This window comes from Toxorhynchites rutilus, chromosome 1 (genome assembly GCF_029784135.1).
Source record: "Toxorhynchites rutilus septentrionalis strain SRP chromosome 1, ASM2978413v1, whole genome shotgun sequence".
NCBI classification, from domain to species: Eukaryota; Metazoa; Arthropoda; class Insecta; order Diptera; family Culicidae; genus Toxorhynchites; species Toxorhynchites rutilus.
This window is the reverse complement of record NC_073744.1, coordinates 75743100-75956158: the sequence shown is the minus strand read 5'-3', so window position 1 is coordinate 75956158 and position 213059 is coordinate 75743100. Positions and strand designations below refer to the sequence as shown.

Genomic DNA, 213059 nt, shown 5'->3' with positions numbered 1-213059 from the left:
TACCTTGGTATGATTATCGACGACCGACTAAATTTCAAGAGCCATGTTAAATACGCATGCACGAAAGCGGCCAGTCACCGCGGCGCTAACTAGAGTTATGCTGAATAACGCGGGGCCTAGCAGTTGTAAGAGACGCCTCCTGGCCAGTGGAGCAACATCAATACTCCGATATAGCGGTCCAGTTTGGGCAGCAGCGCTTGAATGCCAACAAAATCGCAAGCTGCTGACTAGAACATACCGAATAATGGCGATGAGAGTTGCGAGCGCTTATAGAACTATATCTGCGGATGCGGTTTGTGTCATAGCCGGAATGATCCCGATCGATATCACTCTGGCCGAAGACGACGTGTGTTACAGAGGACAGAAAGCGTGCAGAATAACAGAAAAGTGCGGGTAAGAGCAAGGGCTGGCTCCATGAGAAAGTGGCAGCAGGAGTGGAACAACACGCCTAACGGTAGATGGACCCAGATGTATCACTACTTGGGTAGAAAGAAAACACGGAGAAGTGAGCTTCCACCTGACGCAATTCCTATCCGGTCATGGTTGTTTCAGACGGTACTTGCACAGATTCGGCCATTCAAGTTCACCGCTTTGCCCAGAGTGTAACACAATAGAGGAGACAACAGAGCACGTGGTTTTCGACTGCCCCCGTTTTTCTATTGAAAGAGAAGAAATGTTCCTCGCTAACAGATCAGTCTTAAACACGGCTTACAGAGACAAGGCTAGTTCTTTAGCGAGTAACCTTTTTTTTTTTGATGACGTCATCCGAATTGTCAGTGTAAACAGTCGCCAGTTGTATTTTGTTTTCCGACTTACGCGTAAATGTTCCTGAAATGAAAAATCGAAAATGGTTCAATGCACTGTGAGCGGGTGTATAAATTATGAAAATGACATTATCGGGCCAAAAAAGAGATTCTTTCACTTTCCGAAAAACCGAGAATTATGTTCTTCGTGGATAAATGTTTTATCAAATTATTCATGGTGTTAAATATAATCAACTATATTATCAACGCACAAACTTACAAAGCACGAAAAATAAAAAATAAGAACACATTGTTTACTTCAACGACTCAGAGTCACTAAAAAATGACTGATCCGGAGTAGCTAGCCTTGTCTCTGTGAACCGTGAGTCTTAAATGCTCAGAACATCGTCCAAAAGATGTGCGAAAGTTAAAGTACGTGGAATGCAGTGAATCGTGCAATAACAAAAATGTTGACGACGCTCCAACGAAGATGGAGGGACGAGCAAAGATTTAGCATAGCAAATCTAGAGATATGAGTGCATGAGCACAGCACCCTCCCGAAGTAATACCAAATGGTGGTCCCGGGGGGCCAGGCATGAAGTACAAGGAGGTGGTTTTAGTGACTAAAAATCTCACACTACCCAGTCAACATGGCGACGGGGAGTCTATGAAGATCTCCACCTCCTTGCCAAAAAAAAAAACCATACATACATACATACATACATACAAATCGAATGCCAAATTTCGTGGTATGGGTGCGTTCGTAATTCTTCGGATCGATCGACGTTTACTCGCAACCGAGTAACTCACAACGTCTAAATCCGGATTAAGGCGGCCACTCTCCAGATTATTGAAACAATCAACAATTGGACACCTTTGAAACATTTTAGAGTATTGCATTATCCTCAATTATACATACCCAATTTAGTGTGTTTATAGGTGAAATGCCATGATAAATAAAAAAAAAAACTTTTTCGATGGAGGCTACCTCGACTGGTTCGATAAAGTTTATTTCAATAAATCAATTATGACTCGCGCGTTTGGTATGTTGCACCGTTTTTTTGAAACCATAGCTCCTCCACATTCAGTTGTACAAAAAGTCGGTCGTTGTACGACCGGACCATAATATATCTTAGATCGATATTTGAAAGATCGATCTTTTCCTCTCCTATTTCCGATCTTTTGGATCCATTCTTTGTACTTCAAGAAATCGTGAAAATCGTGCTTTCTGATCTTTTTGATGGTAGATTTTTTTTTGTAAATTTCTTTTTCAGTGAACATTGATTTTAATTTCATCCAAAACCAAATGACAATTTTTTGTAAACATTGGATCCTTTTTAAGGTTGTCAAAGTTGTTAGTGTTCGTGAATTAAGGAGAAGCAGTAATGTTGGTCATCACAAAACAAATGGTCACAGGTTATATTTACACCATCATATTCACTAGGCTGACAGTAAAAATTGTGAAATTGGATGGTGACATCAGGTCCAGCCGAAACGTTCTTTTCTAGAACTGGGACTAGATTTCGACTAAATGCAAGCAGTGTTATCACACGTACAGATTCATCTGGAAAGGTACAGATTTTTTCGTTATTTGTGATACAAATTCTTCGTCGAAAAGTACAGATTGGTGCAGATTTTTCCGCGTTTGAAATTTCTTACATTTGAAAAAACAACATTAAGGTACATGACGACTTTTACACCGCAGTATCGCTTGGTACCACTGAATATAAAAGCATTTACATCAATAATTGATCAGTATCATAACGACTGGCATTGTGTGCTAGTTATGCATGTGACAAAACCCCTGACTATATTGAGCATTTATTGAGGGACATATATACCTATATATCCAATAGCCCAAAAAAGAATAATGAATTCGTAGTAGTACAGGAGATTTTGAAACTCAAACCGCTTAAAGTCCTACAACCTTCGGCCACCCGTTGGCTTTCGTTAGCGACGGCGGTGACTGCTTGCAGAATATTGACTGCCCTCAAAGATTACAAACAAAACCTCTGTTGCTTTTTTGGTGTATGTTTTGCTCAGATCAAGAGATTAAATCGTTTGTTCCAGGCTGAAAACCCTTAGTTCACGATGCCAAATGAAGAGCAGAAAGATTACTACCTAACCATTCTAATATCTGGTACATCTTGACACTAAAAACCATCCGAGTAGCCGAATATTATCGTCCCGAAGTGTGGAATGCAGTGTTACTATCGACGGAGCGAAAAAATATAAGGACGTTTTTTTTTTGCGTGAGCGTTTAATCTGAAAGACCCTGTATAAGCATAATCAAACACAGGAATGACTTGCGAATGTAAATGTAGTATTTGTAGTAAATAAATGAGTATTTTTTTTCATGCTAATAAAGCAGATTTTTCTCTACAACGAATATTTTCGATGGTACAGATTTTTGGAAGAAAAAGTACAGATGAGAAAGATTTTTAACCCCTCTGGTACAGATGAAAATGTGGCAACACTGAATGCCAGATATATGGCACGATTGGATTTTATGGGATTATTGTTAGCAGAGTTCTAGACGAGTATCAGTTGTTGAATTTCTAATAAAAATCTTCAATTAATTTATTTAATTAAATGATACCATGACGGTACAAGTTGAATGTCCTGGAAAATACAATTATTCAGGGTTTTCAAGTTTTTCTTTTGTAACCGTCATGTGAGAATCAATATAAAATGCTTTTGATTTTGTGAAATGTTTATTCAATGTTAAAAGAAAAGACGACACTTATACAGAATAAGTAAATAAATTGGAAAGGCATTCGATTCTTCAAAGATTGATCGACTCTGGTACAGTGAATCAGTGTATCTCTAAGCCGAAAATCGATTCGACAAGATCGATCTTTTTCTAAAGATCGCCAATCCTAGTGCAGAATCGCAAAAAAAAACAACAAATCTGTATACCACACAAGCGCGTTTGCATATGTAGAATTCCTTTCAGATTTGTTTCAACCTCCAAACCGACAACATTAGAAAAATTACTACTTGAGAAGTTGAATTCCGTTGAGTTAATACAAAGGCTGTCCCTTGTTTTCGACCGGGTTTAACTTGTAGATCCATGATAGGACCCCACCAGTGATAATATTTTGTGAACACCTACTAGTATAAGAATTTTAAGTCTCATAAACGTCCAAATACTGAACGCAGCGAATTCCCAATGACTTCATTTGCAAGCGACTTCGTTCCGAAACTAGTTTTTGGATACCCTACAGGTAGCTAAGAGGTCGGAATATATTTATTACAAATCACAATCGTACACATCATGCCCAATTCGGCGCTTTGAATTTTGGCAACTTGATTGTCGAAGATAGCCATATTGAACGTACCAACGGAACTAGGAAAATAATTAAGTTGGAATGATAGAGCCTGTTACGTTTTTGTGGCTGACCCCTCGCATTCTTGTTGAAGTCATTTAGCCGGAAAAAATATAACCAGGGCACTTATTTTATCAAGAATTTAAAAAAAATACACACTAGCGCAAGCGAAACATCCGATGGCAGGGCACCTTACTGATGGTATTTCGGAGAGTAAATTCTTTTTCCTCAGTTAACAGACTACTGAGAAGCGGAAACAGTATGACGTTCTGTACTCATATGTGCCCTGCTGCTCACTTTTCGTTCATAACAACACGCACCGGAGTAACGGACAGTGAGAGGTGGGCTCCTTACAACCGGCTGTGATGTATAGTTAGCTACATGCCGTTGTCAACACGCAGAACCATAACACCGTACGTCGTTTCCCAGCAAAGATAATGTACTCAAAATAAAACGGCCGAGTGAGCGGACAGCGTGCTGCTTGAACCTTTTGTGGCTCTCAACATCAGCCAGCGGTTCTTACGGATATTTACTGAAGCGGAAAGGCTCGTGCGGGCTGATTTATTCGCTGAGTTGTGGATGGCGTTAAGAAAGTAGAGAAATTTTGAATGATGAGGGGATAAAATGAATTAGTAGAACTCGCCATGAACTTATGATCAGGTACAGATGAACTTTAAAAAAACGGCTCCGCACGTCTATCAGTGTGGTTAATTTCAGTTTTAATCAAATTATTATTTTCGCTTATCCAAAACGTAAAGGGACCCCGATCTGAAAAGCCAACGAACATGGGTTTTTGATGATTTATTACGTCATTCGAGTTTAAATCTAGTGTTCAAGTTGTGACGTGTTTACAGGACGTGGAATTACAAATATTGTTTATTGGTTAGGTTAAAGTGACCAGATGGTCAGAGGCCTAACGCGGGACACAAAAACAAAACGTTATGTATATACGTTTTGTGAACATAAACCATAGTTTAGCGAGTCTAAACTGATCTGTATTATTTCTTTCTAAGTATCGGCACCCAGTTGTGATTTTTCGGTGGTTTAGATTTTGTTTACGATTGAAAACAACACGCTCAATTAGAGCATTTACGCCTGGCATGCATGATTCAAATTCTACAATTTTCTTCAAATTACCGAATGGAATGCTCGAAAATTCCAATTAATTTTTCATCGATTTTAGTGTTAACGTAGGCATTCAAAAAAAAATGGACTAATTTTGGATGGTGATGAAATATAATTTTTTGGAACAAATTTTTCTTGAATCTTACGTTTATTAAGCTTACAACAAAAATGATTCAAGGCTGTTGACTCGCAGCAGCAGCACTGTCAAGCAACTTGATGATTTTTTCATACTGCATGCTCCACCCTACAGCGAAAAAGTTGGACATCCTGAGGCACTTTGTGTCTACCACATATAGCCGATCTGGTATTTACAACATCATCTCCCTGCTGCTCCTTAAGCCGGGAGATCGAAGCAACCGGCCAAAGGGTGAATGAGAATCTGGCCAAAAAGGACATTTAAATGCGGAGGCGCCAAACGAGACCGGCCGTATCTGAGCAGCATGCAATCACCCAGAAAGAATAGCATGAGGGGCTGGTGAAAAACTTCTTTCCTTGCTCATAATGAAAGATGAGACGTACTTGATGCTAGAATTCAACGAATGGCAGGGGACCGGATACTTTACGTTCTCCATGTAACCGATGACGTCGAATATATCATCCACATCAAGTTCTCGAAGAAGGTTCTTCTCTGACAGACGTGGAGGGAATATCCAAGCCGCTCTTCTTTCGAGTCATACGATGAACGAGGAGATATATAGTAAGAAGTGCTTGCCGGAAGTGGCGAAGGTGATGTGGTCTTTATGCCGAACCTGGGATCAGCCCATTATGCCAAAAGAACACTGGAGGATGGATCGGCTGGAGATGAACATTGTCGCGAAAACCACCAAAATCACGAAAAGGTAAAAGAACACGTCGACTTACAATTTTTTATCGGCCATGGTTGGGGTTCCGGTCAACTTCCGTAAGACCACCCAGCGCTTCATTTACGATACTTCATCAAGCAACCCTGCCTCTTCCTGTCGAGTATACACTAGTTCTTTCGGCTTATTTAACACTCTGCCAAATAAAAGTTTTTTTTGAGGACATTCATTTAAGAAAATCAACAAGATCAAATTGTGATATTGAAATATATTGATATCGCGGGACACTTTCGTTTCTTTTACCAAATGCGGGACGTTTCGTGGGACACAATCTTACGCGGGACATTTTGTTGAAATGCGGAACGTCTGGTCAGTTTAGGTTAGGTAATAAATGGTTCCGTGCCATGTGGGGCGTGCACGACCCCCGCTGCACTTTCCGTTCAGACCATCATTGAAAATCAAAGAATTCTTTAAAAAAAATTATGAAGACAAAAGTAGACTCTAGAATGCATATTAAAATTTATATCTTTGTATTGCAGGTCAGACTCGATTATATACTGACTCGATTATATATGATTCGATTATATACAATTTTGGACTCGATTGTATACAGTTTGAATTTTTTTTCAACATTTCAAATATGGCCTATTTTAAGGAAAAGTGTGATATTTCAACGTTAAGGTGAAATTTATTTGACCATTCCATGCCAAACCGATATAGTAGTTCTCAGATTTTCGTGAAAAGTGATAGTTTTGTCCTTTATCGCAATTTATTTATTTCTTTTCTATTATTTTTTTTTTATTAGAGCAATTTTATTAGATCTTTTTTTGCTCACGTTTTCCAAAAATACATAACTTTTGAGCTACTGTACCGATTCAGATGATCGTCATTTTTGGAAAAAAAAAACGAAAAAAAAAAGATTTTTCAGACCACCCTAAAATGGAAATAGTTACTTCAATTCCTTAATTCTTAAGATAAGTTCAGATAGCTTTTCATCAACATGAATGGTTGCAGCAAACAATCTTTGTGATTGTGGCGATGGCTACCACGACATCGAGCATGTTGTCTGGTCGTGTATCCGGTTCCATGCTGCTCGCTCTCAGCTCTCTAGAGCACTGAGAGCACAAGGCAGACAATCGGATATCCCCGTCCAGGATATCTTAGGTAGCCGGGATCCTGATCTTCTGCTTCATCTATACCTGTTCCTCAGAAACGCCGATGTCAACGTTTAATGATGTTTCCTTCGTTGTGTCCCCGTTTCATATCCCTCCTATCCGATCGATAAACTTTTACTTAGTCGCGGCAATACATACACACACTCTTTACAGATGCACGGGCCGAAGGTTGTGCAGTCCACTGATGATTCAACAAGAGCCAAAGGATGTACCGCTCATGACAACTCTACACGAGCTGATGATTGCGCCGGCTAGTGACCATTCTATCCTGGATTCCTCGAGTCGAGAAAGACGCACCACGCTAGATATGGGGTACAGACTAGGGGGGCGTTGCTGATTAATGGTCAGCTGCATCCCAATAGGAAGTATCCCGTGTCGGGCACACGTACAGAGCATCGAAGACTGCGACATACCCATTATGAGAACACTTGTAATACTAACCTCGAGTCAACCGCGAGAAATCGGTTACATATTACTAACATAGTCTAAGCAAACATTGTCAAAATATTGAACTCCCGGCCCCGTTAGGCTGACGCCATATGAGCCTTAATAAAATATATATTTTGGATAAAAAAAAAAAACATGAATGCACAGTCAGATCTAAAAGAGCAACGAAGTACTTCAGAATCATTTACTGTTGTATTGCATGAAAAACATCGTGATTATTGGATAATTTGGCATCAATTCATAAACTCAATGGTTTAATGAATGGGGGCTTCAGATTCTGGACTGGCTAGCTTGTTTATCAGATCAAAACCCTATGAAGAACTCATGTGGAGTGATAGTACGAATAGTAGATGCAGCTTTCAAGCAGTATGAATGATTTGAAGAGCTTAAACGAGCTGTATCCTCCGCGTACAACGAGATACACACTACAACTTGGCGCAGATTGGTCGAAACCACTCCGAATGAGTTATTTGAACTGATTGAGAACTAAAGATGATCTACGAATTAGAAACTTATTGTAATTCATGTGAAGTTGCGTTAATTTTATGAAGTTTTTCCATCTGGTTCTATAGTTATGAAACACTGGAATTTTAGTTTTTTGAATGTTTCGCGTCTGAACACAACAATAAAGTTCAAATGGCCAATCTTATAAATGAAGATAGTTATTGTATTCTACACTATATACTTCGATTCGCCCGACTTCTTAAGGCAGTATTTCATGCTACAAGTCAATGCTTCTTGCTTCTTGGAGTTTACTATATGTGAATTTATTGTAACACAGTAAACCACGCTGTAGTACGTTTCTGAATAGACTGACTCATCTTTTATTTCGATCTTATCTCTGATTGTATCTCTAGGTTCGAATCGAACCGAACATTGACAGTTCACAAGTCGAATATGCATAGAAAATTAGTACACTACAATTCTTCCTCTTTTTAGAAGATGTTATTGTTACATCGATATTGACCTTTGTCAACTAATAAATTAACATGCTATATTATTGCTAATCTAATAAAACCTAGAAGGCCTAAAATTCATAATAAAAATCCTCTTCTTTCTTTTGCTTTCTTGCTCTTTTCAATCGTCTTGGCTCTTGTGTAAAACACTTATGCTGCTTTTGTTTTATTCGCACCCTTTGGCGCCTCCTTTCTTTCTTCGCATGCTTCCGGTAATTCTTCATTTTCGTTTCCTTCTCTGATTGTGCTATCGGACTCTTGCACGTGATTTTCTGTTGCTCCACTTGTTGTGATCAGTACATTAGGATGCCTCCAGACCACTTCTTTATATGGTCTAATTTGAGTCCTGTGAGCCACGGTTTCCGCGTTTCCAATTCGTACCTGGAATGTATTTTGAAAGTATCTTTTAACAAATATTGCTTTTAACCATTTCGCATGATGGTGGGGATTGTTATTTTTGCACCACACCTCATCTCCAGCCATCAGATTATCAATAGCCTCATTTTTAAGTCCTGGGATTGTCCCGCTTACGTTTCTAATATACGTACCATCATTTGACTGTATCACGTGTGGTACTGTTAGTAATTTTTTATAATGTGTCTTGGGATTAGTCAAGTCTAACAGAGTCTTTGGCTTATAAGAGAATATATTTTCTGCCGGGAATTGCCCTTCCGCTGTCATATTATTACTTCTATAATTATATAGAAACAGATTTATCCGATCCTCCAACTCTTCCATTTCTGGATCTAGTAAATATCTTTTTAAGACCTCTTTAACTGTTTTTACCAATCTTTCTGCTTATCCATTACTTGAAGGATGATATGATGGACTTTTCAGTACCTTTATTCCCTGCCTTTCCAAAAAGTTTGTGAATCCATAAGAGTTGAAAGGAGGACCATTGTCCGACACTAAAACATCAGGCAACCTAAATCGAGCAAAAATATCCACTAATTTTCTCAATACCTTGTAACAATCTGTACCTTTGCTCATTAGTACTACCTCAATCCACTTAGAAAAACTATCTACCACCAGCAGATAGAGGTCGGTATCCACTTTGCCGTTTCCTTTTCCACTCCCTTTACCGCATGAGCTATTAATCCGCCGAGACCATAACTCGAAGCGTCCGACACCACCACCATTGGTTTTTAAGGTTCATAAAATTCAAGGAAATTAGCATTAATCAATAACTTTTTGCTCCCTGAAAAAACCCTTTGCGCACATTTCATCCCAAGCGTACTTCACATTTGTTTTTAATAAATTGTACAAATGATGTAGCTTCCCTGATAATTGTGGGACAAATTTGTGATAATAATTTATCAACCCTAGGATTGATTTTAGTTCCAACTCTTTTTTGGGTGCCTCCGCTTTTTCCATTCCATTCAATACCATGTCCATAACCTGTTGGAAAATGGAAGCACTCGATGATGCTCCTTGTGGAAGTCTGTTGTACGTATACAACCCCTTCATAGTGTTGATAACGAGAAATTTCTTAGATCTTTCTATCAATTCTAATTGAGTATATGCGTATTGGGAACTATCGCTTTATTAATTGAAACTTTGCAGTCGACGACTAATCGAATATTGTCATTCTTCTTCATCACTATAATTATCGGGGACGCCCACTCACTAGTGTTAATTGGTGTAATCACTTTTTCATTTTCCAATGTGTCCAAATATTATATGCTTTTCTTAAAAATGGGAGTCTCATCTCTCAAAACCAATTCTGCTTTAAAGTCTCTTATAGGTTGACTAATATCCTTCTCAAATACCTCTTTAAACCGTTCCGTTAAATTTTGAACTGTTTCTTCACTTGCCCTTAAATTCAAATTATTAATTTTGAGAGAATCTGTAAAGATTTTCAATCAGAGCAAAGCTCATCCAGCCATGTTCGACCCAATAACGGAAAAAAGTCGTTATCGCAGTGCAGTACTAACAATTGCATTCGGCGTTCTTTACCATTGAACTTCACAAAGACCTTTGCCTCTCCTTCAATTTTAAGCTTTAATCCATTAACCACTACAAGTCTCTTATCATATTTTTTTAATGGGATGGAAAATTTAGAAAAATATTGCATTTTCCTCATAACAGAAACCGATGAACCACAATCAACCTCCATGTTCAACTAAATATTTTCAATGTGTACTTGAATTAAACACGGATTACTTATTTTGTTAATAGACGAAATCATGCATTGCAAATCACCTGAATCGCTTTCCTCGTCATCTGATTCCTTGGTCCTCATCCTTTCCATCAACTCAACTATATGCCTATCTTCTGAAGGACCACGCTGGAATGAATCAACCCAGTTTACTACATGCCTGTGTAGATTCATGAGCTTGTACCATTTTCCTTTATATGCCCCTTCATACCACAAAAATTACAAACCATTTGTGAATAATCTGGTCGTTGCCATTGCCTGTATCCTCTGCCATTGCCTCTCTGTTCTTCCTCTATTCTGAGGGGTCCTGTCTTCGTTTCGTTGAAAGCACGTCCCCCTCAGTTAATGGAACCTATTATAAGGTTTGAATGTTAAAAGTGTTAAAAGTGTGTATTGAGATTAAAAATAAATTTTTCAATATCGCTACGTTTTGTAAGAAGGGGATATTCTAGTGTTGAGAAACGAATTTCGGACGTTTTTTCGAGCTACGTAAAAATAAAACAAAGAATATCAGATTCTGAATCAGTGAAGATGCTGCTATCGCATGAACCTCGGACAAGTCAAAAACATCTTTTTTTGACAAAACGGTGGCCGTTTGAAAAACAAAACGCGGTTGAAAACGTTTTTTTAACGTTTCCCGATTTTTTAAAAATATTGTGAATTTACTTGACTGTTGGTCATTTTAGCTTCCTATTTCAATCGTCGCTTTCTACGAGGGGTGATTAAATTCATACAAACAACTTGTTGATTACCCCTTAAACTTTGTTTCAAATGTTAAAACTCAAAATAAAGACAAATCACACATAAACCAAGTTATTATCACAATGTCGTGGATGTGAAATTGAAATTAAAACATTCCGTTGCGAAGACATCACATACATGGGAAATTGGGAGCATGAAATTACTGCATTCCGAACAAAAAGACAAAACAGGAGTGCCAGCCACTCGGAAGTTTTCGAGCGTCGAACAGTTTGTGGAAAAGTGGGCGAAAAAATTTTTGAAATTAATAGTTTTTTTAAAAAATCCTACACTAGATTAAATTTAGAAGAAGAATAATTCACAAACATACGCTACCTTTGTATTGTATAAATTTGTTTTGAACGATAACTATATAAACCTTAGAACTACACACTCTACCCTACTGCTATGTACACATGCACACCATGAAAACGAAATTGTACCAGACACCATATTACTTTGTATTCACCTAAAAGTTAGTCCAATAAAGAACGTTGAAGAGAACAGTCGAGTTTCTTTTCCTATCCGAAATAGAGATGGGCAAAACAGTTCACTTTGATGAACGGTTCACTCACTAACCGTTCATCTAAGTGAATCAGTTCTTTTGAACCGTTCTTTCGTTCAGCGATATTAAGAACAACATAGAATGTTGGCTGGAACCCAACATCAATAGACAGCTATTAATTGATATCGTTGGATTGGATAGTGTACGTATGGGACACTACACTTCTACGCAAACACTTCTTTCTCAAACAGTTCGTTCCAAAACAGTTCACTCTCAATCAGTTCTTTCCCATACAGTTCACTCGCAAACAGTTCGTTCACAAACAGATCATTCTCCAACAGTTCACTCTCAAACAGTTCACTCGCAAACCGTTCTTACGGAATCAGTTCGTTCACAAACCGTTCGCTCGCAATCAGTTCGTGGGGAGAACTATCGTTCTTTTTCAAAGAACGATAGCTCGTTCACTCTTTTAGGCGAACTAGTTCTTTCGTACCGTTCGTGAACGGTTTCCCCATCTCTAATCCGAAACAGGAAAGTTTTGAGCGATCCCAATTCTGCCATTTTATTCAAGTTGGTTACACGGTGCTTAGTGTTCGCGAAATTCTGACTGAGGCATAGCGGTCGAGAAATCCCTTCGCGTGCGGAAATAAAATCGCGCAGTGAACCGCGTATACAGATACAAAAGCTCAAAGCTCAAGCGAGAAATTCTCGTTCATTGTTGGATGCAATGAATTCTTCATTGCTGCCAGAAGAAAACTGATTCAGCAAAAATCGAAAGTTACAAATGCTAACGAATCACTAATTTTAGTGCAGATTTTTTTGTACGGATGAATTAAATAAAGAAAACATTTATCATTTTTGTACTTTTTTAATAAATAACCGATGGATTGAATTTACCGCATTATTAAAACATTTTGCATTTTGAAAACAATGTGCCAGCTTGTCCTAAAAAGCGGAGGGACGAAATTATTGGTTTTTGGCAAAATTCTCCTCTAAACATCAACTTCTGTTCTATGATTCCGTATCCTCGGTAGCCCATGATTTCCAAAGGCAACTTCCTCAAGAAACAAGAACTGATAAAGATCCCAATGAAAATAGCCTAATTTATTAATATATATTTCAATGTCTACTTGCGTATCTGCATAACTCTCTTCGCCAAGGTTTTCCAAGTCATTCCATATGAATGTACTATTTTACTAATTGACGATGCGCTGAATGATAAATCGTTAAAAATTATCATCATGCGATAGAAAGATGCATGCAGATAGAATTCATATAATTTCGACATGAATCGGTTCTGTAAAAATAGATATATCGTGTACGCCAGTTTGAAAAAATTAGTTTCGAGAAAAATGCGTTTGAAGTTCATTGTTATTGTCGTACCAGGTTAGATATCGCATCACTAGAATGGCTGTGACTCGGTAAATGATAGGATTTTCGATAAGTCCTTTCTAGGGTATATTCTTGAATGCCTAAACTGAAGAAATATTAAGGAAAAAATGATTTTTTTCAAATTCCTAGACTAGAATACTGCCTTAACCCACATGTCTTCAAATGTTTTTCAACGTAACTCCTAAACATATATTTTTACCATAATGATATTTTTGGAAAAGTTGTTGGAAATTATTTTTTCAAACCATTGGTTAACTTTGAGAAATCATAACTCAAAAACGAAATAAGCATCTCTCATATCGAGATATGTTATGTAAAAAATCCTCAGCTTTCTAGAAAAAATATTTAAAAAATATAGCGCCCTCTAGTCCAAAGCCATGAGAACCATAAAAACCAAATACAATCAATAATTATGAAAACAAAATCCATTTTTTTCCAGTTCCAGTATGAAGAAATTATATTCAAAGTGATTTTTTTTTTATCAGAAAAGTTTTCTTGAAATAGTGAAACCCATGGCATTAGCTTCCACATTAGTTTTTGGGCTCGCAGCTTTGGAGATGGGATTTTTTTGGTTTGGGGAGAATTTTCTCAAAAAGGCCTGGTTTAGATAGCTTATCATCAACACGAATGAACAGTCAGAAGTACGACATACTTTAGAACACTTACTGCTATTTTTTCATCAAAACAATGTGATAATTGGGTAATTTGACATCAATACGTAAAATCCGGAAGCTCATGGCATGGTTAAATGAATAGTGGCTTCATATTGTGGATTGGTCAGCTTGTTTACCAAATTAAAACCCTATCAAGAACTTATGAGGAGTGATAGTACGAATAAGAGATGCAGCTTGCAAGCAGTATGAGTGATTTGAAGAGCTTAAACGAACAGTTTCCTCTGCATAGAACGAGATACACACTACAACATTGCGCTGCTCGATCGAAACCACCCCGAATGGGTTATATTAACTGATTGAGAACTAAGAATGACCTACGAATAACAAACTTATTGTTATTCATGTGAAATTGACGTTAATTTTGTAAAGGAGTGAGAGTTTTTCCATCTGGTTCTATAGTTATGAAACACTGGAATTTTAGTTTTTTGAATGTCTCGCGCATGGACACAACAATGAAGTTAAAATCTTTTGAATGTCTTATGAATGAAGATAGTTATTATATCCTTCACTATATACTTCAATTCAACCGACTTCTTGCATATCTGTGGAAACTCAGAAGAATGAAGTGGTTCGATAGTTAACCTTTTCGTTACGAGCGTCGTCTATAGGCGACATGAAATTTATACTGCTCTTCGATCACACCAGCGCGGTGTGCATACTTTGCGGCGCAGTGCTCCGTACAGGGGTAGCACATCGGCGGAGCAAACTGCCGTAATGAAAGGGTTAATAAACGCAGTGTATAATGTGATTTTATCTAAGAATATCTCAAAGGGAGGAAATGGTTTGGTCATATTCTTTTTCTTGGTTTTTAAGAGGCTTTAAACTTCACATTTCATTCGTCTCCAGATCATATTCGTAACTGTGACATGTGTCCTGATTTTAAACTTCGACCAGATGGTATCCCTAGATATGAAATCTGTTTCCAGAAAGTAAGTTTCTATTAGTATTCTTAAATATTAGTATATTTAAGTTTTTATTTTCTATACATCAGTAACGCCACGACAGGATACGATACGTCATCCAACGATCCCCAACCACGTTTTCCGCTAGTTCATCTTTTTCATTGATTTTCTCATTGAGCGCAATTTTTCCGTAGCCAACTGAAAGAGCTCACTAACACTGTTCTGCGTATATCAGCCGTATCATTACAGAAGAGCCGGCAAAATAACGAAACATGTGTTTTCTGTTTTGATTACCCGTTCGTAGCATTTGCATGAATACAAAGAAGACGTAACATGGTAGTATGGGTGCTTGGATTGCGTGTCATGTCAGAATTTTTATTATGTCGCATTCTGACAGGAGTTTTCACTAGAAAAGATACAGTGCATTGTAAGAATATAGTAAAACATGTTATTTTAATCCAATGACCCAACGAAACATATATTCGAATCTCGAGACGCGAGTGGGAAGGTTGAATTAATCATAAACCAACGATTAAATTTCTATGTTCCGTTTTCGTCTACTGAAAGTTGACAGAAATTTTGTCTGCAGTGCCGCATAATCCGCTCAATATTTGCATTGGAACTGCACAGGATAGACTATGTTTCGGGTAAGCGCAAAAATCCGATGGATTACATAAATTTACTCTACTCTTTTCTGCAGCCCAACAGGAATCAAAAAGGAGTAAAGGGAAAAATTCTTGACCCTGATATAGGTAGAGTTGATTATTACATTTAGCAATACAGTGAATAATGTTTTTTTTTGTTCGAAGATTTTTCCAAGGCAAAAAGTGTTCACAGCATATCGTCCTGGTGGGGTATTGGTGGAATTTTCATCATTCTCTTCATTGGCAATCTGACTAGTTACACTAATTCACATTTACCAGATGCCCTCCGCAACGCTCACCTGGTAAAATATCCAAATGCCTTTATCGCTGAGCGAGCCTACAAAGATTTAAAGATCTTGAATGATTTCGGGCCAAAGCCTACCGGAAGTTACGCCAACGAGATTCTCGCGGTAGACTTCCTGCTACGAGAAATATCCTACATCGATCAGTTAAGGAACAAGAATCAGCATATCGCAGTTGATAAACAGGTCGTATCCGGTGGTTATGTTGGCGTCTATATGAACAAATCCGCTGCCAGCGTATACCGCAATGTTCAGAATGTGGTTGTCAAGCTGGTTGGGAAAAAGCAGGACGACGCGCTACTACTGAATTGTCACTTCGATTCTGTTGCAAACAGCCCAGGGGCCAGCGATGATTTGTCCGGCTGCGCAGTGATGCTAGAAATTCTACGAGTTTTGTCCCGGCAAGCCGAACGCAATCGGTTTTCGATAATATTTCTTTTTAATGGCGCAGAGGAAACTCCACTACAGGTATTTTTTGCGTTTGTTTTTTCTATAGTATTAGAATTAGGAATATGTGTGATTGTTGCTGTTTGGTAAAAATAATTTGTACATTTAAATATTCTCTTATATAACGGTTGCATTCAATTTCTTGCACTCAACAAATATTCAATTCATGAAACTTCACTAATGGCGGGTTTTAATTAGGGAGATCTATAGCTATAGATGGATTTATTATTATATACTTATTCGAGGTATATATAACTTGAATAAATTCAGCATACGCTTGTGAATTTATCACTGGTGAGAAATCACTAAAGTTGGATGCAGTTCTACTTCAGGTGAATAAATTCACCGAAAATATGAAAATATTTATTATGAAGTTCACGCTAGTGTAAACGGTTGATGCGATTTCTATAAATCTCATCATATTTCTTCACATGAATATATCACTAGTCTAAACACACCCTAAGAAGTACAAAATCCAGATTTTCAGCGTCAGGTGTTTTGTGTACCACGCCTTATGTACAATATTTGATTTCAAGTGCAACTAGACTTGCAAACTATTGACATCGACAGTCAAATTTCCTGTTTTTTTCATCCTCAGAATTTATGAAAATATGGAATATAGCTGTTTTTTCTAATTGAAACTGGGTGTAATATTTTTTGTAAAAACTTTCTGTAATTTTATATTGCGAAATTGTGGCTATTTCCACAGTCGAGCCAGCCCAGAAGATTAAATCGGTTGGATCGTAATCCGTGACTTTATACACGTGATAATTAGATTTACGTCCAACCACAACTTGATAAATATGCTAAAGATCTCCACATAACAAATTTCATGGACATCTGCCGTTGTGGACACCTAGAGAGGATGCTACCAGTTTGAAATAAATCACGAAGTGTGGTAATGTATAGATTATGAAGCCAATAGCAAACACTATCTGAATACGCTAGGCTCAAGAAGGACAAAATAATGGTTTATCAAAGATGAGTCAGGAACTCGCGAAATCTGCTGTATGCAGTCGATTTTTGTTTTTCTTGAGAGGTCTAGTATGAGATTTTTTCCGCTCATTAGCTTGTCTTGTGTTCTCGTCTCACTGTCACCCACTTTCTACAGCCTATTGAACACCAGACGCTAACCCTGGTCCTCAAAGTACAACGCTACAGTACTGTCTGATGATGACATCTAATGTAAGTGAACGCTAACAGCAATCCTGGAGAACAAGAGCTGAAAAGGCGGAGAATGCGTTGAAAGAAACTATGCAGAGTGAGCCGAAAGGAGCGATTCCGAAACCAACGAGCGACTCGACCCCATTAACCATCAAAAGGAAAAGGCAAACTCCTGGAGAGAGAAGGATTGCCAAAAAACAAAAAGATGGTAGCTAAGTAACCAACTATGAAAAGAAACAAAACAATGCAGAGATAAATGAGTGGCAAAAAGTTGAACGGAAGAAAAAAGAAGAGAAGGAGAAGGACAAACCAAAGCCTAAACAGAAGAGGTCAAAGCTAGATGCTCTGATTGTGGGTACAGTGGGCACTGCGACCTATGCCGAGATTCTTCGGAAGGCAAAAGGAGTGGCCGTGGCCAGAGGCGAATCCAAAAAGGAGAAATGTTTTTCGAACTGAAAAATGACCAAACGATTGAAAGCTCGGAATTGAAAGATCTCATTGAGAAATGCAAAGAGAAACAGCGAAAGTCCCAAGAAATAGTGCTCGAATGCAAAAACCTGGATGAGATCACTACAGAAGCCGAGTTGAGAGAAGCCCTAAATGAACAGTTCGAGCTGGGAGAAATCTCCCTAGCAATTCGGCTGAGGGAAGCATTTGGAGACACTCAAACAGCAACCATAAGGCCTTGTTCTCACTGTAGCGGGGCGTCAGCGTGGCTTGAGCGGGGCGTGTGATGCTTACGATTAATCGTGTGTGTTCTTACCGATGTGTTCACACCAGGCTGACGTGTCGTGAGCGTGGTTTTGACGTGTGGCTGGCGTGCAAACGAAATCACTTCACGCCGGCGATATTTGTACTTCTCCGCTTCTCTTTAACATATGTTTGTTTGTAGTAGTGACATAATTTAAAAATTTTTGTTTTGTTTTATTTTTTACGTTTTTCACCCTCCGAGTGTTTAGCCGGATACATCCAACGATGTTGGAATATTGAAAAATAAACAAATTTTCATCCTTTCATTCAAAAACACACATTGACAATTTTCATAGAACACGCCGCTGGTACGGTGCAATGTGAGTGAATTAAAATATCGTGGCGAGAAGTGAACACGCCCCGCTCACGCCACGTTGACGCCCCGCTGCAGTGAGAACATGGCCTAAGACTATATAGGATCGCAGCAAGCAAGCTGTTGGATATTGGTAAAATGGAAGTCGGGTGGACAGTGTGCTCCCTGAGAGCTACTCAGCAAGTATTGAGGTGCTTCAAATGCATGGACCAAGCCATGTGCTGCAAAGAACCTGATATATCAGGCCTTTGTATAATGACAGGTTTACATTAGGGTGGGTTTAGACCAGTGATATATTCATGTGAAGAAATATGATGAGATTTATAGAAATCGCATCAACCGTTTACACTAGCGTGAACTTCTATAATGAATATATTCATATTCTCGGTGAATTTATTCACCTAAAGTAGAACTGCATCCAACTTTAGTGATTTCTCACCAGTGATAAATTCACAAGCGTTTACATATGCTGAATTTATTCAAGTTATATATAGCTCGAATAAGTGTATCATATTTATTCTCACCCGTTTACACCTATCTTCACGTGAATAAATCCATCTATAGCTATAGATCTCCCTAATGTAAACCCGTCATTAGGGACATCTATAGCTATAGATGGATTTATTCACGCGAAAATAGATGTGAACGGGAGAGAATATATATGATACACTTTTTTGTGGTATATATAAACACTATGAATAAAATAAATTCAGGCGTATGTAAACGCTAGTAAATTTCCACTGGTGAGAAATCACTAAAGTTGGATGCAGTTCTACTTCAGGTGAATAAATTCAACGAAAATATGAATATATTCCTCATATAAGTTCGCGGTAGTGCAAACGGTTGATGTGATTTCTATAAATATCATCATATTTCTTCACATGAATATATCACTAGCCTGAACCCACCGTAAGATGCGGTGACAAGGGACACTTGGCAAAAGCTTGTACTAACCCTCCAAGATGCATGCTCAGCACGACAGAAGAAGAACCCGCTACAATAACTAAATGGAGGTAACGCAGATAAACCTCAACCACTACAACACTGCACAACAGTTGCTATGGAAAGCCGCATCAGAAACCAAATGGGATGTGGCGATCGTAGCAGATCCGTATTAAGTACCTCCAGATAAACGAAACTGGTTGACCGATAAAGCTAGAATAGCTGCACGGACGACGATGGGAAGATATCCCATCCAGGAAGTGGTATCCGATGCATACGAAAGGTTCGTGATATGCAAAATAAACGGAATCTCCGTATGTAGCTGCTTTAGCCCGCGAGATGGACAATAGGACAGTTCGATCTAATGCTATATGACCTAACAGAAGAGCTCATTGGACGGAGTCCCATAGTCATCGGCGGAGACGTCAACGAATGGGCAGTGGAGTGGGGGAATAGATTTACAAATGCGATGGGTTTTAGTCTACTGGAACCCCTGGCGAAACTGAATGTGAGACTGGTCAACGAAAGCTCCACCAGCACTTTTCATAGAAACGGTCGAGAATGAATCTTCGATGTTACCTTCTGCAGTCCGACGTTGGAATTAAATTGGAGTGTGAGTTGATGATTATACTCTCAGCGATCATCAAGCAATCCGCTACACTGTCCGCTGTCAGAATTCATCTAAAATAAGAAAGAAAGTATAAGAATAAAAAGTCGGAGGTGGAAGTCGAAGGGATTCGACAAGAATCTATTCATTGGAGCACTCCGAGAGGAACGAACAGTCACCAGTCTCAGTGTCGGCGAACTGTGAAATTTGATAGTGAGAGCATGTGACGTTACCATGCCACGAAAACTAATACCGAAAAGCGAACGTCGCCCAGTTTATCGGTGGAACGAGACGATTGACTCCCTTCGATCGAACTGTTGTCGAGCCAGGAGTAGAATGCAAAGGGCCAGAAATGCTACCGACAGAGTGGAGCGCAGGGAAGTACTCAAAACAGCAATAGTCGCTCTTAAGAATGAAATAAGACTTAGCAAGATCAACTGCTTCAGAGAGCTATGCCGCGATGCCGATGCGAATCATTGGGGCAATGCATATAGGGTGGTGATGTATCCGATGAGCTAGTCACCAACACCATATAGTGATAATGAAGAACACGTCGAGAGAGTGTCCACAGAAGAGCTGTTGGTGGCAGCAAAAAAAAACTGAAAGTAAATAAAGCATCTAGCCCCGACGGGATCCCACATGTGGCCGCTCAAATCCCGACCCTTTTAAAGCAACGATGCAAAAGTGTCTGGATGAAGGATGCTTCCCAGATATTTGTAGGAGACAGAAACTGGTGCTGTTACCAAAACCAGGAAAGCTGCCAGGGGAACCCTCTTCTAGACCCATTTGTCTACTGGATACACTTGGAAAACTGCTGGAAAAGATCATTTTAAGCAGGTTGACGAAGTGCACAGAAAGTGCTAACGGGCTCTCGAAGACGTAGTTCGGGTTCCGGAAATACAACCCCACGATGGATGCTATCCTGTTAGTTGCCGAAGCGACCAAAAAAGCTTTAAAGCAGAAAATACGCGGAAATAATATTGTGCTATAATAACGATTGACGTAAAAAATGCTTTCAACAGCGCCAGTTGAGAAGCTATTGCCGAAGAATTGCACCGAATGAAGGTACCGAACTATCGCGTTTTTCAATTAGAGCGCTACAAAAGTTTTTTTTTAAATAAAACAAAAACGGTTTTGGATATCAGTGAAATTCTTTATTCATGTCAAAGTACATTTTATGCCATTATGTGAGAAACTCGATTTCTTTTGCATGGCCACCACGAGCACGCTCAAAAGCATAAATCGACCGATACTATTGCAATTTCACGTTCGATATTCGTACGAAGCTCATCAATCGTCGCAAGCTTGTTGGCATAGACCATAGACTTGACGTAGCCCCCAGGAAATAGTCTTGCGGCGTCAAATCGCACGACCGAGGTGGCCAATTGACTGGGCCATTTCATGAGATAACACGCTCACTAAACTTGGTTTTCAATAAATTAATTGTAAAATTCGCAGTGTTGCTTGTGGCGCCGTCCCGTTGAAACCACATATTGTTCAAGCCCATTTCATCCAATTCGGGCCAAAAATATTCGTTTATCATTGAGCGGTAGCGTTTCCCATTCACAGTAACGTGCCGGTCTTGATCATCACGGAAGAAGTACGGCCCAATGACGCCGCCGGACCAAACCGTATTTTTTCGGAATGCAATGGTGACTCATGGAGTTCGTGTGGATTGCTGCCTGACCAATAATGCATATTTTGCTTATTGACAAAGCTATTCAGTCAGAAATGAGCCTCAATGCTGAAGATGATTTTTCGATGAAAATCCGGATCATTTTCAAGTTGTTGCTCAGCCCAATTCACGAACATACGACGCTTCTGGTGATCAAGCTGCTTCAGTTCATGCATCAATTTGATCTTTTAAGGATGTAGGTCAAGATCTTTCCGCAAAATTCGCCACAACCACGTCACAGAGATGCCCAACGCTTGAGAACGACGTGCGAGAGACCGATTTGGGTCTTCCTCAATTGATGCGCTAGGGGCAGCAATATTCTTGACACTACGGGCACTTCTTTGTCTCACTGGTACGGGAACATTTTGTACTGTGCCTGTGGATTCAAATTTTTCCACTAGACGCTCAATTATTGATCTGGCAGGACGATTATGATGACCATAAATTGGACGTAGCGCTCTTAAAGTTGAGGCCATTGACTCCGAATTTCGGTAGTAAATTTTTATAATTTCGACTCGTTGGATCGAGTATCTTTTCATTATGAAAAGGCACACCTTACTGAAGAGAAATGTCAAGAGAGCGGGAAAAAATATGGCGTCGTTTGCTGTCCCTATCGGTCTACCTTTGTAGCGTCCCTATTGAAATACCCGTTACTAGCCGCAGCGTTGCACATCGATGTGCGGAGTCAACCATTAAGCACGGTGAACTACCCGACTACTATGTTCCGTCCCAACGGTATAAAAGCGAGGTGCGCTGCCTATAAAAGCAAGGTGCGCTGCCGAAAATCGCCACAATTTCACCAACCATCGCGACAACATCGGAGAACCAACAGGAAGAAGCAGCAGCAACCGAACAGCTCCGAAAAAAAGAAGATGGAATTGTAGAAGAGAAAAGAAATTAGGTTTAAAGTTGTTATTTTCCGCCATCTTTTTCTTCTACATTCTAGCCATTCCGAAAGAGTAAAAGCCTTTCTCAAGGTTTCCGATCCAGCGAATCAACCCGCATCCGACTACGATCCCCGACGAGAGCTCCACCCGTTCAGCCAATTGGTCCCGAGCTCAGAAGTTCCCGAAAATACAGTCCACCACAACCTAGTCTTTGTTCCCAGACTGAACATACTTCGAGATGCTTAAGTTCCTGAAGGAGGAAACTTTCATACTGGAAAAGGTCGAGGCCTGCAGTATACAAGCCTGTAGTGCAGAAAGCCCATACTGCTGTTTCATTAAGCGAATCGGAAATGAATTGTGATTTTTGCGGAAAGGTACATGCTAATTATCAGTGTTCAGAGTTTAAGGCTTTTCCTTCTCAGAGGTTGGTTAAGGTAAAAGAGAGGAATGTTTGCTTTAATTGTCTCAGGAAAGGTCACCGTGGTATCAATTGTTCATCGGAGAAATCTAGTCAAAAGTGTAAACGTCGCCACCATAATCTTCTTCATGCCGAGTATAAACATAATCATGTTCAGGATCCACCAATCAAGTCGTTCCCGAAGACAGTAGCGGAATGGGCAGATTCATCTACATCGACTCTGGCGACGGCCACATGTTCAAGCCTGGCTACTCGCATGCAACAAGTGCTGCTGCATACAGCGGTGGTTTTTATCCAATAAAACTACCAGCTGCATTCGTGTAGAGTATTGTTAGACAGTGGTTCTCAAGTAAATTTAATTACACGCTCTTTAGCAAATAAGTTTGGTTTGAAATTTGATTCATCGAACTTCATAGCATTCGGGGTGAACAGTATGAAGATTCAATCATCAAATTGCGGGGTTATACATCTTTCATCGAGGTACAAAAAATTTCAAGCGAAGGCAAACTGTCTGAAAAGGTGACTACAGATCTCCCATCATCGATGATCGATATCAGCGCATTATAAATTCCTACTGAATTTCAGCTAGCAGTTTCAAACTTTTTCCATTCAAGTAAAGTGAATATACTCTTGGTTAGCGAATGGTTTCTCAAGTTGTTACTACCCGGAGAATTCTTGTTGGCTCACAATCTTCCCATACTTCGTGAGACCCAATTTGTATGGGTTGTCGGTGAAGTGTATGATCAAAGTGTGGCATCTGATGGAATAGTTTACTTGCACACCGTAACGATGGATGAATTAAGTCAGTCCATACAACGATTCTGGGAAATAGAGAATGTCGCTGTCGGTAGTACCGAAGAAGAGGAATGTGAAGAACAAGGCGACTCATCGTAGAGATGCTTCCGGGCGATACATCGTCCAACTGCCCTTGAATGAGTCCGTAAGCGAGTTGGGAGATTCCAGGCCACTTGCATTGAGAAGGTTCTATGCGCTAGAACAAAAACTTTCGCAGCACCCAGATGCAAGGAAGCAATATCAAGACCTTATGGATGAGTACGAGAAGATCATTGCAAAGAAGTGGATGTTAGCAAGGATCTGACAGGTATCATTGAATGGTTCTTGCCTCATCATGCGATTCTGCGACCTTCTAATACAACTACCAAGTGTCGCGTTGTGTTCGATGCGTTTGCTAAGGTATCTGGTCGGTCGCTGAACGATGTTATGAAGATTGGTGCTTACAACAAAAGAGATCTGCAGTCTATATGGTCGGTGTTAAGTCAGAGAGGACCAAGTCGCAAAATTGAAAATTTCCAGTTATTGATTGAATTAGGTTAAGCATTTCATAAGCTACATTCCACATTAATCAGATTTGGAAAATCAAGCGTGTAGCGTACGGAACCGGGTTAGTGAGATAAACTCTACCGGTACACACTTTAAGTGAAAATATGTGAATACGCTGGAAAATCCAGCCGATGTAGTGTCGCGTGGCCAATCGACTGACGTTCTTGAGAATAACGACCTTTGGTGGAACGGTCCATTGTTCCACCGCAGCGAGCAATATCAGATGATCATTCCAGAGCTTTTACCCGATGAAGATCATCCTGAGATGCGGCGAGCCACTGTAGCTTCCACGATTGTGACATTGGAATATTTACCGGTGTTCCACAAATTCGCATCTTTCAAAAAGCTTCAACGAGTTTTGGCATATGTCTTGCGTTTTTGCCGGAATGCGATGGAGAAGATGGCCAAGAGGAGAATCACAGGACGGTTTCCCAGTGTGTTTGCACCAATCTTTGAAGGTTATCATCAAAGTAGTTAAGTTGAAACATTTTGGTAGAGAGATAATCATGATGAAGTCCAGTGAATACTGTGAAAGGTTTTCTAAGTTGAATCCTTTTTTGGACGATGGTATGATTCGTGTCGGCGGACCACTGTGACATTCAAGCCTGTCCCATGGAGTTGAGCATCCGTGGATCTTACCAAATAAAGAAGAAATCGTTCAACGCATGATTGAGACAGTACACCGAGAACCTTCACATAGGGCCATCTGCTTTGCTGGCCCAGATTTCAGGAGTCCGTTCAGCTGTTCTCAAGGTAACAAAGAATTGCGTGTGGTTTTTTAGACTTAACCCTCCGTGTGCTGGTCAGTTCATGGGGGATCTTCCTATTGCAAGGTGCGATAAAGCTCCGGCTTTCATAGAGGTTGGCGTGGATTTCGCGGGTCCTATACTTATCAAGTAAACTGGAAGAAGGCTAGCACCTGTGAAGGGATACGTGTGCATCTTCGTTTGCATGGTCACCAGAGGCATTCATCTGGAGGCCCTACAGCAATCTGTTTCTCGTTGTGGTGTCCCGGAGAAAATATTTTCCGATAATCGGACAAATTTCGTAGGTGCGGAATGAACTAAACGAATTGTCTCTTCAAGCAGCTAGACACCGACTTCAAGATATTCATGTTCTGTCAACCTTGGCAGATTGAATGGAAGATGATTCCCGTACATGGGCGGGAGCTGGGAGGCAGGTATGAAGAGCTTCAAGACCATCTTTAAGAAGAAGTGACAATCAAGCCTCCTAACGATGTCCCAGTTTTCGACCTTGCTCTGTCAAATCGAAGCTCAGCTTAAATCTCAGCCTCTATATGGTCCTTCTGACGATCCGTCGGAATTCGAGCCGTTAACCTCAGGTCATTTTATGATCGATCGCCCTCTGACTGCCATTTCGGAGCGTAGTTATGATGGAACCCCGGTGAATAAACTTTCCAGATGGCAATATGTCCAGCATCTGCGTCGAGAATTCTGGAAGCACTGGTCTGAAGAATACCTGTTGGAGTTACCGGTCCTGCAAAAATGGAGTAAAAGGAAGGACAACATTCTACCTGGAACAGTGGTGGTTATCAAAGATGATAATTTACCTCTTCAGGAATGGAGGTTGGGGAAGGTCGAATCAGCCTGTTTAGGAGCAGATAGATTGATCCGTGTGGTGGATGTTCGAACTAAGGTGGGTTTGCTGAGAAGACCAATTCATAAGCTGCCGCTCCTATATTGAATAACCTAGAGATCAGAAAATGCTAGTTTCCCGCGGAGGAGAATGTTCGAGCCGTTCGCCATGAATACATTCCTTCCAGTGCATCAACAAATGCAACCTGCTGAATCTAACAACACGCAGTACCAGCGAGAAACTGCAGCTGCACGAGGCGGGGATTAAAGGTAGCCATTTTTTTATTCTTCACTGTGCTTCCGATGCGTATAGTCGTGAATTTTATCCAATCAAATAAATCAAATGTAGTATTACTAAATATATAGTTATAGCCAGAAAAGAAAGTTGTTTTTCATCCAATGTGCGATTCCGTGGAAAAAAATTTAAGGACAAATATTAAGCGTGAAAAATTACAGTCCATTCGTTAAGTAAGCAACACTTTGTAACCGAAAGAAAACAGTGAATTGTACAATTTAAGTTCCATTGCCTCAATAAAAAAGCTTCTTGGAGCTTTTGCAATTGATCTTTACAAATAAAAGAACTGGAAAGCTGAAATTTGATCAACAACTTTCGAATTTTGTTTTTTGGCGTAGGACTACGTCTTTCATTTCTATACCGGGGTGTAAAATCAAAGTTTCGAAAACGAAAGCGTTACGCCGGAGACCGAGATTTTGAGCGTTAATAGCTCCTAAACAACTGAACGAAATGGTATGATAAACACTTCATTCGAAAGATAAAATGTCTACGCGTTCTATACTTGTTACTTTCTGATCCAAAAACTTGTTTCAATAGTCTTAAAACTGCTTTCAAAACAGGCTATTGAAATCACCAATCGGTATATAAGCGAGCGCCGCTCGGAAATCCACTCAGTTCAAATTGAACAGCGATTGGAGCATGTTGTCGCTGTTGTGGTGAAGCTCTTCGTTTATCATGAAAGCGCGGATGAACGGTGTCACCAAGAGCCTGTTTGTGCACCTTAGGCCAGAAGGGAATCCATCAGGAGGAGAGTGATGCCACAAACAGTTCCCCGGGAAGATCTCGAAGCAGCCGCTACACACACACATACACGCGCGGAATTCTTTCCGTTTGGATGCCATTCAGCATCGAGAAAGATCCGGAAAATAATCTGCCAGTTCCTCTGGGAATTTAAAAATACATTCATGTGAAAGAGTTTATTTGAATGTTTTCTATCCATGTAACACTGTGACCAAATATGTTTCAATCAAGTGGGCTTCCAGTATCGAGGAAAATGTGGAAATATCTAATCGTTACTGAAAATAATCTGCCAGTTCCTCTGGGAATTTAAAATTACATTCATGTGAAACAGTTTATTTGAATGTTTTCTATCCATGTAACACTGTGACCAAATACATTTGGTTTTGTGATTTTTCAATCAAGCACAATTAACAGGATAGCTTCTGAAGATTATTCTTCCCCATCAGTAGGATATTTCCGTATCCAATATTGGATGCATAAAACCTTGTGCCTCCAACGTAACGCTCTCGTTTTCGAAGTCCCCCAAATATTCATTCATTCAGAATGAATTCAGATTCAACTTCAAACAAATGATCTCTAAATCAACGATAGTCCTACGTCACCCTTGCGGTTATACCATAGATATAGCCCACTTCCTTTTTTTTTCTCTTAGGCATCCCATGGTTTCATCACGTCACACCAATGGGCCAAAGAAGTACGAGCGTTCATCAATCTAGAATCTGCGGGCTCTGGCGGCAAAGAAATGCTGTTCCAAAGTGGACCGAGGAACCCTTGGTTGATAGAAATGTACGCTAAGGCTATTATGTATCCCTATGCTCAGGCAGCAGCCGAAGAGGTGTTCCAATCGGGCGTAGTTCCTTCAGATACAGATTTTCGCGTATTCCGTGATGCGGGTGGTATACCTGGAATGGATTTCGCGTATACTGCTAACGGTTATCGGTATCACACGACGTACGATTCTATCGATTATATTCCAATGGCAGTACTGCAACGTACCGGGGACAATATATTGTCCCTTACCAAAGCGATTGCCAATTCTGAAAACCTTGCCAACCCTCACCAAAAGTCGGAACATACGGTATACTTCGACTTTCTGGGACTGTTTTTCATTTCGTACTCGGCAGAAGTGGGGCTTATGATCAATTTATCAGTAGTACTACTATCAATTATTATCCCGTTTTTGTCACTAGCTCGATCAACAAGTGGCACTCATGGGAAACAAATTCGCTCCGAAACAGTAGTAGGGTTTGTGGCAACATTGGTCGGAGTGGTTGTTAGTGGATTGGTCTGCTTTTTTATTGGATACCAGCTTGACTTGATAGGGCGTTCCATGTCTTGGTATTCGTCCACGAACCTAGTTCTGGGGGTGTACTGCTGCCCAGCATTGCTCTTCCAGTGTCTAACACATATGTTGTGTAGCAAAATATTGGGAAGCAAAACGGTAAGTAAGTGTTATTTAATTTCAAAACTCTTATCTCAATAATTTCATGCTTCCAGACACCACTTAGCCTCGCACTAAAAGTTCAAGCTCGCTTGAATGGTGTGAACTTATTCTGGGGAATGCTAACCCTAGGCATTACTTTCACAGGCTACCGAATAGCGTACATATTTATGGTCCTTATCTTCTTCTCACTCCTATCGAACACCCTGATCTCGATGTTCGGTGTGCAAAACTCTGTTCACAAGTGGCTTTATATACATTTGCTCTTCCAAATATTCGCCATCCTATGGAGCACTCAGTTCTACCATATGGTACTGAACCTATTCATTCCAATAACCGGTCGCATAGGAGCATCGATCAATCCGGATTTGATAATAGGAGCCATGGCGACCTGTCTCACGTTGCTCTCAACCAGTTATATGACTCCGTTGATATTTCTACTGAAAAAGACCGACAAACTCATCGGAGAGCTGGTAGCAATAACATGTATCGCTTTATTGCTCGCTTCATCCACCCATATTGGATTCCCCTACAGAGACGATAGCTTGAAGGCTCCTACCGTTCAGAGGCATTATATAACGGTTAGTATCAAGATTGATGTTTTTTCGATTTCATCAAGATTATCTATAACATTTCATCCAACAGCATACGCTTCGAACGTTCCACGACTACAACGGTGGAGTTCGATACACCGATTCTGGGTATTTACTTCAAGAACTTGACCGCAATGCTAAGAAGACGATCGAGGGAATAGCAATGCCCGATGGGATCACTCCAATGCGTGAAATAGTAACTTGCGAGAAGGAATTATTCTGTGCTATTCCTTTCTACTCCATATGGCACCAGGTGTTGTTCGAGTAAGTGTTTGTTAGTGAAAATTAGATGAAGTTGTTCGATGTCCTTACTCGACAGAAACTATTGGATTCCATCGCCGCCACCGATCATACATACATCGGTGAAGTGTTTGCTGAGTGGTAAAGATAAGATTTCCGAGAACGAGTATCGATTGCAACTGACGCTGCACGGAGACCACCAGTGTGCATTGGTTATTGGTCCAAAAGCTGGAGCTTCGCTCGTCAACTGGGATTTAGTGGACGAGCTGCCCAATCCCATCGAATTCAATAGCCAACGCGGGTATTTCGTACTTATAAGCAGTGGGCTTAATCCCGTTCCACTAAATTTCACGTTACATATGAGAGTAAGTACACAACCTTTTGTTTTCACTATAATTACTCTGAGTTTACAAATTTCGATCGTTTTTAGCATGAAATTTCAAATTATGATGGTCCATTGGTGGATCTAACCGTGACAACAACGTTTTGGGAGCACCAAAAGCAGCACACGCCTGTTTTTAACAAACTGTTGGCTCGTGTTCCGACATGGGCCCATGTTGTTCCTTCTGTAGCCGCTGTCAATAGTTATATATTCTAACTTTAGGTTATAATTTAATCTAAACAGAATATTGTTTCCATGTTCAAAGATTATGACAACCTCAAATGGTTTGAATTAGAATGTATTTATGAGTAGACGCTTTAGATGCTCTTCCTCAGTATGTTGAGTCAATAGATACATTCATCCCATTTTTGATACTTTGCAGATAGTATATACTCGAGTCGATAGCAGAAGAGGTAACACAACTTCACGTCTAATCTAAGGACACTTATAGTTGAGCCATTTGCTTTCGAGACTTGAGCCATTTTTTCCGTACGTTAGTTCTAGAAAGTAGAAACACGCACTATCGTTTTGTTGTGTGTGTTTTTTTTTATTATTTGATTTTAAGAGGCGTAGCACTTAAGGCTTTTGCCTCGCTGTAACATCTAGAGCTGATTAAATAACCCAGTGGTCTTCAAAAATTGTATAAGCTTTGTTTCGTTATCGGTTTCTTGGGATAGGTTGTCGTGCTGAGAATGACTCAGACGAAATTGTTGTCGATGTTCTTCCTAGGCTCTACATTCGGCGAGCATGTGTTGAACAGTGAGCTGCACTCCGCAGGTGATACAAACTGGCTGTTCAGTTTTACCGCAAAAGTGCTGGGGTGACATTACGCATTTCGAAACGAGTGATTTTTGTTCCTTCCGACCATTTTGACATGCCTTTAACCAGCTTTGTTTACGAACCCAAATATTTTACATTTCTCTATGAGACAAATTTTGCTCTAAATCTTGTACACCGAAAATATGAACTTGAAAAATATTCATAATTCTGAAACCATTTCGATTTGAGTTCGAATTTTCTCGAAACGAGTTACTCGTTTCGAAATGCGCAATGCCGACCCTGATCTCTTTATATTTCCAAATGTTAGCCAGTCGGTCTGCCAGTTCGTTTCCATGAATACCGACATGACTGGGAACCCAAACAAGTGTGATCACCTTATTCACGGCGTGAGTTTCGGCTGCTTGAATGAACGAGTGTTTGCTTCTCCCACATTCTATTATGAGAAGTGCACTGGCTGAATTCGAAAAAAATGCCTTGGTCCCATCTGCTCTGCTAATTCCGTATGATAAGATGTAGATGTGAACACACTTGTTGATGACAACACTTCTCATACGAATATCGCGGGCTCATTGGCTACTTTGATGTACGAGCATGTTTCACTCATACGGATCTCTTTTCACAGTATCCCTTCCATTCGATTGAATAACCCCACCTTCATGCAAGCCGCTTGTCATGCTGTTATTTGAGATTTACGTGTGATCCTATCAATTGAACTAGTGACCGACACTCAATTGACACCTGATAATGCCTTGGTTTGTCTTCATACAAAAACAGAGGAACAACTGGTGAGAGTGAATTTCTTATTTCTTTTATTCTTACGCTCCTCGCATTACTGTGAGAGTAAGGTAAGGTTACTCATGTAAAACATGAGTAAGGGGCATTAGGAAATGCTCTCCCATCACCTGCTCTGTGTATGCCTTGCTTATATGACAGTGAATGAACCGAAATAATGCTTCAATGCGGAAAGCTCAGGTTTTGAGAATGAATTATTTGTTTTCGTTCGGCCAAAAACATTCATCACATTCAAATGAGAAGGGAGAGCGTTCGTTTGACAATGAACCCTTTCGGATATCAGTTGACAAGGTTAGCCAAATTCAAGCGATCGAGTAATGCTTTGTGACAAATGGTATTCTTTGTCATTTTCGTCGGTTTCTTTCGATTGAGCCTGAATTTTCACCGCACTGGCTGTGATTCTTCTCAGATCACCAGGAGGATGCTGCATGGCTTTTTTAAGCAGTTTTCTACGTCGTTTCATTGCCGCTGCACATGCTGGATTCCACCAATATGCATATCTTTTAGGACGATCAAGCATGGACCTTAGAATGGTGATCGACGCTGATTCAACAATAAAGCGGGAGATGGCGGAAATATCCATGGAACAATTGTGACAATTGAACATTTTGTTTCCGAAGAGTACCCAGTTGGTCAAACGCATATTAAATCTGCTTCGGCCAGTTACTCTGGCAACTGTGGAATCCAGTTCAATGAGGGTTGGAGGGTGGTCGCAGTTCGCAGGGTCTAAGGGGATTTTTCAGGTGAGTCTACTGACCAACGAGTGCGACGCGAAATTGACATCTATAGCAGTGTTGGCATTACCGACAGTATCGATACGGGTGTGTGTTCCATTGTTTAGTGGTGTCAACTCGTTTTCGCAGGCCGATTCAAAAACTCTGTTACCAGTGTTGTTGGATCCCAGGTTGTCCCAGGACAAATGTCTGCCGTTGAAATCACCGACGAACACAGCTCTTCCAAAAATCTGTTCGGAAATGCCCATCAGTGCGCAGAGCACTGTGTGTGTTGTTGTATACGCAGACGGTTTTCCCAATTCCAGCAGACGCCGAACGAACGTTATCGCGTCGAACGCGGCTAGTAAACGGAGGAGTGGAGGAGAAGTTACATCAATCGTGGCCAGAGGGAAAGATTTTTCTGATTGTGTTGGAAACTTGCCTGTGGTGCTTCCAGTTGCCTGATATCAGCAAGCACCGAACGCACGTCGGGGTGCCCCGGATCATGTCCGGACGCGGCTGGCAAGGGGCTACGAGGGAGAAAAGATGCTAAAATGTTTGCATCCAAAGAAGCATTCGGGAGTTTTCGTTAATTGTACCATTTCCGTGCCCGTTATCATTGCCGTGTCGGATATCTTCGTCGGAATTGGTGAATCTACTCGAAATTATCACCGGAATTTTTTCCGGCTTCGGTTTCGTCTTCAGTGCCGCTTAAATACATAGATACTGATGCTTGGGTGTTGGTTGGTGAAAAATCGTGCATGATTCGATAAGCTTCCTTATGCTTCCGCATTGTTTCTCGCAATATAGGGGAAATACGGCCAAGCTTTGTACCTTGTGATTCAGTGTCCGTTGACAGGGTTGTGAATATGTTGATCGATGACAGTGCTTTGTAGCGATGTAGAATCTTCAATGAGGGAACTGATGCCGATCGAGAGTGACATGCTGTTTAGACTTATCTGCAGTTGTCGTTCCTTTTTCGCTTGTTTTTTTGAGAGTGGCTGAGATTTTTGTGCTTGCTGTTGTTTCTGCGTTTGATGAGGTTTTTGCTGTTCTTGAGACTGCTGTATTTCCTGGTTTTAAGAGGCTATTCGCCGTTCCGCTTTTAGAATGTACTCCCGCAAACTTTCTCTTTCGTTTTCAGCTTTTTCCTTTGCCTTAAATGTGCTATCGAATTTTTGTTGCAGATTCCTCAACGAGCTTTTCAATTCATCGATCTCATATTCCTGAATTTGCATTCTTCGGAGAACGTTGTTGTCGTTAATTTTGGGAGGACTTTCTCTAGACAGCATAACGTGCTTGATTCCAGTTGAGATTGTTGTCAACCTTATATTTGATGATAACTTCCTCTTCACGGTATTTTGAACAATGTCAACTGTTGCAGCTGTGCGCATTTGACGATTCTTTCGTAACTTCTCCGTCACAATTGGCTCAGGGTAGTGTGCACATTTAAACTCCCGTGTGCATGGCGTGCATGGTGCCTGCTGGTTATTTTCATGAGAACCTGCGCATTTGTGCATTTTATTAAGCGGGTAAGAGAAAACGTTTCTCGGCATATTTTTTGGCCATGTCCGTAGCTGCTACAGCGTCTGCATATTAGAGGGGACGGACAGTAAGCCAGGCATTCAACTCTTAGCCACCCAATATCTACGTAGTCGGGGCGGATTGCAGAAGAAAACGTGAGGACAACATTACCGCGAAATTCACTGGTTTTTGTCTTTTGATTAAATGTTGAGATAGAAAAAAACATCGAAAACACCTTGCGAAGCTTGTTCGGATAACAATTTTCCTTAGACACTAATTTCACTTCAGGACAATAGATTTTTCCTTGTGTTCGATTTATCGCAGGATGTATAATAACCTCGATACTTGTATTAAGCTGTTTGAGAGAAAATAATCCTTCCGCAATGACAGGAGACATGGTTTGTAGAAGGTAGCGTTTCCCTTCATCTTCAGCGCTGACCGAAATACGATTGCGGATACTGTCCAATTTCAACCTGGGCTGCCAGAACAAAAGGATCGGGAAGAGATTGATCCCTAGAAGAAGGAGAACGACGCAGAAGAAGCCATCAACAAATACCGTAATTTTCTTTTGTTCTCACATGACTTGGCAAGCGACTAGGCACTCCGTTGACAGAACCCGGCGGTTTGAATTCACCAGAATCGGTCACGGCACCCGCCATGGTGCCGGATAGAAAAAAAACCTTCGCCACCCAGCTCTAAACAAAAACGAAACAATAAGAAGCGACTGCCGAAGCAATAAGCCCGAAACAATGAACAAAAACTCAACACGATCAGCAACACGCCTGCTCCTGAGAACTGATACACTTCGAGTTGTTGTTGTGTGTGTTTTTTCACTTATTTCATTTAGAAATGCTCACGAAAGTACTATATACTCGAGATGATGAGAGTTACGAGCGAATATAAATTGGCTGTCCATTGCAATTCGGCATATTATTCAAAACAGACGTAAAGAAACGGATGTAGCCAGTTGCTTTCGAAATTTCGTAGCACAATAGGTTCATCATTTTCCAGAAAATCTCGCATTGCAAAAGAGCGATCGGGTTCCGGTAGGCGGTGTTCAACCTTAATCAAATCATTTTACATCGGCCAGTTAAAGCCTCCAATTTCATGCAAAAGTCTTCTTTGAATACATCTTTTAATTTGAACTATGGATTAACCATGATTTACAAGTTTTATCATATCATATTATTCATATTATTCATTTCATTTAAGATTATGGTTATATATTCCATAAACTAGGGTTTGATGTATCGTGGAAATTCCATTTATACATAGTTGAAAAGGAACAATAGTGAACCCTTTACATTCGTATCGCAGACGGTGAAAGTTTTCATTAATTCAGTAATTCACACCTTTTCAAATCAAATAAGAAGCGCTCAAAAACGCAACTCGTCGCATTTTTTTTCGGCCAAATATGTCAGATTAAGTAACAATCGTAAAAACAACATTATTAATTTCGTAATGCACTATAATTCGGTGCCAGCCGATGCGAAGATGCTTCGAAATCAGTGCTGAAGTGAAATTTTAAACGAAGCGCTTAACGCTATTTAACCAAAGCTATAAATGCAAGTTCACAAAAATTAAACGTAAAAATACACCAATTTTCTTAGAAAAAAAACAAATAATATAAGAGGTTTGATATTAATTCTAACTGCGATAAAAAAGTATTGTTTGATTGGAAGAAACAGAAATGTACTGGTTTAGTAGGCAATGGTTTGAGGATAAAACAGCTTACAAAGTAGATAATATGTAAGAAATTGTGACCGGAAAAATCGGCAAGAAACCATCTGCAGCAGAAACAATTGCACAGAAAAACGTGTGATGTCACTAGTAGGCTAGAAGATTGTGACGCGGGAAAAACATCATGGGTATAAATGCCCCACAGAAAAGCATAATTTCTATAATAAATTGATTTTGTAGTTTTTGTTTTCGAAATTCATTCTGAGGTGAATATAATGGGAGCTAAGTCCTTCACGAGAATAAGGAATCGAGGCGGGCCAAGTCTCACAGACCGTCCTATACCCATGATGTTTTTCCGTGTCACTTGTGGATTTTTTTGTGCGGTTGTTTCTGCTGCAGTTGTTTTCTTGTCGATTTTTTTCCGGAAATCGTAAAAAATAATATTCCTCAGAAACTCCGGATACTTCTTCTTTCTCAATATCAACCAACAAATTTCTTACTAGTTTAGAAAATAAAAAATGTTACTGCTTTGAACATAGATAATTCGTACTGAGGTCATAATTCCTAACTCTATTATAATAGTAATAAAAGTATCACTTGATTACATTAAAGATTCTTTATATTCCGAAAGCATTGAAACATATGAAGTGCACGAAACCAAATAGCGAAAGATTATCGGAATGAAACTCAGTATAGCTTTTATTGCGTGAATAAATGTGACGCGGAATACAAAACGGGGGGAAAATGGACGCGTCCCAACAAGAATGAAATTAGTTCACAGATCTGTCACTGAAGGCGTTGCTGAAATAAAGTGTGGCCAGTTTGGCTGCGATGTGAAGCACACCGCACTACTCCCCCTTCCTAATAACACTTTCATTGTATCCGGAAACGTACGTGATGTCCACTTTTAGTTATGCGGTCAGATGATGAATCAGCATCCTTGCTGATGTGGGCCGGTTTTACCCTGTCGATCGAAACTGTCACTTGTTTGTCTTTAATTTTAATGGTGAACATTTTACTGTTCCTTGAGACGACTTCATGTGGCCCTGTGAAAGGAGGTTCTAGTGCGGCTCTGACTTTGTCGGTTTTTAGAAAAATGTGTGTGCACTCCACAAGTTCCTTTGGAATATATACATGTCGACTTGTGTCATTATTAGAAGCTGATTTTGGTATTAGCGAGTTCATTTTTTCTCGTAGGTTGGCTACAAAAGTTTCTTTAGAACCCCAAAGGGGCTGCTTTTCAATCATCGCACCGGGAATTCGAATGGTCGTACCGTATAGCATTTCAGATGCTGATGTCTCTCCGCGTACCGCAGTTCTTAGTCCGAGTAGGACTAATGGTAAAGCATCGGTCCAACTTGATTTGTATGATTCTAGTGCCGTTTTGAGTGGTCTGTGCCAGCATTCAATCATCCCGTTGGCTTGTGGATGGTAAGGTGTAGTATGAATTCGTTCTAAACCTAATAATACGCACAACTCTTTCATTAGTTGCGATTCGAACTGTCGACCCTGATCTGATGTTAGCTTCGTTGGAGTTCCAAATCTTGATATCCATACCTCGATGAAAATTTTGGCGACGGTTTCTGCGGTCATATCGGGGATTGCTACTGCCTCCGGCCATCTACTGAAACGGTCAATCATGGTCAAGATGTAACGCATTCCATTGGATATTGGCAAGGGGCCCACGATGTCGATGTGGACATGTTCAAACCTGTCATCCGGAATTTCGATTTTGTTTGGTTTTGACCTGGTGTATCTGGAAACTTTGTTCTTTTGACACTCGATACAGGCACGTACCCAGTTCGATATGTCCTTCTTAACTCCGGGCCACACATATTGCTGTAGAACTTGTGCTTGCGTGGCTTTCAATCCCGGATGTGCTATTCGATGTACCTGTTCGTAAATGATTCTCTGATAATAGCGAGGAACGCAAACGCGAATCTTGTTTCCTTGTTGTTGGCAAAGGAGCTCCATACCAAGTCGAGAGATTTTTAGTTTCTTGATATCGGGGTTGTTTCGTTGCCAATTCTGCAATTGTTCATCGTTTTCTTCGTAGCAAAATCGCTGTAGTCGATTGTAGACGGTAAACAAATTCCTTCTATTCTCGAGAGGACGTCTGCAGGAACATTTTCAGTACCAGCGACATGAACCAATGTCGTAGTATATTCACTTATAAAGTTCAGCAAACGTTGCTGTCTTGGCGTAGGTTTGTTAGCGTTTTGTTTGAATGCGAACGTTAGCGGTTTATGATCCGTGAATATGACCGTGTCGCGGCCTTCAATTACATCTTTGAAATGTTTAACGCCCAGATATACTGCGAGCAACTCTCTGTCATACGTTGAGTATCGTCGTTCTCGGTCGCTGAATTTAACCGAAAAATAACCTAACGGCCTCCAATTGTCTCTACATTGCTGTTGCAACACGGCTCCAGCGGCCAGGTCGGACGCGTCAACCATCAGTGATAGCTGAGCGTTTGAGTCGTAGTAATCCAGAACTGTTGCCTCTGTTAATGATCGTTTACATTCATCGAAAGCATATTCAGCTTCGGGGGTCCATATGATCGGCGTTTTATCATTTTTCTTGTTTGATGGTATTAGTTTTCGCAAAGGTAATTGTACTTCAGCGGCATGCGGAAGAAATCGTCGATAATAATTCACTAAGGCTAGGAAACGCCTCAACTTTTGTACAGTGTCCGGCTTAGGGTATTCGGCTATCGCTGTGACCTTTTCAGGAACTGTTGTGCAGCCATCGGTGGTGATCAGTTGTCCCACGAATCGTACTTGTTTTTTCCCTAGTTGACATTTGTCCGCATTGATCTGGAGTCCGTTTTCTCTCAGTTTTTCGAAAACTAAACGTAAGTGTTTTTGGTGTTCCTCCTCGGATACTGACGTGATAAGTAAATCGTCTATGTACGGCATTACAAACGGCATGTCGAAGAAAATGTTATTAATGAATCTTTGGAATGTTTGACCTGAATTTTTTAGTCCTGGTGGCATTACGAGAAATTCATACAGCCCCAGTGGCGTAATGATTGCTGTTTTTTCAACATCGTTCTCGTGCATAGGAATTTGATAGTACGCGCGTTCAAGATCAATCACAGAGAACACAGTCTTATTTCGTAGCGTCTGACAAATATCGTAAACATGTGGCAGTGGGTACCGATCTGCAATAGTAGAGTCGTTAAGGTTCTTGTAATCGCCTACGAGCCTGTATTTTATATCACCGTTTTGAAGCGTCTTAGTGGCCAGGTGCACTGGACTTGAATAAGGGCTTTTCGAAGGTTTGATGTATCCGAGTTCTAAGAATAACTTTAACTCCTTGCGAAGCGCTTCTAGTTTATGTGGTGGAAGTCTGCGAAATTTGGAGTGACATGGAGGGCCTTCGACCGTGATAGTATGCTTGACGTTGTGTTTGACATTTTGATCTGGGAGTCGTGGTCTAGTCACGTCGGAATATTCGCTCAATAGACCGCCATAGTCATTACTATCGGAAAAGGCTTTGAGTCCGTATAGCCCTTCTGTGATGGAATTGATTTGCCCGCGTGCTTTTATATTTGTCATTTTATCGACTAGACACTCACCTCGCAAATCCACCATCAGGCCGTAGTGTTTTAGGAAATCTGCCCCTAGTATTGGAGACGTTACATCAGCTAGTACGAACCGCCATGGGAAATTTCTGCGAAGACCAAAAGTTGGTTTGCAAACTTCAGTACCATAAGTTGCGATGCGGGTGCCGTTGGCGGCATACAAATTCATTCCTGGGGTTGGTTTTGGTTTCTGGAGTGATGAACATGGCAGAACTGACAGATCCGCGCCGGTATCAATCAGAAATTTGTAGTTAGTTGTCGGATCGTGGATTATTAGACGGGATTGACTGACTACGCCGCATTCGCCCGTCGCCGATTGCAGCTGATCTAGTTTTTTGATTTGAACTGACAAGGCTCTCGGCAGTTCTTTGCATTTGCTCCGAACTTTCTGTGGTAGTAACAATACGGGTGATATTCTCGAGAGCCGCTCCGAAAGCTTTGCTCTCTGTTGAAACTTCTGTTGCGAGATCTGCTGCGTTCTTGACGGAATGCGGCCAGCTCTTTTGAAATTTCGGAGATTCGTGTTCGTAATTCCGCCAAGCCTATCTCGTTAGTGCTGTCTGGCGAAGCTGTTACGGACGATGCAACACGGTTCCTGGTGATGTCTGCAAGCTTGTCGGCTTGTTCGGCTAGCTGTGATAGTTGGAGTGTAGTTTCTGATACTTTAAGAACGGCTTGGGTGGTTTCGGGTAACTGCTGCATCCACAGAGATTTGATAATTTTTTCGTCAGTGATAACGTCTCTGGCAAGATCCCTCATCTCACGTAGAAGCTGAGAAGGCTTGCGATCTCCTAGTTCACATCCTCGTAATAGCTGCTGCATACGGTTCTGTTCACTCGTACTGTACTCTTGGATAATTCTTTCCTTAATTTTAGTGTATTTATCGTCGGCAGGTGGGTCTCGAATAATGTCTGAGCAGCACGCGAGGATTTCCGAATCGATACCTGCTAGGACGTGGTAATATCGAGTATCCTCTCTAATAATTCCGGCTAGTGTAAATTGCGCTTCAATTTGGGCGAACCAGAGGATGGGGTCGCGCTTCCAGAAAGGCCCCACTTTGATGCCGATTTTATTCACAGCCATTGGACCGTCGGGTACGTTGTTCGTAGCAGCTGCGTTATTCGTAGTGATTGCTTGTGTTCCCAACAATTCTTGCAAACGGGCAATCTCTTCTTCCAGACGTTGCTCATTCGACATCTTTGGGTGCTACCGATGGGCGCCTCGGCGAAGTTTTTTATGTGTGGCAGTCCGGATGATGACGTAATGGAACGATAAGAAAAAATATTGACACACAGCCGGTTGCGCCCAAGTGTGATTATTTGTGTGTTTCCTTACTTTTGGAAAATAGTCGAAATCGTCAATCACGTCGGGGTCACCAATGAAGTGCACGAAACCAAATAGCGAAAGATTATCGGAATGAAACTCAGTATAGCTTTTATTGCGTGAATAAATGTGACGCGGAATACAAAACGGGGGGAAAATGGACGCGTCCCAACAAGAATGAAATTAGTTCACAGATCTGTCACTGAAGGCGTTGCTGAAATAAAGTGTGGCCAGTTTGGCTGCGATGTGAAGCACACCGCACATATATAGTACAAGTAAGTGCGAATGTGGACGCATATGTTATGGTTAATGTCCTGAAAAAAAGGTAAAGAAGATGGTAAAGATTCGAGCGACATAGCCACCCCTATTCTGTATTTCGATCGATTCGAAATATTTCAACTTGATTAAATTCCATTCTGTATTCCGTTTCAGTTGTTTTTGCATTTCGTTCGATCTGGTTCTCTTCGAACATTAAATCGGCAAAAAGTTCGAAATAGGGAAAGCGAAATTAGTACTCGAACTAAAACAAGTGCATTGACTCGTTTTGAGCGAAGTGAAGTTACGCGAGTTGGCTGATACCGTATGCATTTCAAAAGAACGAGCGGGGTACATTTTGGACATGAAAAAGCTATACGCGCAGAGACGAATGAACTCTCAGAGTTTAAAGTCTCTCTAATTCAATACCTTCCTTCCTTCCTTCCTATACGCGCGATGAGTGCCGCGTTTGCTGATCGTCGACCAAAAACAGCGGCGCGTTGATGATTCCATAGCCGGTTTGGCATTGTTGAAGCGTAATCGAGTGGACTTCTCTTGACATTTTGTGACGATCGATGAAAAGTGGATCTATTACCACACTCCTGAGTGCAATAGGCAGTCTGCAGAATGGCACTGAGTCATATTTCGAGGACATAGACGTTTCGAGCTACAGAAAGGGAATCGAAATTGGAAACTCGGTATACCAAGTGTATTGCCCTCGAAGGAAACTATGTTGAGGAATAAACACAGATTTATTCAAAAAACGATTGTTTTCATTAAAAATCCCGGGACTTTTCAGCCCATGTAGTATGTCATGCTGATATCCTCAACGTCGGTGGATCGCAAGAAAGTCGTAAAGCTATCATGATGATACATTATACATTTTTTGCCCTCGATTTGCCGGGTCTTGTTTATATAATTTCAAAATTTACTGTTATCGTCTGTCCGTAACACCGTTCGTCTCATAGCAAGGTCCAGCGCAATCTTGAATAGCAGGCAAGAAAGACCTTGCCGAAGCGCCCTGAAATGGATCAAATAATCCACCTGATATTCGCACACAGCACTGTATTATATCGAGGGTCTTTGTAGCCTAGTTGGTTGCGTGTCCGCTACAAAGCAAACGATCATAAGCTCAAAACTCAGAGCCCTCAATTGACCAATTATGTGTGATATTTTAGCTACTACATGCACGCAACAGTCATTATGTGACGACGATTTCAGCCTCTCTGCTCACACACGCTCTGCTGCTTGCAGCCAGGAACATCAAACTGATGCTATTAATAACAACAATGGAATCCTCGTATCAACTGTCCTGCTGGGTACGGTCCAACTTTGAACATTCGAACAATAGGAATACTCTTAATTGTCATAAAAAATGTGCTAAAAAGCAATTTATTTTTTCCAACGGCCGTCATTGGTCATACAATTTTTTTGACTGGTCCGAGATGGATTCGATAGCGGCATCTTTACTGAATCAGAATCTGTTCGACTTTTTTGTTTAGGATAACCAGAAGGACTGGAATCGTGTATGCCATGACACAACTTTTTTAACACCCTCACTCCAACAGCTTGAATCAATTCTAATTTTGAATATTGTGTAATTTACAACATGTTATCATTAAGATAAAAATGTATACAAACAAATTCGGTTCTGTTACAGCTGAAGTGCTAAATGAGTCTAGAAAAATAAACAGATGGGATTAAAATAAAGTATTATATCCATCGGTGCCCTAATCAGACTGGTCAGCTTCCCGGGTAATCCGTTTTCGTCCATGTTTCTTCATAGCTCTTTTCGTATAGTTGAATCATATGCGGCTTAGAAGTCGATTCAAAGGGGCTGCATGAGGGTGCGAATGAAAATGGTCATCTCGAATTTCAAAAAGTTACCTCATAAAAATGTTAACCATCTTGACGAACACCATATGAAGAATTTTAGCTCAATCGGACTTAAGGGAGCATGGCGCAAAGTGGTCAAAGTTTGAGTTTTTTGAAAACGTCTTAAAATTACATGAAACGTCGAGATTTACTGTCATATCGAATTTTTCGACACTCTGGGACTTACGAGGCAAAACCAGAGATGCCAATCTAATTTTCGAAAAAGCTGGGGAAATTTGAAAAAAAAAAATTTTTTTTGTTTTTTTTTTCAAATTTGTTTATATTAGCAATAAAATATTAGGCTATATATTAGGCTGTCAAAAAAGTCCTGCGGTATTTCCGCGAGGTGTCGTTGTAAGCGCGTAGTTCTAGTTGTATTCATTGTATCGAGTCATACTATAGCTTGTTGGAAAGGTATATAATATAGTCCTTGACAGTGTTTTGTTTGGTTAAGTCGTTCGTGAGTTATAGTGTCGCAAATATGGAGCAAAATAAAGAGAAAATCCGACATATTTTACAGTACTACTATGACAAAGCCAAAAATGCATCTCAAGCTGCCAATAAAATTTGTGCAGTTTATGGAGCCGATACAGTTTCCATTTCCACCGCACAACGATGGTTTCAACGTTTTCGTTCTGGTGTAGAGGTCGTCGAAGATGCGCCACGCTACGGAAGGCCTGTCGTCGAAAATTGCGACAAAATCGCTGAATTAGCCGAGAAAGGCCGGCATAGTAGCAGCCGTAGCACCGGCCAAGAGCTGGGGATAAGTCATCAAACCGTTATTAACCATTTGAAGAAGTTTGGATTCACAAAGAAGCTCGATGTATGGGTGCCACACACGTTGACGCAAAAAAACATCTTTGACCGTATCGACGCATGTGAATCGCTGCTGAATCGCAACAAAATCGACCCGTTTCTGAAGCGGATGGTGACTGGCGATGAAAAGTGAGTCACTTACGACAACGTGAAGCGCAAACGGTCGTGGTCGAAGCCCGCTAAAGCGGCTCAGACGGTGGCCAAGCCCTCATTAACGGCCAGGAAGGTTCTGCTATGTGTTTGGTGGGATTGTCAAGGAATAATCTATTATGAGCTGCTTCCCTATGGCCAAACGCTCAATTCGGACCTGTACTGCCAACAACTGGACCGCTTGAAGGTAGCACTCATGAAGAAGAGGCCATCTTTGATAAACAGAGGCCGCATTGTCTTCCATCAGGACAACGCCAGGCCACACACTTCTTTGGCGACGCGCCAGAAGCTCCGGGAGCTCGGATGGGAGGTTCTTTTGCATCCGCCGTATAGTCCGGACCTTGCACCAAGTGACTACCACCTGTTTTTGTCCATGGCGAACGAGCTAGGTAGTCAGAAGTTAGCCACAAAAGAGGCCTGTGAAAATTGGCTATCTGAGTTTTTTGCCAATAAGGAAGCGAGCTTCTATAACAGGGGTATTATGAAGTTGGCATCTCGTTGGGAACAAGTCATCGAACAAAACGGCGCATATTATGAACAAATGAAAATTTATAAAAAATACCGCAGGACTTTTTTGACAGCCTAATAGTAACATTGTCAGTATGAAGCTTTGGTATTCACGTATTAACGCCACTGGAGCGTAATTAATTTGAAATGAAATTTATTCTGAGCCCAATCTGAGGTAATGGGGGCGAAATCCTCATCTAAAGTGGATATTTGACCGAGGCGACTTGAAGCCGTCGACGTGACGCAATTCGAGTCGGTCGTCGGACGCGGGGGCTTCTTGCAAGCAAACCTTTTTCTATGTATTATAGTGACTTTCAACACTTTTTGGCTGGTTCGGCACTTTTTCTTCCATTTTTGGAAGAATGTCGAGAGTGAGAATTGAACTTGTGACCTTCAGCGTGAGAGGTATGGATGTTATCACTACGCCAGATCGCCTCCACAAGCAAATTTGCCAATGATTGCCGGTAGGTTTTCATTAATTTTTGCTCCGAAATATATCATTTATATTTTTTTAAAGTACAAATTAACCAGGCAAACATAATGTACCAGACAAACGTATGTCGTCCGACGATCGCTAACGCTCGGTTGAGCCTAACTGAAGTTTTGTCTCCTATGTTTCAAACTTATCACTTAATCGGTAGAAACAGGTTTGATTGCCAAAGACCGCCGCTTGGGGTCGCCTCGGTTCCTTATATTCGTTAGATGGGGACTTTGCCCACATTTCACTGGCCTCAGAATAAATTTAATTGCGAAAAAAATAATGTATATATATATATATATATATATATATATATATATATATATATATATATATATATATATATATATATATATATATATATATATATATATATATATATATATATATATATATATATATATATATATATATATATATATATATATATATATATATATATATATATATATATATATATATATATATATATGCATTTCTGTCTGTCTGATTTTTATGGACTCGGAAACTACTGAACCAATCAACAACAAAATTGGTATGTGGGAGTTTTCGGTGCCGGGAAAGGTTTTCGTAATAGTTTGAGATCCCTCCCCCTCTCTAAGGGAGGGCTGTCATACAAATTAAACACAAATTTCTACATTACTCGAGAATTAATCAAGCAAATGAAACCGAATTAAGCACATTGAGGTTTTAGGGTGCAATGAATGTTTTTATGGTAGTTAGACTCTCCACCCCCTCTCTAAGGGGGGCTGCCATACAAATGAAACACAAATTTCTGCATTATCCGAAAACTGGTCAAGCAAATGGAACCAAATTTGTCATGCGAATGTTTTAGGGGTCACGAAACGTTTCCATGGTGAATAGACACTCCTCCCCCTTCTCTGGGGGGGAGGCGGTGCTGCCATTCAAATGAAACATACATTTCTGCATAATTCAAGAACTTATCAAGCAAACTGAACCAAATTTGGCATGTGGAGGTTTTAGGGGGCAAGAAACATTTCAACACTCCTCCCACCTTTCTGACGGATGTTTCTATGATGGTATGACACCCCTCCCTCCTCTGGAATGGAGATGGGGTCCCATGAAAATATTACACATATTTCAACCAAAAATATTCCAACCAAACATGACAATTGAAAATCGGATGTTCTACAATTACATAGTGACAAGTGCTGTTAGTTCATTTGATGTTTGCGCTAGCGAAATTGATCTTTGTTCGAAACTGGAAATGGATTTTAATGTGATGAAACGCACTCCTATATCTTCTTCTATATACCATTCAAAAAGTATCGCCGAATGTGTGTGATAAGAGCAGAACTCGAGGAAGGAATTGTCCGATTTAGGGCTGTCTTTATTCTACCATACTTTCTGTATAAAACATTTATTCCATGTAACGGAGAAACATGTTATTTGCAAGTGGTTGAAAAATCTTGAACGAGAATAGTGTCTGAAAATAATATGATATTATAATAATCAATTTTGTTGCAATTTTATAGTAAAAGGTACATCCAACGGGATCGATTAGGAGATCAATCAATGAACAGTTCTGCGATTGGACCCATGAACTTGCATAGTATGAAAACGTGAATGCTTGAAGATTTTTTTTTTTTATCCAAAATATATATTTTATTAAGGCTCATATGGCGTCAGCCTAACGGGGCCGGGAGTTCAATATTTTGACAATGTTTGCTTACAACTATGTTAGTAATATGTAACCGATTACTCGCGGTTGACTCGAGGTTAGTATTACAAGTGTTCTCATAATTGGTATGTCGCAGTCTTCGATGCTCTGTACGTGTGCCCGGGATACTTCCTATTGGGATGCAGCTGACCATTAATCAGCAACGCCCCCCTAGTCTGTACCCCGTATCTAGCGTGGTGCGTCTTTCTCGACTCGAGGAATCCAGGATAGAATGGTCACTAGCCGGCGCAATCATCAGCTCGTGTAGAGTTGTCATGAGCGGTACAACCTTTGGCTCTTGTTGAATGATCAGTGGACTGCACAACCTTTGGCCCGTGCATCTGTAAAGAGTGTGTGTATGTATTGCCGCGACTAAGTAAAAGTTTATCGATCGGATAGGAGGGATATGAAACGGGGACACAACGAAGGAAACATCATTAAACGTTGACATCGGCGTTTCTGAGGAACAGGTATAGATGAAGCAGAAGATCAGGATCCCGGCTACCTAAGATATCCCGGACGGGGATATCCGATTGTCTGCCTTGTGCTCTCAGTGCTCTAGAGAGCTGAGAGCGAGCAGCATGGAACCGGATACACGACCAGACAACATGCTCGATGTCGTGGTAGCCATCGCCACAATCACAAAGATTGTTTGCTGCGAGCCCAATGCGATAGAGATGCGCGTTTAGGTTGTAGTGATTGGACATAAGCCGAGATATCACGCGAATGTTTGAAGATATTGATAACAAAAAACAAATGTTGGGCGGCACCCTCGACAGCTAGTCGAACACCAGATGCTATCCCTGGTCATTATGCACAATGCTACAGTGCGTGCGGCAACCCTCGGTTGAGACAATGATACCTCATATCCATATCCCTAACCTGACCCGTCCCACAAAAATTGTTGCCCCTCTAACCTCGAGTAAACCGCGAGAAATCGGTCGAAACCTACTAAACATAGATTTAAGATGAAATTTTTGTAGAAACAAAACTTGAGTTAGCGGCTCCGCAAAGCTTATGCGATTGAGCCTTACAAATAAACGAATTGGAAAAAAAAAATGTTGGGCGGGACGAAGTTTGCCGAGTCAGCTAGTTTCATAATGAAAATTACGCTCCGGTGGCGTTAATACGTAAGCACCGTAGCAGTTTTAGCATTTTCCTCGTCCTGTTTGTGATCGTAAACATTATACTTTTGTTTTATTTTGATTTTTATTTTTGTCATTTTAACTAACCCTGACTGTACTTTATGCATGTCTACAAAATTCTTGAAAGCTACAATTCCTCGCATAGTTTTTGTTCCTGTTCTATTTCTTAGTTTTGTTATATTCAAATTGTATTCTGAAAACAATCGTTCAAAGGTTGTTGGTGAGAAAAGCGGCAGAATAAGAAATGTTGGAATAATTTTTCACAATTTGGGAAAAGCAAAATTCTTGTCATTCCCTTTTAATGACAAAATTTTACTCCAAAGGAAAGAAGCATCATTGCGTTCGTTTACAGTGAAATCCACGAAATCGCAAACATTCAGAAAACTTTATAGAATGGGAACAATTGACATATGCTTCCTTTCTATGACATTAGTTGGATGTATTATCGTCATGTTGATGATCATTGAAATTAAATCGTTTTAGAACTTGTTTGCAGAGTGCAATGTGAAAACTTATCGAATTGGTCTTCATTTGAAGTACGGCGTTGTCTGCAATTTAACATGTGAACAAATGTTCATTGACCAACATTTCAGTCGCGGCACCTACATAAACATTATTCAAACTGACACAATTTTCCTGTTAGAACTGTACGTTGTTCTGATTGGTTATAATTTCCATAAAGTTTGCCTTAAAAAAGTTATCCAAAAGTGCCTTGAATAATCTTGGAATACTCGAATGCAAAGTAAATATTTTCGAACTTTCGCTTTGAAATAAACTGTAAAAGTTGTTTTCCACGCTTGGAGTATAAGAAAAGAAAATTAAATAAATAGTCGTTGCGGTTACCCGTCATAGATCTGACGTAATTCTTATCTACTTGAACAACCAAAATAAATTCGGAGTGGTTCATAACGTTCCAATATACGTTAAACAACACTTTCTAATGAAAATCACCGCGTGCCTGATGATTGTTGCATTTTCAAGGGTTACAAGTCAAAGAAAGTGTGAATTTCAGCAAACTTATTGATTTGTAACGTATTATAGCAGAGATAGAAGCAAATAACCTTAGGTATTCACTATGTCCTCGGCCTTACACTGCTCGATACTCTAAGGCAGGTGTTTATATGGATCGATTATACACAGCGCTATACTATGGCAAACACATTCTAGTGTAACAGCCTTTGAATTCCAAACCGATATAGTGATTTTCGGATTTTCGTCAAAAGTGGTAATTTTGTTCTTTATCGCATTAAATTAGACCCGCATTTTTTTTATTTTTTTTATTAGGGTGCCCTTTTCCATTTCAAAGTGCTCCGAAAATTCAAACTTTTCCCCTTTTTTTACAAAAAAAACTAACTTTTTTTACAATTCATAACTTTTGAACCACTGAACCGATTGAGATGATCGACATATCAAGTTATTGAACTTGCTGAAAAAATGTATTCCATTTCGTAATTTTTTATTGTAGTCGTTTTTTATTGTTTTCATGGCTTTGGACTAGAGGGGGCTATATTTTTTTTTGAAAGCTGAGGATTTTTTTCACCACATATCACGATATCAGGGATGCTATTTTTTTCGTTTTTGAGATATAATTTTTCAAAGTTAACCAATGGTTCGAAAAAACAAATCCGCTACAAAAATTTTGAACTTACCTTTTTTGAATAACTTTTGAACTACTAGGCCGGTTCAGAAGATCGACATATCAATTTGAAGCTGATGAGTTTTCTTTAAAAAAATATTGCTTTTAAAATTGGGATTTTCCTTTCTGTAACTGTTGACTGAGTTAGTTTTTCATAGTTTTCTCGGTTAAAGATAGAGGGCGCTATATTTTTTAATTTTTTTTCTGAAAAGCTGAGGTTTTTTTACATAACATATTCGTAAATCAGAGAGGTGTTATTTTTCGTTTTTGAGTTATTATTTTGCAAATTTAACATGTTTTAGGTCTTCAGTCAATATTCCTATGTGACTAGATTAGACCTATACGACTAGAATCCCAGTGGTTCGAATGTTATGAATCATGCAAAAACTCATTTTAGAATAAAAAAGAAAAAATGATTTTTCGAACCACTTTGGAAAATCATATATCAAAAACGAAAAAAACAGCATCTCTGATATCGAGATATGTTATGAAGAAAAAATCCTCAGCTTTCAGAAAAAATTATATAAAAAAAATATAGCCCCCTCTAGTCCAAAGCCATGAAAACAATAAAAAACGACTACAATCAAAAATTACGAAAATAAAATTCCATTTTTTCAGCAAGTTCAATATTTAAAAAAAAGGCTTATTGGCTTCATTTTGATATTATAAATTTTTGAAAAAAAGCCTTTTTTGGGAAAAAAGTTGATTTTTCGGATCACCTTCAAATGGAAATGGTCACCCTAATGGAAAAATAAAAAAAAGGAAATGGGTCTGGGTCTAGGGCCTAGGAAAGTCACTATAATAGAGAAAAAAAAATGAGTGCTCCCCTGGGAAGTTCGCGTAGCTACTGTAGTGAATTGATCTTATCGAGTGCTAACATCAGCTCATTTATAGGGAAGGCAATGGAGAACGGACAAGTGAATTCAGGGGAGTGAAGTGAGCAAAATTATAACATAATTACTTCTAAAGAAAACATATATGGGTGACAGAATATTAAGATCGCGACTATTTAAGCTATGATGATCTGACGTGTGGGTGTATAACCTTTCGAAAATTAGAGGAAAAATTAGCAACCACTTTAACTGCATTTTTTACATTACCAAACAACATGCCTGTTATTATGATATCCTAGAACAAAACTACATAAATTGTTAGTAGTAAGACCTACACGATAGAAACGTGAATTGAGCACGAATTGATTAAACAACAACCTGAACATCAATCTAATAAAAGTTCTATCGATGTTTAACCTTTTGATCCAAGCTCCCTTGAAATCTTTGGTGAGAAAAGAGTAAAATCATCCAAGATTATCTCTAAGATCATGCCAAGATCATCCCTTCATTAATTCTGCCAATTAATAAATGCTTATTATCGGCAAATCATAATTCATGATACGCTTCGACCAACATTGAGTGTTAACGCCCGTATGTAGGCAACAACATTGCTGGTTGCGTTGTGGGGAATAACACAACGAAATTTTGAAAAGCTGGAGATTTTTTTAGCCTTCGGCTGTTTTACTGACATGCTTTCAAAAACTGGCAATATCCAAGAAAAACTGGAAGGTTGGCAACTCTAGGCAAAACGTATGGTTCAAGTGCGCTACACATATAGCGTCACCGTCACCGTCCCATCAACTATTCTCTTGGACTTATTTTGCCGACGTCAAAGTTGCCGTTGATGGTGTATGTGAATGCTACCATACGATTTCCATGGGAGAATATTTGACATTTCATTCCTTTGCGTTGACTTCACGGTCACGGGATGATGTATGTGTAGCGCACTTTAGGGTACCAATGAAAATGATCATCTTGATTTTTTATATGGACTTACCTAAAATACACAATGCAAAATGTTAGCGAAAAACTGAAAATCATCGGAAATCTGTTTTTTTAATTTGCTTTTGATGCCAACACGATTTTATTTTAGTCTTATAAATGCCCTAGACTAATGAAGGAGAGGTGTGATAACTGCTAACTGCTACTTGTCTAATTATTTTCTAGCTTTTAGTACATTATTATGTTTAATCACAATTAGACCGTTTAACTTAAAAAGTTTTTTTTACTTATTTTATTTTCTAGTTTTTAGTACATTATCTGTTTCATTAGAATATTTCTCTACAATAAAACCATTGTACTGTATTCTATCAGTCAAAACATTTAATTTGATACCGATATTGAGTGGATTGCAGAAAATACATAGTGTGTTCTCCAAGTCAAGTTCGTTCGATTTATACACATATCTCAATCAACCTTTTTTTAAGATGATATGGAATCAGCTATTTTGTAGCGGCGGCCAAATTGGATTTTTCAAGAAAAGCAGTTTTAAAATGACAGTAGAGATAATGGTATTTTATAAATTCGGTCAGTTCGTATTGGTCAAATTTCTATTAATGTGGGACAATCCTACAGACATACAAACATACATACGAACAGTTCAAGCTAAATAAAACCGCTTGATAAAGTAATTGGCTATTTTGTGATTGCGGTCATCTCGAATTTGGATTTTTCATGATCTACTGTGATCTACTATTCAAGCCCTTTCATTTGATACTCATATTCATCGGGTTTGAGAAAATATGCAGCCCGCCATTTGATAGTGGCAGCCATCATAGATTTGCATTTTTCATAAATAACTGTGTTCTACTAGTCAAGCCCTTTCATTTGATACCCATAATAATAGGGGTTTGGAGAAAATATGTAGTCCGCCATTTTGTAGTGGCAGCCATCTTGGTTTTGCATTTTTCATAAATAACCGTGTTCTAATAGTCAAGCCTTTTTATTTGATACCCATATTAATGAGGTTTTCAGAAAATATGTAGTCCGCCATTTTGTAGTGGCAGCCATCTTGGATTCGCATTTATCATGAATAAGCGTATTTTACTAGTCAAGCCCTTTCATTTGATACCCATATTAATGAAATTTCGAGAAAATATATAGTCCGCCATTTTTTAGTGGGAGCCATCTTGGATTTGCATTTTTCATAAATAATTGTGTTCTACTAGTCAAGCCCTTTCATTTGATACCCGTATTAATAAGGTTTTGAGAAAATATGTAGTCCGCCATTTTGTAGTGGAAGCCATCTTGGATTTGCATTTTTCTTAAATAACCGTATTCTACTAGTCAAGCCCTTTCATTTGATACCCATTTTGGAGGGGTTTTGGAAAACCCATATTGATGAGGTTTTGAGAAAATATGTGATCCGCCATTTTGTAGCGGCCGCCATCTTGGATTGTCAAGATCATGAAATACGCGGTTTTATAATGACTACAGAGATAAAGGTGTGTTCCGAACTTCAGATCAATCGTTCAACAGGAAGGGGGTCAAATTTCTATTAATGTGGGTCAGCGCTACAGACAAACACGTTACACGTTACAAACATACAAACAGGGCAAGCTAAATAAAACCGTTTAAAAATCGCCAATCTTTTCACTTCTCCGGAAATACCATAACTTCGGCACCCATTTCACTCGGAGAAATTGAACATTGCTTAGATACGCTATCGATTAAACAGTTGAAGATTTCGAACGTTCTCAGCGAAATATGTCGTATCTTTGCCTAGGCCCGATAAGTGCGGGAAAAACCCTCCTCCTTACGTGTCTCCAGAATCCAGATTCGGTGAATTTCACTTCCCACTCGGTTTCAAGTGTAGGTACGAATTTGTTTACCATCAAAATTCCACCTGTAGTAATCGATGAGAAAGAGATAAATGTGAAACCATCGCCAGTTGCTCGAAAGCGGGAAATCGTCCAAGTACGGGAAGTTGGTGGCTGCTTAGCTCCGATATGGCGCGACTATCTGAACAAACCAGTGGAAAGGATCATTTATGTGGTGGATACATCCAATCTGTGTCAAATATCGGCAGCCGGTAATAGAATCAAATTTTCAATTTCATTACTATGTAGTAAAATGTACAACTTGTTTCAGGTGTTTTGCTCTATTCTATGCTTGCCGAACCAAGATTGCAAAAGGCGAAATTTCTATTGGTTTTGTCGAAAATGGACTTGGCGTACCGTCAAATGAGAAACGAGGCGCTTCTTATGTTACAGATGGAGAAATTCAAAAAACAAATTCCGCAGGACATAACCATTGTTCAATTCAGCGCCATCAACAAGGAAGGAATTGATGAAATCTACGATTGGTTGGGCTCCCAATAGTGATTTCTCATATGTTCACCATGAAAATAAAATATTTCTTCGACAAATCACTTGTATTAAACTACATAAATATTCATAGCAGCAACAGATGGTATCACGTGTGCCCACGAGGGAAACTTATTTATTAGACCATTGAACTCTTCCGTGTGTAATTTGTGGTATTCCCAGAAAGTGGTAACTACAATTATATCAGCAAGAAGCCCACCATGAACGTCATCGTAATGTTGAAAATCCATCGTTATATTCCAAGGCTCTCCGGGAAGACCGTGTGTGATCAGAACGAAATGAGCCCTCTGATCATTGAATATGGTAGGCGGAGTGACACTTTCCAACAAGCTCCATCCAGTCAAGTTGATACCTTTTTTTGGACCAATGATGATTGAAGACTGAATGCTTCCATCAATAGTAAATGTAACTCGTTTAGTATTTTCACTTTTTTGTTCAATGCTTTGTTTAGCCAGGGTAACCGATGTATTCATTACGGGTGCTAGTCCCGGAAGCCAGTAATTGCTAAAATATTATAGTGTAGAGAAAAGTGCTTTGTGAGAGCATTATGTAATATACACTTACTCGAATCGTAACTGATGTATTATAGAGTACAGAGGAACAGCACAGAAAAGTTCTGTTTCGCAGGTGTCCATCATACGCATAGGAATCGCCTTTTCAGGGCTCGTAACGCCACGAATCATTCGATGAGAATTCCTATCCATTTCGCGGAACAAGAAGCCAGAATCTATGTTTCTAAGCTGACCTAACTCGTCATAGTAGTTCCGCAAGACATGCTGCGAAGAATTAACAGTTAATTCAGTGTTTTATACTTCACGGCAATTTTCTATCTATATATACCGTCACGTAGTGCCTCTGAACGGTAGGTTCCTTGGTGCTATCATCACGATATGGAAATCCAACCTGGGTGAAGCACGCCAACAATACCGCAATCAGCATGAACACTGTTAAACGGGTAGTCAGTTCGGATACCTTCTTCAGCAGCCCAACCAATGGCATTATGAAACTTCCAATCAACAGAACACAAAGCGCAGCAATCGCTCCAATCATGTATTCGGGGTTTTTGCTGCCCCCGATTCGACCGGTTATTGGTATGAAGAGTTTCATGAACATATGGTAAAATTGTGTTGCCCAGAGCATTGTAATTATCTGGAAAAATAAATGCACCGCCAGCCATCTGCGGGCGGTCTTCTGATAGTTCAACACTACTGTCACAAGCGACGACATGAGTGAGAGAAGAAGTTCAACCATGAAGATGTAACTACTGCGAATACCTAGGAACGTTAGCAATATCACCACTATCGCCCAAAACGCATTGACTCCGATAAGACGAGATTGGATGACCTCGGATAAATTGAGTACAATCTGTGAACATTTGTTTTGAAATATCAGCCATTTTGAGTGGTATGAAAATAAAAATGTGAAACATACCTTTTTATCACTGAGAACTCGGTTGCTAATTAACTGGGAAAAACAATGGCATAATAAGGCCGGGCAGCAATACAACCCAAGAATTAGATATGGCGTTGAGTACCATGACATTGCGCGCTCTATGGCGTCCAGTTGTCTTCCTATCAGCAGACATACAGCCACGCTGCTTATTAAACCTCCAACAGTGGCGACGAAGCCGCAGAAAGCTTCTTTAATAATAGCTGCTTCCCTACGATTCTGTGTAGAACGACTAAGTCCGAAATACGGTACCAGAATAGCCAAAATTGAAACCAAGCTATTGATAGTTACAGCAGCATCATTTGAATAGCACACAAACAATAAACCGAGGAAATCATAGAAAACCTTATAACCTTTCGAGTTGTCTTCAACTGAAGTATTGGCTAACTCCTCGCTATTAGCGAATGCCCTTGTTAGAGAAAGAATATTATCGCCGGTACGCTGCAGAACAGGTAATGTCAAATAGTCGATATTGTCATACTTAGTGTGATAACGGTAACCATCCATCATATGTGCAAAATCCATCCCTGGTACATGCCCGAAATCACGAAATATTCTGAAGTCAGTATCCGAGGGAATTAAACCCGATTGGAATATCTCCTCTCCAGCTGCATGAGCAAAAGGATAGCGTATCGCACGAGCGTACACATCTATCAGCCACGGATGCTGCGGTCCACTTTGGAAGAGCACTTCCTTTCCTCCTGATCCTGCGGATTCCAAATTCAGGAATGCTTTCACTTGTTGCGCCCATGGATGTTGAGTGATAAATCCATGCGCAGCCTGGAGTGGAGTCTCTTCTGCTCCATTGAAGAGAAAAATTATAGAATGTTTCTGTCGCAGAGGCTCTCTGGAAAGCACTCTCATAATTTCCAACATTACGCAACAACTTGCACCATCATCACTTGCCCCAGGACTGCTGGCGACGGTATCGAAATGGCAATTAAGCATAAGTGCAGGGCTAGTTGAATTACCACCTTCGCCAACCAATTTTACTACCAAGTTTTGAATATTCTTGTACAGGCTGGTTAAAGGATTTCCCATGAATATGATCGGATAACCACCACTCACAACTTGATGTTCGATTAACAATTGTTGGCTCATGTGCTTACTAGCACGAATCAGCTCAATTTCGCGCTTGATATACTCAGCAGCATGTTTTTCGTTAGCCTCGCTTCCAGTGGGTTTCGGACCGATGCCATTGAGCACTTTCAAATTTTCCCATGCTCGTTCTGCAATGAATGTTCCTGGATATCTCTCCAAATCATTACGTGTTAGGGCATTGGGGAGTGAAGTAAGCATATAACTGGAGATTGTTCCACAGAAAAGCATCATGACCACTCCAAGCATTCCAAACTGCGAATCGATCTGGTGCAGGTTGACATCTTCCCTCTGTTTTGAACTTTTCTTCTCTTTGCCACTTTGCGTCGACATTACTACTCAAAATCAGTGATGAGGTGAGAAATCTGAAAATGTTACACAATTTTAGCCTCGGAAGTTGGTCTGAATATATCATTATCAGTATCACGATAGATAACAGTAATTGTGATTAGAAATTGATTGAATGATGTTAACACAATACATAGCTCGTTTGTGGCATTTACAAATTCGATTACCGGTCTTTAGAAGATATTTAAAAGACCGCTACACCGGTAGTTTACGTAAAATTTGACATTGGTAATTGTTATGATGCCCGACATGACAATTACAGTAATTTACCTCTAATTGGGCATACCCAAGATGGTGGAATTGACAGGTGGCTCGTAACATACACTATTTAGAAAAAACGTATGAATAATGGCAAGACGATAGGTTTAGATTTGTTTATGTTATTACTTACGTTGGTATGGTTGCATTTGATTTTACTGAAAAAGGTATTTGAAGCAGTATAATAAATAAAACATTGTTGAAAATAGTTACCTAGTAACCTTTATGCATCTGCTTCCGCCAACTGGCTCGGATAATGGTATATGATTTATTCAGGGAATGCTTTGATCGTGGCACCGCCACTGGCGCATAATTTGCAGCTTTGTTTCTGTAACGTGACACAAATAATTGGACGTTTGTATAATTTTCTACAATACCTAGGTGGTACAAATTTGTTTTTTTTATTCTTTATTTGAGAGGTTTTTAGCCTCCTGGGCTGGTTCGCCTCTTTATCGACGGCATTGCCGCAAGGTTTCGTTGGAAACAGATTGCACATAAAATTATCACATAAAAATTGGACGTAAATATTAAACACATATAAATCCTTTTGCGAGACATGACTTAACAAAGAACTTGCTGTTTGCTTGTTTGATATCAATGGCTGTGTTGCTCGTACCTCTACGGAAAGTGTCAGTGCCGTCATTTAAGACCGAGAGCTCCATCACCTCCAAGAGGTCGGCGATGATATTCCCTCTGACATCTGGTGTTTGCATTTGCTGCTATTATTGGCAGGTCAGTGGATATTTGTTTTCGCAAATGGGGAATGTTTCTCCGGACACCCAAAGCAACGGAGTGTTGCAAAACAGAGCCCCGCTTAGTGTACCAGTGGAATCTACCCCCGACAATATTCTGTATGTAAGTTGTGGAAATTCGATTTATCTCTTGGAGTGCGATGACGGACGGACATAGCTCTCGGTCAAGGATCTCCAGTTCTCCCAAGTTGTTGTACAGTCCATTGATGTTCCATTGCAGAGCGAGGTTGGTGGATGTGTTGGTGGACATACTTTCCTGGTGATGGGTGGTGTGGTGGGGAATCAGAGGTGTAGTGGTACTGAATGTGACGATTCCCGGTGGAACTCCACCGACGATAACATGTTGGGCAGCCATTCCACTCGGAAGCAGCCGAGGAAAGGTAGTGAGGTTCGTTGGGGAGCTGGAACTCCCGGCCATAGCTTGCGTGAGATCTCCTCGGCTACGTCTCCATGCATCATAGGTATTGGCATCGGACCTCGCTTCGGCTGGCATAGGCGAAACAGACCTGTCATGACCTTCCAGTGGAGTGGTTGTGGCGGCCGGCTTAGCCCTGGCGGCGAGACGAGCGGATCTTCGGCGGATTGGGACATCAACTGTGGATGGTGTTGTGTCGGCAGCTGGAAGGATCGCAGTGGCAACGATACGCGGTGTTGTCGAACAAGACAGCGGTGCGCGGCGACTGGGAGTAGAACTCTCAACCAGCGTTCGTTCACTTGACCCGACGGCGGGAAAAAACGGTTCGGCGTCACTGCAATCCTCTGCGCTACTTTGTGATTTGGCGGTGGATACTTCGGTGATAATGACACAGGGTAGCGGAAGTTGCACAATGTCGGCAGAAGAAACTCCAGTGAGATCGATCGGGGAACGAGTGATTCCACCCTTGTGCGTCCCGAGATCTGATGCAGCTCCCACGCAGTCCTTCGGGGAATAGACGTTACCGCCCTTGTGCGTCCCGATTTCTGGTGCTGGTCCCACGTGATCCTTCGGGGAACAGGTGTTGCCACCCTTGTGCGTCCCGAGTGCAGGTACAATTCCCACGTAGTTCGTCGGGGAATAGGTGTTGCCACCCTTGTGCATCCCGAAAGCTGGATCGTAAAACACTGCATCTCCCTGGCGCCGGGGGTAGACCATCAGTACCGGTGGGGGTATAACGTCCGCACTGACGGGGCCTCGACTACCAGGGAATATCGCTGGGTTTCGTTCTTCATCGACGTTGGTTTGTTTCTTCGTCCACAGGCTGCAGAGGTTGTCCAGCCGTTCCGGTGGGGGTGTAACGTCCGCACTGCTGGGGCCCTCATACCTGGGGCTCTGCTGTTTCGGTCAGCGACAGTTCGCGGCGAGGGATGCCGGAGGTTGTCCGTCGATTCCGGTGGGGCTGTAGCGTCCGCATCTACGGGGCCCCGGCTATCCCTACCGGAGAGCTGATTGGTGGAGTAGTGGTTGGCGACAGGTGAGGTAAGAGTTGGACGAAACACTATTTGGGCTGACGGTCCTTACCGCTAGTCAGCGGTGGGTATGGAGAGTTTGATCGCTGATTAGATCGAGGGTTATCTGGAGGCAAGGCGCAAATTTGTTTTTAAAGTACATTTAGCTTGAAATAAATTGTTTGCACCTTTTTCCCCATGCTGCCTTTTTTCCGCATGCTGTCAGATGTTTCTCCTATAAAAGGAGCGAACGTTTTCGTGACTCAGGCTTTGTGTATGTACCTTTTTGACCGAACCATAATTAAAATTTATTTATTTATTCAGAATGATGCCACATCCCCAGATTCCAGATTCCCAGCAAACATTAAATCGCATAACAAGCGTATATATAACATCATATGCCCTAAAATTTGGTTGGCATATAATGCGCCTAACTGGCATATGCATGCAAAAGTGGAGGCCATACACGTACATGGCAAATGCTTACCGAATTTGTTTGGATGAATATGCAACTTCGACCGGCTATAATAGCGATTATGTTGAAATTGAGATGCGGTCTAATATAAATATATTCATGAATTGTCAAAGCACCAAATACGACTTTTGCCATACTCATATACGATTTATTACAGACATAGAAAAAAACAAATGGCGCAAAATATTTTCGTGAAATGTTTATTATAGCCTCACGAATCGCCGTTTTAATATATGAGAATTTATGTTTTTTTTTTTTATCTGTATTATAGTGACTTTCAACTCATTTGGCTGGTTCGTCACTTTTACTTCCATTTTTGGAAGAATGTCGGGAGTGAGAATTGAACTCGTGACCTTTAGCGTGAGAGGCATGGATGTTACCACTACGCCAGATCGCCTCCACAGAATTTATGTTTGTAGAAATAATAATTGTTTGATTGACTTGTGTTGGGAGTGGAATATGAATGTTTAAAATGGCACAGATTGATGTTTGGTGAAAACTGCTGCGATGTGGGTTCGAACTCCGGTCGTATGGATTATCATCCACCAGCTATCTCGCGCGGCTATCTGAAATTTAATTCAACAGCGGTTAAAACTTTCGAGTGCATCAGCATTTCATTGACATTTCAATATGATGTAATATGTTCTTTATTAGGATCTATTTTGATTTACTGTTTCGTGATCTTCAGCACGAAACACAATTTACTACAGTACTGAATCGATTTAAATTGTACGCTTATACGACACACAAACTGCATCAGCGTAATATACGCATATGATGCGGATTAAATATATTTTACGACAATGTACATCATAAAATTAATGTTTATTATACCGATTTGCGACTTAATTTGATAATGGTATATAAAATCGAGTTTTTACATTTTATGCGATTTCAAATATACACGATACATATTTTGATTGATATTATATGCGATTATGATTTATTCGGATTTTTTGTAAGACTTGGCACGTGCAAAATTATACGATTTAATGTTTGCTGGGTTAGATCTGATTCCCAACATTGTTCCGCCAATGCACTCAGTTCATAGCTGCAGTTCTCCAACTCCTGGCTGCACCGATTCTTGCCAAGTCCTGCTCCATCTGGTCTAACCACCACGCTCCCTGGGCTCTTCTCCTTCGTGTTCCTACCGGATTCGATGCGAACACCATTTTTGCATTTAGCGCCTTCTGGATGCTAGGTTCGCTGTAGAGTTACGCCAGTTTGTGGTTCATTCTCCTTCTCCATACTCCATTTTACTGTATATTGTTCTGAGCACTCGGCGTTCAAAAACACCAAGTGTTTGTGAGCATTGTCCATTCTTCGTACCTATGAAAAGCAACAGGTCGAATTAGGGATTTCTACATGGTACACTTCGTACGGGGTCGGGGTTTGTTGGACCTTAAGGATTTGTGGAGCCCATAGTAGGCGCGACTTCCATTGTAGTCATTTTTCGAATTTCACGGCTGTTATTGTTGGTTGTTGTCAACTGTAATCAACGACCCAAGGTAAACAAATTCCTCACCACCTCGTGCTCGTCGCCGTCGATCACAACATTACTACCAAGAAGAATTTTGTTGCGATTAGTGTTGCAGCCCTTGCTTCGTATTTCTGTCGGGTATACAAGTCCGCCACCGTCGCTTGTCGTCAGCGATAACTAACTAGACTTGTTGAAAATCGTGCCTCGCATATTAAAGCCCGGTCTCCGCAGAATACCTTTTTTTCTTTTTTTTTATCTTTTTTACCCTCCTCTCACCCCCATCTTTAAGGATCCATATTCGAGCTTCCTAGAGTTGGTCTCCTTTTTTTTCACAGGACGCTACAATATTTAGAGGTAAGAGGACAATACATAACAATTGATACTATTGGATCCCAGTGAAATGATATTCTTTTAAGGGATCCACTTTCCAGCGCCACGTTGAAGAGCAGGCAAGTAAGTCTTGGCGAATTCTTTTAAAGGATCCACCTTCCAGCGCCACGTTGAAGAGCAGGCAAGTAAGTCTTGGCGAAGTCCTCTGTGAATCTCAAACGATTCCGACACACGACACACGCACACTGCACTGGCGTAGTGGTAACATTCATACCTCTCACGCTAAGGCTTTGTTCTCACTGCAGCGGGGCGTCAGCGTGGCTTGGGCGGGGCGTGTGACGCTTCCGATTTATCGTGTGTGTTCTTACCGATGTGTTCACACCAGGCTGACGTGTCGTGAGCGTGGGTTTGGCGTGTGTCTGGCGTGCAAACGAAAACACTTCACGCCGGCGATATTTGTACTTCACCGCCTCTCTCTATTGCATACGTTTGTTGTTTAATAGTGACATAATTCGAAATTGTTTGGTTTAATTTTTTACGTTTTTAACCCTCCGAGTTTTTAGCCGAATACGTCCAACGATGTTGGAATATTTAAAAATAAACCAATTTTCATTCATTCAAAAACACACATTGACAATTTTCATAAAACACGTCGAAGACACGCCGCTGGCACGGTGCAATGTGAGTGAAATAAAATAGCGTGGCAAGAAGTGAACACGCCCCGCTCGAGCCACGTTGAAGTCCCGCTGCAGTGAGAGCATGGCCTGAAGGTCACGAGTTCAATACTCACTTCCGACATTTTTCCAAAAAAAGTTGAAAGTCACTATAAAGGTGGCATTCCATCTGTTCAACATTCTACATGCTACAAGTTAATGGTAAACATTAATGGATGTGATACTTGCGCATTTTTTTATATTTTGTTTCCACCTCAGCCACTACACAGCAGTATGCGAACGCTCACTGCACCAACATATCTGTTGTGGTGTTATTGTTTTTATGATAAAATATTCTGTTTTTCCGTTATTGTGGTGAGTTATGATAATGTAGCATGTTGCATCCATTCAACATGCTACATGCTACAAGTCAATGTTTGATTGAATTCCACCTTAATACAGAAAAAAAGTTGCCTGAATCAGTTTTGCCAGCTTTCGGGGAAAGTGTTCGTCCACGATTCTTCACAGCTATCGTAGGTCGATTTTATCATATGCGACCTTGAAATTGACGAACATATGATGCGTCGTGCTGATACTCGCGGCACTTTTAGAGGATCTACCGCAGTGTAAAAACTTGGTCCGTCGTCGAACAACCGGGCCTTGAAATTGACGAACGTGTGATGCGACGTGCTGATACTCGCGGCATTTTCAGAGGACCTACCGCAGTGTAAAAACTTGGTCGGTCGTCGAACAACCGGACATGAAACCGGTCTGATAATTTCCCACAATGTATACAGATGAGCAATTTAGTCGGCGCTATCGGATGAGTCACAGATTGTACCTGAGAATAAAATCTGCAATGGAAAACAATGAATATTTTGTCCAACGGCCCGACGCAACTGGTAAAATAGGACTAAGGGCATCCGCACCAATGCGTTACTATTCAGGGTTTCTAGTCGCGAGTTTTAGCCGTTGTCAATTTATGAACTCTTCGATTTGCGCACCCGTCGTTGCTATCGCGGTTGCTATAGTATCAGTTCTTTTTCGCACCGCAGGTTGCTAAATACGATTGCTATTACTAGAAGAAATGACAAGTGTCAGTTGATTCTCTTTTCGTCGCGTTCATTTTTTGAAAGATGAATGTAATATGTAAACTTCCGAAATAATACTTCAGAGCAGAATCACAAAAAAACAACAAAAGACGAATAGAACCCACAACAGATGTTTGACATTTGTTGAAAATAGCAACACTTGGCTCGGTTGCTATCGCGTTGCCAAATTTGTTAACTCACTATTCGCCGAGAGGCAAATTACTATTTCCCACACCTGAAGCGCAACCACCAGTGGGGTTGCTGCGTTATGGTGACGGTTGTCAAAATGTCTGTATCAACGCATTGGTGCGGATGCCCTAATATGCCTCCAGAAATGCACTGCTGTAGAGGTGTGCAAATCAGCTCATCATGATGAACAGCTCTGATCATATCAGCTCATCTAAATGAGCTGTTCTTTATGAACAGCTCTTCAGCTCAGTTGTCAGAGCCGACTTTCAATTTGGGTCCCAAACTCGATAGCCACGAAGCCAGTTTGAAAATGTTAAAATTCAAATGAAATTTTTCACACCATATTATTAATTACTTGAAACACGTATTCCAGACTATTATTTACAACAGACTCGGCGAGTACAACATTTCCGACATTTTTACTGAGGCTTTACATTACAATAGAAAGTTTTCTTCAAAAAAAAAAATCTTATGAGATTTTTGCACCGCCTGCAAACAAAGTGTTTTTCATTGAAATTGAATACTCATTTGATACACAGAAGTTAATTTTCATTAATAATTTGAATTTTAAAAACGTGTTCATTCTGCCTGAGAGCCAATTATTATTTTTGGCGCCCCCTAAACTGGTAAACAAAGCTCAATGCCGTCAACGCGAATATAACAGTTGAAAAGACGAGGGACAAATGAAACTAAACTGATGTCTTAACACGAAGAGCGAGAGACGGTCAGTTCATTTGAATCTTACAGCTCACACACTCTCTTCAATTCTACAGCTCTTTTCTCTCCTTCATCATCATCAAAGTGAGCTGAAGAGCTGTTTGATTTTTTTTGCGAGCTGTTCCGCGTCAACTCACTTCAAAGAGTCGATTCTTCGGAACAGCTCATGAGCGGATGGCACATCTCTACACTGCTGCAAGTATTCAGCCACGCAAGGCACAATGCTTCATATTACGATGTGGTCCAATTTAAATCTCCTTTCGTCGCGTTAATTTTTTGGTAAATAAATGTAATATATACACTTCCGAAATAATACCTGAGAGCAAAATAAAAAAAACGAACACAAGGCGAATGAAACCCACAACGGATGTTTGACGTTTGTTGAAAATAGCAATAATTGGCTCGGTTGCTATCGCGTTTGGTAACTCACTTATTCATCGAGGGGCAGATTACTATTTCCCACACCTAAACCGCAACCACCCACATTCCGTTTTGCCTGCCAAGATCGGGTCGATGAAATGTCAACAATCGACCTCAAATGCTGCCACCTTGCAATCGAGCTATCGACCTTTCATATGCATTCATCGAACAACTTGACGCCACTTTTTCGCCAACATGTGCAAGGCGTCGACCTGCTTGCAGCGCTGCTTGCTGCTTGTTTGTATTGGTTTGTTATTGAAAATGAAAAGGAAATACATTGATCGATTTTAATCATTTTATTGAAAAAAAATAATAAAAATCCATGTATAATAAAAATAAGGTATATAATGGAATCGGTGCATCCGGGTTGTCTGGATTGACGATTCAAATCCGACTGAGTACATTGATGAATACCTCCTTGCCCTTGATGACACAGATATGTGGCTGAGAAGGATTCTTCAATGTGCGTGAAGCACGGGATCTCCGATGGGGAAAATTGCTCGAAATACTATCGATGGCCAGGTCCTGCTGCGGTTGCTGTTGATGCTGTTCCCCGGAATAGCACCCTGGACTTAAAGGATACTGCTGCGGGAAAGCTGACGCTGTTGGCTGGTGTGACAGAAGTGGAAATAAGCAATGTGGTGATAAGGGAAATCATCTTTCTCATTCGCCGATTGATTGAGTCGGATGTATTCATAGCTGAAACAAAATAAAATGATTAGTAAGTGAAAAGCAGAAATGAATTCCCTACTCACCAGTTGTATGATCCGGATAAAAATGCGAACATTAAAATATCATGCGAATACGTTCGCTTACCTCGCCTATTTTCATTCTACTATACAACGGAATCAGTGCATTCGGGTTCCTCCGGGGTGGTAATTCAGCTGAGCAAGTTGATAAATACCTCCTTGTCGTTGAGTTTTCGTGTCTGAAGAGGATTTTTGAATGTGCGCGAAGCACGGAACCTCTAATGGGGAAAGTTCTTCGCAATACCATACCATGGTCAAATTCTGCTGCTGCTGCTGTTGATGCTGTCCCCCGGCATTGCCAACAGGGGTTGGAGGTTACTGATGCAGGAAAACGGATGTTGTTGGCTGCTGTGATAGAAGTGGAAATCCGCACTGTGGTGATGGGAGAAATCATCTTTCTCACTTACCGATTGATGGAAGCAAACGAGTCGAATGTATTCATAGCTGATAAGACAAGATAAAATAATTAATAATTAAAAAGCCGAAATATATTTCATACTCACCAGTTGTATGATCCATTTGTTTTTGTTTGAGATGACAATTTAGCGGAGTGGAAAAAGAACCACCAGTGATGCCATTTGGTTTGTTTAATTATTCAGTATTTTCGACTAACGAACTATCCGCGTTGACGATATTGGGGAATAGGCATGACAGTATGGATTTGCAGAAGGAATGAATACACTTTTAAAATGAAAATTATGAATGAACATGATTTTTCCTTAATCAAATTAGTACTCTATGTAAGTGAAAATCACTATTGCCTGCAAGTGGTGAAAAAACGTCATAAAAAATATGTTTTGAGATAATTTTATATTATAATGATAAGTTTTTTTTGAGAATATCTGAACGTCTATAGAAAATAATTCAAATTAGGGTCATGACAACGTTCTTTAAGTAGAAAAATTATGCCAAGAAAAAAATTTCATACAAATTTTAGCAAATATAAACTGATTCGGGCCGACTAATATGATAGAGAATAGTTTGCCTCATACAAACTAATGCCGTATCCAGATGTCGATACCTAATCGTCGTCATCGTGAATAGGTAACAGCGTTACGGTCGTTGTTAGGTCGATGTTTTTTTCGTCGATTGGATTGTGGGCACCAATGGGGTTGCTGCGTTATGGTGAGGGTTGTCAAAAAATCTGTAACAACCAAGGTACGTTTATGAGAAGGTATCCTGGACTCGAAGTGTGTCCGACACGATTCACTTATACACTCTCAACTATGACATCTTAGCTTTGGTGGAAAGCAGCGATCGCAAAGCAATTAATAACAAGTGTTTTTTTTTGTTGCGAATAATACGTGTTTTGCTACTTTTCATTTGAAAATACGTCAATAATACGTGAGATAGATGAGTTAGTGAACCATTAAAGTTAAAATAATGGATCTAGTACCCAGGATGTGTTGTTTCTGTGTTGCTTTTTAAAGTGGTATTTTTACCGCGGCTGCGGAGGAATATATATATATATATATATATATATATATATATATATATATATATATATATATATATATATATTACGGATATATATATATATATATATATATATATATATATATATATATAATATTTCTATATTTAGATAACTCTATGTCTCGATATGTGGCACCCGGATGCGTGAGCGTTCGGTCATTGATACCCGGGCTCGAGTCCAACTCGAATTATGAAAACATATCCCACAAATTATCATTCCATCGATCCCTAAGGGATGTGACTATTCGGAAGAAATAGCTTCGATTCTCTGGACAGGACCTAAACAGCAATACTAAAAACATGTACATTTGCTCGCTTCACTTCAGTTCAGATTGTTTCATTCATATCGATTGGATTGGCTTGGAAGTACAATATCGTCGAAAACTAATACAAACAGGTAAATTTGAACAAATCCATATTATAGTTACAATTATTACACACAACTGTTTATTTTTAGCTGTTCCTACTGTCAGAAAGGCCAACGATTCTCATGCATCGGGAAATCTAAACCGTAAGGCTCGTCGAAAGGTCTTGATTGACAACAAGCAAAAGTTGAGTCGACTAAAAACATCCGTAACATCCGCAGAATCGGCCCGGTTTTCTAATGGGAGGAAACATTACTATCCAAAGAGGATGGCACTAACGTTCCAGTGGAACTTTTTCCTTCTCAACGTAGCATTACTTGCGTCAGTTTTATTAGTAGTTGGTTGAGATTTCTCTGCCGAATAACACGCCTTGAATGTACTCTGGAGTGGCAAGCTCTAGAATACGCGTGACCACAGTGCAAGCCGGAAGAATTTTCTTTGACTTTCTTTGAATTTTCTATCCACCTTCAATTGACCTTTCAACCAACTTACCAAAAACCGAACCAGCCAAAATATTAAAAATAAAACTAATAAAATTTAAGATAAATGAATAAATAAATAAATCAAAACTAATCCAGAAACTTTCTTTAAATCGTCTCTTTTTTTTCAAATTAACCCTTTCCCGTACATCATCGAGTCTCACTCGTGGGTACTTGAATAACATAGGGCGCTAGAAAGCTCAGCAGGCTAGTGGAATCACTTGATATGTGACATATTAATTAATACGGGAAGGGGGTAATCGTTAGGATGACGTTAAACTTATAACCCTAATCTATCCTACTCGTATAATCGTTTTCCCTACTATGGGGGGGGGGGGATTTGTGTGCACACAGTTTGTTTTTAGGGTACTCACGAATCGATGACGTTGCAGCTACGGTGATGAAACGATGGAGCAGCCTGATGTTTGCTGAAGCGCTCACACACCGTTCCTTTCACCGACGTGAGTTCTTTGGGAATCTCGCTGGCGTTGGCAGACTTTTGCCTTGACTGAGGCAGCCACGGTGGAGTATTGCCGGTTGTAGCGTCCGGCAGCCATGGGACCGAGCTTCCTTTCCGATGACCAACGCACGCCAGAATGGTCTATAGTAGTACGCAACTACGAGGCGATAGGCCACTCCGGGGATTCGACCGATGCACCGACTTCAAATTGCGGATTGGGATGTGATCCGGACGCGGAGTTACAAGGCTATATATATATATATATATATATATATATATATATATATATATATATATATATATATATAAATATATATATATATATATATATATATATATATATATATATATATATATATATATATGCTGCAACCGTATTCGTTGTAGAATTTTTCTACAATAATCCTATTCACAAAGAAAATTAAAGTTGCACAAAAACCCTATTGTCTATTTCAATACACTTCTATTGTTTGTTGGTTTCACACAAACTCACGATTTTTTTAATATTTAAAAAAAAACTTCGAGAATTTCTGAAATAGAAATTTCTAATTAAATTACAAAACTTTACTTGGCTAAATGATGTCTCACCAAAACAACTATTGAAATTTAACACTCAAATAATCAACTGATTCGCTCGGCGGCTCAGAAGGAAAAGATCGAGTCGGTTTTGCTTCGTGAATTCGAAAATTATCTAATATTCTAGAATGTTATTTCCTGTACTTTTTCCTTACTGCTTCTGGTTTCACGAATATGGTTCGTGACCTAATTTCCGCCGAGTCATATTTAAAATATGAAGTATTCATCGATTAGTTATATAAGTCTGATTCCATATAGGTTGTCCAATACTAGGCGTCAAGTCTATTTAAATCTATTTGAAACGACTATGCTCGTTTCACAGTTCATGTTTCTCTTTAACGCTGATGTCAGCATTAATTTTCCGTCTGTGTTTTTTCAAAATTCTATGAACTTGTCGAAAGTTCTTCCGATGTCACTACTTGCGTATAAGGAACATCCGTAAGAACATTTGATTCCGACCTGAACAGATATCTAATTTTTTATGTTGAACGAACAACTTTGACTTTTGTGAAGATTAGCGTTACGTAACATAAGGGGGGGAGAGGGTTCAAAAACCGCATTTTTAGCTTTACGTAATTTGTGCACGACGTCTTATTTTCAGTTCTAGTAGTGTTATGATTCGATGAATTCTAATAATATTCGGTATTCCTAGTCCTATCTCCCACACTATCGTGGCGCTAACATCAATTCAGACCACTACCTATTTGACCATCAATATGGTAGGATGATCAATATGGATATTGATAGGTTCTGACGTCGATGATATCCGAGACGTGCCGACCATCGAAATGTGGTCAATTTGTTTCTATTTGCTGAGGTGATCTCCAGGTGTAACGGTATTGTAGGCTGTGCTAGCTAGATGGGGGCTGTGGACATTCATAATGCTGATGTTGAAAAAGCGCCCTCATCCTCAGTCTGCACATTCTTTCGTTGATCGTCCACGTACAGCTCCCCCATCACGATGAAAGCTGTACCCAGCTCGTGTGTGTTGCCGCAGCTCTGGTAGATGGTAAACCCAACTTGAAACGATCGCACCATCGAAACTTTCCAGCATACCTCCTGCAGCGTTTCGATGTTGAAATTGCGGGCTTTCAATGTTTTCGAAGGAATTCGGGTTCGGGAAAGTTGAGAGACTTGCAGTTCCATGTTCTGAGTTTCCAATCTCTAGTCCATGTTCTTTGCGTGAGTCCAATCCGATTGTCCTGTCTCGAATATTCACTATGGCTACTCGTACCCCAGTCGGCACCGTGGGGAGGTAGGGATAGGAGTAACTGGACAGGAAGCTAAGGGCCATGAATGGGGTCTATTTTATGCCTGCAAGTAGGCGAAGTATCGATGGTACGCCCAGTCCAGTCGTTTACCAACCTAGAGGTAACTTACTGTATTGAAGAAAAAAAAACATCGGGTAATAATTTTCATTCAAACTATTTGTAATTTGAATTGAATAAACACGTTTGATGATAAATTACAACAAAATTGAATTTTGAGGACCTGAAGTGTAGATTTCCGTCAATAATTTACAATAATGGAAAATATTGATCATTATTGACATCCGAGCACACCATTTCCACAACTATTCAATATCACCGGATTACCCTCCTTTTTGTAGCTACCGCGTATGGTTGGATGAAGTTGAGATTGAATTACATATTTTCAAATGATCGTGTGAAACGATTTTGGCAGCGAACGACCGCGCCGCAAGCGTTTCTTTTCACTCGTTGCAAATAGTTTCTTGCGGTTTGTGTTCTGAGGTGCAATAAAACGTAAAAATTAACCGATAGGTCTAGCTTCCATTCGGCTGGACAGAAACGTGACCCAGCAATGGCTCATAACTATATTGTGACCGCCCAGAAGCCGACGGCGGTCACAGCTTGCGTGACCGGTAAGTTTCAATCGGTATAGCACCGGATTTGCTTTTTTCCATCATGACGGTACCTAGGAAAAAATGGAGCCCTCTTTTCCACTGTGAAAACTTGCTAGGTGTTTTTCTTTGCGTAATAATTTTCTAGGTTAGAGTGAAATCTAATGTTGTATATGTTTTGCTTTGGTCCAAAATTAGTAGGGTTCGTTATTAAATTCCAAAACCAGTGGACTGTCGAAGAAAATACAATACAATGTTTATTTTATTTACTTGTGTGTTCTGTTCTTCCTTACAGGAAATTTTACGTCGACTTCCGACTTAAACTTGATAGTGGCGAAGAGCACCCGTTTGGAAATATATCTTGTAACACCTGAAGGATTGCGACCCATCAAAGAGGTTGGCATAAATGGTAAAATAGCGGTGATGAAGCTCTTTCGCCCAGCGGTATGTATTCTAATTGGTGTGAGGAGATAGTGTTCACTCATCAATGGCAATAGTCAATTGATTTCGCCATGATTTAATAACAAACACTCAATATTTGATTTTCTTACCTTAAATCAAGTTATTCTTTATTCCTTATTCTCTTTTATTCAGGAGGCTCAAAAAGATCTTATTTTTATCCTGACTCATCGGTACAATGCGATGATATTGGAGTGTGCCGTTCAGGGTGATGACATCGAAATCATTACGAAAGCTCACGGCAATGTAGCTGATAGAGTTGGTAAACCAGCCGAAACAGGAATACTGGCCGTGATCGATCCGAAGGCACGTGTCATCGGTATGCGACTGTACGAAGGATTGTTTAAGATCATACCGTTGGACAGAGATACTCACGAACTGAAGGCAACTAGTTTGCGGATGGAGGAAATGCATGTACAGGATGTTGAATTCTTGTATGGCACACAGCACCCGACACTTATTGTTATTCACCAAGATCTGAACGGACGGCACATCAAAACACACGAAATAAATTTGAAGGATAAGGACTTTCTTAAGATCGCCTGGAAACAAGATAACGTCGAGACAGAAGCAACGATGTTGATCCCGGTGCCAACTCCACTCGGGGGAGCAATTGTTATTGGGCAAGAATCGGTAGTTTACCACGATGGCGATAGCTATGTGGCGGTTGCGCCGGCTGTAATAAAACAAAGCACAATCAATTGCTACGCCAGGGTTGACAGCAAGGGATTCCGATATCTACTCGGTAAGTTGAAATGCGTAAAAGGAACAAGCAAAACTTACAATATTCAAACAATTGTTACCATTATTCACTTCTAGGTAATATGATTGGTCATCTGTTCATGATGTTTTTGGAGACGGAAGAAAACTCTAAGGGACTGCTAAGTGTCAAAGATATCAAGGTAGAACTGTTAGGCGAGATAACGATTCCCGAATGTATAACATACCTGGATAACGGTGTGCTTTTCATCGGATCTCGCCATGGAGACTCACAGCTGATAAAACTGAATACAACTGCTGGCGACAACGGGGCGTACGTAACGGTGATGGAAACATTTACTAACTTGGCTCCGATTATCGACATGTGCATCGTCGACCTTGAACGGCAAGGCCAGGGCCAGATGATCACTTGTTCGGGAAGCTATAAAGAGGGTTCGCTTCGTATCATACGCAATGGTATTGGCATTCAAGAGCACGCCTGTATTGATCTGCCCGGTATTAAGGGAATGTGGGCACTACGAGTGGGCATCGACGACAGTCCTTTCGATAATACATTGGTCCTTTCATTCGTGGGCCATACTCGCATTTTGACATTGTCGGGGGAAGAAGTAGAAGAAACCGAAATTCCCGGTTTCCTGAGTGATCAGCAGACATTTTACTGTGCGAATGTTGATTATGGACAAATTATTCAGGTTACTCCAATGACAGCACGATTGATCCAATGTGACAACAAATCGATGATATGTGAATGGAAACCGCCGGATGATAAGCGCATTGGTGTGGTCGCGTGCAATTCATGCCAGCTTGTGTGTGCAACTGCATGCGACATTTATTACATCGAAATTGAAGCAGGCAAGTTGGTGCACAAGAGGTATGAAACGGCCAATTGCACATGTTCACAACAATAACTTTCTTTTCCCTCAGCACTGTCACACTGGATTATGAGGTAGCATGTCTGGACATCTCACCCTTGGACGAAAGCTCCAGCCGTTCGGAACTGGTTGCAGTAGGCTTGTGGACCGATATCTCTGCTTGCATCCTTCGTATACCTAACCTTGAATTTGTCCACACTGAGAAACTCGGAGGAGGTATGATTGTGGGGAACATTAGGCGCCGTGCACAAATTACGTAACGCTAAAAATGCAATTTTTGATGGTACTAAAATCTATTGTTTTGTTCTCGCCCAGTTCAGTAGCTTCTATTACTATATTTTCAACACCTAGATAGATATTTTCAGATATTTTCTAAATCTCCAAAGTCTGGTTCTAGAACATCAGATTTGATGTATCATTCTACTCAAGAAAGCACGAGGGCAGTCCGATAAGTACTTAGCCTGCAAAAAAAAAAACAAAAATCTGCAAAGTAGGCCTCCTCATTCGGCTCAAATTTTTGCCCGGCGAGTGACTTTTTCAAGTTTGGAAACAAAAAAATGTCGCACGGTGTCAAATCTGGAGAATACGGTGGGTGGGGCAGCAGTTCGTAGTGCAATTCGACCAATTTGGCCGTGGCGACGGCGGAATTTCCATTTTTCTAAAATCACGCCCGCTTCCACACACGGTCAAAACAAAACTAGGATTCCGATTCGGCTGAAATTTTGACAGTAATCGTTTACGAGAATGTACTACACGATAAGTAATTTCTCTTGCGATACTGACACTATCGGGCGATGAGGCTAAGTACTTATCGGTCCGCTCTCGTAAGACAAAGTGTTCTGGTGTCCGAATTAATCTGATTGAATTCAGGTATTTCAGTTTGTTTTGTTCAATTCAACAATCAATAGCAAAACGTAGCTCAAAAAACAGTAAAATTAGATTTCGGTCGTAGTTGAATCTCTCTAGGTTATGTTCAAAGACGGATTCCAATAAGAGCCGGTAATTCAGCATTTTCAATGGTTCGAACTTCAATATTTCCTGAACTGATTTGATCCCTACTTCTCGCTTTGAACTGTGCCTTTTCAATTCATTTGAAAAATAAACTTTGAAAGGAATTGAATTTTCACGACAGTATGAGTGCACTTTTGGAATTTACATTCTCTGTGCTTTAATAAGAAAAAGATAAATGATGTAATTTATTTATTATAACGCTATGTGAATAAAATAGTGGAGATGGGAAAAATATGATTAACCTCTAGCCACTATTGCAACGTTGTTTTAAATAATCTGTAAATTCTGCATGAAACAAAAAAATATAATCTGTATCTACAGATTATTGGTTTAAAAAGTCGGTATCTGTGAAACCCATTACAACACGTACTTTATCATTTTGGCTCAGGAAACACACCTCTTTCGGTCCCAAATTGCTAGCTGCTCAAGCATATAAAGGCGCGTGAATTTATCTAGGAATAAAAATGGAATTTTGTTACGTAACGATCACTTTTACTCCCCTCCCCCCTATGTCACATTAAGTAACGAAGTGTTGACCCCCTTCCTCCCCACGCGTTATGTTATTTGTGCACGACGCCTTACGGGAAAAATGGATTTATTGCATTTTTTTTTTCATTTTAGAGATCATTCCTCGTTCTATTCTGATGGCTTGCTTTGAAGGTATCTCTTATTTATTGTGTGCGCTAGGAGACGGTTCAATGTTTTACTTCGTCATGGAGAAAAATACGAACAGATTGACGGACCAAAAAAAAGTTACACTTGGAACCCAGCCGACTATTCTGAAAACGTTCCGGTCACTTTCGACGACAAACGTGTTCGCCTGTTCGGATCGCCCAACCGTTATTTACAGCTCCAACCACAAGCTGGTTTTCTCGAATGTCAACCTGAAGGAAGTGAATCATATGTGCTCACTTAATGCCGAAGCGTACCAGGACAGTTTGGCTCTTGCTACCAAAAATTCGGTTATTCTTGGTACAATTGATGAGATTCAAAAGCTGCACATTCGAACGGTACCGCTGGGTGAGTCACCACGTCGCATTGCATACCAGGAAGCTTCGCAAACGTTTGGTGTAATAACGGTGCGAATGGACCTTCAGGACTCGAGTGGTCTGACTCCTTCGAGACAGAGCGCGTCAACTCAGACGACAAATGTAACTTCCTCGAGCAACATGGGCCTCCTTAAGCCAGGAGCCAGCAATGCCGAGTTTGGCCAAGAAGTAGAAATTCACAATCTACTTATCATCGATCAGAATACGTTCGAGGTGCTGCATGCACATCAATTCATGCAAACGGAGTATGCTATGTCACTGATTTCAGCGAAGTTGGGTAACGATCCGAATACTTATTACATCGTCGGCACAGCACTGGTTAACCCAGAGGAACCGGAACCCAAAGTAGGACGGATAATCATCTATCACTACGCGGATGGAGCCCTCACTCAAGTTAGCGAGAAGGAAATCAAGGGCGCGTGCTATTCCCTCGTTGAGTTCAACGGCCGAGTATTGGCTAGCATCAATTCAACCGTGCGATTGTATGAGTGGACTGATGATAAGGATTTGCGACTTGAATGTAGCCATTTCAATAACGTGTTGGCATTATACTGCAAAACCAAGGGTAAACTAAATTAATTCAATCGATTGTCTTATTCAGAGTAACGTTCTTTTTGAACAGGCGACTTCATTTTGGTGGGTGATTTGATGCGATCTATCACGCTGCTGCAGTACAAGCAAATGGAAGGTAGTTTTGAAGAGATCGCTCGCGACTATCAACCAAATTGGATGACGGCAGTAGAAATATTAGATGACGATGCCTTCCTCGGGGCGGATAACAGCAACAATCTATTTGTTTGCCTAAAAGATGGGTAAGTAGGGTTTCCGTAGCCCTGTTCAGCATACGAACATTTTTTGTATTTATTTGAAGGGCCGCAACAACGGACGACGAACGACAGCAAATGCCAGAGGTTGCTCAGTTCCATCTCGGTGATATGGTGAATGTATTTCGCCACGGTTCGCTCGTGATGCAAAACATTGGTGAGCGAACGACGCCGACAACGGGTTGTGTGCTATTTGGCACGGTTAGCGGTGCAATTGGTCTGGTCACACAAATACCACCCGATTATTATGAATTTCTTCGGAAGTTACAGGAAAGTTTGACTGACACAATCAAATCTGTCGGCAAGATTGATTATTCGTACTGGCGTAGTTTCCATACCGAAATGAAAACGGAACGTTGCGAGGGATTTATTGATGGAGATCTCGTGGAAAGTTTTCTGGATTTAAGTCGGGAAAAAATGCACGAAGCTGCATTGGGATTACAGATCGACGTGGATGGAACTAAGAAGGAAGCCGCCGTAGATGATATAATCAAGATTGTAGAAGACCTAACACGGATACATTAGGATGTCCAGTTTTGATTATTATTATTGAATCGATGCTATCAGTTGTTTTCTGACACAAATGCTGGCAGAACGAGAAGTTACACACTTTTCCAAAAAAAGTTGATTAATAAATCAGCTCATTAAGAGAGATGTTTGGCTGGACGAACAATAGAACCAGATCGAGCTAAGCTCACTACTCGCGAAACATAAGTTCATGTTTGTTGGATAATAAAGAAACTCCAGTGAACGTATTGTTTACTACAAAGTTTGTAAAACATCTCATTATTTCTATTCGAATAGCATACACGGCGGATTTCTCCAAACTATTGAAAAGTTTTATCAAAACTTTTTTTTATATATTATTACTTTTTGAATAAGAAATGTGGAATATTCAGGTGTAATGGGGCAAGCGTGAGGAGGATGTGGATCGAGGCTGCGTTATTTGTTATTTTTTTAAATTCCTTCATTCGTTACGGGTGGGGGGCTTCATGGTTCTTAGTTTATAATTCATATTTTTAGAATCTTTCATAACCAAAAATCAGTTAGTAAGTAATGTACCGTAACAGTTGCATTATTTGAATCAGTACTTATTTTTTGTACATCAAATACTGAATTTGACACTAGAAGGCTGTCCACATGCCACATGTACAGAAAAAGCACGATGTTAGACACCCTCTCCTCCTCTCTGGACAAGCGTGGGTATTTTCTATACGCCTCTCCCTGTTGCCCACGTGGACATTTCTCGCGTAACTTTTGAAAACGACCTGTCGATCAATATAGATTCTCTTCATTGACCTTCTCTTTCGATAATCACGGCCTTTCAGACAGATTTGGAGCCAATTTTGCCATATAGTTTGATAAACGAGGTATTCTTTTACACTCCTGATCCTCGAACGCACCAGGAAATGCTTTCATCGATGAGTCATTAACGAAAGAGAATATCGATGAAGAGAATCGTTCAATGTAGATAGGTCGGTTTCAAAAGTTACGCGAGATTTGTCCGCTTCTTGGAAACATTCGGGGAAAAAATTGTATTGCACCTAAATTCCATTTTAAGTTCGTTTCTATTATCTATTCTATGAAGTTTTTTGTATCGCTGTTTAGTTAGAAACATCACTTGTGAATATAATCTTGAACATTTTCTTTCATAAATCAACGTAAGCGGGCTGAGCTGGTTTAGTTCGCAAGTTGAAATGTTGTTTAAGTTTGCGATTGAAATGGAGTGAGTATATAGTGTAGGATATGATAACATTTATAAGGCTGGTCATTTGAAATTTATTGTTTTGTTCAGGCGCGTAACACTCAAAAAAACAAAAATGCCAGTTTCTAATCCGTAGGTCGTTGTAGTTCGAAGCCTATCCAAATAACCTATTCAGAGTGATTTCGATCAAACTGCGACAAGTTGTAGGAAGTACCTCGTTCCAAACAGAGGATACTTCTCGTTCAAGCTTTTAAAATCTCTCACATTGCTTGTCAACTACTACATGGGCTGAAAAGTACCGGAATTTTGAATGAAAACAATCGTTTTTTAGGCAAAGCTGTATTTATTCCTCAACATAGATTCCTGTAGCCGTGATCCTGATCTACTGCCTCATCTATACCTGTTCTTCAGAAACGCCGATGTCAACGTTTAATGATGTTTCCTTCGTTGTGTCCCTGTTTCATATCCCTCCTATCCGATCTATAAACTTTTACTTAGTCGCGGCAATACATACACACACTCTTTACAGATACACGGGCCAAAGGTTGTGCAGTCCACTGATCATTCAACAAGAGCCAAAGGTTGTACCGCTCATGACAACTCTACACGAGCTGATGATTGCGCCGGTTAGTGACCATTCTATCCTGGATTCCTCGAGTCAAGAAGACGCATCACGCTAGATATGGGGTACATCCCAATAGGAAGTATCCCGTGTCGGGCACAGGTACAGAGCATTGGAGACAGCAACATCACAATTACGAAAACACTTGTAATACTAACCTCGAGCCAACCGCGAGTTATCGGTTACATATTACTAACATAGTTATAAGGCAAACATTGTCGAAATATTGAACTCCCGGCCCCGTCAGGTTGACGCCATATGAGCCTTAATAAAAATATGTACGGGAACACCTAGCAATTGCTGGGCCAAGTTTGGAGAATATGGTGGGTGAGCAACCAATTGGAATCGTAATTGGTCCAACTTAGCTATCCCTTTTGAAGACGTATGCGACGGTGCGATGTCGTGACAGTATGGAACTTTTTTCTTCGCCATATAGAAATTCACCGTCATATTTCAGATTATATAGGGTTGGGGAAAAAGAAATGTCATATTTCTGATCGAAATTTGACGCTTTATTTAACATACTTAAAATTATCCAATTTAAGTCAAATATGTGCCGTTTTGTTCGCAAACCTGTTGCCATTTAGAAGGCAACTTCATTATCCCCCCCTCCTTATTTGCAAAAAACTCAGACAGCCAGTTTCGCAAGCCTCTTTTGAGGCCAACTTAGTATCACCAAGAGCGTTTTGCATGGACCGGAAGAGATGATAATCACTTGGAGCCAGGTCCGGACTATACGGTGGGTGCAATAGAACATCCCATCCGAGCTCCCGTAGCTTCTGGCGGGTCATCAAAGATGTGTGAGGCCGAGCGTTGTCCTGGTGGAAAACAACACCATTCCTATTGATCATTTCTGGCGGCTTCTGGTCAATCGTCTGCTTCAAACGGTCAAGCTGCTCACAGTAGACAACCGAGTTGAGGCTCATAGTGGATGATTACCACATTACCCACCAAACACACAGCAAAACCTTCCTGGCTGTCAATCCGGGCTTGGCGATGGTTTGGGCCGGCTCACCGCGCTTCCACCACGACTTTTTTCGCTTTAGGTTGTCGTACGTGATCCACTTTTCATCACCAGTCACCATCTTCTTCAAAAATAGGTCGAGTTCGTTCCGTTTCAGCAGTGCATCGCGGACGTTGATTCGTTGATACATCTAGCTTTTTTTGGAATCCAATCTTCTGCAAATGGTTCCAAACGGTTTTATGGTCTATACCCAGTTCCTGGCCAATCGAGCGAGTGCTCACATGCCGGTTTACTTGGACGATTTCAACGATTTTATCGGTTTCCACAACGATTGGCCTACCAGTACGGGGTGTATCTTCGACAGCCACTACACCAGAACGAAATCGATCAAACCAATGCTGTGCTGTGCGAATCGTTACAGTATCGGGTCCATAAACTACGCGAATTTTTTCGGCCGCCTTCGTTGCAGTTTTACCTCGCAGGTAGTACAAACGTAAAATATGGCGAATTTCTTGCTTGGTGGACTCCATCTTTGACGCGCTATAACTTGAGACTGAAAAGGACAATCACAACACTGTTAACACGACACATGTAGCACAGATTTAAATAGCCGTATAGTATGACCTGATGCAATAAGTACAACACAAGATATGTTTAAGTCTTGCCATATATTGACAATATACGACATTTTTTCCCCCAACTTAATATTTAATTTCAATGAAGAAGAAAATCAATGATAGGAATACCTCTCCAGATGTACGACATTGTAGACATGAAAGAATTTGTTTTGCGTGTTCCATTTTCACAAAACTATGGGAGTTCACAAAATAAAGAAACGAAGCGATTTTTACATCAAGAACGGAAGCTGATTCGAAACCTAAGAAAACTATGTCGGGTATTTTTAATATTAAAACATTCTAACATGCGTTGGTGGCAACTCCATCCTGCTGGAATGTATGATCCCATAAAAACAATGATAATGAATCGATCGCTCCCAGTTCATGTGCCCTTCTCTCAAAATATACATTTCAGCAAAGAAGTTCAACTATACGAAAACATATAGATGTTCAGCACAATCAGACAGCTCAATCCTTTTTGTCGATTAATACGAATGAATTTGTTGAAAATGCAGAATAGTTTTCATATATTGTTGAACACAGGTGTGAATAGTTTTTTTTTTTAATATTCACTCTACGTGTCCATGTGGATATTGTCTATGCCCACTCCCCCCTAACCAGCGTGGACATTTACGTCAGTTACCACTAAGCCAACCAGTACCAGCTTCCCATCAACGATATCATCAATCCATCCAGCACCTGCTCTTCACCAGAACCAAAACAACAACAGGGGATCACCACATTTCACCGAGGACAACATTGGCACATTCCATTCCCACGGCCACGGTTGTTCGTATAAATCAGAACCCAAACACCATATGGTCATATGGTAATCAATGTCATAACCCAAACACCATATGGTGATCAATAAATAATTTCTTGCTATAAAAGCTATAGCATAGATAAGGTAATTAAGTTAGTTCTAGTTCAGATCTTATAAGTGACAGTAATGTAAAGTGTAGGATTAGAAGCATAATAAATATTTTTTTATGTGAAAATAGTAATAAAATCGTTAATTGGCGCCCGAATAGGGACATCGCGAGTGTAAAAAGTAGGAAGATTCACCACGTCAGAGTGTTGTGACAATCCGAAAAATCCAGGATTCTAACCGCTACAAAGCAGCCGTGTGGATAGGCTCCATTAGTAGCATTGCAAACAGGAGAAAGCCGCCACACCGGAAGGAATTTGGGCACTGCGGTGGTTCCCGACCCGAGGAGTCCAACTGTCAGAAGTTTAGGACCAAGCATCAAGACGATCAAGACGAGGACCATAACCTCGCGCTTTCACTGGTAGAAGCTGAAAGTAATGTTTATTTTTATGTGAGTATTATTTTATTATTATTATTGTGAATCATTGTGAAGTGATAATAAATAAAAATAATTTCAAGAAGTGTCTATAGTGCTTTTTTTATTGTTCACTTGACTTTATATTTTTTTGAAAAAAATAAATAAATACCAAAAGTGTTATATATAAAGATATTCATTTTTCTATAGTGGTTGAAAATTATTAAAAAATAAAAATAAATACTCTAATCCAAAGTTTTAATAAATTAGCTATTAAAAATAAAAATAAAATATAATAATACATTATATTACATAATACTAAATATTTTATTTCAGGTAAGATTTAACATTTATCCATTATCAATATTTTTTTAAATGGATGATAAAGAATTGAATGAGTTTTTAGAATTTTTAGACGTGGTTGAAAGTGGTAAAGCTCCGGAACCTTTTGCTTCATTAAAAGTAAAATATACACCAGGCCCAAAAACATGGGAAGAACTTATTGAAAGGATCAAAAATTTGCCTGGGGACGATCCAATTACATGGTTACCCTTAGAAGGAAAATAATTAAAATAAAATCTAATTTCTTTTGTACATGTTAATTTAGCAACATGTGTAAAATTGCTATTATGACATGATAAACGACATAAAGGCAGCACTAAACCTTTCGATCACCACCACCACAATTTGCATATACCAATCAAAGATAAATATTCCAGCGGAAAATTAATTAAACCTTTAAAAATTTTAGTTGATACAGGTTCAAATAAAAATTTTATTCATCCCAAATTTTCAAAAGTTTCTCATCCTGTTGAAAAACCTTTTTTTGTTTCATCCGTTGGAGGAGACATAAAAATTGAAAAATATTCTAGAGGCAAAATTTTCTCTCCTTATTCTGATGTGAATGTGAAATTTTTCCATATGGAAGCTTTAAAAACATTTGATGCAATAATTGGCCACGATACTCTCAAAGAAGTTCAAGCTGTTGGGTGTGTCACAACGAACAATTAATTATCAATTCAAAATATGTTATTCCACTTTTGCAACACAAGATACAAGCAATAAACAAGATACAAATTCGTGATGAACACTTAGATCATCATGAAAAAGAAAAAATGTATGAACTATTAGAACAATATCAAGATTTGTTTCAACCACCGAATGAAAAATTAACATATACAACTAAGATAAAAGCTGATATCAGAACTACTGAAAATACTCCTATCTACTCGAAATCCTATCCTTATCCACAATCATTAAAGAATGAAGTTTGTAAACAAATTGATAAAATGTTGCATGATGGTATTATTCGACTATCACGTTCACCTTATAATTCTCCTGTTTGGGATATAATCATATTTGGTGAAACTTTAGAAGAACAGATAAAAAATTTAAAAATTATACTTGAAACACTAAAATGCGCAAATTTTAAGATTCAACCAGATAAATCTGAAGTAGAATTTCTTGGATTTATTGTATCTCAAAATGGATTAAAACCCATTAAAAAAAAGGTTGAAAGTATTCAAAAATATCCAGAACCTTGTAATCTTAAAGAATTACGAGCATTTCTTGGATTATCCTGATACTATAGAAGATTCATCAAAAATTATGCAAAAATTGCTAAACCATTAACAAAATTCTTAAAAAAAGAAAAAGGACACAAACAAATTTCAAGGAACGAATCCAAAAATTTCCAAATCGTATTAGATGATGAAGGAAAAAAAGCATTTAATTTATTGAAGAAAATTTTATCGTCTGAAGATGTTTTAGCATTTCCAGATTTTGAAAAACCATTTTTCTTAACAACCGATGCTTCTAATAAAGCAATTGGTGCTGTGTTATCCCAAAAATTTCACGATGGCGAAAGACCCATTACCTTTATTTCAAAAACTCTTTCCAACACAGAAGAAAATTATGCAACTAATGAGAAAGAGATGCTTGCTATAGTGTGGGCATTGCAAACTCTTTGAAATTTTATTTATGGTCATAAAATAATAATATATACTGACCACCAACCTTTAACTTTTACAATTTCCCCCAAAAACAACAATGCAAAACTCAAAAGATGGAAAGCTTTCATTGAAGAACACGATCATGAAATTTGTTACAAACCAGGCAAATCAAACATTGTGGCAGATGCTTTGTCACGTATCCAAATAAATTCAATGACTGCAACCCAACATTCAGCTAATGATGATGACAATTCCTACATTCCCTCAGTTGAAGCACCAGTAAATGTTTTTAAAAATCAGTTAATATTCAAAATTGATAATAGATCCAGTTATGGTTTAGTTTTTCCTTTTGAAAATTCAGTAGAAAGACATATTTTTATTGAACCAAGATTCACAATAGAATATCTTACAGATAAACTTAAAACTTTTTTTAATCCGAAAATAATAAATGGAATTTATACAAGTGAACCAATAATGGCCACTATACAAGAGATTTATCGAGAGACCTTTAACCCGAGATTAATCAAAGCACGATTTTCTCAATTAAAAGTCCAAGATTTAAACGACAGAGAAAAACAGTTAGAGGAAATTAAAAAAGTTCACGATTTCGCTCACAGACAAGCCAGAGAAAATACCGAACAATTACTAAAAAAACGTTTCTTTCCAAAAATGAGAAAAACCACGGAAGAATTTGTAAGCAATTGTGAAATTTGTAAAACCGAAAAATACCAAAGAAACCCACAAAAATTTGTACCATTCAAGACTCCAATTCCTAGACAAACCGGAGAAATTATACATGCGGATATATTTATACATGATCAAAACAATATGTTCCTCACAACCATTGATAAATTTTCTAAATATTTGAAGTATAGGTCTATCGAATCAAAATCACTATTACACATAGAAGAAGCCCTACTTGATCTTGTTCATGAATGGAATATTCTCAAAATAATTGTTTTGGACAATGAAAATTCATTTAACTCTAATGTAATAGAACAAAGACTAAGAAGTTTAAATATTGAAATTTTCAAAACTCCAATTATTAGATCTGAAACCAACGGACAAATTGAAAGAAGTCATTTCACTTTAAGAGAAATTTCAAGATGCATAAAGAAACAAAATCCAGATGTAAACATTCCCCAGTTAATAACATCAACTGTTTATAGATATAATAACTCCATACACACCTTTGCCAAAAACACCCCACACAATATTTATATTGGAGAAACAAACAAAAATGTAAGTATGGATCAAATAACAGAAAGAAAAAGAAAAAGCCATGAAAAAATTATAACATTATACAACAAAAAGAATGATAGTATTGAAGATAAGCAATATCCAACTTTCGAACCAGGATCTTTTGTCTTTGAAAAAACAAATGAAATCTCTAAACGAAAAAGTAAATATAAAAAAAATACAAGTTAAAGAGGATTTCGATACCTATATTATAGATATGAATATGCTTTGTGTATCATCCCAACAATTAAAGAAAAAAATCAAATCCACGATTTAAATAAAAACCCTATAGCAATCATACCTTTGGGTAAAGCAAAAATAAAAATGGGATATGTAAGAATTATACAACCAGTGGACATACTCCATATACATAATATAATTGTCAACTTTGATAATATAGTAAAGAACAACAGTTATAACAATCAACTTTATAGATTATTAGCTAACAAAAATAATTTGTTATATCAAACATATTCAAAACTTATACCACACGAACACTGTACCAATCGATGGGATAATATAGGACGAGTTATCAAATGGATTGCCGGTACACCTGACGCCGACGATTTGCAGATCATCAACAGAACTATGAACGAATTAATAACAAACAACAACCAACAAATTCTATTCAACGAAGCCCTCAACACCAGAGTTACTCATCTGAACCACATCATAAATGAATTACAACAGCTAGACTTCAAATCCAAACAGCAGCATGTGATTGAAATAAATCTCCTTACCATTATTCTAAACATCGACGCCATACAACATCAACTCGAAATTCTCGAAGATGCCATCTTACTCGCCAAAAAAGGTATTCCCAGCAGCCAATTTTTCTCCATGAAAGATTTTTCAAAAATCAAAATATTCCTGAAGCATCATCAAATTCCAGTTACAACTTTTGAAGATTTATTGACAAAATCAATTGCCCAGATTGCCGTAAACGAAACACATGTGATATACATGTTAAAAATACCGCAAATTTCAAAAGAAATTTATGACTACGAATATATAAATCCGTTAATTAAAAACCAAAGGAGGATTTATATTGAATCGAATTATTTCATCGCTAATGAATCTCACATTTTTGAGATTACAAATCAATGCACAGAGGACCTTAATTATTATTTGTGCGACTCAGATTCCATCAAATCAACGAATTCATGCATCAATAAATTGATCCAACTGCAACACGCAAACTGCACTTACGAAAAAGTACATACTTCTGGAATAATAAAAAAAATAAATGACGCCACTATACTTCTGGATCATGTGAATCTCACATTGAAAACCAACTGCAACAATAATAGGCAGATTTTGGAAGTTTCATATTTAATACAGTTTGAACAATGTGAACTGGATTTGGGCAACCACCATTTCTCAAATTATATTATGAAACTAAACAACAAATCATATCGTCCAACAACTGGAGTACTAGCACTCGAAAAGGATATCATCGTAAAACCTACCCAAGAATATCTCAGTAATTTAACATTAAAACACAGGCAATTGATTTAACATGTTTACCTAGAGAATAATTCTCTAAAATGGAGAATAACAATATTTGGAACCATCAGCATCATCACAATAATTATTATAGCAATCATAATTTTGATCTATATCATTTTAGTAAGGAGAAACAACGGAACAACGATTGAAATCAATCTTCCAACAAACGCATCAGCACCTCAGGAATATCAAATAACAGAAAAAATACCTAAATCATCATACCCAGATATTTCAGATGAAAGATTTCAAGAACTTGTCAACTATCTCAATACACCAACTTCTGCTTGACCAATTTGACTTTGAGGACAAAGTCATTTAAGACGGGAGGAGTTACCACTAAGCCAACCAGTAACAGCTTCCCATCAACGATATCATCAATCCATCCAGCACCTGCTCTTCACCAGAACCAAAACAACAACAGGGGATCACCACATTTCACCGAGGACAACATTGGCACATTCCATTCCCACGGCCACGGTTGTTCGTATAAATCAGAACCCAAACACCATATGGTCATATGGTAATCAATGTCATAACCCAAACACCATATGGTGATCAATAAATAATTTCTTGCTATAAAAGCTAGAGGGATAAGCTAATTAAGTTAGTTCTAGTTCAGATCGAATAAGTGACAGTAATGTAAAGTATAGGATTAGAAGCATAATAAATATTTTTTATGTGAAAATAGTGATAAAATCGTTAATTCGTCACCTCGGTGACTTGGACCGCATCGGTTCCTTATCCTCGTTAGTTTAGGATCTCGACTCCGTTACATTGACCTCAAAATAAATTCATAGTAAAAATTGCACTGCGGTGGCGTTAATACGTAAGTACCAAAAATGTGACTACAATTGAGGAGACATTTTCCTCTATCATAATAACTAATGGTAACTTTATTCAAAATTCTTCCGTCAGTTTGAATCGCTGATGCTGTTCGGCAGGAACTACGTTGAAGAACTTTTTATAAATAATCTGATTTTCGCGTCCCGCGTAAATTCTTTTAACCCAGGTATGATCCCAGTTCAGGTCCAGCTTTTCACACGTTACGTACACCTTGCCATGCTCGAGAGCAAAAATAGTTCCATTCTTTCCAAATCCGACCTAACAAAACGCACAGAATTAGAGACTGCAAAGGTCATATCGCAAACAACTTACATTTAACCCAGGATGGAATCGAGGTGTCCGTTGGGTTGCCAGAATGGTTCCTGCGGAAACGTAGTGTCCATCTTGTACTTTCCAACCGCGATGCTTGGGCCGTCCGTGGCTAACCGGATTTCTAGTACTTCCTCCGGTTTTCTTCGAAGCATGTCGAATAGAAGCTGTAAAAAACAATGTATAACTCATATATATATACACCTAAATTGCTTCATCCACAACCTATAAAGGGTGAACTTCTAACAAAATTTTCAGCATTGATAAAGCAATTTGCGAACATTTGATTGTGTTTTCAAAAAGTTACAGAGAAACTACTTGCGGGCTTACGTAAAGGTAAACAATCGAATGCTTCTGTGGTGACATTTCTACCGCATACTTCAAGGCAAGATAGTGAAGTTAACAGGTGGCTCGTAATTTACACTATTTAGAAAATACGTATGAGGAATGGTAAGACGAAAAGTTTGGATTTGTTTATATTATTACTTACGTTGGTATGGTTACATTTGATTTCGTCGAAGGCAAGATGCTGAACTATAGGTGTTTCGTTCTTGACACATTCAGGACATGACGTGAGACGAGTAGCGAGACGTAACTTTCAGAATTATTTACTTTTTGTTTGGGTGTGTGGTTATGATTTCAATGTCAACTCGCTAAGGAAAATAATTGAAGGAGAAAATAAGCAAATATATATTCGTGAAATATAGTGCACAACCTCCTTTTGCTCTAGCCAATTACCGTTACAAGCTCTTTCCGGATCTCCTTCCAGGTATATGCACAGCATTCTCCTCTTCCCTGAGCGAAATCAGTGGAGCCACAATCAGCGTTTTTGTTTGTCACCATCGCCGTAAGCTGTTAGTACTCTTTTCCTCGCCGATGGGAGCCAAACAGAAGTACATTTTACAATAAACAATAAAGCGCGAGCAGCTATTTTGCCAACGAATGCATTTGTCACCAAAAGATACGACTTGTTTTGTAAACAAATTTGTTTTTTTCACGAGCAATGGCCGAACAGCAATTTTGACATTGCGGTCCACCTATAATACAACGCCTTGGTCGAAGGTATTCGAAGCAGTATAATAAATAAACAGTTGTCGTTGAAAATAGTAACCTAGTAACCAAGGCGTTATACTATAGGTGGACCGCAATGTCAAAATTGCTGTTCGGCCATTGCTCGTGAAAAAACAAATTTGTTTACAAAGCAAATCATATCTTTTGGTTCAAATGCATTCGTTGGCAAAATAGCTGCTCGCGCTTCACTGTAGGCAGGTAATTTTCTGGATTTTTTTGTATAACAATTTCTCATAATTGCTTCTACTTTTTCAGATATCTACAATCAGCGGTCGAATTAAAAACAGTGCAGAAGGATGTTTTGAGTATATTTTACCTTCTAGCCGCGCAATCAATGCTTTTCTTTCCAAGCAAGCAGCGTTTTTCGTATGTGGTTTTATTGAGCATTTAAAAGAGAGTGTTATTTTTTTTGTTTTATCACCAGGGCAAAAGCATGAAATAGAATCGTACGTGGTACGAATTTATCGGCACAATCTGATCAAGAACGGAAACTACGCGAAAAACTTTTCGAAGAGATAAAACTGCGCCGCAACACTCGTGTGAAAATGGACGAGTTGGGCTGGGTGCTGATGAACCACAATTTGATAACACGTAATGAGCCAATCCAACAGCATGCCAATGGCAATCGACCAAATCATTTTAAATTGAACATGGAGCGGTTGTGAAACCTACTGGAGCAGCAAGAACAGAACAATCACGCTGGTAGGTCGGTTTGATGTATTTATTACGCTAAAGAATGATTATATTTGTTGATTTTTCAGAGTTGACTTCCAAAAAGCAAAACAAATTCTTGCGTATGCTGGATGCAATTTTACAAAACGACATAGTTTTGAAGGAAATTAAAGAGATGCGAATCGACTTCTATCGGAAATTCGTTATGTGACTACGGTGGAACGTATGCTGAAACACAATTTGGACCCCTCTTTGCGCTGCTGCTTTGTATGCCGAGAGTATTTCCGCACTGCCGATGAGTATACCAGTCATTTCGAAAAATTGCACGGTGAGGCGGTGGATCGATTTCAGACTAGTCAAAAGTTCAACGTTCTACATCACTACAATGCCCTTAATCCGGTGACAATATTCACGATTTGCAACGTATACCACACAGCCCTAATAAAAAAAAAACAAGAAAAGACGGGTCTAATATTTTACAATAAAGTCTACAATCTACCACTTTCCACGAAAATCGGAGAACCACTATATCGGTTAGACATGGAATGGCTGATACATATAAGGCAGAAAAAATGTTTAACTTTGGAATTCAACATCCTATATTTCCTCGTACCATTAAGTTCATGGCGCATTTGATGTCGGTCATCGTAACTGCTTCTATGGAAATGACGTGAGCATATGATTTGATTTTTGATTTTTATCTCCATCTCGGAGAAAAGTGTGGTAAACAATGTCCGGGTTATTTTTCGTTATGAGAACCTTGTTTCCACATCCTTTTACTGCACAATAACACGGCATCTGAAGTAAATAAAATATTCACAATATAATTTTGGCATGATAGAGAACCGCGAGATGAACGATTATCTGTGGAGGAGTTGGACAACAGATTTCTTAGACTTATAGCACTTTTATCACACTCACAAGCTAATCAAATCCTCACTGTCCCCCAAAAATATTGAATAATACATAATTTTTTTACCAAAATATATATTTTATTAAGGCACGTAGCTTGACGGGGCCGGGAATCCAATATTTTAACAATTTTTGTCTTACAACTATGTTAGTAATATGTAACCGATTACTCGCGGTTGGCTCGAGGTTGGTATTACAAAGATCTCATAATTGGGATGTTGCAGTCTCCAGTACTATGTATGTGTGGCCGACACGGGATACTTCCTATTGGAGTATAACTGACCATTGATCAGCGACGCCCCCCTAGTCTGTACCTCATATCAATCGTGGTGCGTCTCTCTTGACTCGAGGAATCCAGGGTAGAATGGTCACTGGACGGTACAATCTTCAGCTCGTGTAGAGTTGCCATGAGCGGTACAACCTTTGGCTCTTGTTGAATGATCAGTGGCCTCCGACCTGTGTATCTGTAAAGAGTATGTGTATGTTTAATTACATTACATGGAGCGTTTATAATATATAATATAAATACCTTATTGCAGCTATAGTACACTATTTTTCACGAATATATATTTGTTTATTTCTTCCTTCAGTTGTTTTCCTCAGCGAGTTGATATGAAACCATAACCACACAACCAAACAAAAAGTAAATAATTCAGAAAGCTACGTCTCGCTACTCGTCTCAGGTATTGTCATGAAAGTGTCAAGAACGAAACACCTATAGTTTAGCATCTTGCTAGTAACCTTTATGCATATGCTTCCGCCAGCTGGCTCGGCTAATGTGATTCAGGGAATGCTTTGATCGTGATACCGCCTCTGGCGCATAATTTGCAGCTTTGTTTTTTGTGCTGGTTCATAACGGCAATCAACCGTGCCGGCGAAACTGTAGTCAATGTTTAGTGTTGTTTGGATACCATCTATGTAAATAAGTTCAAACTTACGGGATACGTCCGAACGGCAATTCTGACATTACGTTTTACCTTCCACTTCACTTTCCTTGCTTCTAAGAGGGCGAAGTACGAATTCATTCAAACAAGATATCGATGGCTAAGGTACACTTTGTGTCGAATCAAGACGGGTCTATGGTACTAGGTGAGGCCGTTTCGTCACTAAGTTGGTTAGAGGAGCGGTATATGAAAACAGCACGGAAGAAAGTAGAAGGGGAATTATTTGCTTGTAGCGTGAAAGAGACAGACTGATCACGAGCGAGCTTCGGCAATAGCGTATTGTGTTTTGTTTACAAACAAAACACAGCAGACTTCCAAAATGGCTGAAGAGTGGTTTTAGCAAGTTGGCCCACCTTAGTATATACTTCTAGGCGCCTTGTGTCGAATATACAAGGATTCGCCTCTAATTGGACAGACCTGTAATGCGACACGAATAATTGAACATTTTCGCCTCTAATTGGACAATTTTGAAAACACCCTTTGTGGAGGTTTCTACGATACATTTTCAGGAGTGTTTCGACGTAGAACTACATCTAATCGGAAGATGTAGGGGGTAAAATGAAAATATAGGCACTGAACAAAAAAATGAATGACTTGGGACGCTTATAACTCGAGCATTTCTTAATAGATCGCAAAAATGTTTACAACAATTGATAGGGAATATTTCATCGCAAATATCACAATGAATTGCGTTTTTTTAGATAAAATAAAATTAAATGAAATGTCAAGTATTGTCCAAACGCAGTGAGTGCTTCGATTTGATTGGTCCAATTTGTGCTCCTGCAATGGGTCCGATCAAAAGGAGCAACCAGAGTAACAGCGGAATATAATTAGGATACAGGCAAAGAATTATATTGTGAACCACTCCCCTTGTGACTCAACCGTCAGTCGAATGAAATAAAATTGGACGTTGCTTTCCGAAAACATAATTCATTATCTAACCGCGAAGCATAGCTGATATGCTGAGGCTATCGTCATGTGGTGGCACAACTGGTAGGAGTAGTGGCAGGAGTGGCAGGAACGTCGGGATTAGTATCAGGAGCGTAGCGGTGGCATCAATGACAGTGGGCAACGAGTTTTTATTTTGTCGCGCTCGTCCTCTAAGAAGATCCTAAGAGCCTTCGCAGACTGCAGACATTTCACCGGCCGATAGTTTTGTACGATTTGAACTAGTGCAAACACCGACCCAACTGAATCGATGCATTGTGCGTGTGCGTATGGATATCACTCCGTACTGATCAAGAAGCGGATTAAACTATTGGACGATGAAAAATCTGCAGTCTGTGGAGACTTCAAGGTTCCACGAATACTAATATATATCAGCAACGACCACCGAGTTTTGATCATGTGGACAACTGCAACTCATCGCTTTTGTTTAATCGATTCAACAAACCAGTGCTTGTGGCTGCATTCAGTTTGTCGAGAAAAGTGCATCGGCAAAATGAGGACAAAAATATCGGAATCACGAGAACGAGAATCTTTTACAAAAGAGTTATTGAAAGCTTATGCTTATGTTATTGAAAGTGATATCCGAATAATGAAGTAAAATGTATAATCTGATTTTTGTTTGCTTGGCTTCCTTATGCTTGGCCTGTTTACGAGGGCAGTCCAATAAGTACAAGTAGTGTATTTCTCAACATAGTCTGCTTTTAGCTCGATACACTGACCCAGTAATGCTCCAACTTCTTTAATCCATCTGAAAAATACGTTTTCTTGAGGTCTGCAAAGTAGGCCTCCGTGGCGGCGATGACCTCCTCATTGGACCCAAAACTTTTTCCCGGCGAGTGACTTTTTCAAATTTGGAAACAAAAAATGTCGCATGGGGCCAAATCTTGAGAATACGGTGGATGGGGCAACAGTTCGTAGTGCAATTCAACCAATTTGGCCATGGCGACGGTGGAATTTCCATTTTTCTTGAATCCGCGGACACGCCCGCTTCCACACAAACTACTACGAGTCCGATTCGGCTGATATTTTGACAGTAGCTGTTAACGAGAATGTACTACACGATAAGTAATCTCTCTTGCGATACTGACACCATTGGGGGATAAGCTAAGTACTTATCGGATTTTAGACGTAATTTAGACGTATTTTTGAGCTTATTGGTGGTTGGGGTTTTTCAGATCGATCATTCAGTTTTTTCGGTTTCGTGCATGGTTTCCAAATTAAAAGTAGCGTCAAAGTGAAACACATTGCAAGCCGGATGCCTCCTACTCCTTGAAAGTCGCCACCAGACACTGAAAGTCCACTGTCATCGCGAATGTCCAACTGATGTATGGTTGGACATAAGCCTACTCATTACACGTATGAAGTCACGGCTTACGTCCAAACCTTTGAGCCACTCTCTCGGAGAAAAATTTAGTATAATTGAATGTAATGTTATAAAGTTGCCTCTTATCCGACATACCGAGGCACCACTCAGTGTCGCATTAGAGCTGATTGTGACCTGTAATTGGACACACTACTCGCTAGATGTGCATCTCTACAGAATAAATATTGTTCAAAGCAATATCTATCGGTGTGGAAACGGTTAGGCTAGGTGCAAATTGAGAAGTGTATAGCGCTCGTAAGCGAACGCGAGACTACCAACACGACTCATACGTGCCACAAACGTAGCGTGGTGGAGCGCATATTAAGTCGCAGTTTGGTGTAAATAACATGCCACTTGCATACAATGACTGATTAACACAGAGTTGCGCGATATATTTATTTACTAACACAATCACCCGACCAGTACAGCCATACAGTGTCAAACCCACGGCGCTATATGATTGTTCACCAACACAATTACCACAACCGGCATGACCAGCACGAGAAACTGTGGTTCAGCCACAGCGTCGCGCGAGTCGTGTCTCACGAGCGCTCCACCATCTCGCGTCATCTGGCCAATTTGCGCCCTTCTATCTGTTTTCATTAGCCACAAAAACAGGCGCTATATCGCGCCAAGTTACTCGCGCTATATGCGTCTCAATTTGCGCCTTGCCTTACTGTGACATCGATCACGAGTTTGGCAATGTGCGGATAATTACGCAGCCAGAGAGCACCTTTTAAATACCCTTGAGGCTCAAGGAAGACAACTCTATGTTCTTATTAGAGACGTGTTGTGAACTCGCGACATCTGCTATATGCAGTCCATTTATGTATTTGGTCTAGTATAAGAATTTAATGCCATTGTGTTCTTTTTTTTCGTTATTAGTTTGTTTGTCTTGTCCCCTCATCTCACCGTCGCCCACCTCAAGTAAACCGCGAGTAATCGTTCAAATCCTGCTAACCATGTGTTTAGAATTGAAAAATGTAACTGAAACTGAATTAGCGGCTCCGCAAAGCATTTTCGATTGGGCTTTACAAATAAATAATTTGAAAAAAAAATGGTATGGCTGTTACAAGATATCCCAAACAATCAAACCGATTGACAATTGATTATTCCAAAAATGAGTGTACCTATTTATTGTGATACCTTGTCCCTCGAAAGTGCCCTGCATGGTTTGATCGTTTTACCGTCAGAACTCACATTTTTCGCAACCGCCATTATCGATCAGCGGAGTGCTCAGATTCACTTTTCACTGTCGGGATTTTTCACGTACTTCAGGATGAAGGTAAAATATTTTATCCAATTTTTGTGCAAAATTTTCGAAGTGAAACTTAGTGCCGTGGTACATGAAAATAGTGTCAAAAGTTTTCAATAGTATCGATGTATCTGGAAAAGATGAAGTTTACTACGGAAAAGTGTTTGTGGTCGAGAAAATGATCAGATGAATTCTGTACATATACCAATCGATCCAATGCGTTTTTCCTTTTCATTCTTTGCGCGACGATGTGACCAAGTCGCGAAAAAAAAAATCTGGCCTGCTCTTCCCATTCCTCCCATGCAGGCAAATTTGTTCTTGCTCTGCGATTACGGGAGATTTGAATCAGTGCTGCAAGTTACACGGGGGAGCCAAAATACGTCAGAGCAATTACGAACATTGCGTGAGACGCAAAGTGATTGAATATAGTGTGATATAAAATCGTGGTGTTTTCCATAAATTAATCGAATAGTAAAATGAACTTATATAGTGTAGAGTTACATTGAGTACTTGGATGATTGACCAATAATCCTGAACAATATCAAGGGGCGAAATGTCGAGAAAGCAGGAAACCACTTATTGTTGCTGGTTCTGGTTCAATTTTCATCCGGAAATACAGAACGAGCCTGCGTAAATATCATTTTTAAATTCAACACCTGCACAAATCAAGGATGGTGCGTTTGTGCTCATGTTGTGTAATAGATTTTAATTTAAATTTACTAAGTTTATGTTCGAATGGAAATTGGCTGATTTTTATTGGCATCTGTAATTTGAAACCGAAATGGTCAAATGAATAGTACAATTTTATTAACATGACGTAAAATATTAGTTAAGATCATTACCTTTGAGCGAAATAATCTGTCCATTGAAGATACCGCGTTTTACCTTAGATTAAAGTTCATACCACGCTATTCACTTTGATGGAGCAGAAACAAAAAAAAAGTGTGAAAACGCTCTATTGATAGTTCAAGCCTTCAAACTACTTGCTATTTTATCGAAAATTCTAGCTGGATGTTTGGCGATGATATCGCGATCTTTGCGCATTGGTGTTCCTTTAGTGTTGAATGTGTAAATGTACAGAATATGGGAAAGCATAGCATGGATTTACTGACGTAAATCTCCTAGCTTCATCACAATCATTTTGCTCAGTGCCCTGTTTGTATTGTGCCAAATTCAAACCAAAATGATAAACTTCTTTTGGCTGATGGAAAATGGGGACTATTTCTTAAAGGAAAATAAAGTGATTCTGTTGATCGATACAAGAGACAGTTTCTCAATTCAAGCAATTATATTTTGTGTTGGGTTTCTTCCAGTATCATTGCAGTGGTTCAGATAAATGGGTTAGGATTTCGCCTCACGCTTTGCGCTTTTCATTTTCAAGGACACATTTCTGTATTACACAACAATTTTCTTTTTCGTTGCATTTTCATTGCGGTCTTTTCTGCTTGTTGCAGAATGGGGAGATACAACAGATGTCACGAATAAAAGTTCACTGCAAACGTTTGAAGTCGTGTCATTTTTTTCCCTACAGATTGTGTAGGGCGTGTTGAGCTTCGCTAAGCATATTTTTCTTGTTTCGAATTTTCGATTTCCGTGGAAAGTTATCGGATGGATAGTCATGTTCATTCATTCCTCGTATTTGATGTTATGTCGTGCCAATGCTTCAACGCATGAAAAAATGTTTTCCTATGATAAAACGTTACGTAAGATGGTGAGGGGATTTTTGCATTGAAAATGGGTGGATGTACATTGTGTGGACAGATTGAATAATAATCGCAGTGCAATTTTCTAAAAATAAAAAGCTAGTGCAAATCTATTGGTACTCAAGAAAATTTATATTCGAAATATTTTTTTATTTGGATGTTCGTGATTATAATCAATCAATTCAATCTAAACTAATCAGGTTGAACCGGTTTGAAGTTATTGAAGCAACATGAATATGAATATACAGAAAATGCCTGCCGTTTATTGCATTCACCTTAATCAAGCATTACCAATTCTGTATGAGCATTGGAAATTCTAATTTATTTGGACAGTTCATGCAAAGAATTTGGGTTTCAATAGAAAAAAATCTTAATAGTTTATTCAATTTTTCCGAAATCTTCAACTGATCTAGATAAATATTCAGCGCATGCTTTTAGTCTGTTGCATATATCGTTTCCATAGCAATGAATATAAATCAAAGTAAGCCTTGAAGGGACATATCCGGTGCAAAAATAATTTTCTTCATTCCTTCACAAGTTCAGTATTCGATTACAACGTTCGCTAATCTTACATACATTTCTTCATTTTTATTTCTCACTTAAGCTCAGATACTAGGCAGGATTGTTTAAAGTAAAAACAAAACATTGTGGCCTAATAGCAACATACTTTTACTCCAACAACCATTGTGTCACGTGCTCTAGCGGATACAATATAACAGATTGAAAGGAGGGAGCAGAATCAAGGAGCGGAAAAATACCACTTTCACCAAAGAAAAAATAACAGTGAAACAACGGGGGACAGTAAAGAGGAATATTGCTGCGTTAGAGTAAAACCTGGTGATAATCATTATTTTTGCGTGAAGTGTTTTACCAACAGAAAGGAATTGTAAAGCTGGTCTCTGGAAATCTACGCCATTTGATACCTTGTACTGTTCAACGATTTGCATCTATCATCCCATTTAACGAAAACGTTCGACTAGTCAGATCCGTCAAATCGAGAAGAGAAGTCTATGGCATCGGTTGGAGTATTTACCTTTCCGGGTACTATCAGCACAGGCAATGCTGTTGGTGGCACCAGTACCAATAATCTTGTTCCTACGGCAGCCATCCTAATGCCAATTTCGGCACCTGTTCCTAGTGCCGTTACGACCCAAACGCCCGCTGTAACGGGAAGTGACACTCCTCCACCATCTACCAACAACGCGGTGTCATCAGCTAATAGTCCATCGTCGGCAATCGCAAACGGCTCGACTGCTATCGCTGCTCCGATAATTTCGATGTCGCCTACTTCTGAAAACGTACCAATGGTAAAGTCTGTGCCAGTCAGAACGGTAACGCCGACTACCATGGGGGGAATATTTTCCGAAACTTTTAAGCTTGTTGAAAATGGACCGTTCGATGAGATTGAACCTGATGCTAATGGTGGACGTAGTTCAGGAAATGTGAGCGTTCAGGATTCTATCCACGGCTATCCGTTAGAAAACGGTTCGCTTACCGATTTCATGGAACAGGATTGTACCGTTTGCCAGTAAGTTATTCTTATATTCATAAACGAGGTGTTTTACGTCACATTTGATTTTTTTTTGTTTTCAGAAACAAATATGTCTCGCCGCGGGTTTTGTCTTGTCTGCACGTGTTCTGTGAAACTTGTTTGGAGAAGCTACTAAACGAGGAAGATGGGAAAAAGTTCGATTGTTTGATCGAATGTCCCACATGTAAGCAACCAACAAAACTGGGACCTGCAGGAGTGCGCGCGTTGCATCAGGATTATATCCTTACCAATGTACTTGATTTGTCGACTATCGAACCCTCGATGCTGGCCTGTACATCTTGCAAAAGCAAGGAAACGGCCATTTCACGTTGTAACGATTGTGCCAACTTTTTGTGCGCTAGTTGCGACAACGCCCACCGCTATATGCGATGTTTCGAGGACCATAAAGTTGTACAACTGGAAGATTTGCGGCAATCGTCCGAGAAGGTTGCCATTCATAAGCCACTTTATTGCACTGTTCATTCTCAGGAAAATTTGAAGTATTTCTGCTTTAATTGTCAGATTCCGGTGTGCAATGAATGTTTGATTGGTGAGCATAAGGGCAAGGAACACAACTATCAAATCATCAGCGAAGCTGAGAAGCCAATGCGTATAGAATTGGAAAAACTGATTAAAGATGCTAAAAATAAAATTGAATGCTGCAACCAAACCACAAGTAGCCTTGAAGCGTCCCTACAGGATTTACAAAATCAATTCGAGACGGCTCGTGATTTAATCAACGAATCTTTCCAAAGCTTCAAGGCTGTACTCGAAAAATGCCGGGACAATGCACTGAAGAATCTTGAGAAGTTGCACTCGGAACGCGAGCTGAAGATCATGGAATTATTCCATAACGTGGAGAAGTCTACTGAAAAGATAGATAATACTGCCAAGTTTACTAAAAAGGTACTAGAGCAAGCAAATGCGCCAGAGTTATTAAGCCTGAAGAAAATGATTTCCACGCAATTTGGTATTTTGATGGGATCAGCGCCAAAAGTTGATGTGAATTTTTCCCTAGAATTTCAAACCAGCTTCGAAAAGTTCGACCAAGTCGCCCCCGAATTATTTGGATCATTCCGCACAGAAACCGTTTCACAGAACCCAAAAGAAACAACGCCTCCGCCAACCTTGCCAGGGATGTCGATAATGATCAATAAGCCCCCGGTAAACAACACCGGTGGCTGTGGCTTGTCACAAGGTCCACTAACTGGATCAGTCACTGCCAGTAGTCCTATTTCGTTACCAACATCGATGCAGTCATCGTTTGACGGTGATATTTCCAACATAGGCACGAGTTACATGTTACCACACGTTCTCACTCCAGAACCACCAACATCTACTCCAATTGCCAACAATCATATGACTGCAGCTCCAGCAACTGTCGGAGGATCGGCTACTCTTCCAGGTTTGACCAGCATTGCTGAGTACAACCTTCATCGCTTGGCCAATCTGGCTGAAACCTCGAGTGATATAACAGATGCAATTGTACCTGTAAACAACAATCCGACCACCAACTTTACGCTTGCAGACTTGATCTCAGGTGATCAGAATGCGTTTCAAGCTCTTGCCAAGTATGGTCTCAACAGCCCGGATCTGCAATCAGGTCCAATCATAACAACTCATCCTAATATCGATAATCTTTCGTTGCTGAACGATTTCTCTGGTTTGCCGGGCCCGACATCGACAATGATTCCAGCTACACCGATGTCTATCGATTCATCGCTTGGCAGCGATATGGGCGCTATGAGTCGTTTCCAAGTTAATGGACGCACGAAGGCAACACCGATGCAAATTCGCTGTAAGTTCGGTTCTCTGGGTCAAACAAAGGGGCAGTTCAATTCACCACATGGATTTTGTCTCGGAGTTGAGGAGGAAATCGTGGTTGCTGATACGAACAATCATCGTATTGAGATATTCGAGAAGAATGGCGCGTTCAAGTTTTCGTTCGGCGTTCCTGGCAAGGAGGAAGGTCAGCTGTTCTATCCACGCAAGGTAGCCGTGATGCGCTCGAGTGCAAAGTTCGTTGTTTGTGATCGTGGAAATGAGCGTTCGAGGATGCAAATATTCTCAAAAAATGGACATTTTATTAAAAAGATTGCCATTCGGTAAGCGAAGCATTTCTTTCATCTTCCAAAAATCGACAGACCAATTAATTTCAAACAAATTATTGTAGCTACATTGATATTGTCGCTGGTTTGGCTGTGACCAATAAAGGACTGATCGTAGCTGTCGACAGTGTGTCTCCTACAGTTTTCATTATTTCAGAGGATGGAAATCTAATCCACTGGTTCGATTGCAGCGATTTTATGCGAGAACCTTCTGATATCGCCATAAATGGTACTTGCATGTTCTTAGTATTAATGTCAGGCTTATATTTCTAAAGTCCTCTCTCTACTCCTACAGGTTCCGATTTCTATGTGTGCGATTTTAAAGGACACTGTGTAGCAGTTTTCTCCGAAGAAGGTACGTTCAAATATCGTATCGGTAGTGAGAAAGTTACCTGTTTCCCAAATGGTATCGATATATCCGATGCTGGTGATGTCCTGATTGGCGATTCGCATGGTAACCGTTTCCATGTGGCTTGCTACTCGAAAGATGGACAGCTACAATCGGAATATGAGTGTCCATATGTGAAGGTAAGTATCGTTGGTTAAATGAATATTTGTGTTGTCATCTCGGAAGCAAACAAAAACAACAGAAAACGGTCCTGACTGTCTCTAATATCATTAATCTAGTACCTACACTGTTTATGATCAAGAGTTGTATTTTACACTATTATAATGAGCTCACGGTTGGTTTTAAAAGCACATTTACCTGAATATAAGAAATACCCGAATGAAGAAGAAAAATTTCGAAAAGTCAGGTTATGACTTCTGTCGAATTTCCTGTTGATAAATAAGATTAAATCAAAACAACATGATATATAACATACGAAGTAAAAATAAAAATAGTACAGGCAAACCTTTTTTGTGCGGGGGATAGGGACCGCATAAAAAAATCGTGCAAAACTTTATCAATAGCTTTAAAAAACCGTGTTCGGTACATATTTTGAAAAAAAGCATTTTTTGTGCGCTGCACCCGTGGCCGAGTGGCTAGCGTCTCACATTATCATGCCGGGTGTTCGGATTCGATTCCCGTTCTGGCCAAAGGATTTTTCGTCAAAGAAATTTCCTTCGACTTGCACTGTGGTCACGCGTATTCAAGAGCTTGCCCCTCGGAATACATTCAAGGCGTGTTATTTGGCTTAAGAAATCTCAACAAAGTATTAATAAATGACGCTAGTTAATGCATACGTTGAGACGGCAAAAGTTCCACAGGGAACGTTAACGCCATTCAAGAAGATTTTTTGTGCGGTAAATATGGACCGCATAAAAATAGTTTCTCCCAAGAAAATAACTTAAATCCACGCCGTTCTCCGTTCAATTTCCTTTTGTTTCCCTGCTTTGCGATTGGACAGTTTGCCTCTTCGGTTGCGCGTGACTGTTTTGTGCTTTTACTTGTATGCCGAAACGTGATGCTGTTACATATCATGTCATGCAAAAACTTAGAAAAACTTATTGATGGGAGGATGGGAATGATTTCAGAAGTGGATAATTGAGACGCAAATATGCTTTTTTCGCACTGAAATGCATATAAACCATCGAAAAAAACTAAATGGACGATAACTTCGTCAAATATGCTTCTTTTCATATACCACACAAGAACAGAAAACCGCACAAAAAAAAATTCGCACAAAAAAAACCGGACAAGAAAAACCGCACAAAAACAGGTTTAACTGTATTGAGAAAATTTGAAAATGATGCTGGAGATTTCGCTGTATCATTTCTAGAAATAAGGGTAGGCACAATTGACATGCCATATTCTTTCCTTTCCGTATGGCATGAAAATTATAAAACATAAGTGCCTGGAATATGTGAAAAGAATTGACAAGGAAAAAAAAATGGTACATAGGGTAGATAGGGGCAATATGACCAGGCGGGGCACAATGGTCCACCCTTCGTTTGGACTTGTTATTAAACAAATAACACTTATTTTCCAACAATTGTATATGAAATACTCTTATTAAGTATCTTCGTGAAACCAAATTCAATTGTTTTATAAAGATATTGAAAGAAATCCTACATTGGCTGATTATCACGAGAAACATATAAAAAAGCAGTCAACAAAATAAGCTCTGTACGTTTGATACAAATTTATGACTCTGCTCTTTCTATCAATTCGTGCTGGTGTAATTTCTGAACATTTTCACTGATTTATTGCGCTGCTTTGCCGTTTCATGTAAAAGATCAGTTCATTTTTATTGAGCGTAAATGTACGGGGCGGAATGGTCATACCTGCTAGGGGCAGTATGAACAGGTATTTTTTTTAATATAACCTGTAAATACGGCTGGCGTATAATTTGGTCGAAAGAAATGGTATTCTCACTCTTTCAATAGCCAACAGCAATTAGCCGGAATAGAATGGCTGGCTGGTTTGCGAAAGCGTCACCCAAAACTAGAAATTATGATCATCATTCAACAGGTGCAGACCAAATTGTCCAAAAGGCAGATGAGCATAACTTCAGCTGAGCGCTGGGTGCTGAGTACGGAATTACGATTATAGAATCTTCCACAGGACATTCTATGTTGCTACGGTGGGGCACAAATCAGTTCCTCTACGGGTGGCGATGGATGGAACCAATGCTATCGATGCCACTCGTGGGTACATAACGGCAAAGATATGCACTGTTCCTGCTTTGAGTAACGTAAAATTGCAGTTCAATCACTTTGATCACATTATTATTTTTTTGTATATGCAAACTGAAAGAAATACAATGAAGTACACGTGATAGTTGCAAAATAGAATAAATTTTCGTTTCATGAACTTGTTACGTTATTTCTTAACGAAAACATGCTCAAACGATTGAATCTACTAACATGGTCATATTGCCCCGCATGATGGCCCATTTTGCCCCGTAGTGCTTTCGATCGACGGAAATGGAACACATTTTTAAAAGTGTAATTTTTCCACATAATTCTTTTTTAAAGCATATTTATAGAATGTACATCGATCAATGAGGTTTCAAATCGTGAAGTTTTAACATGCAGCATAAATTATAAATGTTCCTACATGATTTCTTAGGATTTCTACATCGTTTCGTTCTTAGGAGGACCATATTACCCCTATCTATCCTACGTATTATGCCACTGCAGCGCAATTATTATTATGGATTTTTTTTTTTTTCATTAATGGTCCCTTACACGATAAATAATAATGACATTACTTCATCAGAATGACAATAACAATGATCGTGTAAGGTTGACAAAATTGATATGAAGCGCAATAATGATACAAATCCGGATTGTCTGATCTCGCTCCATCATTACTGTAATAAAGCAGGGACACTATCATTCGAGGTGTCTAAGATACTGTGCGACATCTTGTGTCAAAATCTATGTTTGTGAGCCAATTTACTCTCTATCAGATTAGCAGGCCCAAAGCAATTTAAAATTTGAATGAAAGTTATTATTATTAAAACAATCGGGTTCACTGTTCCTGATAGCAATACAATTGTATTCCAAATATTTTTAGTTCAGTAGTAGTATAGCGTATAGCTTCAAGAATAACAGTGCGTATCAACCAATCTCGATCTTTAAATTCCGGCTTCGAATGAGTTTCTTTGAATCACAAACGACGTGTACGTCGTTCAACGTCCGATTTTCAAATATGTTATTTTTCACTATAACAGTCGCTACGGTTACATTTTCACGTGCAGGTTTGCTGCGATCGTGGCAACATTCCCCTCCTCGTGAGGCTGAATGGAACCCTCAGGCTCACTACAACTAGCTACGTCCAGCACAGCCAGTTCGAAAACCGGCAGTCGAAACAATCCACCGTATGTTTGAATTAGTGCTTGCCTAAACCTTTCATCTTTTCCTGTTGTCACCTCCAAGACGCGTTCACGTAAGTATCCATTCCTTCTGGTTTCGTCATAGAGCAACTTGGTACGCCTCTTTGGAAACTGCAGATACTTCGAAACCCACTGCCTCTGATGTTGGACGAAAGCCCAAGCTAACCAAATTATTTCAGTTTTCATCTTCACCATTACATGTTTGATCAAAGTTGAACTTCCCATGATGCAGTAATACGGAGTCAGTGCCTCATGCTTCAGGGAATCCAACGACAGATCAGTTGATCGAGAATCGACAGTCGCTTCGCCTTCAACCACTAACATTTGCAATTTTATTTTTTCTGTCTGACCATCGACTTGCTGAGTACTTTGCTCATCGATCGTTGGTGTTACTCTACACAGTGAGTTTGGCTTCTCGAATTTTAAGCGATCGTTACTCTACACAGTGAGTTTGGCTTCTCGAATTTTAAGCGATCGTCCGCTGGTATCGTTCGGTTTTTTTATTGTTGTCTTTTCATTGCGATCTGCCTTCGAAAGGGTGAGTTTTCCTCTTTTCGCGCTAAGTGTGCACCACTGCTGCCTCCAGATTTCTTGCACATCAAACTGTATGCAAAACGGATCGCATGTGCGGTCGTTCTAAGAAAACGGGTCCATTTTGAGAAGCGTTCGAGCCTTATCGGACATTGCGACGTTCAAAACTCTTGGTATTTGTGACTCGCTCGATGCTTCTCTTCGGTATTTTTCTGTTTTGACAACTCTCCATCTACGATTTCTAGCACTTCCGGATGTTCCATCACGCATTCATCGGCGTTGAGGTTAGTCTTCATATTATCGTTCAATGTTTCTTCTGCTTCGCTCTGGTATACGTGGTAGTTGTACTCGTCGGATTTACGAGTATGATCCAAGGCTCCGTATATGCACCACCCTAAGCGAGTCTTAGCAGCTACGATTCCGCTGTGCCCTTCCTTGATTTTTTGAGGCACGGCTAGCTGTAGGTTTCGGAGGCCTACCAGAAGCTTCGGAGTGACATTTTCGTAGCTTTTCACTGGTAAACCTTTGAGATGAGGATGATTCCGTTGAAGGTCTGCAAAACGTAGGGTTTGTGATGGTAGTTTCAAAGCTCCTACCGTGCGCACGTTCACCAACGGAAGCTGTTTCTTCCGATTCATTTCGGATACCGTTACTACGGTTACATTTTCACGTGCAGGTTTGCTGCGATCGTGGCAACAGTTATTATTTGCTGTTGCTTGAATGCATAAAACACGTAGCACTGATCCTTACTTGATCAATTTTCTATATTTTTTCTGAAATCCCTACTAAAACTCATTAGTATAAAATAAAATTAGCGTGACAGGGTAGCGCATAAGTCACGCAACGCTCTCTGAAGGAAAAAAAATGACGATCGCGCTGCAACTATCGAGCGTGTTGGTTCAGTTGTCGACTTGGTATCGTTTATTCGCGAATAAAGATTTTGTATCGTGAGTCATTTTTTTATACGAATTGTTTTTTGTGCAAATCGGTTACGTGACTTATGCGTGACAATGTGTCGACAACCTTGAAAATCATGGAATATATATATATATATATATATATATATATATATATATATATATATATATATATATATATATATATATATATATATATATATATATATATATATATATATATATATATATATATATATATATATATATATATATATATATATATATATATATATATATATATATATATATATATATATATATATATATATATATATATATATAATAAAACGCCAAAATTTTACGACAGACAAATCTTGAAATTTCGTCTAGGATGCGGAGCACTGGTTTTAAAGCTTATGAAGCATTGATATATCCTATATTGTCGTCATTGATTCCGATAAAAATAGCTGGAAAACGATTTGGGAAACTTTTGATTGTTTGACCCTATTGAACTTTTTGATATTTGATAAGTTTTGGACGTATCAGTGGAGCTCCAGCAGACTTAGCACTGACAAATTGTTGATAGCAAAAATGACCTTCTGTCTCTTTTGTGGAAACCCTAAGGTTGGGAGGGCTTTTTCATTAATTCCAAATGTTTTTAGAAAACATTTGTTACGAAACGACTGTGCTATGCGACAAGTTTATGATGATATGCTTCACTTTGGAAGGATAGCATCAATAAAAATGTTGAGCTAGTTAATTCAACGAGTTCGAAATTTTCATTCTCTTTATCTAGAAGACTTTTTTTGTTAAATAAGTTAATTAATGAGACACGTGAGACACTGAATGTTCTAGAAACTACAGATAAAGTACTAGTGAAGAATTTGATTACTAGTCTACATCTGGAAATTATCTGATAAGTTACTGGAGAATCAGGCAATGTTTGGGTTTATTTTCGGGTTTTGAGTCGACACCCAGCTTTTTCAAAACTTTCAAGAATATAGTACGCAACGTCACTCTATTTCTATTTTATTTTATTCCTCCTCCGTCTTCGATTATTCGTACAGACTGATTTTGGTTTCTTACAAACTAGGTAGGGTAGATAGGGGCAATATGGTCCCCCTAAGAACGGAACGTCCTAAATCACGTAGGAACATTTTTAAATTATGCTACATGTTAAAACCTCACGATTTGGAACTTTATAGATCGATGTAAATTGTGTGAATATGCTTTTAAGAATGTTTATGTGGAAAATTTACACTTTTAAAAATGTGTTCCGTTTCCGTCGATGGGTCGATGGGTCGAATGGGTCACCATGCGGGGCAATATGACCATGTTAGTTGATTCAATCATCTAAGCATATTTTCGCTAGGAATTAACGTAACAAACTCATTAAAGAAAAGTTTATTCTATTTTGCAACTATCACGTATATTTCATTGAATTTCATTCAGTTTGCATGTACAAAAAATAACAATGTGATTAAAGTGATTGCCCTGCAATTTTGCGTTACTCAAACAGGAACAGAGAATATCTGTGCCGTTATGTACCCACGAGTGGCATCGATATCATTGGTTCCATCAATCGCCATACGTAGAGGAGATTCGTGTACCACAGTATCAACATATGGTTGTCCTGTGGAAGATTCTATAATCGTTATTTCGTGCTCAGCACCCAGTACTCTGCTGAAGTTATAGCGCTCATCTACCTTTTTCCCCACATTGCTAGTATTTTGGAATTTTTGGTCTGCAGCTGTTGAAGGAAGATAATAATCATTAGTTCATTTGCTTCTCCTATTGATAAAAGATATTTACTGGAATCACTGATGTCTCATTGACATTGAATTGTCTTTCTGGTGGAATGTTGTATTTCCTCTGTACGTCCTCCAGTAAATCGTAGAATTTCCCGACTGCAACGCAATTGAATCCTTGTGCCCTGGCGACGGAGGTTGCTTCTCGTGTCCGAAGTGAGATTAGTGGGTGGCGCTTTTGATAGGTCGAGAAATACCATTTCTTCTGGCCGGATTTCATTCGTCGTTACACCGTAGAACCGTTTTTCCATAGAAAGAATATAATCTACAAGCTCTTCCTCTTGCTCCGTTGTAAAAAAAATACTAAATGATCCGAGAAGCTGGAGCTGCACAGGATCTGCACAACGTAAATAACGTTTAAGTTTTTCTCGCTGAACACAATGCACTAAGGCTGCATGTCGCACTGACGTACCACTCTTCACTGCCTCGATTGCCGCTTTCAAGCTGGTCTGTGACTACTTTTTACCATCGGATGTTCTGGTATAATTCCGCAATTCACCAAATAGCTACTTTCAGCTATGTTTACAAATTTTGACAGCTGTATTTACAGGTTATGTTGGAAAAATGCCTGGTCATACTGCCCCAAGCAGGTATGACCATTCCGCCCCGTACATTTACGCTCAATAAAAATGAACTGATCTTTTACATGAAACGGCAGTGCAGCGCAATAAATCAGTGGAAATGTTCAGAAATAATACCAGTACGTATTGATATAAAGAGCAGAGTCATAAGTTTCAGTATGAAGTGTACAGAGCTTATTTTGTTAACTGCTTTTCTAATATGGTTTTCGTGATAATTAGTCAGTGTGAGATTTCTTTCAGTATCTTCACAAAACAATTGAATTTGAATACGGTTTTCACGGAGATACTTAATGAGAGTATTTCTAACACAATTGTTGGAAAATAAGTGTTATTGGTTAAGTAACAATCCCAAACGAAGAGTGGCCCATTTCGCTCCGCCTAGTCATATTGCGCCTATCTACCCTATAATTAGTATTCTTAGATTTAAACACATTTTTAGTCAAATTGAAGTCAAATACGTCACAAACAGCATTAAAGATACGAAGACATGTAACAAACGGGTTGTTGTAGCCATAATTCGTTCTGTGGAAAGGAATGGGTAGTAAACATGAGTTCCGAAAGCGTCGAAGAGGAACGTTCAACGGAATCTGTGCAAGAAGTTCAGGGCAATCAAAACGTCTTTGAATTGTCGATTGTGGCTCCAATCCAATTAGCTTGCACCGGTCGGAATAAGGCGGAAGATTGGTAGGATCGTTTCATGGAAGTCGTCTCAGAGCGAAACGTAGAAACTTTTTCTGCACCCGTTCGTAGTGGTCAAATTGATAAACGGAGAAGCAGATGCTCCTGATTTACTGTCAATGCTGAACTTTCGTGTGCCAAATAGATCGCTTTGGAACACAACGTTGCTGCAACCAAGCTTCCATAGAACCGTTTCTGGATACAATGAACCACTATCAAGTTGTATTCGTGCGTTTCGGATGTTAAAGAGTTTTTTGATTTTAATGAATCAACTAGACATTTCGTTAGCAGAATTAGACATGTTTTAAAATTAATTCTTACTTAACACATTTTATTCATCAAGACTATGAATTACCACAAATAAATAAAATAAATAAATAAAACAAAAAATTAAATGCACTGGTAAATTCACAAAGAATTTCGGGACAGGACAATCGGACTAGACCCAAGCAATGAATACGGACTAGAAGTTACAAATTCGGGACACGGAACTGCAAGTCTCTTAACATACTTGCAAGTACCCGAATTCAGGAATATTGACAGCACGCAATTTCAACATCGTAGCGCTGCAGGAGATGCGCTGGAAAGATTCGATGGTGCCATCGTTTCAAGGTCTCTTAGCTTTCATCGTGATGAGTAATTCTAGGCTCTGGCTGCGCCAGAACTCTGAAGTTTTTAAACGGATTTTTTGGGTCATTATGTTAACGGAGAATTTGAATTTGTTGTCAGTTTCAAAATTCGGTTGGTTGTAGTATGTGTAAATTCAACACAAAGTAAGTACTATTTTGGATGTTTAATTTTGCTTCGAATGGACTTGCACCGCATTTCCCCGCAAAATGAATCCTGCGTATCCGAAAACATGCATTTTGATACCAAACACGATAAAAACTGAAAATTTTGAACTTTGCCCCCTTGCCCCTCCCCCTTTTTGTTTTTTGGTGAAACCGAGTTGAAAAATGAACTCTACGTATCCGAAAACATACATTTTGATGTCAAACACGATAAAAACTAAAAACTTTGCCCCCATGCCCATCCATCCCTTGTGGTTTTTTAGTGAAAATGAGTTGAAAAATGAACTCAGCGTATTCGAAAACACCAGTCTTCCAAAAATTGGGTTTTTAGCTCAAAAATCTTTTGGTTTTGGCCGCCTAAATTTTCTCAGGGACCACTGTGAGGCGTGTCGACAGATAAATCCAAGAGTATGCTTTGGCGGTCGTGATTTTTACGTGTTCGTTGAACCTGAGTTTGGCGTCAATGGTCACTCCCAGATCTCAGATGGATTTAACCCGATCAACCGAGTGCGCTGCCATAAAATATTCATGTTAAGCAAGGTTACAACAGCGAGTGAAGGAGATAATCTTGCACTTCTCACTGTTGACATGCATGCTCCGTTATCGCCACACCATGTCAGCACTGTGTTTGTACGAGGTATTGCTATTGAATAATGAGACTGGTTACGAGGATCCACTTATTAAATCGGTACCAAAAAATCGATCTTTGTCGAATCGATTTTTGAAAAATTGAAAGCTATTTTGATTTATCTGCTTATTCTATATGAATACTGTCGTTTCTTTGAACAGGGAATACAAATTTCATATTTCTATTCAAATATCAAAATCATTTTGTTCTGTTTCTCAGCATGTGGCCCACAGAGCATTCATTTTGTGCCATCAGGTAATCGTTTTGTTTGAAAAATTGATTGAAAAAGTTATTAGAATTTCATCAACCGCCCAGAACTCAGCTGACAATGATCCTATAAAAGCCAGTAGTTTTATAGTATACTAACTGACCCGGCAAACTTCGTCCCGCCCAAAATTTATTTTTCGTTATCACATCCATGTTTTCTTACTAAGCGCACGTTTATGGGTCCAATCGCAGAACAGAACTGAAATCGGACAATTCCTTTCTCGGGGCAATCAATTTTTATTTATATAGATAGAACATTTATTGTCCCCTAAAACCTCCACATGCCAAATTTGGTTCTGTTTTCTTGATTAGACCATACAGTAACAACCCCCCCCCCTCTCCAGAGAGAGGAGGAGTGTCTATTCACCATAGAAACGTTTCGTGTCTCCTAAAACCTTCCCATGCCAAATTTGGCTCCATTTGCTTAAGTTTTATTTGTTTAGTTTTCAAGTTATGCAGAAATTTGTCTTTCATTTGTATGCGGCTCCGCCTTAGAGAGGGGGTGGAATGTCTAACCACCATAAACATATTTATTGCACCCTAAAACCTCCATATGCCTAATTTGTTTCATTTGCAATGCAGAAATTTGTGTTTTATTTGTATGGCAGCCCCTCTAAGAGAGGGGTGAGAAGTATCTAACCACTACAGAATTATTTATTGCACCCTAAAACCTCCACATGCCAAATTTCGTTTTCTTGATTAATTCTCGAGTAATGCAGAAATTTGTGTTTCATTTGTATGGCAGCTCCCCCTCAGAGAGGGAGGTGGAGTGTTTAACCACCGTAAAAACATTTATTGCACCCTAATCCACATGCCAAATTTGGTTTCATTTGCTTGATTAATTCCAGAGTAATGCAGAAATTTGTGTTTCATCTGTAAGAATGTAGCGAAAAGTTCCGCTGCTTCTGGATTCGAACTTGCATCAGATTCTCCGTATTTTACATTGGATGGAATACGGATAGATGATCTCCGTTTTTTTTTTACAAAGTCCCCGAAGAGTTCAGGATTTCGTTTCATATTCGATTGTACCATAGAAAACATGTTTTCGTAGGAGAACAGAAGGAGTTCTCTATAACTTGCTTCCATTTCGCAAAGGTTGTTGTGCTCTTTCTCAGATTTTGTTCGGAAGAATCTTTTGCGTGCTTTTCTGGACGTGTTGCGTAAATGTCGCAGCTCAGGAGTCCACCATGGTTTGCCAGTGTTCAGTTAAAACTTGATTCAACTTATTATAGAAGGTCGAAAGTAATTCATCTGCAGTTCCGTCGCTCATCATACCGTCCTAGTCAATGTTGGTGAGTGTGTCGTTCAATCGGTCGAAATCTCAAATCGAAATCAGAATTACTGGTTAGACTACTACGGTCGCATAGGAAAAGTATGTATGCAGATGTTATTCCTGCGTCATCAATATCGGTTCGTAACCACGTTTCGGTAAGAACAAGTACGTCGTAATCGCTTTTGGTACGTAAACCTCTTACGTTCTTACGGTCGATTCGGAGATACTTTTCGGTGTCCAAACTGATGATGAGGAAGGATTAATAGTCGGTGTCGGTCTGCTGGAATCGTTTGAGGTATCCGGTAGAAAAACCAACGGCACGCGAACATCGGACGTGTACTTGCCTGTGGCGTTAGTGTGGAAGTCCCTGTCTCCATACACAAACACAGGACCGGGACGACTGCTGGTCAGTTGTATCATAGGCTCTACTATGATGGGAGGATAAGAGCCTTCCAACTTGCTATCGCCTTATGCACAAAAAATTTAAAAAATCGAAGAGGGTCGAGTCAAAATATGGTTCCCGAATAAACATGTCATGATTAATGCAAAGAACGTCAGGTCTGAAAGTTTGTGATTGTATAGTTCATCAAGTATTTTTTAAAACTTATTCGTCGCTTTTTCTAGGTTTCACGATGCTGCGGGCTCAAAATTACCTCCGAGGGGTACGTCGTGACACTTGCCAAAAATAACCATCACGTACTCGTACTCAACACTCTCTACATTCAGTGATTGACCGCCGGAGCTAGAATTCTCAAGCCGAATCGTTAGGTACCAAGGTAAGTGCGCTGGGCAGATTCGGCTACTGGAGAAAAGTGCGTGTGACAGCGCGAATGTGTTAATCAGAATTAAAAAACACGATGTATCGATTCATTACCTAGCTGAAAGCTAAGGTCATCCATTTATACGCTTCAGAGAGCAACCGTCAAGTCAAGTATGTCATTTATGGCACCCCACGTATCTATCTAATACACCCCGTCACATGCAATCCGTTGCAATCGAAAGGAGGAGATGTATACATTAATCTATGCTGTTTGGTAGGTGTGGCATCCTGTGGAAACAACCTTACAAAACATCTTTGGAAAAGAGATATTACGATATTATGTTCTTTTACCAATACTATTATTATTTTAATTTTTCATTTTATCAACATTTTATTATTTTATTCTAATATGATACTATTTTAAACAATATTTGTTATTGAAAACTGAAGAACTGAATGATCTCCAATTTTTATTTTACAACAACAAGAGCGAGATAATGTTTAATTTTAGTAAATTCAAAACGAAAAAAACTAATAAAGAAGAAACCATAATTGTAGAAACAGCGAGCTGTAAGATTTGCGAAATTTGTTAAACAAATAATGATACACCTGTATTATCAAATAAGTTGTTTCCTATAGAGAGAAAGAGTGAGTGTATTGAAACGCAGTGTGGTATCGTACCCTTCATTTTTTGTCATAAAGGCGCGATTATTTATAGAAGAAAAATGAAAATGAAGAAACACGGAAAACAAACAAATCCTGTTTTTTACAAAACAACAAATCTTTCGAACGTGTAAATATTTTTAAAATGATTATTATACACAACAAAGTTAATATTATGAACTGTAGGAATAATTTCTTTGAAAGCAGATCAAACGAAGTAGAATAATACAAGAGAAGACATATTTTACATAGAAGTATACATTCATAGAGCCGCCATATTTTCTGCTATTCGTATAACTTTTTCCATCGTGAATTTTTGGCTCTTATTATCCTTTCATATTCATTGATCCGAGAAGCTAGTTCTAAACTAATACTGTGTTTTTCTTTTTTAAAGCAGGACTCAATTCCATTAGGGTGGAGCTTTTTTATATAGATTTTTAGTAAGAGAAAAAAAAAATCATTTGTCTGTTGTTTAGTAATGTTATTTTTTTATTTCTTGAATCATATAGCTTTTAATTAAAACTCATACAAACATGTTGAATGTATATCGCAGTATTCATCTCTTCGTATCATATCTTTTGCAACAATGTATAGTAATGAGCACACGTTGATAGAAATCTTGTATTCAATTTAATTTTCCAGGACTTTTGTTATACTGATGTCTAGTACAATGCCTATGTTTCGTATTATTTAGTTTTGTTCAATATTTAAAACGCTGTCCTTTCATCTGAATCCCATAGTAAATCTATGGGACTTCCCGGAATGTCCGTGAGTGGTACGCTCATGCTCTTTTGTTTTTATAATGGCGTTTACGTTGACACATGAACAGTTCAATGATTTCTGTATTGATAAAATATTGTTTTCATGCTGACATATTTTTTCGTATTTGCACCTCATTTGTAGTCCTTCTTCGCGTTATCCACGATTTTCGTTATTCGCGAAGACCTTGCCAGACTATTCTGGGGATAATCGGAGGGGTTCTACTGTACTTTGATTGATATTTTTTTCTATCATGCATGAGACAATAAGATTATATAGCACCATGCAATTTTTGATTATGTACTTCACTAGGTTGTCAGCATTTTGCCCGTCTTTCAATCTAATGTAAAAGTTATCGAAAGTTTTTCATTCTATATTTATATGTTCATTTTAATCTCATCCTGAGTTTTGGATTTACAGTTCGTGTAATCTGAGTTCGGATTCTATAACAAAGAACTTACCGTCGTAGGATAAAAATTCTTCACATTGAGACGAGTGATAGTTTTTTAGCTCAAATGATTTCGGAGTGTTCATTTATTAATTTTTTTATTTTTGAATTTTCGTGAACCGCGCGTTTGGCCCATTTTAAATAATTAGTTTAAAAATCAATATTCGTTTTGTAAATTGTTTGTCGACGTCTAATATGCTACAACGTGAAATCACTGGAATGAGAAAAAATATCACTGCTTCCGATTTCCAAATATGTTTTGTGAATCAAAATAAACACACAACGTTAATTGTTTTTGATAAAAAAAATGCAAACAAATAGAGCTGAGTATACCGAATGTATATTGCGAATACTGGGAAGAAGCTAACGCTTGAAAATCAAAATTTTAGGCGTATAGATTATCGTGTGATTCATTTTCTTTTTTGTTTTATTATTGAAGAAATATTTTGTTTACAGTTCTTTCATCATGAACACAAAAATGTACTCTAGAAGAGAAAAAAATTCCGTTTTCTAATCATTAGTTTAGTATATATACATATATATATATATATATATATATATATATATATATATATATATATATATATATTTTTTTATCTTAATGCAACCAAACCAGAAGCAAATCCCGTTGAAAAAGTAACTACATCAGGATAGTTTTTTTTTTATATATTCGTTTATATCTACGCTACATTCGAATCTCTGCTAGTGTGACGAGCATGCTGAAAAAGTTCACGTTAATTGACTTTATGCGTAACAGTTATAAAGCAAGTTAGTTACTGATGCAATATCATGATGCCATACATTACGACATAAACTACAAAGAGGACCCATTTTCCTATTCCTACAAAAAGGTTGCAAAACTTTTCAATCATTTCGTTCTCATTCCTTTTTTTCCAAATTTCATGTTTTGTTATGCAACAGACGTTAAAATCTTACTATATATTAAGATAATGTGAAAGAGAACCCATGTTCACAACTCGTTGACGCAATATTATATTTGCCAGAAAATGATTAGATGGCAACTGTGCACTGTCCTTTTCTCTATTTCAATTGTAGATATTACGCATAAGATAAATATCGGCGAAAATTTTATATCCGGTCGAATAGAAATATTTGAAAGATGGTATTCTTTTCGCCATCTTCACTCGTCACGTATGTATTTTTTCATTTTTTTTCTCTAGGATTACATCGTTCGAAGAACGCGCTCAATTTTATTTGACTAAATATACATAATTAATGCGTTTTGGCGGCGATCGATGGAGAACTTGGTTGTTCGCAAGAAAGACATATTTTTTGGGAGATTTACTTATGATTTCTCCGCTACCTGAGAAGACAACTAAAAAGCATAGATTCATGGATATGTTAATGAGCAACGAATTTCTCCGAAGGAAGTTGTGGTTTTTGCCGCTCCTACGATCACGAACAACTAAAGAGCAACTAGAAACGCTATAACCTGTTAGTTTAAATTGCACGCTTATAATTTTTATCGCATTTAAAAATCTAGATACATTTATATTTAACAAACAAATCTAATTCATAACACAACATCAGAAAAAAGACAAACACTCAAGAGTGACAAAGTAAATCGAGAATGAATATTTGAAAACAACCCAAAGTAAATATCGCGTATTTAAAATGATATTTTTTGCCTTATATTTTACATTTTTACATCATTAGTGGTAACATCCAATACACTGTAGAAAGTGCAAAGAAGAGTAGAGCAGTTTTTGATTCTTTTTTCTTGATTATAAATTACTAACGAAAGCCTAGTATAGATCGAGTGATTTTACCAAAAAAAAAAAAAGAAAATGATTACATATTTTCGTATAACAAAAATATTTTTTCAAACAAACAATATACCCAAAATGCAAGGAACAGGACCCGAAAAGTATGAATTTAAAGACCAATACTGAAACGAAACTGTGGATTCACGGCATTATGCATTTGATCTAAGTATCAAACTAGCATTATTATACAGATTCAACGACCAACAAACAACACGTCTTATTATTGAAGATCGACTTTCGGTAGTTTTTTTTCGGTTCCTTACATTTTAGTGTTAAGAAGTGAGTTTTTTCTTATACGACCGAGAATAAAATCATACTGAAATATAAAGATACCTTAGCTCTCAATAATAGTCTTTGAGCACTTGTGACAGAAAAGCGATTAATTGGCAATTATTCTAGGCTGTCAGGAACAATCTTCTAGTTAAATTTTGTTTTTGGGTCATGCATGCTCTAAAAAAAGTTCACTTTTGTATCTATACGGGTGCTTGAGACGTGGGGTACATATTGATTACCCTTAGAGAAAGTGATATACTACATCATTGAATAATGTTCGACACCCCATTTGCTAGTTCTCTAACATCTATTCCCATGGGTTCGATACTAGAGGAAGCTAAATACAGCTAGCTATTTTTCATTCTAGACGTGGAGAGGAATCATTCTCAAACACAAGTGTATCTTTGATGCTAAATAGGAATTCGCATATTATCATTTTTTTTCGGATAATCATGTTGCGTAATCAGTGGAATACAGGTTAAAAATCCATGTCTTTAGTGTAAAAGGTGAAAAATACTTCATTAGAAACATATCTAAATCCAATTTGTCAATTGTAATTAACCGTCTAGGTGTTAATCAGGTTTATCGAGATATTCATCGCACTTTCTGTGACATCATGTCTTTCGCTTATGGTTTGGTCTAAATTCGCGAAATTCATTGAGTCTCATCACACTCAGACTTTCAAACCGCAAGCGGATAAAAGTTTGAATAGATTGTGTGAGAACCTCAAGGGTCAGAGATAACACAAACATGGAAAGTATATTTTCTAAATACATAATCTTAAGAATGCGTAAAAGCCACAAAGAACTATAATTATACAACTTAATGAAACGGAATAACAGTGCCATGTTTTAAAAGCAGATTGTAACGTATACTTTTTTTCAGTTTTTTAATCAATATTTTAATGAACAATTTTACAGTAAATCTTGAAGCAAAACACAGATAATAATTAAAGGCAAGTGAAACTTCGACGAAGACAGAGTCAGGACGATATTCGCAATTGTATATTGTGGTGTTTTTTTGAGTTTCGATCCGATAGAAATACAAATTATCTCTCGATAAGCAATGATGTTTGGCTGTAGTGTTCCTTAATTGATATAGTCTCATTGTTTTTTTTTGTTCTAGAAATCGTAGAATAGTAAGTTCGAAACTAGTATTTACATTTACAAATGTGGGCCGAAAGATGTGTGGAGTGGTAGTAGTATGTATGTAGTACATAGATGGAAGATAAAGACATAGATAGGTTTTATTGTCTTTTTTCCCCATTTCTGGTCGCAGAAAGAAAATGAAACGATGTGTAAAGTATTTATTCTATATCGAAATGCGGAAATCGGTAGTATACAATAATTTCTACGTCAGAAAGGTTTGAAAGTGTCTTCAAGGAATGTTTGACAGAGTATTCAATGTAATCTGATGAGTAATAGCCGAACTCTCGTACATCTCAAATACAATCAAAAAGTTTACCGATGTAGTGTTAGTAGTGGGTATTTGATATGCTGTGACAGATTGAAATCCACCTTTTATTTATTTATTTGATCATTCAATTTATGTGGATAAGATGAGGTTTTTGACGCGTTAATAATTTTATAGGATAATTTTACAGCAATTGTGACCAAGGCGCAAAAATTCTACATAAAACAAAAAAAAACTTTTCGTACAGATTAAATTGTTGTTTCGTTTACACTTTAGTCCATGTAGAAGAAATACGAAAAATAAATGCTCACCTATATACATATTTATACAAACAACTGAAAGTTGAAATTGCTAACAACAAAAATATACAAAACTTACAGCACTGTTCTCAACACTGTACTACTTATTGAAATCCTACCTTCGATTGAGACATTAATTTAAACAACCTTAACAGAAATTGAACCTAACGCAAGTGAAAAGCATCACATATTTGTTCATTGATGTTTAATGTTTTAGATTAATTTGAAGAAAAAAATAATGCATTTATGAACATCATATTTCTCATACCAATCCTTTCCAAGGAATTTGATTAAAACACAGTCTTCGCCAATGTGATAAAACCGTTTCCTTGTTTTTTTACTGGTTAACAAAAACATACGTTTGATATTTATTTCTCATTTTGAACAACCCATATAGAACAGACATGTACAAAATTATATTTATATAACGAAGGTAGACAAAATATTTAAACAGAAAATAAACAATTATATCCCAGTCGTCATCTATATTTTACCGCAACATGATGAAATCTATAGGAAGGAAGGAGGGAAAAAATCAATTGAATCACATAACTTACAATAACAATACCTTTTCTCATACGACGAATAAACTATTGATAAACAAGACAACTATTTACATAATATTATTGAATTGCTCTTATAATAACAATGCAGATAATTATGCATCATATATAGAACATACGTGAAAGGTATTTTTCGCGACAGTAAGACCAATTGGTAAATGAAAATAAACAAGATCAAGGAAAAAGCAACACACATACCTATATTTACAAAAGGACTATACAGAACAATAGTTATGCTACTCATTAAAAAAACAATTACATGCCATGAGATCTGACGAAATATCAATAGACACTGTCCGTGAATAGTTTGTGCACGTTTTGTTTGTCCAGATTACATCCGCGATTTGAGCAGATTTCATCGAATGTTGTCTTTTCCGTATCAATCAGAAAAAAAACCATGTTGCTCGGGTGAGTTAAGACAAAACAAAAAGATTGGAAACTCGTCGAACGGAAACAAAAAAGAAGAAAAGAAAACCGTAGCAGCACTTTATCTAGCAGTGTTCGGAAAATCGCATACAAACAGGGGCTTGTACTCTGATAGTAATGATATTTATTATTAATACTTGTTATTTCTCATTCCATCCAGGAAAAATAAGGAAAACTATTACAGAAAAAAAAACGCACGACAAAGAGTAAACCATAAAACGAGTTGAAATAAATTTCAATTGAATGGGCGATAATGAGGGCAAGGAAATTATTTAAGCTTGACCGTAATATTAGAATATATCTGTAAAAATGTTCCCGCCTTATTTTATTTTATAAACAAGTGATGATATATTTACTACTTTACACTCTTGTCAACGAGTAACATTATAGTGGTTTAATGCGTTTTTATTAAAGGTATAACTTTATTCATAGTACTGGAGTGCCTATTGCACAATTTTTAAAACTTGTTTTTTTTTGCTTTTTACTTTTTAATTATACACACGTATATACATAGTGAACGCGCTAGTATACAATCATTTCGAGAAAATAAAGTTTACAATTTATTTACTTTAACTTGTTATTGTTTTATTTATTTTTTCGACTAGTCGATGAGCGGGTGGGGTACACTATTCTGACTTTGGAGTTTTATTTGAGTTTTATAGTATTTTGCTAGAGTTTGTCGTACCCAAACGTTTATGAATTTTTTTAAATTTCTATTTGTGTTGCGGTGACGATCTTTCGCGATATAATATAGTGATGGATGGCTATAATACAGTGGTGATCGAATGATTCGTCTTCCTTTTATTAAATGACTTCAACGTTTCGCGATGAACTTATTTTTTAAATTTATAACTAGCTATTGATATTTTCATTTAAATAAGCCAGGACACTCAAGTTCCCACAGAAATGTTCACATCTGTTGCTCCGTTCTCGAGTTAAATCGTGAGGAATGGACATCAAATCATTTTTATTTATATAGATATACAAAATTCGCTGAAAAATGACCTTCCAATTTTCCATCTTTTCGAATTATTTCATAACTTTGTTGACATATAAACCTGATGCTGACTGCCCGTTGACAAATCCGTTGCCCCGTTCTCAAGTTAAATCGCGAGGAACGGACACCACATCCTTTTTATTTATATAGATGATACTACATCCCTTTGAGAGATTAGATCTTCTTCACAATATTCCACCAATAAACCTGATTCATGGCTGCAGTTCTTAAACTGCCGCCCGCATCGATTCTTGTCAAGTCCTGCTCCACCTGGTCCATCCACCTCGCTCGCTGGGCTCCTTTCCTTTTGTTCCTACCGGATTCGATGCGAACACCATCTTTGCAGTGCTACTGTTCGGCAATCTTGCCAAATGCTCTGCCCATCGCATCGATATGAACTTAGATTTCCCTATGTATATGCGCCTCTTCTTATTAGTTGCCATAAATTGAAATTTAACATAGCCCTAAAACAATATCCAGCGATGTTAAGCCACATGAATTCAATGGAACAGTTATGCCCATCCCATTTCGCGATAAATGTAGTAGTAGTATGATGCATCTTGCGGAGAGAGAATAACATCACCATTGATGTTATTGGCTTGGCTTCACACGATAGCGGTAATTCTGTTTGTTGACGTTGCCGTTCTTGCGTCTTGACTTCAACACCTTAATAAGGCTAATCTGGAGCCCAAGGAAGTTTGGTCTGTGTCGCCGATCAGGACTATAAATTTCATCAAACAGATTATTCCTGATTGGCACCTACCTCACTATAGCTTTTAATCTACTTCTTCATCAATAAGCAGTAGATAAACTGGAAGCGTAGTATAAAAAATGGGGCATACCACAATAGTTCAAAATAATGGACGCATTGGACAACAAGAGGAAAAAAAAGGTTGAACGCGTACGAATTCGGACCCGAAAATCTTGTTGGGGTTGAAACATCCATTTTATTTTAGTTCATTGTAACAGGTATACATTAGAAGATATTGGACCTGATCACGAACGTCACTTCACGGCGAAAACGAAATGAAGTCCATACAAATTGCATACAATTCATTTCGTTTTCACCGTGAAGTGACGTTCGTGATCAGGCCCTATATAACCTTGCATAAAATTCTTTTCGTTTTCACTGTGAAGTGATCTGTTCGTGATCAGGCCCATCATGATTATTTTATCAGTGCTCCCGGGGTCGAGTGGTTAGCGTTACACATTATCATGCCGGGGGATCGGTTCGATTCGCGTCCTAGCCATTTTTTTTCATTTCGTCCTAGTTCAATTGCAGTTCCACCTTTTTTCTTCAGTATGTGCTTCACGATTGATCAGTAATCTTAAATTGACCTTAGCTCCGAATTCGTCTTCTTGGGAAAGTATGGTGGCGTCTGTTCAAATCCGGCTAGAATAGGCGATCCACTTCACGTTTCTCCAGGAAAGGCAGTAGTCTCCTCCGGCACTCCTGGTAAATTTGCTGGTTCATGGTCCCGGAAGTAATAAATGTTTCGCTTTTCAGTCCATAACTGCAGATTGCTTACCAGACAAGAACTTTTTGAGGACATTCGATTTCTCGACTTTACTTGTTTGCTAGCCATTGTTCTGGTCAACCGAGATATGAAATTCCTGCCCAGGAATTTGATCGTAAATTGTCTGGCAATACGTTCCGTCGTTCATGGCCATGCAACCATATTTTGTAAACAATTTTTTTTCATCTTCAATTTCTGCTTTCCGGTCCTGCGCAATCTGGGCCTTCAAACTTCTTAAAGGGGTAGTACACCATGTAATTTTGAAAAAAAAAAAATAAAAAAATCTGGGATGTCTACTTTACTGTAGTTTTTGTCCGATGCTCCGTTCCAAAGTTACAAGCCAACTAGTGGACCTAAGTCTTTGCGTAGGGAAGGCGGATCCAAAATTTTAAACGCGTTTTTCTCGAAACTAAGTTTTGCAAACTGGTGGGAGTTTTTCCTCCGGAACGGTCCATCCGGTATTGATGAAATAACTTTTCCCAGATTCTCCACAAAATTTCCTGTCATCGTACGTAAGATTTTTTTTACATTTTGAAAAATAAAATATTGGTTGTAATGTTTAATAATGTTTTTGTCTCGATTTTTGAGGCAAAAACGCAATTTTTTGCAAAAAATGTCGCCATTTCGTCAAAAATCAATATTTAAAAAAAACCCTACGTACGATGACAGGAAATATATCCAAGATTACGTAAAAAATCATTGGTTGAAATCGGTCCACTAGAAAAACTTGTGGAACTTCCATTCCGTTCGTGGAGTGTTTTGCCTAGAGCTCGACAAGGTCATATTCAACAGAGGATAGTCTGCGAACTATGAAGAAATTCGCCTTCGTATTCAATTGAAAATGAGTTTTGGCTTCTTCCAGCAGTTTAACCGTCATTATGACTCAATAGTCACTCGGGCGTTTAGTTGCTATCTCACTCTGCGACTCGACTATTTAATTTCATTCTTTCCCGTCAAATGGACTTCAATGCATATTGAAGTGAAGTATACATGTATCGATCTTTGAGTTCAACGTGGTTTGACATATACTACAGGCAGCAGCGTAGAGGGGATAGACAGCGCCCCTGGCAAACTAACAAAAAAGGCGCCCCAAGAATACCACTTTTTTCAAATCAAATCAAAAGGGTATTGGTGTAATATGATGTTGGGTGTTTCAATTTTTTACTCAATTGAAATATGAAATATAATTCGGGGATAAAAATTGTTATTGAAAATTCTTGGATTTTGGCGCCCCAAAGGCTCAGCGCCCCCGGCAAATGCCGGGTTTGCCAGCCGCACACTACGCCGCTGACTACAGGTGAGCTAGATTCGTTTGTATCGTACACGAAAATTACTCACACATATAAAATAGCGTACAGTGTTGTGTTCAGAAACACTGACAAATTTGTGAATTTTGTTGATATAAACCCGTTTTTCTGCATGTTTTTTTTCACAATATTGAACTCGGAGACAAAGTGAACTAAATTTTTTTTTAGAATTCTTCTCAAACTGCACGCTATTTACTAATACTAACGCGAGGACCTTTATAGCATAGCTGGTAACTGTTTAAGTTCGTTGTTTTGAGTTCACGGAGGTAAACCATAAACTGTGCATTGATGGAGTAACTATTTTTTTTGCATCTGAAATCAAGTTTTCGTTTCACTTTATATGGACGTAAAAATCAGATTGCGTATGCGAGTAACGAGATTCGTGTCAGAGGCAATAGAAGTGTGGATTGATGTTAGGTTGAATGAAGAGGCAAATCTGTGCTCATTAGTCACGTCAATTAGAAGAACCATTTGCTAGATAGTTCATCATTCATCCTCGCTCTCAACGTTAGTCAATTCTTTTTCTAGACAATTCAAATCATGTTGACGGCAAATGCCGAAGTAGTCCTAATCGAAGCGAAACTACTGAGAGGAGAGTGGATTTGCATTTTTCATCTTCGAAGATTTCGACCCCTGGGGTGACATTGTGCATTTCGAAACGAGTGATTTTTGTTCGTTCCGACCACTTTAACTTAGCTTTGTTTACAAACCCAAAAATTTTACATTTCTCTACGAGACAAACTTTGCTCTAAATCTAGTATACTGAAAACATTCATTTGAAAAAGCTATATACAGTTGAATTTCACTCGTTGGGCTATCTTTAGTTGGGCTTCGATTTAGTTGGGCTCCCGTTCGTTGGGCTATAGCCCAACTAAATCGAAGACAAACGTCAATTCTGACAACGTAAAATTTTTTTCGAGGGGCTCGTGGATGGTATTTTTAGGTTTAAAATAAATTTTAAATGAATCATTGAAATAAATAAAATCGAATATTATTCAACAAAAACAATATTTATTTTAAACGTTTCAAACAAAATTAAACAAACCACGTAAATTCATTTTCAACAAAATGGTAGAGTTCTTCAACATGCTCGTTTTAGCCATTCAACTTCAGTGATTTTCGAACGTAGCGCGTTCAAACGGCATACTTCTGCAACATCATGCTTCATATAGCGAACTAGGCAATCAATTGACTTGATTGCATCGCCAAAATCAGGATCTCCGGTACTAGTAATGGAAGTATCAAACGAATTACTTCCATCTTCTGTGTCTACCAACCATTCTTCTTGCATTTCAGGTTGATCTTTCTTGAGAACTGATGACAAAATCTCGTCATCAGAGAACACTTCACTGGTTACCCAATCTGGATTATGATCACCATCATACACCTGATCTTTGATCCACAGATCAATATCTTGCTCAGATGTTTTTGTTCCTGCCAAACTGTCAATCCTGGACACAAGCGCTTTGAAGTCATCATCGGCCGCTTTCGAGTCTACATTAACAGCATCCTCCGGCAAACCATCGATCAATTTCTTCCACGAATTACGTATAGTTTTGTCAGATATCTCCTCCCAAGAGGTTGCCAACCACGAAATACACTGTTGAAGATTAATCTTCTTCAATCGTTCTTCGAAACTAAAGAGGAAAGTACATAAATAAAACCTCAATTAGAATTTGAATTTAAATTTTGAAAAAGCACAGACGAAAAACTATCGTGCGCATAGTTTTGTGTTTATATTTGGAATTAATTACAAAAATTTAATGTTTAATATTTGGAAATTTACCTTAAGTGTTCGTTTTCCAGAATTAATGCGAGCATCAGTTTTCTTTTATACTTTCGCTTGATTGCATTGATGACCGATTGGTCCATCGGGTGGCATTCAGCATTTACATTTGGTGGGAGGTAGATCACTTGAATCAGTCCATCGTCACTCTGTAGAGATTCGTCAACGTCATAATGACTGGTGCAATTATCAAGAACCAGCAATGCCTTTGACTCCAATCCTCTCTCGGCCGAAAATTTTCGAACAGCGGGGACAAACTCTTCGTGGAACCATTGACGGAACAACAGTCTGGTCATCCAAGCCTTTTTGGAATGATTATATGAAACGGGAAGTTCTTCGATGTTGATTCCTCGTGGTTTTGCAGCAGTGCAAATGAAATACAACGGAAGCTTTAGGGAACCATCTATGTTGGAGCAAGGCATAAACGTATACCTTGTCTTGTTTTGCTTCCGTCCGCTTGCCACGGTCTCATCACAGGTAACGACAGAGCGTGTGGCTAGGAGCTTGATGAACAAGGCAGATTCATCTGCATTAAAGACTTGGGATAGTGATAGCTGCATTTCCTGAATCTTCTTCTGTAGAACCTTCTTGAAATTTAGGTACGCTTCAACGTTTACCGATGCCTTTTCTCCTGTTACGGCTTTCACGCGCAATCCAAACCGCTGCTTAAAACGATGCATCCAGCCATCCGAAGCAGAAAAACCGTGCACCGCATAGAGCCCCCGGTCCTGGAACATCTTAAACAGCAGCTCCGCCTTTGCTTTAAGAATATCCACTGTCAACAAAATGTTGGACTGCCGCTGCTGTAAAATCCAGATGTAAAGAGCTTCTTCCAGCAAAGGGAACGTCTGCTCTTTCAATGTTTTTCGATTATTTACACCATATTCCTTGAACTTGTCCACCGCCTCACGAATTGCTTCTTTCTTTTGGATTATTCTCGTGACCGTAGAAGATCCTACGCCGTTCTTCTTCCCAAGAAAGTCATGCGTACCACATCCTGCTTCAAAATCTTCAATTATGCGAACCTTCTCCACCAGCGTCAGGAAATTGCTCCTCCGTTTCCGGTTAACGTTCGTACTGGATCCTTGCAAACCATCCATTTTGAGCCTGGCGATCGAAATGAACGTATATTAAATCTACGCTAATTTTAATATCAAACTTCATTAAGAACTTACCAATTAATCCAACCTAGAACGAAACTCAACCACGAATGAAATAAACGTCAGTGGTGTGAAAACTTTTCTGCGTTTCCCATAACAACAAACAATCGGTGTGACCCTCGATCGATTTTCGACTTTGACAGTTCAGCCCAACGAGTGAAAGTCGTTCACAAATTGGGCTAAGAGCTTAGTGCAACGAGTGAAATTCGACTGTAATACTAAAACCAATACGATTTGAGTTCGAATTTTCTCGATACGAGTTGCTTGTTTCGAAATGCTCAATGCCACCCCTGGTTTTGCCGCGAGTGAACGAAAGTGATGGTTGCCAGATGCTTTTCACAATCGAGCTTATCGATCGAAAATCAAAATTGAGCTATTAAATGATAATATTCGTTCTGATCGGTAATCCATATAACTCTATTCTAATTTATTTTATTCATACCATGAACACAACTCTTGATGTTTTTATATTTATTGCAATGAGTTCTAAAAAATATCATATTTAATATCGTTGACCGTGAGCTATCATAAAGCTTTCAGGAAAACACATGCGCATGGAAATGAAAATAGTCGTTGATTGTGTGAATAAAATATATCAGACGCTGGAGAAAAACTATCCAAATGTCACTGAGAAAAATGCAAATCCATTCATTAATGGGTGACTCCATCGTTTACCCGTCGTAACAACTTTTTTGCATCAGAAACCAAGTATTCGTTTCACTTTATATGGACGTTAGAATAAGATTGTGTACGCGGGCAACAAGATACATGTCGGCGTGGAGTGAATCCAGGTTGAATGGAGTGGCAGATTTGTATTTATTCGCCTGCCAATTAGAACAACCATTTGCTTCAACTTGAAATGAATTGACGAGCGTTGAGAGCAAGGATAACTGATAAATGAGTCATGTTTGGGGACGAATGCGTTCGTTGTGACTCAGTAGCAAGATAAGAAGGACGTTATGGAAGTAGTCCTGCTCTAAGCGAAGAGACTGAGAGGAGAGTTGATTTTCATGTTTCGTTTTCGAATATGCTGGACCCAGACCCTGTTCTATTTGAGCTATAATATTAATTTGATTTTTGATGATGGACCCACCTCATATATTAAGGAGTTTCAACATTTTTATAGGAACCTTTTTTTTACGTGTCTTCCATTACGCAGCACGAATTCCAATTAAACTAATGTTAACAACGATTATGCAAAACAGCTAGACGAAGTTTTACCAATGATGGGAACTTCTCTGGATTGTTTGAGACATGATACGGTCACATTCAAACTTACCAGAGCTGTCATTTAATCCCAATATGGGCGCAGAATTGATCCTCTTCTTTTTTTCCATCGAGGAGCAATTCAAGAAAACATCAAATATATTTAAATGTTTTACACAAGATTTCAGGAGAAATACTTTGTGGATAAACTGATGTCAAAGATTTCCGAACCGACTACTGGGAACGCTGTACTGGACGAAAAAAGTATACCGTTTCTGTATTGTCAGAGCTTTATAAAGATGTCACCATTTTCGATAGATCACACCTTGACGAAATTGATAATCATCATAATTTTGAGCGTAACTTTCAACTCATCAGTATTCGGTTTAGCGGAATGGTTTTAATTTCCTATACATATTTAATTTCAATATCGTAACAAGGGCGTATTTCATGATGAATTTTTTGATAAGATTGTGATTGCTCCGAATTATTTCTTAAGCATTGAACATATTCATCACATAAAAGGGGTAGTGAAGCAGTATTTTTTATTCAGTTATTATAATATTATATTATATTATCATAATACCATTTCCTATGTTACTTTTTATTTTGAATTGTTTTTTTTGTCGAATCATCTAGCTACGAACTTCAACTATGAAAACTTAGTAATTGAAGTTAGTCCTCTTTTCCATCACGTATAATCAGCGAAAAGGCACAGTGCACTTACAATTACACGTGAACACACACTCTGCGAGGTCTTCCTATTCTCTTCATAAGTACACATATAAATTCATCTATGCACAGGGAGGACACAAGCTAGTTGATTGTCGCTTTGGCGGTATAAAATTAGCTTATTTTTAGACCAAACTTATTTTTTTCAGTGAACCACAGTTTTTATGGGACTTGATAATGATAAGGGTATGCAATATTGTATGGTTAGTATATGATTAGTGAGTAAAGTTTAAAATTTTTACTTTTTTAGTTACCGTTTCTTTCGAGGTGCCCCTACTGAATCTGTATATTTGTATTACTATTTTGTAGATAACATTTTTGAAGAACTGATTTTTCTAAATAATATTGAAACCAAACGTTCGAACAGAAAGGTAATTTTAGATAAGACAATATATTATTATAAAGCAAGAAAACAAAAGTTTGAGAAATTTCACTCGTTTTTGCAGAATTATACAAAATAAGATTAAACGAAAATTTATGAGAAAATACAGTATATAAAAAGGTCACTTTGTTTCCGCATGTTGCAAGACTAAAATTATCCTATGGATCATACAAATTTGTTTGCCATCACGAGTGTGACCCAAAAGCTATAGTGAATGCCATCTTTTATTTTATATATATATACTAGCTACCGTTTTGACTAAAATGTAAACTATCCAGTATTGTGAAACCTAAGAAAACAATAATACCCGTCTTGCATCTTTCTATTTGTTATTTTTAACAGTAGAAGGAACAGCAGGAAGCGTTTCAAGTGAGCAAGAACAAATAAACAATACACACAGCGTCTAATAGATAATATAGGAAAGCCCAAGCGGTTATAAGGCGCTTCTTTTCCCTTTCGAACAAAAATAAAAGAAAAAACAAAACAAAACAAAAACAATCCAAAACAACGCTGTAATTGTAGCTGGTTCAAAACACACGAAATTGAGAGAGAAAATGTAGCGAAGTCATCTGGAAACTTTTATAGAGGTCACTTTATATATATATATATACTATAGTCGTATACACACCAATTACACGCGTACATTTTACAATTACAATTAAGATGACAGAGCAGCCTGCTTTACGACGTAATTGTATTTTGTTTTATTAACCCATTTTATAGAAAAATCTTTTCTTTTGTGTTTGGAATATTATTATGCCTTGTCTTTTATATACACGTATTTATTATACACAGATAAAAAAACAACAAAATAGTACATAAAAAATAATAAAAGTATTTTGAAGGAAAACAAAAAACAAAAAAAAACATAATTTTGTAGTATGTTTTTAGGTGATAGAGTTCCCCAAACCAATTATTGAGGGCAGTATGTATTAGGCGCGTATTAGTAGAATCCCTTCCTCCCAACAACAACAAAAACAACAAAAATGAATATGTATACAAACAATTTTTACCCGTGAACAAACCCGTTTTAAAACATAAACAAACAAAAATATACACTCATAATGAGACATTACAATATAACAATTGAACGAGAGATCAACATATTTTAACGTAACAAAAAATGATGTTTGCTATTGAATAACGTAAGCCAAGAAAAAGCAGTACACAAGAAAATTAAATCAGCTATCTTTCTCCACAATTTGAGCGAATGAATGTGTTTCGAAATTATTTCAATTCGATTGTAGAAAAAGTTTGCAGTAGGATCTAGTGTGCGGAAGATTTCTCTGTTAGTGCCGATTTTAGTGAAGCCGAATCGTTTTTGGTTGGGAAATGCGGGAATGCACATGTTAATGAATCATAAAAGTTACTGTGTGGTGCCATTCAATGCTATTTTTCCAACAATAAGAGCTCTCAAGGTAAACCAGTAAATCATTTTAGCCACATTTCTTTGCAAATGATGAAGTTCAAGCTCAGCTAAACCGTGTGCTAGTATTCAAAAAAAGAGACAGACACGTTTATTGCGATAAAAAGAAATAATCTTTATTCAAAGTACAATCGACAAAAAAATTAAAAGTACAGAATATGAAGTCGAGTTTTTTAGGTGATTTGAACAAATTTCCATCTTGTTGTGTGTAGGTAGTGGACAAAAATATCGGTAATAAATAAAATGTCGGTTTCTCTCCGTTTTTTCAGAGGTTTTGTGAACTAACACAAGTTTTTGGAGTTTGGGATAAATTTGAGGAGCACTTCATCGTAAATTGTACCAGAAGTACAGTACAAAATGTTATGCGTACCCTCGGGATGAACGATTCGTAGCTTTCCTTTTTATGCTGGTTGATAAAGTTAATTGGATTTGTTATTGACTTAGTTGGCAAACAATTGTGTTAGAACACAAAATCATTGAAAAAAACAGAAAAAAATCGTTTTTTTTTATTTTCATCCCAATATTTTTGTTCACTACATATAGACAGAAATATAAATTTGTTCGTATAATATCTTAAAGAAAATGCTCTTAGATGATGTTACAGCATTTCATTATCTGTTCCTTCAATTGTCTGTCGAGTGTATCTTCCATCGAATGCTATACATTTTTCCCATCTCTCTGGCAATTTTATGAAACACCAAAAAAATGTTCTCTTTTAGAAGAAAACCATTCATCAACCTATTTTACCACAGTTTCTTAAGAACTGAAGCGTTGTTTAGCAAGTGTGTCTCAACGATGCAGATAGATGGTCGGAAGGAGCCATGTAAGCTGCATGTGAATGAACTTCTGAATAAAACCGCATCAACCGTTTCCGTGACCGGATTTTTATTATGTGGTGGAGCACTACCTTGCAACAAAGTCACTTTGTGCTGCCTGTTCTGGCACTCGTTTTTTATCCAAAGCTCAATTTAAGGGGGTCTTCGAAGCCACACTGGTTGCGTGTTCGCCTACTAAGTAATCGATCGTGAGTTCCAAACTCAGGACTCCAATTGACCATATTTGTGTTGTTATAGAATAGCTACTTCCACGCAACAATCATTAACGATCGAGATCGATCCACGGTTTCACGGTTTCAGAAGTATAAGTTGTGGGAGAATGAAGAACAGTGGGAAAACACGTTTATCGTTATAGAAACACACGCGGTATAAAGAATAAAAGTATATTTATTTGGACGAACTTGACTCGAGCACATGTAGTTTTGGAATGAAAAAATATAGATGATATGTAAAGAAACTGGCTCCTCTGACGAGCAAAAAGTGTTGCCCGATATGTGGAATGTTTTGTATTCACCGTATTTCGACACAGGGTGGTCCGTAAGTGTTGATGATTGTTACACTCCGACACTCCTCCTCAATCTTCAACTCTTCACTCTGTAAGTCCCAGCATTTCCGAGAACATCTGATGCTTCTTGGTGCCCAGTGGTTCTGTACAGATGTCCGCAATCATAGAGTCCGTAGGACAATACTCCAATCGAATCTCACGACGATCGCACAGATCTCTAACAAAATGCTGGCGAGTTTCTATGTGTTTAGATCGCTTACTCAAACGGTCCGAGCTAACAAAGCTCAAGCAGCTCTGATTATCCTCGAATACCGTTGTTGGATGATTTTGTTCTTCGTTGAAATCTTTTAGCAATCTGCGTATCCAGAGAAGCTCCTGGCATGTTTCACTTAATGCACAATATTCGGCTTCCTTTGAAGACAAGGTCACCGAGTTCTGCTTCCTGCTTGTCCAACTAATCGCGCCACCATTGAAGAATATAATACTGCCAGTCGTTGACTTCCTATCCGAGCTGTCTCCGGCCCAATCAGCGTCCGAATACGCCACGAGGTTCTCTTTTGCTTTCTGAGACGAACCCAGCACAAGTTTCCACGTTCGCGTTGCCTTCAGATATCTTAACATTCTCTTAGCTGCTGTCCAGTCTGATTCAGTAGGACAACTCACTTTTCTTCCTAGAATCCCAACAGTGTTGGCTATGTCGGGACGAGATGTAACTGCGATATACAGAAGAACACCTACCAAGCTCCTATATCTTTCACCATCCTGTAGCGAATAGCTGGTTTCCGTTGACTGAGGATAACCAATATCCATGGGCGTTCGGCTTGTTTTAGAGTTATGTTTGTTCTTTGAACAAACGAGTTTTTAAAAAACACTTTATTATTCACTTTTCTTAAAGTCAAATACTTAAACCTCACTGCACCGATCTACACGCGAAAAAGAGATTGAGCCACATGGCGCTAACTCTTTTATAGCCTAAAAATGCTGATTATTAGTTTTAGCTATCAACTCGTTCATTGGCGCGAAACGTGGCGTGATGCGCCTGTTGCTTTTCCTGACGGCTTCCCCCTGGGATGAAAGTCGTCCTCGGCTTTCTGTTTTCTGGATTTATGCTTGCGGTACCATAGTGATCTTCGGGCGAGTTTGTCTGTTAGGTTCCGATGGTTCTTCCGGGTTCTGATGACTTTGAAGTTCCTCTAGATGCGACATTGATGATCTCGATGGGAGTCTATTCCAGATCCAAAATGATAGAGCTACGATGGAAATAATTGTTATTGTTGAACCGAATCCAAACGATGTCCACCCAAAGAGTTCGAGTTTCCATTGGATGTTATCTGTCCTTAGATTGATGTGTTTGATATGACCACGTTGTTCCAGATGTAACTTCTGTAAGTATTCTATAGGGAATTTGTTTGTAATCGTAGTAAGATTTACCGTCAATCCCGTTGTTGGAACGAATGATGCCAGTTGAACTTCTTTATTAATGTTGGAGTACATTTCGTCGTTGATAAAAAGTGTGCAGTTTGAAAACTGTACGAGGAAAGATCCCTTAAGTTTTCTATGATTCGATGAGCAGTTCGATGTTATTGATATTTCCGCGTCATTGATAATCACGTTTGAGTCATCGACTCGTTTGATAATACCATTGGTGTAGGTTCTTTCCATTGGGCATGTAGCTGATTCACCTCTCATCAATTGTTGAATGCATTTGGTTATTGGTTCAAGCTGCGTACTTGAGCATACATAGACGTTTCTACTCATTTCGCAGAGGGATTTTAGCGCAAAAGATGACGGACCTTGTAGATAATAGTTGGTTGAGATGGATATACGGGAGTTATTGAAGATAACTGGTTCGATGAAGTTGAGATCATATTCAGCATCCTTGATTCGTGGTACCTTCAGTATGTAGGCAATGGATTCCTTGGATGAAACCACGTATGCACTAGCGAAGTCCAAGGCTCCTGCTATAAAATTGTTTCCTTCCAGAAGATGATGAATTCTCGTGATTTCCTCTGCATTGATAATTCTGCTGCTTGGGATGTTGTGTTGAGCCAAAACTATTGCCTCCTCTAAATCTTCTAATTGTTGTGTGAGTTCATCTAAGCAAAAGAGCAAACCTACTGATCTGAAATCCTTATCGTTTTTCAATGCTGTATTATTCAGTATTATTGTTACGTTATTCACTTTTTCTGTTAATTTATTAATTCTGTCTTCGAATATGTGATTAATTTTGATTTGCTTTTCATTCGCATTTATCAGACTATTTGAAGTTGAGTTTATAATCCTTAAATCTTCTGCATCGGGGCTACCTGAAATGTACTTCCAAAGTGAACCTAGTTTTTCCCATCTTCTAACTCTAGTAGAGGGTTTTAATTTCAAAAATGTCTGTTCTAGTTTCGTTACTTTAGTTTGAATTAATACGCTTAGGAAATCAGCTGAATCTATATTTGTTTTTGCATGATATAAAAGTGTTTCAACAGAGTTTTGTAATTTAATGAGATCTACTCGGTGCAGTATCCTAAAATAATTGTTGCTTACATAAGCTTTTCCTAAATGTATGATTGCTACCGGGCTCTTGTCTAAATCGTGTACTAAAATTTTGCCATTCGTCGTTGTCCAAAGCCAGAGCCATAGTCTGTAATAGAAAAGTCTGTGTCTTAGTTATCTGTAAAGTTTTTCTTAATGTGTTTTTTATGTGTTTTAATTCCGGCCTGGTCGGTTACTGTTTTTTCTGTCTCATTTGTAATGTCTATTAGTCTGTATCTATGTCCTCTAGGTGTGGGCTTAGCTTTGCCTTTCACCAATAATCTTTGTTTGTTTAGTTGTTTGAATTCTTCTTTAGTTACTAAAGGTATTTTCGAATTTTGTTTGTGTGCCTGATTCGTTAATGAGTCCTTTGCGTTTTGTAATGTTTTTTGTTTTGATAGGTTGATTTCTATTGGATTGAGAGAACTACAAGTGCCGAAAATAACTTCTCTCGGTTTTAAATTTATTGACGAATGTTTGGTTTCGTTATAAATCGCTGTGATCATGGCAAGACCTTCGTATAAATTTAGATTCTCTACTTTTTTCTGATTGGCCATGTACATTTCTAGCAAAGTACTGTGGAATCGTTCCACGATACCATTACTGTCACTGCAGCTGGCAAAATGCAAGGAGATGCCATAATTTTCCAAAAATTCTTTGAATTTTGAATTTCGAAAGCTTGTGGCTTGATCACAAGTAATTAATTTGGGAATGCCAAACGTTTTGAAGTATTTTATTAGTGTTTCTTGAATTTCATCTGTTGTCTCATGCATGATCTTGTAAATCTGTGCAAATTTTGAGAATGAATCTACAACAGTAAGAAATTTTTCAGTCTCCTTTATAAAGACATCTATGAAAACATTTTCGAATGGTCCATTGTAGATTCGTCTAGAATGAGGTATAACGAATGGTCTTCGTTCATACTTAGCAAATTTACAAGATTCGCAGTTTTTGACGAACTCTTTCACTTTAGCCAACATGCGGGGAAAGAAGACTGACTTCTGTACTTCCTCGTATGTTAGTTTGTATCCACGATGATTGAAGCTGTGACATTTTCTTATAAATTCGTTCTGATCGGTACCTGAAATTAAATCTGGAAGTTTGATATTAGTTAAATGAACTTTAATATTTTTAAAATTTGTATCGATAATGTGTTGGCACATTCGGGCAATATTCAGGTCGGCAAAAATACCATTTAGTTTCGTCGGATCTAAGTGTCTTGTCAGAATGTCTTTTATGTCGTCTTCCGTATAGTCAGGTTTGTGAAATACATGACGAAAATGGTTTGGAAAAACCATACACGCAAGGTATGGACTCTTTGCAGCATCATCTGCTCTGTAAATAAGTAGTTGGTTCGCATATTTATTAATGATCTCTGGTCCATAGATCGGGTCATTATCGAAAAATTGATTAGATAGTTCTTCGTTTAGGTTCAATTCTGTGCGTGGAATCCTTGAAAGGCCATCAGCAACAACGTTTTGCTTGCCCTTCTTATAAATTATTTTAAAATCAAATTGTTCCAAGTAGAGCCTTTGTCTTGTAACTCTTCCCGTGGAATCTGTTAACTTTAATTCCTTTGTAAGAGGTTCGTGATCCGTATAAATCGTGAACTCTCTACCATAAAGGTACGGTCTAAAGGTTTTGGCAGCAAAATAAATGGCCAAAAGCTCTTTCGCCGTGGCTGAATACTTTTCTTCAGCTCTGCTCAATGTCCTGGATAGGTATGCAATAGGCCGTTCCTTTCCGTCATGTAATTGAGCTAGAACTGCCCCAATGGCAACATTTGATGCGTCCGTTGTAAGAATAAACGGATTATCGAAGTTAGGGTAAGCCAAAAGTGTTTCTGTTGTCATGATTGTTTTTAGCTCTTCAAATGCTCTCTCGTAATCATGATCAATATCGATGATTTTATTTTTACCTCTGAGTTTTGAAGTCATGGGTTTTGCAATATGGGCGAATTTAGGAATGAATCGTCTATAATAACTTATAGTTCCGAGGAACGATTTTAATTCTTTGGAGGTTTTTGGTAGAGGCCAAGACTTTATAGCCTCTATCTTATTAGGATTGGGTTTTACCCCGTCTATTGTGACGACATGTCCTAGGAAAGCTACTTCCTTTCGAAGGAAGTCGGATTTGTCACATTGAATTTTCAAGTTCGCATCCCTAAGGGTTTGGAGAACTTTTTTGATGTCCTCTAAATGACTTTGAAGATTAGTACTGTAAATGATGATGTCGTCCATATAGACGAAACATCGGATCCCTAAATGTTTTCTCAACACTGTATCCATAAGACGCTGAAAAGTCGCAGGCGCGTTTTTCAGTCCAAATGGCATACGAAGAAACTCGTACTTGCCATTATCAATATTGAAAGCGGTTTTCGGGATGTCTTTAGGGTCGACTTCAATCTGGTGGAAACCACTAGCTAAGTCGAGCACTGTAAAATACTGAGCTTTTCCTAGTCGGTCTAAGATTTCGCTCACCTCAGGAATCGGATATCGATCCGCCGGGGTTTTTTCATTCAATTTTCTATAATCGACAACAATGCGATATTTTCGTTTCCCAGAGTTGTCGAGTTTTTTCGGTACGACCCAGATGGGGGAGGTCCATTGTGAAGAGGATTCTCTAATTATACCGTTTTCCAACATTTTTGTAATTTGGGTTGAAACTTCCTTACGGAGGTGGTAAGGATATTTATATGTTTTTTGATGGATGGGTTTTTCGTCCGTTGTATTAATAGAATGCTTTACCTCGTGTGTAAAGGTTAGCTTTTCATCATCCGCAAAGAATACGTCTTTGAATGATCTGAGTGTTTTGATCAAAGCATTTTTCTCTTCGTTATTCAGGTGTTCTGATGGGAAATTCAAACGAGGATTTACCTTCTGATGATTGATTTCTAGTTCGAAAGCGTCACTAGGGAATGGCTGAAGTGCCGTGTGGCCTTGTTCACCTTTCTTGGTTAGATGCACGAAAGCTTTATAATTATTTGCTTCATAAACGCCTGGTTTTAAAATTACGTTAGGATTCAAACTGATTTCCTTATCAATTAAAAATGAGCCGTTCGTTGTGGTGCAGATTTCGAATAGGTTTTCATCGGTGCCGTGGAAATTGATAGAAGTGGGGAAATATTTTGACACCGTGTATCTACGATTACTAAATGTAACAAATGCTCTGGAGGTGTCGATTACCGCACCCATGGCAGCTAAATTTTCATAGCCTATAAGGCCGTCAAAGAAATCATGAAATCTGAAGACATAGTACGGAAGTTTTTCATCGGATACTTCCGGGAGCAAATTTGTGTTTACCACGCGATCTATAAGAAACTTTCCGTTCTTGTTATTTATAACGGCTGGTCGTTTAATTTTTGTCGATATATTAACGTGCTCAGGGTTGATGTATGATTTATTAGCGCCCGTATCCACTAGGAAATTTAAATATCCCTTCGTGGTGGACAGGCGCAGGTATGGAATAAAGTTCATGTTGGCATGTTTGCTACACGAACGGTTTGAAAATTTATTTCGTCTCCTGTTTCGCTTGCAGTGTCATCGTCATCGTCATTGTCTTTGTCGTTGTCGATGTCGTCGTTCACTTCGTTATTGTGAACTTCGGCTTTGTTCTTATGAAATGGTTTTGCCGCGGGTTTGAAGCGAGGGGGATTGGATTTCGCTTCGCCGTTGCTGTTCGGTTTGTCTTTGTAGTTGTCTTTTTGTCGTGGGAATTTACTGTATGATGGGCGATTTCGCACCTCAGCGTTTTGGTTGATGCATACCGATTGGTATGCATCTTCTAATGTGGTAGGTTTGGATTGTCTTATTATGGATGCGAGTGGCTCGCCTATGTTGTCTAAATATTTGGTAACTATTAGTATTTCAATCAGATCATTTGTTTGCAGTGGATTAAGCGATAGGTTCATCTTGATTTTTGTGGATAATTCTTTTACATCCGTATAAAATTTATGGTTATTTCTATCACCTCGTTTCATGTGAAATAGGTGAGACAAGTTTGTGGCTAGATCTTTCTGATCGCCATAAATTTCCGACAGAACCCGTTTTATGCCAGGTATGGTATTAGGATTTCCGTTTGCGCATAGAACGGTGCGCGCATCACCTTTTATTTTATTTTTAATAGCCCTCATATAGTGGCTGGGTATCGTGTCGGGAGCGTTGTTGTCTCCCTTCACTAAGTACATTTGGTATATTTCTTCTAGCTCTTCAAGCCAGGCAGGTAATTCCTTTTTGATGCCTGTGAATTCAGACATGTTTCGAATCGGGTCAGGCAGTCTATAATTGTCAAACTGTCTTCCACTGCTAAGCAGCATTTCTTGGAGCTCAGCCACAGTAGCTTGGAGCTGCTCAATTTCACTTGATCGGTTGCTAGGCATTTTCTTGCTTTTGCAATTTTTCCACAGTAAAAGGATAAAAATGACTTACGTTATTATTTTCCACATGTGTTCACAAGATCGAAGCGGGCCTTAGCTGTCGTTCCTCGATGAAGCGTCGTTCCTGGTGATTAATCCCCTGTTGGATGACGTGGCTTTTCTCGGTTCCTGTCGCTGGGTCTCTTTTAGTTCACTTCGATACTTATCCGCACCGCGCTGCGCCAGTTATGTTTGTTCTTTGAACAAACGAGTTTTTAAAAAACACTTTATTATTCACTTTTCTTAAAGTCAAATACTTAAACCTCACTGCACCGATCTACACGCGAAAAAGAGATTGAGCCACATGGCGCTAACTCTTTTATAGCCTAAAAATGCTGATTATTAGTTTTAGCTATCAACTCGTTCATTGGCGCGAAACGTGGCGTGATGCGCCTGTTGCTTTTCCTGACGTAGCATCTGTCATTCCAAATTTAGCGATCGTTTTCTCGATATAACTACTAAGACTAATCGAATATATTCCATCCTTTTGATCTATCTCCATACCTAGGAAATAGTGTGCTTTCCCGAGATCACACACTTCAAAATACTTCTGCAATCCACTGTAAACCGTGTCGATCATAGATTGATCTGACGCCGCAACAAGTAAATCATCCACGTATACGAGAACAAAAATCGTCTTTTCTTCTGCTGTTGTCTTGTAGAATAAACACTGATCAGTTGAGCTGCGCTTGAATTGTAACTCCGTCAGTACCTCCGAGAGTCTTTCACTCCAGCAGCGAGCGGATTGTTTCAATCCGTAGATGCTTCGTTTAAGCTTGCACACGAGATTATCTCCTCCTGATACTTCAAAACCTGGCGGCTGTCTCATGTAGACTTCTTCCTCAATATTCCCATATAGGTAGGCAGTTTTGATGTCGAAGTGTCTCAAAATCAAATTATTTTTACCAGCCACAGCTAACAGCGTTCGCATGGTTGTATGACTTACCACCGGAGCGTAAACCTGATCATAGTCGATGCCATATTTCTGAGCATACCCTGGGCTACAACTCTTGCTTTAAATTTCACAATCTCGCCTTTTTCGTTCTGTTTTACCTTAAATACCCATCGGCTTCCGATAATCTTCTGATTCGGTGGCGCCTTTACTAGTTCCCACGTGCCGTTTTTGTCATGTGACATCATCTCATCTTCCATGGCACGTATCCAAAATTGCTTCTCATGTGATTCCATTGCTTCACGATATGAAACAGGCTCCTCCACAGCGCACAAGGCAACGCCAACTACGTAATCGGATAGTTTAGTAGGCATTGTGCCTCGAGTCTTTCTATACGGTAACTGCTCCTCCTGAATCGTCTCCGTTCCATCAAAACATTCGGTTTCACCATTCTCACGTGCGTCGGACCACTCGTCTGCAGAAATCGATTCCCTTGATACAGACACTTCCTTACTCGGATTAGTTTTCTTCCGATTCTCGATAAGTTCCACTTGCGATGAACCATTATTCCCTTCGATGAAAGTAGCATCTCTACTCAATGTTACTGTATCCGTTGCACGATCTAGGAAACGATATCCTTTCCGATCTTGAGTATAACCAACAAATGTGAGTTTTCTTCCGCGAGAATCCAACTTATTCCGCTTCACATCTGGTACATGAACGTAAGCAACGCTTCCGAAAACCCGCAAATGATCCAATACCGGCTTTCTAGCGTACCACCTTTCATACGGTGTACCGTCGATGACTCTAGAAGGAAACCTGTTTTGTAAATAAGCTGCCGTGCGTATTGCTTCACCCCAATACCGTTTCTCCATTCCGGCATCCAAGAGCATGCAAGAAGCCATCTCCTGGAGGGATCGATTCTTTCGTTCTGCCACTCCATTAGATTGTGGCGAATATGCGGTCGTATACTGGGCAATAATGCCTTCATCTGAGTAAAATAGCTGCAATTCTTTATTAATGTACTCACCACCTCCGTCTGATCTAATTATCTTTGGCTTCTTGCCGAAATAGTTCTGACAAAAACGTACATAATCCTTTACTTTATTCTTGGCTTCTGATTTATCGTTCAGCAAGTACACTACAGTAAATCGGCTATAGTCGTCAATTAGAGTCATGAAATACCGATTACCACTCGGCGTGACATTATTAAACGGTCCGCATAAATCCGTATGGACTAAATCCAAAATCTGCTTCGATTTTCTGTCCACAACACTTGGGAAAGGCTTACGAGTAAGTTTTCCTTCGAGACACGTTACACAAACTTCTTTTTTCCTACATTCTGACACGTTCATGCCGCATCCGAGATTTTCTCTCAAAACTCTATTCACAGCTTCTATGTCCCGGTGGCCAAAGCGCCGATGCCACAAATGCCGACATTTATCACTATGATAATCACCAACCGATTGCATCGCATGTTCAAGTTCTTTCAGTTTGTATAAGTTTCCGAAACGAACGCCAACCGCAACAATATTTCCCGAAATGTTCACAACACTACAAACATCATTCGTAAAACGCACTTCGAATCCTTTGTTTGTCAGCTTTCCTACAGACAACAAATTTCCGTCTAGTCCCGGAACGTAAAGTACATCCGTTATACGAATTTCAACTGGTTTTCCGCAACCATCAATACCGCGAATCAATCCGTCACCTGAACCAGCCGTTTTGATTCTGTTGCCATCAGCCAGCACAACATCTGCTCCAACACGTTCCACCAGTGAGGTGAAGAAACTTTTATCACTGGTCATGTGACATGACGCACCACTGTCCATGATCCATGCATTTTTCACCGTATGCCCTGCACTGAAACACAACGGATCGCTTGGATTTTGTACTTGCTTTGCCTTCTGAGGTGTTGATTTAACTTCCGACGAAGCACCACCACCGTTCTTCTGCCATTCCATAAATTTTCGGCAATTCTTCTTAAATGTCCCGGTTTCTTACAGAAAAAACACTTTTTCTCATCGTTACATTTCGTATTCGATTTCATGGCTTTTTCACCGACCGTTTTACCATGTGACCTATCCGAATGACGCTGATGCGCATCTAACAGTTTCGATTTCACGAGATCCACTGTAATGTCCGCGTCAGGCCTACTTTCTAAAGCCATCACAAGACTATCGAACGAGTCTGGCAAACTACGTAGAATCATCGCCACTTTTAACAATTCATCGAGCTTCTGCCCGACATTCTCGAGCCGTTCAAACTAATCATCCAGCGCGATTAGGTGCATTTCCATGTCACTTCCGTCGGTCAAATTCACCGAACATAACCTTTTTAGCAGCGACACTCGCGACGACATATTTGGTTTTTCGTGATATGCTTTAAGCGATTCCCACACTTCTTTAGCACTTTTCTTCTTCTTGACAAGACTGTATTGCGACTCTTCCAAACACAGACAAATTGTCGCCATAGCACGCTGATCTTCACGATCCCATTCTTCGCCCGCTCTCTCCGGCTTCGGTGTTGTGATCACATTCCAAAGTTCCTCACGAATGAGCAGCATCTGCATTCGAAAACTCCACGACTGCCAGTTTCCGTTGTTCAGTCGTGCGAAAGCGAGTTTCGATACATCCGCCATTTTGTTATCACCAGCACGTAGCTGCCGACCGGAACGAGAAAAAACATACCAAACTGTATTGCGAAAAACACACCGAATAAAACGCACAACTTCCGAAAACGCGAACAACTTTTCGAAATTTCAATCATCCACTGGGCCCATAACCTGTGGGAGAATGAAGAACAGTGGGAAAACACGTTTATCGTTATAGAAACACACGCGGTATAAAGAATAAAAGTATATTTATTTGGACGAACTTGACTCGAGCACATGTAGTTTTGGAATGAAAAAATATAGATGATATGTAAAGAAACTGGCTCCTCTGACGAGCGAAAAAGTGTTGCCCGATATGTGGAATGTTTTGTATTCACCGTATTTCGACACAGGGTGGTCCGTAAGGGTTGATGATTGTTACACTCCGACATAAGTTTCACCCACTGAAACTGTTCTGCTCTGCAAGAAACATCGGGCTGTTGTGCTAATAATATCACAACAATGATTATATTAACTGAAAGAATTCTCTTATGCCTAAATGGCTACTGTGTAATGTATCATATTCAATGGTACGGAAGGAATATTCTTACGTTTAAAAATGGCTGCTGTGTAATGTACAATTTATAGATACGAATATAGATGAAATATGTAACATGCACAAGATTAAAATTGGCCTCTGTTATAGCTAAAATGCTAATGGGCCTGTATAAATAAACAAATGGGATAAAAAATACATAGCTCCATTCAAATAGCTTTTTCCGATCTTGTTGTTCCGTTGTTGCGCTTGAGTCTCATCTTCGGCTCGCAGTTCACGGTCCTCGAACTATTTCAAATGTTTTCCACGCTCTTCGTTTCTCACGAAAAAATAACCATTTTGAAATGTAAGCTTCGACAAGCATTCGATGTAATTCTGCAGCAGTTTTTTAAGTGTTAGTAGACTTCCAATGCTGAACACAAATCGTACAAAATCCGACTTGTTCAAAACTTCAAAACAAACGTATGATGCAGAGTAAAACTTGTTTTGTTTTGAGTTTAAATATTTTCTTAGTTGCCTAATCGAGACAATTTAGCGTAACAGTCTCATAAAAATAGTTTTTCGACACACATTGAAGACAAATTTACTCGAATTTTTGCAAAGTTTTTTTGCCAGCCAAGTGGTCGAAAAAAGATAGAACTGAGGAATTTTTAAGTGTTGCCTCTGCCCACATCAGAAAGTTGATTCAAGACAACCAAGATGGGTGCGACGTGATATAAAAAAAAAGTCACAGGAGGGTTGTGTCCAAGACACGACCGCATAGTTGACGTAGGATTCCGATAGGCTTTCTGTTGATTTTGGATATGTTACATTAAAGAGAACACATTTCGGTAGGAATAAAAGTTCTCCCTTCTCCTTTTTTGAATTGCCGATTTCCCCTAGGCAGCTTGGTTTTGATGTCTCTGTTAGGGAACACATTTTGGTGGGAATAAAAGTCCTCCCTACTTTCATGTATTTGCAATGCCGATTTCCCCCAGGAAACTTGGTTTTAATGCCTCTGTTAGGGAACACACTTCGGTAGGAACAAAAGTTCCCCCTACTTACATGTATTTGCAATGTCGATTTCTCCCAGGCAGCTTGGTTTTGATGTCTCTGTTAGGGAACACATTTCGATAGGAACGAACGAAAGCTCCCCTCTACTTTCATCTATTTGCTATGCCGATTTCCCCGGGGAGCTTGGTTTTGATGTCTCTCATAGTGACCCGCGGCATGTGTCGTCAATTTCGACCAATCATAAGTGGGTATTTCTGTTAAAATAGGGGTTGAGATTTTTCAATTGCTCGATAGTTAGTTTCATGACATATATTATTTTCTTCAATATAAAAAAAATGTTATGGAGTGCCGAAATCGATTGACGCAAAAATTTCATCAATCCATCATGGAATTACTGAGCAATAAGCGTTTGAAATTAGACAATTTTCACGATGTACTCGAATTTCGATTTTCAATTTGTTCCCCAATATATTCCCGAAAGACGTAATACTACGTCAAAAAACAAATACATTTAAATTTTATCAATTCAAAACTGCCTTCGGGCCTGCTAGTTCGATGGAAGATTAATCTGCCTCCCTAAATGAATATTGCTCATGGCGTCGCTTGGTGCCGCCGAAAGCAGACTCGTTTGCTGAGGAGTGCTGAGCGACAATCGAAATGTCTTTCTAAAGGTAGGTCGAGAAAGAGTATGAACTAGTTTTCTTCGCAATGGCTTTCTCAGGGCTAGAGACGAATGAACGTAAAGTTTAAAGTCTCTATAATTCAAAAAAAAAAAGAAAAATATTGCTACCAGATGTCACGAACTTCGACATTTTTTGCTACTATGATGCTACTCGCCCGTGTAGCTTGCGCAAAGGCACCGCAAAAATATTATTTTATAGAATTCCTTCATGCATTTGTCTGATATGGGCTGTGTATCGTTCGTTCTTGTTTTTGAAGGGACTTTAACCCAAAGGTCATTCGTCCCTAACGGGCTGTGCGCTCCGTTATATACATGCATGCATATGTCCTTCGCTTCTTTTGCCAAATCCAGTAACAGGTGGTTGATGAAACGTATGTTTTTGACGTGATACGTTCCATGTTAGTTGTTAGTAGAAAATGTAAAAATAAACAGTATTTTTGATCGGTTTTATATAGTTTTTGTGGTAAGTGGAAAACAGTAAAATAAACTCTATTGTTTCAAAACAAATTGATAGTCCTGAGAAGGTCTGGTATGGTTTAATGGGTTGTACGGAATCTGCTGCGTTTCAGTCGGATATAGCAGTTTAGTTTTGGGAGCGGTAGCTTTTACGGAGGTGCACCCGTGGCCGAGTGGTTAGCGTCTCACATTATCATGCCGGGTGTTCGGGTTCGATTCCCGTTCTGGCCGGGGGATTTTTTCGTCAAAGAAATTTCCTTCGACTTGCACTGTGATCACGCGTATTCTAGAGCTTGCCCCTCGGAATACATTCAAGGCGTGTTATTTGGTTTAGAAAATCTCAACTAAGTATTAATAAATGACGCTAGTTAATGCATACGTTGAGACGGCAAAAGTTCCACAGGGAACGTTAACGCCATTCAAGAAGAAGAAGAAGCTTTTACGGATTCGCTGATGCTTTCCTTGACTTTGGCGCCATCGGCTTCTGTTCGTCGATTTGCGAGGGTTTGATTGGCACCACTACGATGAGCTAAACGACGGATAGCGGGTGTGATACGATGTGATGCAATGCACTTCGCTCCTCTGCCTCCTTTGCCGCATCCAATTGTTGATGTGAAGAGGAGCGCACCAGCAATGCACACTAGATTTAATTCGATGCTCTCCGCTGCTTCCTCTTCTTTGCTCCCTTTGCCGCACCGTATCCATCGTTGGTTGCCGATGGCTTCCTCTCCTTTGCCGCACTGTATGGTGTTGGTTGATTTGTAGAGCACTGCACACTAGAAGCCCAGATGTTTGCCGATGTGAGCGTTGAACGAGAATGAGAAATCCAAAAATGTTACCGTCCTTTTATATCAGTTGGTATGTGAGAAATAGGCGCCCCCCACTCGCTCGCCATGCAAATATTTGACTTATCGGGGAACGAAAGAAGCGAAAAAGAAATGACGTCAATTTCGACCAATCAGTACCGTTTGGATAGGGGTTGAGATTTTACAATTGTTCGATAGTTAATTACATGATATATATTATTTTATTCAAGGTGAAAAATTGTTATAGAGTGCCGCAATGTTTTGATGTAAAAATCTCATCAATCCGCCATGAAATGACTGAGCAATACGCGTTTGAAATTGGACATTTTTCACGATGCGATCGATATTCGTTTTTCAATTTGTACCCCAATATGTTCCCAAAAGACGTAATCCTACGTCAAAATTGTAAACAATATTCAAGCTTGTTGCAGGATAATAAATAATTTAATCTAAAGGTTAATGAAAAACTCCATGTTTTGTGGTACTGTGTGAATGTAAAAAGCACTGTTCTGTATGCTCAAATAAAAATATAGAAGGCGGAAGACATCGAACTAATTATTTCTACGATACATGCAAAACCAGGACTACATGTTGGGAACTGTTTCGAAAGATATCACATGAAAGAGAATTGTAACATATAATTTTTATATGAAAAACAGCTCATTAAAACACATTTTCAGTAAATGTCTAAAATTTACAAAAAAAAATCATTCCGCCAATTTACGGCTGGTATGGCGACCGTTCTCCTTCAAATGAGGGGCTTAGAATGAAAGGGGTGTAAGTGATTTGATCGATTTCTCTACATCGACTCTCTCTTTTGGTCATAGCTTAGCTGCAAACTCATTCCCAGCTGTATTTTACAATGTGGAATATAGGCCAGAACCTCATCTATCGGATTCTATAGCAAACTCAAATTGGAATGTTTTTGCATTTGAGTAATTAACTAAAGAAAAAGTTGATGAAGAGAAATCGATCAAGTCACTTACACCCCTTGCATTCAAAGCCCCTCAAATGTGATTTGAGACATTCTTCATCGAATCCAGAAGGGGCGTGTCATCGACGTCAAAGTCGACACTTTTGAAATACGCAAACCATTTTCGTGCTGTAGGAGAGAAGGTATACACGTCGCAAATGTCCCGGGCTTCTCCGGCAGCTTTTTGATCTGGAAGAAAAGCAGGTGTCGAAAATGTTGATTTTTTCCTCCTGTGTATTGCATTTCCGAGACTCAAAACTAATCTCTTCTTGATCTGCAATCATTACTGTAACCATTCCACCGATTTTGATCAATTTCTGTCGATGCAAATATTACACTGTAAACTATTTTCTATCAAAATGCAGACATGTTCATTCAGACGCTAAAATGTTACAAACAAATAATTTTTTCAACATCATAGATGTGTTATTCGCGCATATATGCTGCATCTCCACGTGTTTCCCTTCCTTCGAGGAATTTTCCGTGCAACATGCCGAATTGAATTCTATCACTCGAACAAAATTTGCTAGTAATCGCGATTCGAAAAAAAATACAATTGTAATCAATTTTTTACCAAATAGTATATACAGTTTAGTAGCAATTTTAAAAGCAGTTGAACTGTTCAGTGCTCCGTCGAGCGAATAGTTGCAGTGCAGTTAATCAGAAGTATAAGCATAAATCAAGGGTACATACTGTCTGGAAAATGATTTTAACTGTAGGCATACAAAAAAATAAACACATACATACAACTTACCGAATGTGAAAAAAAAACTTATAGAGATATTTAAACATGTTGATGTAGCATAACAAAGTCGTAAGTATTGAACCACTCTTAAGAAATATGAAATTTATAGTATCTACAAATTGAACTTTGCAAGAAATATGATTAGACTACCTAAATTGGAATATGAAAAAACCACGAAAGCAATATTTTATTGATAAATTTTCTTACTAAAATCATTTTCTCGGGATATAAAAATGACTAACGTTTACCTATTTATCCGCTGGATGTAGCACTAGTTGATTTTCAACTCAAAGGAACAGTGAATTATGAGTAGAACGCTAATATTGCAGCACCAATACGAAAAAGATTATTGTTTTACAATCTGTATATTGACACACAGCACAAACTTCTTCAAATAATTGCATTGCATGATTGAATACAGTTTCCACGAGCGGTTTCCTGAATAAACAATTCGTAAACGACAAATACACACAAAAAATAAAATTTAAATAACCTATATATATACACATACATATATTCAACGTAATTCTTCTGAATGTTTACCGATTACAGTTTTATAGAGAAGAGGAAAAGCTCCGAATAAATTAACAGACGTTACGTATTTTGCGACAACTGTTGTATTAGAACGAACTGATTTTTCCCGCTGTAAGTAAATGTTCTAAACTCAACAAATACAACGTTTGTGGCTTGAGCGATGATATGATTAAAATTTCCAAAAAACAACAAAAATGAATTGAAGGAAAAAAGCAACACATCAAGACCAGACACGGTTGTGAAATATTTTTATACCATATGTGTTTTTCGTTTTCTGATGATTTCTACAGTCAAGCCCTAAGAAGCGAATAACGGCTCTGAATGCTAGGTTTGGTCAAACATTTTTAACGAAGTGCTAATAATTTACATTGCGTAACGGTCGGAACGTTTTGCCACTTTTTAAATGATAAAGATTTCTATAGAGAAACAAAGAGAGCTTACCAAGAAAAAATCTAAATTAGGAGGAAAAAACCTTGTTATATTAATATTTCGCGCATTTTCGCTACTGGCCTAAGTTGAAGCGTTTTAAACGTCCTATCGCCTGTCTCCCTCCCCCCGACAAAAAAAAGTTCTAAGGCAAAAGTTAATATAAAGTCAGTAGCCAGCGTTCGGTGCAATCAAACTCCGAATATTATTTTTTTACAGATAAACATTTTCCAGCACAGACATTACTAGTAGTTTAGTACAAAGTACCATATTCTCGCTCTCATGTTCAAGAGACATATTGTGAGAGACCAGCGAGAGTGTGACAACACAAACAAAAAAAAGTCGGAGAAAAAAAATGTCAGACAATATTTATACTATATTTTAAATTTTCGGCCAAAACAGATTTTATTTCATATCCATATAATTTTAGAACATTTTTAAAAAACTATAAAAACAATAACAAAAAAAATGATATAAAAACAAAATTCAAGCCTTATGAGAATCGTTTTTCGAGTAAATATTATCTACTTCTTATCTGTAATGATACATGTTCTTGAATGTATTTTCTAGCACATATTCAAATGTATGTGGATCGAATTTACTGTTTAATGATCTCAACAACCGAATACACACTCACACACATACACTGACACTCATTTGCCATAATACACGTACACAATCAGACAGGAGTAAACAACAATTTCTCAGTCGTCTCTGTTTGATAGATAGTGAAGTTGAAGATGTACACATTACCAAATTGTATTTGTCAACTAGGAGAATACAGTGGACGATGGCTATCTAGTTCTATCGTTGAAATTATAATTGAAAAATATTGAAGTAAAACCACATATCATAGAAAGAGCAAATCTAAGGTAAACATCCGAAAGAATTCCTATACATAGTACTTTTATCTAACTCTAACACATTGAAGTAAAAGGGAGGAGAAAGAAAAACAGAATCACTGGAGAATGATAAACAAACATGATAATAATTTTTGGCGTTGTACACATATATAGTAACGTGGAGACAAACATGACAAAAAGGATCATTAATATTTATTCACCACTAAGAATCCTATCCATTTGAAATCATCTCATTATTGAGAATTAATACAAACTACTACTAGTGTTAATTTTTTTGCACAATATTTACAACAAAAATAAATAAAAAAGCATTACAATTTTTAGAAGGAATTACGAGGAATATTAAAACAAGAACTATTTTTTGAAACAATTATAAACAAAAAAAGATAACAAGCAAGAGTTTTAAATTTATAATATGATATATAGATCAATTATTATTATTCTTACAACTATTACATTGCGTTGAGTAGTTGCAGTTTCCAAAACTGACAATGAAACACCTTAGAAACAGACAAGACAGAGAGAACAGGATGAAGCGTCACTTCTAGAGGATCACAACAACTATTAATATAGATTGCAAGCAGTTCATTCCACGCATTTCAAAGCAACCAAAAACAAAATAAATGAGTAGAAAAAATCAATACCAAAACGTAAAGTATCGAAAATAAGCGACAACAAAAATTCAACATACAACAAATCAAAAATGTGTGCAGTGTACTTAGATGACGTAGAGAGTGAAATGTGTAAAATAGAATTACCGAATTTAGAGTCACGCGTTTTCTTGTTGAGTGTTGTTCAAAATTTTCTGTCCAGTTCAGGTTAGTCGGGTGCAGGGTAATCGTGAATAGTCTGAAGGAATTATCTAAGATATGTTGCTTGCAGGAAACTACTTTGTTTTTCATTGCAAGCTCATTTATTCTGTAGGACCTTCTGATTCAGTTATTTCAACATTGTGTCTACCGATTTTGACATTATTAGGATGGTAGAACCGTATCAATCGGTAGGCAAAGTATCATTTCATAGTATTTGAATGGGTCACTGTGATACTTTATACGATCAAATTAGACAACCTGTTTGATATTGGAGTACTAATTATCGTTGATGTCTATAAACGTTTTCCTGATGTTGAAATCGTCCAAAACGATCTAGAGCATCTTCACACCGGAGAGGTCTCACTCGACGATGGAGCTCGTCATTTGAGACCGAATTATATACCTCAGGCATCGGTTTACGAAGACCTGAAGCTTCCGCGGGTTTCTTGCTGATACGTGCTGATAGGTGTTCCATCCACGGTTCAGTTCAAGGTCGATAGTGCGCACCATGATCTCGTTGATGACGATGAGGAATGGTAGTGGTGAAAGTAAACATCCTTGCCTAACACCAGCCGCGACCCGGAATGGGTCAGATAAGACCCCATTGTGCAAGACTCTGCACGCAATGGCCTCGTACTGCGCTTATATTAGATTGACTAGGATTGGGCGATCTGGGATCGATATTCAGAAGATCGATCTTTTTCTCTCCGATTTTCGATTCAGATATTCAGAAGATCGATCTTTTCCTCTCCGATTTTCGATTCATTGGGTCGATTCTTTGTATCCCAGAACATCACCAAAATCGATTTTTTCTTTTCGGTCTTTCCGATCTTTTTGTTTGAAATTTTTTTTTCCAGTGAACATTGATTTTAACAAATTTTATAACCATTGGATTCATTCCAAGGTTTCCCAATTAGTGGTCGTAAACTTACGAGGACCTTTATGTTGATAATCATAATAAAATGTCTTTGAGGTTTTAATAGAAATGTGAAATGTTTATTCCATGTTTAAAGAAAAGATACCACTTTTATAGAATAAGTAAAAAAATGGAAAAAAGCCAATCGATTCAGCAAAGATCGATTATTTGGTACCGATTTTATTAGTGAATCGATTCCTACGCCATTCAGAAAATTGATTCGTCAAAATTGATGTTTTTCTAAAGATAGCCCACTCCTAAGATTTGGGGGTTCATTCGGAACTCCCTTGCGGCTCAGGGCGCTCCAGAGGTTATCGTGGTTAAGGCAGTCGAAAGCTTTCTTATATTCGATGAAAACCAGGTGAAGAGACTCCTGGAATTCATTGCTCGATAATGGTGCGCAGTGTAGCAATGTCATTACAGGCCCTACCAGCTCTAAATCCCGCCTGCTGCCGTCGGAGCGTCGCGGCGGCCCGCTGGTCCTCGACGCTGCCATCAACAGGGACATCCTTAGCTCGGATCCCAAGTTCATCCACAAAGGACCTTTTCACGTACTAGTCGGCCTGTGTTAAAACGATGACCGAGCTTTGCTACTCGCCCTCGGCACTCCTTCCTTCGGTACTGCGTTTATTCCGCACGTCAAGCAGGGTCCGCCTGAACATTCGACTGATGCAGATGCGGTCAAGTTGGTTCTCAATTAAAACCATCACTTGAGACTCACGTAACTTTGTCGCCATGTCGTTGCCACAAAACTCCGCAAGCAGTTCGCCGTTTTCGTTCATCTTGTCTAGACCTTGGCGTCCCATGACGCGCCTATAGTCCATGTTGTCGAAACCTATCTCCGCGTTGAAGTCATGAAGTCGGAATCTTGTACACGACGGCATTTAGCTGGCTGTAGTGCTCCTGTTGCTCGACAGCGTTGGTTGTCGCGTAACTGTAATTATTGTAAGGTTTCGCACCCGTGTTCTGAATCTGGCTACGATCACCACGTTGTGGTATGCCAGACTAAAGTAGTACCTGTCCCGAGGGTAGCCGGTGTTCTCCAAAGGTCAGCCACTTAAACCCAGCATCTCGAGCTTCATGCGCCTCGCCTCGCTAGCCAATTCGGCAGGCTTACAGGCTTCTACAGGGTCAAAACTTTCCATGTTCCAATCCGTGTCCGTTATTTCATGTTAAAATTCGTTGCCGTTAAATCAGTACGTATTCTTCTAACTTGGGTTTCCGTAATAGATTGTTGATTTCGGATGCAGTGTGTTATTATCCCAATGATCCTATACTCCGCAACGAGTTTGCTATCTTAGCTATAGCTTCGGAGGAAAAGCATTCCGTATTCAGCCGCTGGATGCCAGACAGACGCTGCTTGAGCCGCACCTCCATGGTGAACAGACGCTTCCACAATCAGGCATTGCCAGCACGCTGAACGGCCCTTCACTGTTCATGGCAATATAGATGCAGTTCCCAGCATTAAGATCAGTTATGCCTTGTAACATTGCACTGGATCGGGCACGGAAAAAATGACGTGCTCTGCTGTTGAGGCGATCTTGCGTATCCGAACCGATGTAAGGACTGCCTGAGGAAACTGTGGCCATATTGGAACTGTGCTATTGAGCTGCCATTAAGTCACCGACTCTGATTTCATGAACTTCCGGATTTCATTGCTTTCCTACCTTCCATAGCACACGCTGTCCTCCGTCAAGGTCATGTCAAAGGAGCAGACCACTTCGGATAATATGAGCCGGTACGTTCTATCAGGGCTTCTCTTATTCTCAGGATCATTTTCCCAGAATAAACCCTGCGGAACTCCTGTCGTAATTGTAAATCGCCTCTGACCCGTGGTTGTCCCGTAGATCAGCAACCGGTTCTCAAAGTACCATGTTAAGAATCTGTATAGATAGTCTGGAACCTTCTTTTTGTGGAGCGCTATAGCGATAGTCTCCCAGCTGGCACTGTTGAACGCGTTCCTAACCTCAATCGTTATCACTGCACAGCATCGGTTTCCAATAGGCTTCCGTTTCAATGCCATCTCAGCTCTTTCGCTCGCTGTGCGAATGGCATCTACCGTAGATCTTTTTTTCAGAAATCCAAGTAGCACTCGTCTACACTCTTCTTCACTTGCTGTCCTGAACATATAAGGGAATGTCAGGCCTACTACTTTTTGAGCCACTTTAGAGATTTCATCTAGGCCAGGTGGTACAATGGTACAACGAATGGTTTGGTGGTCACTATGAATGTACTTCACTCAACTGTCGTTACCCGAGGAACACGATACAGCTTCACGATCATTGCGACATCACAGTTTGTTTTTGTCGTTGACTTCCCCAACAGTTTATCTGCAATGTCGCAGTGGCTGAGGTGAATTTGGGTGTCCTCCATCCAGTGGCGTAGCGTGACCGGGTGACACCCGGGACGGATGTCTTGAGTATCACCCCTCCAATCAAATTTTGTTAGCCAGTCTTTGTTTCCGTTATCTAATGAAAAAACAAATTTACCAATCCAAGGAACCTAAATGGGCCTACATGGGCTGAAAAGACCTTGGATTTTTAGTTAAAACAATCATTTTTTGGGCAAAGCTGTATTTTATCCTCAATTTAATTTCCTTCGAGGGCAATACACTTGGTATAGCGAGTATCCAACATTCCCTCTCTGTGGAACGAAACGTCTAAGTCTAAGTTCGAAATATGCCTCAGTGCCACTCTGCAGACTGCCTATTAGACTCAGGAGTGTGGTAATGGATCCACGTTTCGTCCATTGTCACAAAACTTTGAAAGAAGTCCACTCGATTACGCTTCAACAACGTCAAACCGGCTATTGAATCATGAACGTGCCGCTGGTTTTGGTCGACGGTCAGCAGACGCGGCACCCGTCACTCGGATAGCTTTTTCCTGTCTAAAATGTCGTGCAAAATGCATTCCACTCGTTATTTTGAAATGCCCACGGCCTCAGCTAACTCGCGTAACTTCACTTTACGATCGTTCAAAACTAGTCGATGCACTTGTTTTGCGATTTCTCGATTCGTAGCCGAGGCCAATTTTAAATTCACTAAACCACCGATAAACTGTTGTTCTCGAGCGAGCAGAAGTGGAACAACATTTCGTCAACCATTGACTTGATTGTTCAGGAGTTTACCATCATTAATGTTCATTAATCTATTTTTATTGGCTCCATTCAGTATAATTTAGTGGAGGCGAATGAACTGCAAAGTTTAAAGCCTCTTAAAAACTAAGAACTGAACTGAGTATAATTTATTTATTTTTCGGATTTGAACAAGTATAACAGTTTAATTATGTGCAGTACTGAAATTATTAACAATTCTGTCCACTTGACTTACTCCGATCAGCGCTCACTTACTAACCTGAAAAGTGTTCGTACGTTCGTTGATGTAGACATCACCCACACCCTCTTTCCCAAAAACCTTGTTCGGTAGAAAATATTCAAAACGCACCTTGATAGTGCGCGAGCCAATTGTATTAAGCATGAATAATTACAACAACAATGAGACACGACGAGAACAACGCACGCCACTGTGTAACGTGAAGCCAGCAGTTAGTCTCGGTAGTTCTTTACTTATATCATCAGGGTATTTCTTAGTTGACACTATTTAGAAGCGAGTAAAATTTCTGCAGGATTTTGTATTAGAGACATACTCAAATATATTGAAATGCATCAAGCAAAAAAAAGGTATGTTGATATATACAAGACATATTATATATATACAACGTACATATATACATTTTTGCAGCTTAATAGTCATATTTTCCTGGTCAAATGACAAAAGTTAGAAGAAAGAGAGAAAAACACAAAAAAAACAAAAAATTAAAAAAAAAACGAAAAATACTCGACGCGCACCCCACAAAAAGGAGTAATATTGGAGAATATGAGATTCACAAAAAAGCAAAACAAGGAAAGAATGACAAAATAACACATTATTCGTGATATACATGAATACACATATTTAACTGTTTTATTTATTTATTTGTAAACGATTTGTGATTCTTTTTTCCATGAATATAAATAAAGTATTCGACTTTAGAAAAAGTCTGTCTTGTCATTGTATCCGGAATGCGACCACACAGTTCGTACTGTTCACATTCACACTTCATCTAGGTTGATCAACTTTTCGCATGTCCCCCTGTACTGAATCTCGTGAGAGCAGATGATGATAACCGTTTGTTCGATGAACTTTGCTCTGATTGCCGTACCCACAATCTCGCAAATATCCGGGTGGATATGTTCCACCATTAGAAGCTGGAAACAAAACGATAATCGTTACAAACATTCGGAGGATTCGAAGTAAACCTCCTACCGATGGCTTTCTCAGACAGCACCTTGCCAAACACAATAACTGTCGGTCCTTCGGCGGAAGCATACAGACGCTGTCTAGCAATTTATTCGGTAGCCGTGCGATGCTCTCAAATAATTTAACCTCCTTCAGCACGTCGTTGATATGGTCCGAACGGAATGTACCTCCCTCGTTCAGGAACGCATCAATCGATATACCATTGGCGATAGGATTGGCTGGAATCACACCGATTTGTGCCCGAAGCTGGGCGACATCAAGTTTGGCTATATCCAGCTGATTCAACCGTACCGTTCCTTGACTGGGGGAAAGGATTCGACACAGAAGCGGAACAATAAGTTTGCTTCCATTACCGGTAATCGCAACCGTCTCTCCGCCCTGAACGTTGAGCTTTGAAATCTTCAGAAGTTTCCGGTTCGCTACGCGGTATACTATGTCGTTGAAGCTTACCGTTAATCCGATGTTCGATTCGGTTAAGGTCGCGGTGTGTTGAGCTATTTCCACGTTCGGAAGTTCCTTTCGATAGATCATCGATGTATGGGAATGTTTTTCGAGATATTGAATTAGCTTACCATTATGTTAGATCTTAGAACATCGTTTCTCTTAGTGGCGACTATGGCTGCCAGTATGCTTTCTATCAGTTTATGCAATCCATGAACCAAAGACAAGTAGGAAAACATTGCCAGGGTATATCTATGAATCGACAGTTCGGATTGCGGTGTTAGCAGTACATTCAGCAGGAGCCCAGGCATACACAGGAACCAGGCAGTGAATTGCAGCCAGAATTCAGCGAACAGATGTATCGATTTGTACATGAAAATGGCGGTACTGTTCTCTTCTACGTTGCTGTAAAATCTGCAAAAGATGAAACATGGTGGAATCTTGAAGCAGATTACATATCATGGAAAAGTAAAAGGTTTTTGATAGGTCTTTCTGGTTTGAATCAGCGAATCTGCCTTGCATAAACAATCAAACAAAAATGTCTTCTGTAAAAAGTCTCTTCCGAATGTAGTAATGTTTGCATTAAAAAAATGGACAAAAATGGCTGATGTTTCATGGGTTTACCTTCACACACACTGACGAAACTGCCCATGCAGCATCAATCATAGTAACCCATGAGTCAGCAGAAAAAAAAATTGTCTATCAGACGAACTCTAACCATGATGGCGAAAACAGTGGAGCTACTCCGTTCAGAAGTGTGCGCGTTCAAAGAACGGTACCCCGCCGTGTCGAATACGGATATCGTGCGGCACTTTGTGGACTATTGGACACCAATCAGAGCATCGAAAGATAGCCCGGTTCCGGACGGCCGACGAACTTGAGCGACAAGAAGCTCCAAAGGATGCTGGAGAGGAAGATCGAGGGAAAAGTGGCTTCATCGCTGCGTGCGCTTGGCCGGGAGGTCGGTGCAACCGGCCAAATAGTGAAAAAGTACCTGGCGAACATGGACATACATGTCAAAAAGCGGAAGTTCCGTCCACTGGTCTCGGAGTTGCAGGCAATGCCGCAGTGGCAGCGGCTGAATAAGATGATCAAGTCAATTTTCCGGCGAATCACGACGTGGCGGTGGTGATGGACAACGAGATCTATCTCACCCTGGATGGCAACGACTGGCAGGGCATTTCGTATTTTACTTCCCCTACGAAGGAAGTGAGCTTCGAAGTGAAGTTTATTTCACACACCAAGTTCGTCAAGAAGGTGCTGCTGTGGCTGACAATCAGCGAGAGGAGATATCAAAGACGCTCTTCTTTAGCTCCGGACTGTGGCCGTGAATGGGGAAATTTATAGTACGAAGTGCCTGCCGGTAGTTGCGTCGTTCATCAAGAAATACCATAAGGGCGAATACGCGGTGTTCTGGCCGGATCTGGCGTCGGCCCACTACTCAAAGCGATCGTTAGAGGAGATGAAGCGGCTGAATATCGATATACTACCCAAGTCGGCGAACTCGCTCAACGTCCCCCAGCTGCGTCTCATTGAGAATTTCTGGACAAACCTGAAACGTAAGATCTACTTCAACAATTTTGTCGCGAAAACTGATTCTGATTCTGATTCTGAACTGATTCGCCATGGCGAATGTTCCGGTTGATTGCCGGAAGGTCTCTCGCAAAGGGTGTAGAATTTTTTTGCAAGTAAGCTTATATAAATACCTTCCATGGGAAATTTCTGAAACTCAATTATCTATCACCATCCGAAAAACGTCCATTTTTTAATGCAAACGTTGAAGGGTTTTACGATCAAATTTGGCAGGTAAGTAGATCAACACGCAATTGAACTTCATCAGCATCGTCGCGTACAGTTTCCGGGATCGTGTTTTGATCGTCTTGTTTTGTTTTGTTTTGTTTGAGGTACTACACCCAAAATTAATTTTCAGCACATGTTAGGCATCCCGATTTATTACATTAAATGAGTCAAAACATAACAGAAAATGCGCTACTCCCCCATACTGGAATATCATTTGTATAATATACTACCTTGATCAAAAAGTTCTCGGGTTTTTTTCAGGATATGAAATATACAAGATTATACATCAATATCGATATTGTCCCCTTCAAAGTCACAATTGTTCCCTATCGACTGCAATGCACTTATGCCTCGAAACATTTATTATATTCGATATGCGGTATGGCCATTAGCGTCATCTTCGATTTTTCCATCATCTCATCTCGGGTGCTGAAACGTGTTCCTATTTCTCGTTCGAATAGGGAAAAGTCACAGGGACCCAAATCAGGTGAATTCGGTGGTGTCTGGATGGTATACGTTTCGTTTTTAGCCAAATGTTCACGAATAACGATGTTGTTTCAAATTCAATTCCATTTTGTAAATTGTACAAAATCGAGGCACGCGCAATAGCAGATGTCATAGCGAGTCATTGCAAACAAGCAGCATAAGGCTCAGACCGATAGATAGATGAATAGATTCACCTTTATGCTCTCCTTTTTACTGTTAGAAAACGCTTTCCACCTTCATTTTTTAATATGGTGTTATACAGTCACCCCTCCTATAACGCGGTACTCTCAGATCGCGGTTTCCATATTACGCGGCAATGAAATTGCGACAGCCCTCCTATAACGCGGTACTCTTATAGCGCGGTTTCCGTTCAACAACGTCCCATCAGTTCTTTTCGTGCGACCAATGCGTGATTTTAGATGGATATGTTTATATAAACATACAAGATAATATTTTAGCCGTTTACGACATTGGTTTCAGGTAAGCTCCGGCTTTGAGGGTATGATTCGCAAATCAAGATGTGCTGCAAAATTAGCTATCATTGTCAGACCTATCAAACTACTTGATGAGCTTAAGGCAGATCTATGGAAAAAGGTGCGTCCGTTTGGTTATTAAGCAGGGTTAGAGGAGCGGTAGAAACCGTACGGCAGAAAGCGGATGGGGGTTCATCTGAAATGTTAAAGAGAAAGGATGATCACAAGAGTTTGAATGAATTCTGCACTCTCTCATTATTTAAGTAGTATTCGGCTGCTACTAGTACTTTATTCGAAGATAAACGTTTGACTTCTCGCACACCGAGTGGACAAATGTGGACGAAGATAAACGTTTGCAACATGAACTGTTGTACCATTGATCATTCAACAAGAGCCAAAGGTTGTACCGCTCATGACAACTCTACACGAGCTGATGTTTGCGCCGGCTAGTGACCACTCTATCTTGGATTCCTCGAGTCGAGAAGACGCACCACGCTAGATATGGGGTACATACTAGGGGGTCGTTGCTGATTAATGGTCAGCTGCATCCCAATAGGAAGTATCCCGTGTCGGGCACAGGTACAGAGCATTGGAGACAGCAACATCACAATTACGAAAACACTTGTAATACTAACCTCGAGCCAACCGCGAGTAATCGGTTACATATTACTAATGTGCACAAGCGTATTATGTTTTGTTTTCAAAAAATCAGTATACTTTAAAAATGGTTACATAAATAATGTGCCGATTGAGTATGCGAAGCCACTTCTTTAACTTCAGCATCATCAACGTCCGTAGGTAGTCCCCATCTACGTAGGGATCCTCTTTTATCAGAGAAGAACACTCGAATGCAGTTTTGAAATTTAACATTAAAATGTAATTTTTGTCTAAGAGTTTTCAAATGCATATTACGCTAAATCGTTCTTACGATATCTGTTATAATAATTATATCCAGCAAATTTTTCGCCAGAGACATCAACAGTGGAAATAATAACACAAGTATACAATTTAACAAATAAAAAAGGTTCGTTTATTGGGCCGAAAAATCAATACACTTATCGAATTTTACAACAGTTGGTTGGAATGGCCTTGATTCGATCCCCGTTGGCATCGTTTGGACTTTTGTTTGGGTACAATCCCAAAAGTGATGAAAAAAGAAAAAAAATGGAGGAAGTTGTGCCCAAGACACGACCACATTGTTGACGTAGAACTACGCTGTTATTTTGTTCAAGTCGCTTGTTAATAACTTCGGATATTATTTTGGAATGCTGCGATAACTGTTTAGCAGAATGGTTTGGTCGCCCTGAAATGGTTTTTTGACGTAGAACTACGTCTTTCATTAAGGGTGCCAAATCAACTCCCAACTTGGCTCTCTTCTCAAAATGATCTCTCTTTCCACGATTTTAATATAATACGCTTGGACCGCGATGACAGATACGGAGGGGTACTATTGGGGATCAATAAGTGTCACTCATTTTTTAGAATTGACCTTCCACCTATTGGAGGGATCGAAGCTGTTGCTTGTCATGCAAACATCAGAGGCTGTATAGTCAGCTTGAATTGGCCTCCGAGAGCTGCGGTTAGCCGCAAGCAACTTGTTGACGTGTGCTCACTCCTTCCTGAGCCACGATTAATCTTGGGAGACTTCAACTCTCACGGAACTGCCTGGGGGGAACAGTACGACGACAATCGTTCATCGTTGATATATGACCTTTGTAACAGCTTCAATATGACCGTTTTGAACACTGGGGAAACAACACGTGTACCTAAACCTCCTGCTAACCCAAGTGCTCTTGACCTCTCGCTTTGCTCGAATTCACTATCGTTAGATTGCGAGTGGAATGTAATCCAGGACCCCAACGGTAGTGATCACTTGCCAATCAAAATTTCCATCACCATTGGGTCGAATTCTTCTGAATCTATAAACATGGCATATGACCTCACAAGACACATTGACTGGAAAAAATATGCGGACGCGATTACTCTAACCATCAATTCCAGAGATGGTTTACCTCCATTGGAGGAGTATAACTTCCTTTCTCGTTTGATCTATGACAGCGCGGTTCGCGCTCAAACGAAACCCATCCCAGGTTCCACTCTTCGCCGAAGGCCTCCCAATCCATGGTGGGATAGCCAATGTTCGAAGCTTTATCAGAATAAATCGAACGCATTCAAAGCTTTTCGGAAACGTGGAACCATTGAAAATTTTCAGTCGTATTTGGACCTTGAAAATCAATTTAAAAACTTGATCAAAGGAAAAAAACGTGCTTATTGGCGAAATTTCGTGGAAGGTTTGTCACGAGAAACGTCAATGAAAAAATTATGGAAAGTGGCTCGAAACATGAGAAATCGCTCTTCAACGAATGAAAGCGAAGAATATTCACATCGATGGATTTTTAATTTTGCACGGAAGGTTTGTCCCGATTCCGCTCCAGTGCAAAGAATTATTCGAGATATACCACAAGATAGGTGCGATCTTGATTCCGAGTTTTCGATGGTAGAATTCTCTCTTGCTCTCCTTTCATGTAACAATTCTGCTCCGGGATCGGATAGAATTAAGTTCAACTTGCTGAAAAATCTCCCTGATGTGGCGAAACATCGCTTGTTGAATTTATTCAATCGGTTTCTGGAGCATAATATTGTTCCAGATGATTGGAGACAAGTACGAGTTATAACTATCCAAAAACCCGGAAAACCCGCGTCCGACTTCAATTCGTACCGCCCAATAGCAATGCTGTCTTGTATACGGAAATTGTTGGAGAAAATGATCTTGTTTCGCCTTGATCGATGGGTTGAAACGAATGGCCTACTCTCAGATACACAATATGGGTTCCGCAGGGGCAAGGGGACGAATGATTGTCTTGCGTTGCTTTCTTCAGAAATTCAAATGGCTTACGCCGAAAAAAAACAAATGGCTTCAGTATTCTTGGACATAAAGGGGGCCTTTGATTCTGTTTCAATAGAGGTTTTGTCAGACAAATTACACTCTCGGGGTCTGCCGCCTCTATTGAATAATATGTTATATAACTTGCTTTGTGAGAAACATTTGAACTTTTCTCACGGGCCTCCCCCAGGGCTCATGTTTAAGCCCCCTTTTGTACAACTTCTACGTAAGCGACATTGACAATTGCCTTACACAAAATTGCAGCCTAAGACAACTTGCAGATGATGGAGTGGTGTCTGTCGTAGGATCAAACGAATCCGACCTGCAAGAACCCTTACAAGATACATTGAACAATTTTTCAACCTGGGCCATTGGGCTAGGGATCGAATTCTCCACGGAGAAATCAGAGATGGTGGTTTTTTTCTAGGAAGCATAAACCAGCAAAACCAAAGCTTCAACTTTTGGGTAAACCGATCACTCATGCTATGTCATTCAAGTATCTTGGGGTCTGGTTCGACTCCAAATGCACTTGAGGGCCCATATTAGGTATCTGAGTAAAAAATGCCAACAAAGAATAAACTTTCTCCGTACAATTACCGGCACATGGTGGGGAGCCCATCCAGAAGATCTTATAATGTTGTATAGAACAACTATTCTCTCAGTGATGGAGTACGGCAGTTTCTGTTTTCAATCAGCTGCCAAAACACACTTCATTAAACTCGAGCGAATTCAGTATCTTTGTCTCCGTATTGCTCTGGGATGTATGCCCTCAACGCATACCATGAGTCTCGAGGTTTTGGCAGGCGTACTCCCACTAAAAGATCGCTTCAATTTATTATCTCTTCGGTTCCTCATCCGGTGTAAGGTTATGAACCCATTGGTGATCGGAAATTTTGAACAGCTGATCGAGCTAAATTTTCAATCTGGGTTCATGAGTCCATATCATGAATTCATCTCCATGCAGGTTGATCCTTCTTCGTATATTCCCAACCGTGTTTGTTTTCCTGACTACATCAATTCCTCTGTGCATTTTGATCTGTCCATGAAGCAGGATATCCATGGAACATCAGATTATCTTCGATCGAGGATCGTTCCAACGATCTCCGATGCAAAGTATGGGGATATCAATTGTGATAATATGTACTTTACTGATGGGTCCTCTATGAATGAGTCCACAGGATTTGGAGTGTTCAACGAATTTTTTAGCACCTCCCACAGTCTTCACAATCCTTGCTCAGTGTATATTGCTGAATTGGCAGCGATACACTGGGCGCTGGACAGCGTCGCCTCACGACCTGTTGAACACTATTACATTGTAACGGATAGTCTTAGCTCTGTCGAAGCTATCCGTTCAGTGAGGCCGGAAAAGCACTCGCCGTACTTCCTTGAGAGAATACGAGAAATTTTGAGTGCTTTATCCAGACGCTGTTATGTCATTACCTTTGTCTGGGTCCCTTCACATTGCTCAATTCCGGGTAATGAGAGGGCTGACTCATTAGCAAAGGTAGGTGCAATTGAAGGCGATATTTATCAGCGTCAAATCGCCTTCAATGAATTTTATTCTTTAGTCCGCAAAAATACCATAGTTAACTGGCAACGCAAATGGAACGAAGATGAATTGGGCCGGTGGCTCCACTCGGTTATCCCTAAGGTTAGCCTCAAACCATGGTTCAAAAGTCTGGACTTGAGTCGGGACTTTATTCGCACCTTCTCCCGACTCATGTCCAATCACTGTTCGTTAGATGCGCTACTCTTTCGTATTAATCTTGCCGACAACAATCTTTGTGTTTGTGGCCAAGGTTACCACGACATCGAGCACGTTGTTTGGTCGTGCGAGCTGTATCTTGTCGCCAGATCGAATTTAGAAGACACCCTTCGGGCCCGAGGAAGGCAGCCCATGGTGCCGGTGAGAGACGTGTTGGCTCGGTTAGACCTTGATTACATGTCCCAAATATATGTATTCCTTAAAGCTATTGATCTTCGTGTGTGATTGTCCTTATACCCTTAGTTTTTCCTTTTCCTTTTCCTTTATGAGAGATCGGATCCCTTCTTAAGAATAAGATGAAATGTGAATACATATTAGATATAAGATAGGTTTAAGAATTGAGTGTGATGAGTGTGATTGAGTGTGTGAGTGATCATTGTCAATATATCCTCATATCCCCTCCTTTTCCTGAAGAAAATATGTCACCCTTCTAAACTCGAGTCGACCGCGAGTAATCGGTTTCCTATATTATTAACATTAGAATTAAGGAAAAATGTATATATATTAGTAATAATACAGTAAGGAGTTCGGCTCCTTTAAACCTATGTAACTGAGCCTGTAAAAATAAACGATATAAATAAAAAAAGGGTGCCAAATCAGAAAACAGGTCACGTTTTTATGAAATAAAGTTAACGTTAATAACTATTTTTGCCGCGAACGGATTTTGACGATTTACATACTAAACTAATCGAAAGTTCCGTAAGATTTTTTCAATATGCTATACATTAGAATCCCCTGGTTTGTAAATGGTTAAAATTCATGAAAACTTAAAGCGTTTCCATTTTTCCATACATTTGTTCTGTCCATTTGTGTGCTTTCCCGAACAGAGCTGTCAATAACGAGCAACTTATCGACGACCAACGGAGGGGAAATCGTATGATTTAAAGTCTCCGTGAACAAAGGAAAAGTAGAAGAATGAAGGGGTGGATCTCGCTGAGGCAAACTTTCATTCGGCATCGGACTGTGGAGCAATCCAGTTCACTCTGCTTTCGTTGCGCTTCGATCTAAGATTGGACCCCACCAGTGGTAATCCAACTTGGATATCGTCGTTAGGTTTTTCTGTTCGTTTTTCGCGTTTTTCGTATCGTATGTTTTTCTTTCCGCGTCATAAATTGGACGCTTCGCGTAGTGTGTGATGAGCAAGAAGAAGAGGAAGGCAGGCTCGAGCCCTGCAAAAAACGAACGCATTGCCAAGGACAATAAAATTTCGAAGCAAGCGTCATCTAATGATGTACGCGATGTTGGTGCAGTGAAAAGCGCTCGCACTGAACCGAGCCTTCGCGAGTGTGACACCGCATCGCACAACAGCAAAGTGGGCGATTTCGGCGCGTCGATCGAAAATGTAAACGCCGTTACCCAGGCAGCAACCTAAATCAGGCTCCCCCCGCTGGTGGTGAAGGCGGTCGCTCTTGAAAAACTCATCAGCTAATTCGCATCGATGAGTGTTACAGCAGAGTACAGACTGTGTGGCATAATTCAGTATTTTTCCAAGCAGTTAACATTGTTTGTTTTCCGTCATCATAAGGGCTTCGTTGGTGCCTTTGAGAATGCATCAATGCATTAAACTAACGTTATGGCAAAGCAGGCGCCAAAAAATTATTTGAGGAATACCAAGTATCTTGAATGTCTTACTGGAATGTTATAAGGTTATTTGTGTTCGCGTGCCAGTCGCAAAACTGCCTTCAACTAGTATTGCATTTGCGCTAATATTGATCAATGAAGCTTTGCTACTGTTTTCGACAGTGTTTGCCAAATGATCCATTCACTGAAAAAATCGCTTTCGTTCGTTCAAATATGATCATACACAAATCATTTCCCCCAGCGGCATCCTTTTGTTGTTACGTACTGCAAATCACGACACAAAATAGAACGAGACAACTATGCATCGATTCGCACTTCATATACACCGACACGCAAGCAGAACCATCATACACGCTTTCGGTGCAGAAAGTTTATTTTCTTCTTTGCCTCTAACATATGCATATCGACCTCTCCATGCATCATGAAACAGCAGGATTGTAAGGCAAAGCGAATGATTCATATTCAGCTAATATAGCAGATCCTGATTTTTAAGTCTCAGAGAGTGCAAACTATATGATTATTTAGCTCGATAGAGGCTAAGGGAAGGGTAGACAGATTATATTTTCCATTTTTAACGCCGCTGTCCCTTGAAATGTGTATATTCATATAGACCGCAAGTTTTACTGGCAACACCGCCCTCTTTTCCCATTCGTTGCTCTCCGCAAATGGTGACCGAATGATGACGTAATTTTTCTTGTATCATTTATTGCTTTGCACTTGTCTATGCAGTAGTAGAGCGGGACGATATATGCGGTTCAAACTTGTATGCAGGCTTCGAAAATGGTTTGCGATGTTTGATACAGCTCGAATATGCAAACAACAGTCTTCGTTCCTCTCTTGGTTTAATCATGTAATGTTACACAAGTCATTACTGTCATTCATACAAGTATCTGAATGATCCTCTCATATTTGGTTATATGTTCGTGAGAGGTTACTGACACATTGTGTATCATTCGATTTTGATCGAAATCCAAACACTGGTTTTCGAGGTTGTTATTAACAACCAGAGTTTATTTCACCAAGAAACCATGAAAGTAAATGTGCTGGAATTTTGTATATGATTAGGTTTCGCTTGCCAGTAGCAATACTTCCTCCACTAAGGATGACAGCTGCGCTTATCTCGAGCATGAGAAAGTAATGCAACTTTATCCGTGACCAGTAATATTAACGGAAGCGTTTCGTTTGAGAATAGCGCAAAATGATGAGAAGTGTTTGTACTCCTAGTAGTTTCAAACCACCAATGTATGGCTCTGTATGCATGCTATGGCGAACGCTTGTTTGGCGCTTGGTTTACGTTGTACGAACGATACCTATAGGTGCGATTCCTTTGAGGCAATACTTAATAACATGTAGTATGATATTTGATACTTGCAAGTTTTGTCATTCCTGTTGTTTCCATGCGGTGCCAAAGATATATTGATGTAGTCATGAGATGTGGAATAATGGTGCTGGTGCAACATGTATATAATCGACTGTAGCCGAGTCTATGTTAATTGTCAATAAAAACTCTGTGCAAGCTGGTGAAAACAGCAGCATAGTTTTGGCCATTTTCAACGACCACATCCACAGTAAATACTTTATTCACCACAAGATCTTTACAGATGGATCCTTTGATGGTTTACAAGTAGGTATCGGCATTTTTGCAAATAACCTGCAAGTTAAGTTCCAACTCCCAAGTATCTGTTCGGTATTTTCAGCTGAATTAGCGGCACTTCTTATCGCTACATCAAAGTGCGAACACAACAGAAAGACGGTTATTTTCACCGATTCTGCTAACGCGCTTCTTGCTCTTGAGAGCGGAAGTAGCAAACATCCATGGGTACTCGCAATTGAAGAGAAAACTGCCCAAAATGATATCACCTTCTGCTGGATCCCAGGTCACTGTGGAATCCGCGGTAACGAAGAGGCTGATCGCCTAGCCAAAGAAGGGAGAACATCCGAACTATGGAGCACAAGCGTCCCATCTGATGATATAATCAGATGGGTTAACTCATCTCTGATGACGTGCTGGGAGAACGAATGGAACATCTGCAGAGATACTTTTTTGAGAAAAATTAAAAACACTACCCATCCTTGGATGGATAGAAACCAAAGATCTTTTCAAGTATGTCTAACACGTCTTCGTATTGGGCATACCAAATTAACGCACAGGTTCTTGGTTGAAAAAACCGAACCACCCATTTGTAGTACCTGTAACGTCAGGCTGACCGTAGAACATTTTCTACTTGTCTGCCCACGTTACAACCTTATGAGAACTAAGTTTCAGATAGCTGACAACCCAAGGACAGCCCTAGCAAGAGATAACTTGGAGGAGGACAAATTACTGCATTTCCTGAAGGAGACGGATATTTTGGAGCTTATTTAACCACTATACAATTATTTGCTATATGTTACAGACTTAATCACATCATACATACTAACACCTAATGCTTGTGAGCTAATATATGTGTTACCAACGTATTACATATGTTAGGTTACACACATTTTATTTATAAAAAAAAAAATAAATATATAAAATACAAAAAAAAAAACAAACAGGTTCTCAAATGGGGATCAACACTAGGGTAGGAGCCTACCTGTTGGTCTCAAATGTTCCTATCTCACGCCTCCACGAAGATCATATGACGACATTTTTAGATCGGGCGTGAACTGGAAACACACACCTGGTCTTGGCTCCGAGAACGGGTGTCGAAAGTGGCTAAGTGAGGGGGTGCGAGCGAGTCAGAGCGCTATATCTCTCCCGGGGAAGGCCTCCCGGGTCATGGAGGCCTTGCCAACCCGCTGTCTCCCGGGCAAAGGAGATACACCCAGACAATGGAGCTAAGGTCAAGACGAATACTACGAATGCGATCACCCGAGGAGGGTCCCCGAACTGGAGCTGGTCCTGGAACGGGCGTAAGAGCGAGCGGCCAGCGGCTGGAGGGCGATGTGCAAGAGCGGGCCACCAGCCGGGTTCAACCCGAAGAGCTACCGCCACACGGAAACAGCAGCCATCGACATCACCAACGAAACGCTGCGCCTACGAGGCGTGTTGCGACTGTCAGACGACAGTCGTCCACACTTGTGGGTACTACTAGGCGACGGATCATGTGGACACACGAAATGAACGAATTCGTGATCCGCGCCTATTACATCTGCACTGCTTTGGAGACGGACATGAGCGGTCGCCCTCGAATACTCGCAATGTTCGAGGAAGCGTATCCAGAGTTCGTCGGGAGGCTTGACCAAAACGCGATGAACGCGAGGCGTAGAGCGATTGTACGCAACAATATGCTCTCCCAAACGCAAGTCGACGAGATCAAGCAGCAGGTGCAGAGAGAACTAAGCTCCAGAACAAGCAGAGCAAGCGATGTGTCGAGACGAAGTTCAGTACGGCTGAGCAATTCATTCGCGAGTGGGGCACGCGAATCAGCACCAGTGGAGCCCACAGTACAACAACCCTCTGAGCCGGAAGATCCACAGCCAGATCAACAACTACTACGCGATCTGGTCTTCCATTACGACGAGGCGATCTCACAGTTCCGCGACACGGACCCTTTGTCGCGCCCCAGGATCCCGAAGTTGCAGCATTCCCGCCGGCTGACAAGTGCAGTAAAGCTCATGAACGAGCACGTTCTTCCGCTGCACTTGGTTGATGCTGAGAACATGGAGGAGCTGCAACTGAAAGTTTACTGTGCTGCTGTGGCGACCACCAAAAGTTTAGGATACCGTATTAGGCCAAGAGGCGGACTGCTCCAACATCTCCGTGAAAGGCGTGAGCCTCCATGGCGAAGGAGATTGGAGCAACGGATCCTAAACAAGCGCGCCGCAATTGGAAGACTGATGGCGTACAAAAGAGGCAGCAGATCGGTGAAATTATGTCGCCAAGTTGCTGTGATCGTGCGGCCTACTGAACTTCGCCAGCTGGGAGCTCACCAGCTGACGGAAAAACTCGACACACTGGTACAGCAATTGAGCGTCCTTACAAAACGGCTGAAACGTTACTCTGACTCTGCAAAGCGCCAGGAACAAAATCGGATGTTCAGAGATAACGAAAAAGCGTTCTACGACCACATTAGCGACGAGAAGCCCGTCGTCGAGAGAACGATGTCCGCGAAGCCTCGCGGTACCTGAGGAACTGGGCAGCACCGGGCCCCGATGGTGTCCAGAACTTTTGGCACAAGAAGCTGACCGTCGCACATCCAAAGATAGCTGAGTGCTTCAACAAGGTGCTACGTGACCCACACAACCTTCCTCAATTCGCCACCCGTGGCGTCACCTTCCTCCTCCCGAAAGACAGCAACACATTGAACCCATCAAAGTACAGACCGATAACGTGCCTATCGAGTCTGTACAAAATACTGAGCAGCATAATTACCGCCAAAGTTTCTGCTCACTGCGAACAGCATCACATCATCGCAGAAGAGCAGAAAGGATGCAGGAAAAATACGCATGGCTGCAAAGACCAGGCCATCATCGACGCAGCCATAGTCGGCCAGGCGGTATATAACCAGCGGAACCTAAGTATGGCCTACATCGATTACAGGAAGGCTTATGACTCCATACCTCACTCGTTTCTCGTCCGGGTATTGGAGCTCTACAAAATTGATCCCGTCGTCGTTAGGTTCCTGCAGCATGCGATGAGGCAGTGGAGTACGTCTCTACACCTCAGTGATGGGGAAAATGTGTTGCAGTCTAGAACGCTGCAGATAAAGAGGGGGATATTCCAAGGCGACTCTTTCAGCCCGCTTTGGTTTTGTCTGGCACTGAACCCCCTCAGTAGGACGCTCAATAGAAACGGTCATGGCTATAAAATAAGGTATGGCGACGGCGCCCACGAAGAAGTGACCCATACCTTCTACATGGATGATCTCAAGGTCTACGCTGATTCACGTCAGCGTCTAGGTGTAGCTATCCGGGTTGTCGAAGACATAAGCAGGGACATCTGCATGGAGTTCGGCCTTGACAAGTGCCGCTGTGTCCATATGCTGAAAGGGCAGCTTACCGAATCCGGAGGTTACGAGGTCTATGACGGCGAGTTCATAAGAGACATGGTTCGTGGCGAATCCTATAAATATCTTGGATTCCGACAGCTCACCGGGATTCGCCACTCCGACATCAAGACGGAGCTGCGAGACAAGTTCTTGAGTCGAGTGAACTGTGTCCTGAGGACTTTCCTCAACGCGGGGAACAAGGTACGCGCGATCAACACATTCGCGGTTCCCCTGCTGACCTTCAGTTTTGGTGTAGTCAAATGGAGCAAAACTGACCTAGAGGACCTTGAGAGGAGGATGAGGAAAGCATTTAAAGAGGCCGGAATGCACCATCCTCAATCGGCACTGGAGAGAGTTTCACTGCCACGCAAAGAAGGGGGACTTGGAATAGTCGACATATCTGCACTGTGTGTTGCCCAGGTACGACAACTGCGCGAGTACTTCGCAGAACGCGCCAACCAAAACGCGCTATACCGGGCTGTCTGCGCCGCCGACAGAGGATACAGTGCTCTGCACTTGGCGCAAGCGGAGTACCAACTCAACTGCAATCTGCAGACAGTGGAGGAGAAGATTGCAGCTTGGAAGCAGAAGGCAGTGCATGGTGCCCACCCCCATCAACTGGATCGGCCACACGTCGACAAGGCCGCATCTAATCTGTGGCTAACGCGTGGTGAACTCTCTTCAGTAGTAGAAGCCGACATGATAGCCATCCAGGACAGGATAATGCCGACGAGAAACTGCAGGCGGTACGTCTGGCATCAAGACGTTGATGACATTTGCCGGATGTGCCATCAACCAGGTGAAAACATAGAGCACATTATGGGAGGCTGTCCCGTTTTGGCCAACGCAGCCTACACCGAGCGCCACAACAACGTGGCCCGTATTGTTCATCGACAACTGGCGCTCCAATGTGCTCTACTGGAAGACAACGTACCAAACTACCGGTACCTGCCTGCACCTGTCCTGGAAAATTACCGTTTCAAGCTGTACTGGGATCGCACTGTTCTGACCGACCTCTCGATCCACCCCAACCGGCCAGATATAATGGTTTACGACAAGAGCGTAAACTCTGCAAGTACCGACCATTGGCCGTGGAGCTCAAGGAACTGTGGGGGCTAAGGGAGGTCCCAAGAATTGTTCCAGTCGTTCTCTCTGGAACTGGAATTGTCCCGAAGACACTTCTGGAAGCGCTAAAGGTGTTGAATATGGAGAAGGAATTGGCCGGCATCCAAAAGTCGGTCATCCTTAGCACCTGCGCGATTGTCCGACAATTTCTCGGTCAGGACTGAAACAGCACGAGCATGCAGATACGTGCATTCCGCAGAGCCTAGTCCCCCTTTGGCATTCAGAAGCCCGGGGGCAGGTGAAAATTCTGGCTAGGTTCGCCTAGTTAAGAAGTGAGATAAGTCTGCCAAAAACAAAAAACAAAAAAATGGTTCTCAAATGGGGATCAACATAGGGTAGGAGCCTGCCTGTTGGTCTCAAATGTTCCTATCTCACGCCTCCACGAAGATCATATGACGACATTTTTAGATCGGGCGTGAACTGGAAACACACACCTGTTCTTGGCTCCGAGAACGGGTGTCGAAAGTGGCTAAGTGAGGGGGTGCGAGCGAGTCAGAGCGCTATATCTCTCCCGAGGAAGGCCTCCCGGGTCATGGAGGCCTTGCCAAACCGCTGTCTCCCGGGCAAAGGAGATACACCCAATAAAATGGAGCTACGATCACGAAGAGTAATAAGAATGCGATCACCCGAGGAGGGTCCCCGAACTGGAGCTGGTCCTGGAACGGGCGTAAGAGCGAGCGGCCAGCGGCTGGAGAGCGGGCCACCAACCGGGTTCAACCCGAAGAGCTACCGCCACACGGAAACAGCAGCCATCGACATCACCCAAGAAACGCTGCGCCTACGAGACGTGTTGCGACTGCCAGACGACAATCGTCCACACTTGTGGGTACCACTAGGCGCCGGATCATGTGGACACACGAAATGAATGAATTCGTGATCCGCGCCTATTACATCTGCACTGCTTTGGAGACGGACATGAGCGGTCGCCCTCGAATAGTAACAATGTTCGAGGAAGCGTATCCAGAGTTCGTCGGGAGGCTTGATCAGAACGCGATGAACGCGAGGCGTAGAGCGATAGTACGCAACAACATGCTCTCCCAAACGCAAATCGACGAAATCAAGCAGCAGGTGCAGAGAGAAATAAGCTCCAGGAACAACAGAGCAAGCGATGTGTCGAGACGAAGTTCAGTACGGCTGAGCAATTCATTCGCGAGTGGGGCACGCGAATCAGCACCAGTGGAGGTCACAGTACTACAACCCCCTGAGCCGGAAGACCCAAGGCCAGATCAACAACTACTACGCGATCTGGTCTTCCACTACGACGAGGCGATCTCACAGTTACGCGACACAGACCCATTGTCGCGCCCCAGGATCCCGAAGTTGCAGCATTCCCGCAGGCTGACAAGTGCAGTAAAGCTCATGAACGAGCACGTTCTTCCGCTGCACTTGGTTGATGCTGAAAACATGGAGGAGCTGCAACTGAAAGTTTACTGTGCTGCTGTGGCGACCGCCAAAAGTTTAGGATACCGTATTAGGCCAAGAGGCGGACTGCTCCAACATCTCCGTGAAAGGCGTGAGCCTCCATGGCGAAGGAGATTGGAGCAACGGATCCTAAACAAGCGCGCCGCAATTGGAAGACTGATGGCGTACAAAAGAGGCAGCAGATCGGCGAAATTATGTCGCCAAGTTGCTGTGATTGTGCGGCCTACTGAACTTCGCCAGCTGGGAGCTCACCAGCTGACGGAAAAACTCGACACACTGGTACAGCAATTGAGCGTCCTAACTAAACGGCTGAAACGTTACTCTGACTCTGCAAAGCGCCAGGAACAAAATCGGATGAGATAACGAAAAGGCGTTCTACGACCACATTAGCGACGAGAAGCTCGACTACCGCGAAGGTTTGCCAGATATTAGCGATGTGACGAACTTCTGGGCTGGTATTTGGGAGACCCCAGTACAACATCGCGACGGGCAAATGTGGTTAAGACGGGAGGAGGAGAGTTGTGGTGAAATTGGAGAGATGCCAGCTATCATTGTCGAAGAAAACGATGTCCGCGAAGCCTCGCGGTACCTGAGGCCCCGATGGTGTTCAGAACTTCTGGCACAAGAAGCTAACCGTCGCACATCCAAAGATAGCTGAGTGCTTCAACAAGGTGCTACGTGACCCACACAACCTCCCTGAATTCGCCACCCGTGGCGTCACATTCCTCCTCCCGAAAAACAGCAACACATTGAACCCATCAAAGTACAGACCGATAACGTGCCTATCGAGTCTGTACAAGATATTAAGCAGCATCATAACCGCCAAAGTTTCTGCTCACTGCGAACAACATCACATCATCGCAGAAGAGCAGAAAGGATGCAGGAAGAATACGCATGGCTGCAAAGACCAGGCCATCATCGACGCAGCCATCGTCGGCCAGGCGGTTTATAACCAGCGGAACCTAAGCATGGCCTACATCGATTACAGGAAGACTTATGACTCCATACCTCACACGTTTCTCGTCCGGGTATTGGAGCTCTACAAAATTGATCCCGTCGTCGTTAGGTTCCTGCAGCATGCGATGAGGCAGTGGAGTACGTCTCTGCACCTTAGTGATGGGGAAAATGTGTTGCAGTCTAGAACGCTGCAGATAAAGAGGGGGATATTCCAAGGCGACTCTTTCAGCCCGCTTTGGTTTTGTCTGGCACTGAACCCCCTCAGTAGGACGCTCAATAGGAACGGTCGTGGCTATAAGTTAAGGTATGGGGACGGCGCCAACGAAGAAGTGACCCATACCTTTTACATGGACGATCTCAAGGTCTACGCTGATTCACGTCAGCCTCTAGGTGTAGCTATCCGGGTTGTCGAAGATATAAGCAGGGACATCTGCATGGAGTTCGGCCTCGACAAGTGCCGCTGTGTCCACCTGCTGAAGGGACAACTTACCGAATCCGGAGGCTACGAGGTCTATGACGGCGAGTTTATACAAGACATGGTTCGTGGCGAATCCTATAAATACCTTGGATTCCGACAGCTCACCGGGATTCGCCACTCCGACATCAAGACGGAGCTGCGAGACAAGTTCTTGAGTCGAGTGAACTGTGTCCTGAGGACTTTCCTCAACGCGGGGAACAAGGTACGCGCGATCAACACATTCGCGGCTCCCCTGCTGACCTTCAGTTTTGGTGTAGTCAAATGGAGCAAAACTGACCTAGAGGACCCTGAGAGGAGGATGAGGAAAGCATTTAAAGAGGCCGGAATGCACCATCCTCAATCGGCACTGGAGAGAGTTTCACTGCCACGCAAAGAAGGGGGACTTGGAATAGTCGACATATCTGCACTGTGTGTAGCCCAGGTACAACAACTGCGCGAGTACTTCGCAGAACGCGCCAACCAAAACGCGCTATACCGGGCTGTCTGCGCCGCCCACAGAGGATACAGCGCTCTGCACTTGGCGCAAGCGGAGTACCAACTCAACTGCAATCTGCAGACAGTGGAGGAGAAGATTGCAGCTTGGAAGCAGAAGGCAGTGCATGGTGCCCACCCCCATCAACTGGACCGGCCACACGTCGACAAGGCCGCATCTAATCTGTGGCTAACGCGTGGTGAACTCTCTTCAGTAGTAGAAGCCGACATGAGAAACTGCAGGCGGTACGTCTGGGATCAAGACGTTGATGACATTTGCCGGATGTGCCATCAACCAGGTGAAAACATAGAGCACATTATGGGAGGCTGTCCCGTTTTGGCCAACGCAGCCTACACCGAGCGCCACAACAACGTGGCCCGTATTGTTCATCGACAACTGGCGCTCCAATGTGCTCTACTGGAAGACAACGTACCAAACTACCGGTACCTGCCTGCACCTGTCCTGGAAAATTACCGTTTCAAGCTGTACTGGGATCGCACTGTTCTGACCGACCTCTCGATCCACCACAACCGCCCAGATATAATGGTTTATTCTGTAGGATAATTCTGTGAACCGAAGAGTAAGCAGGAGTACCCCCGCTTACTCTTCGGTTCACAGAATTATCCTACAGATTTCTCATCCGTTGCAAGATCATGAATCCATTGGTGATTGATAACTTCGAAAATCTACTCCAACTGATTCCTCAGTCAAGTTTTATGTCTTTATACCATGAGTACCTTACCCACGACGTGCACCCTTCTCCAACCAAGTTTGCTTCCCATACTTTTGCAATTCCTCTGTCTTTTTTTATCTGTCCATGCGACAAAAAATCCATGGAATCCCAGATCATCTACGCTCCGATTTTATTCCGCCGATATTTTCGGCAGAATATGGGAAAGTTAGATCTGATAAAATGTTCTTTACTGACGGTTCATACATAAACGGGTCCACTGGCTTCGGCATCTTCAATGAAAATTCCAGTGCCTCTTTCAAACTCAAAGATCCTTGTTCCGTGTATGTCGCTGAACTGGGTGCGATATACTACGCACTGGGGATCATTGAAACATTGCCCATCGACCACTATTTTATTTTTTCAAACAGTCTCAGCTCAATAGAGGCAATCCGCTCAATGAAAGTTGATAAACGCTCATCTTATTTCCTAACAAGAATAAGACAACTATTGAGTGTTTTGGTCGAAAAATTATTCAAGATTACCTTAGCATGGGTTCCCTCTCATTGCTCGATTCCGGGGAATGAGAAAGCGGACTCGCTAGCTAAGGTGGGCGCTTTAGAAGGCACACTTTTTGAAAGGCAAATTGCTTATAATGAATTTTTCCACATTCCTCGTCAGTACACGCTCGTAAGTTGGCAGCGCATGTGGAGTGGAGATGAGTTCGGTCGTTGGTTACACACGATTATCCCTAAGGTCTCGACGAGTGCATGGTTCAAGGGATTGAATGTAGGTCGTGATTTAATTCGCGTGATATCTCGGCTTATGTCCAATCACTACAACCTAAACGCGCATCTCTATCGCATTGGGCTCGCAGCAAACAATCTTTGTGATTGTGGCGATGGCTACCACGACATCGAGCATGTTGTCTGGTCGTGTATCCGGTTCCATGCTGCTCGCTCTCAGCTCTCTAGAGCACTGAGAGCACAAGGCAGACAATCGGAGATCCCCGTCCGGGATATCTTAGGTAGCCGTGATCCTGATCTTCTGCTTCATCTATACCTGTTCCTCAGGAACGCCGATGTCAACGTTTAATGATGTTCCCTTCGTTGTGTCCCCGTTTTATATCCCTCCTATCCGATCGATAAACTTTTACTTAGTCGCGGCAATACATACACACACTCTTTACAGATACACGGGCCAAAGGTTGTGAAGTCCACTGATGATTCAACAAGAGCCAAAGGTTGTACCGCTCATGACAACTCTACATGAACTGATGATTGCGCCGGTTAGTGACCATTCTATCCTGGATTCCTCGAGTCGAGAAAGACGCACCACGCTAGATATGAGGTACATACTAGGGGGGCGTTGCTGATCAAGGGTCAGCTGCATCCCAATAGGAAGTATCCCGAGTCGGGCACACGTACAGAGCATTGGAGACAGCAACATCCGAATTACGAAAACACTTGTAATACTAACCTCGAGCCAACCGCGAGTAATCGGTTACATATTACTAACATAGATAATAAGAAAAATTGTCAAAGTATTGAACTCCCGGCCCCGTGAGGCTAACGTCATATGAGCCTTGATAAAAATATATATTTTGGAAAAAAAAAATAATGGTTTACGACAAGAGCGACCGCAAAGTCACCATCATCGATGTCGCTATTCCACTGAACCAGAATCTGGAGGAGACCCACGGTCGCAAAATCTGCAAGTACCGACCATTGGCCGTGGAGCTCAAGGAACTGTGGGGGCTAAGGGAGGTTCCAAGAATTGTTCCAGTCGTTCTCTCTGGAACTGGAATCGTCCCGAAGACACTTCTGGAAGCGCTAAAGGTGTTGAACATGGAGAAGGAATTGGCCGGCATCCAAAAGTCGGTCATCCTTAGCACCTGCGCGATTGTCCGACAATTTCTCGGCCAGGACTGAAACAGCACGAGCATGCAGATACGTGCATTCCGCAGAGCCTAGTCCCCCTTTGGCATTCAGAAGCCCGGGGGCAGGTGAAAATTCTGGCTAGGTTCGCCTAGTTAAGAAGTGAGATAAGTCTGCCCAAAAAAAATTAGTTAGATATGTAGTTAGATATCACAAATCAAACACACCCACACACACACTTAGACACACACTCACAACAACATACACAGATTTTGATTTTTTGAAAAAAAGGCTCTTTTCCGACATTCGAATACAATTTTTGCGTGGATGGCACACAAGTCAAGTAATATCTTTTAATTACCATATATTCGCTTTCAGCTTCCTGGGCTAGACATCATTTCTCATTTTATTTTCTTCCAGCGTGTTTGATATAATTATTTCTTATTTCTACTACCAGGTGACCAAATATGCCTCCCATTACTAACGTACTTCTCTTCCAGCATATGTTATACAATTATTACACTATATACATGATTTACCGGAAACGAGAGCAGAGGGAGCATGCGCAAAATTTGATATAAAAAAAAACCCAAGGCCTTTCTCAAGGCTAGAGGCGAATGAACTGCAAAAGTTTAAAGTCTCTATAATACAAGACCTTCCTTCTATGTCAATTGCGAAAAAGACCACCGGAATAGCGTTCGAGGTACATTTTTTATTCATTGACATGAATAAATTGCGACATACGATCAGCTAGTGTATTGTTTTGCGAGAGCAAGAATGAATCATCAATCAATTATCGTCAACTGATTCTACAATTAAAAAACCATTTCAGAGTATTCTACTAAGCAGTTGCATCTAAAATTTCACAGCAGTATAGAATAATATCCGAAGGTATAAATAAGCGACTTATATAAAATAACAGCGTTGTTCTACGTCAACAATGCGGTCGAATCTTCGGCACAACCTCCTATAATTTTTTCAGAACCACTTTCATTTGATTTTTATAACGTTCCTGTTTTTGTTTGAATTGAAAATTTTCCCTTTGTATTTGATGATGAATAGTTCAATAAATAATGATCGCACCGCAAATCAAAAGGTAGTTTTGTAATCTCCGTTTTTATGAAATAAAGTTAACGTTAATATTTATTTTCACTGTGAACCAATTCTCATGATTTGCATACCCATCGAATCGGAAATTCTCGGAAAGATTTGTTTGATATGCTTTACATCACAATTCGGTAATCTATAAACAATTTAAATTCATGAAAACTGGAAGAATTTCCTTTTTGCCATACATTTGTTAAGCCGATTTGTGTGCTAACCCTACCCATTTTTCAAATGCTTTTAACACCGCACCCCCCTCCTTCAGTGAATGTAGGTATGTCAAACCATAAAAAAAACATTTCTCGTACACAAAAACCATCACATGTCAAGTTTGGCTCCATTTGCTTGAAGTTCTCGAGCTTTGCAAAAATTTGTGTCTCATTTGTATAGCACCCCCCACCCCCAACCCGTTCAAGCAGTTTTAATCGTCGGTAATCGGTAATGAATTAGAGAGACTTTAAACTCTGAGAGTTCATTCGTCTCTAACTTTAATCATCATGGTAATGGTAATGGTAATGAATTAGAGAGACTTTAAACTTTTGCAGTTCATTCGTCTCTAGCCTTGAGAAAGGCCCTTTGAAAACACTACTCTATTTTACTCCAGCGCTACCACCTCCGCCCTCTTGCCTTGAGAAAGGCACTCGATCCCTCGCCGTCCAGCCCGTCCAGCAACGATGTTGTCCAGTCGGTGTCCACACAAAGAATGATTAATCATCAGTGGAAGCTTCTGCTTTTATACTTGTAAGAGAACGAAAGAGGAAGGAACGAAACAGAAGAATCAATGTTTCAGTATGCGTAGAGAATATTTCGTTTCCGCTTCACCCCGATACACTGAAATTAATCCACCGAAAATGACTGTAGTTAAGGTGAGAGGTGTATGTATGAAATTCAGACACATTTATTATCTTCGAAAATCACTAGCCCTAATCATATCTGTCATAAAAGGCATTGTGAATAAATGCTTCAGACAATCCCTCTATATGGGGTTTTCGCGTGTAGGGAAGAGGATCGCTTCCAAGTAGAACCTTCGATATTGGGTGGTTGCCAATCCAAGTGAAAAAAAAATTTATGGACTAAGAATGTGTAATGTTCAACATATCAAACAATTCTCAGAGAACTTCCTATACGATTGATAAATGCCTCGAACGTTACGGCGATTATGTAGAAAAATAGAAAATAAAACGTAGATTACGAAAATCACCTTGTTTTTTGTCCTAACTTTATTTTTCCGCGATTTCTGAGGCACTGAAACTTATTTTTATAACGACCCTCGTATTTCTTACTACTTTTTTTAAGTATGAGAAAATTTCAATTACAACTCTAGCTGAATAGGCTAAGCTTATTTTATACATGTACATTAGGGTGCCATTGGTCATCTCGAATTTCAAAAAGTTACCCCATGAAAAATGTTCACCACCTCGAAAAAATACGCTATGCAAAATATCAGCTCAATCGGACTTAAGGGAGAGTGGCGCAAAGCGGTCAAAGTTTGAGTTTTTTGAAAATCGAAAAATCACCCAAGGGGAGAGTGAAGGTAATCGGGATTTTCGAAAAAAAAAATGTTCGATGCCAAATGTCTTAAAATTGCATGAAAAGTCGAGATCTAGTGTCATTTCGAAAAAAAAATTATCAAAAATCGACATTCTGGGACTTAATTTTTTTCGGAGTACGAAACGAAAAGTATGGTTTTGGGAGCCAGTCAAAATAGTTATCTCGATTTTTCATTCGGAACTTGCTACAAAATGTTGATTTGTACAATAATATACCCTATGCAAAATATTCGCTCTTTCGGACTTCATCTAGTAAATGAAGTCCGAATGAGCTAAATCGAGATAACTGTAAATCTCGACGATTAACCCTATGCGGTCGTATTAAATTTGGGTATGGGTGTCGTACTGGTCGGAATTATTTCTTCTAGAAAAATCAGTGTTACATGCAAGATTATGAAAAATAAACATTTTTAAATTTTTTCTTTTGAACTATATATTGAACCATATATATGTATTAATTTAGCAATATGTTCAAATGTAACGTTTTTATATAAAAATTATATTTTATAATTCGTGTTGGTGTGAAATCTTTCGAAACAGTCTCCAAGAGTAAATCATATGAAGTATAATCAATACACTATTTTATTTTCATTATCCGTTGAATATGAGACACTTTTTTCATTAATGCAATAAATGTGTACTTAATGCCAGCAATGTGTATTCGAAAAGATCAGCATTTTTCACTTTTAACAAACAAAGAATTTTTAAATAGAGATTATTCAGATGACATAAGACACTAATGCAAACAATGTTTCTGCTCTTTAAAAACAACTACTTCAACATAATTGAAAGTTACTCAAATAATGATTTTTTCATATCCGAAATGATCAGAACTTTTCACTTTAGACAAACGAAGATTTTGTCGATTGAGACGAAAACTTTGAGTATGCACCGTCGCATGTGTAAGCGTAGTGTAATTATCACCATAACAACGTTATTCTTATGATCAGTGCTTCAGTACTGAAAGTATTCGATACGTGTCAGTCATCGTGTAGTAGTTCAGTAGTTCAAGTAGTCCAAAGCAAAGAACAACACACGCGAAATATATGTGACCCCCTAAAGCTGCGTTCCTATAATAAAACTTACGTCGGAGATACTTTCATTTAGACGGAGTGTGCCTGTTTTGAGAAAATCGATATGCAGATCAAAACTTTGGACAACTGAAATAGCATTAAAGATTCAATTCCAATGACAAAATAAACATAGAAGTGTAATAATCTGAGTGGTTGCCAGAAGTGCTATAGTATTCATACACGATTTGCGTAGTGTTGTTATCACAGCACTTCATCATAGGTGTATTCAGGGTTGTATACGGAAATACTCGTTTCTTTTTATGAGTTTCGGGCGCGTTTGTGTACATTGGTGGATGCGGTTGTATGTGCAAGTGCTCTGAATCAATTCAAAGCAGGGATATTAAAAATACGAGGGCATTTGGCAAATCAAATTCAGCAGTGTTGCGATCATTGCTTTAGGTTACAATTTCAGGTTACGTTTTGATATCATTGATATCGAATAAGAATGCATTCGGTTCGTTAAATGGTTGAGATTTTGCATTTAGGGAGTCACATCACTTACCGCAGTGAATCCTGATTCATACCTCTTCCCACTAACAACCATCCCTCCCATGATATTCGCTAGGGAACCACGCTATAGAGAGGACCCTTCTGGCCTTCGGGCGGCGAATATCATACTAACATTCCTTCCCTTCCCCTGGTGACTGTAAGGACGTGGCCGGCGTCGTTATTGACCATTTAAAGCTCGAATCACCGAAAATTGCACAACGAGAATGATTTGCTAGTCCCAAGCGTCATTCTGTATGTTCTTTGTGCAATTTGGTTGGTTCAGGTCAATCACGGAGAGCAACTACGAATTGTACAGTCTACCCAAGCTCAAGCTCAAGCTCGAAGATTTTGTCGATTGAGACACTTATGAGATTATTCAAATAACATGAGACATTTATGCAAACAGCAGTTCTAATACTTATGAACAATCTTTTCCATCCCACCAAAGTGTTACAATGGCTTAACTCTGCTATTATGATTCTTGCCCCACATTCCTATGCATTCAACGCATTGTGCGTTGTCTTGTGTAGTTGACTACTTTGTTTGATACTGAGTACCGTTATCTATTACTCATAGGAACACCGTATTGATTCGTGAACAGGATCACTAGACATCAAGCTTCGTTTAGGAAAAGCATAAACTGATACACGGTTGAGTTAAATATAAGATTAGCATGGTTTCTTGCTGTGGTGGCTGAGAGCAAACAAACGACCCCGAAGAGTTAATGCAATTTTAAGACATTTGGCACCAAACTTTTTTTTTTGAAAACCTCGATTTTCGGCGATTTTTCGTTTCTCAAAAAAAACTCAAATTTTAACGTTTGTGACACTAGTAAATGAAATCCGAATGAGCGAATATTTTGCAAAGAGTCTATTATCGTGGAAATCAACGAGATAAACGTGGAAAAAATCGAGATAACTATTATTATTGGCACCCAAAACCATACTCTTCGTTTCCTATTCCGAAAAAAAAAGTTCCAGAGTGTCGATTTTTGGCAAAAAAAGTTTTTTCGAGATGACACTAGATCTCGACGTTTCATGCAATTTTAAGACATTTGGCATCAAACATTCGAAAACCCCGATTTCCTTCACTCCCCCCTTGGGTGATTCGATTTTCAAAAAAATTGAGGAGTTGTATCCGAGACACGACCGCTTAGGACGTAGGAATACGCATTTTTTTAATTCTGTTGGTTTATCATTCCGAATATCATTTGCGAATACCTCGAAATTTAATAAATAAATCTTTAGTAAAAAGATCCGGGCACCCTGAAATTTCCAGAAGCAACGATTCTTTCTTGCCTTTGCGAGAACAATACACTAATTGGTCATATGTCGCAATTTGTTTCTTTATGTCAATGCACGCATTGCACTGAGTATTTAATCTTTCGTATGCATCTTCCGTACATCGCCATTCAACAAACATCAAACACGCGTCTAACAGATGCACACAGTTGCAGCGATAAAAATGAAACATCGCGAGAATGACCGTTTATGAAAAATCGTTTCTCGACTCTCGGTCAAAACCGTCAACAAAGCTAGGAGTTTGTTGATCAGAATAGAGCCAATGCGCTACTTACTATGGAAGGGTGGAGTTTACTTCGCAAATATTCTCCTTTCGCTATCTCCCTTCGTTGTTTTTATTCTAGCAGCTGCATAGTTGCCCGTTATTGACAGCTCTGTTCGGGAAAGCATACAAATGGACAGAACAAATGTATGAGGAAATGGGAATGCTTCCAATTCTTATCAATTTAAACCATATACATACTATGGGATTGTAATGTATAGCATATCAAACAAATCTTAGAAAATCTCCGATTCGATTGGTATGCAAATCGTTAGAATCCGTACACAGCTAAAATAGTGATTAACGTTAACTTTATTTCATAAAAACGTGACTTGTTTTCTGATTTGGCACTCTTAATGTAAGACGTAGTCCTACGTCAAAAAAAATCAAACTTTGGCCGCTTTGCGCCACTCTCCCTTAAGTCCGATTGAGCTGAAATTCGGCATATGGTGTTTTATCGAGGTGGTGAACATTCTGTATAGGATAAATTTTGAAATTTTAGGGTTTTATTTTTTCCCATACATACATTGGCACCCTTATGTATATACTATTTCAATAATGATTTTAACAAATTTGATCCGGTCTGCTGAACAATGGAAGAACAGAAAGAATACCCTTACGCCTAAATGGCTATTACTACTGTGTAATTTACAATTTATAGAACCATAACATGTATCGGGTTTTTAAATAAGAGCGCTACAATTTTTTTTTAAATAAAACAAAAACGATTTTGGATATCAATGGAATGCTTCATTCATGTGAGAGTACATTTGATGCCATTATGTATGGAACTCGATTTCTTTTGCATGGTCAACACGGGCACGCTTGCAGAAGTCCAGACGCTGAACCCAATTTTCGACGGTTTTCAAGCATAAATCGGCCGATACTGCTCGAATTTTACGTTTGATATTCGTACGAAATTCATCAATCGTCGCTGGCTTGTTGGCATAGACCATAGACTCGACGTAGCCCCACAGGAAATAGTCTAACGTCATCAAATCGCACGACCGAGGCGGCCAATTGACTGGGCCATTTCGTGAGATAACACGCTCACCAAACTTGGTTTTCAATAAATCGATTGTAAAATTCGCGGTGTGGCTTGAGGTGCCGTCCTGTTGAAACCACATATTGTCCAAGTCCATTTCATCCAATTCGGGCCAAAAATATTCGGTTCTCATTGAGCGGTAACGATTCTCATTCACAGTAACGCGCCGGTCTTGATCATCACGGAAGAAGTACGGCCCAATGACGCCGCCGGACCATAAACCGCACCAAACCGTGTTTTTTTTCGGGATGCAATGGTGACTCATGGAGTACGTGTAGATTGGGGACCTGACCTGACCAATAAGACATATTTTGCTTATTGACGATACCATTCAGCCGAAAATGAGCATCATCGCTGGAGATGATTTTTCGATGAAAATCCGGATCATTTTCAAGTTGTTGCTCAGCCCAATTCACGAACATACGACGCTTCTGGTGGTCAAGCGGCTTCAGTTCTTGTGTCAATTTGATCTTGTAAGGATGTTGTTCGCGCCCACAGTGCGAACGAGGAGCAAGTGTTCCAAATTTCCTTTTTTTAATGTCCATCCCTATCCTTTTTCCTATCCAAATCATTCCCTTCCATCCAAAAGGCAATGTGTGGTGTACGACACTACGACAACAGCATATCCCGATGCCGAACAGAAGCAGAACGCATACAAGCAAACAGCATATGAATCGATTCCTAGCAATGCATTTCTTCCAAGAGACGAATGAACTCTCAGAGTTTAAAGTCTCCTTAATTCAATACCGTTACCGTTACCATTTCTTCCATTCCAATTCCAACATTCAAATGTGAATGATCGCGACAATAAATCAAGTGTTTTAGAAATTGTTCCGAAGTGTTTTAACTCACCAGTGCAAGCCACATCTGATCGTCTTCCTTAAGTGCCATATACCGTGTATTTTCGTGTATAATCCTGAGCTATCATCCAGCCCTTCTTCAGCCGAAGGAACTCGCTTTTTCCTCAATGTTGTGATCCACCAGATGTAAACCAAGATCTTTTCGCAGAACTCGCTACAACGACGTCACAGAGATGCCCAACGCTTGAGAACGACGTGTGAGAGACTGATTTGGGTCTTCTTCAATTGATGCGCTAGCGGCAGCAATATTCTCGACACTACGAGCACTTCTTTGTCTCACTGGCACGGGAACATTTTGTACTGTGCCTATGGATTCAAATTTTTCCACTAGACGCTCAATTGTTGCATCATTCTTTGTGTGGACACCGACTGGACAACATCGTTGCTGGACGAGCTGGACGGCGAGGGATCGAGTGCCTTTCTCAAGGCAAGAGGGCGGAGGTGGTAGCGCTGGAGTAGAGTAGTAGAGTAGAGTAGAGTTTTCAAAGGGCCTTTCTCAAGGCTAGAGACGAATGAACTGCAAAAGTTTAAAGTCTCTATAATACAAGACCTTCCTTCCTTCAATTGTTGATCTAGCAGGAACGATTATGACATAAATTGGACGTAGCGCTCTTAAAGTTGAGGCAATTGAATCAAAATTTCGGCAGTAAATTTAAAAAATCTCGACTCGTTGTTGGATCGTAGATCTTTCCATTATGAAATGACAAGCCATACTGAAGAGAAATGTCAAGAGGCCGGGAAAAAATGGCGTCATTTGCGTCGGTCTACTTTTGTAGCGTCCCTATTGAAATACCCTTTACATGTACACGATTAATATCCGGCTCTGTGACAGCTAAAATGCTAATGAGCCTTAATAAATAAACAAATGGGATAAAAACCTTATCATGCCTAGCAAGTTTTTTGAGTATACTTCCATATAAATCTGCCGAGCCGTTTCAGAGTAGTTCGATCACAAACAGCGTGACACGAGTTTTTTATTCTATACTAGCTGACCAGTTGTTCTGCCATATAAATGATTTCTAGTGAATATTTTGGATGTTAAAAAAGTGTATTGTAAGTGTGTTTGAATAAAACGATACGATACGATAAATAGGGCCAATGAAATGATTTGAAGGAATGAATATGGTATGAGGTTTCTTGATTCAATATCTTAAAACTTAGATGGAAAGAAAAAAAAGTAATATATTTTTATCTAAAAGTAAAAAAATAAATAAATAGATAAATTCATATTCATTTCGTTTAATTGCTGTCTCGTTGATGAAACGTACACGTTGGCCATTTGTTGTCATTCAATCAAGAAGTATTCACGTCGGTACTTAAATTAGAAACAGCCACATTGCTTTCTTCATTCACGGACTTGTAAATGTATTTATTGATCTTCATCGATCAGTAGAACTCAACATTAATATGAACATTGAATATTTTACTCAGCTGATGCGAATATGGTACTACTAAGCGATTTTCAAAGTTAATGGCTGCGTTGTTGTTATTTATGAATGATTGATATACTAGATATCCGCCTATGCTTGTGATCGTGTCGTTGATGAAAACGTTAGGAAAACGTTTTGCACATACTCCATTTACCACGCAAGTCGATAATAATTTCAAATCACCGACCATGTTTGTGGTAACAATATCGGATACATACTCGAATACATCCAGCAATTTGTGGGACTGGATCGGACCGGGCTTCATTTTTTTTAACACACATGCTGTCATGAGATGTCATAACAATACAATAGCAAAGGCTGTGTCGGGTTTCCTCATGATAGCATTTCTCAAGTGAATGTATTTCTCTTCACGCCGCATTTGTTGATTGTGTCGTAGGAATAATCTATACAAGTGCCCTATAGCTGCTGTTTTATCAGGATTGATGACAATAGCGTGATTGTCAATTTACAATCCGGATTTGTTTGATTTGAAGATAATTCATTGTGCTTATTCAACAAGGCTTTTAGCTCGTCGGCGATGCGCCTGGCTTTTGACAAATTGAGGAGAATTTCGCATGTTTGGATGAAAGTATGTGTGGATGAAGCGGACGTAGCGCCATCTGTCATTTAACAACCTAAATACATTCGTTCTGTTTGAAAAATGAATGAGGGTTGAATCATTTGAATATTGTGTATACAAAAAATACTAAAATTGCGATTAAAAATAGGAAATTCGGTTAAAATTTCGGGTTGTATTATTATTTGAAGCCAAATTCAAGAAAAAAAAAATTAAGGATCATCCTAATCAGTATTAAATATATGGTAAACGATACCCTAGCGGTATCATATATAGTTTACGACCTATTTTCATGTCTACCAAGTTTTTTGTGCATGATATCATCTAAATCGGTCGAGCCGTTTCGAAGAAATCCGACCACAAACACCTTGACACGTGATTTATACATACATTGGAACCCCGATTATCCGCGGAATAGTCGGGCTAGCTCACCGCGGATCACGAAAATCGCGGATAACACAACAAATGACTAAAAATGAGGTGCAAACACAAAAAACAGATATTTCAGTTTGAAAACAATGTTTTATCAATACAGGAATCATTGAACTATCCATCTGTAAGGTCGTGTACACCAGTAGTCAAATAATGTGAAAGTCATGACCAAAACAGAAGAACAAAAACCTACCACTCATTGTCAAATTTAGGGTAGGTTCATAGAATTACTATGGAACTCGCTTTCGCGGATAATGGGGGTTCTACTGTATATATAGATAGAAATAAGAAGAAAAAGATAAAAGAGAACCGAATGTACTTACTCATGCGCAAAGCTGGACACGTGGTCATAGGACTGGATAACGACGCGGCCAGCCAAATGATTTGTCAGGATCGAGAACATGCGTCTCCTTGAGAGTTGCTCATGACCGTACAGATGCTGTAGACTGTATTTCAAATAGTGGGTCAGTAAGGCGACAGTCACAAACAAAGTGGCCACTATGAAGGCGGCCCAGTAATTGGCGATTATCAGCAGTGCCGCGGAAAAAAGAACGATCAATGCATGGTGTATACCACTGTCGATTTGAACGAACCCTGCCGATATGATGTCACTGAATAAATCCAGCACAACGGAGATACTTGTAGTTTGTAGATACGTCAGCGAACAATCCAGTAATGCCTTCAAGAGAGCAGATTGATATGCCTTATTTCGATTCGCCATAACTCGAGCTACATATGCTTTACAGATATTATCCATGAAGAAGGTGCACACGATCACGCCTAAACAAATGGTGCTCAGCCACGGATTGATGTCACCTTGTTCAACGATGATCACAAGCGTGAATATAGGACCGAAGTAAAGCAAGCTGTTGATCAAGTGCATGAATACGAGCATAATGTAATCACATGGCGAGAAACTTCGAACATCGCGCAGTAGTTTTCTGTGTTTGAGCTGATCGCAAGCAACCGGGTCAATTTCGATGGATCCATCACTTATCCTCTTGGATCGTCGATTCACTTTGAAATGGGTATGGTTCGCGATATTGAGACCCGTTGGGTCGCTTCCTTCATACAGTTCCCAGCCGTTACGGCAGGCAGTTTCAATATTGGATTGACGTGTCATTTCAAGGTGTGACGGCATGTTCAGAATTTCAGCGTAACTTCCTTCACGGTAAATGGTTCCGTTTTCAATCCGGAAAACCCGGTCACAATACCGCAGATACTAGAAGTCATTTTATTAGAATTACCCAGTATTGGTTTAGTATTTCGCCATGAACATATCACTTACCTCGTCGAATTGTGTTACCAGGATAACAGTTTTATTATCCTGCCGAAAAGTGTTCATCATCTGTAGATAAAGTTTGAACGACTGCTCGCGATTGGCGCAACAGTTCAGAGGTTCATCCAGAAGCACGATCTGTCGGTGACAATAGATAGCACGAGCAAGCGCAATTCTCTCCAACTGTTCTCCGGTTAGCTCCAGATACGGTATCGGTATATCGTCTGAGCCGGGTGCTTGCAGAGTGTCCTCGTTCAGCATCATTGTGTGGGTGGCTAGGTAATAGCTGGAACAATATATTATGCATAGACGCAGTAAAACGTTTGAAATTCAAGTTTAAAGCTCCAACATACCGTTGTGGGTCCATTGCCTCCCCAAACAGCACATTATCCTTTACACTGGCATTTAGCAGCACAGGTTTCGAAGGAAAGTATGCCATCTTCCCACGTTGGAGTACCTTCCCCTTCTGTACTTCCGTATTACGCAGTATCGTATGTAGTAATGTAGTTTTTCCACCGCCAGAGCTTCCTGTCACTCCGATTATCTGACCACGCACTATTTCGAAATTTTCCAGATGTAATCTGAACTGTGTGTTTCGTCCACTCTTATCTTGGGTCCATGAAGCCTCGACGTTGTTAACTTGTATCACCAAATGTTCCCTGCTCGGCTTCAACCGTACATTATCCGGCATGGAGAGTTGATAACATTGCTTCAGCTTATCGAGTGTTGCATTACCACGCAGAAGGATGTGTACGCAATTGCAAAAGTCCAGCACTAATTTCTGGACGTGATGGGCGAAAATCAACAACAGAATCAACACTTCGGTACTTTCCGTTTTGATGTTGGTGTCGCACCAAATTAGATAAAGGCCGCCAACGAGAAGCGCCGAAGTGACTCCTCCGGAAAATTTTGCTGCGTATACAATGCTCCATTGGAGTGCATTATACTGGGCGTGGAGACAGGTTAAGAACCAGTCAACGAAGATAGACTCGAACTGTAGTGATTTAACGTTCTTAAAATTAGTACAAATGTCTTCAAGAATTGAAATTTTATTTGCACCGTATGCCACAAATTTTCTATAATATTTCTTCGAAACATTTCCCGTTGTAAGTAGCAGCAGCAGGAGAGGAAGTATGCCAAGTAGGGGAAGCATCCCAGAAAAAGGAAGCAGAATGAAGCCGGTTAGAAAAGCCAACAGAAACCCGAAGGTAACGCCGATCAACTGCACAAGGGCTTCTACTATCTGAAGGATCGCGTCGCTTTCCTCGTTAGCGGCAGTCATTATTTGATGAGCCGAAACACAATTTGCAATGCTACTTTTCATCACTCGTTTGTAAATAGAAGATAAAACGGCTGTTCGTAGACGTATTGCCGTTCTAAGATTAAGCCAATTTCTAACACCGATGAAGATCATGGCTGACAGATAGCACAGGAATAGTCCCAGCGAGAGAAGTAATCGATTACCTAAACCATCTGATGGGACGATTTGGGCTGTGCTATTGCATGTGTTCCGATTCATTTCAAACGATATTTCTAGTATGGCAGATGGAGCGTTTGAGCAATTTGAAATTGCTGCACAATTTTGGCAGCTTTTTGCCACCACCGTTTGCATAGATTCTACTGTCAGATTTGAGAATAATGCTACACCCAAAAACGTCAGTAGGATCGCTAGACAGTGGAACAACGAGGCAATTAGCAGCCGCGTTCTAACGAAGCGCCAGGTGACTTTAAACATAGAAATCCTTTTCCGGCCTTTCAAAGTTTCCTCGTCCTTGTAGATTCCGAGCAACCGTCGACAATTTATCTCGCAGCTGTCACTGTATGGTCGCTTTGGGAGTAGGAAGATGTCACTTTGACTGGTGGTGCGGGAATTTGTTGGTAAGCTCTGGTAATTTCGTAGCTGAGACGGAGAAATGATAAATTTGCGGATCCATGCGAAGGAACTGTTTGATATGCAGCCCACGTTGTCCACTGGGAGGTCAGTTGTGCTGAAATGCAAGAATATTGGATAACATGAAAGTTTATCTGGATTGAGATACGAGAGTCACTTACCCAGTGTTGACTGCCCGGAAAGGGATAATGCTATTGAGAGCGGTTTTGTAGCGCGATAATCGATTATGAGGTGTGTAGGCCGAGTTGACCCGTGCGCTGCGGACATGGTGCCGGACTCGGCGTTCTGCGGGCGAAATTTGGATTTGAACACAAGATGCAAGAATATAAGGTTTCAACAGTAAAGATAGAGTATATAATTCCCTTCCATAAAAAAAACTACAACCAGCCTTGACGATTTAAAAACGATTCAATTTGGTCAAATAACACTTTTCTGGAATGATTCTTGAATGGCAAAACTACACGTATAGGGGGGCAAGTCAAGAAAGTTTTTTGAAACTTTAACCTGTGCTCTCATCAAGATATACGGCATATAAAAAAGTTTATCCATCCCTGCTCTTAATCTGGACATGTTCTGTTTTCGTTTGAATACTAGTATTTCAGCTATTTGTATTTGTTTTATTATTTTTTAGAGCTTATCTTTTCTAATCAAATGTGCTTGAAATTATTCCTATCTTAAGGGGGTATTCTAGTTAGAGTCACGAATTTCGGACGTTTTTTCGAGCTCCGAAAAAATGAAACAGAGAATATTATACTACCCATCCATTATATCATCATTTGTTTTTCTGTCTTTTAAGAACAAAACAACAATTGCACGGAAAAAATATTCCAAAAAAAAAGTTGTGCCATGGCGTACACGATTCCACCAGCTCTTCTGGTTATCCGATACAGAAAAATCGTACAGATTCTGAATCAGTAAAGATGCCGCTATCGCATGAACCTCGGACAAGTTAAGAACATGTTTTTTGAAAAAATTGTGGCTGCTTGAAGAAAAAAAATTATTCAAATTTTTTTACGTTTCCCGATTTTTTTAAAAATAGCTTTAAGCCTTAGCCTGCCTTAAGGGGTTATGTCGTGTGAAACTAAAAACGAAAGAAAACCATTAAAAAATATTATCCACTCAACTGTAATCGAATATGCTTAGTACAGTTTTGTTGTGTACTACGCCGTTCCTGTCATTTTGTTGAGTGTAGACATTGCATACAGAGGTTATTTCCTTCCAATTTCCTTCAAACGTTCGTTCTAGTACACATCTTGTTTGATAGCCAAACTAGGGATCTTGTGAACCATGGCTTAAAAATACCTCTCCCGGAAATGACAATGTATAGCATCACTCTCTGTTTATGTTTAAACTTATATTTTATGTTCGGAGATGCAGTAGATGCTATCCATGGAAGAGTAACTAAATTTCCGGGAATGTGCGCCTTCGAAAGTAACCTGCGTCGTCCAAAACAAAACATTTTCCGTCTTTTTCATGATTTACAGTAGTTTTATAGTATATTTTACGGATTCACATGTTTTAAAGGATTATAAAATACACCATCTAACTTTTTATCGATCACCAGATGATTATTTCGCACGTATTCAGACCTTTTCTGGATTATAACACTTACAAATACACTGAAGTCGCTTTTTACGCGGTTTTTGTAATTTACGCGGATTTCGGAATTAACGCGGTTTTTTTACGCGGATTTCGGAATTTACGCGGATTTCGGAATTTACGCATAAAATTCAATATGTTCTTTGATGTGACTTTTCACGGAATAATGTAGTATTGTATCACTGATTAGTAGCTGAAATATAAAAGATACAAATAGCAGGATTGTAGCATGCAAAAAAAATCAGGTAATCAGTTGTTAGAATATGGGTTACATTTTAAACTAATAACTCACTGTTTGTTAGATTTTTACACGGATTTTGAAAATTACCCGGTTTATTTTTAGGCGGATTTTGAAATTTACGTGGTTTCGTTTTACGCGGATTTTGGAATTTACGCGTTTTTTTACGCGGATTTTGGAATTTACGCAGTTTTCTTTTACGCGGCACGTAACCCCCGCGTAAAAAGCGACTCCAGTGTATTGTAAACATCATTCTGGCACACCATTTGTATCAGATTTACATAGCTAAACCATTAACCCATTACTGCCCAGGTGTACAAGAACTTGATCCAAATGGCATGAAAGTTTCTAGTCCATCTAGGTTTATCCCGAAACGGGGGGTGGGGGGCGGCGGTTTGCAATTATTAGAACGCGATTCTTGTGAACACATTTGTGATAATATCAACCGGAATCCGTACGCGATAATATCACTAATTACGGTTTTTAACATCGTTCAAGTGTCACACAGTGCCATTGTACCCGCTCAAGCCAAAAGCTAAAGCGTACAAAAGAAATAAAATCTCGGTTCTGATACCCGATTTCACCTCTGTAGTGTGTGAGAATGGCAAATAGATGCGAAGCAAACCCTTGCTTTACAGCATCTGCTCGAAGCAGCAGAATCGCCTGTTGGAAATGCGACAAGCCGTACCATCTCAAGTGCGCCGGAGTCTCGGGCAACCAGCAGAAGATAATTCGCGATTGCTCCGGTGCAGAATGACTGTGCGTACACTGTCACAACTCCAAAGATAGCCTCGATCGGCAATCTACAGTGTTAACCCAAATAAACGAACGCCTCTCGTGACTCGTTCCCTCTGTCATGCATACGGCCAAAATCTGCCACGCTCGAGCTGCTGTAACCGCATCGGGCCTCGGTCAAATGATGTACAACATGACTCGCGCAACTTTGAGAAAGAAATTAATAACATGCAGCATGAATTCAGCAAAGTGTTTGATTCATTCCTCGTCGATACTGATCGCCCTGCTGATGTCATCGCTAGCAAGCGTAATAGAACGAGCAGCAGCTCTCCTGCTCATTTTGCACCTCCCAGGATAAGTAAAAGGATCAGAACTGATGCCTCTGTCAACACATCGGATCTGACCATCGTAAATCGAGCTTCTGCGAACTTTCCATCTAGTAGTGCCGAGTCTGGCAAACATCAAAATACCGGTTCTTCAATACACAAGAGGCTCTCCAATTCAGCTCCTGTTCTGTTTTCATCACGTAAAAAATTGTAATGGGTTGTATTTAGGACACGACCGCAGTTTTCGACGTAGAACTACGGAATTTTATTATTCAATCCACTTGTATATCACTTCGGATATTATTTTAGAATGCATCGAAATTTTTGTAATATATTTTTAGCTATTTAATTTTTTATTACTTATTACTTATTACTTAAAGAGTCGAGTAGAGTCGAAAGCTATCTGCACTTCTCGTTTATATGGTTCAACTCGCAAGAGACTTTCTTCTCCTCACTCAGATATCGATCACAAACTATGAACGCTTTTGCTCCTATATTCTGCTTGAGATGTGATCGAACCCCACAACATGCAGTAAGGTTATTCTGCTGGAATTTGAAAACATACTTTCATGAAATATACGTTTATCTGAATAAATGTAGTGCATATCTATATTCCAAAATTCTGGATACTCTTCCATATGATATCCGCTCGTTGTGTTATGCTAGCTCACTCGCATCTGTGTTTTCATTCTATTCTATTTTTGGTTCCCGCCTCTAAGCCCTGAGAAGGGCCCTTGTGGAAAGAAACTCTATTCCATACTCCTCCTTCACACGTCAAGAAAACAATCCTCTCCCGCTCGACGCTCTGCGGTAACCATGTTGCTTCGATGACCACCAAACGAGAAGTGGTGTGGCTTCAACGAACGAACGAACGTGATAAATTATAGAGGTTTTAAACTTTTCAGTTCATTCGCCTCTAGGTGTGGCTTCAAATCGCGGATGGCTCATTTAAACCAAGTATGCAGAAAACGGACAGAAACGAATGTCAGTTGCTCGTTATTGACAGCTCTGTTCGGGAATGCACACAAATCGGCAGAAAAAATGTATGGGAAAATTAGAATGCTTCCAGATTTCATTTAATTTAATCTGTTTAGGCATTAGTGGATTGTACTGTATAGTATATCAAATGAATCTTAGAGAATTTCCGATTCCATTGGCGTGCAAAGTATCAGAATTTGTTCGCTGTGAAAATAGTTATTAACGTTAACTTTATTTCACAAAAACGTGACCTGTTTTCTGATTTGGCACTCTTCCTGAAAGACGTAGTTCTACGTCAAAAAACCAGCACGCCTGGAACTCGGAACAACAACTCAGTTCAGCCGATTTTGCCTACTGTCAATGGTAAGACTCCTGCTAGTATATGTCCGGGCGTAGCCAGGCAAGATACTACACCACTGATTTGTGATTCCATAATGCAGACATCACCTGTACCAGCTCCCCCGCCAATTGTTACCAACCATGTGAAAGATAAGAGACCTGCCAAAGATGATCGACGTGAATGGATTGGTGCAATTTCGTCAGCGTCATCACAGCCTCGTAACATTTATAGCACACGCCCAGTGGCCTCAACGAGTTCAACTGTTCCAGCATCCACCACACAACTATCCAAATCAAGACGTCAGCAGATCATATTGAGTGATCACCACCCTACACCTGAATCGACGAGAACTCAAGGGTTACTAGTTAGCTCTGAATACGCTCTAGAATACGCGTGATCACAGTGCAAGTCGGAGGAAATTTCTTTGACGAAAAATTCCCCCGACCAGAACGGGAATTGAACCCGAACCCCCGGCATGTTAGTTATGACGCTAACCACTCGACCACGGGAGCACTCCGGCGAAACGCGTGAACTGGTTTTATATCTCTCGTTTCCTGCATCATGAAACATGTGAGAACATAATATTGTATGTTTCTGGAAAATGCAAGTGTGAACCAACCTTGGTTAGGTGCCACAAACTACTACGTCAGAATGGAGAGGATAGTAGACCGATAACCTTCCTGTCATACAAATTGAATGGGCCTGAATCGTTGGAAAGCTTTGTCTGTTCCAAGAACTTTTGGCCTGCTGGTGTTTCGATCAATCTTTTTTTAGAACGATCAGCAACTCGGGCTCGTCGCAACCCCACCACTCCAACACAAATTCCAAGAAGAATATCAACAACATCCAATCGGATCTCTTGCTCGATTGCTACCACCAACCAACCTAGAAATGTAGCATGCAGCAGCTCTCCCTCGAAGAGCCCCTCGTCCACTAGGGATTGTTAACCGGTTTTACCGTTACCGGTTTTACCGGTAATACCGGACCATTTTTCATTACCGAATTACCGGTAATTTTACAATCAACAACCGGTTATTTCGGTAATTTTTATTTTTTCACCATAAATAATATTTGCCTTTATGCCGCTTTAAAATTTTACTCGAGAATCTAAATAAGATCGGGAAAACACAACGGCTGCGTCAGTGTCGATACCCATACGGGAGAAGATATCGACACTTACATGTAAACATGGCTAGAGGCACAAAAGTCTTTCTCTGTCTTTCTCGTTTCCATCGTTTCCATTCGCTGTATACATGAATGAGTGCTTGACGTGACATATCACCAGCAGCATACGAATGAAAGAGATGATGAATCAACATTGTGCCTGTCTCACCGCTTTCATACCGAAAAAACATCGATTGTTGTGAATTCATTCATTTGTTTTTTTTTAACACGCACGAGATTTTGGTTAGAACGAAACAAGTTTTGTTAGATAAAATGGATTTTGAAGGAAAAGTGAAGGCAGGATTGTCGGAAACCTCAGTATGGAAGTACTTTTTACGAGGTAAACAGAACAGAGGGATTGCAAAATGTGTCAAGTGTGATAAAATCATCAAGTGTGAAGGCTCAAGCACAAGTGGATGTAAAGCTCATCTCCGATTGAAACATGGAATACTACTGGACAAACGACCTGCATCTGCCATTCCGGAACCGTCTAAAGAAGTTCCATCAACATCCGGACCCGAAGCCAAGAAGAGGAGTATCATCCGATATTTCTTCAAGTCAAGCCCTTTGGATGCTGTTCTAGCTAGATTGGCAGCTAAAGATGGAATACCGTTCAGCACTATTTGCAATTCGGAAGACATCAGGCAAGGGCTGGTAGCTCGTGGGTTTTCGGACATTCCTCGAACCAGCAATGGAATTCGCCAACGAGTCAAGACATTTTTCGAAACAGTCGTCATCGAGTATCGGAAAGAGTTTGAAAATATCAAAAAGGACGGGGGAAAATTAAGCCTAACCTTCGACGAATGGACTTCGATTAGAAATCGGCGTTACATGAACGTGAATGCTCATTCGGCCGATAAAACTTGGAACCTCGGTCTGCAACGTGTTGAAGGCTCAATGAACGCGGAACGGTGTGTTACCTTACTTTCTGAGAAAACATCCCAATATGGAATATCGACAACAAAGGACATAATGGGTGTCACGACTGATGGGGCGTCCGTCATGAAAAAAGTTGGAAGCCTCATACCAGCTGCGCATCAAGTTTGTCTCGCGCATGGCGTTCATCTAGCGGTCACAGACGTGTTGTATCAAAAATCCAATTCAACTTCGTATTCAGGTAATAATTGTAAAAAATAAATTAAATGATAAAACATAAATAAATTTTCCGTTCAATGCAGATTTTGCCGATTATAACGGGTCGGACACAGAAAATGACGACGATAATGATGATATCACCGATTTTTTCGCGATCAACAGTGAGGAAACCGATGAATGTATCATTAAGCCCGAATACTGTCTAACAATCCAAAAAGTACGAAAAACGGTGAAGCTCTTCAGAAAATCTCCGGTTAAAAACGACGAAGTTCTCCAGAAGCATGTCACCGCGGACCACGGGAAGGATATTTGTTTGCTCCTTGATTGCAAAACTAGATGGAACAGTCTTCTGGCAATGTTGCGCCGATTCTACTACCTCCGAACTTCAGTTCAAAAATCGATACTCGATCTGAAAACGAAGCACAATATAAGCTTCAGCGATCAAGAACTGACAGCGATAAAGGAATTGGTTGATGCCCTCGAACCAGTTCTGGTCGCCGTTGAACTGCTATGCCGGAAGAATTGCACTCTTTACGAAGCTGACGTCGGATTGCAATTTATGCTAGAACAGGTATCGGATCAACCATCAGAAATTTCGAAGCAGCTGCTTGAAGCCCTGATTGAAAGGATTACAGAAAGACGTTTCGTATATGCAGATTTGTTCGCATATATGAATAATCATTCTGCTCGTGGTGGTGACACAGCTAATGGTGACTTTGGCGTTCTCTATCAAACGTCACGGACTACAATGATCAAGCAGGCATTTGAGATTGTGCGTGACCTGATGAAATTTGACCAAGATGGTATTGATTCAGTAGCTGGTAAACAGCAGGAGGAAAAGCCACTGGACGATGCAGAACCTGCAGAAAATTTGAGCATCAAGGAAAAACTGGAACGACGATTGCAACAGTCAAAGGTTTTAACGTCCAGCTCCAACACAACGTCTACAAACGTATTGATGAAGACCCTCAGACAAGAGTTTTCCTACTACGACGCAGAGAACATCAGAGGCAAATACATGACGATTGTATTTGATGCTCTTCGTACTGTACGCCCAACATCAGTGGACTCTGAACGTGCCTTCTCCGCTTCTGGAAATTTCGTTAATAAGATTCGATCTAGATTAGGAGACGACACAATTAACATCCTTAGTGTCCTCAAGTATTATTTTAGCCAAAAAACTGAGTAGCAAAAACTTGCTAAATGTTTTGTTTGTTTGTTATCTAATTAGTAACAATAAAAGCCATGGAATGGATTCATTTCAAAGTATTTTGTTTACCGGTGATTTACCGGTTTTACCGGTAATGAAATTTTCATTACCGAGTAACCGGTTATTGAAATTTTGGCACGGTAATGCAATCCCTATCGTCCACCACCGCAATACGTAAATCCACCGAGAACCTCGCTCGTGTAGATAATCAACTTCTGCTTTACTATCCGAACGTCGGTGGCATAAACAGTACTATTGCAGACTATTACCTAGCCTGTTCCGATGCCTCTTATGATGTGTTTGCATTCACAGAAACGTGGTTCAACAATAACACATTGTCACAACAAATTTTCAGTTCGCTTAGATCGATCCATTGAAAATAGTAGTAAACTTATTGGCGGTGGAGTTTTGTTGGCAGTAAACTCAAAATTCGTATCACGAGAAATTTTCCCTCCAGCCGGCCGTTCTGTTGAACAAATATGGGCAGCTATTTCGTTGTATAATCGAACATTGTACCTTGGTGTCGTTTACATTCAACCTGATCGTACCAATCTCTCGGTGGTTATTAATCAGCATATTTCGACTATTCACTGGATCACAGAACAAATGGAGATGAATGACAGTATCTTCTTGCTTGGTGATTTCAACATGCCTGGCATCGCTTGGTTTTTAAGTGCATCGAAATATCTATATCCAGATCATTCCAATTCATCTGTAAATTCATTGACAGAGTGTCTGCTAGATTGCCTTAGCACCGCTGGTTTATGTCAAATGAATAGCATCCTCAACGACAACAACCGTATTCTTGACCTATGTTTTAGTAGTGCAGAGATCGTTTTCAAGACGGAATTGATTGAAGCTCCCGCCCCTTTGGTGAAACTATGCCATCATCATCCACCACTACTGATCTCTGTATCCATTAGTCCGCCGCTTGTTTTCGATCACACTACGGAGTTAATTCATTACAACTATCGCAAGGCCGAGTTTCCGTCAATGAACCGTTTCTTTCTAAGCATAGATTGGAATGAAATTTTGAACGATAATGACATAGACAAAGCGACATCATCCATGTCAAATGTGTTGATTTACGCAATTGAACAGTTCGTTCCCAAAAAGATGACTAGTAATACACCCTTTCCACCCTGGATAATTTGAAACGACTAAAGTCAATCAAAAAATCCAACCTGAATTTTTTTTCTCTGTATCGCTGTGACTATTGGAGAAAACGGTATTCAGTTTCGAACAAAAATTACAAACGATTGAACAATGCTTTGTATGTTGCTTATCAAAATCGTACACAAATGAATTTGCGTGTCAACCCAAGAGGTTTCTGGAGTTATGTTGACAGCCAGAGGAAAGAGATTGGTTTGCCTACTACGATGATGCGCGATAATGATGTGGCTGCCACCAGAGAAGGTATCTGCGAGTTGTTCCGGAAACAATTTAGCGGAGTCTTTGTCGACGAAAATCTTACTAGCGATCAAGTATCTGCAGCTATGAACAACGTACTCAGCCTGTCATCTGTCAGAGATTATCCCGTTATCAATACAGCTATTGTACACGATACCTGTAAAAAATTGAAAAAATCTTCAAATCCCGGACCCGATAGTATTCCGTCTGTTGTCTTGAAGATGTGCACTAGCAGCCTCTCGATACCGTTGAGTAACTTATTCCGCCGCTCCATTCTCTGCGGAAGATTTCCGAATCTATGGAAAAAATCATTCGTCTTCCCAGTATTTAAAAAAGGTTGCAGAAAAGACGTCAGAAACTACAGAGGAATTGCTTCCCTATGCGCTATCCCCAAGCTATTCGAGATAATAATTCTGGACTTCATATCGCATGCGTGCAACAACTACATCGCAGAAGAACAACATGGTTTCATGCCCAAAAGATCAACTGCCACTAATCACGTTCTATATAAATACATCGTACATCATCCGCTCTTTGGAATCGAGAAAACAAATTGATGCGGTATATATAGATTTCTCTGCAGCGTTTGATATTATCAACCACGACATCGCAGTTGCCAAGCTTCATCGTCTTGGCTTCAACCGTCCACTTTTGAAATGGTTTCACTCCTACCTTACTGCCGCGTTATGTCAGTGAAAATAGGCGACACAATATCCACTCCTTTCCGAGTAACATCTGGTGTTCATCAGGGCAGTCACCTTGGCCCTTACCTGTTTTTACTGTATCTCAACGATATAAATTTCAGTTTGAAGTGTCTCAAACTCTCGTATGCAGATGACTTCAAATTGTTCCTCCCAGTGAACTGCATCGGAGATGCTGAGATTTTACAACAGCAACTCAACATCTTCGCCGAATGGTGTGCAACCAACAGGATGCTTTTGAATCCATCAAAGTGTTCGGTAGTATCGTTCTCACGTAAGTGTTCGTCGATAATCTTCGAGTATAAGCTGCATGGTGTTAAATTGGAACGTGTTAGTACCATTAAGGACCTCGGCGTTATGCTGGATTCTAAACTCACTTTTCGCGAAAACGAACAAATTATGGATACCATGAACCTGTGGCTAGTATGTGCCGTGTGTTTACCGTTGTAGCTCATGTTTTGACTGTCATCTTTCACGTTCGCCCCTCAAAAAATAGTATGTTATTGCTCTCACATAATGTGAAATTTCTTACGTATCAGTTTTAGTAAGCCTAGTGAAAAATAGTTTTAGTTTTAGTTTTTTATATTAGGCTGTCAACATAAAATTAAAATCTGTTTTAAGTCAAATATGCGCCGTTTTGTTCGATGACTTGTTTCCAACGAGATGCCAACTTCATAATACCCCTGTTATAGAAGCTCGCTTCCTTATTGGCAAAAACTAGCTCGTTCGCCATGGACAAAAACAGGTGGTAGTAACTTGGTGCAAGGTCCGGACTATACGGCGGATGCAAAAGAACCTCCCATCCGAGCTCCCGGAGCTTCTGGCGCGTCACCAAAGAAGTGTGTGGCCTGGCGTTGTCCTGATGGAAGACAATGCGGCCTCTGTTGATCAAAGATGGCCTCTTCTTCATGAGTGCTACCTTCAAGCGGTCCAGTTGTTGGCAGTACAGGTCCGAATTGAGCGTTTAGGGAAGCAGCTGATAATAGATTATTCCTTGACAATCCCACCAAACACACAGCAGAACCTTCCTGGCCGTTAATGAGGGTTTGGCCACCGTCTGAGCCGCTTCAGCGGGCTTCGACCACGACCGTTTGCGATTCACGTTGTCGTAAGTGACCCACTTTTCATCGCCAGTCACCATCCGCTTCAGAAACGGGTCGATTTTGTTGCGATTCAGCAGCGATTCACATGCGTCGATACGGTCAAAGATGGTTTTTTGCGTTAACGTGTGTGGCACCCATACATCGAGCTTCTTTGTGAATCCAAGCTTCTTCAAATGGTTAATAACGGTTTGATGACTTATCCCCAACTCTTGGCCGATGCTACGGCTGCTACTATGCCGGTCTTTCTCGGCTAATTCAGCGATTTTGTCGCAATTTTCGACGACAGGCCTTCCGGAGCGTGGCGCATCTTCGACGACCTCTACGCCAGAACGAAAACGTTGAAACCATCGTTGTGCGGTGGAAATGGAAACTGTATCGGGTCCATAAACTGCACAAATTTTATTGGCAGCTTGAGATGCATGTTTGCCTTTGTCATAGTAGTACTGTAAAATATGTCGGATTTTCTCTTTATTTTGCTCCATATTTGCGACACTATAACTCACGAACGACTTAACCAAACAAAACACTGTCAAGGATTGTATTATAGCACGCAAAAATACCTTTCCAACAAGCTATAGTATGACTCGATACAATGAATACAACTAGAACTACGCGCTTGCAACGACACCTCGCGGAAATACCGCAGGACTTTTTTGACAGCCTAATATCATACATTAGGGCATGTGTAGCCTGTTGTATTTGTGAATTAAATAAATAAATATATAAATCTATATTACCAGTTGGATTCGTTTTAATGAAATGATTTATTCCGTCAAACCTAACTTTCGATGACTTCGAGTGTTAAGGCTTGATCTGAATGAACTCGATCCTTGCTGGATTTATGTCACTCATCCGAATTTAAGGTCATTTTTTCCCAGTGTCTAGCTCTTCGCTTCTTGCTGCTGCCCGAGGAGCATTCTTGTGATTGGCCTCGTTCAATGTTGCTCTCGACATTCACTTGTTTGCCAAAACCGGAAGGGCCGTCCTCCGAGTCACTATCTCCAGCATCCACATCGCTGTCTGCACCGCTTGGGGGCACGATGACAAAGTCAATATCATTTGTTGACACTAGATTTTCGAAAGCGTCTTCGTCCAAATAATATAATTGTACAGCTCCTCCGGATTATCGGGAAGCTGATATATCCTATTGAGAAAAAATATACCGTAGTTGCACAGCGTATGAAATTTCATACGCTCAAAAGTAAACATATATTTATTTGCGGTTTCATTATTTTCTTCGGATTTTTTGCTAGATATCATTTTTTACACTCGTCTAGTAGTGTTGTGTCACAGATTTGAGCAATTTAGAATCCTTTAAGATATAAAACTTTGATAAATTTATGTATACTTTTGCGACTCCATTAAACTAGAACTTTGCAAGCTTCAATACACAACAAAAAAAATAAAAATGACAGATGAAATGACACTGACACAAAAAAAAACACTTAAATTGTCATGTGGTATCATTTAAAATGCGCTTAACACTTTAGTTTCATCAAAAACAGTTTTTCAAAAACGGGCATTTTTGCGTATTAAATTTCATACGCTGGGCACTAATGGGTTAACCCAAGCATTTACGACTCTGCGTGAAGACGAGGGGGATCATTTTAATAACTTCCCCAAAAATATTTATGTTATATTTCCAAACAAAATTTTAGCTTTATATTTCACTTTGTTCTCGAGTTATGGATAACTCCACCTGCGATTCTCTAACTTGAAACTATTGAGAACCAAAGCAGAGTCTCCAAAGCCCCTAAGAAGAATGGTTGTAATAGCTGTTATCCATGGTTATTATGCAAAGAAATAAATAGACAAACTACTAATCACATCATTCATCATAGTAAATCCTGATTCATACCTCGCCCCACTAACAACTATCCCATCCTTGATAATCGCTAGGGAACCACGCTATAGAGGAGACCCTTCCGGCCTTCGGGCGCCGAATATCATACTAACATTCCCCACCCTCATCCTGGTCGTGGACGTGGCCGGCGTCGTTCGAATTACCGAAACTTGCACAATGAGAATGATTTGCTACTCCCAAGCGTAATTCGGTGTGTTGTTTGTTATGCTATCTCGAGTTATGAATTTTCAAACGACTGACAGAACTTATAGTTATAGTAGGAAGATAATTGCAGACAGGCAGACCCGGTACGTCCAGCGGATACTTTGTTTCACAATCAGAGGAATTATTCTAAAAAATTGAACAATTTTCACAAAAATAATAGCTTATCAAATACACTTCCATCAAATAATGAAAACCGTTATGTGCAGTGAGAGAAACACACTTTTATCGCCATACGATAGCATCGTAGATAGGATGTTTCGACAAACACATGGTTGATACTCACTCACATTCTTCGGATCTGCTATGGATGTTTCTGCCTCCGTCAAACTGCCAATTGACTCGGATTTCATACAACCGTAGGGAGTTTCGTTGCCGGTAGACGTGAGGCTGCAACGACAACAGTGTACATTACAATCTTGACTACACGGTTGTGTTTTTTCAAACTACAAACATGGTCAAGGTTATGAAATGGGAAAAATATGGTTTCGAATACATGCAACAATGTACGCGTTTGTATACAAGTGTGCGCGAAATTAGAACCGCACCTCCGAAAAGTATAGGCATCGCTTCGGTCTACTACATCCATGTTAGCGGATGGTTTGTTCGGAACGAAGCAATTGCAAAAATTACTACACAGTTAATGACATCACTTGTTGAGGTTGTCACGCGCAAAACGCTTCACTATCCGGTGATTCACTCAATGCGAGTAGCTGAGAGCAAAAGCCAAAACAAACGTAAATGCGATCGCCCTCCTGTTCGTGACGATGACCACTGACATACTGCACGAGTTCCTCCGAGGTATGATAGTGCCAAACTAAATCAAGCGGTAAGTGGCCGCCACGCGATAAGAACACGGCGAAACTGATAAAGCTATTATTAGTCAACCGGGAATTCTGCTTTGGCAAATGCACTGCACATTTCCACCGGTATTTATGACATTATCGGCACAGATAAGATATTGAAAGAACCCTTTTTTATATTGGCTAGGTGATATACTTCGGGGTAATTATTCATTTTGCATCTGATAGAACGGTATTCGACGTTAACCGGAGAGAAACTCTTCGTTGGAACAGTATACTGGAAAGCGTCCTATTGAAAAAATTACCATCAGTTTTCCGTTTGAGGCCAGGCTTGTAAAATATCATATCGTATGATCATTCCATGCAACATTAAAAAATCACTGCCATCGTATTCGTGAAGCAGAACTAAAATCACAAAACATAAACGAAAACTGACTGAATGCTGTTCATATTCGACGTTCTGACGAACAATGTTGACTGTCCTGATCTACTACGCGAAATTCCACTCACTGTGCCCCCGCATCAGCTGCGCCACTCTGCTTTGATCGCTATTCCCAGGCACAGGACTCACTATGGATCTAACAGCTCTCTATGTTCTTGTCTTAAGGCTTTCAGTGTTGTTTGTGATAAATTTGACATTGATATTACTCGACAATGTTTTATGTGTAGGCTTGAACAATTTATGTGTCTGTACGATACAATCGAAGACTTAAACAAACAAATAAATTTCAAAAATGCTAATATTCGGTGTCGCGGAAAAAAGTCGTGTCTTTCAGGAAGGGTGCCAAATCAGAAAACAGGTCACGACAAGTCAACGTTAATATCTATTTTCACAGCGAACGAATTCTGATTATTTGCATACCAATCGAATCGGAAATTCTCTAAGATCTGGTTGATGTGCTACATTACAGTCCCGTAGTCTGCAAATTGATTAAATTGATGAAAAATGGAAGCATTCCCATTTTGCCATACATTTGTTCTGCCGATTTGCGTGCTTACCTTCCCGTACCGTCAATAAAGAACCACTCATGCATCCGTTCCTGACCGTTTTCAACTTATTTGGTATATCCATCCGCGGTTTGAAATCACACCACTTCTCGTTTGGAGGTCATCAGAGCAACATCGTTGTCGACGAGTGTCGAGCGGGAACGGATCGTCCTTTCTAAGACAGGTGAAAGAGGAGTATGGAGTAGAGATTCTTTCCACAAGGGCCCTTCTCAGGGCTAGAGGCAAATGAACTGAAGAAGTTTGAAACCAAATATGGAATGTAATGAAAACACAGTTGTGAGCTAGCTAGCACACACAACGAGCGGACATCATTCATGCCTAATGTTGATTTCACGCACATATAGGGTAAATGATCTTGATTTGTCCGATTCTGAGTGTTCTCACGCAACTAGTAAATGCGAATCGATTTTCCTTCATGAAAATCACATATAATCAATACGAGTTTAAGGGGGTCTTCGTAGCCACTTGGTTACTCGTTCGCTTACTAAGCGATCGATCGTGAGTTCAAACTCAGGGCCCTCAATTGACCATCTTTGTGTTGTTATAGAATAACTACGTCCACGCTTCGGTTGTCAAAGCGGTTGTCATAGAATCATGTGGAGAAAACAACATTTGTGCATCGGACAACTCATGATCAGAGTTGAGGTCATCGAAATGCGTTAATTACATGGTTTAGCTATGTAAATCAGATACAAATGGTGTGCCAGAATAATGTTTACAATATTTGTAAGTGTTATAATCCAGAAAAGGTCTGAACACGATTAAAAGTAAGTTCAAATGAGGGTCGCATTGACACCAATAGAAGGTGGATTTTATAATTCCTGCAAAACATGTGAATCCGTAAAGATATACTTTAAAACTACTGTAAATCATGAAAACGACAATTTTATTTATATGTTTTGAAACAATAGAATATCTGATTTGACACAGGTACGCTGAATTAGAGCCTTCATAAAACCGGACAAACCATGATCATATTTTCAACTGGACAAACCAAAATCATTTACCTTACACACATCTCGATACAAGAATGGAAGATATTGCGAAACAGCAGGGCCTTATTCCCAAATGCACTACACGTGAAAACAAGTTGAATTGAGTGCAATCTTATTCCGGTTCACGTGCAAGTGTAAATATTTGGTAGAATTCATTATGAATACACCGATTTCATCCATCGATGTTATTCTGGTTTACATTTCACGCTCAAATCAATGTAAACAGAGCGATTCTTTGTGTATTTTTTGCTTGTGTTTTGCTGGGTGAAAAAATTCGAGGGGTTGTATCTGAGACACGACCGCTTAGGACGTAGGACTAAGCAATCTTTTTTTTAAATTTATTGGTTTATTATTTCGGATATTATTTGCGAATTCGTCGAAATTTCATAAATAACTTTTTAGTAGAAAGTTCCAGGGACCCTGAAAAACTTTAGTGGATCGCGTGGTTTTATAGAATAATTTCGAGAAGCAACGATTCTTCCATTGCGAGAACAATACACTAATTGGCAATTTGTTTCTTTATATCAATGCACGCATTGCACTGAGTATTTTACGAGAGGTATCTTCCGTGCATCGCGAGAATGACCGTTCACTGTCGGTCAAAACCTTCAACAAAACAAGGAGCTTGCTGCATCACAACAGAGCCGATGCGCACGAGAACAAACACGAATGGCAACTGAATGTATCGAAGGTGTTCTATTCACATGTACAGGAAATGAACAAGTTCTAAGTTTCGCGCAACGAAAACAAGCAACACATACAGAACCAAACACTGATGGCTAGATGCGACCTATAATCATTTGCACGAGCAGAATAGCGACCTTTGCTGTTTCGGGCACAGAAAGATTCTGAGAATTTTCGTCAGAGCTTACAGCTTACTTACTAAGCTATCCCCCTTCTTCTTCTTCTTTTTGGCTTTAAGAGGGTTTAAACTTTTCAGTTCATTCGCCTCTAGCAAAGCTATCCCCCTTATTCTTCTTCTTTTTGGCTTTAAGAGGGTTTAAACTTTTCAGTTCATTCGCCTCTAGCTCTGAGAAGAGCCATTGAGCACCAGTCTTGAGGAGGCTGGTGAAAAAGAAGAAAAAACCATATTCAGCGGACCTGTTTGCTCAGATGTAAAACCGGGCGAAGGCAGGAAAGGATCCTATGCCATATAAGATGTTTAATATGAGCTGTAACGTAATTGTGTTGTTATTATTGAGTACCAAAGCGGCGACGAAGCATCGTAGAACCAAGCTCTAGAACAAAGGGAAATGTTGGGGGAGGGGGAGGTGGGGAGGATAAGGAAAGGAAGGTAAGGAAAAGGGGTGGGATAGAGTGGGAAGGAATGATGTGATGTTGGATGTAGTTGAATTTTAATGGTGTTAGTAAAATGCTGGATAAGTATGAATTAGTGTGGTTAGAATTTAGTAAACAAAACAATAATATGTTTAAAAGGTATGCTGTTTGATTATGTAGTACTGCTGCATATGCTGGAAAAAGTTAATTTGTGAGTTATATATGGAAGATGTTTATATATTTTTATTTGTTTTAATATTTTTGTATGTTATATGTTTATAGATGCATACACATACATACGCCATTTTTGTTAGATTTGTAATTTTGTATATAAACCTGTGCATGCATGCGCATGTACATGCATACATATATATACATTTTATTTACTTATATCTACATGTATATGCATTCGCGGCGGTGAAGTGACTAACTGAAATAAGAGTTTTTTTTTCGATTTTACCAAAGAAGCCGGTTTCTTTCAGAAACGCAATCAAATTGGTTTCCTGTGTCTCGTCTCTACTGAGAATGTCTCGGAGACTCTGACCTATATTGTGTCGGACACGAGCATCTTTGGTGTGTTGGCATTCTAGTAGAAGATGCCTAACTGAAACTTGGGCTGAGTTACATGCGCAAAGTGGTCTTTCGGTTTTCTTCATTAGGTGTGAGTGTGTGAAAAAAGTGTGTCCAATTCGAAGACGGGTTAGCACCCGTCTTTCTTTGCTGTTGTTTTGATCAAACCAAGGAAGTGTGGTATTTTTGATTTGATGGAGATGGGTGGGAGGGCTATTTAACCAGCCTATGTTCCAGCTTTCGCGAATTTGCTGTTTGACCCAGCGAACTATATCAGTTCGAGGACAGGGTATAACTGGTGGTTCCATTTTGCTACCCTTACCGGCCAGTTTGTCTGCGGCTGTGTTTCCGAGGATTCCGGAATGACCAGGAACCCAACAGTAGGAGATGTTTTTTTCTGAAGCAGCCTCTTCTGTCTGTATTATCCATGGGTGTTTACTGTTTCCACTGAGCAGGTCTTGAAGACAGCTGGCTGAATCGGAGAAAATTACCGTAGGAAGGTGATCATGGGTACACTCTTGTGTAGCTATTAATAGAGCAAAAGCTTCCGCACTGAAGATGGAGCATTGCGGTGGAAGAGAAAAGCTACCGGTGTATCTGTTCTCGAAAATTCCACACCCAACTCTATCGGAGTTAACAGAACCGTCTGTGTAGACCTGGTGTTTGTTATGAAAGTGAGTAGCCGTGAGATGGTTGAAGCAGGCTTTAATTTTTGGTGGAGGGTCGCCTGCACGGACAGTCTTGAGAAGATCAAGATTCACGTTCGGCGGTATGACGTTCCATTTTCTTCCCGTGGCAGTTGAAAGTGCACATATATCGGGAAGGTCTTGGTTCGTGAGGTCTTTGAACCAATTTATAGCTCGAATTACTGATGGTGCATTGGGGTCATTGTCAGGAAGTGAAAGTTGTCGGATGGCTTTGCCCGTGATGATTCTTGTTACAAGGTGTTTGAAAGGCAGATGACCACTTTCCGCCATAACAGCAAGAGTGGGGCTTGTGGTGAAGGCTCCTGTTGCTAGCTTTATTGCTTTGTTGTAGATGGGTTCAATGGCGTTGAGTACTCTGTCCCCACCACGGCTGAAGATGCCTACTCCGTAAAGGATTTGGGGGATCAACCAGATATTGATGATTTTAAGCAGTGTTTCTCTGTGTCCAGAGGATAAACTTCCTGTAATGGATTTGAGGATATTCATTTTCCTGCTAGCGGCTTTTTTGACCAATTGAGCATGATGTAAAAAGTTAAGCCTGGTATCGAAGGTAACACCCAGTATTCTGAGTGTTCTCTTCTGAGGGATTTCGGATTGATTAAGCTTTAGGACGGATTTCTTTTTGAGTGTTTTGCCAATGTGAATGAATCGGGATTTTTCTGGCGAAAATTGGAATCCTATGTGTTGGGCCCAGTTTTGTATGGAATCAATTGTACTTTGAAGTCTCTTTCTCTGTGCTAAACCAAAGCCACTGATAGAAACAAGAGTGATATCATCAGCATAAACAAAAATGTTTATACTGTCGGGAATTAATTCAAAAATAGGTTGCATGGCAACATTGAAGAGTGTTGGAGAAAGGACTGAACCTTGGGGAAACCCGTTTTCAAGAATTTTCAATGAAGACTTGTGATTGTTGATGATTGTTTTAAAGGTTCTGTTTTCCAGAAACCCTTTGATGAAGAAGCCTAATCTACCACAAACCCCCCAGTTGAAAAGATTTTTCAGAACTGGGTACCTCCATGCTCGATCGAAGGCCTTGCTAAGATCGAGTGATACAACATCTGCGTGCAGATTACTTTCAGCGGCGTCGTCTAGGACTTTTTCGAGAGCTACGAGGCAGTCTTCTGTATTTTTACCCGCGCGGAAGGCAAATTGTCTAGGGTCGAGCAGCTTGTTTGACTCTAAAAAGGTCGTTAAGCGCCGGTTGATAATTTTTTCCATGATTTTACCGACGCAACTCAGAAGAGTAATGGGACGGAAGTTGTCCAGCAGGTGATTATTCTTGTCTGGTTTAGGCAGAGAGACCATTAGGCCCTCTTTCCAGCAATTTGGGAAAATTCCACTGTTCCATACGTTGTTGTAAAGTTTTAAAAGAACTTTTTTCCCAAGATAGGGTAGGTTTTTCAGCATTGGGTAGCTGATGTCATCTGGTCCAGTGGAGCCGCGTGTTGTTTTGTTTAAGGCCCATTCTAGTTCTTTGAGGGAAATAGTTTTGTTGAAGTCAAAATTTGCGTCGGTGTTAAAATCAATGGGGATTTTTTCGCATTCTGCCTTGCGGGTTTGGAAGGTGGTATCGAAGCTTTGGTTGGATGAGGTGGAGGCAAAGAAATCTCCGAAAGCCTCTGCTATAGTTTTCCGATCATTTGTATAATGACCGGCAATTAGAAGGTTGTATTCATTGTTCCTTTTTTTGCCATGAAGCCTGCCAATTTTGCTCCATAATTCCTTTGACGACGTGTTAGGATTAATATTGTTGACGAATTTAATCCAGCTGTTATGCTTGGCTGTTTTAATAATAGCTCTAGCATTGTTGCGAGCCCTTTGGAATTTCTCTAGCAGAGTGTGCTTAGATGGGTTATCCGGGTGGGCCTTTCTTAGCTTGCGTAAGGCTTTTCTTCTGTCTTTGATGGCTGTATTTACTTCAGGTGTCCACCATGGGACGCATTTTCTACCAGGATTTCCGCTGGTTCTAGGAATGTGTCGTATTGCAACCTCAAGGACGGCTTGGGAAAAGTCTTCGGGTGTCCAATCTTGTTTGGCTGAGAGGCAGCGTTCAATGTCACATTGATAGCCAGCCCAGTTTGCATATTCAAATTTCCATCTAGGCCTTGTTGAAACTTCTGGAGAAGGTTGGCCAAGGGAAATACATATTGGGAGATGACCGCTGTTGCAGCAATCATCGTGAGTGTTCCATGAAAGCTTTGAACAAAGTTGAGGGGATACGATGGTGAGATCTATGGCCGAAGAAGAGCCAGAAGCAGAATTGATTCTGGTGTGTTGGCCGTTGTTCAGAAAAGTGAGAGTATTATTGGAGAGAAAATCCTCTAAAATGGACCCTCTTCGATTGAGGTATGAGCATCCCCAGGCATACGAGTGAGCATTGAAATCACCCATAAGGAGAACTGGGGAGGGAAGTTGGTTGAGAAGATGTTCCAGTTGACCCCGTAGAGGAGCCACATCGGACGTAGGAGAAATGTATATGCTGGCTACTGTGATTGGAAACGGAAGGTTTATGCGTATTGCCACTGCTTGTAGAGCGGTGTTAACGGGGAGAAAATTGTGGGGGGTGCCGATTTTTATTGAAGTTGCAACCCCGTTGAATGAAGGGTTGGGTCCTTCTTTGAAATAAGTGATGTAACCTTTGATAGAATCTTTGTGAAAATTTTTCTGCGTCATAGTCTCTTGAAGAGCTATGATTGTGGGATTATATTTATAAATTAATGTTTGTAATTCCGGAAAATTTCTTTAGAGACTTCGAATGTTCCATTGAATGGCTAGTTTGTTCGTTGGAGTGAATGTATTGGCGGGTTTGGTGGATCTTATTTACCCTTGGAAGGGGTGCTGTTCTTTCCGGATCTCTTGTCATTTTTGTTTTGTTTGTTGTTGTTTTGTTTGTTATTTTGTGTGTTGTTGTTTTGTGTGTTGTTATGTGTGTTGCTGTTTTGTGTGTTGTGGTGTGGTGCGTTGTTTTGTGTGTTGTTTTTTTGTGGTGTGGTTTCCTTTGATTCCTGATTGTTTCGTGTCTTCTTCCTTTGTTTCTCTTTATTTTGTCGAAGTTCATCTTCTGAGGTTTTTAGCTCTTCTGAAGATGTGTTTTTGGAAGATATCTTCCTCTTGGTTTTTCTTGGGGCCTCAGATATTGTCATTGAAACATCGGAATCATATTCTGATTCGGTGGTCGAGGTATCAGATTCGGACATAGTAGTGTCGACTGTGGATGGAGTGCTTTCGCGACTTGTTGCCGGACTGTTTTCAGCTGAAACGCAACTACATTTGCACTTGTTGCAGCTAGCAGTCGGTTTTTGAATATTATTTATTCTGTCTTGTAGAACACTTGAATATGAAGGTCCATTATTTTTAATGTTGTACAGATCCTTGGCTTGTTTATATGAAATGCCTTGGTCTATTCTAATCTTGGTTATGTTATTTTCTTTTAGCCATATTGGGCACTTCCTGCTCGAAGAGGAGTGGTTCCCTTGGCAATTAATGCAGTGGGCGACATCGTTACACGTTTTGATTTCTGTGCCATGTTCTTTGCCGCAATTTCGACAGAGTGGATTCTCGCGTTGGCATCGTTTCGACGTATGTCCAAAGCACTTGAAACATTGCATCGGGTTCGGAGTCCAAATAAAATTATTTCTGGGATCACTGTCCCACGGATGGTCAGAATTAGGGTAGCTGTGGGGATAATTATATTGTTTTCCTTCCTAGTGATCCGCTTAACTTCGATCACTTGTTGGTCGGCAAGTTCAGTGAGAATTACTGATTCAGGTATTTCAATCACTTCACGGCATGTGACAACGCATTTGCGTTGATTTAATGTTGGATGATATATTACCTCAACAGGTGTTTTATCGATGAGTTCATTTATTAAGAGGAGCTTACCGATGGTGTCCTCGTCTCTGGCCGTTAAGATGTACTGCGTTCTCTTCTTATCGTCCTTTGATGGTCGGGCGTTGTTTTTATTAAAATCTTTCACGAATTTGGTGATGGTTTTACTCACAACAAATGGATTGGATGGTAACACATGATCTCCTGTAGCACGCAAGAGTAAAATTTGTAGATTACCGTTCAGAGGGTCAGCCCACTCTGGAGCGGTACGTTGAGTCGGCTTTCCTTGGTAAAAGTTTGTAGCCCGGCCTCCCGGAGGCCCGGAGCTACTGGACGCCATGATATTGCCTAGCTACACCCTGGGTATAGCCGGCAGAATGATTTCGGTTTACACAAACCTAACAAAACACTATTCGGATATGTGCGAGAAAACGTTTAACACACTCAATGGAGAAAAACGAAATAGCCCAAAACTGATTCACTGTAACGCGAAAATTTGGAAAAAACGTACTAAAATTTTTCAGTCGTATACACTTTCAGTTCAATCACTTCACCGTTGAAATTCGTTTGCGTATATTCACGCTATGTATTATTTGATTCTAAACACTAAAAGAGGCACTATGAGGGTAGCGTCAGTGACGCCACGAAAGCGCGCGCTTTTTCCGGCTAGCCGGTGAGCGCCCGCTTTCCACGGTCGAAACGAGCTGATGCCTTCTCCTATTCGCCTTCTGCTTCCACGCTGTAAAAATTTCAATAATTCTCCTTCTCAAATCGCCAACGGGAGACGTCCCAGTCTGCTGTCCAAAACGCCAAAACGCCGAGCTGCTGAAAAAAACGACCTTCTCGGTCGGAGGTTAAAATCAGTATGCTATCCCCCTTGTTGTTTCTATTCTAGTTGCCCCTTATTGACAGCTCTGTTCGGGAAAGCACGCAAATGGACAGAATAAATGTATGGGGAAATGGGAACGCTTCCAATTTTCATTAATTTTAACCACATACAGACTATGGGATTGTAATGTATAGCATATAAAACAAATCTTAGAAAATTTCCAATTTGATTGGTATGCAAATCGTTAAAATTCGTTCGCAGCAAAAATAGTTATTAACGTTAACTTTATTTCATAAAAACGTGACCTGTTTTCTGATTTGGCACCCTTAATGTAAGACGTCTAAAAATCATGCTAAATGGAGTAAGAAAATATTTGTATTTATTCTTGTATGTAAACAAATAATATTTTCGGCTCATTTTTAGTAATAAAGGAAGCAAATAAAGAACAATTCTCCCTGCTTCTGATCGTCATGGAACATAATCCCAACGCAGCCAAAGGATGTAAATGTGTTCCTAGGAAATCAATGAATGCCGTCATTTCTCTATTGTTTTGCAATTTTCTTTTGATTTGCTACTGTTGGTCCAAACCTCGAAGTAGAAAGCAGAACATTGATTATCAATTTGTGATCCAAGAAAAGGTTCATGCGATTTGTTGTTCGCACATTTTTCAAATAAAACAAAACTGCAACAAAACAAAGAAATAAATGGAGCGACTGTATCTAGTTTCCCTCACATATTGGTGAACCGAATTCCGGCATCGTGGAATTTTTTGTAAAGAATATACACAATGTTTTTAAGGAGTGTGTACTACCTATGAACATCATAAAAAGTATTTAATTTCCGCGATTTCTTTCAACGCGAAAATGAATTACCATGATTAATCTGATATCACAGTTTTATTAGGTATACTAGCTGACTCGGCAAACGTTGTTCTACCAAATAAATTATTTCTAGTGAATATTTTGGTGATTGAATAAACAACAATAACTATTATATTGTAAGTATGTTTGAATGGTTTTACGTTTGTTATCCATTCGTTGATGAAGATCAAACGAATATGTGGCGATAAGGGCTATGACATATAGATGGATTGAGCGCTTTAGACGATGGCCGCCGACAACAATAAAAAAATCAAATAATTCAAACCATCTTATTTTAATGTATAAGATTCACGTAACTGATGTGTTTGACGTTAAGTGTTTTTTTATGTTCTATATTATCTATGGAAATGTGGCAACCTTGCATTAATGAAAAATAGAAGTTGTGGAGCAATTTACTCTTTATCAGATTAGCAGACCGAAAGCAATTTTACATTGTGACCATTTGTATGAACATTATTACTTCATGTTATTTGAATACTTAGATGACATAGTCCTGACTCTAACTCAATCTTTTTTTCTTTATTTTTTACTGCATTTCCGCTAAAACTTTTTTTTAATAATATAAAAAAATTATCAGACACAATTTTCGTACACGACTTTCACCCACTTGCAAGAAATGTGTTTACTACGTTACATACAAATTTGAAATTTGAAAGGGTATTATACCACCCATCAATATTTTTCGTTTTAAAAGTGTGTTTATTCAAACCGAAAATCCGTTTCTATTTTTACAGAAATAGAACACGAAGTTCAATGTCGTCTATGTCAAATTGCCATACGTTATCACATTATCAAAGCTTGATTGAACTTGAGTCGAACGGATTACAGAATGAAAAATGCGATCCGTTCGAGTTATTCTGACTCGATCGTATTTCAAAGTACGGGTGAGTAATAGTCTACTGATCGGATCTGTAATTTCTCTGAGGCAATTACATTATCGATTTCCATAACAATGCATTGCGTTTTAGCCTGGCAATAGCAAAGGCTGTGACGGCGTTAAATTGGTGTCAATTGGACTGTCCTCTGAATAGCCGCAACCGGTTTGTTGAACCCTTGCAGCCAAAATTTTGTAAATTGGTGCAAGTTCTACAAGTTTTTCTAGTGAACTAATTTCAACCAAATCTTGGATATATTTCCTGTCATTGTACGTAGGATTTTTTCAAAATATTGATTTTTGACGAAATGGCGATATTTTTTGTAAAAATCGAGACAGACAACGTGTACAGGCAACTATCGTACTGAGAACGACGGAATTCCAGCTTCAGTATGAACTCGTTGAACCGCTCGTTCCAGCTGCGTGGTGCCTGCTTCAAGCCGTATAGAGATTTGTTCAGTCGGCAGACCAAACTCCCCCTCTCAAATCCAGGAGGCAGCCGCATGTAGACCGTTTCTTCCAGTCGTCCGTTTAAGAAGGCAGTGCGCACGTCCATCTGGTGTAGATGTAGATTCCGCTGCACCGCAACCGCCAGTAAGGTTCGCACAGTCGACATCCGGACCACCGGAGCGTAAGTTTCCTGGTAGTCGTAGCCCTGCCGCTAAGAGCACCCCTTTGCCACCAGACGCGCCTTGTACCTGCCGTTCGATCCGTCTTCATTTTCCTTCATTTGAAACACCCACTTGCTTGCAACCGTCCTGCAGTCAGGAGGGAGTTCCACCAGATCCCAGGTGTGGTTTTTCTTCATCGCTGCCATCTCGTGGTTAATTGCACGTTCCCATTCCGGCCAATCGTCTCGCTTCCGCAGTTCCTCAACCGTATCAGGCAGCTCTCCTACATAGCTCTGCGCATTCAATGCAAACGCAACGCACATGTCGTAGTCACCGAATCGGGTGGGCAGATTCCGTTCACGACCGCTTCATCGCACTCGAACATCTTCAACGACTGGAACTTCCACCGCAACTGGTTCAGGCAGCTGCTCGGGTAGCTGGTCCGATACTAAATGATCTTCGGTGTAGATTTCCGTATACTCACGTTTCCGTTTAGTTTCTTCCACAGCCACATCTCGAGACACAATGACCTTGCGACGAACAGGGTCCCACAAACGATAGCCGTTGACTGCGTAGCCTACCAAGAAACACACTTGGCTTTTAGCATCCAGCGTGGTTCTCTTCTCTTTCGGCACATGACTGTAGACTTTGCTTCCGGCTTCTTCAAACGGCAACCTGTTTTGCTTTCCCACCATGCACGAGCCGCAAATTGCGGATTCCGGCTTCACGCTTCTCTCCACGTCGATGCCTTCGATCATTCCACTTCGGATGTGTTTCAGCAGATTCGTATTCCCGATGTGCCCGAAACGCCGGTGCCATAACGGTAGACTGTTTTCCACACTTCCTGTCATCGCCGATTCCGGATGCTTCAGTACCACGTCCAGATTGGCGCCCTCTGCGACTGGCTGTACAGACTATTTCCGACTGCTTCATAATCCGCGCACTATTGCTTCCGAAAGTTACCTCCATGCCACGGTCCGTAATCCGTTTCACCGAGAATAAGTTCGTATACAGTCCCGGCACGTAGAGAACGTTGTGCACCGTACAGCTCAGCTTTTTGCTTCCAACAGTCGAGAACATTTCAACTTCA

The 213059-nt window shown here is 40.0% G+C and overlaps 8 protein-coding genes and 2 long non-coding RNA genes across 15 annotated transcripts; 5 read left to right on the top strand and 5 right to left on the bottom strand.

The window, feature by feature from the left end:
* The first annotated feature begins 15315 nt into the window (after positions 1 to 15315).
* Positions 15316 to 35821, top strand: LOC129763219 (endoplasmic reticulum metallopeptidase 1-like). The gene is made up of 8 exons (XM_055762103.1): positions 15316 to 15591; positions 15645 to 15696; positions 15754 to 16358; positions 27718 to 28506; positions 28563 to 29087; positions 29152 to 29363; positions 29419 to 29704; positions 29770 to 35821. Exons 1-8 carry the CDS (start codon positions 15583 to 15585, stop codon positions 29935 to 29937), a joined length of 2646 nt encoding a protein of 881 aa, XP_055618078.1. The 5' UTR covers positions 15316 to 15582; the 3' UTR covers positions 29938 to 35821.
* A 15036-nt stretch (positions 35822 to 50857) lies between these two features.
* LOC129762676 (ADP-ribosylation factor-like protein 16) lies at positions 50858 to 52854 on the top strand. 2 transcript variants are annotated; one of them, XM_055761162.1, is made up of 3 exons: positions 50858 to 52310; positions 52386 to 52526; positions 52586 to 52854. In XM_055761162.1, the coding sequence occupies exons 1-3, from the start codon at positions 52202 to 52204 to the stop codon at positions 52813 to 52815; spliced, it is 480 nt and encodes a 159-aa protein (XP_055617137.1). In that variant the 5' UTR covers positions 50858 to 52201; the 3' UTR covers positions 52816 to 52854. The 2 variants fall into 2 exon arrangements, with proteins under 2 accessions (XP_055617137.1, XP_055617136.1); XM_055761161.1 differs by having other exon boundaries at positions 50860 to 52526.
* On the bottom strand, positions 52850 to 55978 carry LOC129762675 (endoplasmic reticulum metallopeptidase 1-like). 2 transcript variants are annotated; one of them, XM_055761159.1, is made up of 5 exons: positions 55884 to 55978; positions 54253 to 55733; positions 53662 to 54186; positions 53386 to 53597; positions 52850 to 53325 (listed from the first exon to the last, which is right to left on the bottom strand). In XM_055761159.1, the coding sequence occupies exons 2-5, from the start codon at positions 55699 to 55701 to the stop codon at positions 52872 to 52874; spliced, it is 2640 nt and encodes an 879-aa protein (XP_055617134.1). In that variant the 5' UTR covers positions 55702 to 55733; positions 55884 to 55978; the 3' UTR covers positions 52850 to 52871. The 2 variants fall into 2 exon arrangements, with proteins under 2 accessions (XP_055617134.1, XP_055617135.1); XM_055761160.1 differs by having other exon boundaries at positions 55806 to 55946.
* Positions 55979 to 63787: 7809 nt separating this feature from the next.
* Positions 63788 to 64987, bottom strand: LOC129762083 (uncharacterized). The gene is made up of 3 exons (XR_008740532.1): positions 64759 to 64987; positions 64262 to 64699; positions 63788 to 64205 (listed from the first exon to the last, which is right to left on the bottom strand). It is a non-coding gene; the product is annotated as an uncharacterized LOC129762083 (long non-coding RNA).
* Positions 64988 to 69292: 4305 nt separating this feature from the next.
* Positions 69293 to 75176, top strand: LOC129762416 (DNA damage-binding protein 1). The gene is made up of 8 exons (XM_055760649.1): positions 69293 to 69493; positions 69768 to 69916; positions 70067 to 70676; positions 70751 to 71522; positions 71576 to 71739; positions 73156 to 74148; positions 74206 to 74395; positions 74455 to 75176. The coding sequence occupies exons 1-8, from the start codon at positions 69433 to 69435 to the stop codon at positions 74930 to 74932; spliced, it is 3417 nt and encodes a 1138-aa protein (XP_055616624.1). The 5' UTR covers positions 69293 to 69432; the 3' UTR covers positions 74933 to 75176.
* A 9774-nt stretch (positions 75177 to 84950) lies between these two features.
* On the bottom strand, positions 84951 to 85829 carry LOC129763173 (39S ribosomal protein L27, mitochondrial). The gene is made up of 3 exons (XM_055761984.1): positions 85676 to 85829; positions 85454 to 85617; positions 84951 to 85399 (listed from the first exon to the last, which is right to left on the bottom strand). Exons 1-3 carry the CDS (start codon positions 85731 to 85733, stop codon positions 85196 to 85198), a joined length of 426 nt encoding a protein of 141 aa, XP_055617959.1. The 5' UTR covers positions 85734 to 85829; the 3' UTR covers positions 84951 to 85195.
* Positions 85830 to 86637: 808 nt separating this feature from the next.
* Positions 86638 to 87005, top strand: LOC129763136 (uncharacterized). The gene is made up of 3 exons (XR_008740799.1): positions 86638 to 86719; positions 86777 to 86887; positions 86946 to 87005. It is a non-coding gene; the product is annotated as an uncharacterized LOC129763136 (long non-coding RNA).
* Positions 87006 to 92561: 5556 nt separating this feature from the next.
* Positions 92562 to 151532, top strand: LOC129771336 (brain tumor protein-like). 2 transcript variants are annotated; one of them, XM_055774881.1, is made up of 6 exons: positions 92562 to 92645; positions 94923 to 95846; positions 95912 to 97954; positions 98023 to 98186; positions 98253 to 98485; positions 109820 to 151532. In XM_055774881.1, the coding sequence occupies exons 2-6, from the start codon at positions 95329 to 95331 to the stop codon at positions 109922 to 109924; spliced, it is 3063 nt and encodes a 1020-aa protein (XP_055630856.1). In that variant the 5' UTR covers positions 92562 to 92645; positions 94923 to 95328; the 3' UTR covers positions 109925 to 151532. The 2 variants fall into 2 exon arrangements, with proteins under 2 accessions (XP_055630856.1, XP_055630863.1); XM_055774888.1 differs by having other exon boundaries at positions 92596 to 92645; positions 94928 to 95846.
* Positions 121399 to 123612, bottom strand: LOC129771349 (jerky protein homolog-like). The gene is made up of 2 exons (XM_055774901.1): positions 122194 to 123612; positions 121399 to 122044 (listed from the first exon to the last, which is right to left on the bottom strand). The coding sequence occupies exons 1-2, from the start codon at positions 123291 to 123293 to the stop codon at positions 121489 to 121491; spliced, it is 1656 nt and encodes a 551-aa protein (XP_055630876.1). The 5' UTR covers positions 123294 to 123612; the 3' UTR covers positions 121399 to 121488.
* A 54-nt stretch (positions 151533 to 151586) lies between the features above and the next one.
* On the bottom strand, positions 151587 to 202256 carry LOC129771323 (ATP-binding cassette sub-family C member 11-like). 3 transcript variants are annotated; one of them, XM_055774850.1, is made up of 9 exons: positions 200037 to 200814; positions 199869 to 199972; positions 186780 to 186903; positions 185081 to 186715; positions 184737 to 185013; positions 183772 to 184670; positions 152494 to 152776; positions 151928 to 152437; positions 151587 to 151869 (listed from the first exon to the last, which is right to left on the bottom strand). In XM_055774850.1, the coding sequence occupies exons 1-9, from the start codon at positions 200147 to 200149 to the stop codon at positions 151714 to 151716; spliced, it is 4101 nt and encodes a 1366-aa protein (XP_055630825.1). In that variant the 5' UTR covers positions 200150 to 200814; the 3' UTR covers positions 151587 to 151713. The 3 variants fall into 3 exon arrangements, with proteins under 3 accessions (XP_055630825.1, XP_055630835.1, XP_055630843.1); XM_055774860.1 differs by having other exon boundaries at positions 200131 to 200813; XM_055774868.1 differs by lacking the exons at positions 199869 to 199972; positions 200037 to 200814 and adding an exon at positions 201385 to 202256.
* Positions 202257 to 213059: the final 10803 nt, after the last annotated feature.

Coding starts and splice junctions, on each gene's coding strand:
- LOC129762676 (XM_055761161.1), top strand. CDS start 52,202: ATGTCGTATCTTTGCCTAGGCCCGATAAGTGCGGGAAAAACCCTCCTC. Junction 52,527..52,585: donor GTGTCAAATATCGGCAGCCG/GTAATAGAATCA, acceptor AACTTGTTTCAG/GTGTTTTGCTCTATTCTATG.
- LOC129763219 (XM_055762103.1), top strand. Junction 16,359..27,717: donor CAGAGGAAACTCCACTACAG/GTATTTTTTGCG, acceptor TTTTTCTCTTAG/GCATCCCATGGTTTCATCAC. Junction 29,088..29,151: donor TTCAGAGGCATTATATAACG/GTTAGTATCAAG, acceptor TTCATCCAACAG/CATACGCTTCGAACGTTCCA.
- LOC129771349 (XM_055774901.1), bottom strand. CDS start 123,293: ATGGATGGTTTGCAAGGATCCAGTACGAACGTTAACCGGAAACGGAGG. Junction 122,045..122,193: donor CTGGAAAACGAACACTTAAG/GTAAATTTCCAA, acceptor TTTCCTCTTTAG/TTTCGAAGAACGATTGAAGA.
- LOC129763173 (XM_055761984.1), bottom strand. CDS start 85,733: ATGTTCGCAAATTGCTTTATCAATGCTGAAAATTTTGTTAGAAGTTCA. Junction 85,618..85,675: donor TAGAAGTTCACCCTTTATAG/GTTGTGGATGAA, acceptor TGTTTTTTACAG/CTTCTATTCGACATGCTTCG. Junction 85,400..85,453: donor GATTCCATCCTGGGTTAAAT/GTAAGTTGTTTG, acceptor GCGTTTTGTTAG/GTCGGATTTGGAAAGAATGG.
- LOC129762675 (XM_055761159.1), bottom strand. CDS start 55,701: ATGTCGACGCAAAGTGGCAAAGAGAAGAAAAGTTCAAAACAGAGGGAA. Junction 53,598..53,661: donor TTCAGAGGCACTACGTGACG/GTATATATAGAT, acceptor AATTCTTCGCAG/CATGTCTTGCGGAACTACTA. Junction 53,326..53,385: donor ATACATCAGTTACGATTCGA/GTAAGTGTATAT, acceptor ATAATATTTTAG/CAATTACTGGCTTCCGGGAC.
- LOC129771323 (XM_055774850.1), bottom strand. CDS start 200,149: ATGCCTATACTTTTCGGAGGTGCGGTTCTAATTTCGCGCACACTTGTA. Junction 186,716..186,779: donor TTCCGGGCAGTCAACACTGG/GTAAGTGACTCT, acceptor CTTGCATTTCAG/CACAACTGACCTCCCAGTGG. Junction 185,014..185,080: donor GAGGCAATGGACCCACAACG/GTATGTTGGAGC, acceptor ATATTGTTCCAG/CTATTACCTAGCCACCCACA.
- LOC129771336 (XM_055774881.1), top strand. CDS start 95,329: ATGGCATCGGTTGGAGTATTTACCTTTCCGGGTACTATCAGCACAGGC. Junction 95,847..95,911: donor CAGGATTGTACCGTTTGCCA/GTAAGTTATTCT, acceptor TTTTGTTTTCAG/AAACAAATATGTCTCGCCGC. Junction 97,955..98,022: donor ATTAAAAAGATTGCCATTCG/GTAAGCGAAGCA, acceptor AAATTATTGTAG/CTACATTGATATTGTCGCTG.
- LOC129762416 (XM_055760649.1), top strand. CDS start 69,433: ATGGCTCATAACTATATTGTGACCGCCCAGAAGCCGACGGCGGTCACA. Junction 69,494..69,767: donor GGTCACAGCTTGCGTGACCG/GTAAGTTTCAAT, acceptor TCTTCCTTACAG/GAAATTTTACGTCGACTTCC. Junction 69,917..70,066: donor TGAAGCTCTTTCGCCCAGCG/GTATGTATTCTA, acceptor TCTTTTATTCAG/GAGGCTCAAAAAGATCTTAT.